We start from the raw sequence: 279708 nt of genomic DNA, 5'->3' as shown, positions 1-279708 counted from the left end.
AATCCCTCCAACTGCAGGTTGCCCCTCTTGCGGTACCTCTGATGTTGGGGGACTAAGCACATGGCCAGAGGAGCACTCCAGTGACCTTAAATGGCCAGAACCAGTTTGTAACTGCGCCTAGACAGGACCACAGCCGCCGTTCCGGTGTTTGGGTGCGTGCGCCCCCGCAAAACCCGGGGTTCCAATGAGTAAGGGGGAACCAGGGCCAGAATGGGACTTGACCATTGCTCTCTGCCCACGTGCCCATTACCCGCCACCACCTCTCGGATACCCAAATGACGCCCTAGAGCCCAAGGCCTACAGTGATGCCCTACTTGGCATTGCCGCCCGATCTTCGGGTTTATGAGGCCGCCCACTAATTGGTGAGGGGGAAGTTTTAGTTCTCCTTGCGGTGTCTTGCAGAGAATTTCCTCGAGGTTCCACGCGAGTCTTCAAAGCCAGAAATAAGGTGTCCAGACGCTGCGCCTCCAACTCGCACCGCGGCCGAGAGGGGCTGGGCGGACGCCTGGGAACTGCTTAAATGGCTGAACTCTGACGCTCACACCTTCGGCTCCCCGCTGCGGGGTGAGGATTTGGGGCCGACGACACACCGGCCGAAACACCTGGAACCATAGACGCATCCTCCCAGCCAAGCGCCCCCGCTGGCTCGCCAGAGCACTGCATTTTAAGGCGAGTCCCAGCCGCTGTGAACACAAATTTGGGGAGCTCCAGGTAAGCCCTGCGCGACCGCGTGGGGAGGTTGCCCAGGTCTGGAAGGCCCAGCGCAGCCAGCTCACCCCGCGCGTACTCGCCGGGAGGCAAACCTGGCGGCAGGCACACTTCAGAGCACCTCCCTCTCTTGGTCCTTATCTCTTCAGGAGGAAAAAGGTCTCCTTTACATAGCCAGACTGAACAATTAAGGACACTACACCCTGAAATATTTGCATTTTTCGGAAGGCTTTCTGAGGCGGAATTAGCCGAAGGGGAAGGAATTGCAAATGTAGGAATTCAGGCACCTGTGAGCTCAGCCCACTTGAGTGTGGACCCTAACTCTTCTCCAAGCTCAGAGTAGAAGAACACTTTGCTGCTGTATGCACGGAGCCACGTGGGTGCACTCTTCTAGAAACAGGAATTCAGAGCCAGATCTGGGAAAGTTTTTATTTTCAGCCTTCAGATCTTTTTGCTTTTATGCTGATTACATGGTTCTCTTAAGACTGAGACATAAAAGTCCAAGAAACAAGTTGGATTTTTGTATATTAATAGAAAAACAAGAAGGATGCACACCGACTGCTAACCACGGTTACCCCAAGTGTGGGATTGGAGTGTGGGAAGCGGGGAGATGAATTTTATACCCTTACTGACTTTGAATTTTGTATTTTTCCAGTGGTATTAACTCTCTTAATTTAGAAAGCTAATAAAACATTTTTAAAGAAATATAGGGATTAGAAATTCCTAAAAAAAATTTTTTTCACATGTATTCATTTTTGAGAGACAGAGTGTGATTGAGGGAGGGGCAGAGAGAGAGGGAGACAGAATCCGAAGCAGGCTTCAGGCTCTGAGCTGTCAGCACATAGCCCCACACAGGGTTTGAACTCACACGTGGGGAGATCAAGACCTGAGCTGAATTCGGACGCTTAACTGACTGAGCCACCCAGGTGCCCTTAGAGATTAGAAATTCTTTAAAAGTACATAAAGTATAAGTTAATAGACAAACAAAGCCTATGTCTTTCATTCTGCATCAAAATAATTAATCCTGAGTCCATGTTCCTTGGTTTAAATAAAGATATCTCTATGCTGCCTTTCTGATTAACTACTGTGATAGGACCAGACTGACATCTGAAGATTTTTCTGTGCCATCAGATTGATATATTGTTTCTAAGCACATAAGGGCATTCTCTCCATCCTGCTATTAATTAATGCAGTTGGGAGTATATCTATAACAGTTAACATTGTTCCTTGGGGAGAATTACTCAATGCTGAATTCCATACCCACTTGGCGGTAGTCTTTACACTTGGGTTGGGTCCTGGGTCCATCATCCATAGGTAAAGATGTATTATTTATTTATTTAACAAATATGTGTTGACCACCTACTAGGTGCATGGCACAGTGCACAGTGCCGGGCACTGGAGTGGTGAGTGTGGTAAAACACTTCCCTCTCGGAGCTCACAGTCTAGCTGGAGAGAGAGTTTAACAATGAAGTGCATTATTGGGGTGCCTGGGTGGCCTCGTCGGTTAAGCATCCGGCTCCTGATTTCAGCTCATGGCACTATTTCACAATTTCTGAGTTCGAGACCCACATCAGGCTCTGCACTGACAGCATGGATCCTGCTTGGGATTCTCTGCCTCCTTCTCTGTCCCTCTCCCCCACTCACGAGCTCTGTCTCCCTCGAAATAAATGAATTAACATTTTAAAAAACACAATCACATGCGCTATCAATTATATAATTGCAATTGTGATATGGGCCAAGGAAGCTCAAGGTGGTGTGACCATTTGGGGAGTCCAAGAGGAGGTGACATTTGAGTTGAGCTCTGAAGAGCGAGCAGGCAGAGAGGAGAATGGAACAGAGCTCCTGGCTGGTTTAGACTACAAAGGGAATGTGGTTGAGGGAGAAGTTGGAGAGGTAGGCAAGGGCTTGATTTTGTAGGGCCTAGACTACCATTTTCAGTAAGATCACTCTGACCACAATGTGAAGAAGGAATAGGGAAGAGGGAGAAAGGGGGTTGAGGGACAGGAGGCTGTTGCCAAAATATAAATGAAAGGGGCTGTTTAAGTGGTAAAGCAAATGGAGAGAAGTAGATACCAACAAAACTTGGTGATTGCTTAACTAGGGAGGACTCAAAGAATACTCCCAGTTCTCTGCTTCTTCAACCAGATGGCCAGTGATGCTATTTTCTCAGTTGGGGGGACTTCAGGGAAAAGGATTGAGAAAACCTTCCCAAAGTTCACATTTGATCAAGGTGGGTCTGAGGTGCCTGTGAGACATCCAAGTAGAGATGTTGAGCAGGTGGTTGGTTGTAGTATCTGATGTTCTGAGGAGAGGCTGGAGCCAAAGTAATAAGTGTAGAAGTGGTAATAAAGCCAGGAGAATGAGGTGGTCTCCTAAGAGAATAGAGAGTTTAACCAGAAGAATGCCTAGGACTGAGCCCTGAGGAACTCTTAGGTAAAAGCTGGACTGGGGTGGGGGAGGGGCCTTGGTGTCTTAGTTGGTTAAGCATCTAACTTTGGCTCAGGTCATAATCTTACTGTAAGTTTGAGCCCCACACTGGGCGCTGTGTTGGCAGCTCAGAGCCTGGAGCCTGCTTCAGATGCTGTGTCCCCCCGTCCCTCTCTGCCCCTCCCCCACTTGCACACATGCACACGCAAACATTAAAAAAAATTTTTTTTTCAGTTGGCCCAAGGCAAACTATCCTGCAGATGAAGTGGAAGAGCAGCCAGATAAGCAGGAAGAAAACTAGGAGCTTGAGGAGGTGGGGTCCCAGAGCCCAGGGAAAGAACATGTTATAAGAAGGCAGTAGTCAGCAGCCCTCAAAATGACTGAGAGACCAAGGGATATGAGGACTAAATAATATCCACTGGATTGACTGGCCTTGGTATCATTGGGACATTCATGGAGCAGTGACTGGCCTTGGTATCATTGGGACATTCATGGAGCAGTGACTGGCAAAGAGATAGACTGGAGTGGATTGAGGAGTGAGTGAGAGGTGAAGAAATGAAGACAGGCACTTACTTCATGCAAGCAGAAAGGGTCAAAGAGTCAGAGAGAAATAGATGTTGAGGATTGTTATGTCAGCAGTGGGTTTACGATAGAATAACTTGAGTGTGTTTAAGTGCAGATGGGGAGGATCCTATAGAGAAGAGGAAGATGAGGTATAGCAGTGAAAGGACAGTGGACAGTAAAGGTTCCTATGACCATGGGAGAGGATGGAACCAGTGTATGGATGGAAAAGGCTGACCTCATGCAGGAGGCTACCTCCACTATTGTAACAGGAGCCAGCAGGTTTGGTGTGGGACATTGAATCTTTCCACACCATGACTTTCTATTGCTCTGGAACATACAGGAGGCTGGGGGTGAGGCAAGGATAGCTGAGAGATTCTGAAGAGAGTGGAGAAGGTGTGACAGAGTCATTGCAGAAGGCGGGAAGGTTGAGATGACCAGAGAAATGGCCATATGGTACGACAACATGGCAACTCACTTGAGGTTGGTGGTGTGAACTTATAAGGTACCCTTGGGCCCTCCTATGTGATTTCCTCCGGCAGAGCTCAGCTGTCTACTCAGGTGCAGGCTCAGGTGAGGAAATCACTAGGGCAGGGGAGCAAATTCCTTTTGCCAAGGAATTGAGAAGTGGCAAAAGTGGGGTTGACATGATGAATGATAAGAGAGAAAGGACAGAAGTCAATGGGCTGGAGGGGTCAAAGGAGGCAACGTTTAGTCATGTTGGAAGAAAAGGAGGTTGGGTCTCGCAATCTGGATACCAACGTTAGTGGTTTGGGAGGTAGAGAGGTTTAAGGTCATGACAAAATCATGATAAAATAGGCGAAAGTAGAGGTGAGAGTCACTGGAGAATATGAGGCCAAGGGATTGAGAGGCAGGGTACTGGATAGGTCATCTGCGTGAACAGTGAAGCCAACCTGGAAGATGTGGGCAGGAACTGAAGTCAAGGTCCTAGTGTGAAGGTCATGGAGCTAGGAGCTAAAGCCTCAAGAAAGTGAGATAGAGGGAGTGACCAGGAGGTCGGAAGATAGGAAAACCAGAAAGGAAGAGGGAATATAGGTAGGCAGCAGTCTCCTCAGAGGAACAAGAGCGTTTGCAAGAGGTGGAGGAGACATGATCCGAAAGGACTGACACCACTCTGGTGGGACACTCAGGTGAAAGAGTGAGCAGCTCCATCTACTAGAACTTCAGGGGAAGCAAAGGGGATTTCATTCTGAGTAGAGCTTAAGAATGGATGTGCGGATGGAGAGATGGATGAACCGACCTTCAACTCAGTTTGCTTATTGAAGTCTGCAATCCCAGAGGACTGTATAAAAAGATTTGGAGTGTGGGAGTGAGTAGAGGTGGGAGGTCAGGTGCCAGGAAGAGCAGAGGATTTGGGCATGATGGCAGATAGAGGATCCATGAGAGAATGATAATGGAAACAGAAACGAGTGGTCTCTATAAAGCCTGACCCAGTAGGTCTGTAAACCAGGGCCACATCCCCCTCACTTGTTTCACCCCAAGATTCCCATCAGGAAGGCATGTGGAGGCCTCCATTCTCCTTCCCCTTCTTCTCCACTGGGAGCACCTATGGGACTCTGGCCATGAATCAGGAATCCCAGGCCTATCTCCCCTCTGCTACTTACCTTGTCTCTTCCTCAGGCAGGTTGTTGAACTCTTCTGTCTGTTTCATTGTCTGTAGATGCTAAAACACACACCCTCTCAGGACAATTATAAGGAGTAGAGAAGATAACTTAAGTAATAGCACTTTCTAGGGGCACCTGGCTGGCTCAGTTGGTAGAGCATGTGACTCTTGATCTTGGGGTCATGAGTTTGAGCCTCATGGGTGTAGAGATTAATTACAAAAAAAAAAAAAAAACTTTCTAAACTGTAAATCGCTGTAGGAATGTGAGTGATTTCCCTTGATCAAAACCCCCTCACATACATCCATCTCTCTCCCAGGAGCTCTCCCCAAAAGATTGTGAGTCCTACTCTAGAGGAAGCAGTAATCTTGCCCGGAGACAGGACAAACACACCCAAAACAATTAGAAAGGAATGCACAGCTGTGTCTGATTAAGTGCTAAATTGTAAGGTGCAGACAGTAAGAGCTCTGAGATCAGAAAAGGGAACAATTAGCCAGAATTGGGAAAGTCTGGGAGGCTTCCTGGAGAAGGTGGGGTGAAAGGCACCCAGACTGATCACTTAAGCCAAGAAGAATATTTGCAAATGCCCATTCCTTTGTGGCTGCAAAGACTGTCCAATCTGACAATCTGACATGGGTCTGCAAAACGTTTCTAGGTCACAGATTTCTCTCTTGGCACCCCTTGCTGCCCAACGTGTTGTCACCCTACAGCCATGCACCTTCTCAGTCCGTGTCCTGTGCTCCCCCTCAGGTGGTTGGGCAGCCTGCACTATCCAGTGAATCTTACATGCTTTGTCCTGGGCCTCACATGTTTCGATCTCCCTTGTTACCTATTTTCCTGGTGAAGAAACAGAGGTTGATCTTCAGCAAGTTTCTCGTACCGTCTTTGGTGCTAGCATACACCTCAAATTTTTGCCCCGCCGGACTGCAGGCTCTGAGCTAGCAATCCTGAATGCTCCTCTTGCTGCTCTTTGCCTCGCTGCACCCGGCCAGGCTAGGGTCCCTGCATGTCCACTGAATCAGAGCCCTGCACCCGCTCCCCACTTGCCTCCTTTGCTCCTACTGCCTCTGCTTCATTGTCCCGGAGCACCCTACAACCCACCACTCAGATACAGACCCCATGGTGCCGCCACCATAGAGCCCAAGACCTGCAAGCCCAGAGCTAGCTTCCACCCCTTTGGTTGTGCTGGAGCCAACCCCTGCAGCCCTTTGGACATGGCTCAGAGTGAAGGCCTTCTTCCTCAGTAACTAGGCCTGCATGGTGCCTCAAGCCCTGTACTTCCCCCCTCCCTTCACCACCGTTCCGGAAAAGATCCCATCATGCTTCAGGGGCAAGCACACACGGGTAGCATCAGCAGGGGAAATCCCTAAATCTTGTGCACGCTATTGACTTAGGTTTGCTCCAGGACAGCTGTGTTTTGCTAGTCTGTTAATCAGTCCCAGTTAGGGCCATAAAAACAAAAACTACTTCTGTCAATGGCTAAAATATTAATAATTGATGGAAAGTGTAGAATCTTGGCATTGGAATTCTTGGAACTCCAGTCTAAATCCCTTGGAAATTACAAGTGAGAAAAAGAAGGTCCGAAAACTAGCTTTTTGGAGGCCAAGCATCTGATACTAGAGATAATCTCTTGAATGTTGGTCAGTTAAGTCACAGGTTAAAAAATCACCTAGCTCCTGGGGTGCCTGGTGGCTCAGTCAGTTGAGCGTCTGACTTCAGCTCAGGTCATGATCTCGTGGTTCATGGGTTCGAGCCTCACATCGGGCTTGCTGCTGTCAGTGCAGAGCCTTCTTCGGATCTTCTGTTCCTCTCTCTCTCTGCCCCCTCCCACTCATGCTCTTTCTCTCAAAAATAAAATAAAACTAGGGGCACCTAAGTGGCTCAATTAGTTAAGCATCCGGATTAGGCTCAGGTCATGATCTCGCGGTTTGTGCGTTCAAGCCCTGCATCAGGCTCTGGGCTGACATCTCAGAGCCTGGAGCCTGCTTCGGATTCTGTGTCTCCCTCTCTCTCTCTCTCTCTCTGCCCTTCCCCTGTGTGCACTCTCTCTCTCTCTCTGTCTCAAAAATAAACAAACATTAAAAAAAATTTTTTTAATTAAAAAAAGCCTGGAGCCTGCTTCAGATTCTGTGTCTCCCTCTCTCTCTCTCCCTCCCCCACTCGCACTTTGTCTCTGTCTCTGTCTCTCTCAAAAATAAATAAAGATTAAAAAAATTGGTTTTAAATACATAAAACTTAAAAAAAAAAAAATCACCTGGCTCCTAAAGCAAACCCTTTATCCGAAGATTACTTTAATTTTGCAATAGCAGAAAAACATAAAACCCCATTATCAGATGCAGATACCAGAAACCAATGTCATAATTCCCAGGGGATTTGCTACATCTCCCACAGCATCCTGATGCTAGAAGAACTCAGAATTCCCAGGTGAGTAAAGTCCACCCTGTGTATGACATTGTGATGGTGTGTAAGGTCAGTAATTTGAAGGGGCACAAACAGCCTTCTCTATTGGGGTCATAATATTGTTTGGGAAATGGAACTCTCATTAAAGAGAAATGCAAAATCATCCTTGTAATTATTATCAAATTCAAGAGGAGAGGCCCATAATTGCAGCATCAAGCATGAGACAGTGCCATTAATATGATTATCAGGGCATAAGCCTATTAGAGAACTTAATGCCTCACTGCTGGCATCATCCTGCTGGCTACCCTAGGTCTGGAAACCATCTCAGTTGTAAACACAACTGTTACAAAACAGTGATTTCCAAGGGGCATAACAAAGATCTGCTGGCCTTTACTGAAGGTCAAAGCCGCCTAGCTAAGGAGAACAGAGAACATTTCTGAAAAATGAAGACTCATCCGTCAGCTTCACTTGGCTCTTACTGAGAAAGAAAGTATGCTAAGCTCTGAGTCCTCCCCAGCCCTGCAGCAATCCAGATATGGGTATGTGTGAGGTCTGTCACCTTCAGATGGACACAGTGGCCTAAGTCTTGGCTGCTGGTGGTGAAAAAATCATGGTATGGAAATCAACAAATCCAAGTTCAAATCCCACTCTGGGAACAAGCCCCGTGTGTCCTCATGAGTGTAGTAATACCTATCTTGAAGCGTTCCCAAGATGGGGAAATAAGGTCATTTATGATCAAGTGCTTAATAAAAGTTTGTTTCACCCTCGGCCTGAGGAGTGGGACCAAGTCCTCATCAGGGGGAAGAATAGGTGGTACCTTGTCAGAGAATCCTGAGATTACCAACATTTGTCCTGGGAGTCTACAAGAGGAATTGCTATTCTATCTTTATTCCAAAATGTTCAGATACCATTAATCAAAATCACCATTTAGAATGGGAAGATCAATTGTCTATACCTAGGAGAAACCACCTGCTTGGTCTCTAGGACCCTGTAACTTACGAAACTCACTTGGCAAGTTGTCTCATAGCAAAACCATCACCAGAAGGCGCAGAGTGTTTTCCTTAAGCATAACAAATCAGAGCCCAATGGACCCCATGGATGGTTCTGATTACTTTTGCTGTAAGCATCTTTGCCATAGACATCTTTGCCTCCAGCTTTTTGTAGAAGAACTAATTAGCAATAATACAATGTTGCCATTACAGATAAAAAAGTAGGGGTGCCTGGCTGGCTCAGTCGGTAGAGCACGCAACTCTTGATCTCAGGGTTGTAAGATAGAACCCCACAGTGGGTGTAGAGATTACTTAAAAATAAAATCTTAAAAAAAAAAGTAATTGGTTGACCGTCTGGTTTGTTTGACAGTTTGGTTTCATCAACTGGTTGATAGTTTGGTTCCATTTCTCCACTGAGGCAGTCCTTACATTTTTATATGATATAAATATTAGCTCTCATAATAGTCTATATGGTGGCATAGAGGTGTTTATTTTGTTTTGTTTTGTTTTCCCTTGTTTTGTTTTGTTTTGTTTGTGAGAGAGCACCAGCAGGGGAGGGAGGCAGAGGGAGAGAGAGAGAATCTTAAGCAGGCTCCAGGCTCTGACATGGGGCTTGGTCCCATGACCCTAAAATCATGACCTGAGCCAAAATCAAGAGTCGGACGCTCAATTGACTGAGCCACCCAGGCACTCCAGCAAAGAGTCTTGAACCTGCATTTCCCATAGAACTTTGGAACATCTATCAACAGACAAGTGAAAATATGCCCAGAACAAATAGCAGTGTAGAAGGCTTTCACAACACAATACAAAGCCCAGTTATAGATATGCATCCTAGTATTTGGAATCTGATACATCTCTTATGAAGGAAGAAATTGTAGAAAGAAAGAAAGAAAGAAAGAAAGAAAGAAAGAAAGAAAGAGAAAGAAAGAAAAGAGGAAAAGAAAGAAAGAAAAGGAAAGAAAAAGTGTAATGCCAAATGAAACAAATCAACAAGCAAAAAAAAAAAAGTATGATACTATGAACAAAAGACTTTGAAGACAACCACTTAGGTACAAAATCTACAAAATAAAACCAGTTATTTGTGCAATACTGCCATGAATCAACACATTTTGAATGTATTCAAATATTTTGTATTTTGCAATAAAGTCTTTTAAATTTTGTTATTCATTTTCCAAGTTTCATTATGTTCTTTTTAATGAATGTTCCTCTTTTATTTTTGCCATTTTATCTTTTACGTCAAACTGCCTTATAGCCAATAACATATAAGGATGAAATGCTTGCAGCAAAGATGTTTAAGGCAAAAAACCAGACACACCCATGGAGGGTCTTAAAAGGGAAGCAGGATACATATGGCAAGGTGGATGAATCTCAAAACATGTTGAGTAAAAGAATTCACACAGAAAACAATATCCATGAAGAACAGGCAAAAACTAACCTATGGTGATAGAAATCAGAACACCAGTTGCCTCAGGGATAAGGAGAGAATTAACTGAAAAGAGGTATAAGGGGAAAAAAGGAGAAGTATAAGGAAACTTTCTGAGATGAGAGGAATGGTCCATCTATTATTGGAATGATGGTTACATGGGAGCATACCATGTCAAAATTTACCACACTGTATACTTGGATTTGTGCATTTTACTGTTTATAAATTAGGCCTCAACTAGAGAAAGAAAGAAAGAAAGAAAGAAAGAAAGAAAGAAAGAAAGAAAGAAAGAAAGAAAGAGAAAGAAAGAAAGAAAGAAAGAAAGAAAGAAAGAAAGAAAGAAAGAAAGAAAAAGAAAAAGGGAAAGGAAGGGAAGGAAGGGAAGAAGAAAAACAGTCTTTAGGTGGAAGGGAGTACAGGCAAGTGGGTGAAAGAAGGGGGGGCCCCATCCACTACCATGCCAGGCAGTTTCTTCAGCACCAAACTCTGTGACAGCTATGACAGCTATGAACTGACATTTCAAAATAAACTACAGGTAGGAGAGGATGCATTTTTCTAAAAATAAGTATCCTATTCTGGGGCAAACATTAGGTTTAAGTCCTTGTTCCTCTGTAAGTTGAATCCTTTTCATCACATTTCCTTTGCTTCTCATGTAAAGCCATCCCAGGACATGGTTTTCCAGAGTCAGCATCCTTTAGGAGTCACCCTCCCTCTGTCCCCAGCTGCACATACACATTATTGGATTTCATGAACTCTATAAACTTTGTGCCCAGGAAGTTATAGAAAAGGAAGCTGAGTTTAATTGATCAGCCAAAATAAAATTAATGTTCATTAGAAGTCAGAAAAAAAAGGATTTGGATCACCAGGAAACTTTCTGGGAGAATTTTGACAATCAAAGATTTCAAAAAGGGGGCACCTGGCTGGCTCAGTCAGTGGAGCTAGAGACTATTAATCTAGGGGTTGTGAGTTCTGGCCCCATGTTGGGTGTGGAGCCTACTTAAAAAAAATTAAAAAAGTGCAAGCCCCCAAAGGATGGAAAAATGAAATAACAGTTGGAACAGGAACAAAAATCACAGATTATAGACCCAACTCCATCACTAAGTACTTGTGTAACAAATTCCTTCCGGGCTGTCAAAGGGGATTTATTGCAGATGACAAAAAGATCGTAAGCAAGGTGGGCTCTGCTTCAATTTGATTTCTCTGATATTCTCTTGGCTCCCTCTTCTTCCCACCTCTGTTCCTTTCTATAGCTATTTTAGGCATCCCATTCAGAGTCAACACCCAACAAAAAAGGACTCTTTATCCTTTGTCTCTTTTCCTGATCCAGAAAACATTTCCCATAGTTCCCTACCAGATTTCCCTTCCTATCTCATTGGCTGGGATGGAGTCATATGATCCTTCCTAAGTCAATCACCGGCAAAGTGGATGGGGACCACCCTGAGTAGCTTGGACCAGTTGTGGTTTACTCCTAAGTCACCACATAAAGAAGGTAGGGACCCCCAAATACAGTCAGTGCTCTACTAACCAAGATAAAAGGTGTATTGCAGGTAGGGTGCCCCCAGCCCTGAGACAGAGGTTTGCAAGTAGGAAGTTTCCTAGGAAACACCTGGAGGGAAGGGAAGTCAGCAGGAATAGACACAGAGAGTAGTTGAACTACAATGCAATCACATTAAAAGCCTAGCTGATCTTTCAGGGAGCTCTCCTGCTGGGCTGTCTCAGATTTGTCCCAAACTGGGGTGACAGAGCTGGGCCTTTTTACTCCTGCATCAACCAGAAATGAGATGTGAGCTGCCCTTGGGAAGGTGGACAATGACCATGGGCAAGGTGGTTCTTTTCAGTACAGGAGAAGTCTCAGAAAGGGACCCAGCTGACAGTTGCTGCTGTCAACCCTCTCAATAGATGGGGAAACAAATGCTTCAGTCTTGGAGGGGTGGATCTGGGTGGCACAACATGTCATCCCCTCTGGAGGGGGGGATGTTTGTTGCATTTGTAGTTTTATTGGTCCCCTAGAAACAAGGAGTCCACACTCCTGTCCAGAGAAAACATTATATATCAGTCTGTACCAGGACCATCTCTGGAACCCAATCATCTCACTACCCTTCCACTTCCTTAGGAAGAGGTGACAGGAGAGAGCCTTTAAATGTCAGCTGCCATCTTAGTCTTTAAGGGTGGGACAGCTGGGAGGTGGCTGTGTGGATTGATTTTGGGTGGGACCTAAGCCCTCAGATTTAAGGGGCATGATGCCCACAAGAATGAAAATCCACAGGATTAGTCTTGAACAAGCCGAGAGCCTGCTAAGCCCTGGCATCTGCTGAACTTCCCAAATTACACACATTAAGCTGTTCGGTTCCACATTTCCATAGTGTGCTTCCTGCCAAGCTTCCTAGCACAGTCTACACAATAAGAAAATCAAAACGAGCAGTTAGAGCAATTATGGATACGGATACGACAGGTCAAACAAATAAGCCTTTATCTAGGACTTAAACAGACATAGTCAACAAGGGTCTAATCCAAAACTGAGATTTGGACAAAGAAAGGCTTTGCAAAACAGAAAAAGGTGGTGGGGGAGGGGGGGGTAGAGATATTTGCATGCATTTTTTCTCCGTCTCACTGAAAATACTAAAATAACATGTTATTCAGCCTCTGCATGCTGCTCTGTCCCCTGAACCCCCACCCCCAGCTTCTTGAACATTATCAAACTCTATTACTAATCCGGCTATAGGGCCAACTCATAGGAAATGTTATGTTAGGGAATGAAAACAGTCGTCATTGAAAGGAGCTGGGAAATTTACTTTGTTCATTGTTATGCACCCAGTTAAATACCCAAGAATTAAAGCCATATACATGAGTGGTGTGTATTAATTCAGAAAGTACAGAGACTATGCATTACAGAAACTCTAAGCATTTCAGCTAAGTGAGAAATTCTAGGTAGAGTGAGGGGCTTGAATCTGATATGGCCATATTGTAGTGGGGGGCCAGATGTGATAGAACTTTATGATTTTATTATTATTACGTTAACAAGAAAAAGGAAGTTTCTAATCACCCCTCATTCTAGTAGTAGAGACCTCTTGCAGATACTCATTGTTCTGTGGAAGGAGAAATACAAAACAGTTTGTTTTTCTTTATACCTTTTCCCCCTCTCTGGAGTGAAAAACGCCACCCCTCATAATCTTATGGGCAAAGCTGAAATGCACACAGCTCTGGAAAATGAAGTGCTGCTAAAGCTAACCTGGCAGCAAAATCTGACTAGAACTTATGAGAGGGTAGTTCTAGTTTTTATTTATCCCAGGTTTTGCTACACATATGTTAATGTGTTTGATCACAGGTGCTGCTGCAGACACACTCATGTGAATGACAATACATATTTCGGGGAATTATCAGTATACAGATGGTAAATGAAGTCATGGGAATAGTTGAGATGGTCCAGGGAATGAAAAGACTGAGAAGAGAAGAGGGCCTAGGACAGAGCCCCTGGGGACCAAATTTAGTGAATGGACCTGAGGGAGGAGGAAAGCGATTGTGGAGATGCAACATCCCAGAGAAGGAACGTTTGGGCATGGCAGCATGGCTCGCAGTGCTGGCTGGGGAAATCAGTGGCAGACCAGAGGGCATTTAAGGGATCTTGCCTTCTAGAAGGCTGAGAACATGTCTTAAACCTATATTCTCTTTTTAACACACTGAGCTGTGCTTTGTTCATTGTCGGTACCCAATAAAGACTTGCTAGTTAATTGATTACGTCAGTAAAAGCCATAGATCAGAGAGGCGAACCTGCTTTTGTGAGGCCTCCTTTGGGATAAAAGATTGGGAGGACCACAGAAAGAGCACAGAAAAAGAGCACAAAAAACAACCAGAAAGTGAGATGATGAGTTTGCTCACTGACAGGAACAGTTGGAAAGGAGAACATCTCGTTCCTTTCTACATGGAAGAACAGTAGGGATGGGTAATGAGAAACAGTAAAATTGGCAGGTCTTTGAGGTGAAAAGAGTAAGAACTATGGTGGAGTGAGAAAGTAGACTGACCAAATAAATATTTATTCTTAAACGATGGGTCAGAGCAATTTATGGAAACTTGGAGATAATCAAATCAACTATTATTTCCCAAATGATAAAATAAACAGAGAATCTGAGCGACTCTCTTAAGGGAACAGCTAGTTACTGACAAAACCTGGACTCCAACTGAGGGCTCAGGGCCCAGTCCAATGCTATTCCGTATAAACATAGAATCTCAGTCCTGGGCCCCTCTCCCCATTTCCTGCCTGTCTTTCTACACTTTTATCAGTAAAATCTGGTTGAAATGAACATCTGGACAGCTGTGAACATCTGTATGAAATCATAGGCCTGGGGCTGAAGCAGTTTTTTTATGTTTATTTATTTTTGAGAGAGAGAGAAAGAGGATATGCACATGAGCAGGGGAGGGGCAGAGAGAGAGGGAGACAGAGGATCTTAAGTGGGCTCTACGCCAAGAGTGGAGAGCTCCACGCAGGGCTCAAACTCACAAACCATGAGATCATGACCTGAGCCAAAGTTGGATGCTTAACTAACTGAGCCACCCAGGTGCCCCTGAAGCACTTCCAATGGCAACAGTCACCACAATGGAATCATGGAATCAAGGATCAGAGGTAAGAGGTAAAGGGGTTACTAATTTTCCTCCTCTGGAAACCCCTGGAAAGGAAGAACCAAGCATGGCTTCAGAAACTCACCTTGGAAAATAATCTATTTAATGCATTAGGGTGGAGAAGAATGTATTATTCTCTTTTCCAAATGGTATTTATTATTTTTATAATTAAAAGAAACATTTGGGAGGGGCAGGGGAGAGGGGAAAATACTTGATGAACATTGAGGAGGGGACTTGGGTGAGCACTGGGTGTTGTATGTAAGTGATGAATCACAGGAATCTACACCTAAAACCAAGAACACACTGTATACACTGTATGTTAGCCAACTTGACAATAAATTATATTTTAAAAATTCATTTATTTTCTTAAACCTTTATTTTTTATTTTTTATTTTATTTTATTTTATTTTATTTTATTTTATTTTATTTTATTTTATTTTATTTTATTTTATTTTAAATGTTTATTTTTTTGAGAGTGTGTGCATGTAACTGGGGGAGGGGCAGAGAGAAAGGGAGAGGGAGAATCCCAAGCAGGCTCCATGCTCAGCAGAGCCCAATTCAGGGCCCAATCTCACAACTATGAGATCATGACCTGGGCAGAAATCAAGAGTCTGACACATAACCAACTAAGCCACCCAGGTACCCTATTTTATTTTACTTTTGAGAGAGAGTGGAGGGGAGGAGCAAAGGGAGAGGGAGAATCTTAAGCAGGCTCCATCCCCAGCAAGGAGCCCTATGTGATGCTCAATCCCACAACTGCAAGATCATGACCTGAGCCGAAAACAAGAGTCAGATGCTTAACCCACTAAGTCACCCAGGTGTCCCTATTTTATTTATCTATTTATAATGAGAGTGGGCAGGTGGGAAGGAAGAGTTAGGGTGGAACAGGCTTTTTGTCAGTGTGACCAGCAACCACTCAGAGTCAGGTTGTGCCTGGTGAAAACCAGGCAGGACTCAAGGAAAACAAATTCTACTTTCCCTTCCCTTCTACTTCTCTTTTGGTAGTTTACAAGTGAACTTCTGTGCAAGGCAGCAACTTGCATAGAAAAGATAATGAAACATTTTCTTGACTTGGGGAGATAGGAGATCAGTTAAAGGAAGGAAATGGAGAGGAAATGGACACAGGAGAATGGGTGAAGCCATGTGACTTAGGGAGAACCACTTCACTGAAATATTCCTGAGTTCCTGTTTAAGCAAGACTAAGGAGGATAAAACATGGTCCTTGCTCTTAAAATGTGTGACTGCTACTCTATCCCTCCAATATCCAGCATGGTGCCTGATGGGCAGAAAGGGCTCAATCAACCTTCCCTGAATGGAAGAATGAGATCCCCATTCTTGAAAAGATGCAGCACATCCTTTCAGGTGGAAAAGAAGTTCCCATACCCTTTTCCTTGACTTTTTTAGATCCATTAGTCCCAACAGGTCATTTCTGCTCTAAGCTGTCAGGAAAACCAGGCCTCATGATACCCAAGAGCCACCATTTCTCCTCTCTTGATATTCAACACTGCCCAGCTGGCTATCATATTAACTGGCTGTCCCCCAAGTCCCAGGCATTGGGAGAAGACCCAGACCTTCCCCGAGCATTGATGGCTAATCAGGCAGTCTGCTCCAAGACTTCCAGGTCCTCGTGTCTAAGGTCAAGCATGGCATTCTGGCCGTAGGAAACCCCAGAGACAGTTTCTCCTTATTTAGTGGCAGGTTCAGGCCTGGCTGATATGCTGTGGTATCAGGGACCAAAAGCTGTTCTTATTTTGCTTCTAAAGGTCACTTTTAGATGCCAGAAAAAGGAAGTTCTACCGCTTGGAACACAACATTCTAAAACAGTTGAAAAGGCCTTGGAAAGTTCTCAGATGAAGTTAATTAAAACCTTCCCCCATCCTAAGGGTCAAATCCTGCTGTTTCAAGTTGTTATCCAGCTGAGTCTCTGGATGAGCAAGTCTCCCAAGGACGGGTGAATTTAGTTTAGAAAGCTGTGTCATGTGGAAAGTGCCAACTGTCCCTGCAAGGGAAACAAGTTGTTTTCTGCCTTAAGGGTTCTAGGCCACAAGTATAGGAGAACTCAGAAACATTTCTGCCAGCAGCTTTTACTCTAGCTCATACTCTCAATTATCAAACAAAGGAATTCTATCCCTCAGAAACAATCAGGAAGGAAACCTTTGTGATACACAGCAGTGAGTGCTATGCTCACTGTCAGAAGGGCTAGCTTTGTTCTGGGAGAATTGATGCTGTCAGTCTCTCTGTACAATGTCAATAAGCTCATATCACTGAAATGGAATAAGAGGGTTACCATAGCAAAAGCAGTGCCTCACTTGCTCCCAGGCTACACTAAGAGATTTCTTAGAGCAAGGAACTGAGCCTAGCCCTGGCTTGGCCACACACAGCCGGGAGGCATTTCAGGAAAAGGGAGCCATTGTCCCCAACAGGATGCACACTTCACCAGTGTGTCTATTCATCAGCCCAGCACAGGTTAGCTTCTCTGCCTGTGGATCAACAAAGTCCTTCTCAACAAATGTCAGATGTCTTTGTGCTTTAAGATTCCCAAGAACAGATGTAGTTGAGGGAGCTAATTATAACTTAGGGATTATTTTGCCCAGTCTACTCAGTAACTGACTGAGTGGCTGACTTAAAAGAAACAATGGCATGTGCTACTGGAAAACTACTGTTAAGACCAAGATCCCTGACCTCTAGCAGTTTATCATCTGGCAGTAGGGGGGCCTGGAAATGTCAGTTATGGGCTCTGCCATACCCAATGTCTTCTACAGACATTGGTCTTCTGCCCCCCCCTCCAGAGTCTCCTACACAAAGAGCACCAAGCTGTTCTATGTCCAGGAATGGCCACTATTTGGCTGGGACCAGGGCCACCCCCACCCCCCAACAGGCTAGGCAGTGGCCAGCATAGAAGGATGAGCTGGGCCAAACCTATGGGAATAAGAGCTAGAAGCTAGGTGCACTTGGAGGAGGTAGAGGGGAGACACATGGGTAGGAGCTGGGTCCTAAAGGCTATGCCCTGTAGAGAAGCTCCTGTGACCTGGCTTTACCACTGTTCCTGTCTTTCCTCAGGCCTGACTATCCTCCTTTTTCTGGGTTCCTCTGTTATGTTCCCTTCCGATACCCATGCCTTACCATGTACCTACGCATATACAGCTGCATTACTGCTACTAGTTATGGTAACAAGAGAATCTTTTTTTCTTTCTTATTTGAAAATGTATTTATTTGTTTGTTTGTTTATTTATTTATTTATTTAAGAATTTATTTTTGAGTAATCTAAACCCAAGGTGGGACTAGAACTTACAACCTTGAGATCAAGAGTTGCATTCTCTACTGACCAAGCCTGCCAGGCACCCTATTTATTTATTTAAAGTATAGCTGAGGGATGCCTGGCTGGCTCAGTTGGTTAAGTGTCTAACTCTTGACTTTGGCTCAGGTCATGATCTCACCGTTTGTGAGATTGGGCTCTGCACTGACAGCGTGGAGCCTGCTTGAGATCCCTCTCTCCCTCTCTCTCTGCCCCTTCCCTACTTGCACTCTCTCTCAAAATCGATACATAAACCTTAAAAAAATAATAATCAAGTATAGTTGATACATAGAAAATCTAGTTGATAGCAAGATTTGATAGTTAATAACAAGAAAATCTTTATTCCTGACCAAGAGGGAAGACAAATAAGGGAAGTCAGATGATAGCCACAGTATAAGTTGGAAGGCTTGTGGTCTTAAATGTTCAGTCTGGTTGTAGTTTGGGCTTGCCTAGGCCTGACATGGCCACAGGGATTGTAAACTCCATGAGGGCTGCCTTGTTTACTGCTTTGTCTCCTAGTTGAGTGCCTGCACCAAGCTGGTGATCAATAAGTACTGGCCGAATGAATAGACCAGAAGCCAGAAAGATGAAGTTAAGTTTAGCACTGGCTATTTTCTGTGTGTCATGCTCTTTCTGCCTGCTGCTCCATGTCCCAGACGGCTGATGTATAGTTTCTACATTTAAGGGTCTCTTGGTCCTCTGACTTTCACTGGGGTTCAGCCAAATGGGGAACCCTTGCCAGATATCGGAGGGAAGGAGGCAAGTGATATGAGGATATTCTTACCCCCAATGACGCTACATTGTTGTGGAGTGGCCCTCTCCCTCCCATCCCTCTGCCTCCCAATTCTCCCACTCTTCAGGCCTAGACATGGTAGTGACTCCCAATCCAGTGTTATCAGCCCAAGATAATACCAATCCTTTGTGGTTTCCCCACCAACCTTTCTAAATAACCCCTTTATTAAAAGCTCCTCAAAGCGTCCAATTTGAATGGAGCATCTGTTTCCTGCTGAGACGCTGACTGATAGAGTTCCCAAAAATCAATTGTGTACATTTCGCTATCTAGTTTTCTCTCTGTACCAGTACATTCTGCTCAACTCTATCGTGCTTCACAGAGGCACAATGGGCAGGAGGAGGTTTGCTCAAGTTGGCCTCGAATGAGGTGAAGGTGGTGGGGTGGCCAAAGGGCAACAAGGGAGTATCTGGTCTCAGCACTAGTAAATACACTGCATAAATGCTGAGTGAGGGTGACCACTTGGTCACTACCTTCCCCAGGACAAATTCTGGGTCTGACCTTCTGTTAGGCAAGCAAGTTTTCCTTCTCAGGTAAAATTAGTTTCTCTGGCTAAAAAAGCTGTGTTTTGAATCATGTTTTATTGCAGAACTACAAAATAAAAATCAAAGGTTCTCTTGGTGAGAAGGCCATTCCTCCTCTCTGACCACACAGTTAATTTCCCCAAATTAATGCAGCAGAAGCCGAGGTCGGGGTTGGGAATCGACTTTTCTGTGTCATTTTTGCCTTTTAAATTTGATAAGCCCTTGAAAAGCAAAGGTTATTGAGTGTATCAAGCTGTGCTCCTCTTACAGCCTTTGGTGTTGGGTAAAGGAGAGTAGGTGGAAGCAGTAGGGCTATTTTTATTTTTATGACAATTTTTCCTCTCTGAACATACTAATGGGGAAAAAGTTCATCTTTAATTTTCTTAAAAAGGAGACTGAAAGGGTCTCACATGATCCAAAGCTTTTTCTCACCTCTAAGAAAAAAAGCCTCCCTCAGCCCTTTATCAGCATATTATCTTGTCTACTTAGGATATGCTTTTACAACAGGTTTCCTACCAGGGAGATTCAGTAGCAGTCTCAGATAGAAAGGCCTGACTTCCTACCTAAGACTCAAATGGAAAAACACAGGATCTGCATTTATGTGTTCTCTTTTGTTCCCCCTCCTTTACCCCTTTAAAAGAGGGATATTCTTTAGTCCCCTGTCTTTTGGCAACAGCCATTTGAAAGAAAGAATCACGTGGTAATTATTAATTTTGCATGGGATCAACTCTGGCCTCAGCTTTCATTTGAGATGCAGTTACATGAAAAACAGACTGAGTTAATTTCATCCCCTCTGGGGTTGCTTGGCAACAAGGCCTAGTTCCAGATCATCTCTTCTTCTTGGCCCACAGTGATCTCTTTAGGGTGTCTCTCATGCTAAGGCAATCATCACCCTGTTGCTGTCGCTCCTGACTGTGTCCCTGTGGTCCTGATGGCACAGGGGGTTTGTTATGGCTTTGCTCCAGTCACACGGTCTGGGGTCTGTAAAAGCCCTGAGCTTGTTAGCGCAGAGAATGAACTACACTGGGGAATTTGGGATTCAAACAATTGAGGTTAGACAGGAAAGAGAGGGAGCATGAACAACGTCTGAGGTGATGCTGGAGGGCAGTGGGCTGAGATACAATAAATACTAAAGTCCATTTAAAAAAAAAAAAAAGCATTACTATGCTCTGATTTGGAAATCTTTCTAAATGACACCGTTAAATGATAAATGCAAAGTCCAGAACAGTATGCATAGGATGCTAGATTGGGGGCAGGGAGGTGGAGAAATGGGGGGGTATGAAAATATTTTTATGTTTGCATAAAGAAAAATACAGATGGCCACCTGTAAGTGTTTGTGAGGCATGAGAGTAATGAGGTAGAAAGGGCAGAGGTGAGGGGTTCCCTCTACTCATTAGATGGGATGTTGCCCCTGATTCATGAATCACTTAATAAAGTCAATTAGATCTTCAAAAGAAAGAAAGAAAGAAAGAAAGAAAGAAAGAAAGAAAGAAAAAAGAAAGGGCAGAGAGGAGAAGACTTTTCACCTGTGTACCTCTTTATACTATTTTGCTTCATAAGCTAAAAGAATGTGTTGTTTGGTCAAAAAGATTTTTTTAAATAAACATTTAAAAAGTGTTAGGAACTGAAGGCAAAGTGTTAATGTTTGGGAGAGTTGAGGAAGTTCATTAAAGGGTATATGGGAATTTTTTAAACTGTTTTCATTATTAGTAACTCAACACATTTTCTAGCCTTCCCTTCCTGTTTAAACATCATTCTTGCTATCTTTTATAAAGGAAGTCAATAGGTGCATTTTGAACATTTTGAACAACTTGGTAGGAGATAAGGGTATCTCTGAGAATTTTGAGCTGCAGAGAAAAGCCCTCAGCTAGGAACATTAGCCTTAATCAGAGTGTGCTTCCATCTCTGTCCCAAATGACTTTAGCTGTGGTCCCTGAAGATCTGAGAAGAAATAAGTGACAACCTCCTCAAGGACTGGCCTCTCTGAGAATGGAACTCCCATGATAAAACCATAGTTCTTCAATTCATATAAGCCCTCAATTGTACCTTCATGGGGCTTTCCTGGATATCCTTCAGTATTTTCTCTCACCTTTGCAGCAAACAGGCATCTACTCATCTCTGGAACACTCTGTACCTTGCTCTACTAGACTAAGCTCCTTGAGGATAGGTGCAATGGCTGAGTCCTCACTATATACAGCTCCCCTGGCATAGTAGAAATATGTACTTTTTGCTTATTTTTTTTGAAGTAATTCCAGATTTACATGAAGTTGCAAAAAATATACAGAGAACCCATAAGTGCCTGTGTTTAAAAAGAAGGAAAAAAAATCTTACATCAATAATCTAACTTCCCGGAGCGCCTGGGTGGCTCAGTCGGTTAAGCGGCCGACTTCGGCTCAGTTCATGATCTCGCGGTCCGTGAGTTCCAGCCCCACATCGGGCTCTGTGCTGACAGCTCAGAGCCTGGAGCCTGTTTCAGATTCTGTGTCTCCCTCTCTCTGACCCTCCCCCGTTCATGCTCTGTCTCTCTCTGTCTCAAAATAAATAAACGTTAAAAAAAAATTTAAAAAAATAATCTAACTTCCCACCTAAAGTAACTAGAAAAAGAAGAACAAATTAAATCCAAAGCAAGAGGAAGGAAAGAAAAAAAGATTACAGAGATGGAGCATGCAACTCTTAATCTCAGGGCTGTGAGTTCAAGTCCTACATTGGGTATAGGGATTACTTAAAAATAAAATCTTTAAAAAATTTTAAAAAAAGATTACAGAAGAAATAAATGAACTAGAGAATAGAAAAACAATAGAGAAAATCAATAAAACCAACTTTGGAAAAAAAATCGATGAAATTGACAAACCTTTAGCTAGACTGATAAAGATAAAAGGAAAGAAGACTCAAATTACTAAAATCAACAATAAAAGAGAATGCTACTATCAACTTTACAAAAATAAAAAGGACTATAAGGAAAAACTAAGAACAATTGCTTACCAACAATAGATAACATATATGCCATAGATAAATTCCTAGAAAACCAAAATCTACTGAAATTGAGTCATTATGAAATAGAAAATCAAGGGGCACCTGGGTGGCTCAGTTGGTTAAGTGTCCAACCTCAGCTCAGGTCGTGATCTCATGGTTTGTGCATTCAAGCCCTTCATCAGGCTTGTTGCTGTCGGTGCAGAGCTCGCTTTGGATCCTCTGTCCCCCTCTCTCTCTGCCCCCCGCAATGCCTGTGTACTCTATTTCTCTCTCAAAAATAAACACTTTAAATAAAGAAATAGAAAATCAAAACCACAATGAGATATCACTTCACACCCACTTGGATGGCTATAATAAAAAACAGGCAATAACGTGTCAGTAAAGATATGGAGAAACTGGAATTCTCATTCACTGATGGTGGGAATGTAAAATGGTGCAGCACCGTGGAAAACTGTGTCAGTCTTTCAAAAAGTTAGAGAGTTATCATATGATCCAAAAATTCCATTCATAGGTATATACTCAAGAAAATGGAAAATGTACGTAAATGTCTACAGCAGTATTATTCATAATAGTCAAAAAGCAGAAACAACCTAGATGTCCATTAAGTAAGGAATGAATAACAAAATGTGGTATATCTATATGGTGGAATATTATTCAATCATAGAAAGGAATGAAAAACTCATACAAGCTAGAATGTTGATGAATCTTAAAAACATGCTAGGTGAAAGAGGCCAGACACAAAAGAACACATAATGTATTGATTCCATGTAAATGAAATATCAAGAATAGGCAAATCCACAGAGACAGAAAGTAGATTAGTAATTTCTAAAGGATAATGGAAGAGAAACGGGAAGTGACTACTCCTGAGGATAGGGTTTCTTTTGCGGTGATGAAAGCATTCTGGAATTAGTGGTGATGGTTGCATGTATGTTACCAATATACTAAATTGAACCGTGAATATACTAAAATCCATTGAATTGTACACTTCAAAAGGGTGAATTGTATGGTATATGAATTATATGTCATTAAAGAAGGAATGAATAAAAGAAAGCAGCAGTTAATGCCTTTAAAAATGTAATGAGAGGGATGCCTGGGTGGCTCAGTCGGTTAAGCGTCTGACTTCCGCTCAGGTCATGATCTCGTGGTTCGTGATTTCAAGCCCCACGTCGGGCTCTGTGCTGACAGCTCAGAGCCTGGAGCCTGTTTCAGATTCTGTGTCTCCCTCTCTCTCTCTCTGACCCTCCCCGTTCATGCTCTGTCTCTCTCTGTCTCAAAAATAAATAAATAAATAAATAAATAAATAAATAAATAAATAAAATTTAAAAAAAAATGTAATGAGAGATTCCATTTACTTTTTATTCAGATTCCCCCAGGGGTCACATCTTGCATGAATATATACCTATCACAACCAGGAAAGTGACATTAGTACAGTCCACAAAGTTTATTTAGAATTCACCAGTTGTACATGGCTCTGTGTGTGTGCATGTGTGTGTGCATGTAGTTCTGTGCAATTTTATCTCGTGTGTAGATTCATGTAAACACCAACACAATCAAGATAACAAAACTGTTGCATTATCACAAGTGTCTTTCCTGCTACCTGTTTTACTCATACTCTCCCCATCTCTAGCCCCTGCCAACAACTGATCTGTTCTCTATAATTTTGTTATTCCAAATTTAATATAAATTGCTACATATTATATAAATATAACTTTTTGCCCCCATGTTCATAGCAGCACTATCAATAATAGCCAAAGTATGGAAAGAGCCCAAATGTCCATCCATGGATGAATGGGTAAAGAAGATGTGGTATATATGCAATGAAGTATTACTCGGCAGTCAAAAAGAATGAAATCTTGCCATTTGCAACTATGTGGATGGAACTGGAGGGTATTATGCTAAGTGAAATTAGTCAAAGAAAGACAAAAATCATATGACTTCACTCACATGAGGACTTTAAGAGACAAAACAGATGAACATAAGGGAAGGGAAATAAAAATAATATAAAAACAGGGAGGGGGACAAAACAAAAGAGACTCAAAAATATGAAGAACAAACTGAGGGTTGCTGGAGGGGTTGTGGGGGGGGGATGGGCTAAATGGGTAAGGGGCATTAAGGAATCTACTGAAATCATTGCTTCACTATATACTAACTAATTTGGATGTAAATTTTAAAAAATAAAAAATAAAGTTAAAAAAATATATATATATATAACTTTTTGAGTTGGCTTTTTGCAGTCAACTTAATTCTCTTGGGATTTACCCAAATATTACCTGTATCAATAGTTCATTCCCTTTGTTTGTTTTTAAATTTTCTTTGGTAACATAAAATTTTATTTATTCTTTCCATTAATAACTAACATTTAAGAACATTTACAATATTAATAGAACTTAATCTAAGAGAAGTTCAATGTACTTTTTTTAACATCTTAATACTGGGTATTAATAAAAAATATTCAAAATAATTATGGTCAAAATTATTATGTCAAAAATCACAAATAAATGTTTGGTGTTAGTATGTCTACATATAATTCAGTTTTTAGTGTAAAATTTTTTGGCTGAAAAAAAAGAATATTTGGTTTGCTTCACTAATAGCAGTATGTCTTAATGCTGAGGCAGGCTCTTGGTATTTCTTCTGCTGTTGATTTTTAGTATAGTTATTTATGTCTGTTATGAATGGAATTGAGTGGAAAGGTACTCATCACATAAACTCCAAATAAAAGTACATAGCTGATTACTGTAGGAGATAAACAGGTAATGCAAGTGCCCAATATTTCTGAGGCCAAAAGGTTAAGCCTAAGGAGTCTAGTCAAGATTCAAGAATAAAAGGGGCACCTGGGTGGCTCAGTCGGTTAAGCGTCTGACTTTGGCTTAACATCATGATCTCACCGTTCATGTGTTCAAGCCCCAAGCCCCATGTAGGGTTCTGTGCTGACAGCTCTGCTTTGGACTCTATGTCTCCCTCTCTCCCTGTCCCTTCCCTGCTCGTGCTTTTTCTCTGTCTCTCAAAAATAAATGTAAAAAAAAAAAAAAAAAAGATTCAGGAATAAAGGCTCATACAAGATATAATACAAAGACAAACTGGAAGCTCAAGAGCAAAACCATAAACCACTCGTTCTGACAATGGTGATAGTGAATTTTCCACCATTTTCCTGGTGGGTTTAGACAATCAGACAATCTCAGCACCGAGTCCTCTGTTCAAGCACAGCAGAGGGTGGGAAAGAGGGAAAATTGAAAGGCCAAGGTGCGTGAGTACCGCCAGCCCAGGCACAGGTGCGCCAGGACCCTCTCTGGGAGTGAAAGAGGGAACACGTCTATTTCTTTTATTTTAAAATAATTTTTAAAAAAATTTAGAACAGTCTTACATTTACAGACTTAGTATTTAGAAAGTACAAAGAGTTCTCATATACGCTACATCCAGTTTTCTCTATCATTAGCATCTTTCATTAGTATGGTACATTTGTCATAATTAATGGGCCAATCGATCTATTCTTATTAACTCAAGTTCACGCTTGAAGGTTCCTCAGTTTTCCCCTAATGTCATTTTTCTATATCAGGATACTATCTGATGTTTTACAGTTATGTCTCCTTAGGGTCCTTTTGGCTGTGACTATTATTTTCAGACTTCTCTTGTTTTTGATGATACTTGAAAGTTTCGAGGACTCCTGGTCAGATGTTTTGTAGAAAGTCCTTCCATTGCGATTTATCTGATGCTCCCTCATGATTAGACTGGGGTAATGTGGGAAGGAAGACCACAGAGATGAAGCACCATTATCATCACATATCATATCAAGGGTACATACTATCAACATGACTTATCACTGCTGATGTTGCCCTTAATTTCCTGCCTGGGATAGCGTTTGTCAGGATTCTCTACTGTAAGCTTTCTCTCTCTGTCTCTGTCTCTCTTTTTTTTCTTCTTTCCATACTGTATTCTTTGGAAGAAAGTTGCCATAAACAGCCCACATTTAAGGAATGGGGAATTATGTTCCACACTCTTAAGGGCAGAATACTTACATCAATTATTTGCAATTCTGCATGAGAGATATATCTAATGTCCTGAATTTATTTATTTATTTAGTCACTTATGTATATCAGTATGGACTCATGAATATTTATTTTATACTTAGGGTTACAATACAAGACTATTTTATTCTTTTTTTTTTTTATTTTTTTTTAACATTTATTTATTTTTGAGACAGAGAGAGACAGAGCATGAACGGGGGAGGGGCAGAGAGAGAGGGAGGCACAGAATCCAAAGCAGGCTCCAGGCTCTGAGCCATTAGCCCAGAGCCCGATGCGGGGCTCAAACTCACAGACTGCGAGATCGTGACCTGAGTTGAAGTCGGACGCTTAACCGACTGAGCCACCCAGGCGCCCCAAGACTATTTTATTCTTTGTGTTGCTCACGTTGTTCCAGCTTTGGCCGTTAGGAACTCATTCAATCAGACCCTATATCTCCATATGACCATCACTGTGAAGTTGATTTTTTTTTGTTTTTAGCACTTTCTTTTCCTTTCTGGCACTACAAGATGCTCTAAGCTCAAATTCTGTCTTTCCTGTCCCATTCCTAGCATCAGCCTTTTCTCCAAGGAGCCCTGATTCCTTTTATTGGAGACTGGTGTTAGAAACCAAGATCTGGGCTCTAGGTGTGTTCATTGCTACTGGGCTGTCATTTCTTTTAAGCCCTCTCAGTTGACAAAGCAAATAAATAATAGGTGTGTATAATAACCTATATATATGCATACATATCTATAAATATTTCTATCTGTAATCATCTGTATCTATACTAAGCTAAACATGAGTTCACACTGGTATTTCCAACTCTAATCCATTACAACATAGATTATGTTAGCTTCTTCCCCTTCCCTTCCTTATCTGTAACCTCCCACAACAACCTGGCTCCTATCACCCATCATTCATTTAATTCTTCAATTCCAGTATACCTGTATAATGGTTTCAGAATTCCCATACCCTCATGGGAAATGGTACTTACATATATAATTCCTTTTGTTTTTAGTCTTATAAATGAGAGAGTGTAAGCACACTTTGAGAGAGTGTAAGCAAGGGAGGGGCAGAGAGAGAAAGGAGGAGACAGAGAATCCCAAACAGGCTCTGTGCTGACAGATGTGGGGTTCCATCTCACAAACTGTGAGATCATGACCTGAGGCAAAGTCGAGTTGGATGCTTAACCAACTGGGCCACCCAGGCGCCCCTGGGTTTTTTTCTTAAGCCATTCTAATAGGTATGTAGTGTATTACATTCTTGTTGTAATTTGCAATTCCCTAGTGACAAATGATGTTGAGCATCTTTTCATAGGCTTATCTACCATTTGTAGATCTTTTTGGTGAAATATCTGTTTAGATCTTTTGTTCATTTTTTAATTGGGTTGTTTTCTTATAGTATTTTAACAATTCTTTATATATTTTGTATATAAGTTCTGTATCAGATATGTGTCTTGCAAATATTTTCTCTAAGTCTTTGGCTTTTCTTTTCATTGTTTTATTTAAAGAGTTTTTTTTTAAGTTTATTTACTAATTTTGAGAGAGAGAGGGAGAGAGAGAATCCCAAGCAGGCTCCACACTGACAGTGTAGAGCCCAATGCAGGGCTCAAACTCATGAGTCAAAACTGAGAATCAGACTTCAACTGACTGAGCCACCCAGGTACCCCATCCAGTTTTCTCTTCTGTGAAGATCACTTCTCCATTTTGTAGTTAATAGGCAAACTGTGTAAGTTTGTGTGTGTGTATGTATGAGTTACCTTCATACTGTGTGAATATGCTCTTCTCCAACAGTCTTTTACTCATCGATTCATTGATTTGTGTGTGTGGCAAAACACACATAACAAAATTTACCATCCTAACCATTCAGTGTACAGGTCAGTGGTATTGAATACGTTCAAAATGTGGTGCAACCATCATCACTGTCCATCTCCAGGACTCTTTTTATCTTGTAAAACTGAAACTCTACACCCATTAAACAATAACTCCCGTGCCGCCCTCCCCTCAGCCCCTTGCCACCACTATTCTCTCTGTCTCTGTGAATCTGACTACTCTAAACACTTTAGATAAGGGGAATCATGCAGTATTTGTCTTTTTGTGACTGGCTTATTTCACTTAACATAATGTTAATATTCTAAGTTCACATTAGTAGCATAAAGTGAACCTCAAGATTGATCCATGTTGTAGCATATGTCAGACTTTCCTTCCTTTGTAAGGATAATGGTCTACTGTATGCATATACCAGTTTGTTTATCCATTCATCTGTGAATGTACACTGGGTTACTTCCACATTTTAGCTGTTGTGAATAATGCTGCTCTGATCATGGGTGTACAGATATCTCTTTGAGACCCTTCACTGGTTTTTAAAGACAAATATTTTATTTTATATTTTATTTTATATTTTAAATGTTTATTTATTTTGAGAGAGAGAGAGAGAGCATGCATGGGAGAGCAGGGTGGAGGCAAAGAGAGAGAAGGAGAAAGAGAATCCCAAGCAGGCTGTGCACTGTCAATGCAGGCTTTTTTAGGTCTATGATCCACTTTGAGTTACTTTTTGTATAAGGTGTAAGGTCCATGTCTAGGTTCTTTTTTTTTTTTTTTTTTTTTGCATATGGATATCCATCACCATTTGTTCATTCCATTTATTGAAAAGGCTATCCTTTCCCCATTGAATCATGTTTGCTCCTTTGCCAAAGATTAGTTGGTTATATTTGTGTGGGCCCATTTCTGGGCTGTCTAACCTATTTCATTGATCTGTGTCTATTCTTTCATCAATACCATGTTGTCTTATTTTTTTTAAGACCTGAAACCATAACGCTTTTTTTTTTTTAATTTAAATTCAAGTTAGTTAACATAAATATAGTATTGGTTTCAGGAATGGAATTTAGTGATTCATCATTTACATATAACACCCAGTGTTCATCACAACAAATGCCCTCCACCCATCTAGCCCATCCCACAAGCCCAGCAACCTTCAGACTGTTCTCTAAAGAGTCTCTTATAGTTTGCCTCCCTCTCTGTTTTTATCTTATTTTTCCTTCCCTTCCCCTATGTTCATCTGTTTTGCTTCTTAAATTCCATATATGAGTGAAATCATATGATATTTGTCTTTCTCTGACTGACTTATTTCACTTAGCATAATACACTCTAGTTCTATTCATGTTGTGGCAAATGGCAAGATTTCATTCTCTTTGATCACCGAGTAACATTCCATTGTTCCATTCCATCTTCTTTATCCAACATTCATCAGTCAGTGGACATTTAGGTTCTTAATACGATGTTGTCTTGATTACTGAAGGTTTACATTAAGTTTTGAAATTGGGTAGTATGAGTCTTCCAATTTTTTTTTTAAGTACTGTGTTGGCTATTCTAGGTCCTTTGCCTTTACATATAAACTTTAGAAATAGTTTGTCATTATCTACAAAATAATTTGCTGAGATTTCGATTTTATTGATTTAGATTTTTGATTTCTTTTTATCAGTGTTTTCTAATTTTTCCCATATAGGTCCCATACATATTTTGTTAGCCTTATACTTAAGTATTTCATTTATTCAGTGCTATTGTAAGTGGGAATTGTTTTTTGAAATTTCATATTCCAATAGTTCATTGCTGGTATATAGGAATGTAATTGACTTTTGTATATTAACCCTGTATCCTGTGACTTTACTATACTCGTTTATTAGTTCCAGGGGGTTTTTTGGTTGTTTTTTGGGGGGGATTTTCTTGTCATTTGTGAATAGTTTTATCTCTCCTTTCTTAATCTATCTACCTTTTATTTCCTTTTCTTGTCTTACCACACTAGCTTTAAATTTCAGTACAATGTTGAATAGGAGTGGTGACAGAGGACATCTTTGCCTTGTTCCTAGGGGAAATTATCCCGTTTCTCACTATTAAGCACGATGTTAGATGCAGGTTTCGTGTAGGTGTTCTTTGTCAGATCGAGGAGGTCTCTCTCTATTCCCAGTTTGCTGAGTTTTTATCATTTTTTTTATTTAAAAAAATTTTTTTAACATTTATTTTTTTGAGACAGAGAGAGACAGAGCATGAACGGGGGAGGGTCAGAGAGAGGGAGACACAGAATCTGAAACAGGCTCCAGGCTCTAAGCTGTCAGCACAGAGCCCGACGCGGGGCTCGAACTCACGGACCGCGAGATCATGACCTGAGTTGAAGTCGGCCGCTTAACCGACTGAGCCACCCAGGCACCCCCTGAGTTTTTATCATTAATGGCTATTGAAATTTTAATTTACCATAAATTCACATGCAGGTTTAAGAAAAAATACAGAGAGATCTATGTACTGCTTACCCAGTTTACTCCAGTGCTAACAACTTGCAAAACATTACAACTAGAATATTGACATTAATACAATCCACCAATCTTGCTCAGATTTCTTTTAAAAAAAAGTTTATTTATTTATTTTGAGAGAGAGAGAGAGAGAGTGCATGCACAAGATCGGGGGAAGGGCAAGGAGAGAGAGAGAGAGAGAGAGAGAGAGAGAGAGAGAAAATTCCAAGTAGGCTCCACGCTGTCAGCGCAGAGCCCAACACAGAGCTCAATCTCACAAACTTTGAGAACATGACCTGAACCAAAATTAAGAGTTGGATGCTTAACTGGCTGAGCCACTCAGGTACCCCCTTAGATTTCTTTAGTTTAGCTTTTACGTGTGTGTGTGTGTGTGTGTGTGTGTGTGTGTGTGTTTATGCAGTTTAATCTCATGAATAGGTATGTATATCCACTACCCACAGTCAAGATACAAAAGAGTTAAAGAACCACGGGGATCTCTTTTGTTTCCTACTACAATCACATCCATTTCCATCCAGCAACTCTTCCCTACATCCCTAGTCACTGGCAAATACTTAGATGTTCTCCATTTCTAAAACCAAGCTATTACTTTTTTATTTTTCTATTTTAGAGAGAGAGAGTGCACAAGCTGGGGAGAGGGGCAGAAGTTGAGAGAGAGAGAGAGAGAGAGAGAGAGAGAGAGAGAATCTTAAGCAGGTTCCATGCTCTGCATGGAGCCCAATGCATGGTTCGATCCCATGACCCTGGGATCATGACCTGAACCGAAATCAAAGTTGGACACTCAACTGACTGAGTCACCCAGGTGCCCCTAAAACTAGTTATTTTAAGAATGTTATTAAGTTGAGGGGGGCGGGGAAGAGGGGGAAATAGGTGATAGGCATGAGGAGGGCATTTGTTGGGGTGAGCACTGGGTGTGAAAGCAATGAATCACGGGAATCTACCCCCAAAACCAAGAGCACACTGTATACACTGTATGTTAGCTAACTTGATAATAAATTATATTTTAAAAAATGAAAAGAAAACTCACAATGTTACTGTAAAAAAATGTTATGGAAGTTGAATCATTCAGTATATATCTTTTAGGATGGGCTTTTTTGAGATTCAGTATAATTTCCTTGAGATCCATTCAAGTTGTTCCGTGTATCAATAGTCTGTTTCTTTTCTATTGCTCCATAGTTTTCTATGATGTAGAAGTACCTAAGTCTGTTTAACCATTCACCCGGTTGAAGGACGTGTGGGTTATTTTTGTGTCTTTTTGCTATTATGAATAAAACTGCTATGAACGTTCACATATAAGTGTTTGTGTGACCATGGGTTTTTCACTCTAGGATAAATATTCAATAAGTGCAAATGCTGGGTCAGAAGTACATATTTAGGTTTGTAAGAAACTGCCACACTGTTTTCCAGAATGGCTGTACGATTTTACATTCTCATCAGTGATGTAGAAGTGATTTAGTTTTCCTTCATCCTTGCCAGCATTTAGTGTTATCACTAATTTTGTCTCAGTCATTATGATAGATGTGTACATACTTATTTTTTAAGTTTATTTATTTAATTTGAGACACAGAGGTGGGGGACGGACGGGGGGCAGGGGTGGAGAGAGAGCATCCCAAGCAGGCTCCATACTGTCAGCACAAAGGCTCAGAGCAGCGAGATGTGGGGCTCGAACTCACAAACCCAGAGATTGTAACCTGAGTCAAAATCAAGAGTTGGACATGTAACCGACTGAGCCACCCAGGTGCCCCAATCTGTACATACTTTTCGTGGAAAGCCATAAATATCTTAAAACAATTGAGCTAGTACTAACTGGCTAATGTTTCCTGTATGCCTGGCTCCAAGTTAGGCTCTTTGAGTGTGGAGGAGACCCAGCTCCTGCATGCAAGGGACTGGAGAGGCAAGGCTAGGGCATGAGAGGATACCAGTTCTTCCCACGTGATTCTGACAAGCCCTGTGAGTTCACTGGTAATGATGTGTGTTGGATGATAAACCCTGAACCCCTAACAGGAACCTGTGTCAGGGAAATCTCTGTGGAGTTCAGAGGGAAAACAAAACAAAACAAAACCCAACGGCTCTGTGAAAGGGTAAGGGAAGGAAATTACTGGTTCCAGTCTGGATCCAGCAGAGGCTAAGACTTGGCTATTTGAAAATCCAGGTAAAAGAAATGACATTTACCCTTTGGGTCTCCAAAAAGGGGTTCAGATTCTGCCCATGTTTTGCAAAGAAGTAGGGCAAAGCTAACAAAGGCCCACCTGTGGCAAAATGAAACTGATTTTCAACCTGAGAGAGCATCCTATCTTTTTCTACTAGATTCTGTTAAAGAAGAGTCCTAGGTTATCATCCGAGTTCTCATTTTCCTCAGCTTCTATTGTATTAAGGCTAGAGCATGAAGTTCCATTTACTGAGAGTTGTGAATATGGATAAAATCATGTTCAGTTCAGTAACTGTACAGGTATTGAATCTCAGTTATCTAAGGAGTAGAAGATTTATCAAAACTATTTGGCTTTGAAAAAAATAATGCCTTAGACAAAGGTCCGTTTTGTCTGAAATGACACAGAAACCTGTGCTCAGGATCTCATAGAGGCATAATGCTGTCAGGGGACTTCTGTCCTTGGCATACCTTTCTCCGCCCCTGCCCTTCCTGACCTTCATCCCAGGGGACATCTATTGTCTATACTCTGCTCTGATTTTTTGAAAAAGTATTTATTTACACCCAACCCTATTCAAAAAAAAGCTTTGAAGAAATTTAAAAATTAAAATATTTTCCTATATAAAATCGAACAACAAAAAGGAAAACAGAACAAAAACTTGTTAGTTTAAAAAAGGAGCAGGGGCGCCTGGGTGGCTCAGTTGGTTGAGTGTCCGACTTCAGCTCAGGTCACGATCTCACGGTCCGTGAGTTCGAGCCCCGCGTCAGGCTCTGGGCTGATGGCCCAGAGCCTGGAGCCTGCTTCCGATTCTGTGTCTCCCTCTCTCTCTGCTCCTCCCCCGTTCATGCTCTGTCTCTCTCTGTCTCAAAAATAAATAAACGTTAAAAAATTTTTTCTAAAAAAATAAAAATAAAAAAAAAAAGGAGCAGAAAAACAGATATGGTCAAATGAGTGTTTATCGCCCACAACAATTAGATTTTGCTTTAAAGAATGCTCTCAGCTTCTAATGCTCAGATGCAACAGTACTCTTTCAAAAGTCATTTGACCTTCCCATATGATGTCTTCAAAGTTTTGGGTTCAATTTATATGCCCATATTTTCCATTTCACTATTTCATTCTTCAATTACTGAGCTTTTAGTGGCTTATCTACTTAAATAAACATCTTAAGGAGGATTTTCCAGTAGTCTATGGCTCTAGCTGATGGCTATTAACCCTTCTAGAAAACTTAAAAAATGGTCTGTATGTTGCTTCAATAGACAAGCATTATTCATCTCAAAAACTTTCTGATGATAACTTGCAAAGATGTGATGAAGCTAGTTTCTCAGAAAAATGAACTGATGAATATATACTGAGGTACTCCTGTTAATATATGCTACCTAAGGTTAGGGACCTTGCCCACTAATGTACATCATACAGTGCCTGGAACATAACAGAGATTCAAATATTTACTAAAGATTACTGGGGCACCTGGGTGGCTCAGTTGGTTGAGCGTCTGACTTCAGCTCAGATCATGATCTTGTGGTTCATGGGTTCGAGCCCCACATCAGGATCCATGCTGACAGCTCAGAGCCTGGAGCCTGCTTTGGATTCTGTGTCTCCCTCTCTCTGCCCCTTTCCCACTCACACTCCGTCTCTCTCAAAAATAAATAAACATTAAAAAATAGTAATAAAAAAAAAAAGATTACTGAGTGCCCTCTTTGCACAGGAGACCAAAACATTCTGGGAACATGCAGAAATAATGGATTCAGGAGTTCACGACCAGATGCCCAGCACGCCTTCACATACACACCCAAGTCCCATCATGGCACGTATATCTATGTAATGGCGAGTGAAAGCTTTCAACTTCCTGTGCAAGGTCTTTCAGAGGACCTAAGATTCCCTTAGTGGTTCCCATCTTCTCAGGAGGTAAGAGAAACCCTGAACAGGCCCATGTGAAACTGGAAGAGCCATTATCTACTGAAAAGCCTTGACTGGTTGCATGTAGAGATATGCTAGCATGTAGTTATCCCGCTCAACCACTCAGCCTCTGGGAGAGACCACAGTGCCACCATTTCATGAGGGAAACAGTAGCAAGAGGACACATTTGAAATGACCTTTTAGATCCTTTAAGTTTTATGGTTATAGTTTATCCCAGTGTCATGTCACGGCTGCCTCAAACTGGGACCATATCTCTCAAGCCACAGGCTTTACTGTCCCTCTGGGCCATGTTAATGCTGCCACCTGACTTCCCAGCTGTGGCCCTATCATCTTTTCCAAATACTTAAGTGCCCATTAGTTTATAGAGCTGCTCAGAGGCGGTAGCACTTTATGTCTGGCTCCTGCCCTTCTAGGCAACAGGCAAATGTTTAGGGTGGGAGAACCAATTGAAAGACTAATAAATAAACCATAAAAGATGCACAAATTCTATGCTCCAAAACACTAATCGAAGAGTAAAATCCCCAGACTATTTTGACCAGACGATAACATGTCTCTCTTTGATAAATACACTAACAGAGCACAGCAAGTTTCTTAGTCTTGATACTGTTTGCATTTTGGTCCAGACAAGTTTTTGTTGGGAGTGCTGCCCTGTGCATTGTAGGATGTCTAGCAGCATCCTAGGCCTGTAGTCGCTAGATGACAGTAGCGGCCCCAGTGTCTCCAAACGTTGCCAAGTGCCCCGAAGGAGAACCATTGGCACAGAGTAAGCAACACAATCCGAAACCAAGACCTTCCAAAAAAGCCAATGAATACAAAAGCCCAAAGCTGATGATGGAATTTGATCTTAAAAATAGGCAAAATTTCAGTAATTGGTTTATCTTGCAACTTTATGTAACTTCAAAATTTTTTCTAAATAAAATGGTTTTTTTTTTTTTTTTTAATAATGCAGAAGAGAAACGGCTTGGATTCAAGCTTAATTCTTCTTCTTTTTAAAAAGACTTATTGAGATAGAATTCACTTACCATACAATTGACCCATTTAAAGTGTAAAAGTCAATGTTCTTTAGTAAGTTCACAGGTTTGTGCAACCATCTCCACAGTTAATTTGAGACACTCTCACTCTCTCCCAAAAAAATCCTCTCCCCATTTGCAGTCACACAGATTGCTCCTAGGCAGCCTCTAATCTATTTTCCCTCTATAGATTTGCCTGTTCTGGCAAATATAAATATAAATATATATTTCATATAAATATAAATATATATTTCATATAAATATAAATATATATTTCATATAAATATAAATATATATATAAACTTCATATAAATATAAATATAATTATAATATATAAATATAAACCATATAAATATAATTATATAAATAAATTTCATATAAATATAATTTCATATAAATTTCATATAAATATAATTATAAATGGAGCGCCTGGGTGGCTCAGTCGGTTAAGCAGCCGACTTCAGCTCAGGTCATGATCTCACGGTCCGTGAGTTCAAGCCCCGCGTCAGGCTCTGTGCTGACAGCTCAGAGCCTGGAGCCTGTTTCAGATTCTGTGTCTCCCTCTCTCTGACCCTCCCCTGTTCATGCTCTGTCTCTCCCTGTCTCAAAAATAAATAAAAACGTTAAAAAAAATTTTTAAAAATAAATAAATAAATATAATTATAAATGTAATTAATTTAAGTGTAGTATGCGGTCTTTCATGACTGGCTTCTTTCACTTAGTATGTTTTCAAGGTTCATCCATGTTGTGGCATGTATCAGTCATGCCTTTCTAATGCTGAAAAACAGTTTTTGGTGAATGTATATTTTCATGTCTCTTGTGGATGTACCTAGGAATAGAATTACAGGGCCATGTGGTAACTCTAAGTTTATGATTTTCAAGAATTGCCAAGCTGTTTTCAAAAGCGACTACCTTTTTACATTCCCACCGGCAGTGTATAAAGGTTCCAATTTCTCTGCATCCTCCTCACCACTTGTTATTGTCTGGCTCTGCTCCTAGCTATCCTAGCTCACTGCAGCTTTGAGTTGCACTTCTCTAATGACTCATGGTGTTGAGCATCTTTTCATGTACTTACTAGCCATCTGTATCTCTTCTTTAGACAAATGTCCATTCAAATCTTTTCCAGTTTTTAAAAAATTAAGCTTTTTATTTTGAAGTAAGTGTAGATTCACATATGGCTGTAAGAAATAGAGAGATCCTAGATATCCTTTACTCAATTTTCCCCATGTAACATCTTGCAAAAATGTACTACAATATCACAATCAGGATATTGACATTGATACAGTCAAGATACAGAACATTTCCATTATCTCTATGATCCCTCATGTGCCCTTTTATAGCCACACCCACTTCCCTCCTACTCCTACCCTTCCTGACCTCTGGTAACCACTAATCTGTTCTTCACTTCTATAATTTTGTCATTTCAAGAATGTTATATAAATGAAAGAATACAGTATATAACCTTTGGGGATTGTTTTTTCCCCCCCACTCAGTATAATTCTCTGGAGATTCATCCAGATTGTCGCATGATGAATAGTTTGTTTCCTTTTATTGTTGAGGAATATTCCCTTGTATGGATGTACCACTTTGTTTAACCATTCACCTGTTGAAGGGCATTTGGGTTGTTTCCAGTTTTGAGCAATTACAAATAAAGCTGCTATAAACATATGTGTACAGGTTTTGGTTTGAACATATGTCTTCATTTCTCTGGGATAAATGCCCAGGATTGCAATTGCTGGGTTGTTTGGTAGTTGTATGTTTAGGTTTTTAAGAAATTACTAAACTGATTCCCAGAGTGTCTGCATCATTTTGCATTCTCTCCAGTAACATGAGTGATCCAGTTTCTATGAGTGAAGACCAAGTTGGGGAAAGGAGACCCAGTCCTCTCTTCTCTGCTTGCCTGCTATGAAGCTTTTGCAACAAGAGGCTATGGGAAAGGGGTGAGAAAACTGGCAGCTTAACCCTCCTGGGGTTAAACTGTGATCCCAGACTGAGAGATGCTGGGGAGGAGCCTCTGTCTTCTTGGCTGCACTCGTAAGGAGTATAATGCCTGAGGTAGAACTCCCAGAACCTGAAGCTGGGAGAAGGGGTAAAGGAGCTTGCCCAAGTCTCAAATGCCATAGCTTTTTCCCGTTCTTACTGAGACTTAGTAGATTTTCTTGAATGAATGTTTCTTCATTTGCAGTATGCCCTTAGGACAATTTCCAGAGACTTTAATTTTTACATTATTGTTTGCTGGGGAGAAGATCTGCTGAGCTCCTTTCTCTGCCATTCTGGAAGCCCCAACCCCCTCAAGCTTGATTCTTGATATGACCAAGAATCTAATAGAGGGAAAAATCCCCAGCCTGCCAAAAAACTCTCAATCCCTTGAACAGCGGACCATCCCAGATCCTCCAGTGGCAGATGACACTGGATGTGCTGTGGCTTCTCTGCAGTGTCAGCACCCTAGTAGGCTGGCTGAGGTGCAATGCCCAGACAACTGCTGGCTGGTCTGCTTTGACTAGGGAAATAGATCTTTTTTTTCCCCTAAGGGAGACTGGATGTGTTAGGTAATGTAGAATGGATTCATGAGAGAAGGCTGAAACCAGTACTTGAATTTTAAACCCCAAATACTGTCAATTCCAGAAGCATATTGCCTTGATGAACTCAGCTGAGTGGCTTATTAAGCTGGGCACTGACAGAGTGCCCAAAGGTCAGGCTAAAGAAGTAAGGCAAGGACAAGCTTTTCTGTTTGTTTAAATGGATAATACAGTAACATGGTTCACAGAATGGTATATAGTAGGAAGTCTCCCCGCCATTCCTGCCCCTCTACCACCCAGTTCTCTTCTCCCAACAGGCAGATATTTTATAAAAGCAACGATATAAATACATCTTATTTTCCTTAGAAGGGCTTGGGTTTGAATCCTAGTTTTGTTGCTCTCAAAACCAGCTGTGTTATTGGGGATAAGTCACCTCACTTCTTTGAGCCTCAGATTCTTCACCTGAAAAATGGAAATAATAGTACACACTTCACAAGGTTAGGGTGAGCATTAAGTAAGATTGTGTCTAATGGCGTGTTTTGTTTTTGCTTTTGCTTATAAGAAGGATACACACCTGTGTGGAGCCCAATGCAGGGCTTGGGGCTTGAATTCACAACGCTCAGATCAAGACTTGAGCTGAGATCAAAAGTCAGATGCCTAACCAAGTAAGCCACCCAGAAGCCCCTAATGGTGCTTTCTAAAAGTGCTATGCCAACCAGCTGTTCTAATGGGAGCAGCAACCATGTACCAATAGTGAGGTAGAGATTGGCTGTACTCAGTAGGTACTGTGGGACCAGGAATTGACAGTGCTGGGGAAGTACCTGAAGCTGACAGGGAAGAGAGAATATGGGCCACAGGGAAACTCCAATGTGGCTAAAGTAGGCATACGACAGGGTGTGACTGATCTGCACCCTGCACCAACAAATAACCTAATAAAACCGGACAAAACATTTGAACAGATACTTCACCAGAGAATATATATAAATGACAAATGAACATGTGAAAAGATGCTGAACATCCTCAGTCATTAGGGAAATGCAAATTAAAACCTATAATGAGATACCATGACACATGCACTGAAATGGCTATAATCGAAAAACTAACAACACCAAGTGTTGATGAAAATGTGGAGAATGGAAACTCTCATATGTTGCTAATGGGAATGGAAAGTGTTTCCACCACTTTGGAAAAGTTTGGCAGTCTCTTATAGAAGAATTAAGCATCCCACTCCTCAAGGTATTTACCCAAGAATAGTGAAAATGTGTGTTCACACAAAAAATCCATATGCAAATATTTATAGTGGCTTTATTCATAATTGCCTGAAACTGCAAACAATCAAATGTCTTTCCACTGATAAATAGATAAGCATTGTGGTAGATCCTTACAATGGGATACTACATAGCAATAAAATGGTACAAATTACTGATGACATGGAAAAACATGGATGGATCTCAGATGTATTATATTAGGCATCGTGGGCTCCATTGTGTCTCACCCTCAAAAAATATTAAGTCCTAACCACTAAACACCCCAAATCATGAACTTATTAAAAAACAGGGTCATTACAGGTATAATTAGTTAAGATGAGGTCATACTAGAATACGGTGAGCCCTTACTCCAATTGGCTGGTGTCCTTATAAGAGACACACAGGGAGAATGCATGCAAAGACAGAGCCAACACGTGGGGAGAATACCATGGGATGATAGAGGCAGAGACTGGAGTTATGCAGCTGCAAGATATGCAATGCCAAGGATTGCCGGTGATGCCAGAAGCTAACACAAAGGCATGTGCAGATTCTTCCCCAAAGCCATCCAGAGAGCATGGCCCTTCCGACACCTTGATTCTGGACTTCTAGTAACCAGAACTGTGAGATAATAAATTTCTGTTGTTCTAAGCCACCTAGTTTGTGGTACGTTGTTACAGCAAATGTACAAAACTATTGTACTAAGTTAAAGAAGCAGACTCACAGGCATTTATATGACATTCTAGAAAAGGCAAAAACTATAGGGATGGAGAATGGATCAGTGGTGCCAAGGGTTGGGGCTGGGATGAGGGGATGACTATAAATAGGTAAGGGAGAATTTTGAGGGCGATAGAAATATTCTAGATCTTGATTATGATGGTAATTACATGATTAAATGTGTTTGTCAAAATTCATAAAACTTTATAGTATATAAATTTTTAAAATTTGAATTTACCCTATGTAAATCATACTTCAGTAAACCTGGCCCCCCCCATCCATAAACCATAAATAGACAAAAAACATCATACAGTGACCATTTATTGACTTTCCATCCAGATTCAGTGGTTATTAATATTTGACCCTATTTATCTATATATGTATTTTATTTTTGCTGAATCATTTGAAAATAAGTTGCAGACATCATGGCACTTCATCCCTAAAAATTTTATCACACATCTCTTAAGAATAAGGACATTTTTGTATATATATCTAAAAAAAGTAACAATAATTCCAAAGTGTCATCTAATATACGCTCCATATTTTAACTTCTTCAATTGTACTCAAAATGTCTTTTGCAATTGCCTTTTTCTAACCAGGATCCAATCAAGGATTATATAATACATCTGGATATTATGTCTCTTCAATCTCTTAATCTAGAATAGTCTTCCCATCTTTTTCTTTTGATTGCTTTTTGTCTAGGCCAGTAGTCTTGCAGAATATTCTATAATTTCTGGATTTGTCTGACTGCTTCTTCACAGTGTTGCCAAATTTTCTTCTCTTTATTTCCTGCAAACTAGAAGTTATGTCTGGAGACTTGGCTAGATTCAGGTTAAACACTTTTGGCAAGAAGAGTTCACTGGTGACAGAGATCTATTTTTCCATCTTCTTGGCCTCCATGTAGACCTATCTTCCTGTCTTTCTCTCTCATGCCATAAAGGACTTGTGTACTTGTGCAACAAAATTTTATGGAGGGGGGCACCTGGGTGGCTCAGTCGGTTAAGCGGCAGACTTCAGCTCAGGTCATGATCTCGCGGTCTGTGAGTTCGAGCCCCGCGTTGGGCTCTGTGCTGACAGCTCAGAGCCTGGAGCCTGTTTCAGATTCTGTGTCTCCCTCTCTCTGACCCTCCCGTGTTCATGCTCTGTCTCTCTCTGTCTCAAAAATAAGTAAACGTTAAAAAAAATTGTTAAAAAAAAAAATTTTATGGAGGAACCAGTATCAACTAGATACTGGGGCCATAAACCTCAGTAAGACAGTTCCTGCCCTAAAGGAAATAAATGAATGAAACAGCACCCTTTCTCATCTAATAAATATTTACTTACTGCTACAAGAAGCCAGGTACCATGCTAGGTGCCAGGGGTACAACAGTAAGCAAATGCAAATATGGTTCCTTGCCTCCTAGGGATTTATAGTCCAGTAAGTGAGACAGACATCCATGAAAAAAAAAAAAAAAATCCAGAAATAACTTGTGATAGAGAATTCCAAGCAGGTTCCATGCTGTCAGTGCAGCATGGGGGCTTGAGCCCACCAACTGTGAGACCATGACCATGACCGAAGCCAAACTCAAAAGTCGGATGCTTAACTGACTGAGCCACCCAGGTGCCCCTGGGGACAGAGGAATTTTAAATCACATTGCCTTGAATTAAAAAACCCTAAGCAGAGAATTTCAGAATTACAGGCAGACCAAGCCAGTGGTCTGTGCTGTTATCCAAAAAGAACTGTGGATCCTGCAAGAAAAGACGGCTGGTTAAAGCCTTTGATTTTATTCTACTTTCCTGAATATTCAGGTTAGACCAAAGGGCTCAAATTTGTGCTGTTCCTAATAATTATGATATTAAAAAATTACTTTTTCCTTAAGCCACACGACTAACAGGTAGCAGAGTCACAACTCAATCCAAAATCGCTGGTGCCAAAACACTCATATTTGAATATCACATCACAATGCTCCCAGTAATAATGACAATGTACCTACCAAGGTGAAGGTAAGGGAAAGGGGCTTTTTGTAATGTAAGTCAAAAGAAGGGACAGATGCTCTTTTAGCATGACAAGGACACAGGAGTGATGCCAGCAGGAGGTTAATTGGCCCAGTATGAATGATCTGGTTGTTTTTCGATGCTTAAACAGGAGGCCGACTAAAGTGGCCAGAAATTCCCACCCCCCACCCCCCACCTCCTTACCCTCCATCAGGAACAAAAAAGACTGTGCTTTTAAGAAATGAAAAGCAGTTGGGATCTTTGGGAAAAGGACTATGAGAAAGGGGAATATAAGAGAGAAGGCAGGAAGGAGATGTTGGGAGGAGGTCTGCTAACCAGAGTTTGGCCCTATAATTGCCATGGCCAATAAGACCCCTTACTCATGGTTGTACAGAAGTCACTCAAATCTCTGTCATGCCGTGCACTCTGTTTTGATTAGACTATGATACATGAGCCTGAATAAAAAGGTTCACTCACCACGTTCCATGATTCTATGTATTCTCGACAGCCAACCGGAAGATAGTTTTGTTAGGAACTGTTCCACGATGGGCTTCCAATAACTTCTATTATTGTCAGGCACTGTGCTAAGTGCTTTAGATACATTCATTGATCTCTAATCCTCTCAACAGCCACCAGAAGAGGTCACTGGGACTTAACTACTCACCTAATAAAACTATCAAACCAGAAAATTTTTAGTCGGGCCTGTCTGACTTAGGCACAGCTAAACTAGCCTAGATCAGTGCTTCTCAAACTATCTGTGAAGGAGCACTTTTTATTTTTATTTATTTATTAATTTAAATATAATTTATTGTCAAATTGGTTTCCATACTACACCACCCAGTGCTCATCCCAACAAGAGAAACACTTTTTAAATTTCAATCTATCACAGCTTGAAAATTTTGGAAGATACATAATTTTGTAAAATGTAAAATGAAAAGATAGGCACAATACAAGCCCAAAGTTACTTACAATTAACAGACATACTCTGTGAAATTGCTGTAAATGTTTCTAAACACCTATTCTGAATGTCTGTCTTCAGAGTGAATCTTGTCATGGAATGGCATTAGAATAGAGTAGCAGTTCTGGTCATGAGGGCACATCAGAATCATTCCTGAACTTTTGCCAAATACATGTGCCTGCCTTCTACCCAGACTCTGATTCAGCAGATTTGACATGTTTAATAGACACTTCCCAGAGGATTGTGATGTCCATCCCTGGTTAAGAACTACTGCTATTCTAACATACTGCCACAGCTACTGTTTCCAGCTTGGTACAAATTCAAAGAATCAAGATCCTTTTTCAGAATTACTAAAACCAGTACTGGGCATTGTGGTGGGGAAAAGGAGGAAGGGTAAGAATGCTAGGGAAATTGAGAAATTCAAGAGTTGCCCTCCCTAACATCTACATTACCAGCTGGTACTATTTTAATATCCTTTCAACTTAAAACTTTTGATGTCTGGTTCAAGTATGAAAACGCTCTGAGCAGCAAATGAGAAGCAGTCAAAATTGCATTTTGCAGATAACCACTCCCATCTAAGGTAACACCTCTATGTTGTTTCCTCCTACCTGCACAGCAATGCCTTTGTAAGAACGGACTATCTCCTGCATCTTGCATTTGAGAGATTCTGAGAACTGTCGGGCCCAGAGAAAAATTGTGAGTTCTTAGTTTACCCTAGAGGATAGCAAGCTGGTGACACAGTCCGTTGTTTTTAGGGAGAAACAGCCTGTGAGAAAAGCACTCCATCTTTTCATTTCAGGGCCAACAGTGAAAAGTAGATGAGGGATGAGGCCTCGTAAGAAGACTCACAAGAGACGTTCAGTGAGAATAGGAAGTGGTAGTGTGTGTATGCCCCCAAGAAAAAAGTCTAGTGAGTTACGTGACCCCCAGAGAAGTGAGGATTGATAAGATGCTTGTGAAAAAAAATGACAAATACAATTTTTTGAGCCAAATAAGCTTTTTTTCATAATACTTACTTTTTATTAGTATTACTGATATGTGTGTGTTCAACTGACCCTATCACAATGTTAAACAAGTATACACAGAGTTTGATGTACACAATCAAAACTCTGGTGTACTTTTCCTCTCTAAGTTCCAGTCCTTGATGGGTATATTCATATATCAGGTGCTGGAAAAAATTTGGAAATATTCCTCTAATTTCATTATCTAGAATAGATTGAAAACTTGATGGATAATATGTTTCCAGACTACATCAAAGTTTCCTATAGATCAGTAAGAAAAAGACAAACAGCTCAAAAGAAAAACAAGCAAAGGATATGGACCATTTCACAGACGAAGAAATAAAAACAGCAAAGAAAATATGCTCAACCTCACTCATGACTGAGTAATGCAAGGCAAAATGAGATACTGCTTTTGACTCATTATACTGGCAAGAAGTGTGTTAATATTGAGATACTTTTATATGGATGCTTTCATACGCTCTTTGCAAAAGTGTAAATTGGTTGGGCTACTTTGGAGGGCTATTTACCAATATCTCTTTGCATATCCTGAGTTTGAGGGATTCTGGGAACTGTGCTAGACTCAGCTCACACTGGCTTGCAAGCATTGATTATACATATCTCTTCCCAATTCCAAGTTTACTAATGTCACATTAGTAGTTTGAAATCAGCCAGGGCAGGGAGAACTCCCACAATGGAAAAAGGGCAAATGCTACAAATCAGCCCTTATCCCCCTTTTTAGAAGACTGGTTGGTAAACAGTTATCACACTCCACAGCCTATTTGCCAGTGTCTAGAATCTATAAAGCACATAACCCATGATACAGTAATTCCTGTTTTCTAAGGTATCTTTGCACCTGTATAAAAAGGCATGTGCAAAGCTTTTCACTACAGTATTTGGGCTTCAAAGGATGGAAGGTTCTGGTGAGACCTGTTTACACAATTTTTTTTGAATGTCCCAGTGTCCAAATCAATGCCTCCCTGGAGTCTCAAGGGGCTGGTGGGGAAGATGCTGGCAGCTGACTCTAGTAAAGCTCTATCCTGATCAGATAAGGGAAATTCAGATGAGATTTCTTTCAGCATCTTCTGTAGCTAATGTGTTTCCACTTTGAAGTTCTCTTTATACCAGTTTGGTAGATTGATGATCTCTGCAGTACTAATTGGTCAGTCTCAAGACATGTTGTTGAGGGTAAAAGCAATTTGCAGGACAATCCACACGGTGTGATTGTACTTATGTCACAGAAATATATGAAACAATATTGTAAATATAGGCATATATGTAAGTAGGTAAAAATCATTAAAAAACTGGAAGGAGATACACTCAAAGTGACCACAGAGGTTACTACTGGGGAAGGGGAGGAAACAAGAATAGACAGTACAGGTCATAGAGGACTTTAGCTTTAATTTGTAAGGTTTAAATGCTTCTCAAGCACAATATATCCATCTATTATTCGTAAAAAGTTAAAACCAAAACAAAACAACTCCTTGAAGTCCATAAGCTGCCATCCAAAAATCCAAGATCAGCGTTCTCAGTTCCTGGAATGGGAGGCACTCTCTTCCTCCTGGAATTGTCCCTCCTTTAGTGGCCCAGGCCTCTTGGGCAGCCGTATACTTTCCCCGCCTGGGCACTCAGGTAATAGTATCAGGCCTGATTAAGACCCTCAGTGGGCTCTGAAAAGCACTGAGAAGATTATGCTCCACCTCCCTTCTCTACATTTATAATGAAAAATAAAAATACTATGAAAGTAAAGAAATCCTATAGTGTCCTGATTTTTCCTAGGACTATGGTGATGCTTCTGATATTTGAAAAATTTTAAATCTCTCAAAAATTCCTGGCTTAGCTGGGAGCATGTGCTTCATTCTGAGCAGCTGGGTGATTTAGCACCTGGCAACAAAAGGATGAGAAACGGAACAAATCACCAGCAATCTCCAGTTGTCCTCCAAGATAAGATAAAAAAAATGGAAAGAAAGGACAAAAGTTTAATCACTACTTGTCTCCTCAAACCAGCTCCTTACATGCACACAGTTAATTGGTCAAACTTCCAGGTGCAAAACTAGGTGTGGCATTTGATCTACAAAGGATGGGCCCTCTGTGATTACACTGCAACCACTTCTCTCCTGGGGTTCCCACAAGGCAACAGTGACTTGCTGGGTCTTGCCCCTCCAGCATTGGCTCCTGGGCTGCTTGCCCACTGGGTCTGTAAGTTGATCCTCCTGGGGTCAGGTCCCCAGTGAAGATCTCCAGCTCTTCAGGGATCTTCAGAATCAAATTCCCTTGGCGTTTTATTCAACTGGTCCTTGGTGTACAGGGAGAGGGAAGGGGACTATTTGTTAAGCTTTCACATTATCCTTCTCCATTTACTAAAAGTACACGCATAAGCATCAATGAAGAGAAGGATCAGCAATTGAGTGAGTCTGATAGCTTTCCCACTTAGATGCCCCTGGATCTGGCCTATCTGGTTAATTGGTTGTTATTATTTACTATTTACTTTATTTATTTACTTCCTGATACTGGGGGAAAAGATTTTTCCCTAAATTCTCTGTAGACCATATGTGAAGTGCTGGTACACTAACAGGCAAATGGTTGTTTCTGTAGTTTAATGGATCATACAGTAACTTATGAAGTGATTTGCTTTCTTTCAGCTCAGAGGGGATCCAAAGACAGGCACTTTCTTGATGTATGAGGTCCCCTCTGTGACCAAATGACTTGACACCTCTCCTCTATCCCCTGGCCTGGCCAGCCAAACCAAATCAGACTGGGGCACCAGGAGAGAACAAAATGTTACATGGCTCCTCTGCCTTCTTGTGTCATTCTTTGGCTGATACTGGTTAAAGCAAATATAAACCCTTTGGACAAATTTCAGTTTTGTAGTGAGTAACAACCTTTGCCCCCTTTAAGTCTTCCACAACTAAACTCTACTTTGAGGGAAAGAGCAGGTGAGGATTTTTTTAAAGAACCCCCACCCCTTCCTACAAACTGATTGAGGGACATGAACACGAACCTTGTGGTCTAATAGGACAAAGGTTCTTTTTTATGTTGCAGGGGAGCAAATTTTGCCACTCCCAAAGTAGATCTCTTTGGCATATAGATTATTTTAGGCTGATTTTTTTTTTTAAGGAAAAAGAAGGCTCAGGAAGAAACTTTGACTTTTTGCCTAACTGCCTAAAACAATTTAGACAGAGGACCTCCTCTGGAGAGTTATCACCATAGATAAGCACAGCATAATATGATCAACTATGGGTGGTGGACAGGGATGAACTTGGAGAAGTCTGTTTATTAAAATTCCTGTGTCCTGTTTCTGTATGTTTCTTTACCAAACATATTTGCTTTTTCATCTTCCTGTGAATTGTTTTCCTTCCCTTTGAAGTCCCAGACCCCCTCCTGCTTTCTCCTTAGCTCTAGGCACCATATAAACCTCAATTGCCTGACTGCCTGAGGGCCTCACATTCCTATGAAGCCCCTGTATATAAGTAATTAAATTTGATTTTCTCTTGTTAATCCGTCTCAAATCAATTTAATTCTTAGACCAGCCAAAAGAATCTTGAAGGGTAGAGAAAAAATTTTCCTTCCCAGCATCTGAAGTAGTTCATAGGATAAAATTTTAACTGACTTGATATCGCTTACCCTGGGACTGCTGTAGCTCAAATATCCTGGGACTGCTGACAAAAAGCTGGCAGATTATAAGAATTCTTACTATATCCTATATCTCTACCTGCAAGGTCTAATGAAAGTTGAGAGAGGTGAGAGGACTTTTCTTTATCTAAATTTGTATTAGCAGGAGAAAATGTCTGTGAAACTAGTTCACTGGATATAGAAACTTTGGTAAAAATATGTTATGAGTACTCTTTTTTAAGTTTATTTTTTTACTTTTTAAAAATGTTTAAGAGAGAGAGAGAGAGAGAGAGAGAGAGAGAGAGAGAGTGTGTGTGTGTGTGTGTGTGTGTGTGTGCACCTGTACATGTGCACGAGTGGGAGAGGGGCAGAGAGAGGGAGAGAATCCTAAACTCCCTAAGGTGGGGCTCGCCGGGCTCAATCTCATGAGCCATGAGACCATGACCTGAGTTGAAATCAAGAGTCAGAAGCTCAACTGACTGAGCTACCCAGGCACCCCTGTTACAAGTACTCTTGTTTTCTATTGATCCTTTTCCTCCCAGAGATGGTCATTGTTTACTTTTGCCTGTCTTCTGTGTCATTGGTAATAAGGTACGGAAAACCATTAGGTCTGGTTTTGGCTTTCCTCTCATCTTGTTCTGTCTTGAAAGCTTAGCTTTATAACCAATGAAAATATTCTCTTTGGTCTCTGCCAACTGAAGGATGCATATACCAGCATGAATCTGGCAGGCAGCCCAACAGGCTGTGGCTCCAACAGTCAGCATTCTCTTTGTCCAACTGTGCCAGTTCTCATAGGAATTTGTCAGAAGGGGTTCCAGTCCATAAGGGGCCTTTGTCATCTCAACCTTCCTTGTCACTAATTTAGCCTGAAAGAAATGTGGGTTGTACCCCATCTGTGGCTAGATCTTTCTTAGGCTAACTTTGGGAGTGAACCTTCTGGATTTTGTGAGGGTGCATGCCCTTTGGGGATGCCTTTTTCATCCATAGTTAAGCCTTAAAAAGTCTTATTGGTTTAAGTCATTACTGAGATTAAGATGAGATCCTACTTGTCAATGGCCAGATGATAGATCCTCTAAGGCTCTATCTGAAAGAAAAAAATTCTTTTTTAGAGAGCTCTCATTATCTTATTGGTATAACGGCTAGCCTTAGGGACTCCCTTAGTAAGAAGGAAGAACAGAAATTAGACTTAGAACAAAACTCAAAGTCCACTCAGACCCCTTCCTATTTGCCTTCAGTCATTTGCATATACTGTAAAAAAAATCAGGACATTAGAAATACAATTGTCCTTCACATAAGAAAAAAAAAATGAAAACAACTGTCCTTATCTTACAAATCCTTGCAAAACTAAAAATATGCAACGCTAGAGGCAATCCAAAGTCCACCGATTATCCCCCCCCCCCCCCCCGGCCTTTTTTTTAACCAATCCTAAAACTGCCTCTATTTATCTCAAAAAACTCACAAATTATTGGCCTTAGAAAACCAAAGTCCTTCTTGGAGGAACTTGCATTCTTTCTCTGTCCCTTGAAGATATAAATCTTACCATGTCTTTGAAATATAAACACCCCAGGAGGCATCTAAAACAACGCCCATGCTCGCCTAAGACTAAAGGAAAAAAAAGAAAAGAAAGAAAATGAGGCCTTTTACAAACACAAACTGCAAAAAGGGCCAAAATTCTAGACTACAGCCTCTTTAAGATTACTCCAGGGACAAATACAAATCTTAAAAGTCTTCTCCAGAAATAATAAGAAACCTTAAGCCATCTGAGCAAGTAAACTTAAATTATTCTGTTACTTACAACATAGTGAGTTTTATATTGTTTTAAAAACAGAAGCTATAAGATCTCTGTATTTGTCTATACATATATCTATGTCCGTGTGTTATAGATACGGTATTTTTCTACCTCCAGTGGTATTGCCAAAATTAATATGAAAAAAGAGTTCATTTAATTAGCTTAAAGAAAAGGGCTTATATAACTTTAGCATTTACAAAAATTCTCAAAAATAAGATAAAAATTTAATCCAAATGCATTTCAGGTTCACATGATATGGGAAAATATTTGGTATTAAAATTAATTTAAAGTTGTTGGTTTAATTAAAATAGACATGTCTTAAAGCTATCAAGATTGAATATAATGCAGACACACAACTTTTTATTCTACCTGGGTTTCTCAGCCAAATAAGTTCATGTTATCTCTAACTTCAAATGGTGGCTGATTTTGTCTAATATGTCCTGAAATTTTCATAATTGTTGAGAGCAAATGATTTAGATGGGTGTACATGAGATAAGAGTTTTTTTGCTAAACTTTTTAGCAAAAATTGTTTTATGGGGGGGCGCCTGGCTGACTCCATCAATAGTGCATACAACTCTTGATTTCAGGGTTGTGAGTTCAAGCCGCACAATGGGTGTAGAGCTTAATTAAAAAAAAAAAATTTAAATTATGTTTTATGGTATGTGTAGTTCAAAAATCTTTTCGTAACTTGAAACTTTAAAATTTTGCTAAGTTAAACAGTAAGTTAAATTCATTAAATATCTAAATCCTTTCTAAATAAGATAAAATATGAAACACTAATTACTGTCCTTCTGCCCATAAAAGCCTTCCATTTACACAGATCCTCAGAGCTTTTTTTTTCTAAGTTTATTTACGTTTATTTACTTTTGAGAGCGAGAGAGAGAGAGAGAGAGAGAGAGAGCGAGCATGTGAGCAGGGGAGGAGCAGAGAGACACAGAACCTGAAGCAGGCTCCAGGCTCTGAACCGTCAGCACAGAGCCCAACATGTGGCTTGAACCCAGGGACTGTGAGATCATGACCTGAAATGAATTCGGTCACTCAACCAACTGAGCCACCCAGGTGCCCCTCAGAGCTCTTTCTACATGGTAAAGAGATGCTACTCAATTCATGAATGTTGCCAATTAGATCTTCAAATTTACTAATTGAATTTTTTAACACTATTACAGAGGAACTAAAGATATTCATGTTTGTTGGTAAACATGTCTTGTGTTATGCTGAAACTGTATTATAAAGAAGCATATGTTTCTAGAAATTATAAAATGTATTAATAAATTTGTCAATCTGAAGAATGCTGGTATAATAGATAATTCATAATTGCTTATACTTCATTTTCAGTAGAAATTAAAGTTTCTAAGAGTTAAGAATTCTAATATATGTGATTGAAACTACTTGAATAAGGAAAGCAACTCTGTATACAAGGCAAGTCAGATATGTTTTGGGTAAGAAAAGTTATAAAGTACGGAGCTGTTTTTGTTAAGGGAAAGGCAGTAAATTTGTCCTCAAGTAAGTCTGGTTATGTGGTACCTGAGTAGCTCAGTTGGTTACACATTTGACTCTTGATTTCGACTTAGGTCATGATCTCACGGTTTGTGAGTTCAAGCCCCACATCAGAATCTGCACTGACAGTGAGAAGCCTGCTTGAGATTCTTTTTCTTTCCCTTCTCTCTCAAAATAAATAAATAAACTTAAAAAAAAAAAAAAACCCTAGTTATAAGAAAGGAAAAGGGATGAAATATGAATGTAGAAAAAAAGTTGTAGATAGCTTATGGAAAAAGAATCTTCAGAAACAAATTTTGTGTATGGTAGAGACTAACATTGGAATGAACTTAATTAAGTCAATGAGTTTTAATATCAAAAGTAAGCTGGTGCAAAATTAAAATTTGGTTTTTCTCTCTGTTCAAAGGCCAGTCTTCTTAACACTTTGGTCTGCTTTTGATAATAAGAAATTATGAGGAGTTTTTCTTTGTTCTTAATCTGCCTAGAAAACAAATATTCTAGGTTTTATCAAAATGTCATGTGCTTCATGTTGCCTTAATCAGCCCTTTGATTATTTAAGAAAATTGAGTCTTCTCAATATTAAAAGAGCTAAGTTTTTCCTTTTACTGATCATTTAACTTTCTATATTTGTCTACAAAGTCTTGGTCACCATGATTAAGTGGATAACTAATGTTTCACAGTGATCTCTGATCCTGTTTGACCAAATGTTTTAAAACCTTTGACATTTTTGACAAACTATCCAAAATTTAAACCCTAAATGAACCCTTTTTGACCTCAAAATAACTCTGGGATTTTTCAGAAGGTTGTTGAAAAATTGTAAGATTTTTCTCTCCCCTTGTAAAAGATATTAAACAAACTAGGCTTGTTTGATATGTTAAATTACATGAGAAACATTGTCAAATAAATGGTGATAAATCTTTTTTGGATTATTATCTTATGAGTAAATATTAATATAACTGTTCTAGAAAATTATATAAAATTCCTAAAAATTCAGATAAGTCCTAGTATAATTTCATCAGTCATAATTCTAGTTATTATCTTAAAATGCTGTATGTCACAGAAATAACCAAATTTCTGTGTCAATTGCATTGTAATGAACCCTAATCAGACTTTAACCTGGCTATTTTAAACTCTTTTGTCATTTACACTTGATCTTAGCCAAAAGGCCCAGAAGCAATCTTTTGTCATTTACAGACAGTTGTTCTTTTGCTCTAATGCTTTTACAAAAGTGTTTCTGCAAAAATGCTTCTATTGGATTTCTGGTAACTTTAAGATCATAAATCTGAACTCAACAAAAATTTCCAGAAATAATAGAGAAAATGGAACTTGTTCAAGGAGAACAAAAAATGAATTTCACGGAACTGAATAAACAGAGGAAAATGGATATAATTTTTATCAATTTTTGTTTGTAATACTGCTGGTTCTTTATTATTATAATTTTTTTAATGTTTGTTTATTTTTGAGAGAGAGACAGAGTGTGAGAGGGGGAAGAGCAGAGAGGGAGAAAAAGAATCCAAAGCAGACTCCACGATCTGAGCTGTCAGCAAAGCTGACGTGGGGCTCGAATTCGTGATCGATTCAAGATCATGACATGAGCCAAAGTCGGACACTTAACTGACTGAGCCACCCAGGCGCTGGTTCTTTCAGTTTTCCAGAAAAAGGAAACATTTCCTCTTAATCTAACCATGCCTTACACAACTTGGTAAATTATACCTTTGTAAGCAGAACTGAAACATTTATCTTTTTCTCCCTATTGGATTCCTTTGGAATTCAAAAACTCTTAATGAATATTCTTACCCTTATGGTAACATGTTTATTTGCATCAGTTCAGTAAGAATCTGTTCTCCTTGTAACAGGACACAACTGGCAACACTGGTTACATTACCAAGGCTTTGAATGGAATGTCATATTTCAGAGATATACACAGATTCATATATGACCACACAAATTTAAGAAACTAAGGTTGACTTTAGAAAACCAACAAAGCCCCTTGGAAATATCAGCCGATACCTTGCTTACAGTGTTCCCAGCAGCCCTACCAAGTGAGTAAAAAAGGTTAATTCCTGGCAGATGCAGGAACCTCAGGATATTTTAGGGACCTTGAGAAGAGATAAAGTAACCCAAAGCTATAGGTATTGAAAGCAAAGTTCTAATGACAAGTTATTTGGCAGCTAAAAGTTCAATCTGGGGACTTCTTGTGAAAGGTACCAGCAAAGCAGATTTAAAAGAACCTATATGATAAATTGCTATTCCTGTTGAATTTTTGCAAATAATCAGGCCAAGTTTATTGGAACAAGGCTTATTTTGCAAATAAATTAGTCTTAATTTGGCTATCTTTGGTAGAAATGAGGGTGACTGTTGAGAGAAAAAAATTGTTTCAATAGCATACCTTTGTGGATATTAGATTGTAATACTGTTCATTGTAAACTGGACTAAATCCCAAATTCTTTGCTTCCTCTAATGTCTGGCTACAACCCTCCAAAATAACGTTTCCAATATTTCTTGCCCGCCTGACATGGAATCATTGAAAATTAAAAGTGTGCTTTTCCCTGAAGCCCTATAAACTGAATATAAGTGACCTGATATAAACTTCCAGAAATCACTACAACAGCTCATGTATTTCATGTATGGATAACACTTGTGCCAATTGCTGTGTGGCCACTCAGAATGATCATCAGAGACCTTCAAACTGCAAACCAAGAAAATCTATCAGATTGCCACTGCCTGCCTTCATTCCACCTAAAGATTTCTCAAGTCAGACATCTAAACATTTCGTATTATTATTTATTTTTATTTTTAAGTAGGCTCTACCCCAACGTGGGGCTTGAATTCACAACCCTAAGATCAAGAGTCACATGCTCCACTGACTGAGCCAGCCAGGTGCCCCTAAAAATCTTTTAAATTGGCTGCTTTCATAACTCAGAAACTGGGTTTATAATTTGCTCCAACCATTGACCTTTTTTTTTTATTTCCTTAGAAATGCCTCTTATTTAATACCTGATTGCTTGAACCACAGGCCTGCTTTGGAAGTATACCTGCACCACAGCCTGCTGAAATGAGTTTAACTGAAGTGACCTATGCTCAGGAATGAAAAACCAACTCAGTAAGATAAAACAATCTACAACTCAACTTGCGGACTGTGAAACTTCTTGGAGAATTTTCAAAGGCAGTACTGTAGGGAAGGAAAATGTGTCTCTTTGGCATGTGGGTTTTAGGCTGATTATTTTTAAGAAACGTAAGGCTCAGGAAGAATCTTTGACCTTCCTCAGTCTGCCTAGAACAATTTAGATGGAGGACCTCCTCCAGGAAGGGAGCTATCACCATAGATAAGCACAGCATAATATGAACTAGGAGTGGTGGACAGGGAGGAACATAGCAGTCTGTTAAAATTCCTCTCTGGGGCCCACTGTTCCTGTATGCCCCAGCAAACATTTGTTTCCCAAACATTTACTCTTTTTCATCTTCCTGTGAATTGTCTTCCTTCTCTTTGAAGTCCCAGACCCCTATCCCATTCTCCGTAGTTCAGAATGGCATATAAGCCTCATTTGTCTACCTATGGACCTCATATTCTTATGGAACCCCCATACATACATAGTTAAATTTGATTTTCTCTTGTTCATATCTCATGTCAATTTAATTCTTAGACCAGCCAAAACAATCTTGAATAGTGGAGAAAAATTTTTCCTCTCCAACAACATTCTCCTCCATTTTCCTTCCCTTTCCAGAATTTAGGTCCTTGGGGTTCACTTCAGAGGGCAGGTAAGCACAGCTTGAAGAACAACAGACCTCACCTCCCTTCCCAATCAAGCCAGAATGGATCCACAACTCTGCTAGGGATGCTACAGAAACTGCTTCTGACTTCAACTCCCTAAGGAGGGAGTGAGCTTTGGGATTTGTTCACTTGCACAGTCCCATGTCTGTTAGCAGTCATATATTCTCTTACTTGGCTATGTTTAGCTTTGTTTGTCTTCCATGGGAACACAACGCATTCATCTCCCTTTTCTCAGCTCTCCATTTATAATGCTCATCACCAAGGACCTGAGGCCCAGATGATGAGCCAGATATGATCCAGGTTTGTAAACATCCACAAAAAAAAAAAAAAAAAAAAAAAAAAAAAAGAAAGACCCTTTCTACATAGAGGTGTGATCTCACTCATTCCTGGAAATGTGTTTCCTTTCCACTTCCAGATCCAAAGACATATTCTCTATCCTTCACAATTCTGTCTGGATGATCTACTCACTGATATATGTAGGGAGTTAAAGTTCCATACTATTATGATATTACTGTCAATTTCTCCCTTTTTGTCTGTTAATATTTGCTATATATATTTAGGTGCTCCTTATATTGGGTGCAGATATAGTTACAAGAGTTTTATCTTCTTGATGGATTGATCCCTTTATCATAATGTGATGCCCTTCTTAATCTCTTGTTATAGGCATTGTTATTTTAAAGTCCATTTGTGAAAAAAGTATTGCTACCCCAGCTTTCTTTTCATTTCCATTTGCAAGGAATATCACTTTCAGCCTTTGTGTGTCTTTAGATCTGAAGTGAGTCTTTTGTAGGTAGCAGATAGATGGGTCTTGTATTTTATCCATTCAGCCATTCTTTGTCTTTTAAGCATTTAGTCTGCTTCCATTTAATTATTGATAGGTATGCATTTATTGTCATTCTGTTAATTGTTTTCTAGTTGTTTTTATAGTTCTTCTCTGTTCTTTTCATCTTCTCTTGCTTGATTTCCTTGTGATTTAATGACTTTATCTTTAGTGTTAAGTTTGGATTCCTTTCTCTTTATTTTTTGTATATCTATTATAGGTTTTTGGTTACCATGAAATTCACACAAAAAAACCCCATATACATACATATAGAAACATATGTATATACACAGACATGTATATATACATATGTACACACATGTATATATACATGTATGTATGTACATATACACATATGTATATACATATACACATATATGTATATACATATACATACATACCAGTCTCTTTTAAGTTGGTGGTCACTTAAATTCAAACACATTCCAAACTCACTACATTTTATTCCCATTTTATGTTTTTGATATACTTTACATCTTTTGTGTGCCTTAACTAATTATTTACATATAGTTGGTTACACTACTTTTGTCTTTCAACCTTCAAACTAGTTTTATAAATGGTTGATCCACTACCATTGCTATATGTTTGCCTTTACCCGAGATTTTTTTTCTTTTATGTATTTTCTTATTTCTAGCCTTTTGTTTTTTGCTTAAAGAAGTTCTTTTAGTGTTTCTTGTAAAGCCAGTTTAGTGGTGATGAACTCTTTAAGCTTTTGTTTGTCTGGGACTCTCTATCTCCTCTTCAGTATGAATAATAAACTTGGCCAGGTAGAGTATTCCTGGTCCCAAGTTTTTTCCTTTCAGCACTTTGAATACATTGTGCTACCCCCTTCTGGCTACAAAGTTGCTGCTGAAAAATCAGCTTATCATCTTATGGGAACTCCCTCATATGTAACTAATCGCTTTTCTCTTACTGCTTTTAAGGGAAGATTCTTTGTATTTTATTTTTGTATTTTAATTATAATGTATTTTGGTATGGATCTCTTTGGGTTCATCTTGTTTGAGACCCAGTGCCTCTTGGACCTGAATGTCTGTTTCCTTCCCCAGGTTAGAAAAGTTTTCAGCTATTATTTCTTCAAGTAAGTTTTCTGCCTGTTTCTTTCTCTTTTCCCTCTGGGACCCCAATAATTCAAATGTTAGTATGCTTGATGTTGTTGCAGAAGTCCCTTAAACTTACCCTCATTTTTAAAAATTCTCATTTCTTGGGGTGCCTGGGTGGCTCAGTCAGTTGAGCGTCCGACTTCAGCTCGGGTCATGATCTCATAGTCCATGAGTTCAAGCCCCATGTCAGGCTCTGTGCTGACAGCTCAGAGCCTGGAGCCTGTTTCAGATTCTGTGTCTCCCTCTCTCTCTGACCCTCTCCCGTTCATGCTCTGTCTCTGTCTCAAAAATAAATAAACGTTTAAAAAAATTTAAAAATTCTCATTTCTTTTTGCTGGTCACTTTGGGAGATTTCCATTACCCTGTCTTCCAGATCACCGATCCATTTTCTCTATCATCTAACTGGCTCCTTATTCCCTGTAGTGTTTTTTCATTTCTGTTATTGTATCTTTCAGCTGTGATTCCTGTTGTCTAAAATGATGCTTTGATGGGGCGCCTGGGTGGTTCGGTCGGTTAAGCGTCCGACTTTGGCTCAGGTCATGATCTCACGGTCCGTGGGTTCGAGCCCCGCGTCGGGCTCTGTGCTGACAGCTCAGAGCCTGGAGCCTGTTTCAGATTCTGTGTCTCCCTCTCTCTGTGACCCTCCCCCGTTCATGCTCTCTCTCTGTCTCAAAAATAAATAAACGTTAAAAAAAAATTTTTAATTAAAAAAAATAAAAAAATAAAATGATGTTTTGAAAATGTAACTAATAAAATATTTTTGTGTGCATAGAGTGTATCTGAAAGGAAACACACCAAACTGTTAACAACACCTACTTCTAGGGGGAAGACTTTTTATTTTTATTTTATTTTTTTTAAGATTTTTATTTTTAAGTAATCTTTACACTCAATGTGGGGCTTACAACCCTGAGATCAAGAGTTGCCAGCCAGGTACCCTGGGAGAGAGGTTTTTAAAAAGCAGAAAGCTCCATACAATTCTGCACTAATTCAATTATTATGAATAACTTTTTAAATGAGCATGTATTGCTTTTTTTTAAATGTTTATTTATTTTTGAGAGAGAGACAGAGCACAAGCAGGGGAGGGACAGAGAGGAGACACAGAATCCGAAGCAGCTCCAGGCTCTGAGGTGTCAGCACAGAGCTTGAACTCAAGAAGCACAAGATCATGACCTGAGCCAAAGTCAGGCGCTCAACTGAGCCACCCAGGCGCCCCGAGCATGTATTACTTTTGTAATTAAAATGTTAAAAAAAAAATTTGAACTCTGTTATACCACACCATGGGTAGACTGTGTTGAAAAACCATAATGAGGAAGTAGCTACTACAGATCACTACACACATAGTGAGAATGAATTAATGGCCAAGAGTTATGTTATATTTAGCAAGTTTGGGTTATGGTTGTCCAGCGGGGAATAAAGATAATCTGCTGCCTACCTGGGTGCTGCAGACAGGCAGGAAGCCTCAAGTGGCAAAAGCCTCATCTTGCACATTGCACCTAAAAATGAGTGGCAGTGAGTGGGCAGTGAGGCCGAGGTCATCAGAAACATCATTAGGCTCTACAAAGAGCCTCAGCAGCCTCAGCGCAGAGACATGTCTGACATGCATGCTGGCTACAAATGACATAGGACCTCACATCCCCTAGGTCATATCTGCATACAAAAGACATCACTGTAGGAACTGTCATTATCTAAACACAATGAGCAAGGACACAGGTATTTTTTTCAAGCACATATTATTCTTTTGGAGGGTTTGGCATGTAGAATATGGAGATGGAAGATAGTACCCTGAGGTCTCTTCCTGACCATGGCCTTGTATAAGTCCTCTGCCATCTGTCCAGATGTTTCCCCCTTTATAAAGATGAAAAATTGCTTCTACCAAAAGCTTCCCAGTCATTTTGAGACCAGTGCTAAATCTTAACATTGATTCTAAAAATAGCCATAATTTATGAATCATAAAATCCCCAAATTTATTTTTATTTCTTTAATATAAAACCAGTATTAAGGATTTTAACTATTTCATTTTTCAGCCTAAATTTCTTTTAAACTAATAGTTTAATCTCTAATTGCATTTGTGTAATCCATTTCAAACCCCCCTACACCCCTCCCCCTTCCATTTCTCCTCTTTCTGCCTCCAATGAATAAACAGTACTTGAAACAGAAAACTACCCAAGGGGCACCTGGCTGGTTTGGTCTGTAGAGCATGCAACTCTCAATCTCAGGGTCATGGTTTCAAGCCCTACATTGAGCATGAAGACTACTTAAAAAAGAAAGGAAAGAAAGGAAAGGAAAGGAAAGGAAAGGAAAGGAAAGGAAAGGAAAGGAAAGAAAGAAAGAAAGAAAGAAAGAAAGAAAGAAAGAAAGAAAGAAGAAGAAAGAAAGAAAGAAAGAAAGAAAGAAAGAAAGAAAGAAAGAAAGAAAGAAAGAAAGAAAGAAAAACTAGCCAAGAGTAGGTAAAAGAGAAACAAAAACCCTAATCATAGTTCTTGGTGAGTAAATGATATAAATACTCATATTTTGCTCTGTGATCATGTACAGGTTCATTATTTTATTCTGATATTTGTACTGAACTTGCAAGATATCAGTTGGCACCATTTATCTGACAGGAAGCAGGTCCAGGCAAGTTCCTCTATAACAAAGGTTACTTCAGTGTTACATTCAGTCATGATGATATGACAATCATGGCCATCCCCACATAAGGGAGAACTGATTGCACTTAGATAAAAATGCTACTTCTCAAATTCTGAAGTAAAAAACTGTATACTTTGCAACTAGAGGTAAGTGCACACTAATTATGTTCTATTTGAGTTTTTCCTTCTGCTAGCTAAATCGCCATATAAAATATTGAAAACTTTGGCTGCAAAGTTGTGCAGCTAAAATTATAAGGTAGCAATTGTCCTATGAGACCCATCACTTCTAGTACCCTGTTCTTCTAGGAAAATATCCATTACTTTTGAGCTGACTCTAGAAGGCTTCCTTCTTTCTCCTTGCCCCTTCACCGGTCTAGATATTTATTGTGCACTTCTGAAAACATTATTTTCTAACATCTGTTTAACATTTAATTTCCTCAAATGTTTATTTATATTGTTTTCCAAATTTTCACTCAGGTCTGAAAAAAGAATTTCAGTAACTACTGGCTTGACACCACGTCAGCTATTTAAGATTTCAGATACTCAATGTCCATCCTTTGCTTTTCACCACCTTCTTACATTTGAGAGAGACAAAATTAAATGAAGTTTAAAATGCTATTGTTCTTTTTGGATCATGATTAAAGACAAAAACAAAAAAAAAACAAACCACCAAATAATCCAATCAAAATGGGCAGAGAACCGAAAAGACATTTTTCCAAAAAAGATATACAATTGGTCAGCAGACACATGAAAAGGTGCTAAGCATCATTAGTCATCAGGGAAATGCAAATCGAAACTACAATGAGATATCACATCACACATATCTGAAAGGCTAAAATCAAAAAGACAAGAAATAACAAATGTTGGCAAGAGTATGGAGAAGAGGGAAACCTTGTGCACTTTTGGTGAGAATGCCAACTGGTGTAGCCACTATGGAAAAGCCAGTATGGAGTTTCCTCAAAAAATTAAAAACAGAATTACCATATGATCCAGTAATTCACTACTAAATATTTACCCAAAGAAAATGAAATACTAATTCAAAAAGATATATGCACGCTTAAGTTTACTGCAGCATTATTTACAATAGCCAAGGTATGGAAGAAACCCGAGTGCCCATCCATAGATGAATGGATAAAGAAGATGTGGTGTACACACACATACACATACACAAACACACACACACACACACACACACACACACAGGAATATTACTCAACCATAAAAAAGAATGAAGTCTTGATGTTTGCAGCAATATGGATGGACCTAGACAGTATTGTGCTAAGTGAAGTAAGTCAGACAGACAAACAAAATACCAAATAATTTCACTCACATGCAGAATTTAATAAAACAAATGAACAAACAAGGAAAAAAGACAAAAAAAAAAATAGATTCTTGAATACAGAGAACAAACCAGTAGTTGCCAGAGGGGAAGAAGGTGGACAGGATGAGTGAAATAAATAATGGGAACTAAAGAAAAATAATACCAGGGGAAGAGAGGTTAAATAAAGGAAAAGGGAGGATATAATGGTGAAATTCAAACCTTCACTGATGAAGCCAACAGAAACCAGAGCTTCCAAGAAAATCCAGGCCTGAGATTAAAGCCAAATCTTTCGTTGCTATCAACATGGAACTACTGAAGTCTGAAGTTTCTTTCTTACTCCATTTTAAAAGCAACTTTTGGCTTGCCTGGACTGTTTCTAAACAGACTGAAGTTAGAGTGTTTATTGCTCAAGCAGGGACAACTTATATAAAGCCTAATTCAGGATAAGGACTATATTTATTTTGCCCCACATTTCTTGAACTCAAAGTGATTTTAACCTAGGATTACAGAAGTAGGAAATCTAGTGGCATCTGCTGGGACTTGTATGTCAGTTTCCTCCTTCCCTGGTCCTTTCTCCATTCTTGCACTACTCCCAGGGAGATGTCCTGGTTTAAGTTAAGTGTCCCTTTCAAAATTTTACAAAAACGAGTTAGTGCCCCCAAATTAAAAAAAAAACAAAAACATAATATCCAATTAGGCAACAAAGAGAGTGATTTACCTTCATACTTTCTTAAAGGTAATATAAACTGATATAACCTTTCTGTAGAACAATTAGGTAATGCTCATGAAAGTCTTAAAAAACATGTGTTCCACTTCCAGGAATTTATTCAAGGAAAGGCAACTCTTTTCCTAATACCAGCCTTCTTTTCTGTTATCTCTGTAGGTTAGGCTGATAGGTCATCTAACTGTCCAAGGCGTGTTATGTGTTCTCACAATAGACTATAATAGACATGTATTCCTTTGGTAATCAGGTATTTAAGTATCACCAGTAAATATAACACACACAAACACACCCTGCTTAAAACACTTGTATTCCAAAGTGTTTAGTTAAATATGGGGACCACCTTTACCAACCAATTTCTTTTACTACTACTACTACTATTATTATTATGAAAAACTCAATATACATTAACAAATTTTCTAATGACCTAGGATTTAGGGGTGTAATAAAAAGCTCATGTCCACTTTTGTGGCTATTAATTTCATAAGATGACCTAAACAGAGCTTCAAACCATAACAGCAATTTCCTCTCCCTGTGTGCCCAAGAACTGTGCTTGTAGGCTTTCACAGACTTCCATTGGATATGTGAGTCAATACTAATGCGGCAGCTACAGTTCTTCCTGCCAGTGACATCTGGAATCCCATTATATGATGGGATGCTCTTTTCTTCCATTTTATATCAGGAGACATTATATCTAAATTCTCCTAGATCACATGACAGTAGCCCTAGAAACAGAAAGCAAGTTTTAATAATTCTTTGGCCAAACCGCACACCTTCTCTGAATCTATTTACCATACTGTTTCAAGATGTTTTCTCAAGCATCTACAGGAGCTACATTTAAAACCTCTGGTCATTGTTTGCTAACTGCTGGGATGGTTTTAATCAGAGAGGAAGCCAATATTTTCAGCTCAGGTGTTGGAAGGGCTCCTAAAATGTCTGCAAACTGATTTAGGAGAGAGAAAATGTTTAACAGAAGCGAACTTACTCCTGCCCTAGAATAAACAATAAACTCATTAGAACTGACATATGCTGTAACCACTGACCAAGGGGAACTACATTTTTTTGAACACAGTACATCTCAAAGCCAACTGACTGAGCTTTCTAAATGTTATCAGTATCAGATTTGATAAAACCTGTTAAACAAGGGCCTCAATACACTGGTTGACAGGTTCCTTCTTTTAGAATATTCTTGGTGTTTGGTATAACTTCTCTACAAGGATCTAATTTTTATACTAGTTTTCTTTTTTATTATTTATTTATTCTTATTTTTTAAATTTTTATTTATTTTTAAAGTAATCTCTACACCCACAACCCTGAGATCAAGAGTCACATGCTCTCCTGACTGAGCCAGGCAGGCACCCCTACACTAGTTTTCTTGAAGAAATTTTTGTTTTTGAAATTTTCTTGAAGAGGTTTTATTTGATGACCCAAGTAAAATCTTCTGATATAAAAGACCTTACATCAGCTCAGCAGATATTCTTCCCTTCTTACAATCTTCACTTGAGGTAAGTGAAGGGAGTCCCTTTGTGACAAGGACCATTTAGTTCTAGGTTCCAGAAAAGCCCAAGTAGCTCAGATCAAAACAGACCTCCCAGATTTGGGGAGAACTAATCCAAATGCCGGTATCAGTTCCAGGAGCATCACAGGTTTTACTAGGGTCAGTAAACCTTTTCTAGGGTAGGCAGGCTCCTCTAAGTCTTAGCTCAAGACACATGGCTTATGGTCAGCCTTGTATTTGCATGAGGAAAATGTTCTCTTCCCCTTTTTCTTTTTTTTTTTTTTTTAACGTTTATTTACTTTTGAGACAGAGAGAGACAGAGCATGAACGGGGGAGGGGCAGAGAGAGGGAGACACAGAATCCGAAACAGGCTCCAGGCTCTGAGCGGTCAGCACAGAGCCCGATGCGGGGCTGGAACTCACGGACCGTGAGATCATGACCTGAGCTGAAGTCAGCCGCTTAACCGACTGAGCCACCCAGGCGCCCCTCTTCCCCTTTTTCTAACTCTTACCTGATTTATTATGTATAAATTCCTAAAATCCTACCCTAGGAACAAACTACCACAGCAAGGGTTTCTAAAGTTGACTCCACTTATTCTCTACTGATTTCAAGTCTAGGGATATGGTCCTGGAAGCCTCCTTTTTAAAATGCTTTTATGATGGGGCGCCTGGCTGGCTCAGTCAGTGGGGTATGTGACTCTTGATCTCAGGGTTGTGAGTTCAAGCCCCACGGTGGGTGTAGAGATTACTTAAAATTAAAATCCTAAAAATAAATAAATAAATGCTGTTATAAACACCTGTGCATGCTGAAGTATAAGAACCTCTGCACACAGTACAGCTGTAAGAGTGAATGAAAGAGGGAAGGAAAGAAACCCCAGCAAGCAGAGACAGGCAAGATTTGAATTTGAGGATTTAATACTAATGGGGGAATAAGATTTTAAAAAACAACGACAAAACAACAACAAAACACCCCAGCTCACTGGGGAGGGATCATGAACACCTTTGCTTCAACAACTCCATCTTCAGCTAGGCTGGCTGCATCAGTGTGCTGATACTTTCTTCTACCTCTGACAGCTTCTTTAGGACTTGATTGACCTTGACTTCATCAAATTCCAAACACAGAAATTCAGATTCCTGGAAAACACAAAAGGATGTTTTATAAAAGACCCTCAAGATAGCCAAGGCTCTGGATCTGGGCTGACCCAGTTCCAAAGGCCCAGGCCCCCTACCTAGCAAGCCTGACTCAGGTCTCAATACCTAAATGATATATTATCCAGCAAATCAAATCCACATATTTAGTTCCCTAAATAAAACTACTTCTATTAGGTGTTTCATAAATGGTAAAGAGATATACAAATGTTAGGTGTTCTCATTATGTGGCATGTGAGAAGCTCTTCAGTCATCACGTTCCATCCCATAACAATTTTTTTTAATGTTTATTTATTTTTGAGAGAGACAGAGTGCAGGGGGGCGGGAGGGGAAGAGAGAGAGGGAGACACAGATCTGTGGCAGGCTCCACGCTCTGAGCTGTCAGTACAAAGCCCAACACAGGGCTCAAACTCACTAATTGCACGATCATGACCTGAGCCGAAGTCATGTTTAACTGCCTGAGCCACCCTGAGCGCCCGGATCCCAAAACAATTTTTAAGGTAAGTACTTAAGTACTTATAAATGAGGACACTGAGGCACACAGTGGTTAAGCTGTATCACAGAATCAGAAAAGGGCAGAGTCGGACTGTGAACTCTTAGCTCTGGCTGACTCCAAAGTCCATACTGTCTCCATAGCACCCAGTAGTATAACAATAGAAGGAAGGTCTGGATTGGCTCTGTGTTAGCCTGATAATTGAGCTACTTTGGATTTAGTGGTTATACTAGCAATTATGACAAGTTGTGACCAAGTTGCTTGGGAAATATCAACCAGATCCTTTGAAGATAACCAGGTCTTGAAACAGCCATAAACACTTCTGAGGCCTTTCCACTTGCTGCAAGCCAACTCTCCAAGATTTCCATCAAACACATTCCCGGCACACACTGTTAGGACCAGTCAATCAACCTAGATTAGGCAGATATCAAAGAAAAAGGCCTCTGAAGTGTGGTGACAGAAATTTCATGTACAGTGAATACTTTGAACAAATTATCTCAAGCAACAGCGGCAAATTATATGTATCCAAGAGTGATTATCTTTAAGATCCTTATGAACAATAATCATGTTTTGTTTTGTTTTAATTTTGGAGAGAGAGAGAGAGAGAGAGAGAGAGAGAGAGAGAGAGAGAATCCCAAAATGGGGCTTGATCCCACGACCCTGGGATCATGATCTGAACCTAAATCAAGAGTCAGGTGCTCAACCAACTAGGCCACCCAGATGTCTCAGAACAATAATCATATATTTTAAAGCAGTATGAATTCTCAGAGATCATATAATTCAACTACCTTGTTTTTTAGATAATGAAATTGAGGCCCTCCGCATGGTAAATGACATGTCTATTGTCCCTCTGTTGATGGAAGAGCCACCAACCAGATCAATGCTCTTTTCTTTACATTTTCCTCTCTAAATACATGGTATTTCCCATCTCTATCCCCAAAGTGGAAGGTAAGAGGAAGAGCAACAAGCCTTTTCAGTAGGAGCAAGTTACTCTGTCAATAGCCAGAAGAACTTTCAGGAGCTGATTTTGGGAAAGTCCCTGTGCTGTTGCTAGGCTGCTGTGTTGTTTATTCCCCCAGGAGAAACAAGTACAGAGGGAAAGAAAGGGTCTCTCAGATGAAAAGTTTCCAAAGGGAGGAAAGGCTTTCCCTGACTACAGGGAACCTTTTCCTCAAACACGTATTTGGATAGTAGAGGGGAATAGTACATGAACTTAGAAACCGTCAGGTTTAAAATTAAAAAAGAAAGAAAAAAGACACTGCCAGGTTTTCATTTAGTGGAAAGCAAAAACCAATTTAGAGAAAAGAAAGATGCTCTTTGTGTTGAGGAGCTGCAGGAAGGGTCATCTCCTTTTGGAAAGAAGAGCAAATTTATGGCAAATTAGACTATCCAGTTAGCTAAATTAAGAACCGGTCTCAGATTTGAAAGCCTTTATTCTTCATTCAGTTTTACCGAGATCTTTAGCGTGCCTTTAAAACATTTTTGAACATTTGGCCTTTGAAATAATAGTCTAGAAAGTAATATTTACCAGTCTAACATATATATTCAGGAAATTGGCAGAAGATGATGCACCCATGTTTTAACCTCATTGAAAGTCATTTACTATAATAAATTCACCTGGTTTTCAATTTATATGGGAAGAAATTATCAAGGACTTTGATCACAGAGATAGGAATACTTGAACAGAGTTCATTAATAAAAGCCAGGATCTTTTTTGATGAGGGGTCATTAATTTGTTGTAGATTTCAGTACTCAAATTATCTATGACAGACATCTAAATATCAGTGAAGCTGTTTATTTTCAAGGATAATCAAATACTACAGAATCTAGCAGGCTAGATAAACAGAGTCCAAAGTTAAATTTTCCAACCACTCCCAATCTTCACCTCTCCCCGCTTGAAACAATACACATTAACATGTTAGAAAGACACATATAACCATTTATGACTCTTGAAGACACAGTTTATCTGAAACTATTATCAAGGCTTAGCTTCATCTAGTTATGCTATCAAAATATTTTATCAGGTATTCAAGGGCTTTTAAATTGGGGCTTAAGGGGCTTTGTTCAAATTTTGCATTTGGCTGGGGGTACCCTACAGAAAATATATCTAATGCACTTGAAGATATCTGTATATGCAGATATATCTGTAGATATCTGTAATGCAAATGATGCGTATCAAGCCAGAGACAGACAGTATAAGGACAATTTGAAACATCTGATTTTTTTTAATTTTAGAGAGAAAGTATGCACAAGCAAAGAAGGGGGAGGGGAGAGAGAGGGAGGGAGAGAGAATCTTAAGCAGGCTCCATGCTCAGCACGGAGCCCGACTTGGAGCTCAATCCCATGACCCTAGGATCACAACCCAGGCCTAAATCAAGAGTTGGTGGCTCAACTGACTGAGTTACCCAGGTGCCCCTGATTTCTTTTTCAAGGTCATCCACCCTGACCTGGGCCCAACTGGTTATAATAATGAGAGATGGTAAGACTAAACTCCTATATTTAAGTATCTGAGTCAAGAGTTAGAACCTGCTGTGTTTCAGTAGAGTGTAGATACAGCATGTGGTGGAATCAGAAAGCAGTTAGCAGATGAATAAGCAAGCACATCATTATTAAGAATATGTAGTCTAGGGGCACTTGGATGGCTCATTCAGCTAAGTGTCTGACTCTTGGTTTCAGCTCAGGTCATGATCTCACGGTTTGTGAGTCTGAGCTCCATATCAGGCTCTATGTTGACAACGTGGAGCCCACTTGGGATTCTCTCTCTCTCCCTCTCTCTCTGCCCATTCCCAGCTCTCTCTCTCTCTCAAAATAAAAAAGCATTAAAAAAAAAAAGAATTTGCATCAAGGGTCTTGATTTCAGAAACATGGGCTCATTGCTACAACCTGCTCTTATACTCTATATCTAAAACAATGGATAGTTTATGCTGTAGCTTAAAGAAAATACTTCAAAAAAGAAAACTTGTGATTTATCATCTTTTTTTTTAAACTTGTGACTTATAATCTTTTATTTATTTTCTCTTCCTTTCCTTTCCTTTTCTTTTTTTTTTAAGCAGGCTTCATGCCCAGTGCGAAGCCCAGTGTGGGGCTTGAACTTACGACCCTGAGATCAAGATCTGAACGGAGATCAAGAGTTGGCCACTATATTGACTGAGCCACACAGGAGCCCCTATAATTTTTTTTTAAACAAAAATCTTTAGCAATATATATTACATACAATGGTCCCTACTCAGGCCATTTTTATCATGAGGAAATCCTCATTTCAAATACAATAGCTAACAAGTTCTACAGCTACTGTGTAAAGAGCCTGCTAACGCAATTTTCAAAAAGGAAAAAAAAATGTCCTGCAAATCACAAAGTGAATCATCCTACTGGGGATGAAAAAAAGATGAAATTTAGACTGCAACTTAATGATGGAGCCTCTAAATGAAAATGACTCATGCCAAACTCAATAGGTGTCCATATGTGCTAAGAGCTATGTGGGACTAAGACAGGGTCTCCAAGAACTAAAATAATTCACTCTAATAAATGAATAGAGCAGTGCCTCAGGACATACCAGGTGCTTTCAGAGGCAAAGCAGTTCCTAAGAGGAAGTGCTTATCCATATTCCCACAATCTCCTAGAAGAGGACAGAGTATTACTAGTGTATCATAAAAGCATTAACCATCACCAGACAATAAACACTGGGTTTTCTGGGGTTGTCATTCAGGCATTTCAAAGGACTTTTGTGAGGACAGCCTGACAACTCCCACTAATTCTTATTATATTAAGAAAACATGAACTCTTCATTAGTTAACTAGCAACTCAAAGGAGAAAAGAGACATTAATTGGGTATGTAGAATGTTTCGGATCTATCACTGACCAAAGTTACTGCTAAACAAATCTAAGGCACCTAACTTCAACTTTCCAAGTGGCATACACATGTTTTATATAAAGTGGCAACATTTTAGACACCTGGATGGCTCAGTCAGTTATGCATCCAACTCCTGATTTCTGCTCAGGTCATGATCTGTTTGTGAGTTTGAGCTCACTGTGTGAGTTCGAACCCCGCATTTGGGCTCCACATTGGCCATGCAGAGCCTGCTTGAGATTCTCTGTCTTCCTCTCTATCTCTCCCCTGCTCGCTATCCCTCTCTCTCAAAATAAATAAATAATGGGGCACCTGGGTGGCTCAGTCGGTTGAGTGTCCGGCTTCAGCTCAGGTCATGATCTCGCGGTTTGTGAGTTCGAGCCCCGCGTCGGGCTCTTTGCTGACAGCTCAGAGCCTGACGCCTGTTTAGGATTCTGTGTCTCCCTCTCTCTCTGTTCCTCCCCAGCTCTGTCTCTCTCTGTCTCTTTCTCTCAAAAATAAATAAACATTAAAAAAAAAAATTAAAAATAAATAAATAAATAAACGTTAAAAAAAAGTGGCAACATTTTAAAATATAATAATATCAGATTTTAATCATTCAGAGACCTATTATCTGGGTCTCTGCTGCTTCACTTTTTCCTCCTTGTTTTGGTCCATCTTTTAAATATTTCCACAAGATGGGGGCACCTGGGTGGCTCAATTGGTTGGGCATCTGACTTTGGCTCAGGTCATGATCTCACAGTTTGTGGATTCGAGGCTTGTACAGGGCTGTGCACTGACAGCTCAGTGCCTGGAGACTGCTTTCAGGTACTCTCTGTCTGTCTGTCTCTCTCTCTTGGCCCCTCCCCAGCTTGTGCTCTCTCTCAAAAACAAACAAACAAACAAACAAACAAACAAACAAACAAATAAATAATTTCACAAGATGGAAATAGGAAGTGAAATTTAAACTGGCTAATCTAACTAAATCACAGCAGCTCTGCAAAAACTTTTATAGACAAGGAGATTAGAGCTATTGGGAGGAATTTTAATTGTACTTTCATATGACAACTTTTGAAAATCATACCCATATAGTGTAATTTAAGCCAGAAAGATCTTTTCCCCCAATTTATTTATTTTTAAATTGAAGTATGGTTGACATACAATATTACACTAGTTTCAGGTGTACAGCATAGTAATTCAACACTTACATACATTCCGAAATGCTCAATGCTCACCATCTGAAACCATACAATGTTATTGTAATATTATTAACTATATTCCCTATGCTGTACCTTATATCCTGTGACTTATTTTATAGCTGGAAGTCTATACCTCTTAATCCCCTTTACCTATTTTGCCCACCCCACCCCCACTTCCTCTCTGGCAAACACCCGTTTGTTCTCTGTATTTGTGAGTCTGTTTCTGCTTTGTTTTGTTTTTCACATTCCACATATAACTGAAATCATACAGTATTTGTCTTTCTCTGACTTAATTCACTTAGCATAATACCCTCTAGGTTAATCCATGTGTCACAAAATGGCAACATTTCATTCTTTTTTATGGCTAATATTCCACTGTATGTGTATGCATGTATTGTGTATATGTGTGTATGTGATATTGCATATCACACCTGATATATACGCAACTTCTTTATCCACTTGTCTATCTATGGATACTTAGGTTGCTTAATATGCTGCAATGAACACAAGGGTGCATAGATCTTTTTGAATTAGTGTTTTTGTTTTCTTTGGGCAAAGAAATACCCAGAAGTGGAATTACTGGGTCATATGATATTCCTATTTTTAATTTTTTTCGGGAAGCTCCATGCAGTTTTCCATAGTGGCTGCACCAATTTATATTCTCATCAACAGTGTATATGGATTCCTTTTTCTCCATATCCTTGACAGTACTTGTTATTTCTTGTCTATTTTATTTATTCATTTATTTATTTTTAAAAATAGGCTCCATGCCCAGCATGGGGCTTGAACTCACAACCCTGAGATTAAGAGTCACATGCTCTACTGCCTGTCCCAGCCAGGTGCTCCCTCTTGTCTTTTTTATTTTAGCCTTGCATACAGGTGTGAAGTGATACTTCACATTTTCTTGATGATTAGTGATACTGAGTATCTTTTCATGTGTCTGTTGGCCATCTGTATGTCTTCTTTGAAAAAATGTCTATTCATGTCAGAAAGATCTTCTTATTCCCAAATATCTCCTTTTCTTTAGGAAGGAGGACTACTGTCCTCAGCCTAGATAATGTCTTTACAGCATAAATACTCCCAGGAGAGGTAAAACAAAAAGTCATTAACACTTTTCTATCACTTACATCAGAAGATTCATTTCTTCCAGGAAGAAAGAACCCAAGTAGCCTGCCTTAAAACTCGGGATGCTTAGGCAATAAGAAGGACAGGGAGAATGGGAGTTTATAGGTAGGACAGAAAACAAAAGAACTAGGAAAATACCAAAGGCAAGTCCTTCTCCTTACCCCATAACCCATATCAGATACACATATCCATAGGTGCAGTATCTTAAACTACTCAGATCCCTGACCCATACTCTCCATACCTTTCTAATCAACAAGGTTGTTAGGCATCAGGAAACCCTAGGGAACTTTATAAAGGGGGCATTAGTAAAATAATCTCAATGTACCAAAGGTTGAATTTACACACATAGAAACACACACATCCTTCTGCCACTGTGCTACATTTTCATCTGTAGGCTCAGAGCCTGTGAACCAACAAGGCAACGAGACTTCAAGAACACTGTTCATTCAAAGTTGTTTGAATTTCTAAAAAGACCAAGTGTCAAGAACAGGACCTTGCAATTCTTTTGGTTTAAGATTTCTTAGCTGGAAAAAAATCTAGACCCATGATTTAGAAGAAAACTAGACATACCTGTCCTGCCAATGTGTGGTCAAAAGGAACATGTATTTTGGCCCAGGCAACCCTGACTTGTTTCTGAAAGGAAGAAAATAGTCTGACCTCGCAAGAAAGAGTGGTTCTTTCGTTGGCTAAATTATGCACTGCTAAACCAGGACTATCACTATTCTTTTTCCTCCAGAGATTTCAAAGCAGCCTGATCTATTCTGTTCCCCAGTACAGGTCAGTAGGGATAGTGAAAGGGAGAAGTACCATCAATCTCCATTTAACACTAGATAAAACAAGAAACCTGGAGACTAGCCCCAGTTATGTGAAGGCCAGAATTCCCAGCTCTTTGATTCAATCCACTCCTCGCTAATACATCTGACTCTGAGGTCAGACACTTTCCACCCCAATTTATATACATTTAAGAGTAGAATGGTAACTAATTAGAGATAATCTGACTTTGTACTGATTTACATAAGCACCAGGACTTAAGCATTTACACAGACTATTTTAGAAACACCCAATGAAAGAAAATAAAACGAAGCTGAGTTATAAAACACTAAAAGCTCAATACAATTAGATAACTGGTTGATTTCTATCTTTTTCAAAACATTGTGTTCCAGTTCATTTTATAACTTTTTATTTTCGGCAGGATTTAATGTTTAGCTGTTAAGATTTTCTGTATTTTGAAAAACTTTGGGTGAAAAATATGTGGGTAAAAAGCTATTTTTAGGTGCTCTGGTTTGATTTGCAAGAAATCATACTGGCTCTTGGCTAAGTAGAACTGGTTCCCATGTGACAATGGACAAAGAACCAGAGGAACAACTGCTAAACAGCTGAAAAGGCAAATCATACTGAAGGAGGAAAAAATTTCACTTAAATCTTAGAAAAACCAAACTGACAAAGCTCTTCAGCACATGAGAAAAAAAGTGTTGCTTCTTTTAGTCTGAAGTTCAAATTGGGGCTCCCTCATCATTCCTGATGAGGTACATTCCAGAACAAACTCATCTGCAAACAACTTTGATAAACAAGCTAAAATATATTTACATGACAGGAACAGAGAAGATTAAAACAAAACAAAACAAAACAAAACTCAACCAGAGTTGCTTGTTTAAGTAATACCATTAGGCAAGCAGAAACCAAGTATGCAATAGCACTTGCTCTCCAAGGGGTTCTTGATAATCTACAGATTAAGATGGGGGAAACATCTTAATACATACAATGAAAAGACCAGAGTGCAGCAATGAATGACAAACTTCTTGGTAGGGGAGGAAGACAGAAGCCATACTAATCAAAACAATGCTGGGACTGCAGATTTTCTCCAAGGAGAGAGATCACCAACTTGTTCTACCAACTGCACCGTCTATTCATGTCCTCGCTGTCCCAATGTGGTTTCTTTTAAGTCCTTCATGACAGCACAATTAAGCAGAAATAGGCATAGTTAAAAAGTAAGCACTTACCTTTGTCCTTCTCTTGAGAAAGCAAATAAAGCTATGTAAATGAGGCAAAAGATGAAATGACTAAGGATAGGAGGACTTTCAAATTCAGAAAAAGGTGATTCGGGGAGAAAAAGTTTTGGATACATTTGTTTTGGTCGAGGTTGTGGGGAAAGGGGATTAATTTTATTAGGGTTCCAACAAACTCCAAATACAATTACATTCTAAGGCATTGAGGGTTGGGATTTTAACACGTGAATTGGCAGGGTACACAATTCAGTTCATAACAAACACCAAAGCTTGGAGGGTCCTGTGTTTACCAAACATTCTGTATTTGTGGTTGATGATAATGATGATGATCTCACACATAATTCTAGGCTTGCTGTTCATACACTACAGAAAAAAAAAAAACTCTAATAGTCCAGAAACACACACACACACACATACACACACATGTGCACGTACACTATCAACTGATTACTTAGGTCTGTCAGCCCAGTTTGGCAGAAGCCTCATCGGGTCTTATCCTCACTGAACTCAATTTTGAAATGCCATTTAATCTATGGGGGCTGCCAGGATAAGAGCTGCCAGGAAGGGGACTGGAAAATGGTATAAAAGAAATGCTTCCTAATCCTCATTCCCAGATCCTATGAAGTACTCTGCCTACCATGCTGTGTCCCAAAGTCCAGGCCCGAAGACTGACTCAGAATCTGGCACCCCATTCTGTGAGAAAATATGGGGGTGAGAGAAGAAGAAGGGATTCATAATCACTGCATTAAGTTAGCCACTAGCCTCTCGAGCTCAAATAATTTACTGCGAACTTCTGAAGTGGCAGGAAGAGGGGAGATTGCATCTCCTAGGGTTGGATTCTAACATCACTTAGGTTGTTGGGGCCTTTGAACAATCATCCCTCACATTATCACAGTGCTTTACAGTTTAGAAAGCCCTTTTGTATGAATGACATCATCTGATCCTTAGAACAGCCCTATTAACTAGGAAGAAAGCAAGCCCGAGTTAAAACACTCTGAAGAACTGTAGAAGTGACAGATAGACCTTATCCATTTGATCCAGATCTTTTCAGCTATATCCAGCAAGAAGACTTCATCAGATAATGTAATGGATTTTATGGGCTTTGATACACTTCTGGTCCAATTTATGGAGGAAAGAAAGAAAAGCCTCATTTTCTTAAAATTGTCCAGAGTTCTAGAAACTAGAGATTAAAGTTCAGTCCTTTGCAAAAGACAGAACAGGTAGTCAGTCCCTAATTGGCAAAACAATAGAGCTTCTTACTTGGTCACCGTTCATTCAGTAGACTTTGAAAGGCATCTGAAAACATTAGCAAATTCAGGGGGGATTTACAATAATTAACTACTAAGAAATTACACTAATGATCATATTAATAGCAATGATAATTAACAATGGCTAACATTTATAGAACACATACAAAATGCCAGGCATTACATGCTAAGTGCTTTACGTGTATCATTTCATGTTGTTGAGGATAATTTTATCCCATGTTATAGAAGAGGAAAGTAAGGAAAGATGAGGAACTTGTTTATTAAAGCCACACAAGTAGTAAGTGGCAGAGCCAGTTTTAAACTCAGGTCTATCTAGCTTCAGAGTCTGAGCACTTAACCATTTTGCAATCCTGACTCATACAGATATAACATAAACACCATCATTAATAGTCACTAAGTACCTTCATGTGAAAGTTATTCTATGATGCAGTTAACTTTAACAAAGACTCAAGGGAAACGAGTGTTGACAGTATGATAACCCGAAGTCAATCTAAAGTGGCCTATAAAAACATCTGGATAGATAATGAATATATCCTAGCTGCCATGGAAAATTTCTAGCATTTTTTAAGTGTAATGGGATGGCACCATAGTTGAATTAATGTGTGCATGAGATCTGGGCAGAGAATCATATTATAAAGGGACTAAGTTTTTATTCTAAGGCAAGATGGCCTTTTATTCCCTCCTTCTTTCTGTAAGTGGGGGGCACAGGGTAGGCCACAAGGAGGATTCAGTTTTATATATAGCTACTTGTCTCTATCAACAGGAAAGGTAGAAGCAGTGTTTACCTTAGTCAATTGACTAATATTTGGAGCCTCTTGTTTATGACTTCTTCCAGGGGCCCCTGAGTGGCTCAGCTGGTTAAGCATACAACTCTTGATCTCACAGCTTGTGGGACTGAGCTCCACGTCAGGCTCTGTGCTGACAGTACAGAGACTGCTTGGGATTTTCTCTTTCCCTCTTTCTCTGCCCCTGTCCTGCTCACTCGCTCGCTCTCTCTCTCAAAATAAACACACACACACACAGAAACGACTTCTTCTTCCAAGTCACAGTTAATAGAGCCAAAATACCTGCTTAAACCTGAGGTTCTTTCCATCTATAATCAGAAGGAATTCCCAGTTCTGCCTTACCATCTAACCCAAGAACACCAAATTATTCATCCTAAAAAAAACCCACATCAATTTATGGAATGCAAAAACATAAATATGATCATTTTGTAATGTATACAATTATCATTATGTTGTACACCTAAAAATAAGATGATGTTATATGTCAATTATACCTCACATTTTTAACAAGTGAGTGAAAAAGTATTGAAAAAAAGATAAGTATATTAAATTATGAATTCAAACTTTTAACATCCTTCATATTTGGCCTACAGCTATTCTCTGGCCAAGCCAAGATGCAATGGACTGGGTGGGGCGAAGGAAAACAGAGTCCTGGATAATACCTGAAATAGCATAGTTCACTCATACATAATCAAGACTTGATGATAATCACCTAAAACAGAAAGAGCCTGGGTGGCTCAGTTAGTTAAGCATCCAACTCTTGATCTCAGCTCAGGTCATGATCTCGTGGTCCTTGGGTTCGGGCCCCATATTGGGCTCTGCACTAACAGTATGTGGAGCCTGCTTGGAATTCTGTCTCCTTCTCTCTCTGCCCCTACCCTATTTGTGCTCTCTTTCAAAACAAATAAATAAACTTAAAAAAAAAAAAAAAAAAAAAACAAACAGAAAGAGGACGTAGGCTGCATATACACCGTTATAAATAAAAATAAACAAACATAAATGATTAGTAAAAACTTCTTACTCTACTTTGCAGTCCATCCTTTCATTAAAAGGAACAGATTTGCCACTCTATCCAAGATTATGTCTAAACAAACCAGAAATATGAACTATCAAACAGGGGTCAAAAGTAATGGGACAAAAATATTAGTTAAATACAAGTAACTATTTTGAAGCAAAGTGGGGTATGTCCCCAATGGAAGTATAAGAAAAATATTTTGACAGTACGACATATATTAATGTGGTACTTAATTTTTGGCTGTGATGCCTTGCCTTAGTTGGGTTTCTTTGTTTCTGAGTCATTTTAGTCACATTTGTAAAATATAAGGCATTTTAGAAATTTCATTATATCATTTCAAGTATATAAAAAATTTGACAAAAACATGATTCTCCTATACTTTCCCCAAATTCACCATTTATTCAACTGTTTATATTTTGCCACATTTGCTTTGTCATTCTCTCTCTCTCTCTCACAACCACTTGAGAGTAAGTAGGAGATGTTAGGTCCTTTTATTCCTGAAAACTTTAGTGCATGTTTTCTAAAGACAAGGGCATTTTCTTATATAGCCATGGTTATATAATAATGATAAACATTATTATCTAGCCCAGTCTATATTCAAATTTTATCAAATGCCCAAATAGTATCCTTTATAAAGTTTTTTTCCTGCTCTCAAATCAAATCTATGGTCACACATTGACTGCATTTAGATGTCATGCATCTTTAGCCTCCTTTAATCTGGAATAGTTTCTCAGTCAGCCTTTCTTGTGTTTCTTGATCCTGACATTTTTGAAGAGTACAAGCTGGTTATTTTGTAGAATGTCAATCTGGGTTAGTCTGATGTTTCCTCATGATGAGATTCTATGTGTGAAGGAATGACTATCTATGTACTAAGTACCTACCCCCAACAATTAGTGGACATGGGCTTTGAAATCAAACAAACCTAAATTCAAATCTAAATCAAAACTACCACTTTTAGTGTGGCTGGCTCGGTTTAAGCTTTCTACTCTACAGTAGGAATTTTAACAGATTTAGCTGGTAAGACTGTTGTGAAAATTTAATGAGATAATGCATCTAAAGCAATTTAACACAGTTTTGGGGTGAATGTAAAACTATCTTACACCTCTTGATTTTACCACATTATCTCATATCCAGCAACACTGAAATGATACCGGTTGATTAAGCAGCATCTCTATTTACTTTCCCAAAGAGAAAAAGAAGTACTTTTACTCTGATAGTACAGGCTGCCTCTAGCAATCTAGTCTAGCCACAGTAGTTCAGTGCTAGCCTAAAAGCAGCAGCAGCAGCAGTAGCTCGCTGCCTGGATGCTCCTAACGGCTGTCTCCGGGTATCTTGCTAGTGGAAGAATACCAGAAGTACTACACACAGCATGTTCCTTCCCCCCACCCCTTTTTTTTTAAAGTTTATTTATCTATTTTGAGAGAGAGAGAGAGAGAGAGAATACACACGCATACCAGCAGGGGAGGGGGAGAGAGAGAGAGAGAGAGAGAGAGAGAGAGAGAGAATCCCAAGCAATCTCCATGCTGTCAGCACAGAGCCCAGTGTGGTGGGGCTCAAACTCACAAAACCATGAGATCATGACCTGAGCCAAAATCAATAATCAGATGCTTAACCGACTGAGCCACCGCCTCAGCTCCTGCTGAGCTCCTGCCACTGCACGGCACGGGCCAGCGAAGTGGGGTGGAAGAGTATGACAAAGGCACTGAACACAAAGACTCTAGGCTAGAGCTGCCAAGAACACCAACTTGTTTAGGGAACTGCTAACGAGTACTCTAAAAGCTTCATCAGGAGCTCAGGTGCAAATTCTTTCCTGCCTGTCAATTCTAAGAAAGAAGACAATACTCAAATCAAGTAATTTTCTTAAAGTCAAATTGAGAGATTATTTTAATATTCAACAATAACACTGAAAAAAAATCAGGAAGTCCACAGTTAAGATGCAATTCATACTTCATTTCCATAATTCCCTTTCTTTCTTGTATGGGCAAGGGAGCTGGTATCCATAGCACTTCCAACTCATTGTTTTAGTATGATAATCTCATCCTCCCAACTTTTTCTTAGAAAACACCAATAAAATCATTCTGTTTATCAAACCACTCCTCTATGCCAAAGGTTAAAACAAAACAAAACAAAACAAAACAAAACAAAACAAAACAAAAGAAGGATTACAACTGTACCAATTCTTCAAAGTATCAAAGTACAAACTCACTTTTGAGATTTGGAATCTAATTTAATACGGGTTTTTCTATGTTATTAACTCAAATGTTCCATCATTTTTCTGTTTTTCCCCCCTTTGTCAATTAGAACTTCAAATGAAAGCCAAATGATCCCTAAGGGTAAAGAAAATAAAATGAAACAAACAAGAAAATTCCTGTGTCCCAATTTCAAACTATGAGAAGGGGATTCCAGCAAAGCAAACAGAAAATCATGCTCTCATTACTGTGCTGAAATGAGGGTTTACATCTGTACTCTGAAAAAGAGAAAAGAAAATTCTAATGCAAAGCTTTTATCTTCATTTATGAAAAGAAAAATATAATGTGAACATTAAGACAGAACTTCTAATAATTCTGTCATTTACAGGACAGAGAACCTAAGTCTGAGTCAGCTTCCAAGAAATACTCAGATTAAAAGTAAAACTGCTTTCAAAATGGAATGCTAGAGTTTAAATCTAAACATATGTCAGTAAAGATGCTATATACCCTGAAAATCACTAGTAGCCTCTGGAAATCACATATACTTTTACAATTACCTTTAATTTGGGGAGAAAAACACTTCTCATCTCACTCCACTGTATCACTCATGAGATCTCAGTACTATGTTTAAAAGTTCACTGTATTTAAAACATTTTGGGGGCACCTGGGTAGCTCAGTCGGTTAAGTGTCCGACTTAGGCTCAGGCCATTATCTCATGGTTTGTGAGTTCAAGCTCCACGTCCGGCTCTGTGCTAACAGCTTGGAGCCTGGAGCCTCCTTCAGATTCTGTGTCTCCCCCTCTCTCTACCTCTCCCATGCTCATGCTCTGTCTCTTTCTGTCTCTTAATAATAAATAAACGTTAAAAAAAATAAAAATAAAAAAATAAAGCATTTTGAAAAAAAAACATGTTGAAGGTTAGAGTTAGAAAGTAATATGTAAATGCATGTAATTCTGCCATTTTATACTCAGTTTCCCCTCTCCCTGTATAGGAAGATCAGGAAGTGAACCTTCTCTATTATTACCCATAGAACACAAAGTATTATGAGGAAAAAATTACTGGTTTGAGAGTTAGACAATGTAGATTTAGATCTAGCTCAGTTATTAGCTGTGTGACCCTGGGAAAGTCATTTAAGTTTCTTGATGTCCTGGTTCCCAAGCCTAGAAAATGGGAAAATACCTATCTCATAAGACTATTATAAAGACTAAGTAAGATAGCACATTTGCAAGCATTCACCCATGTCTAGTGTGAAACAGACTCTCAATAAATATTAGTTTCTCTTTCTATCCTGTTACACACATCCTGTCCCCTGACACTTTATAATAAGTAGTTCTGCTGAACACTTGAACTACCAGCTCTGATTTCTTCAAAACAGGCACTTGGCTCTTAATAGTGACAGTCATGTGAAAGCCTCCTGGGGCCTGACATTGTCCTGGAGAAACAAAAAAGTTCTTACATCGGGGAACAGCACCAACTGCTTCAGGCTATGACAACCCAAACAGTAAATCAACTCCTGCATGTTTTTACAGTGTTACTTAACATCCTGACAGCTTTGTGCTCTTTCAACAGTCTTTCTCCCTGCAAGGATAAGACATGCTATTTGCCCTCTTTTCCCTTCTTAATAGAGGTCTTTATTCAACAAGACCACCCAATGGATTCAACACCTAGGAATCAGAAAGGGCCAAGTTCAACTATGAAGAAACTGGCAAAGTCTTAGGACTAAACAGTGAGCCCTTCTTAGCCTTTTAGAATCTGGACTTTTGTGTGCTTTCTGTTCTTGGAAATAGCAGACTTGCAGACGCACTGGTTCAAACATGTCTGTGTATTTCCCTCAGCTACATTATCACAGAACTCTCACCATGTAGAAGACTTCTTATTGAAGTCCAGAATCTCAGACTCTGACTACAGTCTAAAAAGTAATGCTTCCTAACTTCTCCCACTTCATGGTATGGTATAGACTGACCTCAACACGTGACACCTCTGAACTAAAGGGATTTGAAAGCACTGATGTCTACAAAGGGTTACCATACAAGCGGCATTGAGAGAAAAGGTATGTAAAGATTAAACCTATTTGCCACCTGACTCAGAGACTTTTACCACATAAATGTAATTGTTTCAACTCCAAGAAGCTCTAGATCAATGTTCATACTCCTTCCTTCACAGGGCTGACCACCCCTCTAGCACCTAAGGGAGAAAGTGGATGTCAGAAAGCAACCAACATTTGATCTGGGACAGCAGGTCCTTAATGGAAGATCATAAAATACTAAGTCAGCAAATTAGGTATCAAATACTTAACTGAACATATTACACCAGCCAGGTATCTATTTAGATGCTGAGGGTTCAGTGGCAAACAAGGTAAGGGTTTTTACTTGTAAGAAGCTCACATTCTAAACAGAAAAAAACAAAAAACACAAAAAAAACCCAAAAAACAAAAAAACAAACCAGTAAATTAGAACAATTTAAAAGTCATTTTCAGTAGATCATAAAGATCAGTATTTTTTATCTACAGTAAACATGTAGAACAAAACTTTTGGCTTAATGAAGAAACTTTAGTCACCTTGTGGGTAGTTTACACAAAGAGTTAAAGAAGACTGAATAAATTACAGATAGAGGCTGACCCAGTTCCAAAATTCAATTCTTACATTACTGTCTTCTTACTATGGGCTTAGCGTCATTGCCTCCGCCCTTTGGTAGCACATACAAAAGCAGGATGAGATCATTCATAGGACGATAATGAAGACCAAGACAGTATAAAATTACAAACACAAGGCAAGATATCTGAAGAGCAGGGATCTACTTTCAATTCTATCATATAATATTCACATGGCACTTGGGTAATTCACTTAAAGTCCTAGAGTCTGACTTTCTTCATCTATTCTATCCCACTTTGTAAGGTTTATAGAAGTTTAAATGAGACAATATAAAAAAAGAACTTGAGGGGTGCCTGGGTGGCTCAGTTGGTTAAGTGTCCGACTTTGGCTCAAGTCACGATCTCACGGTTGGTGAGTTTGAGTCCTGCGTCAGGTTCTGTGCTGACAGTTGGGAGACTGAAGCCTGCCTGAGATTGTCTCCCTTGTCTCCCTTTCTCTCTGCCCCTCTTCCACTCGCATGCTGTGTGTCTTTCTCTCAAAAATAAATAAACATTAAAAAAAAGAACTCGAAAATATTTAAAACGTTGGACAATCACCAACTATTACTGCCTAAACAAAATGTTTATAGGAAGACTCAGATGAGAAAAGAGATAGGAATTACTCTTTTGAGTAATTACTCATTTGAGAACAGAATGAATTCCTGCTCCTATATATTAGCTGTTTTGAAATCTTTGCTTCCATTCTATTATCCCAAAGAGCTCACCTTGTGGAGGAAATGGATCCTAAAAAGTGGTATCAGGGCTCAGACAGCCCTTCCTAGTGATTACTCCCTTCTATAAGCCAAGAAAAAAAAATTACTTTCTTAAAAGTATTTCATTTCTGGGGCGTCTGGGTGGTTCAGTCAGTTAAACAGCTAACTTCAGCTCAGGTCAAGATCTCAACATTCATGAGTTCAAGGCCCATATCAGGCTCTGTGCTGACAGTTCAGAGCCTGGAGCCTGCTTTGGATTCTGTGTCTCCCTCTCTCTCTCTGCCCCTCCCCTGCTGGCACTCTCTCTCTCTCTCAAAAATAAATAAACATTTTTTTAAAAAGTATTTCATTTCTTGGTACTCTACCCCATGATTAAGTGTCCTTACTTTATGGGTTATTCTCACTGATTATTATCAATTACAAGATAGGAAATTAGTATGAAGTTACCTCTCTTAGCTGTTAAAACACAGACTATCAGGGACCTTCATAATCTCTCTTTCTTCCTTGGAAGACTAGCCATTCATTTTCTTTGGGTATCTCTATAGCCACCAGCTTAAATTCAATTGCCCATGGGGTAGAAGGGCCAAAAAAAGAACCAAAGCAGGCCGGGGCAATATGGGACAGAGTGAGGAGCGGTGGGACTAAAGTAGCAAATCATTCAAAAGGATAATAATTTCTCAGCTCCAGCCTGGTGCTTGTAGAAAAGTGGGCCTACTGTTGGCAGATCTTTGTTATTTCAAAAGATTCCCAGAAACTACATTTTTTAGTGATATCCCTGAAATTTTACTTTATTTGCAAAATGTCCAGTCACCTGGAGCGTACTATAAATTCATAGCGCAGATTTCTTTTGCCAGTGAAGTGGTAGATCATTTATTTAAAAAGTACTTATTAATGTTGGTATAGAACTTACCATTATTCTGATTTGAGGAAGTAAACATTAAGCTAGGCCCTGCAAGCTAGAGATTGGAGAGGATGTTTCAGCATGGGAAAACATATGCGAAGACACTGAGGTAGAAATATGCCTGGCATGCTGGGAGGAGGAAGGAGAATATATAGGCTAGTTTGGTTGAAGAAGAATTCCTTTACAGAAAGAATAGGACACAGATGGGGGAAAAAACTGTAAAAAACACTGAATTCTAGAGCAAAGAGCTAAAATTTTTATGGATCATCTTCAAAAGAGAAAGTTTATAGATAATGAGGTGCCATTATGAGGAGCAGGATCATTGCATTTCCTATCCTGCCAAAAGTTAACATGTTGCTGTTCTTCCTACTTTTTTCAAAATAGAGGATAAGGCTGGGTGTTGACCCATGAAATTTGGAGTTCTGAAAAATTCCCAAAAGACCGCCAATTTAATCAACCACACTGTAAGTCAACTCTCTTGGCACTGTGGTGGTCAAGGCTCTCAAAGCAAAAATTAAATGGTCTCTAAAGGGCTATTTCTTTCTGATCAATAAAAACATTTAGAATTTAAAACTCAAAGAAAAGGTTACTGGACAGTTTGGCACATTGTCAGGTTAATCATCAGACAAAGCTTTCATCAGACTCATCAGCAGGCAAGAAGCTGGATGGACAGAGCTGGTCTCATACAAGTCTTCCACCAGGGCACAAGCCCCAGAACCCACCACTATGTACATTCAAAATGTAGAGACATGCCTCTAGTGGCTCTTATTTCAACCTCAGAGCCATATCTGTTTTCTACAAATGATTCTGGGGCTTCTAGTCCAGTTGATACTCTCATTGAAATTTCTGGAGACAAATGGCCAGAACAGAACTACTGACTTTCACCAAGAGCTGGGATGCCAAAATATCAAATGTATTAATGGATACTTCGTTCTTTCAGACAAAATATCCTATAAGGCACAGTTGAGACAGGCCATATACACACTGCTGAGGAACTTAAATTTTATTATGAAGGTAATGTGGGAAACATTAAAGATTTTTGGCCAGATAAACATCATGCTCAGAGCAGTTTGAAGGAACACTAACCTGTGCACACCTGGGTGGCTCAGTCGGTAGAGCATCTGACTCTTCAATTTGACTCGGGTCACGATCCCAGTGTCATGGGATTGAGCCCCACATTGGGCTCTGTGCTGAGCATGGAGCCTACTTAAGATTTTGTGTGTCTGCATTTGTAACTACGTGGATGGAACTAGAGGGTATTATGCTAAGCAAAATTAGTCAGAGAAAGACAAATATCATATGACTTCACTTATATGAAGGCTTTAAGACACAGAACAGATGAACATAAGGGAAGGGAAGCAAAAATCATATAAAAACAGGGAAGGGGACAAAACAGAAGAGACTCTTAAATATGGAGAACAAACAGAGGGTTACTGAAGGGGTTGTGGGAGGGGGGATGGGCTAAATGGGTGAGGGGCATTAAGGAATCTACTCCTGAAATCATTGTTGCACTATCTGCTAACTAACTTGGATGTAAATTTTTTAAAAATAATAATAAAAAAAAATTTTTTCTGTCTGTCTCTCTCTCTCCCTCTGCCCCTCTCCCCAACTCACTCTCAATAAACAAACAAACAAACAAACAAACAAAAAGAAAAAGGAACACTAACTTGGTGGTAACATTCAGGATGGCCTGAAGTGGGGAGAAAGACTACAAGTAGGGAGACTTAAGCAAGTGCACAGAGTTGGGAATGAGCATACTAAGTCTATAGAAGGGTAAGGAGGACAGTCTGGATTTCCCACGGCCTAGAAAACCATCAGGAACTTTTGTTACTCTATCAGGTATATGCCTTTCTCTTACATACACACAAACTCTCATATACATGCATATACACATTCCACACACAGTGTCTGCTTCTGCTCATCAGTTATCTTCTCCTTCCTAGAAAACTCATGCAGTATACACATGGCCAATAAATCCTACCCTAATGCAAGCTCTATGTGACCTCTCAGCTACGGTGTTCATCACCATTAAGCGGCTTCCCTACATCAGTAAATTGAAAACCCTTAGGAGAATCTATTTCACCCCAAAGCTATTATCTCTGCCTGAGCAGAGCCTGTCACACCAAACCATGCCACAAATACCTGTTTAGCCTATGAATGGGCTACCCTTGTTCAGCGCTTCCTCTGATTTAATAAGCCAGGGCCAGAGGGAAAGGTTGAGAAGCTGGCAATAGTTTACTACTCATGCAGCAAGAACTTTTGGGAAAATAGCTTATATTAGGTCAACTGGCAGGGTAGGCCAGGCAATGACAGACACTTTTTGCTATAGCAAAAAATAAGCTACACTAGTAGAGCACAAAGAACTTTTACAGCCAAGTAGATATGATGGCCATTTTAAGATTAGCAAACACGTTGTTCTCAATGAAACTGGAAAAAAAATACGAACTACTAAAAGAAAAAAAAAAAAAAAGATTAGTAAACATGTAAAATCAACTGGTACCCAATGGAAACAAACTGTTCATCTGACTAAATATGATGTATGTGTACATATGTGCCCTAGATTCATGCAAACTACCATATATAAAGACTTAATGTCACCAAAGTAGAAAAGGATAGTTCACTTTCTAAAGTTTTTCACCAATCTTTTATTTTTTTAAATTTTACTTATCTATTTTTTTAATGTTTATTTTTGAGAGAGACAGAGACAGAGACAGAGTGCGAGTGGTGGGGAAGGGCAGAGAGATGGAGACACAGAATTTGAAGCAGGCTCCAGGCTCGAAGCTGTCAGCACAAAGCCCACCGCAGGACTTGAACTCACGAACCATGAGAACATGACCTGAGCCAAAGTCAGATGCTTAATCAAATGAGCCACCCAGGCGTACCTTTCATCAGTCTTTTAAAAATTATCCCCAAATGCTGAAAAAATTAAAATTAAAAAAATTTGATGGAGCACCTGGGTGGCTTAGTCCATTAAGCATCCAACTCTTCATTTCAGCTCAGGTCATGATTTCATGGGTTTGTAAGTTTGAGACCCACATTAGGCTCTGTGCTAACAGTGAGGAGTCTGCTTGGAATTCTCTCTCTCTCCCTCTCTCTGCCCCTCCATAGCTCTCTCCCTCAAAATAAATAAATAAAACTTAAAAAAAACTTTAAATTTAATGTTCATATGATTTTTCTAAAAGCTCACATATTACTTAGCATGAATCACACATTTATCTCAAAAAATTATATTTAAGTTTAATAAATTCTATTTATTTTTTTTAATTTTTTTTTAAACGTGTATTTATTTTTGAGACAGAGAGAGACAGAGCATGAATGGGGGAGGGTCAGAGAGAGAGGAAGACACAGAATCCAAAGCAGGCTCCAGGCTCTGAGCTGTCAGCACAGAGCCCGACGCAGGGCTCAAACTCACAGACCGCGAGATCATGACCTGAGCCGAAGTCAGATGCTTAACCGACTGAGCCACCCGGGCGCCCCAAATTCTATTTAGATTTAATACTTATACTTCACCATGTAATCTAGAACCCAAAATATAAATCTTAACCAAATTTAGCACAGGCAAGGAAGATGACAGACAAGCAAGGATTTAAATATAAATTTAAACTCAGGAGCACCTTGGTGGCTCAGCTGGTTAAGTGTATGACTCTTGATTTCACCTCAGGTCATGATCTCACAGGTTTGTGGGATTGAGCCCCGTGTCGGGCTCTGTGCTGACAGCGCAGACCCTACTTAGGATTCTCTCTCTCTCTCTCTCTCTCTCTCTCTCTCTGCCCCTCCCCCACTCACATACATCCTCTCTCTCTCTCAAAATAAACAAATATACATTAAAAAAAATTAAAGCAAGCCGTTTAGCCCAGATTCTGACAAACATATAGATAAAGCATTAGCACTATAGCATTCTGTACAACTTTTTTTTTAATGACTATTACATGACTGTTTCCTAAACCTAGACTGTTTACAGTTGTATCTCTATGTATCTAGAATTGTGCCAGAACACAGTAGGCACCTCTAAATGATGAATGAGTGGCTGGTGGGAAGGATATAAGAATGGAAAAAACTAAGGGATGTTTTGAATTATCACTTTGTATTAATGTCCCACAACAATTTCATAGAAAAGAAGACAGGTAGAACACATAGAATGGTTTACTATATATAACAGAAGATTCCATTTCTATCTACACTGCTGATTTCAGGAAACATATACAAAGACAGCTTTTTCTTAAGCTTTTACCACCTGCAAAACAAAATTATCCTTTCTAGTAATTTTTTAGGGGTAGTATAAAGATGAATCAATTCTTGAAATTGCTCAATTGATCTGCTCAATGAATTACAGACTTCAGTTAAAAGTTGAGCGGTGCCTGGGTAGCTCAGTTGGTTGAGTACCACCAGACTTCAGCTCAGGTCGCGTTCTCGTGGTTCACGAGTTCGAGCCCCACATCAGGCTCTGGCTCTGTGCTGACAGCTGGGAGCCTGGAGCGTGCTTCTGATTCTGTGTCTCCTTCCCTCTCTGCCCCTCCCCTGCTCACACTCTGTCTCTCTATCCCTCAAAAATAAATAAAACATTAAAAAAAAATTTTTAAGTTGAAAGCAAAAACTACAATATGCAAACTTAGTAAGGTGTGACTATGTTATATATACAGTTTCCACCCATAATAAGCTCATGGTAGAAGATATATATATATATATATATACACAATGAACTACAGTTCAGAATAAAATGTTAAAGATGTAACAGGAAAGGTTAAGTCCAGGTATTAAAAATGTATATTGAAAGGGGATATCAAGTCTCACTGGAAGAATTAAAGAGATTCACAAAGGAAATGGCATCTGTACTAGGATTTTTACAGGAAGAAATAGAGGAAGAGATATTTCTGAGTAGAGGGAACAGTAAAAGTACAAAAATAGTGCAGAATGTTTATATAAAGTTCAAAAGTCCAGTATGATGGAAGGAGAATCAGGATGGGATACAGTCAAGATAAGATTTCATATTAAGGCATTAGGACTCCAAGTAATAGAAGCCATCCAAGAATAGTTAAATGGTCAGATGTATAATTCAGGAAGCAGTATGAAAAAACAGAAAAGGAAAAGACTAGAGACCAAGAGAAGAGGACCTGATCTAGGGCAGTGGCCATGGGAACGAATGATAGATGGGTATGCAAAATATTATGTACATACAGGAATAGGTAACCAAATGGATTGGAGGTGAGGAAGAGAAAAGTAATGAAGATCACTGATACTTCCAGCCTATTATAAAAGTATGATGGTTGATATCACTGACTCAAACAGGAAATGAGAGAAAGAAATATATCTGAAATCATAATAACACATTCATATGTAAAAACATCTGTGTTCAAAAGTTAACAATATTAATAACCTGTACCCCAAATTGGTTTTGGATGCTAGGCATACTTTCTAGTCCTAGAGAACATTTAAGAACAAAGCATTATTAATACTGAAGACATTAGGGTGATACATAATAAATGATAGTGTGTTCTCTGTTCTCTGTAAAGTCTTAAGTATTTTGGTAAGAGGGAACATCATCATTAACTATTTAGTAAGCACCTACTAGAAATGTTTAGTTGAGCATGAAATGCACTAACCAGAAGACTGAAATTTTCATTTCATGTTTTTATATTTTGACTAGAAATATTCCAAACACATTACAATAATCCTGATAATTCAGAAAAGAGCAACTGTGGACTTTGAGTGGTCTAGAAAGATGAAGACACTCTCATCTCTCCTTTTGCTTTTAAAAACTCTATGTGAAACACCTCTCTAACCTTTAAACACCACAACCTACAACTGTAAGTTAGGGTAATAGTATTTGCCTGCCCACTTCAGAGAGTCATTTGAGAATTATGAGACAATGTTCTTGTAGCTCTCTGAACTGCAGAGATGAAAGGCCTTAATTATCACTGATTAGTGGAATTATTCTGATGTCATTTTTCCTACCTCAGGTTTACCTTAAGTCTGTGCTTGGAAGAATCTACAAAATTAAAAAAACAAAAACAAAAAAAACCTCTTTAGATATGTCTTGACTTGTTTAATCTAGATGTAGACCAGTTAAAACTATTATAGAGCGTATGCACAGAATTTAAAAGAATGCTAATCATACTGGATATGTATAGAACTAATGGTTGCTATTTAAAGAACAGATAAACATTTAGAAAAAGATTGAGGGTGGCATATTTTACCAAAGCACAAAAAAGATCAAATGAGCCTTTTTGAGATGTCATATAACTGAACATTTTAATAATGTATTAGGAAGTTACTGCATAAGCCATCTACTCTCTTAACTTATTATGACAATAGAAATTGTATTTAAGGCTGATCCTATAAAGAAAAACAAAACAAATCCAAAAACCATTCAAAGCTTTAAAATGTGCTTTATTTAGGAGAGAAAAGGAGATACTTAAGTTTTTAAAAGCCAGAATTTCAGTAGCCAATCAGACTGAATACTTTGAGTGCAGTGTGTCCAGTCATGAATGATCAATAGATGGGAAAGGCTTCGTGAAAACTAAAAACTTCTTTGTCTCCAGTACCCAGGGATATTTTCTATTATTCCCTTTGTTCTGGCCAAACTTTCTCAGATGCTGGATCCCTTAAGAGTTTATCAATCCATTAAAACTCTGCAACGTAAAAATAATTTCTCCTTCTTCCCCTTGAGCAAAACTTCTGCTAAAAGTTCACCTATAAATTGAAAACAAATGTTTCCTATGGAACAAATCCCTAGACTTAATTTTCATTTTACAGGAAACAGAGGAACAAAAAGAGTAAGTTAAATATCACATGAGGAATAGCAAGATATCCAGCAAGTGAGACCTACAAGAACACTGGCTTAGACTCTTGGGGAAAAAAATAAAAGACAGAAAAATAAAGAAAAAGAAAAGGGGTTAGTAATGCTCTAGCTCAAAAACTGACAAACTTCAGTCCATGAGCCAAATGTGGCTTGTCCCAGTTTTTTTTTCTTTTCTTTTTCATTAAAGTTTTACTGGAAAACAGGTTCATTCCTTTTCCTGTTGCCTATGGCTGCATTTGCACTATAATGAGTAGTTGTGATACAGAATATATGGCCTACAAAGTCTAAAATATTTATTATCCAGGTCTTTACAGAAAACAAAAATTTCAACCCCTGGTCTAGATGAACAGAAATGGAAAGGACACAAAATACAATATGAAACAATTTATTTAATCCTGGTGGAAATAGTGGTAAGATATATACACATTCAGAACTGGGAAAAAAAACGCTTTGTTCCGCTCTTCAGCATCACAGAGAAATAAAAAATTCAGCATCACAAATTAGAAACTTACACAAACTTTTGGAATTTGGTCTTTTTTTTTTGAAGGGATTATATATCCAACTTTTAACCTTTGACACAGTGATAGATTATACAAAATTAAATGGGTACAAGGTTAATTTTGAGGCCCAATAAGTATATATATATTGAAATGACACTTTTCAAGCAACCAGAAAATCAAAATTATACCCTTGATTTACACTATATACAAATTTCTAAGGGGTTACAAATTTAATGTTAATGTCAAAAAATAAACAAAAATAGGATAATTCTTAGAGGAGATCTAACAAAAATCAGGAAACCTAAAGGCATAAAGAAAAAAGCTTGACATATCTGAATATATAGAAATTTAAAATAATTCTAACAAAAAAATCACATTAACAAAATTAAAAAAGAGCAATAAATTGTAATACATAATTGATTTAAAATTCCTGATACAAAAGCTTCTCTAGGGGCGCCTGGGTGGCTCAGTCGGTTAAGCGGCTGACTTCAGCTCAGGTCATGATCTCACAGTCCGTGAGTTCGAGCCCTGCGTCGGGCTCTGTGCTGACAGCTCAGAGCCTGGAGCCTGCTTCAGATTCTGTGTCTCCCTCTCTCTGACCCTCCCCTGTTCATGCTCTGTCTCTCCCTGTCTCAAAAATAAATAAATGTTAAAAAAAAAAAAATTAAAAAAAAAAAAAAAGCTTCTCTAAGTTGATAAAGAAATCATACGCAATCCAACAGAAAGCAGGCACAGGGGTACCTGGCTGGCTCATTTGGAAGAGCATAAGACTTGATCTCGAAGTCATGAGTTTGAGACCCACGCTGGGTGTAAGGATTACTTATAAATAAAAAAATTAAAAAATAAAAAATAAAAAAAAAAGAGAGAGGTGCCTGAGTGGGTCAGTCAGTTGGGCATCTGACTCTTGATTTTAGCTCAGGTCACGATCCCAGGGTCATGGGACTGAGCCCTGTGTTGCGATCTACACTGAGCATGGAGCCTGCTTAAGATTTTCTGTCTCTCTCTCTCTCTCTCTCTCTCTCTCTCTCTCTCTCCACCACCCCCATCCCTCTACGCTGCTCATGTGCTCTCTCTCTAAAAAAAGAAAAGAAAAAGAAAAACTAGGCACAGAATGTGCACGGACAGTTAAGAGGAAATCCAAATGCATAAAAGACACACGACAACAGAGCCAACCTCACCAGTGAACAAGGAAATGCAGAACAGAGCAACAACAGGGTATCCTTTATTAAACTCCAGGATAAGAAAAATTAAAGAATGATAACATTTAGGGTTGGTAAAGATGTAGGAATGGAGCAAACTTATGCATTGCTGGGAGAGGTGTGAATTATTACAACCTTTTGGAAAGTGATTCAGCAGTAACCGTTAAGAGTTAAAATACAGAACTTCCAGGGAAGATGGTGCAGTATAAGGGTCCTGGATGGACATAACAAGATAACACCCACATCAGTGTAAATAACCCAGAAAACAACTTGCAGACAGCAGAACAGACTCTCTACAGCTAAATGTAGACAAGAGACCACACTGAGGAGGACAGGAAAGCAGAGATGCTACAGGGAGTCAAACAAATCCAGGACTGTCCAGGGGCGGGAGGGACGCAAGGGGCAAGGGGAGAGAAGAACACCCAGAGCTACGCATCCCAGGCACAAGGGACTGCCACTGAGAAAATGAATCCCATAACATTTGCCTCTGAAAACCAGAGGGGCGTGGCTTTACAAGTTCCTATAATCGGTGGTGCTTAGCATCTGGAACTTCAAAAATCAGCAGACTCTGCTCTGGGAGAGCCTGAAGTAAATAGGAAACTGTGTCGTCACACTTGAAGAGACAGCACAACAAACAGCACCACTGAGATACAGCACAGAAGTGGCAGTTTGAAAAATGCAAGAGGTATACAGGAAGGAGTTTTATTTACTAATCTCAGAGTGTGTGCTGGAGGGGCAGGGATATTTGGAAAACCTATCCAAGAACAAAGGAGCTGGTGGGCATCGTTTCCCTCCCTCACTCCTCAGCCTAAATACACAGAAACCTGTGGGAACCAGAGTGGAGCTTGCTAATAGTGTACCTTGCCCCATGAGCTTCTGCAGATCTGACCCTCCAACCCAGCTGGCCTTAGCAGTTTTCTCAAGTGGCTACAAGTCCCCTCCCACACCAGACCTGCAAGGACCTTGCTGGCACTGTGCCACCACCCCCTTCCTTGCGTTTTCCTATGGACCTTTGCCCTCCAACATGCCTGATGTAGAAGTCCATCCAAGGTGGTGCCATAAGGCTGGAAGTATGCAGGCAGTGACTCCTGCCCTGGGGAGAGGGGAAGATAATCACAAAACCCAGGCCAATTGCAGCCCTAGTCAGCAGTGAGCTGGGGGCAGACACGTGGTCTAACTTCAGGTCCTGCCCACCAATGAAAGCTTTTAAGGGGACAATAGAGAGAAAGTGCCCTGCAGTTCGGTGCTACCACAGTTCTGGCAAATGCCTAGTGTGACTCAACTCAAGTCAGCCCCAGACTGGCCTACCAACAGTATAGTGACCAAACCTTGCCCGCAAGAGGCAAAAAAAAGCCACTGCAGATGACTGGACTGAAGGCAAATGCAGCTCAGCCACAACAGTAGGACACACACAACACACATGAGACACCCCTGAAGAAAAAGGTTTTGGTGAACAGGGGACATTGCAATGCAGGTTACTATAGGACCTGTTCTACTTTCAAGAGCAGAAGAGATAGGTGACTTTGCTAACACACAGAAACAGACGCAGAGAGGTACACAAGTCGAGGAGACAGAGGAATGTGTCCAAAATGAAAGAAAAGGACAAAATCACAACAAGAGAGCTAAACCAAACAGAGGTAAATAATATGCCTGATGGAGAATTTAAAGTAATGGTCATAAAGATGTTCACTGGACTGGAGAAAAGAATGGAGGCCCTCCGGGAGACCATGAGGTCTCACAGGGACAGAAAACATAAAAAAAGGACCAATCAGAGATGAACAACTCCATAAATGAAATTAAAAATACACTAAATAGAATGATTAGTAAACTAGAGGAAGCAGAAGAATAGATCAGTAACCTGGAGGACAAAGTAATGGAAAGTACTCAAGCTGAACAGGAGAGAGAAAAAAATAGTAATAAAAATTACACCAAGTAATTAAAATGGCAAAAAGTAGGGATAGAACATTTTAAAAGCAGCCAGAGGAAAATGAAACAGTTATATAAAAGGGAAACCCCTTAAGTTATCCGCTGATTTTTCAATGGAAACTGGAGGCCAGTAGGGGGTGGCATGACATATTCAAAGAGCTGAAAGGAAAAAACTTGTAACCAAGAACATTCTATCCAGCAAGGCTATCATTCATAAAAGAAGAGATAGAGCTTCCCAGAAAAAAGGTAATGGAATTCACTGGCACTAAACCAGCCCTAAAAAGAAGAAATGTTAAAGAGGATCCTTTGAGTGAAAGGAAAGACCATAGGCAGGAATAACAAAAGTAGGAAGCACAAAAGCCGTAAAATTAAGTATATCTAGAAAAATGAATCAATGGATTCAGACTCGGTTCAAAAATAAGTGAGCATCAATTTAATATAGACTGCTATATGCATATTTTTTATGTTTATTTATTTTTGAAAGAGAGAGACAGAGAGAGTGCCAGCAGGGAAGGGGTAGAGAGAGAGGGAGACACAGAATCTGAAGCAGGCTCCAGGCTCCGAGCTGTCAGCACAGAGCCCCACGCAAGGCTCAAACTCACAAACTGTGAGATCATGACCTGAGCCAGAGCGAAGTCAGATACTTAACCAACTGACCCACCAGGCGCCCCATTTAGTGACTGTTTAAAGACAGTTGGGACTATGGATCCATTCCTCTACTGGAAATCAACTGCATACTACTTCCACTAATTGTGCTGTCAGGCCTGTGTATCTGACTTCTCCCCGGACCACATGTACATCTCAGGCACTAATTAAAATAACCAAGTGCACAATTTATCCAATTAATCAAGGCACACTTCTTTACAGCCAACTGTACCAGGCACTAGGGATAGAACACTGAGCAAGTCAGACATAGTACTAGCTCTGGCATTCTTTTAGGACACTCTTTGGAAGCATATTGTTTATATGACAGGTGTAGTATGAGAGCACATCGCACAGAATGACAGCCATTTCTACAAGAGGAAATCTGAGGTGTACAACTATTTACATTCCCAGAACTAGAATTCTTTGGGATGCTTACTCTAGACCTTTTGTAAAGATTATATTCCGCCAGTTATTACTTTTCCAAGTTTCATATTCCATCACTCCCTACTTATTTAAATGCTGCATAAAAGCAGCTACAGATGTCTGACAAAGGCATAAATAGACAGAATTTGCTTTGGAAAGATCTCTTTTTAAATGATGTCTCTAGGAATGTAGTATAAAGGAAAATAGTGTTTCTGAACACATACCATAGCCACACACTGTGCTAGCCACTAGGAACACAGAAGTAACAAAACTAGTTCCTTGTTATTACACAATTTGCAATCTCCTAGAGGACACTAACACATGAACACATCCTCTCTGTAGAGGGAAATAAAACACAATAGGGATATGTGTGGGAGGCTATATAAGTTACCTAGGATATGCATAACAATATCAACTCTGATAGGCCACTGAACTCTAGTTCGCCATTAATAAAAACATCAGAAAATCCTTACTTGAGAGAGAAAAATACCTTTAATTGAGAATTTTACCCTGGATCAGTCACTTCTTGAAATAGGAAAGAGGACTGGTCAATCCTGAGTATTCTTTCTTTTTATTAAAAAAAATTTTTTTTAATGTTTATTTATTTTTTGGAGAGTGAGCGCACAAGTGGGGGAGGGGCAGAGAAAGAGGGAGACACAGAACCTAAAACAGTTCAGAGACACAGAGTCCAGTCTCCGAACCATCAGCACAGAGCCTGACGTGGGGCTCAAACTCATGAACCCCAAGATCATGACCTGAGCCCGAGGTAGATGCTTAACTGACTGAGACACCCAGGTGCCCCATGAAGTCTTTTTTTTTTTTTAAACATAAGTACTCTGATATCACTTACATGTGGAATCTAAAAAATCCAAACTTGTGAAAACAAAGAGTAAAATGGTGGTTACCAGGGGATGAGGGGTGGGGAGGACAGATGTTTAAAAGTACAAACTTGCAACAAGTAGCAAATAAATAGAGATCTAATGCACAGTATAGTGGATACAGACAATAACACTGTATTATAATCAAACTTGCTAAGAGACTAGATCTTAATTATTCTAACTACTAACAAGAAATGATAAATATGTGATGTGATAGAGGTGCTGTAGAGGAGTTTTGCACAGAGAGTCATGACACTGAGGCTTTTCCTTCCAGGAAGCAACTTTATTCTTGCCGGCAGGGCTCAGTTGGGTTCGTACCCAAAGAACTGAACCCCAAACGTGACATGGCATAGTTTTTTATATATTTTCGACTTTTTTGTCTCTCATATATGGTAACACATAAACATGAAGTTTGATTAAGTGGTCTCATGTTACAAGGTCGTGAGGGATGTTGTCATGTACAATGTACAGCCAGGTTGCCTTGAGGTTTTTTGCTTGTTTGTTTGTCTGTTTTTCCCTTAAGGAGGGGATCCTACCACAGTGCTAATTATTGCTACAATGGTAATCATATAACAATATATAAATCAATATATAAATATATAAACAATATGTAAATCAAGTCAACATGTTGTACACATTAAATTTACATGTTATATATCAAATATTTCAATTTTAGAAACTATTTCTTTAATAATATATATTTAAAATTTTTTAAATGTTTATTTATTTTTGAGAGAGAAAGAGAGAGAGAAAGAGCAGGGGAAGGGCAGAGAGAGAGAGGGGGAGACACAGAATCCAAAACAAGTTCCAGACTCCAAGCTATCAGCACAGAGCCGATGCAGAGTTCGAATTCAGGAACAGCGAGATCATGACCTGAGCTGAAGCCAGACACTTAACTGACTGAGCCACCCAGGTGCCCCATTTTTCTTTTATAATATTAACTCTAACAAGTATACTTAACAAAATAAAATTAATTGTGTAATTTTATTACAAAATTGGAACAATGAATAATATTTTCCCCTATCATTTAAAAAAAATTTTTTTAAGTTTATTCATTATTGAGAGAGAGAGAGAGACAGAGACAGAGACAGAGAATGAGCAGGGGAGGGGCAGAGAGAGGAGGAGACACAGAATCCGAAGCAGGCTCCAGGCTCCGAGCTGTCAGCACAGAGCCCGACACAGGGCTCGAACTCACAAACTGTGAGATCATGACCTGAGCTGAAGTTGGACGCCCAACAAACTGAGCCACCCAGGTGCCCCATATTTTCCCCTATCTTAAATGAAATTAAATATATACTGCTAGCTAGTGTTTCAACAACATGAAAATGAACTTGCCTCATAAGAATTATTCTTAATAATACATGCAAAATTATTCTTATTCTCCAAAGGTAAAAAGGATCTTTACTCTTCTTACTCAGTAAACACATGCTCAATTTCCTGGCTTTGGATTTCTTGTCTTCCTTACTCCTTCTCTGGATAAAGGTGAATAAATCCATCACTATGACAACTCTGCAGATTACTTTCAGATGTGTAATTCTGCCCCAACGTATTGCCTGAGCATAAGTCCTGTATTACCAACTTTATGCTAGACATTGTCATAAAGGCATCTTGCTAGTGCTTTAAACCTAATAAATATGTCCCCCAAAATGAACTCCGATGCCACTTAATCCTAGGTTGAAATCCTAGTTCCACCACTTTGCTAGCTATGAAACAATGAGTAAATTACTTACAAACCCTGAGCCTGTTTTCTTCTCTGTAAAATGCAGAAAAGAGTAGTTCCTTTGATAAGAGATTATGATGTCTAAATAAGGTAATGTATGTAAAGACAAGAGGACAGTGCCTGACACACAGAAATCATTCAAAATACATTAGCCATTTTGTCTCTCAAATTTGTTCTTTACTCTGTTTTCAATTTCTTCAAAGGGTATCACTATCTTTCCAGTCACAAACCTCAAATTCCCATGGTACTCTTTGACATTTTTTTTTTCCTTATGGCTAACATCCAGTTAGTTGCCAAATATTTCAATTCTGCCCAAACAAATCCAATTGAAATCAACACTCATTTATGGAAAACGCACTACGTTTATAGGCATTGTGCTAATGTATATGGGGATATAAAGAAGAGTAAGGCTTAGAACTTGCCTTTAAGAATGGGCTGGGGGGGCGCCTGGGTGGCGCAGTCGGTTAAGCGTCCGACTTCAGCCTAGTCACGATCTCGCGGTCCGTGAGTTCGAGCCCCGCGTCAGGCTCTGGGCTGATGGCTCGGAGCCTGGAGCCTGTTTCAGATTCTGTGTCTCCCTCTCTCTCTGCCCCTCCCCCGTTCGTGCTCTGTCTCTCTCTGTCCCAAAAATAAATTAAAAACGTTGAAAAAAAAAAAAATTAAAAAAAAAAAAAAAAAAAGAATGGGCTGGGATGGGGTGCTTGGTGGCTCAGTTAGTTGAGTGTCCAACTCTTGATTTTGGCTCAGTTCATGATCCCAGAGTCCTGGGATAGAGCCCCGTGTCAGGCTCTGCACTGAGAGTAGAGACTATTTAGAATCTCTCTCCTTCTGTCTGTATCTCTCTCCCTCTCTCTCTCCTCCCACTCCCGTTCACACACACTTTCTTAAAAAAATAAATAAATAAAAAAGAAGAAGAAAGAGAAAAAAGGAATGAAACAAGAAAAGAAAAGAAAAGAAAAGAAAAGAAAAGAAAAGAAAAGAAAAGAAAAGAAAAAAGAAAAAGAGGCATGGGGCCATGTTAGCAGAACTATAGCCAATAAACATTGTGATATGGGTTCTAGTTCTTCCATGTATTATGAAGCCTGAGGAAATTTATTTCAGAAATCCACTTACCTAGTTTCATTTTGTTCAACTATAAAGTGGTAGTTATAATTCTTACCTCACAGAATTATATCCAGGATTAACTGAGGTGACATAAAATAAAGGGCTCCAACCAAAGGCTGATACGTTATATATGGGCTTATTTTTCTTCTTAATTCATATTCTTTAAAGATCAAGTTGTGGGATAAGTTTAGGGTGATGCAGGTGGGTAAGAACTGTGATAAGCTATAGAGAATCTAAATGATCTTTTAAAGGGGGTGGCCACCATTTCACTTCAGCCAAGTACTGCTAAATAGAAACACAGGCCCAGTAATGTTTTTGAGTTTAAGACAAGTCAGAAAGGTCACATTAATGCGAACTCTTCAGTTTCTTAAACTGTTGGCATGTAATTCAAATTCTTTTTAAAAAGTGTGCACCAAATAAAACATCTGCTAAGACCTGCAGGACCAATTCACAGTCTATGCCTTAATGGCTCAAAGGAAAGGCAGAAGTTGCAAATATAGTTCTCCTGATAGAAGCTTTAAAACTTTGGTGAGAGTAGAAGGTAATGCTTTTGGTTTTATCACTTGGTTCTTAGTTTTACCTGTGCTGAGAAACTGATAACAGACAAAATAGAGAAGACAAATTAGATACTGCTTTTCAGAGACAATGCCAGACAGAGAAAACAAAATTCCTGAATACCATTTAGCCTTCTGGATCCAGAGTGTTGCATAACACAAAACTTGACTGGTCTTTGTACCTGGTTTCTCGGACAGAACATCTATACCCTTGAGTATTCCCCAGTAATAAGAACATCTCGTTATTCATGAGTGGGCCATGATAGTTTGCACTAATGAGGTGACTCATTGTGGGCCCCTACAGAGCTTATGATGTTAAAGAGATGACTCAGGGTGGGGACTGGCAAAGCAGGAAAGGCCAACTACATGACCACAGGGTTGGGGTTGGCTTTGCGCCACTTAGCATTAGCCCAACCTCTGGGCAAGGCAGGAGAGCTAGAGACTGAGTTCAACTGTGTGGCCAATGATATAATCAATCATGGCTAGGTAATGCAACCCCAATAAAAACTCTGGACACAGGAACTCTGAGGAGCTTGTGCTAGGAGGGTGATATGTCTTGATTCCAAGGGCAGAAAGCATGAAAGCACTGTGTGTGGAACCCTCACAGACTTCAACTTATGTGTCTTTTCATTTGGCAGGTCCTAATTTGTATCCTATATAATTAAATTGTAATCATTAGTACACTGCTTTCCTGAATTCTATGAATTGTTCCAGCTTCCAGCTATTTATTGAATCTGAGGGGTCTAGTGGGAAAATCCCCATATTTGAATCCAGTTAGTCAGAAGTGTAGGTGTTCTGGGACCCCAAAACTTGCAATCAGAGTCTGAAGTGATGGCAGTCGTTGGTGACTGTGCCTTTAACTTAGGAGATTTATGCTAACTCCAGGTGGCTATTAGCATCAGAATTGAATATTGTAGGGGTACCTGGTTGGCTCAGTTGGTTAAGCATCCAACTTTGGCTCAGGTCATGATCTCATGCTTCATGGGTTCAAGTCCACAGAGGGCTCTGTGCTGATGGCTTGGAGCCTGGAGCCTGCTTCGGATTCTGTGTCTCCTTCTCTCTCTGCCCCTCCCCCACTTGCACTCTGTCTCTCTGTCTCTCTCTGTCTCTCTCTCTCTCTCTCTCTCTGTCAAAAATAAATAAACATTAAAAAAAAAAAAAAAAAAGAACTGATGGGGCACCTGGGTGGCTCAGTCAGTTGGGCATCCAACTTTGGCTCAAGTCATGATCTCATAGCTCATGAATTCAAGCCCCGTGCTGGGCTCTCTGTTGACAGCTCAGAGCCTGAGTCTGCTTCAGATTCTCTGTCCCTCTCTTGCTCTGCCCCTCCCCCACTCGCGTGTGCTCTCTCTAAGAATAAATAAAACATTAAAAAAATTTTTAAGAATTGAATATTGTGGTATTGCAGAGCATATCCTTTAAGATTTTACACTATATACAGATATATAGATATAGATTTATAGACATATAGATGTATCTAAATTGTTAGGGCCAGAGAAAACTCTAATCTCAGGAATAATCAGGAACCAACCATTCTCTTACATTCTAAATTCAACAGCTTGTATTTCAGCCACAAGTAATAATGTTAACAAAGCAGATGTCAAATGTTACAATGAGAAGACAAAGTCAAATTGGAAATTATCATTTTTTAAAAGCAAAATGGAAAACTAATATTTATTCCCCTTGGAAACTTGTCACAGAAAGAAACACAATCAGAAGGGTTTGTCCTTCATGCCCCAGCAATATGCATGATTACTTCTTCTCACTCAACTTCAGTCTTTGCCCTTCCCATTATACCAGCCCCCTTCACCTTCATGTGGTAGGCCTCCCATCTGAGTTTCTACTCCTACCACCACCTGAGCTCTCATTATTTTCTCAAGTCATACTGCCTGGCCTTAATCAATGAGGGCTCTCCTCTCATATTTACTATCAGTTTGTTAAATTATTTTAGTTGTCTTACTGAAAACCTCCAAATCAACCACATCTGCTTCTGTCCTTGTTCTGCAGATTCCTAAAACACAGAGTTAATATCATGTTAAAATTTGATGTCAACATCAGAAAAATTAAAACGAAAGTCAGAATATAAAAATACCTGCTTTTTGTTATAGCAAAGCCAAGTTTTCCTAAATCCCAAATATTACTACAGCTCTAGACAAAAACTATTTAATAAAGTTGGACTGACTGATTTTGACAGTGGTAAAAGTCTTTAGTATTCTTAGAAAATTAAACTTTTATTCATATTTCTTAATGAAATTTGGTCATGTATTCTGGAAATATATACAACATACATGTAGGACTTAATATAAGGAGTAATAAAAGTTGTGTCCTATCACCTAGCTGAAGAATACAATATGATTATCTCTGAAGCTCCTACATCCCCCTTCCCCTTTTCCCCCTTCCCAAATGCATTATCTAATCTTTCCCTTAGAAGTAGCCACTATTCTTGCTGTAACTTGTGGGAGTCACTTTTATTTATTTGTTTGCTTATTTATATGTTTATTTTAATGTTTATTTATTTATCTTGAGAGAGAGAGAGAGAGAGAGAAAGAGAGAGAGAGAGAACATGTGAGCAGGGGGAGGGGCTGAGAGAGAAGAAAGTCAGAATCCCAAGCAGGCTATGCACTGTCAGGGTGGGGTGATCCCACGAACCATGAGACCATGACCTGAGCCAAAATCAAGAGTCCTATGCTTACCCACTGAGCCACCTAGGCACCTTTCTGGGAGTCACTTTTAATATCCAATTTTCCCTTACTTTCATTTCATGAAAAGACTATTATTTCTTCATTGAATCACCTTTGCATCTTTGTTGAAATCAATTGACCATGTACATGTGAGTCTATTTCTGGACTCTGCATTCTTGCATTGACCTATGTGTTTATACTTTTCCAATTAACTGGGACCAAACACCAAATGACTTTAGTTTGACGGTTATATTGTGATCAGTATGTTTCTTCATTAACTGGGCTTTGAGACAATAATCAGCATCCTATAAATAGAACATGAGACTAAGAATCAATGGAAATTAATTCTAGAACAAGTCCATCATCAGTGAACTGAAATCACATATCTCTATGTGTCTTAGGAATAATGATACCTACCACATTGTTGAAAGTCAACCGAGAAACCAACCGAGAAAACAGAAAAAATGCTTTGAATGGGCAACCCAAAATATGTTTTTTCTAATTTTTCATTTAGGAGCCTAATTTTAAGTACTTGTAAATATGTTTCTACCCTTTTCTCCACATCTGAATATTGAAACCTGAGCTTTAGCAATAACAAACTTTAGCAATAACAAATAGCCTACAAAATCTGTATAAATTTGGTTTTGATTTACATCCCTGATCAGTCATTATAAGAGTGTAGTCAAAATTTCCCCTCACTACTCTCTGGGAAACTAGGCATTTTCATAATTTTCATGCAGATTTTGCCCTCTTCTCACTCAATCTATAGTGGAAGTATTGAAATTCTAAACAAAGACTATCCTAAGAGAGCACATTAGTAAAGAAAGGGAAAAAAGGCAAGGTGGGGAGTTTCTTTTCTACTGGTAATTTCAGGAAATCACTGTAATATTAGAAATGACAAGTAATTCAAGAATTCAATTGTCCTCTCTCCAACTTTATCTTTCAAAAAAAAAAATCAAACTAAGTCTGAGTGGTATCAGCTTAGCTGCCAATAACCAGTCAAAATGACCAGGAAATACCACTATTAATTCTGCTGTACTTTTACAGTGGTAAATGGAAAGACCCAACCATGCCATCAACCCCAATGGGTTTGTCAAATATACTCCTTTTCCCTGGTGACTAGCTGTTTCTCATTCTTGTTTCTCTTTTTCTCTTATTTTCTTTCCCAGTTTTAAAATTCTAACTTAATAATCAAACTACATAACAGAATTCAAATCATCACAAAGTTTTCCAGTTAAATGGTTCCTCCTCTTCTAAATTACACAGAAACATCTAAGTTAATTTTTACCTTCAGTTATAATCTATCAAAAGTTTTACTCAGAGGGCTTTTATTAAAAACAAATGAACAATTATAATAAACATTATATTTTCAGGGTGCCTGGGTTGCTCAGTCAGTTGAGCATCTTGACACTTGATTTCAGCTCAGGTCATGATCCTAGGGTTGATGAGCCCTGTGTCAGGCTCTGCACTGAGCACGGAGCCTGCTTGGGATTCTCTTTCTCCCTCTGCCCCTCCCCTGCTCATTCTGTCTCTCTAAAATAAATAAATAAATAAATAAATAAATAAATAAATAAATAAAAGTAAGTAAGTTAGTATATACAAAAATGTAACAGTGATTGTAATTTTCTAGGTCATGGTAGCCTGGAATTATAATTAGTTTGGATCCATACATTTTGAATCTCTGCATCCTATTGATAGTATTTCAAGCCTCATCACCAACTGACCATGTAAAAATATGTAATTCAAAGGAACACGGTCAGTCTTATTATTATATCAGTATTCATCACTGTAAAAATATAATAAGGCTGACTGTGTTCCTTTAAATAACATATTTGCATCCATGCACTGAAGAATAATTTTAACAATACTATATGGGTTAAAGTAACTTGACAGTTGAGTTTCTGAGAACAGAGTAGACAATCTCCCTTAAAAGACATAAAATATAATAAATATAATAAACATCCTTTTAAATAAATAGTTAAGCTCACAAAAAAGCAAAAGGGCAAAAAACAGAGGGAGCTTAAAATCAGTAGTTTTTAATACAATGCAGAAGATCCATAAAAGGCAAGGAGGGAACTGAGACTCCTGGATAAAGCTGCAAGTTTCAGAGCTCTTCTTCCTCAGCAAAAGGGTTAACAAGCCAAAGATCTGCTTTATCTAAGAGAAGCAAACAAAGAGATCACATGAGATCTCACTCCCAAATTATAAAACACAGGAAGAAAAAAGCCACTGTGACAAATTTTATTTGTCAATTTGACTGGGCTAACGGATATCCCGATAGCCGGGAGAACATTATTTCTGGGTGTGTCTGTGAGGGTGTTTCCAGAAGAAATTAGCATTTGAATGAGTAGACTGAGTAAAGAAGATATGCCTTCAACAATATGGTTAGACACTGTCCAATCCATCAAGAGTTCAATAGCACAAAAAGGAGAAACCAGGGTGAATTCTCTCTCTCTCTCTCCTCTTGAGTTCGGGCATCAATCTTCTGCTCTCAGACATGGGAGCTCCTGGTTTTTAAGCCTTCAGCCTCAGCCTGGGAATTGTACCGTTAGTGCCCCTGATTCTCAGATCTTTGGACTCGGACTGAATTACACCATGAGCTTTCCTGTCTCCAACTTGTAGATGGCAGATCATGGGACTTCTAGGTCTCCTTAACTATGTGAACCAATTCCTGTAATAAATCTCCTCTTATCTACATATCTGTAATTATCTTATTGGTTCTGTTTTCTCTAAAGAACACTGACTAATACAGTCACCATGAGTGAGAGAATGCAGAAACAAATTGTAGAGTTTAGGCCTTCAAGAACTTCACAAAATGGAATCATAAGATACAGAATGAAGAACACTACATCATTTTAAATGACCAGGCAGATCTTAAAAAGAGCCAAAGAGAATTTCTAGAAATTAAATATAATCACTAAATTTAAGTGGAAGCTCTAATTTCAAAGAAAAATGCTAAAAATGTTCACACTGATGTCCAAATTTACGTAAAAGAGATTCTTAAGTTAATATGTATATTAAAAATTCTAGCAAACATATAGGCCAATTTCTCTACCCAAATATATTTAGAGTAATTAATGTAGCAATATTGTTTTAAGGAATATAGTTTTGTGCTCTAGAACTTGATATTTGATTTTACTGTAAGAAATCCTGTCTTGTTCATTCATCTTATCATTTAAGATTTATTGAGTACCTCCTATGTGCTGGGCAGATATAAATAAAATCAAGTAAGTTTTAACATCTCTCAGTATGAAAATAAGAGGTAATATTTCGTTTGTGATCATAAAACAATTTGATTTTTATGTTAAGATTCAAATAGACTAAGTAAGAAAGAAATATGCCAAGACTGAGGAGACTTTCTTTATTAAGTTTAGTAAAGAAAGCACGATTGGCAATCAGAATACTTTTGCAGCTAATATACTGTGTCTCAATTTCTCATCTAAATACTGACTTTGTTCATTCTACTAACTTCAAAAAGAGATGGTAGGGTAACACAAAAACAGATATAAATGGGCTGTAAATGTGCTATGCTATATGGATAGAAGTAACTTGTCAAATAATGTTTTTTTTTTAATGTTTATTTGTTTATTCTGAGAGAGAGGGGAGGAGGGAGGGAGAGAGAGAGACCAAAGCAGGCTTCACATTGTCGGCGCAGAGTCTGATGCAGGGCTTGAACCCACCAACCTTAAGATCACGACCTGAGCTGAAATCAAGAGTCAGATACTTGACTGAGCCACCCAGGCATCCCTGTCAAATGACATTTTAAAGGAAAAGAATAAAACATTTATTCATGTGATTTGTCTTATATTGGTTAATCCATCTATTATGTTTTAAGAGAAAATCTTCAAGGACACGACTGAGAGACAATTCTCTATAGGTCTCTCACATTTCTGGATGTTTTGTGAGCTAAAGCCCTGACTTTGTTTGTTCCAGGCTGTCTTTTCAAAAATGTTAGTATAGCAAACAGCTTTGGAAAATAATCTCCCTTTGGAATAGCAGGTTTGTTTACTGTCTAGTATAGTACAGATAATGTCTCTGCCCAGGAATCAGGGTCCCTCTCCTATAATGTAATCAACTGCACGTGCAGGTGTCACCTGGCCCTCTTGGCATCACTCTGGTAGAACTGGGGCTTGGGCACCTGGTGCAAATGCTGATGCTCTGGCTACTATTCCTACAGCCGTGAGTAAATAAAAGTCCTTTGTCTTTGACCCAGGGACCTGCTGGCATCCATGAAACCGTGGCAGACTAACTTGTTAGCTGGCAAGTAAAGGTAAAATCTCAGACTCTACCTGGTTCTTGAGACAAAAAACACAGTAATTCATCTTTATTCTTTAGTCAACACAACACTCAAATACACTGGGACACACTGTTTTGTGTTCACTAACTCCATAACAACCCAAATTTGTCAGAGTAAACAATTTATTCAAATGTTTGTATTCTTCTGTTCCAAGATGGTCTTCAGTAACCTTCCAACTCAACAGTATAGATCTATCAAAGTTCTTCAGCAGAGCCAACCCCACACTCATTATTTCATCAGGAATATTTACGTTTTAAATTCCTTATCCTTGGCTTTCCTTTACATTAAAAAAAATCTTTTTAACGTTTATATTTGAGAGAGAGAGAGAGACAGACAGTGTGTGAGAAGAGGAGGGGCAGAGAGAGATGGAGACAGAATCTGAAGCAGGCTCCAGGCTCTGAGCTATCAGCACAAAACCTGATGTGGAGCTTGAACCTATGAACGGTGAGATCATGATCTGAGCTGAAGTTGGACGTTCAACTGACTGAGCCACCCAGGCGCCCCTCCTTTATGTTTTTGCAGAATGTGTTTTTATAATGTTGAATGCAACTAATGTTAGTATTTGAAACAGTCTTCCAAGTCCAGAGAACGTGAGTTGTAATAACAGAAAAAAAAAAATAGCACAATGAAAAGCAAGGACCATATAAATGTGAACCTCTTGGGTTCTAAAACCTTATCAGCTAGAGATTTTTTTCTCATAAACACATGCCACCAGACACAAGAAAATGTAGAGCTGTATACAAGTACATGCTTGCTATTAAAAAAACAAGTCAAAGTGCTGATCTCAATTAGTTAGTTGATTATGCAGGGATGGTTCAAGTGTGATGTGTTTAACAGTTTCACCTTTACTCAATAACAGCTGGTTAAACAGGTGTGCCTCTGTTGCCTGTTGCTCTGTATTGTCAACTGAGTACAGTTGGTGTGCGATGTATGATTTTACTGCTAGGTAATGATGACACGAATAGTACAAGTAGCAGATGTGTTATTAGTAGCACCAGGATAATGTATGAAGACTTTAACAAGTCTCACAAATTCACAGGCTCCATAGTATGAGAAAAATCTAAAATAAACACAATCTTTTTCTGTTGACCTCTGAGGAGATTCAAATAATTTAAGTCCTAAAGCTGAGTTAATTACAGAGATAAACTTCACTGATACTGAAAGTGTCCAAATGTGTGTTTGGAAAGGTTAGACAGTATGTACCGAGCATACTGTTCTACTTTCTTCCTTTTTCAAGTAGTCTTGATTTTCCATTAAGTACTACTTTTTATTTTTCATCGAACTGTGTTACTTTCCTACTCTCACAACTCAAATTCTGAGGACTCAAAAGGGTGTTTCAAATGCTAACACTAGTTACATAAAACATTTTAAAAACACAGCTGGTAATACTAGTATGAAGGTCAAGACAAAGCCATATGAAAATACTGATAAAACTGAAAATACAAAAGCACAGGGACATTTGTTTGTCAAGTTTTCTAAGAAAATGAAAAGTTAAATTAATCTTGGGAAAACAAAACAAAACAAAACCTGGTCACTGTAAGAGCTAGGCTACAGTTTAGGTCTCTTGCCATCCAACTCACACTCAGGTTTTTCCTCAGATCATACTGCATTATTTCTAATTTCTAACAGTGAGTATAGAATATCAGTAAGATTATGTGCCTGGCGTCTAGAATGGCCAAGGAGAAGAAGCCTAAGTCGAGGACTCTTTCCCCATGTTCTTCCCCCCAAAATAGCTTTAGGTAGCCCACCCCTTCTTTCTTCAGACAAAAATGTTCTACTTCCAGTAATGGTGAAGTAGCTTATATTTAACCTACCATCCCACAGAGAATTCTAACAACTGGCCAAAACAAAACAAGAACTTTCCGAAGGCAATAAAAAACAACAGCAGACAGAAACTGCTGGAGAGTCAATATCTAGGAATGGTACTGGCTGAGATAATTTGCTGTGTCCCCATCCTTTTTTTCAATTTTAAACAGCTTTTCACTGACAGTAGACTCTAGTAAGTGCTGGATTGGCAGCTAAAATTCAGAAATCTTCAGTCTTTCTGGCTTCAGGAACTGAGAGGACAGAGTTTGAGGTTACCATAACACCAAGAAATGGAGGGAAAATCCTTTTAAAAAACAAAAGCCAGTCACAGAGAAGAACACCTACATTGTGCATATAAACTCTACTCAACTGACGTGTAAACTTTGCGTGCATGGGATAGACTCTAGGCAGCTCAGATAAAGCTAAAAGTTCTGAACAGAAGCTTCAGCTACTACCCATTGCAGGGGAGAGTTTCATGTTGGATTTAGCCCAGCTAATTGCCTAAGAACACACACACACACACACACAAAATCAACATTCCTCAGAGAATCATAATAGATTCCATAGTACTTATAATGCATTATTCATAATGTCCATTATACAATAAAATTATTAGACATATGAACAAACAAGATGTTTCTTCAGAAACAGAAATGTAACATACTCAAAAGAAAGGACAATGGAGGGATACCTGGGTGGCTCAGTTGGTTAAACATCTGGCTCTGGGTTTCTGCTCAGGTCATGATCTCATGGGTCATGAGTTTGAGCCCTGCATCCAGTTCTGTGCTGACAGCATGGAGCCTGTTTGAGATTCTCTCCCCTCTCCTGCCCTTCCCTGCTAGTCCGTTGGCATACATATACACATACTCTCTCTTTCTCTCTCTCTCTCAAAATAAATAAATAAACTTAACAAAAAAAAAAGGGCAATGGAGAGACCACACTTGGAATGATCCAGCTGTTGGAATTAGTAGATACAGCTATGATGACACCAGTATTCAAAAATGTAAAGAAAGGGGCGCCTGGATGGCGCAGTCGGTTAAGCGTCCGACTTCAGCCAGGTCACGATCTCGCGGTCCGTGAGTTCGAGCCCCGCGTCAGGCCCTGGGCTGATGGCTCGGAGCCTGGAGCCTGTTTCCGATTCTGTGTCTCCCTCTCTCTCTGCCCCTCCCCCGTTCATGCTCTGTCTCTCTCTGTCCCAAAAATAAATTAAAAACGTTGGAAAAAAAAAATTTAAAAATGTAAAGAAAAAGATGTTTGAAACTGACACACAGATAAAAAATCTCAGCAGAGAAATAAAAACTATAAAACAGCCAAACTGAAATCCAAAAACTAAAAAATATAGTATCTGAAGTAAAAAGTGCAATAAATGGGGAAAATAGCAGATTGGAGATAAAAGAAGGGTCAGTTAACTTGAAGACAGATTGATAGAAATTATCCAGTTTGAAGAACAGAGGGGAAAAAATTGAAAAAAAAGGGGGGAGTAAAAAAGAAACTGAGGACCAGCTAGGACAATATTAAACCATTTAACATACTTGTAAATGGACTTCCATAAGAAAAATGAGGCAGAAAAATTACTTGAAAAAATAATAGTCAAAAGTTTCCCAAATTTTTTGAAGGTATAAATGTACAAGTTCAAGAAAAACAATAAACCCAAGGATAAAATACAAAGAAATACACACACACACACACACACACACACACACACACACACACACAGCATATTCAAACTGCTGACAGCTAAACATAAAGAGAAGGTAGCCAATGAAAAATGGCACATTATATAATACACATAACAACTGATGTTGCATTGGAAAAACAATGGAAATCTAAAACAGTGGAACAACAGATATAAAGTCCTGCATATCTATCAAGAATAAATATAAATAAAGATATTTTCATATAAATAAAAACTAAGCAAACTCACTGCTCATATACCTGCACAGCAAGAAATGCTACAGGAAATTCATCAAACTGATGAGAAAGTAAACCAGACAGGAGAAAGAGATCTTCAAAAAGAAATGAAGAGTAAAAATATGATTAAATATAAAGCTATGTTTTATTCTCTCTTAACTTCTTAAGAATATATATGGCTACTTAAAGCAAAAGTTATAACACTGAAATATGGGCTATCACATATGAAGATAAAAAGTTATAATAATTACTGCATAAAAGATGAGACATAAACAGAATTCTATACTTGTAAGTCATTTTTTACACAAAATGGTACAGTTTAATTTTAAATATACTGTGAAAAATTAAGGATCTAAATGCAATCTCTAGTGTAACCATTTAAAGAGATGTAGCTAAAATGTCAATAGGGAAATTAAAATAGAATAGTCCAAAAAAAATTGTCAAGTCAGAAGAAATCACAGAAGATAAAAAGGAATTTTTAAAAAGTAGATGGAGAAAACTGGGGAAAAAAGAAAAACAAGTCGACTAAATCCAACTGTATCAATACTTACACTAAACATAAATGGATGAAGAACTTCAAAAGCAAGACTAACCTATATGCTGTTTAAACAGATACATCTTCAAAGATGAAGACAGGTCAAAAGCAATGCTTAGATATATGATGTAAAAGGAAAGCATAAGAATGCTGGAGTGGCTATATTATTATCAGGTAAAATAGACACTAAGAAAGAGTATTACCAAAGATAAAGAGTGATAGTTCATAATGAAATCATAAATGTGTATATGTCTGATAGAGTTTTAGCCTACAAAAAGAAAATTTGAGAGAATTAAAGGGAAAAAAAGATTTTTTTAAAACTCTCAACCTATGATGATTGTGGACTTAACACCTTTCTCATGGTAATTGAAATAATGACTAGACAAAAAACAAAACAAAAAATCAGCATGGACATAGATTATGTGAACAGGACTATTAACCAGATTAATGTAATTAACATTTGTAAAAGACTCCAGACAATCTAGACAACATATCTCTTCAAATGTGCATGATCTATTCAACAATATAGATCAAATACTAGAAGGTAAGTGTCATTAAATATCAAAATATTTGTTGAAAACTTATATAGAATATATTCTCTGAACATACTGAGTTACATCATTAAGTATTAATAACATGCCTAAAAGAACCTCAAGTATTTGGAAATTAAAGACAATATTTTCAAATAAACCATGAATCAAGAAGAAATCACAAGGTTAATTAGATAGTATTTTGAACTGAATAATGAAAATGCAACATTTGAAAATTTGTGTTAAATTTTAAAAAAGCCCAAAAAGAAATTAATAGCTTTAAATAAAATTCTTCATAAACATAAATGCAAAAAACCTTAAGAGAACATTAGCAAATCAAATCCAGTAATATTAAAAAGATAATACATCTTGAGCTAGAAATACAAGGTAGTTTAATATTACAAGATCACACACATATACATATACAGATAACTGTAAATTATATTATAGTGTTCAGCTATTATATATCTCATAGCCAAAAACTGCAAACACCCTGGATGGCCAGCTATAGTATGGATGAATAAGCTATGGTGCATTCCCACAATGTAATACTACTCAGCCATGAAAAGGGATGAACTACTGACACATGCGACAATATAATGAATCTCAAAAACATACTGAGAGAAGCCTATCACAAAAAAATACTGTGATTACATTTAAATGGAGTCCCATACTAATCTGTGATTTTTTTTATGTTTATTTATTTTTTAGAGATAGAGAGAGAGTGTGTGTGTGAATACGTGCGCGTAAGGAGAGTGAGCAAGGGAGGGAGACACAGAATCTGAAGCAGGCTCCGGGCTCTGAGCTGTCAGCACAGAGCCTGATGCGGGGCTCAACTCATGAGCCATGAGACCGTGACCTGAGCCAAAGTCAAACGCTTAACCGACTGAGCTACCCAGGTGCCCCTACAAAAATTATTTTTAAAACACTTAGAGGGGCGTCTGGGTGGCTCAGTCGGTTAAGTGTCCGACTTCGGCTCAGGTCATGATCTCACGGTCCGTGAGTTCGAGCCCAGCGTCGGGCTCTGTGCTGACAGCTCAGAGCCTGGAGCCTGTTTCAGATTCTGTGTCTCCCTCTCTCTCTGCCCCTCCCCTGTTCATGCTCTGTTTCTCTCAGTCTCAAAAATAAATAAACGTTAAAAAAAAAAATTTTTTTAAACAACAACAAAAAAAAAAAACACTTAGAGATACCCAAAAGTGCTTGGGTAGGAAAAGTGCATGAGTAGGAAATGTGCCTTTCAGCTTGCCTTAGAATTATTTCTAAAAGATCTGCAATTTAATAAAGAACACTAAAACTCTTGGTTTTCCAACCCTCATTTTATTTATTTATTTTTTAAGATTTTATTTTTATTATTTTTTTAATGTTTATGTTTGAGAGAGAGACAGCCCACTAGCTGGAGAAGGCCAGAGAGAGAGGGAGACACAGAATCCAAAAGAGGCTCCAGGCTCTGAGCTATCAGCACAGAGCCTGACGCTGGGCTTGAACTCAAGAACTGGGAGATCATGACCTGAGCCAAAGACAGATGTTCAACCGACTGAGCCACCCATGTGCTCCTAAAGATTTTATTTTTAAGTTATCTCTAAACCCAGCATGGGGCTCGAACTCAAAAACAAGATCAAGAGCTCCATGCTCCACCAACTGAACCAGCCAGGCAGCCCTCCAGGCTTCATTTTAAAGAGACTTTTTTTTTTTTAAGTCTATTTATTTATTTTGAGAAAGAAAGAGTGTGGGCGTGGGAGGGGCAGGGAGAGAGGGTGAGAGAGAGAATCCCAAGCAGACATGGAGCTGACAGCACAGAGCCCAGTGCAGGGTTCAAACTCCCAAACTGTAAGATCATGACCTGAGCCCAAACCAAGAGCCCAACGTTTAACTGACTAAGCCACCCAGGCTCCCCCAGGTGTCATTTAAAAAAAAAAAAATTTTTTTTTTTAATATTTATTCACTCTTGAGAGAGACAAAGAGGCAGAGTGCAAGCTGGGGAGGGGCAGAGAGAGAGGGAGACACAGAATCCGAAGCAGGCTCCAGGCTCCGAGCTGTCAGCACGGAGCCCTACGCGGGGCTCAAAACCATGAACTATGAGATCATGACCAGAGCCGCTCAACCAACTGAGCCACCCAGGCGCCCCCTCCAGGCATCATTTTAAATGAACAGAAATTAAAATTAAACATTCAACAATATATAACCACTCTATGTACATAAAAAATATGACAACCATAATACCTCATTCACATAAAGCTCTTTTCTCTGGGGTCAAGGGTAAATAAACATCAATGTGATATCCAGAGACATGCCCACTGCTCCTTGAAATATGATCAAATGTGATCTTCCTGGACTGCATTATAGCCAAGTCAACCATTTCAGTCATCCCTGAAATTTAATTGCTGAAGCAAGTCTTTTCCATAGGAACTTACTAAGCTAAGTCAGACAACTGAAAAGAAGTAACTGGCCTTCTCTATTCTTTTTGCTCAGAATCCCAACCTTAAGAGTCTGCTCATTAGCCTCAAAAATACATCTGGATCATCAGGAGTCAAAAATGTTGCCTCTCATCCACTGGAAAAGCAAGGTGGAAGCATCAGCCCATTTTTTTTCATTGTACAAAGCCCTATTAATAAAAATTAGACACTTAAAAAGAGGGCAAGGTAAGTACTTTCCAAAATATAGGGGCAAATTATTTCCCATTAGCTGCTCTTGGTCTTCATTTCTTTTCCAGGGATCCTAATGTCTCACAATTCTGTGTTGTTTCAATGGATAGTATACTGCCTTACAAGCCCTGCATTATTAGGAAAACTTTTCTATTAAAACCATTTTTTTCCCTGCTCCCACACTCATCTTCTTCTCATTATTTTGTGACTCACATTTTAATATTCTGATGCATTCAGGAGCACATACCTTTCTAAAGAGGGGAGATAGAATTACAAAAGGTATTGAGAATGAGACTTATTTTTTAATTTTTTAAGAGAGAAAGAACACAAGCAGGGGAGAGGGGCAGGGAGGGTGGGGGGGGGTAGAGAGAGAGAGAGAAATCCCAACCAGGCCCCACGCTTAGTGTGGGGCCTGACACAGGACTCAATCTGACGACCCTGGATCATGTCCCTAGCCAAAATCAGGAGTCAGCACTCAACCAACTGAGCCACCTAGGGGCCCCAAGATGATACTCTCAAATCAGTCTTGGTTTCATGTCCAGGAGTCTGAAGCTAGAAGGATCTTACATTAACGTGACTTCTGGTCAGCTGTGCTTTTGGACACTGCAGTGATTAGTGAGAAGATAAAGAGTATGGTAATATGGAAATTAGAAAAGAGAAGAGCTATGTGAATATACTGACAAAGCTCATGTCAGTTCTATTTCTTCTGCCTAATTTTATAGTCAAGTGTAACCAAAGTTCTTATCAATAATATCACAGTCATTATACTAAAATTGGGATAAACTGTGTTGAAATTTTTTCTACTCACTGACAGTAAATTAAACAGATATTATGGTTAGTGTGACAACTTGCTATCTATTCCTTGATATCCATCATCCCTTCTTCCATGGTAATAAATTGGACATGTAGCTACCCAAATAAAAAAAACATGTCTTTTGGGGTGCCTGGTTGGCTCTGTTGACTGAGTGTCCGACTCTTGATCTGGGCTCAGGTTGTGATCTCACAGATTTGTGAGATCACCTGCATCGGGCTCTGTACTGACAGGGCAGAGCCTGCTTCGGATTCTGTCCCCCTTTCTCTCTGCCCCTCCCAGGCTCACATGTGCTCACACACACTCTCTCTCTCAAAATAAATAAATAAACTTAAACAAAAAAGCATGTCTTTCCCTTCCTTGCAGCTAAATATGACCATGTGTCTAAGTTCCAACCAACAGAATATAAATGGAAGAACAACTGTGGCAGCTTCAAAGAATCTTCCTTAAAGGATAAAAAATACATACCTTTTGTTCCTTTCTTCTTTGACTCTTTCCTGCATCCTATCGCCTGAGATGTGAATATATGTCTTCTTGGGCCATGAGGACAAGGATCACACCCAAGGGGCAATGGAATGATCCAAGGGAAAAGTCTGGGACTCTGAGGTCTAAGTAGAACAAAGCCTATCTTGGAACTTTCACATAAAAGAGAAATAAAATCTTCTTAAAGTCTTTGTTAATTAGGATCTCTGTGACTGACAGCTGAATATAATACCACCTAATACACTAAGTAAAGAAAAATAGGATGGTAAAGAGATTCCTTTTGATTGAGTTGTAGAGTCACCTCACTAAAGCAGAATGAGAGGATGACATATTCTCTAAGAAAGGAGGTGAGGAAATTTTAATTATTATTCCTCCAATATAATGAGGCAGATCTGAAGAGTTGTTTGTATAGCATAAATAAGAGTCTTTTAAAGAGGAAACTCAGCTAAGTGAATGAGCTAAGTCTTTGGCATATTCACAGAATGCTGATAGTTGCTATGAAGCTTAATCACGTTGAACACTTGACAGAGTACATGAGCTTAGCGAACCATTAACAGACTTTACTGAACATATGGCTTTAAAAACCTTTGGACTATTTACAGGGTAGCTTTCAATCAATTCCTGGAGGCCCAAATGGAACCAATTATGATATAACCATAGGAGACTTAAAAATCAATTCCTGAAAGAGTCACATCTAAGAAAATCTGTAAAAGAATCACTCTCAGCATAACAGGGCTAAATAACCAGTAGGATACACTATATAATCACTGTCAGAAATTTGTTAATTTAAAGAAAAGTATCAAGAGGCTTGAAAGATTTAAATGTCATAGAAGACAAAGACTGAAGATAAGCGGAAGAAAGTATGTTATAAATCACTGATGGAGCACCTGAGTAGCTCAGTTGGTTAAGCATCTAACTCTTGATTTTGGCTCAGGTCGTGATCTCATGGTTCATTAGCTTGAGCCCCACCACACTGGGCTCCGTGCTGACATCACTGAGCCTGCCTGGGATTCTCTCTCTCCCTCCCTCCCTCCCTCTCTCTCTCTCTCTCTCAAAATAAATAATCTTAAAAAAAAAAAAAGAATTTAGGTTTAAAATCAATTGATCAATCACTGACTTAAAATGACAAAGTACAATATGAAAAAATGGCAAACTTTTCAATACAGCAATAAAATATCTTACAATTGTAAAATGACTTTATAATTAAAAAAAAGCTGATGCTTTCTACAAACTATAAATGGGGATTAGAGAAGTCTATATGATTCACTGAAACTTTAGAGGCCTCAAACAGCTTAGAAGTTAAATGGACTTTTAAAATAATAAAAAAAACTGGGGTGCCTGGGGGTGCTCAGTTGGTTGAGGGTCCAACTTCAGTTCAGGTTATGGTCTCACGGTTTGTGGGTTCAAGCCCCATATTGGATTCTGTATCTCCCTCTCTCTCTCTCTGTCCCTCCTCCAACTCATGCTCTCTCTCTCTGTCTCAAAAATAAACATTAAAAAAATTTTTTTTTAAATCGAAGACTCCAGAGTATAAACTAATTGTCAATCTAGAAGCCTATCAGATATACTGAGCCTTAAGGTGAGTAGGAAATAAGATAAACAAGCTGCATCAAAAGCATAGAGCAAAGGGTATTTTCTCTAATAATTTGTAAATTTCTTTGTAAACTTCTCATTAGAGTGCATTTCTGAACCAATAACATAAGTAAATGGAAAATAAGAATTACAATCCCAAATATTCAACTCACAGATTTTTAGTAATTGCACATATCAAGGTACACTTGTACCTTAACTTCACATTTGTGACCAATCTTCCCACTATAAGGAAGTTTAGTTCCTTAGGGAAATAAAATATATCCAATTTCAAATAGCAATGGTATGTTCCTTGACTAGGTAAAGTTCCAGAGTACCAGTTATACATCTCCAAGGAAAAAGAAAATCAAATTTAAAGAGACAGACTTTTCTCAGCTTTGTTTTTTCCAATAATAAGAACATATGTTTTTAACCATCAAATGACATAAGTCATCTTACAAAATGAAGACTTTACAGCAAGGCATGTGATCCTTTATCCCTCTTCCTAAGTGATAAATTCTTTCCTAAACTGAATTATTCAAAGCTAAACAATATAGTGCAGTAGGAGAGAGGGTTAGTGAGAAAAAATGTTTTCCTGCCTTTTTTTCAATAAAAGCAGACATAAATATGTATAATGCATACATTAGGTTTAAGAATACACTTTTTAAAACTCTTAGGATAAAGTAAGTGAAAGAAAACAAAATACTAGCAACTTCACTGGGGTGGTGGAAATCAGTACTAGAGATTTCTCTTTTTTCTGTATTTCAAATTTTCTCCAACATTAGTTTTATCATTTTTATAACTGAACAGTGAAACTATGAATAACTTGAAAGCAGTAAAAAGCCTTTTAAAAATTAATCTTCCCCTCTGTTGGGAGAATAGTGACACTTCAAGCATACTTATTTTGTGCTATGATCTAATGCTTCATCTAGCCTTGGCTAGATGGCTTCATCCAGCCACCCAAAAGCTTGATAGAAATACAGAATCTCAGGCCTCACCTCAGATGTACCGAGCCTACATTTTAATATGATTTCTAGGTGTTCATATGCACATGAAGCACTGTTACAGAGTATTCATTTAAGAATAAACACCTATGTTGATTCCCTTCTAAGTCCTTCCTATACGTTAGTCTACAATGAAGAAGTTTTTGGATTTACCTGTTAGACATATTCATGCAATTCAGGAAATATTGACAATAAGAGATCACAACAATAGGAATATATTAATCATACTGCTACATTTTGAATATTTTTTTTAATGTTTATTTTTGAGAGAGAGTGTGTGCGAACAGGGGAAGGGTAGAGAGGGGGGACGAGTGCGTGCGAGCAGGGGAAGAGTAGAGAGGGGGGACAGAAGATCCAAAGCAGATCTGTGCTGCCAGCAGAAAGCCTGATACAGGGCTCAAAATCACAAATAGTGAGATCATGACCTGAGTCAAAGTTGGACGCTTAATCTAATGAGCCACCCATGCGCCCTGGGTAATGTTTTTAATGGAAACCATAGTTCCAAACTTCAAATCCAAGCCATTATCCCCTATTACATTAACCACATACAATGAGATAAACCAAAAGCAGAGTATGGGTATATCAGAGGGTCTTTTAATAAAGGCTGAAACCCTTTAATGAGGAAACACTAGAGGGTGTTTAGGGTAGCACGATATTGCAGTACTAAAATGCCTGAGGAACCCCTGCCTCTTTCTTATTAAGGCATTTCAGCAACTTTGATTGTTCATTTAATTTTTTTTTAATGTTTATTTATTTTGAGAGAGATCGAGAGTGAGCAGGGGAGGGGCAGAGAGAAAGAGAGAGAGAGAGGAAGACAGAGAATCCCAAGCAAGCTCAGTACTGTCAGCAGGGAGCCTGACACGAGGCTTGAACTCACAAACTGTGAGATCATGACATGAGCAGAAATCAAGAGTTGGACGCTTAACCGACTGAGTCACCAAGGCACCCCTGTTAATTTACTTTGAAATGTCCATTCGGGGCAGGGTTTCTTCATCTCAGCACTATTGACACTTTGGGCTGGATAATCCCTTATTGTGGAGGGAATTCCTGTGTATCATGGGAAGTTTAACATCATCCCTGGTCTCTTCCTACTAGATGTCAGTAGCATCTCCCCAGCTGGGACAACCAAAAATGATTCCCTGACATTGCCAAATACGCTCTGGGGGCAACCCCTCTGCTGCAAGCCCCGAGGAGAACCACGGATCTCGGAAAAGAACAACTATCAGAAAGGGGTCCTATCATTACAGGTCAATGATCTTATTAGGCATTTTCCCAAAAAGACACACTGAAGAGTATAACCAAGTTTATAAATTATAGACATATTTGTGGAATTTGTTTTGAAAGCTCCATGTGAATAAGGGTCAAGTCTGTTTCTCCTGGCTATTGTATTTGTAGCAGTTTCTGGGCTATGATAGTGTTCGACAATATTTGTTAAATGAGCTAAAACATGTGGATACTATACCCTTCCTGTTGATAATGAAAGCTATTAACTTTCATTAATTGGGTAATTAATTAACTATTCAATTTTCAGGTTAAACTACCATGATTGCTACTATATGTGTTATCATTTCTTAACTATATTTCTCACTTTAACTAGAAAAAAATTATACTAGGTAAGTAATTATCTAAAACTCAATTATTAAGACCTATGATGTAACCTCTCTTTTCCAAACCAATTATGACTCTTGGAAAAAGGGGGATAGCAAAGGGAAGCAGGAACAATGCCATGGAAAATTAGCATCAGAAAGAAGGCAAACCCCATCAGGAATCTGTGCTGAAGATCTAAGAACTCAGGGAACTACTATGTAAAGAAGAAAGAAGAAATTTTAGGTGCTGTCATCTTTTTGGGTAGATGCTCTCTTTGTTTGCCTTATTGTTCAGCTACCATATCAAGGCCTCACTCTCTTCAGTGTTCTCCAAATAATCTAGACAAGTAGTTTTAAAACTCTTTCTTGGAGACACAGACTTACTTTCAAAATCTGATTAAATAAATGGCTATTACACATCAACTGAAGGAAAAAGAAAAGAAAAAAAATCTGATGAATCCTCTTCCTAGGAAAATGCACTTACACACAAACTTGGCCACATAATTTCAGGGAGTTTGTGAACCTCCTAAAATCTACTGATGAGGGACACCTTTGTGGCTCAGTCGCTTAAGCACCTGACTTTTCATCTCAGCTCAATCTTAATCTCAGGGTTGTGAGTTTAGGCCCAGCACTGGATGTGAAGCCTACTTAAAAAAATTAAAAATTAAAAATTAAAAAAATAATAATAATTAAAAATAAAATAAGATCTACTGATAGACAACGGTTTCTCTCATTCCTGCATGCCCACTAATATTTATTGTCCATATTATAAAATGTAGTAATTCTATGTGTAAGTGAGTAAAGGAAATCTCATTAAAAAAAAATTTTTTTAATGTTTACTTTATTTGAGGGGTGGGGGGGAAGGGCAGAGAGAGAGACACATAGAATCCCAAGCAGGCACCAGGCTCCAAGCTGTCACCACAGAGCCTGACATGGGGCTCAAACTCACAAACCATGAGACCATGACCTGAGCCGAAGTTGGACACTTAATTGACTGAGCCACCCAGACACCCCAAGGAAATCTCATTTAAAATGGAGTCAGGAGGTCAAAAGAAGGAGCTCTCAAGCCTTACCACTTACCCTCGATTGCAGACCCCAACAAGAAGAGACATTACCTTTCATTACCAACAGGAAGAAGCCTATAATTTCCCACCACAGCAGGAGGAAGATTTTCTCTTTGCCAAGCAACAGCCTAGCCAATGAGAGACTGTCACAACTCAGCCAATGAAAAGCAACCACAGTTCAAACTTCCAGTTTACTCCAGTAGACTTTCTGTTTGTAACAGCTCCTCCCAACTCCCTCCTGTCCTCTATAAGAGAGAATTCTTCTTTGTTCTCAGAACTTGCCTATGGTTTACCAAATAAAATTTTTATTCCCAAATAAATAAATAGTAGCTGTTTTATTTATTTTTTTAAATGTTTATTTATATTTGAGAGAGGGAGACTGTGTGTGAGCAGGGGAGGGGCAGAGAGAGAGACAGAGACAGAGTCAGAATCTGAAGCAGGCTCCAGGCTCTGAGCTGTCAGCACAGAGCCTGGTGCTGGGCTCGATCCCATGAGCTGTGAGATCATGATCTAAGCAGAAGTCAGACACTCAACTGACTGAGCCACCCAGGTGCCCCGTGGCTGTTTTATTTTTAAGGTCAACATCAAGTAACTGTTGAAATTTAGTTTCTTATCCAAATTGACTTAAATCGTGTGGCTTCTAGTCTGTCAACTGTCAACTGGTACGGTGATTCTGAGAATCTAACAAAATAGAGTATGTGACAAAAATGCTTATAAACTGTAAAGTACTAGCAATATATAGCCTTAGGTTAGGTTCTTCATTTTTGTCTTTCCAAACAGATTATGAAGAACTTGGGAGTAGGCACTATGTATTTTTAACTTCCCTGAATACTTTCTAGTGTCCAGTAAAATGGAATGAACGTTTCTTAATGTCTATCTCAAGCAAGGAACTCTGTTTTACTTCCACAGTTGAGGGTGGTGGTAGGAGCAACACGTTTAATCTGCATCCAAAGATAACACAGAGACACCAAACACTATTTGCTTCACAAAAATTTTACTTGCCTAGTCCTATCTTTGTAAGTCATGTATTAGTTCACCTAATTACCTACTCTAGTATTGGAGCTACTACAGTGAGCTAAACGTTTGAAAAACATGAAAGCTTTGTAAATCATGAATTGAAGAGACAGAAGAAAAGTAATCATCAAAATTTCTTTCCTCAAACCTGCAATCTGGTTAAATTCTTTGAATTAGGTTGTTAAGCTTCTATGCAAAGAAAAGGAATGGTGTTTGGGGGATCAAGCCAACAGAACAGATGTAAGGACTCACAAGCTCTTTCTCTTTGCTTAACTTCTTCAATAACTGTTTCATGATGAGTTTTACAATAATTTTTATTTTCAGGCATAAAGTGATGGCATACAATGAATACCACAATGGATAACAAACCCTGGTTCCATTAGGAGACAAGGGGCTCTGGAAAATCCTACCCTCTTTGACAGTCCAGCTCAAGTCACCAGTTCATGCTCTTTTTTCTTGATAGCTTCATTTCCCTTTACTGAGTTGTGTAGTATTTTTGTCTGTGGTCCTTTGAGTCATGTGATCATAAACTTTACTGGTCAGAACTGCATACCCAGTGCCTATCTAATCTCCTCATCCAGCCAAATTCTGTGTGGTGCATCTGTATAGCACAGATTAGCTACATATTTAGCACTTGCTAAAGGATAGCTGAATAGAATGAAATTATATGACTTATCTAGGACTCAATTTCTTCTTCTATAAAAACAATACCTAAGAATCCCAGTTCTCCAATATCTGACAAATCAAATCAACATGAATGTAGGGACAGAGGGCTCTAATAGTTTATACAGAAGAAAATAGGTCATTCTTCTCATGGTTAGGAGCCTGTTCCTTGGAGGTCCTACATACAAATGAGCAGAAGCCCATTCTTACCAGACTGTTTCTTTGGTAGATAATAGGAGAAGGAAAGGAACTCTGGTCCCTAAAGTCCTATTCTGTCACGTCTTTTCACTTTTCTTTGACACTAGCTGCTATATCATAATGCTTGGTTTACCCTTAAAAAAAAAAAAAAAAAAGAATGTAGAAAAAGAAACAGAATAATTCCAGTCCTTTAAAATCTATTTCGTGGTGTGCCTGGGTGGTTCAGTCAGTTAAGCGTCCAACTCTTGATTTCACCTCAGGTCACCATCTCACAGTTCATGAGTTCGGGCCCCATATTGGGCTCTGTGCTCACAGTACAGAGCCAGCTTGTCCCTCTCTCTCTGCCCATCCCCTGCTTGCTCTCTCTCCTTCTCTCAAAAATAAATTAATAAACATTTTAAAAAAATAAAATCTATTTCACAAAGATGTCAAGAATACACTTAAAATCAGCAAGCACTTTGGAATTCACACTATGCAAACAAAATATACGAAAAAGCTACTTTTCCATTTCTAAATTCTGTGCCTAATTTCCAATTTAAATTGGTACTTTTCATTTATTTTTTATTTTTTACTTTTTTAAAGAGTTTATTTTAACCACCCAACATGGGGCTCGAACTCAACAACCCCCAGATCAAGAGTCATATGCTCCACCAACTGAGCCAGACAGGTACCCCAAATAGGTACTTTTTAAAAATGAGGCCACCAAAGAAATCAGTACAAAGGATCAAAACAAAAAATTGAGATCAACATAAAGCAAAATCAAGAGATTAACCAGGGTGTGGATTAGAAGGTTACCAGAAATAAGATAAAGACTTCTCCCTTCAAAATGGCATCTTCTACCTATTATTACAAAGACTAATTGGAGAATGAAGCTCTGTTACACAAGCCACAAATTCAAGTAAATCTACAAATTAAAATCTAGTCTTGATTAATTGTGATTAATCATAATGAAGAATAAATATTACAAATTTGCTACCAAAATTGACAAGAGTTTTAGAATTCAATTATTGGTATATTTAATACAAACAAAAGAGCAGCCAAAAGACAGAAGGGACACCTGGAAGTTAGCAACAGGAAGGCCATAAAAATAGCAAAAAAACCAAAACCTTACTACTTGAGGATCATGGTTTTTCTGCAGAAAAGGTTTTGATGCTCCCTCCCTCTAGAAAAACAAAAATATTCTTGAAATGACATAACAAATATTCCTAAATGTCACAGTGAGTGATACAGGGCGATTGTGAACAATAACACTTATTATTTCAGATATGGTTTAAAGTCAGGGGTGCCTGGATGGCTCAGTCAGTTGAGCGTCCGACATGTCATGATGAGGTGATGATCTCACAGTTCATGAGTTCGAGCCCCACCTGCAGATTGTGAGTTCCAGCTGCCTATGCTGACAGCTCAGAAGCTGGAGCCTGCTTCGGATTCTGTGTTCCCCCTCTCTCTGCCCCTCTCCTGCTTGCACTCTGTCTCTCAAAAATGAATAAACATAACAAAAATTTTTTTAAGATATGGTTTAAAGTTATTTAAATAAGCATTTTTTTTTCTTTCCCATCTTTCAGGCTCTACCCACCCACAAATGTACACACACTCTGTTAGTTACTATGCAGAAAACCTATAAATCTGTAATCCCTTTTATAAATCAAACCAATGAATGCTCAGACAAAAATCATAAGTTGAAATGAGTACCCAAGAAAAAAATTGATGTAGAGCCTAACCAGAAAGAAGTAGAAAAATAAAATACACATACCCAAAAAGCCCATCACAATAAATTTAGGGGAAAAAATGAACCTGTTGTTATTAAAAGTAAGTTACCATCCTTACATTGGAAAATTATATAGGACTTTCCTTAAAACATCTAACTTACTCCATATTCATCCTTAAGGTGCTTCTCTCAATCTCCCCTTAGGCAAAGTACAGTTGACCAACCTCAAACAAGATGGGTTTGATCTACAAATGTCCACTTATATGCAGAATGTTTTCAATAAATATGCATATGGTACTATAAATGTATTTCCTCTACCTTATGAATCTCTTAATAACACTTTCTTTTCTCTGGGTTATTTTATTATAAGAATACAGTATATAATACATATAACAAAGTATGTGTTAACTATTTATGTTATCGGTAAGGCTTCCAGTCAATAGTAGGCTATTAGTAGTTACGTTTTTAGGGAGTCAGAAGTTATACATGGATAATCAACTGTACGTGGCAGAGGTTGGAGCTCCTAACCTCAGCGTTGTTCAAAGGTCAACTATAGTTCAAAGATTCTGGTGGGTAGTTCTTCATGTAGGGAACTAAAATTCTGGGGAGAATGAGTTAGACAAGTCCTTACCCAGAATTATTTGCCTCTCATAACATTTGGCCATTCTTTTGTTCACTAATACAAGTTTATATTTGGCATCACTATGTCTGATGATGCCATAAGTACCTGTGATTTTACAAGGAATAGAAAAGCATAATTCCTACTTTTGTGGCCCTTAAAGTCTGGTGAGAGACAAACTAAACAAGCGACTACAAATGAGACAGGCATTATAAAAGGGAAAGGGAGGAGCTGTGGAAATTAGTGCAAAAGTAACTAATCCAGACAGGGAAGTCAAGGAAAAATCTCCATAATCAAGGGACATCTGAGATATGAAGGATGAAAAAGACTTAATTAGGGCTTAAATCAGGCATCACTGAAGGAGGAGGGCATGTGAAGCACCATCAGCCATGCAGGTTGGGCAGCAGCACCTGCCCGGCCAGTCACTCAGCTCTTTAAAGTGCAACAGAGCCTATGAGGTCAAGATGAATGAAGGTGGTCATGACATTTTCCAGAAACACACCTCATACAGGTTGGCTGTGATAAAACCAATAAGAACACAACTACATGTAACGAGCCAACACATAGCTACAGATTATCAATGTTCAAGTCCATAACTATGGCAGTCAAAAATTTTTCATTACCTCAAGGTGCACCTGGGTGGCTCAGTCAGTTGAGCATCCAACTCTTGGTTTCGGCTCAGGTCATGATCTCATGGATCGTGGGTTTGAGCCCCGTGTCAGGCTCTGTGCTGACAGCTTGGAGCCTGCCTGGGATTCTCTGTCTCCATCTCTCTCGGCCCCTTCTCCACTCATTCTCATTCTCTCTCTCTCTCTCTCTCTCTCTCTCTCTCTCTCTCTCAAAAATAAATAAATAAACATTTAAAAAAATGTTTTTTCATTGCCTCAAAGGCATGCAATTGTAAGGAAAAATGAAGAACTGGTCAAGAAGACATGAAATGAAGCAGATGACAAAAATTAATATTTTATTTAATATTGATCACCTCAGAATAAGTTATGTAGAAAAATACATCTCTGAATACTTTCATTGCTGGACAATAAAGTCTGTTATTTTTAAAATTAAAAAAAAAAAAAAAAAGAATTCATTAGGTTAAGTTTCCCAGGGTAAGCACCTACACTTCTTCCTTGTTGTTCACATGAAAAAGAACAGTATTCCTTCACTTTCTCTCTTACACCAATTTGCCATCTTTCAGTTTCATTGTGTTTCAAACTCTAGGACATTCTGAATAGCTTGAGCTAGATGCAGAACAATACAGAAAAGTTTATTCTGCTACTTCTCTAATCATTTGGCAGGTAGTCTTAGTTGGACCTAACTTCCAGAAATAAAGTTCAAGTTAACTTAAATTTAGAGGTAAGGGCAGAGGAAAAGGGACATACTTTCAGCATATGAGATACCACATAATAACAAAAACAACAAAATCTAAAAACCTTTCCTATTATTATGGAATTGAAAACTGACTTCAAAGAGATTTGGTTCTAAAATATATATAAAAATATAAAGAACTGAAGAGGGGACAGCTAACAAAGAAATATGAAATAAGGCAGTGAACTCAAGTCTGAGAATTTAATGAGACACCCTTAGATTACTGAGCCATTATTAAGTAGAGGCATCTTCAGTGAACAGTAGTTGCTATTCTTATTTAATATCCAAATGGCCAAGATATAAACTATTCCCTTTGCCTAAAGCTATAACCAGTGTCACTGGCTTAGCTAGTATTCCCGAAGGCTCTTGACTCATAGGCAAACCTCGAGATGATGGATGACAGGGCTTTACCCCTTTGATTAAAAATGTGTGTGTTTAGTACGTGAAAGACTGAACACTCAGTGTTCCTTATTCCAAAGTTAGAGGATACCTGACAATCTTCTCAAGTGTCTAAATCTTCAAAGTAAAATAGGTTTGGAGTATTGTTTGGTCTTAAAAATAAAATGAGGTAGGGAAGGCTGGGTAGCTCAGTCAGTTAAGTGTCAGTCTCTTGATTTTTAGCTCAGGTCATGATCTCATGGTTCGTGAGATCGAGCCCATGTCAGGGCTCTGTGCTGGCAGCATGGAGCCTGCTTGGGATTCATTCTCATTCCATCTCTCTCTCTCTCTCTCTCTCTCTCTCTCTCTCTCTCTCTCTCTCTCTCTCCCCCTCCCCATCTCCCATGCATGTTCTCTCTCTCTACCAAAATAATAAACATTTAATAACAATAAATAAACTGACGTATTTTAATTTCTCGTAAATACCTTCAGACTATAAAAGCATTGACTGGCCTAGTATCTCACCTTCATCAAAGGGTTGTTTTTACCAGTGGCACCATTACCCCAGTGCTCACATATTAAATACACAAAAACAGCTCAGTATTACTCAACTCCTTGTATTAATAAACAGGCACACATCAATTTTACAAATATAATTTATCAAGCAAAGAAAACTAGAAGCGTTTTTCATTATAAACAAATCAGAGACCCAAAATGTTTGATCCAGAGAATAGAAACGGATCCATTTAAAATAAACTAAAGCCATAAGTAAAAGAAGTTTCAGGTGAAGCAAATCATATGTTAGATGATGGCACCTACTGACTAAATGTAATACTGCATCACTACGTGAGTCATGGATGTCTGCAGCAAAAGCAAAGTTTTCGGTGGTGCGTGTAGAGGCTGCTTCTAGGTAACAGGCTTGAGCAATGGAATGTAAAAAGGGCCCACAGTGACCCCCAGGTTGAATACAGACAGGCCCATCATCAGATGACCCACCTCAAATATCCATAGGCCCTCACTAACCAATGGGCTATTTACAATCAGGCACAGTTACCAAAAAAAAATTAAATTCTATACATTGCCATACCGCCTCTGCTTCCCTCTTTAAAAACAGCCCCCACTGCCTTGTTGCGGAGAGTCTCTCCTTTGCTGTCCTGCCTACCCACAGCTCCCTCGAGGTTGTATTCAATACACTTCTAACTCCTTTGTTCTGCCTCAGGTGAATTCTTTTACCAGCAGTACCAAGGAACCCCCAACCCAATCAGGATGCCCAACATCTGAGGGGCCCCCATCCGCCCAGGAAAGACAACCACAGTGTGGAACAAAAAGATCCCCATAATTTCTTAGGGGTAGTAACTATAGCAGTGTAGAAAGGAAGATGGTGATCAATGGCCAAGGAAAAATCTCGTACTAAAGAACACAACACAAACAAGAAACAGGCTCACAGGGGAGTACTAAAATTCTCAGCAAGGTAAATCAATGCTGGGCATATAAAATTCCAAGGATTCCAATCTTAACTTTCTTCTTGAAATATTTTAATTCAGTCTTTTAGATTTTACTTTTTAGGTATATTATGTCTAATTTCACTGTGAAAAATAAAAGCAAAGTAGGAGTCACCTGACAAAAATTGTTTTAAAGAGAAACTATACTCTGAAAAGTAAGAGATGTATTTCATAAATGATTCTTCAGTGAGAGAGAGCATGATTAGGGAAAGAAAATGAGTTGTACATCTAGGGACCATTGTGTTCAACCCTCTAACTCTCTTGAGCTGAACGACCTCGAGTACAGTTTTAACATCCCTGAACATCATTCCTCAGTTATGTACCTTAAAATATTATTTAAAAAAATTTTTATATATTTATTTTTGAGAAACAGAGTGAGACAAAGTGTGAGTGGCGGAGGGGCAGAGAGAGGAGACACAGAATCCGAAGCAGGCTCCAGGCTCTGAGCCAGCGGTCAACACAGAGCCTGGTGCGGGGCTCAAACCCATGAACCTTGAGATCACGACCTGAGCCGAAGTCAACCGACTGAGCCACCCAGGCGCCCCTTAAAATATCATTTTAAGAAGTGGCACATAGGAGGTACTCAACAAATGGCTATTGTTGAAATTATTATAGAATTGCTAAATTTCTCCCAGGAGGACTTTTGGTCAATAAAACTATATGTCACTGTGCCAATAAAACTACAAACAACTGACCAGTTAAAAGTTCCTTAATTCCTATGGAATTCCTGGTTCTAAGTTTTTTTGTTTTTGTTTTGTTTTGTTTGTTTGTTTGTTTTGGCTCAATAGAAAGGGTTTTAGATACAGAAAAAAAATTTTTTTCAGATACTTAATTTTGTTGACTTCCAGAAGATAGGAAATACTACTTTTCTGGCACATCTCACGTTTAACATGGGCAGATAGATATATTCCTCTGTCAGATAGGACTGCTTTCCTCTATGTCCATAACTACACCAGAAACTGGGTAGGTGTGCTCAAAATTGTAACTTGGGCTGTCCAACTCTGGTGATGCAACGCAAGGAGCAGCTTACTTCCTTGATATTTAATAAGCATATACTGTGTAAGGGCTAACAAGTCAGCCAGCACCACCCTAGAGTATTATTCTTACTTCCTCTCTGAATCAAGCTGGCTAATCAACCCCTTAAAGAGAGGCCATTCTAATACTCTACTACATGAAAGAGAAGAACAAAGGCTTGTTCTCTTTAAGGCTAGGACACAATTACTGGGCCTTTTCTGAATAGGATCTATCTTTATGCTTGTCCCAGTGATTTCACAAGCTGTGGGATTTAAATAAATATCCAGGCTAGGGATGGTTTCCTAAAGAAGCTCAAATTCTCTGCTTGAAGGAAAGAAGAAAGAAAAGGAATGGCATCCAACCCAACTAAGCAGAGTTACTTAACAACAGATTCAGAAATGTGCTAATACAATTTCAGGTAAATTTTCTGGCCTTTCAAGGACTGGAAATGAATGCAAGCATCCTGGACTTGATTTGATTTCTCTTGAAATGTAGGGAAAGGTGAAAGTTTTCCCCAAGCTAAACTTTATTTATCTACTTATGTTCATAGAAACTGATAGAAAATCAATATAAAAATTTCAAAATATACACATACACAGCTGTGTGTTGTATGAGTATGTTTTAAAATAGTCATTATCTTCCATTAGAAAGCAAGTGGTAAGGAAGGCTGCAAACAAATCTTATTTTTTAAGTTTTTTAAAAAAATTTATTTATTTCGAGAGAGAAAAAACCACAAGCAGCAGAGGGGCAGAGAGAGAGGGAAAGACAGAATCCCAGGCAGACTCCAAGCCATTAGCACTGAGCCTGATGAGGGGCTTAAACTCACAAACTGTAAGATCACGACCTGAGCTAGGATCAAAGTGAGACACTAAAATGACTGGGCCACCCAGGTGCCCCAACAAATTTATTTATTTATTTTTAAAAATAATAACAATGCCCTAGATTACAGAAAATTGGAAAAAGAAAACCCATAGTCATTATTATAAATTCTATAACAAAATTCAAAACCATTTCAGATTTCTCAGTTCTTGGGAATTGCTGCTATTATTGACAGCATTTTTATTACATTTTTTGTATTCAATTTATTTTATTTTATTTTTTAAATTTATATCGAAGTTAGCATATAGTGCAACAATGATTTCAGGAGTAGATTCCCTAATGCCCCTTACCTATTTAGCCCATCCCCCCCCCCCAACACACAACCCCTCCAGTAACTCTCTGTTTGTTCTCCATATTTAAGATTTTGTATTCAATTTTTAAAACCATTATCTAAAAACAACCCTATGAGGTACAAAGAATTTTATTTTCTATATGAAAAACTGAGAAAAATATGTTAAATGATTTGCCTACACTACAAACTAGTTAATGGGATAGTCAGAAATGGATCCTAGGTTTCCTAATTCCCAGGTCTTTCTACAAATCTAGTGGTTTCAAATTTTAGCCCCAGAATCCTCTCTCAAACTAAATATTTTGTGAAACACCACTAATTCATAGATACAACTGTAGTTGTTCCAAATGAAGTGGATATTTGGGCCAGAGCCCTGTATACCCAAGCTCTACCTTCCTCATCCACGATGGACTTGGAGGCACTTCCAGGGATCATCATAACCCCAAAGAACACATGGTAATAATACCACCATCAAAGTCACCTCTCTTATTCCCTATGGGAAATCTATAAAGTTACATTCTAATCCAAACATGAATAAGACTAATCACTAATAAAATAACACCTGTCATGCTATCATATCTAAGATCTTTAAAGTCACAAAATATATATTGATGGAAGTAAACGTTATATCCCAATTGCAACACCCAAAGACCATGGGCACACAAGGTTTACCAATTGTTGAACTATTCCCATATGATACATAGATATGAAGGGAGAAATATTTTATTTCTTTAGCAATACTATCACCTCATTTACAATCGTGACATGAAAACTAGCTATTTGTTTCCGAAGTTAAATATAGATACCTTTCTTCAAATAAAATTTAATTATATTGAAGGCACCTTATAAGCTATTCTATTATAAATGGGGCAAAGTAGGGGAGAAGGGGAGGACATGCCAAGAAAAGTCAGCCAATAAGCCTTTTCGAAGCAGCGGAAGACTCTAGGAACAGTAAAACGGCAGAAGAGGTGACAAAAGTAAAGGATTAGTTCAAGGTTTTTGAGCAAAATGGTGAAGAGCATACACAGTTGATGGACTGACATCAAAAGCAGAAGCAACAACACTTACAGTGTAGGGGAGCAAAAGTTACTGCCTTAAAATGTGTCTCTTTGGCATGTGGATTATTTTAAGCTGATTATTTTTAAGAAATAGAAGGCCTGGGAAGAAGCAAGCTTTAACCTTCCCCCTAACTGCCTAAACCTATTTAGCTAGAGGACCTCCTTCAGGAAGGGAGCTATCTCCATGGACAACTACAGCATAATATGAACGAGGTGTGGAAGACGGAAGAATTTAGCAGTCTGTTAGTTAAAATTCCTCTCTGTGTCCACTGTTTTTGTATGGCCCAGCAAACATTTGTTTACCAAACAGTTAATCTTTTTCATCTTTCTGTGAATTATCTCCTTCCCTCTGAATTCCCTGACCTCTACACTTTTCTCCTTAGTTATAGATCCCATATAAGCCTCATTTGCTTGACTGCCTGTGGGATTCATTTTCTTATGACACACCATTATGTAAGTTTAAATTAAATTTGATTTTTCTCTTGTTAATCTATGTGATGTCAATTTAATTCTTAGACCACCCAAAAGAACCTTGGAGAGTAAAGGAAAACCTTTCTTCCTCAACAATAGGCATAAATAAATGTACTTGAGGGCAAAGTAGAGCATAAACTTCTTGTCTACACCCACCTGAGTAAACAATCATATTACTACTACAAGCTTCTGCGAAAGGACTATTGCCAGAAGCACAAACAAGGTTCATAAAACAAAGAAGTATTATTTTTTTAAATCCCAGCACAAGTTATCCAGGGTTGAAGCAATAACCAACCAGCAGGTCAAGTTTATTAATCCCAAGTGCCATATAGAAAGCAAACCTCAAACTTAATTTGCCTCTGAAAATAACCTTGAATTCAGAAGAGAACCAGGGTGGAGATGACTGACAATGTATATACAAAACCACCAAACAATGAGAACAACATATACAAAAAACATCAGGAAACAGCTGATGATGTTGAAGTTTAAATCATACAAGGTCAGAGAAAAACCCCTAAAGCCCTTGCATCCACTTCAGAAAAGCCATTATCAGCTCCATTCTTTCTTGCTACCAAATACATTATGTCCAATAAACTAGCTGTTTACCCAAAAATATTCACTAACGGTAAAACATTTAATATTCCTAAAGTTCTAACATCCCACACTTCAAAGATTATATGGTCTTCCAAAATGAACAGCAAACTGGAATGTAACTGTTTTCTTCTTGCCTATGCTACCAATTACCCATGTGAGCTGAAGCAAATAATTTTTTTCTGTCTCTCAACCTTTTAATTTGTTAATAAGGGATTTTAACAACTATACCATTTACCTCAAAATATTACTGTAATCATCTGATAATATACATCAAAGCATGATTTAAAGTACTAAATATCATGTAACTAGTACATTTATGAAAGACATCCATTTTACCAACCAGTCATTGCAAATAGAAGGTTTAATTTATCTTCGTTAATACTAAACTTGAAAAGATTCCATATTTATGTACTGTTACATAAGAAGAAGAAGAAAAATCCTTGTACCTTTCTCCTGAGAAACTGTCTTACCCTGATAGCCACAGGTTATACACAAGCTCTGGCTCTCTCTCAACATTACAGATAGAGAACTGAAAATCTTCACCAATCAGAGGTCATTGTCAATAAGAACTTATTTCAATTGCCTGAGCAATTTTCCAGTTGAGCTTTGAATTCTAACATAACAAATTATGTATTAAAATACATAATTTTGTTATGAAAACTTTCAGAGAAAGCATTAAATGAGAGGTGTCACCTTTTGGAAAGAATATGTATCAGTATACAAAATTATACAATTCATTTAAGCATGTAGCAGTAAATTCCTTCTCCACTCTGTCTAAGGCCGTGTGCCACAGGGGTTTGTTCTGTAGTCGCTTGGACCTGCAAGCAGTTTAACACATTTTTTTAAGTAGTCTCCACACCCAACATGGGGCTTGAACTCACCACCCCAAGATCAGGAGTCGCATGTTCCATCAACTGAGCCAGCCAGGGGCTCCTATCACAAATTTTATCTAAACCAAATACTGAAATCTTGTTCTAAGCTTCCTGCCTACTAAAAGAACTGAAAGAATTAAACAAGTGAAATAATGTCTCACAAAGAACAGTTTGGGGCTGTTTTGAGAACAAAAAGAATGATGATAAAGCATGTGAATTGGGCTTCATGTGCTAACTGCCTAGAGTATGACTTGATTTTCTTACTTCATATAACTAAATTGGAGCTCTAACACTCTAGCATTCAAAATCATGGGATGAGACTTTTTTTATTTTTTAACAATTTCTCCTTAGAAATCAAAGGACAAAGACACTTCTGCTGTTCTGTACACTGAGAAAACTTTGCACAGTGATCCATGAAATATATCTGTGGTGATTGGCCATTGTACTGCAACTGCTATGTATTTTATACTGTAACAACTTCCTGGTCAAGGTAGATATGGCCCAATTATAAAATGATGAGCCCTGGGGCACCTGAGTGGCTCAGTCAGTTGAGTGTCCGACTTCGGCTCAGGTCACGATCTCACAGTTCATGAGTTCAAGCCCCGCTTCGGGCTCTGTGCTGACAGCTCAGAGCCTGGAGCCTGCTTCGGATTCTGTGTCTCCCTCTCTCTCTGCTCCTCCCCTGCTCACGTTATGTCTCTCTCTCAAAAATAAATAAAGATTAAAAAATAATAATAAAATAAAATGATGAACTCTGACCATCTGAAAACATGTAGGACATATTGAAGGAGAGTTTATCATTACTAGTAAGAGTTTAAACTAAAAGGTTGTGAAAGAGAGAAGGGTGGGAAAAGACAAGAGAATTATAAATATAGTTGCTATGATGCAGGAAACAAAAGCAGCCAGTCCAAAGGGAGAGAAAAATGGACTGAGTGTGTACAGAGAAAGTGATTATGAAGAAAGGAGTAGAAAAAAGAGAGACAGAGAGAAGAAAAAAATAGAATAGAGGGTCAAAAAGCGATTTGAGTCCTGGAGCAATCCTGGAGCTAACTAGGCTCAGTTCCAATCCACATGCACCTTTATAATAAATCATCCATACTTTGACATGGTTTGAGTATGACTGTTAATAGAAACCAAAAGGACCAAACTTAATTCATAGTCTCTTACCTGATATTTCCAACCCAACAGGCTGAATTTCTAAATTCATAACCTCTTTTGGTACATTTTCTAACTTCAGTTTTCCTCAAAACTTAAAAGGTAGCGGTCATACCCTTTTACGGGTGTCCCTCCTGTAATGTGATATCTACTATATTCGCTAGCTGACCACCTAAGATTCAAATTTAACACCTAAATGTAGTAACTTGAGCTGGGCAATTTAAACAATCAAATATTTGAATCCTTACTATGCAAGGCACTTCTTTTTAAGAAGTAACTTTTAAAGAAGAGATTTTTGGGGCCACCTGGGTGGTTCAGTCAGTTGGTTAACCATCTGACTCTTGATCTCAGCTCAGGTCTTGATCTCAGGATCATAAATTCAAGCCCCACACTGGTCTCCATGCTGGGCATGGAGCCTACAAGAAGAAGGAAAAAGAAAGAGAGGAGAGAGAGAGAGACAGAGAGAGAGAGAGAGAAGGAAAGAAAGAAAGAAAGAAAGAAAGAAAGAAAGAAAGAAAGAAAGAAAGAAAGAAATGTTGTTCTTCCCTCTCCTAATTTGCATTTGCACACCAAAAAATATACCACACTTGCCTTTGTTCATTAACAAAGTGAGTAGAAAGAAGCATAACTAATGCATATCCACGCAGCAGAAATCCCTTAAGAACTATGGTTTCCTCATCATTTCTGGTAAATTAGTCCAGATAATCTTGTTTCCAAAGAAACAAGGAAGTAAATCAGGTCCTGCTATATTCAGGTCTTTTTTAAATTAGTAAAACAAACAAACAAACAAACAAAACCTAAATGTCCCAGGAATCTAAAAAACAAAAGATTTAAAACAATATACTTTCATTTCTACCTGTTTTATTTTTAAAAATTTTTTAAATGTTTATTTACTTATTTTTGAGACAGAAAGAAGAGGGGGGAGGGGCAGAGAGAGAGAGAGAGAGAGAGAGAGACAAAGAGAGAGAGAGAGAATCCCAAGCAGGCTCTGCACTGTCAGCTCTCAGCACAGAGCCTGATGCAGGGCTCAAACTCACAAGTTGTGAGATTATGACCTGAGCTGAAACTAAGAGTCAGACGCTTAACCAACTAAGCCACCCAGGTGCCCATGGTTTTTTGTTTTTTTGGTTTTTTCAGTAGGCTTCACACCCAGTGTGGAGCCCAATGCGGGGCTTGAGCTCACAACCCTAAGATCAAGACCTGAGCTGAGATCAAGAGTCTGACACCTTAACTGACTGAGCCACCCAGGCACCCCTATTTTTGCTCTGTTTTAAAGAGGCTAATCCAATATAAAAAGAGCAGCAAGGGGAAGTCTATATGAGCCTATTAGGTTCCACTATAGTAAACAATTTTCAATTTCAAAGAACACACTTTGGGCTTTGAAAAGCAGATATAGCACTTTTACTAATATGAATCAATGGTTTCTAGAATAGTCAAATTTGAAGTAATTCCTCCTTAAACCAATTTCACAAAATCTGCATATTCTGGGCAGTTTTTAATTATCTTCCAATCAATCAAAGGTATATTCAGAATGCTTCCTATCTGTTCAGTGTAAGATATGTATCACACAATTCCTGTACTCAATTTTTTAATTTAACTAGAGAAATAAGAAACCATATGGTGGAAGAACTTGCAAATTATAAAGGGACATGTAACTAAGCGTTAGATGGTATTATACAAACTCAAGTACCTGTACAGGCACTGAAGACTATAAAGAAAAGATGAACCATGTAGCAGAAAAGATCATTACACAGAGCAATAGTCAACAGTTGTTGTCAATGTGATAGCAGATGTTAAGAGCAAATTTAAAGGAAGCCAAAACAACGCAGTTTCTATGTCAGGTAGATGATCTGAGTAAGGATCACTGGAATCCCACCATCCACCTTTTCTTCATAATTCATTAGAGATCAAATTCTAACTCTTCCTCAGAATACAAAACCATTTTTATTTTAAAAATCACAAAATAAAGGTTTTCAAACACAAAATTCAATGCAAATGTGGCATTATTAAAATAAGTAACAAAACAAAATTTAGTTTAACATAAATGGCAATAGGCCTCCAGAGTAAAGATAAACCCAATGAAAGATGATACCCTGGCTCTCCAGTTTAATGTGAAATTACAAACGAGATATGACTTAATCAATTTTAATTACCAAAGACTTTCACTTGGTGAAGTACATTTAGGGACACGTAGTGGTTTTTTGTTTGTATCTTACCAATGAGTATCATGCTTCGTAACATTTTAGTCAAGCCAATTACTGAAATAAAAAAATATCTATGATCTTTAATAATAGTGTTCACTACTTAAAGAATTAAATATGAAACAGTATCTACTGAATGCATTTGAGTTTCCAAAACTCAACTGATTAAAAAGGAAAAAGTACCCATTAACACAGCAGCATTTATTTAGGAGTTAAGCATATTTTGTCTTCAGAGAACTGGTTCACTAGGATCCGGGCTGATTGTGTGTAACTACTGTGAGGATTAACCAAAGGAAGTAAAGAAGTCTAAAAGCGAAGGCAACCCAACCAGAGCTGGGGTTGGCAGGTGTGGGGCCAGATGGAGCAGAGTTCCTAAGAATAAAGAGAAAGAAAATGGAGGCAGATAGTGAAATGAATAGTTTTTTTGTTTTGCTTTTTGTTTTTTTACTAGAGCAAGCAAGTTCTCATGCTATAAAAAATGAAAAGGAATAGTCAGTTAAGAGGTCAAGAAACCAAGGTCAATCACTAAGAAAGCTAAAAGAGTAGTGAGGCAGTGACCAGCATGGAGAGGAGATGAAAAACTGAGAAAACGTTTCATAACACCTCAAAGATATACTTAGCCTATGTATACTCCCTTTTATTAATTATTTGGAATTCTAATTAATGATTAGAACTAGAATTATTCTAATCTAATGATGATTATATTAGGATTAGAATTATTTGGAATTCTAATTAATGTTACTAGGTATTGTCAATTTTTGAATAATCTATCCCTTGTAAAAATAATACTAAAACAAAGAATCATCTGCATATATAAGCTGTAAACCTACACTGAAACCCTGGGGGGCTGTAAAAGAAAAAATTTTAAGAAGATACAGTCTTATACATATTGTATTTATTTTTATCAACTTGTAAAATATGTTAGTTCTTCTAAAGCTCAAAATAAATGGTAAAGTAATATATTTTGGATATTACCATATAATATGCTCAAATAAATATCAAATGTTAAAATTAAGGCTTCTAAAACATCAGGGAATATTTTAATTTCAGTATATGGTCTATTAAAAGACTATGTATATGACAAAGAATGATAAAAAATGGTGCTCAGAAAAGACAGGAAACACCATCACTACATATGAAGAATCCTTGCCAAGACAGTTAACCTAAATCTGAACAAGTCTCTTAGATGAGTGGTTCTCTATGGGGGCAATTTTTGCTATTGGGGGACATCTGGCAATGCCAGTAGACATTTTTGGCTGTCACAATTGGGGAAGTGGGGAAGGTGCTATTGGTATATAGTGGCTAGAGACACTAAACATCATCTTACAATGCATCTTGTATTGTTCCCCATGACAAAAAATTATCCAGCAAAAAAAAAAAAAAAAAAAAAAAAAAAATAGCAAATGAAGACTGAGAAACCCTTCTCTAGATCTAACAGGAAATAGAGGGGTCAGAGAAACATGCTAAATTAAGAACTTCATGGGAATGCAATCAGCAAAATCTGGAACTTGGGAAACTTTACAGGACAAATGACCCAATTTCTTTAACTAATAAATTACAAGGGAGAAAAACAAGACAGGGGGGTCTACAGAGTAAAAGAGACTTAAAAATCCTATCAACCAAAGCTGATATGTAGACACTTTTTAAAAAAGGTTATACAACTGGCAAAATTTTTAACAATGACCAGACAGCTAATAAGATACTGTTAATTTTTTTCAGATGTCATTATGTATTGTGGTTATATATATAAAGAGACATAAGATTTTTACAGAATAAATGATTTCTGGAATTTGCTCCAAAATAACCCAACTGAACATTTTGATAAAAACCAAATACCTTCATCAGTCAAAATAATGGTGCTAATAAAACTACTGGATTCCTGAATTACAAAAAATATACATTTACAGTTTAGATAAAGCATTAAAAGCTATTTTTAAAAGTAATGTTTTGCTAAATTATTATCATACATTCAACTAAAGTGTGTCAAAACTGGAGATAAAGACTCTATAATAACGTTCAGAGAAAGAGATCATCTCTCTACTCTCAGAAAATGATCTCCCTTCCCTTCCCACTGGAAAAATAAGACCTTAACTGCACACCTCTGCAGAAACTTAAAGATAAAGTGATCATGCTGGAAACCTCTGCAAAGATTCTTCCAGAAAACCACAATCAATGAAGTCATCTGAGCAGCAGGATTCTCCCTGGTGACTATTAGTTCCTAATATGTTCTTCCTGAATACTATGGCATGGTCAGTCACTAGGTCTCTAAGGTAAACTATTCTAAAGTGAAGAGGATTTTCCAATCTGCTGTTTCCTTTTTTTTTTTTTTTAATTTTTTTTAACGTTTTATTTATTTTTGAGACAGGGAGAGACAGAGCATGAACAGGGGAGGGTCAGAGAGAGGGAGACACAGAATCTGAAACAGGCTCCAGGCTCTGTGCTGTCAGCACAGAGCCCGACGCGGGGCTCGAACCCACAGACCGCGAGATCATGACCTGAGCCGAAGTCGGCCGCTTAACCGACTGAGCCACCCAGGCGCCCCTCTGCTGTTTCCTTTAATGCCCAAAACAGGCTAACAAAAACTACAAAATTTAGGGAATTAACTTAGTTGCTATTACTACCCATTTTTAGATTAATGCACAGGACTTGAAGACACTGATGTTCTTTTCTGTCACAAAATCATGCATAAGATTTAAATGTCTCCAAATGAGGCAGAGCAATGCCCATATTCCACATGGTTCTAAAGAAGTGTTTCCATGTTGACAGTAACCTTTACCTGACATGACGTATGTGACAAAAATCATGAGTCAAAACAACCCTATATAAAGTATGTTACTTAAAATAAAACAGTCATCTTTTTTTTTTTAATTTTTTTTAAGTAAGCTCTACTCCCAACATGGGGCTTGACCTCAAGACATCAAGAGTTTCACGTTCTACTGACTGAACCACCCAGGCACCCCAAACAATAATAGTTCTTAGTGGAATATGCTCTTCTAAAAATTAGTAATAACACAGTCAACTCATTAAATCAAATTACTGTATAGATGGATCATAATGGTTTAGTGACTTGGCTAGTAAGTACCAGAGGTAGAATTTAAGTCCAGGAATGTCAGGATCCAGAATCTACTACCTTTCCCCTATACTTTTCATGACAACATCATCTCCCTAGAGAACACAGTTGCCTTGGTATCAAAGAGTGAGGTATACCTCCAAAAAAAGACGGTCCTGGGTAGCTAAAAGTGATAAAGATCACTGATCACAAAGCAACAGGTAGTTAAATGGGTTGCTGAGTTACGACTTAAGGTCTGACTGGACTCAAACAGGCCTGTGTCTGAATTCTGGCTCTCTCTTCTACTAGTTGTATGATCCTGGGCAAATTACTTCACCTCTTTGTGCCTGACTTTCCCCATGTGCAAAGTAGGAAAAAGAACAGTACATCCTCACTGGGCTTTTGCTAATCTGTCAAATAGCAAATGATCTTCTAAAAATTATTATTGGCTTAGCACCACCTCCACTTTCTTCTCTGGGGTTGAATTTTTAAAAAAGGCACCAGGATTACACAGGAAACAGGAAAATTCTAGGTTGTTCACAGAGAGAACAGAACTAACAGACTTTATAATAGCATTAATGACTGCTTCTTGTTAAATGCCCATGTGTGCCAGTTATTTGGGTTTTTAAACCTTGATTAAAAAAACAAACAAGTGGGACTACATCACACTAAAAAGCTTCTACACAGCAAAAGAAACAAACAGCAAAATGAAATGGCAACCTACAGAATGGGAGAAAATATTTGTAAACCATCTATCTGGTAAGAAGTTAGTATACAAGATACGTAAGGAACTCCTATAAGTCATTAGCAAAAAAACAAAAACAAAAACAAAAAACCCCAAACAATCCATTTTAAAAATAGGCAAAAGATCTGAATAGACAATTTTCCAAAAGAAGATATAAGATGGCAACAGGTACAGGGCACTTGGGTGGCTCAGTCGGTTGAGCAACTGACTCCGGCTCAGGTCATGATCTCACGGTTTGTGAGTTCGAGCCCCATGTCGGGCTCTGTGCTGACAGCTCAGAGCCTGGAGCCTGCTCCTGATTCTGTGTCTCCCCCTCTCTCTCTGCCCTTCCCCCACTCATGCTCTGTCTGCCTCAGAAATAAATAAACATTAAAAAAAAAGATGGCAACAGATACATGAAAACATGCTCAACATTACTAATCACCAGGGAAAGGCAAATCAAACCACAATGAGGTAACACCTCACATCTGTTACAATGGCTATTATTTAAAAACAACCAAACAAAAATAAACAAGAGACAAATGTTGGAGAGGCTATACAGAAAAGGGAACCCTAGTGTACTGTTGGTGGGAATATAAATTGGTACAGCCACTACTGGAAAACGGGAGGGAGGTTCCTCAAAAAATTAAAATCAGACTACCATATGATCCAGTAATCTCACAGAAGTGAGTATACATCTGAATAAAACAAAACCACTATCTTGAGGAGATATCTAATTACCTCCATGTTCACTGCAACATTATGCACAATAGCCAAGACATGAAAACAAATAATCTAAGTGCCAATGATGGACGAATGGATAAAGAAATATGATATATATATACAAACACACAGTTGAGTATTATTCAGCCACAAAAAGAAGGAAATCCTGCCTTTTGTGACAATATGGATGCACCTTGAGGGCATTGTGTGTGTGTGTGTGTGTGTGTGTGTGTGTGTGTGTGTGTGTAAAATAAGTAAAATAAGTGAAGTGTGTGCTAAGTATAATAAGTCAGAAAGAGAAAGACAATACTGTTGTTCTCACTTACATGAGGAATCTAAAAAAGCCAAATTCATAGAAATAGAGAACAGAATGTTGGTTGCCAAGGACTGGGAGGTGGGGGAAACAGGGAGATGTTGGTCAAAGGGTATAAACTTCTAGCCACAAGATAAGTAAATTCTAAAAAAAAAAAAAAAGGTAAATAAATTCTAGGGATCTAAAGTACAGCATGGTGAATACGGTACAAAGGACAATATTATATACTCAAAAGTTGCCAAGACAGTACATCTTGAATGCTATCACCACACACACACACACACACACACACACACACACACACACAGAGTAGTTATGTGAGGGGATAGAGGTATTAATCTTATTGTGATAATCATTTCACAATATATACAGGTATCAATAATCATGTTGTACACCTTAAACTTACATATGTTCTAAGGCAGTATCTCAATAAAACTGGGGGGGGGGGACTTAGTTGAGAGGAAAAGAAATTACAAGTCAGAATGGTATTATTTAAGTTTGGGTAGAAAATAATATTATAGTAAATATCTTAAATTTTCAAAATACTATGCTGATATAGGGTCGACAGGCCTGAAAAAGTAAGATACTCTGATATAATCATAGAACAACCTCAAAGTTCTTCCCAAAAGATTCAATACAAAATTCCTATTTAACCTCCCTGTAACGTAAACATCAACAGCAAAAGGTATATGTATAATTTACTTATGTGTAAGGTACAATCACATACACTATATGGAAATTCACTAGATTTGGAATTTTAAAAATTTTTAGGTCTTTCCTTTGGTTGAAAAAGATCCTAGGTCTAGTTTTTCTTTGTGCAGACTGCAAGTAAAATAAAATACTGTCTCCAAGACATTTAAATCCAAGCACAGTGCGAAGACTTCTTCTATAACCTCATCACCTAAATACTGCTAATTACAGTATAAAACACATAGGGAGAATATTTTATGACCAGAAAATATTAACACAAATATTTACGAACAAGTTTGAAAACCTCAATGAAATCATAATGTTAACTTTACAATTTGTCCAAAAACCAAGAAAAAATCTGAAATGTTATATCAAAGTTTAATCCCCAGGTCACTGAACTTCTCAATTAACCTTTTTCTTTACTATTAACCTAATACAGTAATGCATTTTCTCGGACACAAGCCAAAAATAAATTATTCAAGCCCTCCACCCTTTTCTACAACATTTTAAGTAAACAAAATAAAAACACTTTATTGGAATGATTAAAAATCAAAGAAATACATATTACTATTTCAGTTTAGTATGACTTTTTAAGAATAGAAAACAAAGCATTTCACCAGAAAAATATGGAAAATACTTAAAAGGATACAGAGTAAAAAATATAGATATCCCCTCACCCAAAAACAATCTCCTAAAACATTTTTGGTGTATTATTTTGGTATTTTTTTCCCATGCAAGTACATATATATTTATAAAATTTGGATTATGATGGCTGTATAACACTGTACTAAAATGTCAATAGTAAATTTTGTGTCTTTTACCAGAATAAAATAATTTTTTTCATTTGGATTATGTTATGTATACAGTTATGTATCTTGCTTTTTTCCCCTCACACTGAACATTATTTCATGAACATTTTCCAATAAAAAATTGTAAATAATTGCTCATTAAATAATTTGTAAAAACATTACTTTTTTAAAATATGTTTATTTTTGAGAGAGAGAGAGAGAGAGAGAGCGAGCATGCACGCAAGCAGGAGAGGGGCAAAGAGAAAGGGGGACAGAGGATCCAAAGCAGGCTCTGCACTGACAACATCAAGCCAGATGTGGGACTCACACTCACAAACCATGAGACCGTGACCTGAGCCGAAGTTGGACGCTCAACTGACCGAGCCACCCAGGTGCCCCAAAACATTACTTTTTTAAATGCCTGTATAGTATTAATTCATAGAGTGGTATAACTATTTATATGGTTATTCCCTAATCCTCCTTCACCAGCCCTCTATTCATTCTTCTATTAATGGACATTCAGTTGTTTTTAATTTACTACCACATAAATTTCAAATAAATATTTGCACAAAAAAATATTTGTTCAATCTCAGATTGTTTCCTTAAGCTAAATTCCTATGAGTACCCCTTTATCTCAACACACACACAACTCAATTTTTGTGTTCCATGTTTTTTAAGTAATAAAAGTTTACACTGTTAAAGCCACTGGGTGGTTTGGTTTTTTTCCTAACCTTGTCTCATTTTCCTCTCTCAACTCTTCAGAGGTATCTACTTTTTTTTTTTGATTACCATTCCATGAAAATTTTTTTAAGTTTATTCATTTGTGACAGAGAGAGAGAGAGAGAGCACACATGTGTGCACACACAAGCAGGGGAGGGACAGAGCGGGAGAGAGAAAATCCCAAGGAGAATCTGTGCTGTCAGTGCAGAGCCTCCTGCAGGGCTCCATCCCGTGGGGCCCGATCCTGCAAACCATTACATCCTGACCAGAGCTGAACTCGAGAGTCAGATGCTCAACCAACCTAGCCACCCAGGCACCCCACCATGTATATTTTTTAAGTGACTTAGTTATTTTTTAAAACTTTATATAAATGTTGTCTGTGAAGTACATCTACTTCCCTTAATTGCACAGGAACCCAACTCTTAGCTACCAACACTTAGTATGGAGACAGAAAGACCCATGTCTTTAGCCTTACTCATCTCTTAACTCTGATTCCACTTCAGGTTCACAAACAAGTTTCTTTTTTTTAACATGACAAAGTCTTTTGAGTTTCTATTTTTTTTATATGTCACTTCTACTGGAGCACAGGGGGTACAAAGTATGAATTTATAAGAATTATGTTATTTAGAAGTACCCCTGCTCAATTGTTAAAAGCAAATAAAAACCTCAGATGAGAAAGAAAGCACATTCCAAAGACAACAAACAGCTAAATATACTGCTAAAAATACCCTCATGATTTGTTCATCAAGTACACTGGTCCCCATTTCACGTGAAGGGAGAGGAAGCACTGGTAAATAATATTAGATGACTGATCCTAGAATATCTGACTTATACTTTCTAGAACTCTCCTCCTTCACAATCAAAATTCAAAAAGTAAAATTCAAAAAATTCAAAAAGACAGCAAAAAGAAATGTCAAGAACTGTGGTTTAGCAACTTTCCTAGGGACCTACAGAAGAATTAAAAACTACATTATAGAGGGGTGCCTGGGTGGCTTAGTCAGTTAAGCATCCAACTCTCCATCTAAGCTCAGGTCTTGATCTCAGGGTCATGAGTTAAACAAAACAAAACAAAACAAACCCAAAAAAACTACATTATGGTAAAAAAATTAATAAACAACCTACACCCTGAATTAGACACTCCCTATCCTCCACATATAAGAGTAAACTTACACATTCACAGGTTGGGGTTCTTTTATCTAAAATATGTCAAAAGGAAAAACTCACTCAACCCCTACCTCATTCCATATACTAAATAAAGTCAATCAAAGACCTAAATATAAGAGCTACATGGGAGTATATCTTAGTGACACAGATGTGGCAATAGATTCTTAGATATAACATCAAAAGCATGAATAACAAAAGAAAAACTAGATAAACTGGAAAGAAGTAAAGTTGTTTTTCTGTGTTTTCATCTTTCATCTTAAGAGAAAGGCTAATTTTATAAACCTTATGATATAAAAGGCATTAACCTCCTTGACTCAAAGAGTTTATATGAAGAGGAAACTGAAAAACTTTCCACCAAATCCAGCATGTAAAATAACTGAAGCCATGCCATGGCCAATACTTCTCCAATCCTATACTCTTCATTTCTCTTATCTATCATTGACCCCCTCCAACTTCACCTCCTTCACAGGTTTTATTTACTTGCCCATTAAAGGTCCACATTTCTCGAAGTTCTGCTCTTGGCCTTCCTTCTGCTCCTCAATAATCTGTTGAATTCAATAACCACTAAACAAATGCTCCTAATTCCCAGACCTCTCCTTTTGCCAAGCCTACATCACTGAAAACCAGACCCCAAATTTCCAAGTTCCTAATAAACATCTCAAGAACAGTTCAGCAAAAAAATAGAACTTGTTGGTTTTGAAGATTCTCAGTCTCTCCAGATGCAAACAATATTAAAATAAAAATGGCTTCCAAACAAAGTTCAAATCCAAGGCATTGCCAAGAAAACATGGTCTAGAAGATGAGGTTGAGAATGTAGCTATAAAATTCTTTGTCATAACTTCAGAAAGCTCTGAAGTAGTGCTTCTGAGTACCACTCAGTTCAACAAGCAATCCTTTAAAGATTTTAAAAGTACAACTCACAGATTCTTTTAATTAAACACTAGAGCTTCCAACGAGCTAAAGGCCATTGTCCCTTAGCAGAATCCCAAGACACAAAATAGCTTATCCCACCGAGATTTTTAAGTGTGGCTTTTTATCTAATGGAGTGAGCCCTAGGAGATCCATAAAGTTTTTAAGAGAATTATATGGGCAGAAACACTGCCCATTTGGACTGAAAGGAACACAAACAGTATAAAATAAAGAGTCCTTTCAGGCAGGGAACTACACAAATGCAATACAGGCTACCTTTCATAGAAAAAGATAACTCGAACTGTAGAACCAAAAGCCCAGGAGACAAAACTAAGAGCCATGGAGAAATTCCCAGATTCTGAATTCTAATCAAAGAACTACCAACTTGTGTTTAGTTGAATTTTAGAAGCAGTACGAAGTAATGGCACCTTTGTGACAACATTTTCCCTCCTTTTGAACAAAAGGGCCTACAGAGGTTATCTTTGTCTGTCTGGTCTGACCACTATATTCTCGGTGTGTCAGGAGCAGATAATTTGCCTCTGGTTTCACAGATCTTCAGAGAGAGAGGTAATATACTCAAGGAGCTGAAATTAGGGAACTACACCTAATGAGGCAAAAACATCTATGCTCCATCCAAACCTAGACTTGATGTACATAATGATATCCTGCACTATAAGCTGATACTATAAAGGAAGAGTCTTTTGCAGGATATTGAGAGGGGGCAAGTATATTTTAAATGTGAGAGGAACATCAACAATTTTGGCCAGGAATGTACTGTAATGATTTAAAATATGTTCACAAATTCTTTGACACCTCCTTCAAAAGGTGGAGCCTAATTTCCTTTCCCTTAAATGTGGGCTAGACTTGGAGACTTGGTTCTAACAATAAAAAAAAAGAAAGTAACTTCCAAAGAACAGAGTAAGGAAAGGGGAAAATGGTTAACTTTACAACAGAGAAACTTGGTAAACACTACCTTCACGCGTGACGAAGGCTAACATCAAGAGTCAGGTCATGTGGACTGCACGTAACGTCTAACATGGTGTGATGAGAAAGGCACTTCACCTCTGCTATAATCTTTCCCAAAACCTGTAACTCCAGTCGAACCATGAGAAATACAACAGACAAGCCCAGAATGGGAGACATTCTACAGGATGACTTAACCAGTACTCTTCAAGACTGTATGGTCATGAAAACTAAGGAAAGATGAGGGACTGTCACAGACCAGAGGAAGCTAGGGAGATGCGACAACTATATGCAATTTAGGCAATTTAGTCAGCAACTTAGTGGTACAACTGATTGGATCCTCGAACGGAAAGAGAACATTAATGGAAAAACTGGTAAAATAAAAATGAAATCTGTAGTTTATTTAATACCAATGTACCAAAGTTAGTTTCTTATTTTTACAAACACACCATGGTAATATAAAATGTTAACAGGGAAAACTGAATGAGGAGAATAAGGGAACTCTTTCTACTATCTTTGCAACTTCTGTGTAAATCTAAAACTATTTTAAAAATAAAGTTAATCTATAACTTTCCCTCCTCCCTCCAAGATCATACCTATTTCAGAGGGTTGGTAAGAGGACTGGATGAGTCAATGCATAGAATAGTGCCTGGAGTATGAAGAGGATATAATAAATAATAACTGTTACTATTCTTATATTAAACACTATATTTGCTAAATGGATGAAAATTAAAACATGATAATGCACCAACAAGAGCTAACTTATTAATTCCATACTTGTTATACTGCTCTATTCCCCATTATTTCCCAGCAAAAATAAACTGTGGCATATACATACTTTAAAAAAAATGTTTAATTTTGAAAGAGAGAGAAAGTGGGAAGGAGCTGAGAAAGAGGGGAACAGAAGATCTGAAGCGAGCTCCATGCTGACAGCAGACAGCCTGATGCAGGGCTCAAAGTCACAAACCTTGAGATCATGACCTGGGCCGAAGTCAGGTACTTAACCAACTGAGCCACCCAGGTGCCCCTACTTTTTTTTAAAAACAGAAGTAATGGCGTACCAGTCAGTGACTAAGCCATACAAGGCACTGTGGCTTCCTGCTTGCTTTTTCTTTCTTGGATCACTCACTATGGAAGAAACCAGTTTCTATGTCACTCTATGGCCAACAACCAGAAAGTAACTGAAGCCTCATAAGTGAACCCGGGTATAGATCCTACAGTCCCAGTCAACCCTTGGGATGGCTATAGCTCTGGCCAATATCCAATGCAACTCAATAGGAACCGTGAGCTAGAATCACTTAGCTAATCTCCTCACAAATCCCTATCCCAAGTCCTACATGAGATAATATATGTTTGTTAGTTTTAAGACCCTAATTTTAGGGGTCTAAAATTATCTACTACTATGTAGCAGTAGATAAGTAATATATGGATTCTCACCCTTATTAATTCATTCAAAAATTTATCTAACACCCGTTTTAATATTTTGAGGCTTTAAGGGATACAAATATTAATAATAAATTGTAGGCTTCTTGAAGGTATAAACTAATAAGACAATGTAATGGACACATAATTGGTTTTGTTTATACAGTATGCCTAATTCCTTTGCAAAACTACTTACTTATTCTGTGTAGTATCAGCTGTCAATCTACACCTTATCCTTGTCAAAGAACTGGACAAATATTACAAGCTTAAATTACCCTAATTCCTATAAAGAGTGACTTCTCCATGGGTAGCTATGTGACCTAAGCAGGAAAAATAAGCATCAGTCTTTAATCAACCCATATATATTGGGAAGAGAGAAGCATCTCTTTCCCCACTGGTATTGCTAAGCTGAAAAGATGAGTATGGGCCTGATAAGTAAGCTTGTTTACAGAATAAGATGAACAAAGCCAAGACATATCTAAAGCCAGGAACCATTTTTGGGCTTCCTAAGTACATAGCCCACATAACTCATTTTTTTTTTTTTTGCTTAATTAATTTAGACAACAATATACATGCTTTGTTTTTTCTTTAAAAAATTTTTTTAATGTTTATCTTTGAAGGAGAGAGAGAGCACAAGCGGGAGAGGGACAGAGAGAGAGAGGGAGACACAGAATCCAAAGCAGGCTCCAGGCTTTGAGCTGTCAGCACAGAACCTGACACAGGGCTAGAACTCACAAACTGTGAGAGCATGACCTGAACCGGTCAGATGCTTAACGGATGGAGCCACCCAGGTGCCCCGTGTTTTTTCTTTTAAATCTTTGTTGTATCAAATACTAAAGTTCAAAATATCCTGAGAATTCAGATTATCAGAGCCAATTGACATAACTGGGGAGGAATTCATGACAGAGGTATTTAGTAGTATGGACTGTGAAGAAGAGAAAAAATTTTACCACATAAAAATGGGGAGTGGATAAAGAACATTCCAAAGAGCAACAACATACACATATATGGAAAACAGAGTTCTGCTTGGTTGGACTATACAATATATATAGGTGATTGGGCATAGAAGACTTAAATTATTTTCTTAGAAGACAAGGCTGTTTTCTTTAGACTAAGAGAGTGTATGAAGGGGAAGTATCACAGGATGACCAATCAAATTCATTTTGGATCAATACTATTTGATGTGACCAGTCATTTAGCTATGTACTCACTAGCTTTATCATCATAATTTGGTTCATGCTTCTCTACATATCCACAAGACTATTAAATGACTTATTAAAATTCAGCTATACTTCCTTTGTTATTGACTTCCTCTAATCTACTTATGTTAATAACCCTGGCAATAAAAAGAAAGATGAACTTATTTGGCAGTTAATCGGAGCTGGTTCCTAGTGACTACCACTCATCATTTATTGCTACCTGCATCTTGAGCGATACTGCTAAGCTCTCTTTAATTAATTACACACAGAGCTATCAAGAAAGTTCAGAAAAATGAGAAACCTGAAACTTAGCTTCCAAGTTCAAGAGTCCCACTTTCTCTATTCCCAATTGAGAAATCTTTTTTAAAAATCCACACAAAAGTGCTAAGAATGGTCTTATACCATACAGAAAAATTAACTCAAAATGGGTCAAAAACTTAAACGTTAAGAGCTAAACACATAGGGGAAAAGTTTCATGACACTGGATTTGGCAATGATTTCTTAGATAGGACACCAAAAGCATGGGAAACAAAAGAATAAATAAACTGGAGTACATTAAAATTAAAAATTTTTGTGCATCAGGGGCATCTGGATAACTCAGTCAGTTGAGTGTCCAATTCTTGATTTTGGCTCAGGTCATGATCTCATGGGTTGGTGGGATCGAGCCCTGCATCGGGCTCTGTGCTGTCGATGCAGAGCCCACTTAGGATTCTCTCTCTCCCTCTCTCTCTGTCCTTCCCCCACTCATGCTCTCCCTCTCCCTCTCTCTCAAAAATAAATAAACATTTTAAAAATTTTGTTCATCAAAGGATATTATCTAAAAAGTGAAAAGGAAACCAACTGAATGTGAGAGAATATCTGCAAATCATATATCTGTAAGGGACTGATACTCAGAATATATATAAGGAACTCCTATAACTCAATAATAACACCAAAAGCAACAACAACAAAAGGTTAAAAAATGGGCAAAGGACTTGAATAGATACTTCTCCAAAGAAAATTTACAAATGGCAGATAAGCATAGGAAAAGATGTTTAACATCACTAATCATTAGGGAATCAAAACCACAATACCACTTCACACCCATCTGGATGGCAATTTATTAAAAGAGGGAAGGAAGGAAGGAAGGAAGGAAGGAAGGAAGGAAGGAAGGAAGGAAGGATGGATTGACAAGGATCTGCAAAATCTGGAATACACATGCATTGCTGGAAAGAATGTAAAATTCTGCAGCCACTGTAGAAAAACAGTTTGGTAGTTCCTCAAGACGTCAACATAGAATTACCATATGACCCAGCAATCCCACTACTAGGTATACACCCAAAAGAATTAAGAGCAGGGATTCAAATAGATATTTGTACATCCATGTCCATATCAACATTATTTACAATAACCAAAAGGTGGAAAGAATTCAAATGTCCATCACTACAAATAAATAAAATCTGGTATATACATACAATGGAATAGCCTTAAAAAGGAATGAAATTCTGATACATGTTACAACAGAGATGAATCTTAAAATATTCTACTAAGCAAAATAAGCCAAAGGGCAAATATTCTATGATTCCACTTATATGATGTACATAGAACAGAGAAATTTATACACACAGAGAGTTAAAAGAGGTTACTAAAGGCCAGAGAGAGGTAGGAATGGGGAGTTACTGTTTAATGGATGTAGAATTCCTGTTTGAGGATGATGAAAAAGTTCTGGAAAGAGAAGAATGGGGATGGTTACACAACATTGTGAAAGTGCTTAGTACCACTGAACTCTACACTTAAAAACGGTTAAGTGATCAATTTTATGTTATGTATATTTTATACAGTAAAAAAAACAAGAGCTAAGAATGAGTTTGGGCCAGAGGCCTTCTGCATTCATCTTGGCAGTAGAGCAGGGGCATACATGGAATGAAGCCCGCAGCCAAGCAGCCAGTATACAAATACTAGAAAAACACAAGCAGTTTCCACATTGCTGAGCATGATACACTGTCACCCTGATCTTAGCACAAAGAACTTACATCTAAAATTATTTCCAAGTCCTATTAAGGCTTGGTGTCCTGGCTTCCTTTCAAGCACCCCATCTGTCCCCAAGAATAGAACCACAGAGTCTGAACAGCAACAATCTGAAAGAAGTCCAACACCAGGGGCCAGCTGTTGGCAGGCGACTAGTCAGAAGCTGAAAACTTGAGCAGTGGCAAAGCCCCATTCTCACAGGGTCAATGAGTTTACAAAGACAAACACTCAAACCTCTCTCTCCCTCTTTAAATCGTTTTAATGAAATATAATATACATACAGGAAAGGACACATCTTAAGAAACAATAGTTTCTTTCAAAGTCTGGTAGGAAAAGTTTAAGTTCAGGAAACCCAAATGCATCTCTTTATAAATTTGGAGTTTAAAAATAAAATTACTTCAGCACAAGCAGCATTTTCTCAGCAGCCAAACGTTAAATAATTTCTTTTATTTTTTCCCAAGTGGAATGGCTAATTATAGCTATTAGAAAACTCAAGTTGTGTATTGGATGGTCACCTTAGCAATAAAACTATTAAACTAGGATCATCAATTTAAACTAACATACTTATGCAAAAAACCCAAAGAGTTATCTCTAATCCTCACTTTCTTTCCTTTTCTATATGCCTTCCAACTCATCTCAAAGCAATTCATCTGCATTCAAAACATTTCTTCTGTCTGCTCACTTCTTTCCACCTTGACTGCTAAAATTATCTCCATCTTCCCTGCTAATATCATCTGACCTGGACCACTACAATAGCTCCAAGTGTTCTCCTGGCTTCATTTTTTTTCCCCTTTGGCACAATACTAATTTTTATTAGTTATCCCTGGGCTTGATAAATTTTGAAACATGTTACAATAAAATTTAAAAAGGAAAAGAAGTGTCAAAATTGTGGAACAGAATTTGTCAGAAGACTATATAACTCCATTTGGAAATGCAGTATGAATTTTGGCTCTGTTCATTCTGGATACTTAGCCTTGCTAACAGAAAGAAGGATGGAGTTTTTTGTTTTGTATTTTATTTTTACTTTGAGATCTCATTTTACCTAAATACTATCACACAGAGATTTGGAAGCAAAAAAAAAAAAATTGCTTTTAACGTGCAAAAAAACCAATTCCAATCTTAGTGAGATATATATATATATATATATATATATATATATATATATATATTTTTTTTTTTTTTTTTTTTTTTTTTTTTTTTTTTTTGCAGGGGGATCTTGGTATCATGGCTTCACTCTGGAATGTACTACAATCCATCCTTCACACATGAATCAAAGTGATCCTATAAGAACATAAATCATGTTGCATCATTCCTTTGTTTGAAACCTTTCAATGGTATCCTAATTAGGGTAAAAGTCGAAATTTCTTACCAAAGCCAACTGCTTGCACCTTAGCTGTTCCCTCTCTATTTTGTGCTCCTAGATCAGCCTGCCTCCTTAGAAAACCCTTTCCTCATTCAAGCTAAAACAGTAGCCCCTTACTTTGAAGTGGGATCTGGGCACCACTTTTTTTTTTTTTTTTTTTTTTTTTTTTTTTGAGAGAGCATGAGAGGGGGAGAGGCAGAAAGAAAGGGAGACACAGAATTCCAAGCAGGCTCTGCACTATAAGCACAGAGCACGATGCTAGGCTCAAACTCACGAACCTGTGAGATCATGACCTGAGCCGAAGTCAGACACTCAACCGACTGAGCTACCCAGGTGTCGACACCCATGGACATCCCTAATTTTTTAAAGCTCCCTGGGTGAGTCTGATATTCAGTGACATTGAGACCACCACACTAAATGAGTCTTGCTTTTGCTTGCAATAATTTTTCTGCCAATTTATTTCTTGCTACTTCTTTCTGCCTATGGGTTGAGAAACTGAAAAACCAACATGTAGGAAGTGATAAACAAACAAATAAACAAACAAACAAACAAAAACCCAGAAACGACCAGTATCAGAAACCTGTATTAAATCCTACCAAAGGTCACACCTATCTGTTAAATGCAAGGGCTATATTCATAAACTCTGAAGAATTCATTCTGCCTATACCAACTTTTCTTAGTTCATGACTCTCAGCTCTGAATAAGAGATTTGAAGTTGTCCAAGAAATCAAATGCAAATGTTACCTCCTCAGAACTGCCTTCCTTAACTTTCTGGGTAAAGAGGGCCATTCCCTCTTCTGAGCTTAGGTAAGGTTCTTGAGTCTCTGATATAGTTTCTTACACTAAGTGCTACTATTTTTCTTTTTCTATCAGCTCCATAAGAGATTTCTCTGTGTTGTTCACTGATATATCCCCAACACCTACACAGTGTCTGACACAGGGTAGATGCTTAGTAAATAGTGGATTATGTGACACATTTATTCATTCAACAAATATTTACTGAACATCACGTGCCAGGCAGCATCCTAGAACATTAGGACACATCAGTGAAGAACACAGCAAAAATCCTTGCCCCCTTATATACTAATGAGGAGTACAGGCAACATTAGTAAGTAAAATAAAAATATATACTATGTTAGTTACTAATAAGTGGTAGGAAGAAAAAATAAAGAAGAAAAAAATAATCTATGATAACAAAAGGTATATCAGTGGTTGCCCAGGAATTAGACGGAGAGAGGGAAAGACCATAAAGGGGTACAATGAAACTTTTGGGGACCGATAGACACATCGTGTCTCTTTTTTTCCCCCACTTATACACAGGGTTTTTTTTTAATATACTGTACAGTACTATAAATATATTTTCCTTACGATTTTTTTTTTACTATATTTGTTTATTTTAATTTGCATCCAAGTTAGTTAGCATATAGTGCAACAATGGTTTCAGGGGTAGATTCCTTAATGTCCCTTACCCATTTAGCCCATTCTCCCTCCCACAACTTCTCCAGTAACCCTCTCTTTGTTCTCCATATTTAAGAGTCTCTTGTGTTTTGTATCTCTCCCTGTTTTTATATTATTTTTGCTTGCCTTCCCTTGTGTTCATCTGTTGTTGCCTGAGTTGTTACTGTTAGCCATTATGACAGGTGTGAGATGGTATCTCATTGTGGTTTTGATTTGTATTTCCCTGATGATGAGTGATGTGGAGCATTTTTTCATGTGTCTGTTGGCCATCTGGATGTCTTCTTTGGAGAAGTGTCTGTTCATGTCTTTTGCCCATTTCTTCACTGGATTATTTGTTTTTTGGCTGTTGAGTTTGATAAGTTCTTTATAGATTTGAGATACTAACCCTTTATTTGATATGTCGTTTGAAAATATCTTCTCCTATTCTGTCGGTTGCCTTTTAGTTTTGCTGATTGTTTCCTTCTCTGTGCAGAAGCTTTTTATTTTGATGAGGTCCCAATAGATCATGTTTGCCTTTGTTTCCCTTGCCTCTGGAGACGTGTTGAGTAAGAAGTTGCTGCGGTCGAGGTCAAAGAGGTTTTCACCTGCTTTTTCCTCGAGGACTTTGATGGCTTCCTATCTTACATTTAGGTCTTTCAGCCATTTTGAGTTTATTTTTGTGTATGGTGTAAGAAAGTGGTCCAGATTCATTTTTCTTCATGTCACTGTCCAGTTTTCCCAGCACCACTTGCTGAAGAGACTGTCTTTATTCCACTGGATATTCTTTCTTGCTTCATCAAAGATTAGTTGCCCATATGTTTGTGGACCCATTTCTGGGTTCTCTGTTCCATTGATCTGAGTGTCTGGTTTTGTGCCAGTACCATACTGTCTTGATTATTACATCTTTGTAATACAGATCGAAGTCCGGGATTGTGATGCGTCCTGCTTTGGTTTTCTTTTTCAAGATTGCTTTGGCTATTTGGGGTCTTTTCTGGTTCCATACAAATTGTAGGACTGTTTATTCTAGCTCTGTAAAGAATGCTGGTGTTATTTTGATAGGTATTGCATTGAACATGTAGATTGTTTTGGGCAGTATTGACATTTTAACAATATTTATTCTTCCTATCCAGGAGCATGGAATATTTTTCCATTTTTTTTGTGTCTTCTTCAATTTATTTCATAAGCTTTCTATTGTTTTCAGTGTATAAATTTTTCACCTCTTTAGATTTATTCCTAGGTATTTTATGGTTTTTGGTGCAATTGTAAATGGGATCAATTCCTTGATTTCTCTTTCTGTTGCTTCATTGTTGATGTATAGGAATGCAACCAATTTCTGTGCATTGATTTTATATCCTGCCACTTTGCTGAATTCATGGATCAGTTCTAGCAGTTTTTTGGTGGAATATTTTGGGTTTTCCATATAGAGTATCATGTCATCTGCGAAGAGTGAAAGTTTGACCTCCTCCTGGCTGATTTGGATGCCTTTTATTTCTTTGTGTTGTCTGACTGCTGAGGCTAAGACTTCCAATACTATGTTGAGTAACAGTGGCAAGAGTGGACATCCCTGTCTCATTCCTGACCTTAGGGGGAAAGCTCTCAGTTTTTCCCCATTGAGAATGATATTAACGTTGGGTCTTTCATATATGGCTTTTATGATCTCGAGGTATGATCCTTCTATCCCTACTTTCTTGAGGGTTTATCAAGAAAGTATGTTGTATTTTGTCAAATGCTTTCTCTGCATCTATTGAGAGGATCATGTGGTTCTTGTCCTTTCTTTTATTGATGTGATGAATCACATTGATTGTTTGGCGAATATTGAACCAGCCCTGCATCCAAGGTATAAATCCCATTTGGTCTTGGTGAATATTTTTTTAATGTATTTTTGGATCCAGTGGGCTAATATCTTGTAGAGGATTTTTTGCATCCATGTTCATCAGGGAAATTGGTCTACAGTTCTCCTGTTTAGCGGGGTCTTTGGTTTTGGAACCAAGGTAATGCTGGCTTCATAGAAAGAGTTTGGAAGTTTTCCTTCCATTTCTATTTTTCGGAACAGGTTCAAGAGAATAGGTGTTAACTCTTCCTTAAATGTTTGGTAGAATTCCCCTGGAAAGCCATCTGGCACTGGACTCTTGTTTTTTGGGAGACTGATTACTAATTCGATTTCTTTACTGGTTATGGGTCTGTTCAAATTTTCTATTTCTTCCTGTTTCAGTTTTGGTAGTTTATGTGTTTCTAGGAATTTGTCCATTTTTCCAGATTTCCCATTTTATTGGTGTATAATTGCTCATAATATTCTCTTACTATTGCTTTTATTTCTGCTGTATTGGTTGTGATCTCTCCTCTTTCATTCTTCATTTTATTTATTTGGGTCCTTTCCTTTTTCTTTTTGATCAAGCTGGCTAGTGGTTTATCAATTTTGTTAATCGTTTCAAAGAACCAGCTTCTGTTTTCACTGATCTGTTCTACCGTTTTTTTGGTTTCGATGGTATTGATTTCTGCTCTAATCTTTATTATTTCCTATCTTCTGCTGGTTTTGGGTTTTATTTGCTGTTCTTTTTCCAGCTCTTTAAGGTGTAAGGTTAGGTTGTGTATCTGAGACCTTCCTTCCTTCTCTAGGAAGGCCTGGATTGCTATACACTTCCCTCTTATGACCACCTGTGCTGTGTCCCAGAGGGGACCCATTCTGTCTCTTGACTACAGTGGTAATTTGGTAAGTGTATACACCAGCCAAAATTAATCAAATCAGATACTTCAAATGGATACAGTTTATTGTATGGCTATTACAGCTCAATGAAGTTTTTAAAAATAAAGCAGGAAGTGGAGAACTAAACTTTTTTTTAAGAGAAACATTTTTTTAAAATGTTTACTTTGAGAGAGAGTGTGTGTGCACGAGAACTGAGAAGGGACAGAGAGGGGGTGAGAGAGAATCTTAAGCAGGCTCCACACTGACAGCACAGAGCCCAACACAGGGCATGATCTCATGAATCATGAGGTCATGACCTGAAGCAAAATGGAGAGTCAGATGTGTAACTGACTGAGCCACCCAGGCGCCCCTGGAGGACTGAACTTTTAGAGAAGTGGTCAGTGAAAGCCATATTGAGAAGATGAATTTAAAATTAAAAAAAAAAAAAAAGATGTCAGGAAAGTGGAAAGGTCAATATTGCAGATATTTCAGATATTTGAGGGAAGATCAACCCAGAGAAAGGGAACAACAAATGTACAGGCCCTAAAGAAGGAGCATGCCTGTTATATTCCAGGAATCAGCAAGGAGACCATAGGGTCTAGTTACAGAAAAGGAATAAGGGAGACAACTATTAATCTGATTGAGATAGGAAGCCACTAGAGTGAGGTGAGAGCCATGAATACATGATTTGTCTTACACTTTAAGAGAGATACTCTGTTGACATACTACAGTGTGTTGAGAATAAGTTAAAGAGGAGATGCAAACAGACCAGTTGGGAGGATGTTGTTATAATCTAGAAGTGTTGGTGATCTGAACAGAGGAGTGGGGGGTAATGAGAAGTAGTAACATTTTAGCTATATTTTAAAATTAAATCCTGCAGGATTTGATGACAGACTAGATGTGGATGTGAGAAAAAGAGAGGATATAAACTGGAAGATTGGAGGTGCTACTAACTGAGATGCAGAAAATGAAGGAGGAATAGGTTTGGGAGGCATATAAGGAACTTAGTTTTCGGCATATTCAATTAAAAAAAATTATTTTTAATGTTTATTTATTTTTTGAGAGACAGAGAGAGACACAGCATGAGCAGGGGAAGGGCAGAGAGAGAGGGAGTCACAGATTCTGACACGGGCTCTAAGCTCTGAGCTGTCAGCACTGAGCCCGACGTGGGACTCGATCTCACGAACCGCGAGATCATGACCTGAACCCAAGTTGGATGCTTAACCGACTGAGCCACACAGGTGCCCCTCAATTTTTTGATACCCTTTTCACATTTAGGTAGAATTCTCAAGTATGTCACAAATATATACCTGGAATTTAGGCAGGGAATCCAGCTTGAACATATAATTTAGAAATTGTCAGCAGCAGATGATATTTAAACCCACGAAAATGGTTAAGATCACCTAGGAAGTGTGTTGTAGATAGAAAAGAGGACCATGGACTTGATGCCAGGGACACTCCAACTTTTAGATGTTGGGGAAATGAGACAGAACCAGCAAAAGATACCTAAAAAGGGGGAAGAAAAGAGCAGACTAGGAAGCGAGGAGGAAAATCAGGCAAATGTAGTATCCTGGAAGAACAAGTGTTTTAAAGAAAAGAGAATTCAAGTATGTCAAATGTTGCTCCTGGGTCAAGTAACTGAAATCTCAAAAGGCTGTTACTTAAGATCAAAATAAATGCAAAGCATTATATAAGTTTTTAAACAAAGACTTAACTAAGAAAAACCAAGTACTAGATTAAGAGTGGAGCAAACTAATATTTAACACATCAAAAATATGAAATACCACTTCTTATTACACAATAAGAAGTGCAATATATAAAACATACTCAAAATGTCTACTTTTCAACTGGTAAATTATCCACTACTAAATAATTCTGATTTTAATCTTTCATAACTAGATAACAACTTTAAACTTAAATTTTTCCCCATTAATTATTACATATTCACTGTTATGTAACTATCCATTCTAATTAGTAATGTTAAAAGTATTTTTTAGCATCTTTTTCTTTTTTTGGTAAACATTTCCTTCTGTACAAGGTATTTTTTGTAAATAGCTAATTCAGAGTTAGAATTTAAAAAAAAAATTTTTAATGTTTATTTATTTATTTTTTGAGAGAGACAGAGACAGAATGCAAGTGGGTTAGGGGCAGAGAGAGGGGGAGAAACAGAATCCGAAGCAGGCTCCAGGCTCTCAGCTGTCAGCACAGAGCCCAACGTGAGGCTCGAATTCACGAGCTATGAGATCATGACCTGAACCAAAGTTGGACGCTCAACTGACTGAGCCACCCAGGCGCCCCAGTCAGAATTTAAATACTAAGTTTTGGACCTCCACGTTTGTTTTTCAACAAACATGAGCAGTGTGTTTCACAACAGCTTTCAAGGGAGACAAAATTTCTTACTCTTTTTCTTTTCTGTGTGGTTATAGACTTTAGACATTGTCTTCTGTAAATTATATATTGGAACTATAAATTTAGGACATCAACTTTAGAACACAAACTTTTTTTTATGTTTATTTTTGAGAGAGAGAGAGAGAGAGAGAGAGAGAGAAAGAGAGAGAACATGAGCAGGGGAGGGGCAGAGAGAGACACAGAATCCAAAGCAGGCTCTGAGCTATTAGCACAGAACCTGACACAGGGCTTGAACCCACAAGTGGTGAGATCATGACCTGAGCTGAAGTTGAACACTTAACTGACTAGCCACCCAGGGATCCCTAGAACACAAACTATTAAGAAACACATCTTAGAGCTACAAAAAAGAGTTGGTCCATTCAGAACTAAAGTTTAAATAAACTCCATGTTCTAAACTGGATATAAAATATAAAACAAATAATTTATTTTGAAAAATGCATTCTAAACTGATTCAGTTCCCCCAAACTGTTAAATTTCTTTCATCAGTCCCTACGGTTTGTTTATTAAGTTAGCTTCACTAATTTCTCTGGAAGCTTTCCTTTATTACATTGCTGAAAGTGAAAATCAAGCTTATAAGAATGATCAGAAATAGGCCAACCATTACAGCTTATATACCCAAATGAGATATCTAAGCTCCCCTTGGTAGCTATTTAGAGTAAAGCAACACGATCTTCAAATGGTGACTGAGCACTGATAAAATACAGTGGCAATTTATTCATTCTGTATATCCTATCTTTATATTTCTTAATTTCTTCCATACATTTACATACACACACATAAAATGTACGTATGTACATATGCGTCTATGCAAGAGAGAAAAGAGAGTGTCAGAGAGGGAATGTGTGTGAGTTTTAAACTTGGCTTCTTCTCCTCTGACACAAAGCAGGGAGTTCTGGTGGCATTGCTCAAGCTTGTGAAGCTATAGTGGTGCATAAAGAGCTCAGCAGAAATTGGTTATTACTGGCCCAAGCTTGAGGAGGACCATGGCAGCTGGGTTAGGCAGACAAAGCAGAGTTGTAGCAGCTGGTGGCAGTCGAACAGAAGGCGCACACGGTTCCCTGCACAGGTGCATCCCTTCATGGAGCTATGCTGGGATAAAAGTGTGCAGAAGCCAGGGAATCACCTAGACACTTGCACTGAAAACTGTCTCTCTACTGTGTGGACTGCTTCATTGACACTACTCTTGCTATCACCAGTCGGTTTGCCCAGACTGTACACAAAGGAGAGCAGTAGGCCATCCCCTGGAAGAATGACAGAAGAAGCAAAGGTCTTATTATTAAGTAGATCGAAAGGCCAGTGGCGGAAGGTCATCCGCCAGATGTCAGCCATTGTCAGGTCAACTTGAGGCTGTTACCAAACCCATTGGTATTAAAAAGTAACACATCAAATGTTCGAAAAGTGAAGTTTATTTATTTGTAATTCAGAAATTCCATGTTGTATCACAACAATTATTCAAAAAATGTGAATCCTCAAAAAAAACCCTGAATAATAATCATAGGTTTTAGCAGTTTCTCACTCCTTATTAGCCAGAATTACACAAGATCATCAGTGCATTTAGTTTTAGAAGGAATTGTGGAAATTAAATATAAGTCAATACTTTCCTTTGAGATTGGATGTTTACCTATCCTTCAGCCAAATGCTGGCTTTTTAATCCAGAGTCTAAACTATTTTCATTCTGTAAATTAGAGTGAGTATATCATTGTATATTCCTCATATCCTACTTGCATATAAATGACGGGACTGAACATATAATGAGTTGGTCAGAAAAACAATCAGATCAGTCTAAAGGCAGTCTATCTTCTTCCCTAGGTCTGCTGAAAACCCACAAAACTAGAGGATGTTTGGTACACTAAAACCTAGTCGAGAAAAGGCAATAACATTAGCCATTAAAAAAAAAGGGGGCAATAAAGAAACAGAACATTGTATTTCAGGTCTCTACAGATAGGACACTTCAAAATGTATATGAAAGAACAATTTTTATTAAACATTTATTACTAAATGGTTGAGAACTGAGGTTGTGGCTAAGTGTTTCCTCACAAAATGTCTTATTGGTCTTGAAAACAAGAAGTCACAAAAGAGGCCTGCCTGGCTGACACAGTGGGAAGAGCATGAGACACTCGATCTCAGGGTTGTGAGTTTGAGCCCCACAATGGGTGTAGAGATTACTAAGAAAAATAAATAAATTTAAAAAACAGAAGTCACCAAAGAAAAACTGGTACATCTTCATAAAATACCAAGATTCAGTCATTAAAAAAAATAACCAATAAATGAAACTCCACTAAATATATAAATTATCCCCCTAAAACTTACTATTTTAAAAAAAAAAAAAACATTCTATGGTAATCTCTATGTAAGTTCCAGGAAAGAAAACAACATGGAGTTAACTAAGTACATGAAACAACAAAACTTTCTTAAAGACACATGCCAGATTCCAACAGTCCTCAAGCCTTGGGGACCCTAAGTGATTTATGACTAAATATGATAGGCTCTCAATCACACAAGTAAAGCATTTGATGTACTTTTCTTTGTACATGAAATGTTCACCTCAAAATCTTCTGTGTACTGCTACCACTGAATTAATGTTTTATTCTTGCAAAATTTTTTATTTCTACTGAAGAAAAATATCCACTATAAGTAATTAGGTCACTAATGCATACTCATTTTCTCTAGCTCTACAGATTTCCATAAATGTATATGCTTTAGTGAGTGACTTCTCTATTATTTTGGCTTCCTCATATCCCAAAAGTATTTTATATTGTATTAATAAAAAAAAGTCAATGCACGTACATACTTGGCTGCGGATCGTCAAATGTACTCCTTGGACCAAAGAGAGAAGTAATGTAGACAAACTGAGCAGGAGAAAGCAATTTAAATAGAGAAAGGAAGACAAAAAACCCACCACTCCCGCAACTAGTTCCTGAACAAAAAGTCCCCAGGCACTCCATAAATTATGGTAAGTAGAAGTATGTTGACATATATTGAATTCTTACTGTAAAAATTTGATACCAAGTTCTATTTACACTTTAAACCAGATTATTTGCCTACCTTTAATATGGTGGTTCTCAACTCCACATAAATACAGGAATCATAAGCTTTTTTTTTTTTTCAATATATGAAATTTATTGTCAAATTGGTTTCCATATAACACCCAGTGCTCATCCCAAAAGGTGCCCTCCTCAATACCCATCACCCACCCTCCCCTCCCTCCCACCCCCCATCAACCCTCAGTTTGTTCTCAGTTTTTAAGAGTCTCTTATGCTTTGGCTCTCTCCCACTCTAACCTCTTTTTTTTTTTTTCCTTCCCCTCCCCCATGGGTTTCTGCTAAGTTTCTCAGGATCCACATAAGAGTGAAACCATATGGTATCTGTCTTTCTCTGTATGGCTTACTTCACTTAGCATCACACTCTCCAGTTCCATCCACGTTGCTACAAAGGGCCATATTTCATTCTTTCTCATTGCCATGTAGTACTCCATTGTGTATATAAACCACAATTTCTTTATCCATTCATCAGCTGATGGACATTTAGGCTCTTTCCATAATTTGGCTATTGTTGAGAGTGCTGCTATAAACATTGGGGTACAAGTGTCCCTACGCATCAGTACTCCTGTATCCCTTGGGTAAATTCCTAGCAGTGCTATTGCTGGGTCATAGGGTAGGTCTATTTTTAATTTTTTGAGGAACCTCCACACTGTTTTCCAGAGTGGCTGCACCAGTTTGCATTCCCACCAACAGTGCAAGAGGGTTCCCGTTTCTCCACATCCTCTCCAGCATCTATAGTCTCCTGATTTCTTCATTTTGGCCACTCTGACTGGCGTGAGGTGATATCTGAGTGTGGTTTTGATTTGTATTTCCCTGATAAGGAGCGACGTTGAGCATCTTTTCATGTGCCTGTTGGCCATCTGGATGTCTTCTTTAGAGAAGTGTCTATTCATGTTTCCTGCCCATTTCTTCACTGGGTTATTTGTTTTTCGGGTGTGGAGTTTGGTGAGCTCTTTATAGATTTTGGATACTAGCCCTTTGTCCGATATGTCATTTGCAAATATCTTTTCCCATTCCGTTGGTTGCCTTTTAGTTTTGTTGGTTGTTTCCTTTGCTGTGCAGAAGCTTTTTATCTTCATAAGGTCCCAGTAATTCATTTTTGCTTTTAATTCCCTTGCCTTTGGGGATGTGCCGAGTAAGAGATTGCTACGGCTGAGGTCAGAGAGGTCTTTTCCTGCTTTCTCCTCTAGGGTTTTGATGGTTTCCTGTCTCACATTCAGGTCCTTTACCCATTTTGAGTTTATTTTTGTGAATGGTGTGAGAAAGTGGTCTAGTTTCAACCTTCTGCATGTTGCTGTCCAGTTCTCCCAGCACCATTTGTTAAAGAGACTGTCTTTTTTCCATTGGATGTTCTTTCCTGCTTTGTCAAAGATTAGTTGGCCATACGTTTGTGGGTCTAGTTCTGGGGTTTCTATTCTATTCCATTGGTCTATGTGTCTGTTTTTGTGCCAAGGAATCATAAGCTTTAAAGAATACTGATGCCCAGGTTCCATCCCCCTAGATTCTTATTTAATTGGTCTGAGCAATGTCCTAAGCATGAAAAATTTTAAAGCCCCACAGGCAATTCTTATGTGCAACCATTATTGAGAACTGATTTTAAATGACATAAACTGAAGACAGTAATTTCGTTGTTTTGGGGTATATAAATACACATACATGCATGTACACATACACACAGGGTTCGAAAAAGTTGGTCACTCTTCTTGGAAGCAACCTCTTAGTATCCTAGGCTCATCACTTCTCTCACAAGCTCATTCAATGTCTACATATGAAAATAACTTTGACTTTGTTACCTATAGATGTTCTAAAAACTGGAAATATGATATAGTGGATTACTTCACAAATAATATTCACTTAGAAGCTGACAGAAGAACTAACCAAGGATCCAGGTCTCACAAAAACATTTCCTGTAAGATCGAGGCTGTATATTTTATTGCCGGAATAGGTTAAATTATTGTTTACTTCTTTTACAACTTTTCTTGTTAAGAATATATTTGCATTCAAAGCATTTTGTGGGTTAAAGAGCAACTTTAATCATTTTCATGGTAAACTTTTTTTTTTTTTAAAGACAGAGAGAGTGCGAGCAGTAGAGGGAGGGAGAGAGAGAATCTTAAGCAGGAGCCACATCCAGCACAGAGCCCAACATGGGGCTAAATGCCACGACCCTGAGATCATGACCTGAGCTGAAATCAAGAGTCAGATGCTTAACTGACTGAGCCACCCAGGAGCCCCAATGGTGACCATTTTTTAAATCAAAAACTTTGATGTATAAGTAATGTCCAATATAGTGCACATTTAAAGTATATAATTTCCTAAGTTTTGAAATATGCATACACCCATGAAACTGTTGCCACAATTAACATAATAAATATTTTTATCACTTTTAAAAGTTTTCCCACACTCCTTTGTAATCTAATCTATCCCTCCCTCTACTCTTAACCTAGGCATATATTTTTTGTCATGATTACTTTGCATTTTCTAGGATTTTATATGCGTGAAATCATACATTATGATAAAAAGTTTATATCTGGCTTATTTCACACAGCAAATGACTTTGAGATTCAGCCATTTTATTGTGTTTATCAGAAGTTCTTTCCTTTTTATTGCTGAGCAATATTCCTATCAATACTGTTGACTACCATATTGTACTACCAACTTGGTTTTTTGGCACAGAATATTGTGAGAAGCTAACAAAAGCTCCTAAATGTTGGTGTGGATGGTTTTTCGAAAAAATCAATGTAGTGATCTTCATTTTACTACGTAAGCTCTGTCTAAAACAAGTAATGTATTTATCTCAGATACCTTCTCTAGAAATTGGGGATATACTACCTCACCTGTGTAATTCACCTTAGTAAGGGCTTATGGACTCTCTGACTTCTAAGACCTGTTGATTATATTGTGGTAACTAAACTTTCTAGAAACAGCAATGCCCACTTATTTACATATTGTCTGTGGCTGCTTTTGAGCTACAACAACAAAGTTGAGTACTTATGACAGAAACTATATGGTTGTCAAGCGTAAAATATCTCACCACTTAAAAAAAAGAGTTTACCAACCTGTTCTAATTTATCACAAAATAACCCCGAAGCTAGCCAACAAATTATTTGTAGTGATTTACTGATTGACAAAATCATTCTACACACACACACACACACACACACACACACACAGAGTAGAATGTCACTTTGGGTAACAAGATCAAAGAAAATATTTTACATATGTTAAAGTAGATTTAAAAATCCCTATAGCTGTACCCAATAAATTCAGATGATATGTAAATTACTAAAATCAAAAGGCACATAATAAACCTGAGTTCAAACAGTAAGACAATATCAAATTAAAGAAGTACTATAATAGCTTTCTAGGAATGTCTTAAAATAGATATGTATGTTTTCAATTCCTGCCCAAATGATAAATATTTAAAGACAAAATGAAATAATCACTATTGCCAAATAAAAAATGAAGAGCCTGGAAAAATGGTTGGTAAACTTAGATATCCAAGTGTACTTATCACACCTTTCTAATCTGTCAGATTTTTGGTCTAGAACAATAGAAGGAAGGCATATTAACACAATGGTTAAAAAAATGGACTTTAGGGTCAGACAAACCAAAGTCAATAAAAGCAACAGCACTATTTTACAATAACTAAAGAAATGATTCTCCAGATGTATTTTGTAAAAGAATTATTTTTTAAGAGGAATTACATTTTAAATTAAAATCAGTATCATTATAGAACTACAAACACTGAAAAATCCTAAGGGAATATGTGAGGGGAACTGACAGCTAAAAAAATGCTCATCCCTAGAAGAAAAATAAATTTCTACTACAGAATGTAATAGAAGCACTTATTTGATTATTCATCTGAAAATAAATCTGGTTGGCTAATTCAGTGATCTGGGTTTTCTCTTCCTAATTATGGGTTGCTGCTTTTTTTTTCTTCCCCCAAAGACATATACCAGGTCATTAAAAGTCTGATCTGGCATCATCTAAAGCACAAACTGAATGACTTCAGGAAAAACAATGTAGATGCTAAAATTACTTGCTATAATGACTATGGAAACTGCAAGAAAAAGAGGAACTGTTTTGTAAATAATCAAGATCACATTAAAAATTATTTGTGGGCTCAAGGACAGAGATAGCACACTTAGGGTCTTTAGGAACAACACATTGCTGTAATTAAGATGCACTGCCTCCTATATCTGACTGCCCATAAAGATGACTGAGTGAGACAGTTTTGTTCTGTGTCGTTTAATCTCAATTCCTGGTCTTTATTTAGCATCTCTATCATTGCTTTGGAGATTCTGACCAAATGCCAAGAATTCTGAGCAAATGCCAAGAATTCTAAGATCTAACCAAAATGGAATGGTGGCCACTCTCTGTGCAATCACCTCATTGACTCATTTTGTTATTCTGAGATAGCTGCCAGGACCATGAGGCTGATTTCCAGATTCTATCCACAACGAGGAGTATCCAAATTTTCAGATGATTCCATATCTGAAAAGGGATTCTAGGAAACAGAGTCTTTTCCTATTATTTTTATCATCTAATATGTAATAGGAAATGTAGTTTATAAAAGGAAATTGATTGAAGTTGGGCTCACCTGTCCACTTTTTCCTATTTCCAGCTCCATTATGGCAACAGGGGTGTGTATTTGAGCTGAATGCCTTGACTGCGATTTGCCATCAACTCTCCAACTCAGACCTCGAAGCCCACTGTCCCAACGGCTCTGGTTCATGAGGCTCTCTCGAATTTTTGTCTTATGGCTCTTCCAGAATTTGGAAATGACAGCAGCTTGGTCACATGTGATCCCACCTTGCTTTTTGGTTTGAGCAGTCAAGAATGCCTCCAACTGGTTGAAATCCATGTCTGCAGATGCAATTGACTATAAAGACAGAAAAAATTATATAATTTGAATTTGGTAAAAACTAGAAAAAGATAGCTTAACTACAGATCATATTTTGAATGACTCTAATCACTAAATCAGCTTTCAAAAAGTGTCATTAAATGACAGTAATGAGAATAAGCTCTTTAAAAGAACAAAAATATTCTTTTTACGAATATTGAGTATCAGAAAAGCTACTTGTTGGGGTGCCTAGATGGCTCAGTCGGGTAAGCATCTGACTCTTGATTTCAACCCAGGTCATGATCTCAGTATCATGAGATTGAAGCCCACATCAGGCTCTGCACTGGGCATGGAGCCTCCTTGAATTCTCTCTTTCCCTCTACCCTGCTCGTGTTCTCTCTCTCTCTCTCTCAAAATAAATATTTAAAAAAAGAAAAGAAAACTACTTGTTAAAAATTCCATGTCACTCAAATTCTATATCAATAACTAGAATCTAATTCTTAAATACCGAGTTCCATGATGGGAAAATAATAAAATTAAGTAATTAAATAATAAAACAAGAAAATGAATTAACTCATCCTCTGTTGAAATCTTATATAATTTCACAATGCCTTATAGCCAGGCTTGGTTTGATATACTACGACTATACAATGCCTTGTCCATAGAAGAACTAAGTACATTTTGTTAAATGAATGCATTATGTTAGCTGTGTAGTCCATCTTCAGTCAAATAGCTCATTTACAATACTACTAGCCTAAAATTATATACTACTCTACATTTCTCCATAAATTTTCAAAATTTAATTATCATTGCTGTTTTGTGAATAGTAAGCTGCTAAATAAACTGAAATGGAAAATCATCAAGGGTCTGTGGCAATGGAGCCCTGGAGAGGACAGTGACTTAACGATTTGGTCTCAAGATTTTCCTTGCCTCTTCTTTGGTATATCCTTATCCTCTCCTGGCCACTGGGGTTGGCATGAGCTCTAAACCAGACAAATCATAGTAGCCTCCTTTCTTTGGAAACAACAGCTTTTTGAAATCAATTTCTCAATTTAGAACAGGAGTAGAAATGGTCTTTCCTCTTGGAATCCTGGAAGCAGAAGGCTATGAGGCTGGGTTGCAGACTGCTATCTTTGATCTGTTGGCAAAGGCCTGATTGCAATAAAAAAGAACAAAGCCAAGCAGAGATGAGAGTGGTTCTAATGGAATGATATCCCTGCTATATAATCACCAAAGCCCTGGTTCCTGTAAACCTTTCTTTAATTTTGTATGTTATCTCAGCATCCTTTCTGCCTACAGGTACCAAAAAATTCAATTTAATATTCAAGACAGTTTGAGCTATATTCCTATCACTGGAAACCAACAGTCCTGACTAAACTTGGGCAGTAGCAGTGAGAACAGAGGAGTGTAAAGGAAGACAGTGTACAGGTAGAATATAGGTAGAGGAAGTAGAATTGGGGCTGAAAGACAAACATACTGCCTTTCATTCTTCCATTAACATAAAAAAGAATTGTATGATAAATATAACAACTTTCTGATAAAGATATTTCACCGTATAATTTAATAAACATATATTGAATACCTGCCTATTTATCCGGTATGAGGACCCAAATTCTCTAAGGCACTCAATAGAAATATCAATTTGTATAATGTACTATAATGAAGTCAAATTATTTCAGCTGGCACTTTGCTTCACAATATCACACCACAGCATCAGTGATTTATATCATTCTTTTCCTCAAATTATATCAAGATATCCATTCTGATATAACCTTACCTGTGATAGCATTTATTTTGGTTGGGTCCCAGTCGATTATATCTTGAACTGGGGTTAATTCATCCAAATTTAGAATAATCAGAAATTAAATAAGGAACTGGTTTTGGTTCAAGTTCAAAGTCATCAGTTCTCATTTATACCAAAAATATCTGAATAGCTACCATGGAACAGACACTGTTTAAAGCATGACCCCTCCATCAACCAGTAGCCTTAGCTGGCAGCCTGGTACTACTCACTTATCCCTTATTCTTCTCTCTCCTCCACAACTTGAATTAGTGGTTCTCAACACTAGCTGCAAATTAGAATCATGAGGTACATTTTTAAAATATCAATTCCCAGACTCTATCCCAGAACTTCTGATTTCTAAAAATCCTAAATTGGGGCCCAGGCATTGGCATTGTTTAAAAGCATGCCAAATAATTCTAATGAGCAACAAAGGTTAAGAACTAAGCCTACATTTTGTTCATTAACTTCTACTGATTTTTATATCTGAAATAATTCTCCAATAATGTGTCTCCTCTGCCCTGTCCCTACTACCCAGCATAGAATACTCGAGAGGCCACCATCTTGTACCTAAACTAGGCTTGTACTTTGTACCTCCTCAAGTCTATCTTCTATTACCCACCAAAGTAATCTATCTAAAATGTCAATAGGATACTGTCACTTCCCTGCTTTAAGGTTTCCAAGAGCTGCTACAGTGGTTATCAGTCAATTATAAAACATTCCTATGTAAGTTACAAGTTACAAGTAATGTTATTAGTAGTAATAAAAGCACTGAAGTTTGTAAAGATTTATTTTTATAAGTATAAACTGGAGGGTTTTCAAGGTTAACCTTATATTAACAATTCTTGCCTTATTTTTTTCAAATTCTTATTTATTTATTTTGAGAGAGAGACAGAGAGAGAGAGAGTGTGTGTGGGAGGGACAGAGAGAGAGAGAGGGAGAGAGACAATCCCAAGCAGGCTCTGCACTGTCAGCACAAAGCCCAATGTGGGGCTTGATCTCAAGAACCATGAGACCATGGCCTGAGCCAAAATCAAGAGTCAGATGTTCAACTGACTGAGCCACCTAGGTGCCCCAATTCCTGCTTCATTTTAATTGTTTCCTTGAATGTAAGGAAAAAAACAGAAAATTACGAACATAAGAACTCTACACGGGAATAAATCATGCATATTACTATTTGTTAAGTGTGTCACGATGGAATATTGAAAACTGATCATCTAGGGTAGTGGTCCTCAGCAAGGTAGTATTGCCCTCTGAAGTCACTTGAAAAATGTTGGAGCCATGTTTGGTTTCATAGTGACTGGAGTGCTGCTGGCATCTAGCAAACAGGATCTAGGGATGATCGGCATCCTACAATGCTCAAGAAAATGAATTGACAAACTTTCTATAAAGGTGTTACATATTCCTCCTTTTTGTTTTTGTTTTTTTTTTTTTTGTTTTTTGGTCCAACTCTCTAAAAATAATATAAAAACCATTCTGGGACACGTGGGTGGCTTAGTCTGTTAACCTTCCAACTCTTGATTTCAGCTCAGGTCATAATCTCACAGTTTCGGGAGTTCAAGTCCCGCATCAGGCTCTGCATTGACAGTGCAGAACCTGCTTGGGATTCTTCCACTCTCTCTGCCCCTCCCCTGCTCCCACTGTTCCTGTCTCCCTCAAAATAAATAAATAAACTTAAAAAGAAGAAACCCTGATAATTTAAAATATACATATAAATAAATAAAAATATAAAGACTATTCCTAGCTCATAAGCTATACAAAAATAGGCAGTGTGGCCTCTGGGATGTAGTTTACCAACCCCTTCTCAAGAACATCCCATAAAACAAACGGACTCATGTCCCATATGACTTGGCAATGTTCCACTTAACATCATGTGGAAAAACTTGTTTATAATTACCTGAATCTAGAAATTAATCTTTTTTTCATAAAAAAAATTTTTTTTGCAGTTTTAATAAACACCAAATTTATGGGAATGAAACTAATATTATTTGTACTTTAATTTGGTCAGAACTTTACAAACAGGTTGCTGAACGTTTTGGAATATTACCAATGGCAACAGCAACTAAAATATCTGAATTACCAATACATCTATAAAAGTCCATGTTTATTGCTGCACATTCACAGGGATTCTACATAGAAGTACAAGTATCTGTATGATTCATTACATGTTCTAATGCAGTAATGCTTGAACATTTACATTTTAAAATACATATTTCAAATTACTTTATTTCATGTTTCTTAGAACTTGACTTTATAGTACATTTATGTCATCGTGTTAATTTGTTAGAAATGATGCATGTTAATTTTATTATATATGAATTATAACTATAAATAAATTCTATTTAAAAATAATAACGGGGCATTAGAAAATATTTACTACAGGAAGGAAACACTGGACCTCATAGATTTGAGAACCAATGAGGATAAAGTCCAAGCTCAACACCACAAGATCTGGTCTGGCTTATCTTTTGGTGCCTCATAAACTTCCTGCTTCCCACACTTGCCATTCACATAGTACTAACTTGTTTGTAATTCTCCAACCAGAAATCCTAATATGCTACTTCTTTTTATGTGTCTTTGTTCATTATTCTAACTGCTTGAAATGTCCTTCCATCACATTAATTTCCATCAGGTTAAATGTCCTTCACCAGATTAATTCCTATTTACCATTTGAGACTCATTTCAAGCATGGCTTCTCCAATATTCCTCCTCCCCTAGTAAGGTAAGGGCTCTTTTCTATTCCTTTTATATATACATACACATATACATGGTTTATTTACTTATTTATTTTGAGTGAGGCAGAGAGAGAGAATTCCAAGCAGGCTCCGCACCTTCAGTGCACAGCCTGATGCAGAGTTCAATCCCATGAACAGCAAGATCATGACCTGAGCTGAAACCAAGAGTAGGACACAATTGACTAAGCCATCCAAGCAGCCCCCCCTTTCTATTCCAAAAATGCCTAATATTTCTGTCACCACACTTACCTCGATGTAATGAAATTATCTGTTTACAAGCCTATTTCACCCAACAGATTGTAATCTGTGAGGGCAGGGTCTACATATTTCTGCAATTACGGCATCTAACATAAGCCCTTGAATTCATGGTATAAAAAGCACTCACAACCGTATCAAAAACTATTTAAGCCAAAAATAATAAATGCTACAGATCAACCTAAAGTCTAGAATTATTTCAAGTCACCAATTTCTTACTTTACAAAATCATCTCATGTACATCACAAACCATAAACTCCTAGATAAAGAAACAATCCCAAAGTGTTGATTTGTTTGCCTAATCTAGCCTTGCTGAGCAAGGAGCGCAGAGCCAAAGGTAATTTAGGCTACAAAATCAGAGGAAGGAGAGAAATTGAATAAAAAATAAAAATGCAAACCATCGTGTTAATATTATTGGCAAAATTAATGCTGCTAGACTATTATCATTGACTCCACATTATGTTACTGATAGTGGGCAGCTTAGAGAAATTGCTGGTCTCCTAGTCAACATAAAGCAGCATTATGCTAAAGATATATGTGATTGGAATATGATGAACCAAAAATAATTTTTAAATGTTAAAAATTAATAATTATAAATGTGAAACTGGAATTTCAAATCAACACAAAAAGTTAGGTAGGAGAAAAAGAGAAAAAAGCATGCCAAGTTATTCAAGCCTACTTCAGAGAAAAGAAACAGATTGGGACATAAGCAATTCCTATCAAACTCCTCATAAGAATTTTTATATATACAGACAAAATTATCCTAAAATTTATACAGAAAGCCAAAGGAAATAGGATAAAACAATTTTGAGAAAAAAAAAAAAAAAAAGCAATGAAGTGGGAGCAATCGGTCTTCACCATTTCAAGACTTAAGATATAGCTACAATAATCAAGATCGCAGTTTTTGCAGAGGAAAGGATGCATAAACTAATGGAAAAGAATAAATAACACAGAAATAGACCCACACAAATATGAACAACTGATTTTTGACAAAGGTGCAAAATCTTTTCAGTAGAGAAAAGAAAATCTTTTCAACAAAAGGTAGTTGAGTAAGTAGATACACTTTAGGAAAAAAACATAACATTTCCTAACTTTTCCAACATAAATTTCCTAACTTATGTAAAAATTAACTTAAAATAGATCATGGGCCTAGATATAACATAAAACTGTAAATATTTTCTTTATATTTTTTTGAAGTTTATTTATTTATTTTGAGAGACAGAGTGTGTGCAAGCGGGCAAGGAGCAGAAAGAGAGGAAGAGAGAGAATCCTACGTCCCAAGTAGGCTCTGTACTGCTAGCATGGAGCCCAGGGCAGGACTTGATCCCTCGAACTGTGAGAACATGACCTGAGCCAAAGTCAAGAGTCAAATGCTCAAGTGACTGAGCCACCCAGGTGGCAGTTACCCAAAACTGTAAATCTTTTTTGAAAAATCTTTGTAATGAAGAACTAGACAAAGAGGTCCTAGATTTGACACCAAAGCATGATCCATAAAAGAAAAAACTGTTAAAGTCAACCACATCAAAATGAACTTTTGTCCTATGCAAAAAAAAAAAAAAAAATGCCGTGAAGAGGATGAAAAGACAACCTACAAACTGAGAGAAAAAATTTCAAAACAAACATTTGACAAAGGACTAATATCTAGAATATATAAAGAACCTTAAATTTTCAACATTAAAAAACAAATAATCAAAAGGCTCTTTGCTTTTGCATCAGAAAAACAAAACAAAACAAAAAACAAATAATCCCATTAGAAACTGGACAAAAGATGAGAGACATTTCACCAGAGTGAATATATAAATGGCAAATAAGTGCATGAAAAATGTCCGACATCATTAGCTATCACAAAAATGTTAATTAAAACCACAATCAGGGCCACTTGGCTGCCTCAGTTGGTACAGCCAACTGACTCTTGATCTCAGGGTCATGAGTTCGAGCCCCAGGTTGGGTGTAGAGACTACATAGAAAAACTAATAATAAAAATAAATAAAACCACAATGAGATAGCATTATACACTTAGTAGAATTGCTACAATTTAAAAACAGTGACAAGACCAAATACTTCCAAGGATACAGAGAAACTGGATCAATCATACATTGCTGGTGGAAATGTAAAATGGTACATACACAGTGCAAAAGTCTGGCAATTTACTTAAAAAAAAATGTAACTACCATATGACCTAGCAATAGCATTACTGGGAATTTATCCCATAGAAAAGAGGACATGGGTCCACACAAAAAAGTTATATAATACACAAATGTTTCCAGCAGCTTTATTTGTAATATCCCAAAATTAGAAATAAACCAGATGCCCTTCAACAGGTAAACAGATAAACTATGGTACATCCATACCATGGAATACTACTCTTCAATAAAAAGGAAATGGACCACTGATAACTACAACCTGCACAAATTGCCAGAGAATTATCCTGAATGAAGAAAGGTTAGGGGCTCCTGGGTGGCTCAGTCAATTAAGCAACCAACTTTGGTTCAGGTCATGATCTCACGGTTCATGGGTCAAGCCCCTCATGAGACTCCATGCTGACAGCTCAGAGCCTGGAGCCTGCTTCGGATTCTGTGTCTCCCTCTCTCTCTACCCCTGCCCCACTTGCACTCTTCTCTCCCTCTCTGTCAAAAATAAATAAAACATTTAAGAAAATTTTAGAAGAAGGAAAGGTTATACATTGTTTTATTCCATTTATGTAATACTTTTTGAAAGTTCAAAATTACAGAAATGGAAAACAGATTAGTGGTTGTAAGGGGTTAAAAAAGGAGTGAGGGCTCTTTGAGGAAGACATGGTCACAGCTGCAACAGAGCTCAGGTCCACCGGCTCCTAAAAAGACACTAGTGGAACAAGAGGTGGTGATTCACCAAATTAGAATTATCCTAACCAGTCACAGTGTAAAACCTCTGGAGAAGGTGTATGCTGACTTGATCAGGGGCTCAAAGGAAAAAAATCTCAAAGTGAAAGAACCAGTTTAGATGCGTACTGAAACTCTAAGAATCAGTACAAGAAAAACCTCTCAGGCTGAAGATTCTAAAACTTGAGTCATTTTTCAGATGAGGATCCTTAAGTGACTCACACTGACTTGCATAGTCCTTCTGAGAATGTTAAACAAATTACTTCCATCAGTATTTAGCCAGGAGTCAAGGTAGAAGTCATCACTGCAAATACTTATATCAACTATTTTAATAAACTGATTATCAACTGTTTGAAAAAAAGGAAGGAGTGAGGATGAGTGGGAGGAAAATGGATGTGGCTATAAAACTTCAACATAAGAGATCCTACTGGTAATGGAAAGTTCTGTATCCTGACAGTAGCAACGTCAATATAGTGGTTGTGCTATTGTACTACAATTCTGCAAGAAGCTACCATAGGGTGTTAAGTGGTCAAGTATACAAGGATCATTTCTTTCTACTATTTCTTACAGCTGCATATGAATCTACAAATAATCTCTAAGTAAAAAGTTTAATTAAAGAATAAAACCTGTAAAGACTTCTCTATCTTCCAGGTTTCAATTCTAATTATTTAATTTGGTTTATAGGGTGAATCATGAAGAGGTACTTCCTCTACCTCTCTAGCTTTGTGTCTCTTCATCTTCCCCTACCTCTTACAATCTTTCACTCCATCGATCTCCCTCCATCCATACTGTACTCATTTTAGCTTTTTTTTTTTAATGTTTATTTATTTTTGAGAGAGACAGAGACAGAATGTGAGTGTGTTAAGGGCAGAGAGAGAGGGAGACACAGAAGCAGAAGCAGGCTCCAGGCTCTGAGCTGTCAGCACAGAGCCCGACGCAGGGCTCAAACTCAAAAGCTGTGAGATCATGACCTGAGCCGAAGTCGGATGATCAACCGACTGAGCCACGCAGGCACCCCTCATTTTAGCTTTTAAAACTGCCGTTCTTTCCCTATCCTCTGGACCTTTGCCTATGTTGTTCCTTTTGCCTAGAACATCTTAGTTGTTGTTCCTTTAACTCCTTTTGTTGACACTACCTGTTTTTCAAGCTTTAATATAGATGTTACTGTATACAGGAAATCTTCCCTAAACCACCAAATCTAGAACAGGGCTCTCTTTGTAGGCTACATAGTAAAGTGGTGTTTATCACAATGTAGGGTTAACTGCCAGGCTCTTACATGTAAGTGCTTGTAGAGGGCAAAGACCTTGCCCTGCTTGTTTATATTTAATCTCTGGCGCCTAGCACAGTGACTGTCACATAGCAGGTGATCAGTAAAATATGTTGAATGAGTGAATAGTTGGATGGGTGTGCAAATGGCAATCTAAAAAACCTGGCCTTAACTACTCATCTAATCTTGGGAAAATCTTTTAGTATTATTGCACCTGGATTTCCTTATTTATAATATACAAATATAGAATGTGGCAATTTTAAAACCTGGCGACAAAATTCTTTGACCCTTTTCCCACTTGAAGTTAAGCATCTATATCCCATCCCCTGGAATAAATATGGGCTGTGTGACCGCTTATCCAAAAGATCATGGCAATTCCAACTACAGCTGACCCCTACATAAAACAGGGGTTAGGAGCAATGACACCCCCAGCAAAATGCCGGGGCGCCTGGGTGGTTCAGTCGGTTAAGTGTTCGACTTCAGCTCAGGTCAGGATCTCACAGTTCATGGGTTCGAGCCCCGCGTTGGGCTCTGTGCTGACAGCTCAGAGCCTGGAGCCTGCTTCAGATTCTGTGTCTCCCTCTCTATCTGCCTCTCCCCTCCTAGCGTTCTGTCTCTCTCACTCTCTCTCTCTCTCAAAAATAAACATAAAAAAATTTTTAAAATAATAAGAAAATGAGTATCTAACTTTTGATTCCCTAAAAACTTATACTATATTTACTTACATATATATTTATACTATACTATAGTATATATAAAAACTTATACTAATAGACTTCAGTTGGCCAGAAACCTTATTTTATCAATAACATAATCAATTAACACATATTTTGTATGTCATATTTTTACATACCATATTCTTACAGTAAAGTAAGATAGGGAAAAGAAAATGTTATTAAGGAAATCGTAAGGAAGAGCAAATACATTTATTTTACAAAATCTGCATGTAAGTGGACCCACACAGTTTAATAAACACTTTTTGTTCAAAGATCAACTTTATATGACATTCTGGAAAAGGCAAAACTGTAAAGACAGTAAAAACAAAATCATGGTTGCCAGGGGTTGGTGGAAGAGGAAGGGATAAAACAGAACACAGATGATTTTTAAAACAGTGAAACTATTCTATATGATAATGTACTGATAGATACACATCATTATACATTTGCCAAAATCCAGTGATGGTACAACACCAAGAGTGAACCCTAATGTAAACTATGGACTTTGGGTAACATTGGTTCATCCATTGTAACAAAATACCACTCTGGTGCAGGGTATTGATTGTTGGAGAGGCCGTGCATATGTGGGCATGGGGAGCATATGGAAACTCTATACTTTCTGTTCAATTTTGGTGTGAGGCTGAAACTCAAAATTAAAGACCTAAAAAAAAAAAAAAAAGAAAAAAAGCAAATTCAAAAAAGATCATGGCCAAGTGATGCTGTGCCAATTTTCTGGCTCAGGTTTTAAGAAACTTCAACTTCCATTTTGTTCCTCATAAGAGGCTTGCTCTTAGAACCCAGGCACTATGCTGTAAGGAGCTTATAGAGACTACCTTATAAGGACTCTGGCCTCTAGCTCTCAGCCTATCATTAAGCTCCCAGCCAAACAGCCAGCACCAAATAGCCAGTGAATGAGGTATTTTGGAAGTGGATCATCTAGCCTCCAGTTGAGTGGACACCATATGAAGACAGTCTTCCCCTCTGAGCTCTGCCTAAAGTTCAGATTCATTAGCTAAATAAATGCTATTGTTTAAAAAAAATAAATAAATAAGAAAAAAAACTGAACTCAAGATGATGCCTTTTTTAGTAAACTGCTCATTAAGTATCAAGTAATTAAAATTAGGAGGCTAATATTTGAAAATGGGAAACTTTGATATTAATCAATCCCAAAGCATGTTAGTCCTAAAGCAATCCTCTGTAATTTGATATTTATATATAATCATTAATCTCTTCTTTCTGCTTGAAAGCAACAGTATTTATAGTTGGCACTAAAAATAAACCAGAGAGAATTCCTATTATTCTTTGGTAGACAAAACACAGCTTTTCCATTAAGCTTCCTGTTTTTTAGAGTAGTATTTCAAAACAAAGGGTCAGTGCTTAAAATAAACATAGATAAATAGTATTTAGTGAGATATATACTTTCATACAATGTAAACTTCACGTATCAGAACAAAGTGATTCCATATTATCACCTAATTTGATGCTTCAATGACACACACTTCTGCCTCAAATTTTTCAATACAAATGGAAATACCTCTGTGAAACTACTTTTACAAAGTATCCTTTAGAAACTATTAGGTTCCAGATACATTTGTTCTAATTTTTAACTAAGAAACTTTAATTTTTAGAGCAGTTTTAGATTCACAGCAAAACTAACCAAAAAGTACAGAGTTCCCACATACCCACATTCCTCAACCCATGCATACACATCCTCCCCTACCATCAACATCCACATCAGTGTGGTACTTTGCTACAATGGACAAATCAATATTGACACATCATTATCAACCAAAGTCTACAGTTTACATTAGGGTTCATTCTTGTACATTCTGTAAGTTTTGGCAAATGTATAACAACAGGTATCCACCTTTATATATCACACAGAAGAGTTACACTGCCCTAAAAATGCCCTAAAAATTCTTCATGTCTCCCTCCTCTCCCACCAAAATATTCTATAAATGTCAATTAGATCTAGTTAACTGATTGACCTCTTTGGTTCAACTATGTCCTCATAGACCTTTTGCCTATTGCATCTGTCCTTTACAAATAGCAGGGTGTTGAAGTTTCCCAAGTACAATAGTAGATTTGTCTATTTCTCCTTGCAGTTCTACCACTTTTTGCCTCATATGTTTTGACATTCTGCTGCTAGGTGCATACATGTTAAGGATTGTTACATCTTCTGGAAGAACTGACCCCTTTTTTATTATGTAATGTCCATCTTTATCCATGGCAATTTTCCTTGCTCTGAACTCTGCTTTGTCTGAAATTAATAAAACCACTCCAGTTTTCATTGATTAGTGTGATCACAGTATATCTTTCTCCATCCTTTTACTTTTAATCAGTATGTGTCATATTAAAAATGGGTTTCTCATAGACAACATAGAGTTAGGTCTTATTTTTTTTTGATCCACTTTAGCAGTCTCAGTCTTTTAGTTGGTGTAAAACATATATGGCATAAAAACTGATACAACTGCAAAGAGAAAGATGAATCCACTATCAGAGTTGGAGAATTAAACACCACTCTATTGGTAATTTAAAGACCCAGTACGCAGAACATAGTTAAAATAAACAACACTATCAACTGGATCTAATTGACACCTACAGAGTACTTCATCCAACAGCACAATATCATTCTTGTCAACCTCACATGGAACACTGACTGAGACAGACCATATTCTCAGCTATACAACATACCTTAACACATAAAAAGAATAGAAACCATACATGTCTGCTCTCAGACAACAATGGAATTAAACTGGAAATCAGTAACAAAAAGGTATCTGAAAAACCCCCAAATAGTCAGGAATTAAATAACATACTTTTAAATAACACATATATCGAGGAAGTATCAAAAGAAATTTTAAAATATTTTAAACAAAATTAAAATGAAAATATCTAAATCTGTAGGATGCAGTGAAGGCAACTGTTACAAGAGAAATTTATAGCACTGAATGCATAATAGAAGAAAAGAAGAAAAATCTAAATCAATAATCTAAACTTTCACTTTAGGAAACTAGAAAAGGAGCAAATTAAACTCAAAGTAAGTAGAAGAAAAGAAATAAAAATTAGAGCAAAAATCAATGAAATTGAAAACAGGAAATCAACTGATAAAACGAATTAAGCCAGGGGAGCCTGCCTGGGTGGCTCAGTCAGTTAAGCGTCTGACTTTGGCTCAGGTCATGATCTCACAGTTTGCGAGTTCAAGCCCCACATCAGGCTCTGTGCTAACAGCTCAGAGCCCAGAGCCTGCTTCAGATTCTGTGTCTCCCGCTCTCTGCCCCTCACCTACTCACACTCTGTCTCTCTCTCTTACAAAAATAAACATTAAAAGTTTTTTGAAAAAATGAATTAAGCCAAAAGCTGGTTCTTCAAAAAGATCAATAAAATTGATAAACCTCTAGCCAGGTTAACAAAGAAAAAAAAGAGAAGAAATAAATTACTAACATCAGAAAAGAAAGAGGGGACATCACTACTGATCCCATGGACATTAAAAGGGCAATAAAGGAACATTAAGAATAACTATATGCCCATAAGTTTGATAACCTGGAAGAAACTGAACAGTTCCTGTAAACTCACAATCTACAAAAACTCAGGAGAAATCAATTATCTGAATAGGCCTATGTCTATTAAAGAAATAGAATCAACAATTAATATCTTGCCAAACCAGAAAATACCAGGTCCAGATTGGTTTACTGGTGAGTTTCACCAAATGTTTAAGGAAGAAATTACACCCATCCTCAACAGTCTCTTTCAGAAAACAGAAGCAGAAGGAATACTTTCTAACTCATTCCATGAGACCATATTATTCTAATACCAAAACCAGACAAAGACATTATCAAAAAAAACCCTCAAAACAAAAAAACAAAAAAACAACTCACAAATATAAATGCAAAAATCCACAACAGCATATTAGCAAATTGAATCTAATAATGTCTAAAAAGATTTATACACCACAACCAACCGGGATTTATTCCAGATATGCAAGGATGGTTCAATATTCAAAATTCAATGTATACAATCCATCATATCGGGGTGCCTGGGTGACTCAGTTGCTTAAGCATTTAACTCCTGATTTCAGCTCAGGTTATGAATTTGAGCCCCACGTTGGGCTTTACGCTGACAGTGTAGAGCCTGTTTTGGATTCTCTCTCTCCCTCTCTCCCCCCACCCCGACCAGCTCTTGCTCACACATTCTCTCTCCCTGTCTCTCTCTCTCTCTCTCTCTCTCTCAAAATAAATAAATAAACTTTAAATATTTAAAGTTTGATGATATACACCATCATATCAACAGGCTACAAAAGGAAAATTATATGGTAATATCAATAGATGCAGACAAAGCAACACCAAATGCTGACAAGGATGTGGAGCAATAGGAACTATTCCTACAGGTAGAAATGCAAAATGGAATAGCCACTGGACACTGGCAGTTTCTTACAAAGCTAAACAATACTCTTACCATACAATCCAGCACCATGTTCCTTCGAATTTAACCAAATGAGTTAAAAGCTTATGTCCACACAAGAACTTGCACATAGATATTTATAGAAGTTTTATTCACAACTGCCAAAGCCTGGAAGCAACAAAGATGTCCTCCAGTAGGAGAATGGCTAAACTGTAGTACATCGAGACAGTGGAATATTATTCAGTACTACTTAAAAAAAAAAAAAAAAAAAAAGAGCTATCAATGAAAAAAACATAAAAGAACCTTAAATGCACATTACCAAATAAAAGAAGCCAATCTGAAAAAGCTACATACTTTGTGATTCCAATTATATGACATTCTGGAAAAGGCAAAACCATGGACACAGTAAAAAAACAAAAACCAAAACAAAACGGTGGCTGCCAAGGGTTCAGAGAGAGAGAAGAATGAATAGGTGGAGGACAAAGGATTTTTCAGGCAGTAGTACTACTCTGAATATCATACAGAATTTGATACTATAAAGGTAGATACATGCCATTATACATTTGTAAAGATGGAATGTACGACACAGAGAGTGAACTTTAATGCAAACCATGGACTTTAGTTAGCAATAATGTAATAAAAGCAGCTCATCTATTGTAACAAATGTACTATACTAATGCCAGATGCTAATAATAGGGGATATTGCACTGGGAAGGACTGTGAGGGGATGTAAGGTTAATTCTTTGTACTTTCCACTCAATTTTTCTGTAACCCTAAAACTACTCTAAAAAAACAGTCTATTTTTAAAAACTGAATGACAGATACAACATGCACTAATTTCATATATTATGCTAAATAAAAGAGTCAAACACAAAGAGTATGTACTATATGATTCCATTTAGGAAGTTCAATAAATGAATTAGAATTATATCTATCAACATGGATGAAGCATAAACACAGATGCTGAACAATAACAACAACAAAAAAGACAACTGCACACAAACACATAAAGTATGATGCTATTTGTATGAAGTTTTGTTAGATGACAAATACTATAAATTTTAAAAATATTATGTAGTAAAACTATAAAGGTATGCACAAGATTGTTAAACACCTAATGCAGGATAATGATTACTTCAGAGGACAGAGAAAATGAAATCTGAGAGACACATAGAAGGCTCTAATAGGATCTGTAATTTAGGTTAAAAACATTTTGATAGAAAAAGTTGTGAAGACACTACAGCATTTCAATATGCCAGACACTTAATTTCCCAGTTTATTAACATCTTATATTTCTATGGTACACTTACAACAATTAATAACCAATATCGATACATTATTTATTATTAACTACAATGTAAATACTTTCTTAGTTGTTTTTTTTAAGTTTACCTTTTTTTTTTTAATCTCTACACCCAATATGGGGCTCAAATTCACAACCCAAGATCAACAGCTGCATGCTTTACCAACTGAGCCAGCCAGGTGCCCTCATACTTATGTTTGCTCTAATGTCCTTTAAAAAAAAAAAAATTTAACATTTACTTATTTTTGAGAGAGAGACAGAGCATGAGCAGGGGAGGGGCAGAAAGAGAGAGGGAGACACAGAATCTGAAGCAGGCTCCAGGCTCTGAGCTGTCAGCACAGACCATGGTGCGGGGCTCAAACCCATGAACCACAAGATCATGACCTGAGCTGAAGTCAGATGCTTAACCAACTGACCCACCCAGGCGCCACTGATCTAATGTCCTTTTAATGTTTCAGGATCCTATCCAAGTTACATTACAATTAGTCATCATTTCTCCTTAAGTTCAAGTAGCTATGGTAGTTTCTCAAACTTTCCTTCTTTTTGATAACTTGACAGTTTTGATGAGTACTTTGGAGAGTGCCCCTTAGTTGGAATCCGCCTGATGATTTTTCTTATGGTTAGACTGGTGTGATGGGTTTTGGGGAGGAAGACCACAGAGGCAAGTTGCCATTCTCATCACACCACATCAAGGGTACATGCTATCAACATGGCTTATCACTGTTAATGACACCTAGCTGAAGTAATGTTCGTCAGGTTTCTCCACTGTAAAATAATTTTCCCAACTCTCAACACTCTACTCTTTGGAAGAAAGTTACTATGAGGAACACTTAAGGAACAGGAAGTTACGCTGCACCTTCTTAAGGACAAAGCACCCACATAAATGATATGGAATTCTTCTGTATGAGCCTGTAATGTTCTAAAATACACAAAAAAGGGAAGAGGCCTCTTGCCTCCCTTCCTCCCCTTCCAACAACACATACACAAGGGGAAAGAAAAATACCAAAGTAGTTATCACTGTTAAAATCAGAGTTTTAAATTTTTTCTTTCATTTTTTAGCACTTTCCAAATTTTCTTTAATGAGCATTTTCTACTTAATGAGATTTCTTTTACTTTAACCATGCCTTTAGGCATTATAATTTAAGAATCTCTCCAGTTTTACTCCGTATCAAAAAGGGAAAGCAAAATTGCTAGTCTAACATAATAAATCTGGATTAATATGAAAAATCTTGGTTCTTATGACCAAGAAGAATAAATATCAGGGACATGAGTTCAATGACCCAAAGCACTATTTCTTAAAAGTTCATAAAACATAAGCAATAAATGTAACATCATAACTTATAGCTATTTTTAATGAACTAGATAAAATACTGTCAAAGATGAGTAATAAACTTCTAGGATAAGTAGCTTATTAAGCAATATACAAAATGACCTTGATTCAGGTAATTCTGTTTTCCCAAAAATGAATGAAAATTTAATTATAGGAAATTTTTTTTGTCATAGTTAGTATTGCTACTAACTCATACACACACACACACACACACACACACACACACACACACACACTTTTAAAAAAAGCAGAAAATCCTCATCTACAAATAACATATTTACTTTTTTTTTTAATTTTTTTTAACGTTTATTTATTTTTGAAACAGAGAGAGACAGAGCATGAACGGGGGAGGGGCCGAGAGAGAGGGAGACACAGAATCGGAAGCAGGCTCCAGGCTCTGAGCCATCAGCCCAGAGCCCGACATGGGGCTCGAACTCGCAGACCGTGAGATCGCGACCTGAGCTGAAGTCGGACGCTTAACCGACTGAGCCACCCAGGCGCGCCTACAAATAACATATTTAATATTATTTTCACTCTGTAAATAATTAAGTCTTCTACCAGTTATATTATATGTGCAATTTTTAATATTGTAAGGAAAAAAGAATTGCTGGAATATGCCCAAGGAGTTGTTTGAATAAAGGATAGTTATTTCTTTAGTGGCTATATTATGTCCAAAAAGAAAAATGATTATAAATTAAATAAGATAATATATGAAATATAAATAGCTGCTTCTCCAACCACTTAATAGGAACAGTAATTACGAATTTCAAAAAGCTATGCACGCCCCTAATTTCCATTAAGTAAGTAAATTGGAACACATCATGCAGATTTAAATTCATCATCACTTCTGAAGAAAACAGACCGACAAGCATATAGAAGGCTACAAGAACTAACAATAGTTCAACCTCCATAGAAACTACTCATGGTAACCAAAAACAAACCTTTACTTCTCAACAGTTCGTTCTGTCAAGCTCCCAAGAATTTGCTGTTAAAATGTGTAGTTAAGCCTATAAAGTACAGAATGCTGCCAGTTGTTAGCACAAAGAAATTAAGACCTTGAGAAATTAAAGCAATTTGCCTCTAGAGATTAATATTAGCTTAAAGAGTCTTAAAGTGAATGTTTTTTCTCCTGATTTACTCCATCAGAATTTTTTGTTGGAAATACATGTTTACACAATTAAAGACCAAATATCAGTAAAAAGAACTTAGCTGCATTTCTATAATCTCCTGAAATAAAAATATAATGAGCTAAAGCAAGTTTAAAGCTGTCCAAAAAATGGTTTAAATTAGCATTTTCTAAAACTCCTGAAAAATGTCTTGTTTTAAAAAAACTTGTTTATGCTGTTATTTGAACTAGAACCTGGTCCAAAACTTAAGTAAAAAATAGTCCAAAAGAAAAGCAACTCAGTTTTGTCCTTTACCTTCAGTAAATCAGTGAAACCTGATTTATTGCTCTTAACAGTTAGTTAGAAAATGGTTTTGTGGTTTCAAGCATATTTCTCCAGGCTTCAGTTTCCATAAAATTAAACAAAAGGGATGGTGTTAAATGATCTCTGTGTACCCCCCAAATATTAACATTCCATGCTGCTATATCTATAGGTTAAGCTACATATAATTACCAGTATTCAATGGTTTTTAACTTAAAAAACAGTAATTTGGAATGGTTCAACTTTCTAAATCTTCTAAGTTCTATTCCCTCCCAGATGCTAACTCGGACATCACTCAACTTTTGTATTTTTCAAGTAGAGCAAAATGTTTAAAAGCCAATAATAAGAGCTGGCTCCCAACTGCCATTCAGGATTGAATGTACTTTTTAGAAAATTTTTAAGGCCTATTTTAACCCTGAAGAATAAGATGATGATCTAATATGGAAATTCTCCTAAGTTACTATTTTACAATTTAGTTTTGAATATTTACAGAATTAGTGCTACCCCATTCAGTTTTATGATGTCACGTGGTTATCACAGTATAATTTCTACCACTGAGTTTTCACCACCTATCAGGTCTACTCCTAAGCTCTCAAATAGGAAAAATAATATGAACCTGCCCGAGAAAAGTGTTCAATGGGATGTGTTACTAAAAGCATCCTTGGCTTTCTCAATTTGCCAGAAAATCTAGAGCAATGCTGCCCAAACTGTGATTAGCAAATCAGTGCCAGCCCACAAACTCATTACCAGTCCTCTATGATGTGATTACAGAAACTGAAAGTAGCCATTTAAAACTTGTGTGGTAATGTAATAGTAACTTTATGAATTTTATGTCAATTAATCTAATAATAAAATTGGAACTTATATTTTTATGTATTTTTGCTGAGAAATTGAAACAATCGTTTTTTAATTTATTTTGAGAGACAAAGAGACCACATGGGAGGGGCTGAGGGGAGGAGAGAGAGAGAGAGAGAGAGAGAGAGAGAGAGAGAGAGAATCCTAGGCAGGCTCCACACTGTCATAGTGTAGAGCCCAATGTGGGGCCTGAACTCATGAACTATGAGATCATGACCTGAACTAAAATCAAGTGTTGGTTGCTCAACCGACTGAGCTACCCAGCTGCCCCCAAAATTTTCAAAAACAATACACACACACACACACACACACACACAACTAGTCTCAAAAGACATTATTCAAGAAACACTAAAATTGGTCTGAGGAGGAAGGGGAGGGTCAGTCCAAGATGGTGGTAAAAGAAGGTCCTGAACTTACCTCCTCCAACAGACACCCAAATCTGTATCTGAATATGGAGCAATTCCCTGTGAAATATAACTGAAAACTAGCTGAACTGCTCCACCACAACAAGGATAAAAGGCCCACACTGAGAATGGTAAGAGATGCAAAGACACAGTCTTGCCAAAAACTCCATCCCTGGCATGGCAACCAACAATAGGGAGGGATCTCACAATCTGGAGTTTCTTCCCAAGAAGCAAGAGGTTTCTGCTTCAAGTCAGGAACCCCAACCCTTAGGACCTACACTGAAGAGAAGAGCCCCCAAAATCTGTGGCTTAGAAAACCAACAGGGCTTATATCTTAGGGACCCAAAGGGTTAGAGGGAACAGAGACGGTCCTTTTAAAAAAATTTTTTTAATGTTTATTTATTTTTGAGGAGAGAGACACACAGAGAATGAGCAGGGGACGGGCAGAGAGAGGAGACACAGAATCCGAAGAAGGCTCCAGGCTCTGACAGCTCAGAGCTGGACACAGGGCTCGAACCTGTGAATCCTGAGATCATGACCCGAGCTGAAGTCAGACACTTAACCGAATGAGCCACCCAGGGGTGCCCCTACATGTGAACATGCACTCTCCTGATGTACCACTGAGGCTGGTGAGCATGCAGTCAAGGTATCTTCTTTCTACCTTGCTAAAATCAGTGAGCTTGCCCTACTCCCTACAGTCTCCACCTACTCCACTAAAGCTGACAGGCACATGCAATCCATACAGGGACACCCCTTGATCACCTGGTTTGATGGCCAGGGTGCTTGTGTTCCTGGGCTCCACAGGGCTGAAACAATCAGGAAGATAGTTCTTGGTAGGTTACCACCCTCCAGCGCACTGCATAAACAGCAGGCTAAAACACACTCCCAGTCTTCTTGAGAAAAAAGCCCATTTACAAGTCCAGAGCTTCAGTCTGAAGTACAAGCTACAGGTCTACCACGCATCCTAGAGGCTACTGAGGTGCTCTCAGAGAATGTAAGAATGGAGACACCATCCTTGCATACTCCCTTAGCCTCACTACAGCTTGAAAATACCTCCCAGAAAGGAAATTATACATATATCTGGAAGCCTGATCTGCAACTGTCTCCCAAGGGACACCTCCAGATTTTCTAGTCTAAAGACCAGCACGGTTTACAATTGTGACCCCACAGGACTGTACCTATTTTCAGGCTGCTGCCTGAGGGTCTGATTTCCAATCAGCCACATTAAGCAACACGCTACTAAACAACTATTGGATTAAAAAAGAAACCAAACGGGGAAAAAAAATTGTAAAGACAAATGGAAATACAACATACCAAAATCTATGGGATGCAGCAAGAGCAGTTCTAAGACGGAAGTTAATAGTAATATAGGCCTACATCAAGAAGCAAGAAAAATCTCAATCTATATTTTGCACCTAAAGGAACTAGAAAAAGAAAAATAAATGAAGTCCAAAGCTAGTAGAAGGAAAAAAATAAAGATCAGAGCTGAAATAAAAGCTAAAAAAGCAAAAGGAAAGATTGGTGACATTAAGAGCTGGTTCTTTGAAAAGATAAGCAAAATTGACAAACTTTTAGCTAAACTCACCAAGGGAAAAAAAAGAGAGAAGGCTCAAATAAAATTGGATTTGAAAGTAGAGAAGTTACAACACATACCACAAAAATATAAAGGATCATAAGAGACTACTACTATGAACAATTATATGACAACAAACTGGACAACCTAAAAAAACAAAAAGAAAAGTAAATTACTAAAATCATACAATCTTCCAAGACTTAATAAGGAAGAAATAGAAAATCTAAAAAGACTGATTACTAGTAAGGACATTAAGCGAGTAATCAAAAAAATCCCAAACAAAAGTTTAGGACCAGGCGGCTTCACAAGTGAAGTCTACCATTCAAAGATTAATATGTATCCTTTTCAAACTCTTCCAAACAACTGAAGAGGAGGGAACACTTCAATACTCATTTTACAAAGCCAGCGTTATCCTAATACCAAAACCAGATAAGGAGATCACAATAAGAAAATTATAGGCCGATATCTCTGATGAAAACAGATGCAAAAATCGTCAAAAAAATATTAGCAAATAAAATTCAACAGTACATTACCAAAATCATACACCATGATCATGTGGGATTTACTCCTGTGGTGCAAGAATGGTACAATATTCACAAATCAATCAACATGATACAACACATTAACAGAATGAAAAATAAAAATCATATTATCAATAGGTACTTAAAAAGCATTTGACAAAATTCAATATGCATTTAGAATAAACTCTCAACAAAGTGGGTAATGAAAGAAGGTACCTCAAAACAATATGATAAGCCCACAACTAACATCATACTCAACAGTAAAAAGCTAAAAGTTTTTTCTCTAATATCAGAAACAAGAAAAGGGGAGCCTGGGTGGCTCAGTTGGTTGAGCGTCCAGCTTCCACTCAGGTCATGATCTTGCAGTTTGTGAGTTCGAGCCCCGCACTGGGCTGTGCTGACAGCTTAGAGCCTGTAGTTTGCTTCAGATTCTGTGTCTCCTTCTCTCTCTGCCCCTCTGTTGCTTGCACTCTATCTCTCAAAAATAAACATTTTAAAAAAATTTTTAAAGAAATTAAAAAAAAAAAAAAGAAACAAGAAAAGGATGCCCTCTCCCACTTTTATTCAACACAGTATTGAAGTCCTTGCCAGAGCAATTCGGCAAAAAAAAAAAAAAAAAAAAGAAGAAGCAAATGACATCTAAATTGAACTGGAAGAAGTAAAATGGTCACTATTTGTGGAAAACATAATTCTATATTAAAAATCATAAAGACATGTTAGAGCTAATCAATAAAATATCAGGCTACAAAATCAACATACAAAAAGTTAGTTGTGCACACACTAACAACAAAATATCAGAAAGAAAAATGAAGAAAATAATCCTATTTACAATTGCATCAAAAATAACTAGGAAGGGACACCTGGGTGGCTCAGTCGGTTGAGCATCCAACTTCGGATCAGGTCATAATCTCATGATTCAGGAGTTTAGCCCAGCATTGGGCTTGCTGCTGTCAGCACAGGGCCCCTTTGGATCCTCCGCCCTCCTCTCTCTCTGCCCTGTCCTCCCTCCCTCTCTTTCTTTCTCAAAAATAAATAAGCATTAAAAAGTAATAATAATAACTAGGAATAAATTTATCAGAGGTGAAAGACCTGTACAATGAAAACTATAAGTCACTGATGAAAGAAATTGAAGAAGATACAAAGAAACAGGAAGATATTGTGTTCATGGATTGGAAGAATTGTTAAAATGCTCATATTACCCAAAAAAATATACAAATTCAATGCAATCCCCATTAAAATACCAATGGCATTTTTCACAGAAGTAGAACAAATAAGGGGCACATGGCTAACTCAGCTGGTGAGTCCTACTTGATTTCAGCTCAGGTCATGATTGTAACATGGATGGAACTTGAAGGAATTATACTAAGTGAAATATGTCAAATACTGAAAAACAAATACCATGATTTCACTTATATGTGAAATATTAAAAAAAAAGTGAACAAAATAAAAAATCATAGAAATATAGAACAGAATATTGGTTGCAAAGTAGGTGAAACAGATGAAGGAGGTCAAGAGGTACAAAATTTCAGTTATAAAATAAGTAAGTCATGGGATATAATGTACACCATGGTGACTATCGTCAACAATATTGCAGAGCATTCATGAAAACTGTCAACACAGTAAATCCTAAAAGTTATACTATACATGGTGACAGATGGTAATCAGATTTACTGTGGTGATCAATATGTAATGTGTACAAATGTTGAATCATTAGGCTGTACACTTAAAACCAATATAATGTTATAAATCAATTATAACTTAATAAAAAAATTTTTTAAAGAAGTACTGCTACCGAGGGTAAACATATTGGAAGGTTTTGTTTTGTTTTGAAATTTTTTTTTAAGTTTTATTTACTTATTTTGAGAGACACAGAGACAGTGCACGTGGGGAAGGGGCAGAGAGAGAGGGAGAGAGGGAATCCCAACCAGGCTTTGCACTGCCAGCACAAAGCCCACTGCGGGACTTCAACCCATGAAACCGTGAGATCATGACCTGAGCCAAAACCAAGAGTTGGACATTCAACTGACTGAGCCACCCAGGCACCCCAACATACTGGAAGGTTTTACTGTCTTTGTAATTTAGGTCAGCATTTAAAGCAAAACTACTTTTGTCAGACTTCATCAGCTAAGAGCTAATATGACTCATTTCCACTTATAATAAAAATCCAAGTTATATTTGGACAAAGGAAAAGAAGGATACCATGAAGTAAATAAGGTGCTGACTATGCAAAAGTCAGAAAGGTTAAAGTCAAAACTAAAAAAAAGAAAAGAGAAATAGGCTGTTACTTTTCATTGGGGAGAAAGGAAAATATTTCAAGTTGAAAGCAAATTTATAAACCACTGTTGACTATGCCTGGTTCCTCTTACAGGGGGCAAAAAAAGCTATACTCATTTAGAATTTCTCAACTTACACAATTCAGTAGTTGAAAATTACCAATAAAAGGAAACGGCAGCAAAAAATGAGCTATGAAGTAGAGAGACAAATTCATTTCTCACAAATCTGTGTAATTTGTCCTATTTGTTGCCATCTGTATAATAAAGTCTCTGTTTACCTGATGTCTCTAAGACTTGGGAAATTACTGCAGCCTTTGTACACAAAGTCCAACTTTGTTTAATTTGAAACAGCTAAAAATAGCAGTTAAATCAAATCATATTTCAAAGACAAATTCATATTTCCCATTAAGAGGTTTAACACACAACTGACCAGTGCACTTCGGTTGGGCGTCGCTGCTGTATTCTGCCAGCTAATTTAACAAATTTACACATTAAACAACAAGAAACTAATTTGGTTTCATAAGACAAAAATTTGGCCAATGACAGGATCACCTAGAGCACCCCGGGATATATTCTAAGCTGAATTACTTGTGCAACTATTAACAGACAATCTACAAGGAACTTTACAGTTTACTGGCTGCTCTAATGTTCCATAAAGGGCAGACAGTTGAACAATTAACCAAGCCCAAATCTAGTGATAGAGAGCAAGATGGGAATGAGAAAAAATAAAAGTGCATATTATAGTAAGTGTGGAATCTGGTTAAATATATTCACACAGCATGTAATAGAATACCAATAACAACTGAAGATTAAACATCCACAATTTCAAAACAACCTTAAGCAATTGGGAAGGTCTTTGATACAAAGCAGTTGGTCTCTGCTCAGACAGAAATTTTAATCATGTGTTTTAGGAGGTATGCTTAGCTAGTAAGCAAACCTAGCCAACTTACTGATATTTTCAGGGCAGTATTACAGAACCTACTTGTTTTCTTAATGAAACCAAGTCTTGATACTTCATTATCAGCAAATTATTTACCTTTTTGTATGTCTGAAAATACTTAGTAAAGTCTTCTTAAGGTAAAAAGTTAACAAAATACTGAAAGTCCTCCACTTGGCTTTTTAAGATCTTTCTTGGTCATGTACTTCATATACTTTATTCAGAGTTAATAACTGATCACCAACTATTTACTAAAGGTCCACATAGTTTGACACCATGTTAAAATACCTGTTCACACTATGCAAGTCTAGTGGGAAGCCTACAGATCACATCTGTGATTTTCAGTGTTGAAATACTTTTAGCTCTGGTTTTTGAAATAGTCTCGCTTGGTAGCTAAACCTAGCAGACAAATCAAACTGCTAATCCAAATAGTCTTCTCCATTTAAATAAGATACTTGTAACTGTTACCTTGAAATTACAGAAATTAGGGCACTAGGGTGGCTCAGTCAGTTAAGCTTCCAACTCTTGATTTCAGCTTAGGTCATTATCTCATAGTCGTGGGGTTGTGGGATCGTGCCTGAAGTTGGCTCCACACTGAGTGTGGAGTCTGCTTAAGATTCTTTCCCTCTGCTCCTGCCCTGCTTGTACCCACACACACCCTCTCTCTCTCAAAAAAAAATTAAAGAAAAAAGAAATTAAAATATTTCAGAACATGTTTTTAAGTTGTTTTTTTTTTAAATTTATTTTGAGAGAGAGAGAGCGAGCGCGCTTGCATGAGCAAGCAGGGGAGAGGCAGAGAGAGAGGGAAAGAGAGAATCCCAAGCAGGCTCCATGCTCAGCACAGAGCCCAATGCAGGGCTCAATCTCACAACCATGAGATTATGACCTGAAGCAAAATCAAGAGTTGAACACTTAACCAACTGAGCCACCCAGTCGCCCCCCCCCCATCAACCTTTTAATACATCACTCTTAAATATGAACAAAGAGGCACAAAATATGAAGAAAGCATCTGACATGAAAGACACACCAAAATAAACAGAAAATAAAAAAAGAAATTCAAAAACACAGAAAATTTAGGGGGTACCTGGGTGGCTTAGTTAAGCATCCGACTTCACCTCAGGTCATGATCTCACAGTTCATGAGTTTGAGCCCTGCGTCGGGCTCTGTGCTGACAGCTTAGAGACTGGAGCCTGCTTCAGATTCTGTCTCCCTCTGCCCCTCCCCTGCTCATGCTCGCTCTCTCTCTCTCTCTCTCTCTCTCAAAAATAAACATTAAAAAAAAATTTAATAGAAAATTCAGGAAATTTTATTAAATCCAAGAAATGGCCTATTATTAACATTATCAGAAATACCTAGAAGGAATTGCCCATACAACAAATATTAACTCCTTTTTTCTTTAAAAAACATTAAAGAACAACTAAGAACTCCTGAAAAATAAACAGCAGAAATAGAAAATTCAAAAAAGAACAGCTGAGAAAATTTTCAGAAAGTTGGTAAAAAAAGCAAAGATATAAAAAAAAAAAATAATGAGAGAAAAAAAAGACTAAGAAAATAAAAGGAATCAGGCAAGAAGGCCTAACCCTGAGTTCTAAAATTGGAAAAGAAAAAAAATGGTGTGAAGGAAATTATCCAATAAATTGTACACAAAGATTTCTTACAACTAAAAGACATGAGTTTTTAGATTCAAAGTGTGCAGATTATGGGTAATATTTCTCAGCTATGAAGAAATTGACCAATTCAATAATAATGCTTTTATGAACAACTTTGTGTAACCTAGAAAAAGCTGATTAAATCTTCTGTCTCAGTTTCCTCATTTGTAAAATAGGGAAATACGAAGCTCACAGTGCTGTAAGAATTAGATAATATAACATTTATGGAAGAATACATAACATTTATAAAATGACATTCATAGAATAACATTTATATATATAAAATAACATTTATAGAAGAATTAGATAAAATAACATTATACACACACATATATACACAATGGAATACTACTTAGCAATGAAAAAGAATGCCATTTGCAACAACGTGAATGGAACTGGAAGGTAATATGCTAAGAGAAACAAGTCAGTCAGAGAAAAACAGATATCCTAACATTTCACTCATATGTGGAATTTGAGAAACTTAACAGATGAACATAGGGGAAAGGAAGGAAAAATGAGATAAAAACATAGAGGGAGGCAAACCATAACAGACTCTTTAAATACAGAGAACTGAGGGTTGATGGGATGGGGAGGTGGGTTAAATGGGTGACAGGCATTAAGGAGGGCACTTTTCAGGAAAAGCACTGGGTGTCATATGTAAGAGATGAATCACTGGGTTCTACTCATAAAGCCAAGACTACACTGTATGTTAACTAACTTGAGAACTAAAAAAAAATAAAAAATAAAAATAAATAAATAAATAAATAAAACTTAAAATTCCATGTAAAACTAAATGAACAAAAGCAAAAATAATTTTAAACAATACTGACCCCAAACAATAAAGCTAGTACAGTAAGTTATTTATAAAGTGAAAAAACCTCATGGAAAGTAACATGACAAAACATAATATATTCATGAGCTTTCATCTAATAACTTACTCCTAAGAAATAAACCAAATACAGAATTCAACAGAAGCAAAAACTATGTATAAAAACACTAATTGAAATGTTATACGTAAAAAATTCTAGAAATAATCCAAATGTGTACTACAGAAGTATAAGTACAATACAAGGTTAAATGGTCAATAAAAATAATTACTAACCTTATACAGAAACATGAAACAGGTATTTCTGAACCAAAAAATTATTTAATATGATCTAACATATTCTGACAGCAGGATAACAAAAATAAGGTCTGTCCCCAGAAAATCTAAGATGGAACTCTGCATTTTCATGTAAAAATCAGATTATGATTTATATGACTACTACTACATAAAAATTAACATGTAAACAAAGCCTAGAAAGAATTATTAAAATGAAAATTGCTTTGGTAGAATGATGAAACTGTGGATAATCTTTTACCAAAATTGTCATAAATGGTTTTAAATAGCTATATTTCCCCAACTGCAGTATAATATGAACCAGTCTTTATGATTTTAATAAAAGCAATTTAATTGAATTGCTGCTTGCTTCTAATCAGTTTCTGCTCAAACTCTTAAAAGTTTTAATATGCCTTAGTTTATCTTTTAACAGTTCAGGTGTCAGAAGAGGAATCTAAGAAAGACCTTTCCTGTGAGCAAAAAGCAATGAATACATCTTAAGTATTCACTGAGCCCATGCATTCACTGCTTTCTCCCTGAATGAGACCCTCTGGGATATTTGAGTTCCATAGCTTTTGCGTTACGACCTCTCAGACTATATTAGAGCATTACTTTGTCCTGACTGGGTCCAAAGTCACACTGGGTCAAAAAAAAAAAAAAAGAGACTGGACCCAGTATGAGGCCTAGGGCAAATAAAATTTTAAGGGGAAAAAGAGAGAAAGAGAGAGAGAGAGAGAGAGAGAGAGAGAGAACTAGTTTCCTCTGAATCCAAAAAGTCTGAGGTCTCTTTCACCTACGACTTTAGTTAACTATATGTACAAAAATTACAGGCCTAGACCTATATTTTTCTGAACAAGTGGGCTAGCTTTACCAAAGATAATCTTGAATTACAGTGGCCAGAGTGGAAACTTTTACCTAGATAAATTTATTCATTTCTGAGGTACCCTAGAGAAAAAAGGGTTTCAGCCAGGGTAGAAAAATTATTTTTCTTCCTCTGTATTTTCTGATGACCAAGATGGTACCTAGCAAGGCACCCCACTCACTCTGGAGCCTGCAAATAAGATCCTGGGGAAACTGGCAGAAGCCAGAAAAGGGTGAGAATTCTTACCAAAGTCAGCACTCTTGATTTCTGTCCTTAGTGACCAGTGAAGAGAAGAAGGTAAAATTTCACATTGTCCCTTCCTTTCCAAATTCATACTCTTGTGAATTTGTTTTGGGGGTGCTCAGTATTTATCAATTCTTTCCTACTCTGGAACAGCCCTTGCTTCCTTGTTTGTCTGTCCTATGAATTTGGCTTAACTTTTCACCTGTATGGGTATGTAGATAATCAACTCTTGTGTGTGCAGGCAGCTAAAGCTGGGGAACCCCAAGAATTTGACTGGACAGAAGCAACCCAGTTGCAGCGAGTATCCTATCAATTGCTGCCAGCTCTCACAGGGACTATCCACGTCCTTCTTCATTTTGGTTATCTTTGGGAGTGGTTCTGGACTTTGGGAGGACTACATCTTTCACACCCTCTTTGCCGACACCGCTGTCCACAGTTAGATCATGAAAGGCTTATCAGTTTTGTTTTAAGTCACAGGATAGGTATGCCTGTGGTATAAAAGAAAAAGGGAAAAACAGTTTTTTAAAGAGTTCAGTACTATCAAGAATATGCTGTTTTCCTGTATAAAACCTGATATTAAGATATTTGAAAAGATTTTGAATGAAATGTAGGGACAAAAGTGGTCAAATGGAAATTGATATTCAGATGCTGATAGAAATGATTGTTTTAAGGCCTTCTCCCCTAAGATAAAATGTACAGCGGAATGCTTTGGATTCCCTATTTTGGACATCTCCCAAATTTAAAGAAGCAAATTGAAGATAATGTAGTTGGGCACGTGGGTAAGCCCTTTAATATCACTCAAGTTGCAACCCAATTCTTTGAGGAATTAAAAATAACTGTCCTGGTCTTACAAATCATATCTGTACAAAAACAGAAATCCAACTCTAGAAGCAATTCAAAGCCCATCTATCCTTTTTATCAATCCCAAACCTCCCATTTTCAACTCAAATGCTCGCAGATATTGCAAAAGATCTGTCCAGTTGTAAGCAAAACTCCCTTTTGGAGAAAATTTACAACCCCTCCCTGTGCCTTTGAGATGTAAATATTCTACCTGGTCTTCTGTAGGAACCAAAAGCCATCTCTGAAATGCAAACATGAGGAAGACCATTCTTATCAGGACAAAAACAAAGCTATTTGGAAACTAGATGAATGAAAAATTGTTAAAAGTCTTCTCTACAAGTAAGAATAAAAACCTTAAACCATCTGAGCAGGTAATCTTACTTCATCTGCCAGAAACACAATTTGGATCCCAATGTTCTTTTAGAACTATTCAGTTTTGTATTATTGTACCTGTCCCCTGGCTAAAATTTTAAAACAAAAGTTGTAAGATATATGCATATGTCTGGATGTTTATATATGTCTATATATGTATGTTATATAGATGTGTTTTTTCTACCTCCAAATAGTACTGCCAATAATTTATAAAAGAGTTCTATTTAATTGGCATAAAGGTAAGTAAGTGCTTATCTTAAGTGCTTAAGTTAAGCATTCTCTCAGAAAAACACAAACTAACCTAAATGTTTTTCAAGTTCATGTGATCTAGGATAATCTTCGGTAAATAAAAGTCCATTAATGTTTCTTGGCTTAATTAAAACAGGCATATCTTCAGGCTTATCAACATTAAATATAATGCAGACATACAATTTTTATTCTACCTGGGTTTACTAAAAATTAAGTCCATGCTATCTGTTACAGAATATATAAGCAAGAAACACAAATAGATGGTTAGCTGTTTAATGTCTGATAAAACTTTCAAGATTAAGTTAAACATAACTTATGAGGAAATACATTAAATATAAAACAAAAAGTCATGACATTTTCAACAATAATTATGTTTTACCAGATGTCTACTTAATAAGTTTCTAAAATCTTTTTGGTAACTTGAAACCTTAAAGTTATACCAAATCAAGCTAAGTGATATTTATTGACCATCTAGATCATTTTCAAATATGATAAAATATTTAAACATTAATTACTGAACATAGGGTTATTTACTTTTGGCTCATAATGTTGGAATCAAAAATATTTGGGTCTATGTCATACGCTACACTGAAAAACTGACTACGAGGAAGATTTACTTCCAGAAACTATGAAATAAGTTTATAAATAAAATATAAATTTGGAAATAAATGTATAAATTTGTGAATCCACAGAATTCTTGCATAACATAGTCCACAATTGCTTGCTTCTTAGTTTTCAGCAGAAATTAAGGTTTCTAAGAGTTAAGATTCTAATTAATAGATGTAATTAAAACTACTGGAAATAGTAAGAGTGAGAAGAAACAACTGTGTATGAAAAGTTGGTTAAGAAAGTAGAATAAGTGTTTTGGGACAAAAAGAGTTACAAAGGATGGGTTTTGTTAAGGGAAGAGAGTAATTTTGTTCTAAGGTAGAATGACTGGATGTTACAAAATGAGAAAGAGGAAAAATACAGGCCAAAACCCAAATGGACAAAAGTTGTAGAAAGTTGGTGAAGGAACCTCGGTAAAGAAATTTACATGTGGTGGGTGCCCAGGTGGTTCAGTCACTGAAGTGACTGACTTCAGCTCAGGCCATGATCTCACAGTTTGTGGGTTCAAGCCCTGCATCGGGCTATGTGCTGACAAAGCAGAGCCTGCTTGGATCCTCTGTCCCCTCCCACCCCCCACCCCATCCCTCCCTCCCCTAATCGGGCTCTCTCTCTCCCAAAAATAAATATACATTTAAAAAAAAAAAGAAAGAAAGAAATGTATGTGTGGTCAAAGCTAAAATCGGGAAGAATTTCTCTGAGTTTTTAAAAAAAATTTTTTTTTACATTTATTAATTTTTGAGAGACAGAGAGAGACAGAGCATGAGAGGGGGAGGGGCAGAGAGGGAGACACAGAATCCGAAGCAGGCTCCAGGCTCTGAGCTGTCAGCACAGATTCCGACACGGGGCTCGAACTCATGAGCTGTGAGATCATGACCTGAGCCCAAGTCAGACGCTCAACCGAGTGAGCCACCCAGGTGCCTCAAAAGAGCTAAGTTTTGTAACCTTCTATCTTTGCCTATAAAATCTATGGTCACTTTGGTTAAACAGATAATAAATGAATATTATGAAATACTACTTATTTCATAACAATTTATGATCATATTAAATCAAATGTTCAAACCTTTTAACACTGTTGACAACTTCCCAAATCAAATTCTTGTTTTTTTAATGTTTATTTATTTTTGACAGAGAGTGAGGGAGGGAGGGAGGGGCAGAGAGAGACGAAGACACAGAATCCGAAGTAGGCTCCAAATTCAAACGCGGGGCTCAAACTTAACAACAGTGAGATCATGACCTGAGTCGAAGTTGGAAACTTAACCAACTGAGCCACTCAAGAGCCCCCCCCCCCCCCAGTCTTACTAGGTGAGTAAGAAAGGTCGCTTCCTGGCATCCCCAGTAACATCAGGATATTTTGGGGACCTCAAGAAGAGAATTCACTCAAATCTACAGGTATTCTAGACAACACCAGATGGTGAGTCTTTGGCTTGTCTTCCTAGCCTCATGATGCTTTTTGAAAGTCCAATTCAAAATTCCTTATGAAAAGTTACCAAGCTAATTAAAAATAATCTGTATGGTCAATTCTCATTCTTACTGCACTCACGGAAATAATCAGTACAAGTAAGGAGACTAGACTTATTCTGCATACAGATGACTCTTACTTTTTGTTATTACCTCTGATAGAAATGGGGGTAAATATAGAAAGAAAAATAAGTTTCAATGGTAAATTATACCACACCCTTGTGGGTATAAGTTCTGGTCCTTTTCATTATCTTTGAGGTTTTACTATCTACCTGTAAGCTGGACTGGACCCTGAATTTTTCTGGTTTCCTGTAATACCTGGCTACAACTCTCCAAACTTATGTTTCCAATTTTCTCCCACCTTCTGACTTAAAATCACCAAGAACAAGACTACCCTTGAACCTCACTGGAAGGGACCATACTCGGTCACTACCCAAACAGCACTCTAACTTCAAGACCTTGAACACTGGGTCTACATCTCCCAATTACAAAGGGCTCCTCCAAACTATTAGAATTATACATCAGCTGGAGATCTCAAATTAAAACTGACTAGAGAGGTTCCTCCCCAGAAGCAAACAATGCCTTGAGGAAGACAGCTCTCCCAACACCACAGATCAAGATCTTCGTTACCAACATGAAACTGTATTTCATTTCCTGTTCTACTACTTATTTTTCTACCCTGCCTATGCACAAGAAAACAATGCTCCTTAACTCTGACACCTATCGTTGACTCTACCCCTAAGGCCACAGATACACTATAAAAATCCGTAGGCTTTCTGGTTGAGGTGGTTTTAGATAATGGAGTTGTTTTAGATTACCTTTTGGCCGAACAAAGAGGAGACTGTACCATAGCAAATACCTCTTGTTATACCAGGACCTACACCTTTGGTATCATATAAATATAAGAAATCAGTAAACAATTCACTTGTCACATTGTATGACTTATTTCATATCGACTAGTCTAGTTCATAGGGGTCATGACTAAAGAGTAGTATACTTCAGTCTCTTGGTATTATTCTCCTGACAGTCATCATTATATATTTACCCTGGTGAACTGTGTTCTCTCAAAGGTTTTAAATACATGTTCACAGCCAGGAACAGTACATCAGATGGTCTCACTGCACTTGGAGAAACAGACACAGGATGGACAACAAGATAAGAGCAAAAACAATTCTTTGAAAGAAAGCTGAGTAAGAGGATCCTAAGTTCACCTTGTCCCACAGATACAACTAGATTATACCCCCCATCAGTATAAATAACCCAGAAAATGATCAAAACACTGGCAGAACACTCTCCACAGCTAAATGTAGAGAAGAGGCCACACTGAAGAGGGTAGGAAGGGCAGAGACACAGGCAGGAACAAAAGGGACCCATGGGACTATCTGCAGGAAGGAAGGACGCATGCCCCTATGGTAGGCACATAGGGGAAAGGAGCAGAACCAAACACCAGGCAGCACAGGCATGGGAGACCCACACTGGAAGATGAATACCCATAACATGTGGCTGTGAAAACCAAAGGGGCTTAACTTTGCAAGTTCTTAGAATCAGTGGAACTTACCACATGAAGCTTTAAAAACCAGCAGGCTAGGCTCTAGGAGAGCCAGGAGTATCCATCACTAAAGACACAGCACAACAAACAGCCCTGCTGAGACACAGCTCAGAAGTGGCAATGTGGAAAACACCTGGGCTACACAAGAAGGAGATTTGTTTACTAATCTCAGAGTGTATGCTGGAGGGGCAGGGATCCTTGGGAGAATTCCCCAAGAATAAAAAGGCTGACAGGTGTCATCTTCCTCCCCCGTGCTTGAGCCTAGATACACAAACACCTGCAGGAAACAGCATAGCACCCGCAATCTCCACCTAGCTTATTAAGAATGTGCACCACCCCCACATGCTTCTGTGTGTCTGTGCCCACTAACCCAGCCTCCACAGGAGTCTTCCCAGGCAGCTGCAGGCCCCCTCCCACAGAAGACCTGCAGGGGCCTGCAGGGACCTCTCTGGAACCAAGCCTCCTGCCCCACATTCTCCTGCAGACATGCCCCCTCCAATACGCCCTTGGCTGGAGCCCATTCAAATTGGTGCCACAAGCCAGGCAGTGTGTAAGCAGACCAGACCAGGGCCAGCACCAGTCCAAAGTGACTCCTGCCCTGAGGAGAAGGGACAATAACCACACACACCAGTCCAACTACAACCCTGGCAGCAGGCTGGGGCAGACATCTGGTCTGACTGCAGGCCCCACCCACCAATGAAAATTTCTCAGAGAATAAGACAGGGAAACTACCCTGCAGTTCAGGGCTACTAAGTCAATGGCAAAAGCCTCGTCTGACTCAATCCAAGCCCAAGGCAACCCCAGAATGGCCCAATAATAACACAGGGATCAAACCCTGCCCACAACAGGCAAAAAGAGCCATTGTAGATGACGGGACTGAAGGCAAATGCGGCTCAGCCACAACAGAAAGCATGCAACACACATAGGAGAACTCCTGAAGTGCCAGGTTCTGGTAAACAGTGGACACTGCACTACAGGGCACTACAAAAATCTGTTCTTCATAAGGCCAAAATTTCAAGAGCAAGAGACATAGCTGACTTTTCTAACACAAAGAAACAGACACAGAAAGGCAGACAAATTTAGGAGATAGAGCAATATGTCCAAAATGAAAGGAAAAGACAAAATCACAGTAAAAGAGCTAAATGAAAAAGAGATGAATAAAAGGCCTGATAGGGAATTTAAAGTAATGGTCATAGGGGCACCTGGGTGACTCAGCTGATTAAGCATCTGACTTCAGCTCAGGTTCAAGGTTTGTGAGTTTGAACCCCTCATCAGGCTCTCTGCTCTCAGCGTGCAGCCAACTTCAGATCCTCTGTCCCTACCTCTCTCTGTGTACCTCCCCTGTTTGCGTGTTCTCTGTCTCCCTCAAAAATAAAAAAATAATAAACATTTTTTTAAAAAGATAATGGTCGTAAAGATACTCACTGGACTGGAGAAAACAGCGGAGGACCTCAGTGAGACCTCAACAAAGGGATAGAAAACATAAAAAAAAAAACAATCAGAGATGAACAACTCAAATAAAATTAAAAGTACACCAGATGGAATGAATAGCAGATTACAGGAAACAGAAGAATGGATTGATGACCTAAAGAATAGAGTAATGGAAAGCACTCAGTTGAATAGGAGAGAGAAACAAATACTAACAAAACATGAAAATAGACTAAGGGAACTCAGCAACACCATCAAGCATGATAATATTCACATTATAGGGATCCCAAAGGAGAAAAGAGAAAAAAGTAGGCAGAAAATTTATTTGAAGAAATAATAGCTGGAAACTTCCCTAATCTAGAGAGAAAGAAACAGAAATCTAGATCCAAGAGGGACAGAGGACCCCCAATAATATTAATCCAAAGGGGTCCACACCAAGACACATAGTATTAAAATGGCAAAAAGTAGTTATAAAGAGAGAATTTTAAAAGCAGCAAGAGAAAGGAAAACAGTTACATAGAAGGGAAAACTATAAAGTTATCAGCTGATTTTTCAACAGAAACTTTGGAGACGAGTAGGGAGTGGCATGACATATTCAAAGTAATGAAAGAAAAAAACCTGAAGCAGAGAACACTCTATCCAGCAAGGGTACAATTCAGGATAGAAGGAAAGATAGAGTTTCCCGGACAAACAAAAGTTGAAGGAATTCATCACCACTGAACCATCTCTACAAGAAAAGTTAAGGGGGTGGGGGAGAGGGCACCTGGCTGGATCAGTTGGTGAAGCATGCAACTCTTGGTCTCAGGGTTCTGAATTTGAGCCCCATGTTGTGTGTACAGATTACATAAAAATAAAATATTTTTTAAGAAAAATAAATATTAAACAGACTGAGTGGAAAGACCACAAGCAGGAATAAAACAAGTAGCAAGCACAAAAGCAGTAAAATTAACCATATCAATAAAAATCAGTCCAGGGATTCACAAAATAAAAGGATGTAAAAGGATGTTAAGTATGACACCATAAACCTGAAATGTGGGGAGAGAGGAATAAAAAATGGGTTCAAACTTAAGCAACCACCATCTTAATATGGACTTCTATGTGTATAAGATGTTATATATAAACGACATGGTAACCACAAATCAAAATCCAGTAATACATATGCCTAAAATAAAGAGAAAATAATCCAAGTATATCACTAACAAAAGACAGAAAACCATGAAAGAAGAGAACAAGAAAGGAACACAGAACAATTATAAAAACAATCATAAACAAATAACAAAATGGCAATAAGAACATACCTATCAATAATTACTCTGAATGTAAACAGACTAAACACTCCAATCAAGAGACGTGGGGTAATGGAATGGATAAAAACGCAAGACCCATCTACATGCTGCCTATAAGACACTCATTTTAGATCTAAAGACACATGCAGACTAAAAGTGAAGGGACAGAAAAGCATTTATTATGCAAATGGAAGTGAAAATAAGGTCAGGGTAGTAATACTTGTAGAGGACAAAATGGACTTTATTACTATTTTTTTTTAATGTTTATTTTTGAGAGAAAGAGAGAGACAGAGTGCAAGTGGGGGAGGCACAGAGAGATAGAGAAGGAAACACAGAATCTGAAGCAGCCTCCCAGCTCTGAGCTGTCAGCACAGAGCCTAATGTGGGGCTTGAACTCATAAACAGCAAGATCATGACCTAAGCCAAAGTTGACCGCTTAACCCAGACGCCCCAAGGACAAAATAGACTTTAAAACAAAGACTGTAGGGGTGCCTGGTCTGTTAAGGATTTGATTGTTGGTTTCAGCTCAGGTCATGATCTCACAGTTTGTGGGTCTGAGCCCCGCACTGGGCTCCATGCTGACAGTGCAGAGCATGCTTGGGATTCTCTCTCTCTCTATCTCTCTCTCTGCCCCTCCCCTGCATGCTCTCTCTCAAAATGAATAAATAAACTTAAAACAAAACAAAGACTGCAACACAAAAAAGAAGGACATTAAATAAGCATAAAAGGGACATTCCAACAAGATGTTAAAAAAATTGTAAATATTCATACACCCAATGTGAAAGCACCCAAATAATTAATAAGAGACAAAAAGAGAGTAATCAATAGTAATAGAACTTTAACATCCCACTTATATCAATGGATAGACCATCCAAACAGAAAATTAACATGGAAACACTCTTTTTTTCTTTTTTTTTTTTAATTTTTATTTTTTTCTAATTTACATCCAAGTTACTTAGCATATAGTGCAACAATGATTTCAGGAGTAGATTCCTTAATGCACCTTACCCATTTCGCCCATCCCCTCTCCCACAACCTTTCCAGTAACCCTCTATTTGTTCTCCATATTTATGAGTCTCTACTGTTTTGTCCACCTCCCTGTTTTTTATTATTTTTGCTTCCCTTCCCTTATGTTCATCTGTTTTGTATCTTAAAGTCCTCATATAAGTGAAGTCATATGATAATTGTCTTTCTCTGACTAATTTTGCTTAGCATAATACCTCCTAGTTCCATCCATGTAGTTGCAAATGGCAAGATTTTATTCTTTTTGATTGCTGTGTAATACTCCATTGTATATATATACACCACATCTTCTTTGTCCATTCATCCACCGATGGACATTTGGGCTCTTTCCATACTTTGGCTATTGTTGATAGTGCTGCTATAAACATGCGGGTGCATGTGTCCCTTCGAAACAGCATACCTGTATCCCTTGGATAAATACCTTAGTAGTGCAATTGCTGGGTCGTAGGGTAGTTCTATTTTTAATTTTTTGAGGAACCTCCGTACTGTTTTCCAGAGTGGCTGCACCAGTTTGCATTCCCACCGGCAGTGCAAAAGAGATCCTCTCTTTCGGCATCCTCACCAACATCTGTTGTTGCCTGAGTTGTTAATGTTAGCGATTCTGACAGATGTGGGGTGGTATATCATTGTGGTTTTGATTTGTATTTCCCTGATGATGAGTGATGTGGAGCATTTTCTCATGTGTCGGTGGGCCATCTGGATGTCTTCTTTGGAGAAGTGTCTATTCATGTCTTTTGCCTATTCCTTCACTGGATTATTTGTTTTTTGGGTGTTGAGTTTGATAAGTTCTTTAGAGATTTTGGATAGTAACCCTTTATCTGATAGGTCGTTTGCAAATATCTTCTCCCATTCTGTCGGTTGCCTTTTAGTTTTGCTGATTGTTTCCTTCACTGTGCAGAAGCTTTTTATTTAATGAGGTCCCAATAGATCATGTTTGCCTTTGTTTCCCTTGCCTCTGGAGACGTGTTGAGTAAGAAGTTGCTGAGGCAAAGGTTAAAGAGGTTTTGTGTGCTTTCTTGTCAAGGATTTTGATGGCTTCCTGTCTTACATTTAGGTCTTTCAGCCATTTTGAGCTTATTTTTGTGTATGGTGTTAAGAAAGTGGTCCAGGTTCATTTTTCTGCATGTCGTTGTCCAGTCTTCCCAGCACCACCTGCTGAAAAGACTGTCTTTATTCCATTGAATATTCCTTCCTGCTTTGTCAAAGATTAGTTGGCCATATGTTTGTGGGCCCATTTCTGGGTTCTCTATTCTGTTCCATTGATCTGAGTGTCTGTTCCTGTGCCAGTACCATACTGTCTTGATGATTACAGCTTTGTAATACAGCTTGAAGTCCAAAATAATCACCTTCAATGACACACTGGACCAAATGTATCTAACAGATATATTCAGAACATCCCATCCTAAAACAGCAGAATACACATTCTTTTCAAGTGAACATGGAACATTCTTTAGAAAGGAGCACATATTAGGCCACAAAACAAATCTCAACAAAGTCAAAAAGATCAAAGTGTACCATGCATCTTTTCTGACCACACTATAAAACTAGAAATCAACCACAAGAAAAAAAATCTGGAAAAAGCATAAATCATGTATTTTTGAGGTTAAATAGTATGCTACTAAACAATGAATGGGTCAAGCAAGAAATCAAAAAGGAAATCAAAAAATACATGGGGAAATATGAAAATAAAAAAAACAATGGTCCAAAATCTTTGGAATGCAGCAAAAGGGATTCTAAAGAGGGAAAGCTTATATCAATAAAAAAAGTTTATAATGTCAAGATGAAAAATCTCAAATAAACAACCTAACCTTGCACCTAACAAAGCATGAAAAAGAAGAACAAAAACCCCCAACCAGTAGAAGAAAGGAAATAATAAGGATTAAAGTAGAAATAAACAAAATAGAAACTTAAAAAAAAAAAAAAAAAAAAAGGAACATATCAATGAAACCAGGAAGTGCTTCTTTCAAAAGATCAACAAAATTGGGGCACCTGGGTGGCTCAGTTGGTTAAGTGTTCAACTTTTGGCTCAGGTCATGATCTCAGGGTTTGTGAGTTCAAGCCTCATGTTGGGCTCTGTGCTGACAGCTCAGCTTCTGATTCTGTGTCTCCCTCTCTCTCTGCCCCTCCCCTGCTCATGCTCTTTCTGTCTCTCAAAAGTAAACATTAAAAAATTAACAAAATTGATAAACCTTTAACCAGACTCATGAGAAAAAAGAGACAGAGGGAGAACTCAAACAAAATCAGAAATGAAAGAGGAGAAGTAACAACTGATACCACAGAAACATAAAGGATTATAAGAAAAGATCATAAATAATTACATGCCAACAAACTGGACAGCTTGGGTGGAATAAATTACTAAAAACATATAACCTCCCAAAATTGAATCAGGAAGACATAGGGAAAAAATGGGGTTTTTTGTTCTGTTTTTTAGAAGTAGAAAATTTGAACAGGCCAATTACCAGGAAGGAAATTGAATCAGTAATCAAAAAGCTCTCTACATACAAAAGTCCAGGACTAGACTGCTTCACAGGTGAATCCCATCAAACATTTAAAGAAGAATTAATACCTACTCTTCTCAAGCTATTCCAAAAAAAAAAAAAAAAAAAAATAGAAAAGAATGAAAACTTTCAGTTATAAAATTAGTAAGGGCTGAGTATCAAATGTATAACAAGGTGACTATAGCTGATATAACACTGTATAATTGAAATCTGTTAAGAGAATAGAACTTAAATGTTCTCACAAAAGGGAAAAAGAAAGGGGATGGGGGGCAGGAGGTAAATATGAGAGATAATAGATGTGTTAATTAACTAACTCAATGGAGAGAAATCCTTTCACAATGTACACATATCAAATCATTACATTGGGGGTGCCTGGGTGCCTCAGGCGCTCAGTCAGTTGAGCAGTTGAGCAACAGACTCTTGATTTCAGCTGAGGTCATGATCTTAGGGTTGTGGAACTGATCCCCATTGGGCTCCATGCTGAGCATGGGACTTGCTTGGGATTCTCTCTCTCTCTCCCTCTGCCCCTCTGATTGGCTCTCTTTCTTAAAAAAAAAAAAATCATTACATTATCTACTTTACATATCTTACAATTTTATTTGTCAATTACATTTCAATAAAGCTGGAAAAAGGAAAGAAAATACTTTGACAGTTTCTTTTTTTTTTTAATTTTTTTTTTAATGTTTATTTATTTTTGAGACAGAGAGAGAGCATGAACAGGGGAGGGTCAGAGAGAGAGGGAGACACAGAATCTGAAATAGGCTCCAGGCTCCGAGCTGTCAGCACAGAGCCCGATGCGGGGCTCGAACTCACGGACTGCGAGATCATGACCTGAGCTGAAGTCGGTCGCCCAACCGACTGAGCCACCCAGGCGCCCCAACTTTGACAGTTTCTTAAAAAGTTAAATATGGGGCGCCTGGGTGGCTCGGTCGGTTAAGCGACCGACTTCGGCTCAGGTCATGATCTCACCCTCCGTGAGTTCGAGCCCCGCATCGGGCTCTGTGCTGCCTGTTTCAGATTCTGTGTCTCCCTCTCTCTCTGCCCCTCCCCTGTTCATGCTCCGTCTCTCTGTCTCAAAAATAAATAAACATTAAAAAAAAAATTAAAAAAAAAAAAAAAGTTAAATATGTATCTACCAGATGACCCAAGTCACTTCACTCTTAGGTATTTTTTTTTTTTAATGTTTATTTATTTTGAGAGAGAGACAGAGACAGAGAGAGACAGAGAACCCCAGGCAGGCTCCACACTGTCATTGCAGAGCCCAACAAGGGGCTCAGTCAGTTAAGCATCTGACTCTTGATTTCAACTCAGGTCATGACCTCAGTTTGTGGGTTTGAGCCCCACGTTGGGCTCTACACTAACAATGCGGAACCTGCTTGAGATTCTCTCTGTCCCTCTCTCTCTACCCCTCACCTCACTCTCTCTCAAAATAAATAAATAAACTTAAAAAAAAAAAAAAAAGCCCAACAGAAGCTTAAACTTCCCAACTTTTTAAAGTTTAGTATATAAACCTTTTATCTGTGGCTACTGAGTGAATTACAACTGAGCACTACCACATCAATGGCAAATAAAACTTGTCTTTTCTGTTAATCTATCAACGGATTATCTATAATATCTATAACTGCCTATTGTCAGTTAATTGGCAGACCTCCAAGCAACGGACCAAACTAGAACGTTGGAAGAGGTAAAGTTTCCCTCCCATCAGTTCTGGCAACGAGGATGAAATTACTGGAACTCCTTGCTCACTCTGGAGACTGCAGCTGCGATCTCAAGCACTCTGACCAAGCTCAGTAAGGTAAACTTTTTTACTATTCAGACTCCCGTATCCCTACTAAGGGTCCAACGAGCAAGGATGGCAAAAGCCTTTCCTGGTCTTTTCTAAAAGGAATTTTTCAGAACTTAGATTTACAAGAGGAAATACCTGCAGAAACTAGTTCTTTGGTAATGTTAACTCTTTGTTTGAGTAATCTTGTTACAGATCCATTACCTCCACAGCCACTGTGGCCCATCTGTTTTGTTTTGTGTCCTGAGAGCATGACTTGGATCCAGTGAGAATGCTTTGTCACTGATTTTCCACCTTCTGCAGGGTGCAGATTGTTGGGTATGTGTCTACAAGCAGCCAACCATCAGATGAGGGCCCAAGACACTTTCCTACCACCTGTGTTGCTCTCACAGGAGTTTGTCTAAATAAAGGGTCTCGGGCCCAAAGGACCTGTATCTTCTGTCTTCTTACGGAGAAGTCCTATCTGAGTATCACTTGTCCAGTGTCACAGATTAGAGGATCAGTGATCAGATGTGTCTCATTTTTGTGGGAGAATGAAGACAGGTTTTCACAAATAGTATTCTTACTGCCTTTGGCACCGGGGTCTTTGCTTTCTCTGTTTGGCTATCTTTGAGAATGAGTAGATCATGGAGGCTACACCTTTTTTGAGGATGTCTCTTGTATCCATGGGTAAACCATAAAAAGGCTTACGGTTTCAGTCACATTTTATATGAGTACACTCTCCGAAGCTGGGTTACAGTCCAAGGCTTCTTCATTTGGAAGTTACCTCTTGGGTTCCAAGTTCTTCCCGGCTTTGGTTTCAAGGCCTCTCTGTTCTTCTCTCAGGTTGCAAGTTCTTTTTGGATTTTTGCTTTAAGGCTTCTCTGTTCTCCCTTCTTGATCCTGCTCCTTCGTCAGAACTTGGTTAAATGAAATCCTCCTTCTCAAACTTCTGCTGACTACATTCTCTGTCACTACAGCACTAATTCTGTCTGCTTCCTTTCTTGTTGGCATGACTTTACTAAGAATAACTTATAACTTAATTAAATGGCTTCTTTGAGAAAACTTAAGCTGGCTCCTCCAAGACCTTTCTCTCCCCACTCCAGCCCCTCAAATCCACAGAGTCACTGGAACTGTAGTCCCTGATCCCTCCCTCTAGGGACTCAGGAACCCCCCCCCAAAAGCAACAGCCTAGGTGAAAAGGTTAACTGGAACAAAATTTAGTCCAAAGCTTCCATAAGATTACACATTAGGAAAAAAGAAAGCCTTAAAAATCTCCTCCACAAATATTGATAATAAACTTTAGCCTTTATATTGAGCACGTAACAACTTATTCCATCGACTAGAAATACAATTTAGTTAAAAATATAAAGCAGGACAAAGATGAGAACCAACTATTATATGTAAACCAGTGACTGTATTGTATTTATGCCTGACACATGGCTAAAAACTTTAGAAAGAAAGTCATAAACATCTCTATTTGTGTATGTCTACATATTTTTTCCTACCTCTAGATGGTATTACTAAATTAATAAAAGACTATTCTAATTGGCTTAGAGAAAAGTGCCTATACAAACTATTCTAAAATATATACTGCCTAAAATATAGGCACTAACCCAAAGGTACTTCAGGTTTATGTGATTTGGATAAAGCTTTGGTAAATAACATTAGTTTAATATTGTTGGTTTAGTAAAATAGGAATGTCCTTAGAGTTATTAGCAATAAGTATAATGCATTAATACATAAATTTTATTCTACTTGGATTTAGTAATCAAATAAGCTAGATTATAAAACTAATAAGGGCATCTGGGTGGCTCAGTCAGTTAAGTGTCCGACTCTTTGATTTTGGCTCAGGTCGTGATGTCACAGTTTGTGAGATCAAGCCCTGTGTCAGGCTCTGTGCTGAAAATGCAGAGCTTCCTTAGGATTCTCATTCTCGCCCTCTCTCTCTGCCCTTCCTCCACTCATACTCTCTCTCTCTCAAACTAAATAAATAAACTTTAAAAAGAATATATTTTTAAAAGCTTTATGAAGCTAATAGTTTTAATTTTAATCAAACTGAGTCATTGTTCTGACAAACTTTATTACCAAAATCTTTTTGGTAACTTGAAACTTAAAACTATCCTCAGTTACATTAAATGCCAGATATTTACTGAATATCTAGATTTCTTTTTTTGTTTATTTTATTTTTGAAAGAGCATGAGCAGGAGAGGGACAAAGAGAGAGGGGGACAGAGGATCTGAAGCAGGCGCTAACAGCAGCAAGCCCAATGTGGGGCTCGAATTCACAAACTGTGAGATGATGACCTAAGCCAAAGTCGGACACTCAAATGACTGAGCCACCCAGGTGCTCCCACATCACTTCTAAATAAGATAAGACACTGAAACATTAATTACTAAATATAAGTTTAAAGTTTTGTTGGATTCTTTGTTTTTTAAGTAAATTCTATGTACACCCAATGTGGGGCTCAAACTCAGGACCCCAAGAGTAAGAGTCACATCCTCTACCAACTGAGTAGCCAGGTGCCCCTAAGTTTAAGTTTCTATATTTTTGGATTCTAATTTTTTACAGAGAGACTGAAGATATTTAGGTCTGTAAATAAACATGCGGTTTTTTGCCACATTTTGAGACGTTGTACTGTGAAAAATATATGTGTAGAATTCATAAGATTGTATATTTATAAAATGGGTTAATCTGCTACAAAATGCCAATATAGGGCAGGCAATTCAGTTGTCTACTACATCTGTAAAATAAAGGTTGCTAATAGTTTAAATATATAATCTATTTTATATGTAAATGGAATTTCTAGTAATTCTAGAACAATTCTAGAATACCAGAAACAGTAAGGGTTAAGGAAAATATCTCTGTATGAAAAGTATTCAAGGAGGGGCACCTGAGTGACTCAGTCAGTTAGGTGTCTGACTCTTAATTTTGACTCAGGTCATAATCTCCTGATTCATGAGACTGAGACCTACGTCTCAATCTTGGGATTCTCTGTCTCCTTCTCTCTCTGTCCCTCCCCTGCTCGTGCTTGTGCACTCTCTCTCAAAATAAATAAATACATATTTAAAGAAAAAAAGAAAAAAGTTTCTTAGATTATTGGTCTGCTCTTAAGAGAATATGAAAGGTTCTTCTTGAGCTTGTAAGTAATTCACCCAATTAAGCAGATTCTGTATCTTACTGGGATAATTTCTGGTGCTTGATCATGTTTCCAATCATTTAAAAGAATGGAATCTTCTTTTAAAAACTGATCTGTGATCCTATTAAATCAACTGTTCAAACCTTTTGACATTTTGACAACTTTGATATTTTGCCTTCCCCAAATCAAACCCTATATAAAATCTTGATCTTGAATGGATTTTGAGATTTCCAGGAGAGCATCTGGAAAATCTCAAAGGGTTTTTTTCTTTCACCTTTTAAGAAGAGAAATGTTTAAAATAATTTGGTTTACTTGATATGTTAAACTGCATGGGAAACACTGTCACATAAAAAGTGATGTTTAACTTTCCCTGGGTTATATCTGTATGGGTAAGTGTTATTATATATGTACTTCAGAAATTATATGAAGTTCCTAGAAACTTTGTCAATGCCCTTAATGTCCGTGATATAATGGTATTAGTCATAATTCCAATTATTATCTTCAAAACATGTTGGTATGTTTCACAGAAACAACCAGATTTCTTGTGAACTGCATTACTTTTATAACGAGCTCTCATAAAATCTTTAATCGTGACTACTTTAGGTCCTTTGTCACTCATAAGTAGTTGTCTTATTCTGATGCTTTCTTGAAAGTTCTTCAGTCACCTACAAACCAAAATCCTTCACCTTCAACAATGGGACTGTTTTACAGATCCATGGAAAAAACTAGGACAAGTAATCTGAGTACAGACTTTTGATGCCATTGCTAAATTAAATAATTATGAGATTACACCATTGAACTGAGCAAGGATTTCCAGAACTCCAGTAGAGAAGATGATGGGTTCATAAAACTGATAACTCAAGATTAAGCAAAATGAGAATTAATTACATGGAACTGAATCAACTGATGAAAAGTGATTATAATTGTTATGGCTTTTTTTGTTTGGAACATTGCTGGTTATTTAACATTCTATGCTCTGGATTTAAGGAATCCCTTTCTCTTTTCTCTTAAGCTACCAGTGTCTCACAACAATTTAGTAGATTGCACCTTTGTAAACAAGAATGAAACACTTTCCTTTTTCTCCCTACCTGATCTTTCCAGATCTTGGAAACTCTTATTGAATGTTCTTATTTTCATGGCAATATAGTTATTTTCATAAGTTCAATAAGTTTGTTCTTCTTGTATCAGGACACAACTGGAAACACTGGTTATATTACCGAGACTTGGAATGGAACGCCATGTTTAGGAATGATGTGCATAGGTGGCTCAAATGGTTAAGCCTCGAACTCTCGTTTTCAGCTCAGGTCATAATCTCATGATCTCCTGAGTTCAAGCCCTGCGTCGGGCTCTGCACTAATGATGTGGAGTCTGCTTGGGAGTCTCCCTCCTCCTCTCTCTGCCTCTTTCTCTCCAAGTAAGTTAATAAACTTAATTTAAAAAAAAAATGATGTGGTCAGATATGACCAGTTTTAAGGAACTACAGCAGACTTTATAGAGCCAATGCTTATAAAAAAAACCAGCCTAGTACCTTACTTATAAGGTTCCAGACTTACAGGTGACTAAGGAAATGTCCCTGCTGGCAAGCTTAGGAACTTTCAGATATTTTGGGGACCTCAAGAAAAGAAGAATTCATCTAAATCTCTAGATTGCTACAGATAAAGTCTGAGGGGGGAGTTCTTGGCTTGACTTCCTAGCCTTGAGAGAGTTTTAAATCTAATCTAATCTGAGATTCCTTATAAAAGTCCCAGCAAAGCAAAGTTAAAAAGGCCTGTGTGGCCAGTTATTATTCTTGCTGCACTTACATATATAATTAGTCCAGATTTAATGAAACTGGAGTTATTTTATAAAAAGGATTATCTTAGTTTGTTATAATTGATCAAAACAAGGTGACTGTGGAGGAAAATTTTACTATAGAAAACTTTTCAGTAGAAAACTATAACCCAGGGCGCCTGGGGGGCTCAGGCAGTTAAGCACCCAACTCCTGATTTGGACTTAGGTCATCATCTCATGGTTCATGAGGTGGAGCCCTGCATTGGGCTCTGCACACAACAAGGAGCTTGCTTGGGATTCTCTATTTCCCTTTCTCTGCCCCTCTCCTGCTTGCACTCCCTCTCAAAGAGAAAGAAAGAAAGAAAGAAAAGAAAGAAAGAAAGAAAGAAAGAAAGAAAGAAGAAAAATATAACCACAAGATATCAGATACTAGTTCTGTTCATTGTCTTTGAGCTATTTTTCATCTCCTTGTAAAAGAGATACTGCCATCTTGCACATTTTGTCAGTAATTAATGTTTACAATTTTTCTGTCACTCTCTTGACCTGACATCACTGAAGCTAAAACCTGACTGCCCAGATCCTTATTTAGGCTCTAAGTTGTCTTGTCCCAAAGGCCTGCAAACTTTTGACGCTGGATGACTTGGTATTAACTTCAAATAACTTGTTACAACAGTTTGGGCCACTCAGGAAGTTCACCAAACACCTGTACCTTCCATGCTTTGCTCTGGGAAATAACCAGACACTGATATCTTACTCCACCACCTAAAAATCCTTTGAGCCCAACAAGTAGAAATCTCAATTGGCTGCCCTCTGGACTCAGAAAATGGATTACAGTCTATTTCAACCATTAATCTTTGTTTTTCTTTTTGTTTCCTCATTCTAATCTATGTTGTTGTTGTTTTTTTCTCTTTGCCCATCTCTTGCCTCTCCATTTCTAACTCAAATCTTTTCTCCATAGCAATCAACCTAGCTTCTTTTTTTTTTAGATGAAACTTCTAGGGAAGTTTCAGATGGAAGAAATGTGGAGACCCACTCAGACCCTCAGAATTGCTGTAAAGATTATATTAAAGTGAAAACATTTGAGCTAAAGAAACTGCAAAAGGAAATCTTATCTAAATCATCCTTATCTGACTTAAAGCAGAGCCTCCTGCAAACACAGCTACCATTAATCCAGCTCTTACCACCCCACGCCCCAAGTTTACTGCAATTACAGCTGCCATGGATATAAATGTCCATTCCATTAGTATCAAAAAGTCCAATGGAACCTTCCACACCTTTCCAGTAAAGCCCTAAAGACCACCACCACCACCTTTAAGTTTGGTATCTAAGATTTTTCTCTGGCTATTGAGCACTCCCTCAGGAATGTCACGCAAGCCCAAACAAACTTAAGTCTTCTGTCCTGTTAATCTGTGGTCAATTAATATACAGGCCCCAACGACCGCACCCAAGTTTAAGTTTTACTCTCAACATCAAGCAATGAAACAGGAAAGATATTCTTCTCAATAGAGTCCAGTCAATACAAATAACATCAACACTCTGAAAACTATGAACACTCTGGAGAGTAGTATTTGACTCTGGTGGGTCCTTCACTAATTCATACTAAGGCAAACCAGTAAATGATGCAATACCCTAGTTGTTTGTCTATCTTGTTTACTTCTCAATTTCATATCCCTGACTTATATCATTCTCCTTTAATTGAAATTTTCAACCCATAATTGTTAAGACTTTTAAAAGGGAAAAATAAGTCTCATTCATGAGCTTATTACTTCATTTGATTGCCTGAGCACAAGCCTGAGACTAAACTCATTTAATGTGTGTGGGACGGGCATGCCCTAGTTCTCTTTATAAGGCAGCACTCCGATGGTCCCTCCAGGGCAGCTTTCCCAACTGTCCCATCTAAGGGATAAGCCTACTAATAAGTAAAATGTATTTTTCACTCTACTTCTACATCACAGTCACGTATACACACGTACACACACCACACACATACATATACAATACCCCTCAAATTCATTTTGCCTTTATTATCTTTTTTAAGATTTTACCTTTAAGCAATCTCTACACTCAACATGGGGCTCAAACCTCCAACCCCGAGATCCAGAGTCATATGCTCCACCAACCAAGCCAGGCTAGCCAGGCAGACACCTTCATTTTTCTTTTCTTTTCTTTTTTTTTTTTTTTTTTCAGAGAGAGTAGAGACAGTGCTAACACGTGCACAAGAAGGGGAGAGAAGCAGAGGGGGCAGGGGAGAGGGAGAGAGAGAGAGAGAAAGAGAAACTTAAGCAGGCTCCACACTCAGCACAGAGCCCAACATGGGGCTCAATCCCATGACCCTGGGATCCTGACCTGAGCAGAAATCAAGAGCTGGACACTCAACCAACTGAGCCACCCAGGCAACCCTTCATTTTGCTTTTAAATACATAGTTGCTTATGCTTAAACTGGACATAGGTATTTTAGCTTTATACCAAAAAAGAAAAACAAAAGTTGTTTTTCTTTGCTCCTCAGACTTAGTGCCAGCCTCAACAATGTCTACGGTAAGGCAAGAATTGAAAGGAGAGAACAGAGTCCATAGAGCCAATCAGTTAATTCACCTTTCTCATTTGAACTCCATGCATGGAATATAGCTGCCTGTTTTACTACTGAGAGGTCTATAAAACATGAGTGGTATTTGAATCTCTTAGCAATTCAGACAACTGAAATAACAAGAAAATGCCAGGAATGAGTATACCATTTTATAGAAATCCACTTGTGGCTTTCATGTACATTATATCCAAAGAACTTTGCAAATTTAGACATTACTGTCAGATAAGAATCAAGATGTCAGCAGAGAAGGAAAAAAAAAATTATAGCCAATTTGACAAAGGAGACAAGCTCTCCTACATTGTCAGGGTTTGCAGAGAAGGTGGTTTTCATTCCCATCAACATCAAATTCCCGAAGTTAAATAATAAGAGAAAGACACAGGTTTAGTCTCTGCAATGGTACCTCGAGTTTCTATGTACATAATGGATAAAATAAGGAATTTTTAAATCATAATAAATGGGGAAAGAGAGTGCTTTCTGTTAAAGGAATATATTGTCTTATTTATAATCTACTAAACTTTAATTTGAAAATAACCACACAAACGTGATTGTTCACACTGAAATCTAGGGACTTATTCTAGGAAAATGGAGAAGCTGATTCTGGGGATCTGGAGACATGTATTTTGCCTCTGGAACAATACTAGTAGACCCCAAGATCTTGACATGGAACAGAAACAATGGAAGACAAAAAGAGAGTTATCTGAACCAAGAAAGGTCATAAAGCTATGAGTATGTCACTATCTACTACAAATTAAAATGTTTAGTTATTCATTTATCAAATGCTTGAGTATTTCTGTTGTTCAAACCACAGAGCTTGGTAAAGACCATGGTGTGTTTCAAGGGTCTTAGAGACACACAATCATGATAGAAATCTTGCAATGCCCAGTTACATTCTCAAATACCAAGTTCCTTTGGCACATACCTTCTCAAGATTTTAATTCCCCAAGCTGCCTTTCCTAAACAAAGCTAACAACACTTTTCACCAAGTCTTCTGGAACTTTATCCAATACTCAATCGAGTCTCTTAGATCCTCAGCATACCTAACACTTGGTTCTTCTCCAAAGAACCCAAAAGGACCACACTGCCTCAACTCCCTCAGCTGCAATGCAAGCAACCATCCCATTACTATCTTAATGCTCCAGGTAACACCATGTTGGAAAGAGGAGTCTTGAATGATGGACACAAAGATTTGTAGTCAATGGACAGCTGAGCTCAAACAAAAGCTGACCAAAAAAAGAAAAGAAAAGAAAAAAAGCCTTCTGGCCTATCTAGCAGTCTCCTAGAAGTCTACTTAAAGCATTCTCTGAGAAACTGACCAGTTCTGGATGCCAGTAATGTGGGAAACACAGACAAAAGAAAAAATTAAATTTCCTTACTATCTACAACCCATTAACAACTCCTTGAACAGGCAGAGTCACCTTCCTTTGGGAGCTCAACTGCCTCAATGTTGACAACTTTGCTAAGGGCAAAAGGCAATCTTAGCTTAACATTATCCCATCCTCCATCAAGCACCCCCCATCCCTCCCCCCCCCCCCCCCCCGCTTCCTGTAAGTCCAGTTTAACATATAAAAATTCCTTTGGAAACTTCCTTTACCTCTATCCCCAAGATACGTGTTAGCAATCGTCCTCCAAGCAAATGGCCAACTGATATATATCTGAAGGGTCTCATGACTGAGGATTTACCAGAGTGTAGTAAATGAACTTTTCCTAACAATAGCTAGCCCCCTCAAGGTACTGGAAACCATGCTTCCAAAATTCCTTAGAGACTTACACTATCCCTAATCCCCTCCCAACTTGAAAGTATATAATCAGTCACCTGTCACAACCCCAGTGCAGCTCTCTGTGCCCATGGGTCCTGTCCCCATGCTTTAATAAAATGACCCTTTTGCACCAAAGATGTCTTAGGAATTCTTTCTTGAAAGACTGCTCCAAACCCCAACATTTCCACATCACCAGGGCAAAAGAGAAACATATGTACGGTATCAAGGCTGACTCCTGAGGACTATTCAAGTTCTGCCCTGCAAAAATGACTGTCCTGGAAGTCAGCCAGCTTCTGTCTATTGGGTAATTCCCACTTTCCTCGAACTTCAGTAGCAGTCACTTGGAACTTTAATAACGTGTGGTTTTGATTATATAGATAAGGTAGTACTCCCGAAAAAGCCAATAATATATGACAAATTCCTTCTCCAAAACTGAAAATTTTAGTTAGCTCTTTTGGATATTGAAAAAAGATATTAAATTGCCCCTACCTGCATCTTACTTAGCTTCTAATAGGACTATTACCATTGTGCCTAAAACTGTACATTGTAGATGGACATGGCTCTCAAAGACAAATAACTAAACTGTAACCATATAATGAGGAAAGTCTTACTTGTACATTATTTATGCAAATGCTTGTGTTTAATTTTAAAAACACTCTACCACCGGGCTCTTCTTTTAGCTGTCGAGGACGCTTGTAATACATTCTGTATCCAGGGGATCTAAATTCAGATCCCTGAAATAAATGACTTTCCTAAAGGAGTAAACAGAATTAACACTTTACCACACAGTAGAATTTGAATAAATAACAGATGCAATTATTAAATATAAACCATAGGCCAAGTACTATTTAGGAAGTGTATATATATAGATAGATAGATATAGATATAGATATAGATATTATTACATATATTAGTAATTGCAACCAAATCAGAAATTATTTTTCTTATTCTGAATGTGAAGAAACTGAGGCTAATATTAAATAATGAATTGTCTTTATCCAAATAATGAACTATAGTATTGAGGTTTTTAACTAAGGTCTTGCTGCTTCCTAGATCCTATTATTTCTTTCTTTCTTTTTTTTTTTTTTTTTTTTTTTTTTTTTAATTTTTAAATGTTTTATTTAGTTTTGACTGAGAGAGAGATAGAGCATGAGCAGGGGAGGGACAAAGAGAGAGGGAGACACAGAATCCGAAGCAGGCCCCAGGCTCTGAGCTGTCAGCACAGAGCCCGACGTGGGGCTCGAACTCATGGACCGCAAGACCATGACCCGAGCCAAAGTCAGACACTCAACAGACTGAGCCACCCAGGTGCCCCGATCCTATTATTTCTATAGTAACAAACTGCCTCCTAAGATTCACAAATTCATAAAAGGAGTTAGGTGACCTCCAAAGCTCTTATTCAGTCACCAATGGAATATATTCTTCTTCTAAGTACGAAGATGGGAGTTCCAGACATTTCTTTTTACTTACTGTTTCCCAAATACCACATGATCTTTTACATCTCAGTGCCATGACTCATGCTACTTCCTCTGGCTGTAATACCCCTTACAACCCCCATCTTTTCTCCAACTCCTTTAGAACACAGCTCAGGAAACTAGTGGTTTCCTCCTTTATCTACACAGTACCATCTCCATATCTCTTATAAGTGATTAAAACCACAGATTAAGAGTCAAAATAACCTGTGTTCAGCATTAATTCCACTTCCCCAAGTAAGATGTTGGGCAAGTTATTTATCTACTCTAAACCTCAATTTTGTCATTTCTTATATGGAGATAACATCCCCCTTATTGGACTGCAGACAGAATTGAGGAACACAGAACAAATCCTATGCATCCTATGTATCCTTTACAGCACACTCTTCCAGGTTATCAGATTCTAGTCCAGTTCAACGCTTGTGAGCTATCTAGCAACTCTTTGTAAGTGATAGATTACTGACAGATATATAAATTATGTCCTGGCAAATAGTAATTTGACATCTCCCCTCCTTCCTAGGGGAGCAGGAAAACATCAGGTTTCGTCTGGTCTCAAATGGCAATTCATCTCCATTCATTTACTCTCTATATAAATGAGTGTTTTTATTTCTTCCTTTGAATATGTTATATCTGCCTAGTGCCTCATATGAGTAAAATAAATTCTTTAACATGTATTCATTTTGTATCTAGGAGTCCAATTTGACTTTTTTTGGAAAATTACATTTTAACAGTACTATCATCATTGTTATCATGATGACTTCCTATCTTGATCTTTCCTAAACTCCATATTCCTTATATTTAATTAAGCCCACTAGAATCTTCACTTGAATATCCCAAAATAAATGGTTTTCTTTGTTTAGAAAACTTGTTCCACCTTACAATAGCCAACCTCCAAGATTACCCCCTTGATCCTGTCTTCTCCTGACTTTTTGAAGACTCTAGGTTGGCTGTTTTGCAAGGATTATTCCTCTTTAGAGTCAGTTTATATATTTTTTGAATAGAAATATATAGGAAGCACAAATGTCAATTTGTCTCTTGAGGATGTTGAGTTCGATCATCTGATTAAGGTAATGTCCATTATTAACTCTCAATGACTCTGTTGCTAGGCTTTCTCATTCACCAAAGCTGTCTAGTTATCTAGTTCTCCATGTCTAAAGTATGTATTCTAAGTCTTTTCCAGTCTCGCTAGACTCCAAACCCTCCTTCCTACTCCTCAGTCTCTGCAAGGAATCCAGGTGCTACTTCATCACTAAAATCCCAAAATGGCTCCCTCAGCCTCATCTTCTAAATTTTCTTGTAGACATAGCAACCAAATGCAATGCATAGTCTGGGGTCAGATACTCTTTGAATAAACCAGCAATAAAAGACATGTCTAGGGGTGGGCACCTGGGTGGCTCAGTCAGTTAAGCACCCAACTTTGCCTCAGGCCATGATCTCCCGGTTGGTGACTTTGAGCCCCACATCCAGCTCGGTGCTGCCAACCCAGTGATGCCAACCCTCTTCGGATCCTTTAGCTCCCTCTCTCTCCGCCCCTCCCCTTCTCATTCTCATTCTCTCTCAAAAATAAAGAAACATTAAAAAAAAAAAAAAAAGATATGTCTGGGGGCAACTAGGGGAACTCTGAATATTAAGGAATTATTGTTAACGTGTCAGTTATACACTCATATTCATGTGGAAAACAAAAGCAAATGAAAAATTAAACTTCCTTACCACCTACAGCCCATTGACAGATGGGTGACAGGCAGAGTGACATTCCTTTGGGAGCTCAGATGCCTTGATGATGACACTTTGCTAAGGGCAAAAGGCTATTTTAGCTTAACATTTTCCTGACCCCCGAGGATCCTGTAAGTCTACTTTAACATATAAAAATTCCTTTAGAAACTTTCTTTATCTCTACCCCCCCCCCCACCAAGATATATGTTGGCAATCATACTCCAAGCTTATGGCCCAATGATATACATCTGAATGGGCTCATGACTGAGTTTTTACTAAATAGTAATAAATGGCCTTTTCCTAACAACCAGACCCTCAGGATTCTGGAAATCTTGTTTCCAAAATATCTTGAAGGCTTGTGCTGTCCCTAACTTGAAAGTATATGATCAATCACCTGTCACAAGCTCAGTGCAGCTCTTTCTGCCCATGGGTCCTGTCACCATGCTTTAATAAAACCAAATTTTGCACCTCAGATGTTTCAAGAATTCTTTCTTGGCTGTCAGCTCCAAACTCCAACATTTCCACGTCAATATTATGGTTATATGGTTTAGAGACACACACTAAAGTTAAAGTTAAATATCATGACATATACTTTAAAATACTTCAGTAAAAACAAAGAAAATAAAATATAGCAAAATGTTAACAATTGCTAAATTAGGTGAAGGATATACTATTCCCTATTCTTATGTTTGAAATGTTAAAAAAAGAAACAAGGCACAAAATGGAGTCACTTGTGCTAAGCCTCATATCAGAAAAACAAGACTTAATATGTAACCTAACTGCAGTTTCAGCCTCTCCCAGAAATGTAATCTGTAATCTGTAACCAGTCAATCTGTTATTACCTGGATAGCACAAGTGAGATAATCTACCCAACAGATCCTTTCCGTGCCCCATAGGAAGGTAACCTTGTCTGAAACAATCTTCTCTTTCTAGAAACTTCCTTTTACTGCCCCCTTCTGCCTATAAAAACCTTCCATTTTGTTTTTGGGTTTTTTTAATGTTTTGTTTTGTTTGAGAGAGTGCAGCACACATAAGCAAGGTAGGAGCAGAGAGAGAGGAAGAGGGAGAGGGAGAGAGAGAATCCCAAGCAGGCTCCATGCTCAGCCCCAGAGCCTGATATGGGACTTGACCCCACCACTACAAGATCATGACCTGGGGACACTGAACCAACTGAGCCACCCGGGTGCCCCCAAAACCTTCCATTTTGTACAGCTCCTCAGAGCTCCTTTCTATTTGCTAGATGAAATGCTGCCCGATTCATGAATCGTTGAATAATCTTATTCTGAAATCTTTAAATTTATTCATTTTTTTAAAAATTGTTTTAATGTTTATTTTTGAAAGAGAGACAGAGCATGAGTGGGGGAGGGGCAGAGAGAGAGGGAGACACAGAATCTGAAGCAGGCTCCAGGCTCTGAGCTGTCAGCACATAGCCCAATGTAGGGCTCAAATCCACAACCTGCAAGATCATGACCTGAGCCAAAGTTGGACACTTAACTGACTGAGCCACCCAGGTGCCCCCTAGATCTTTAAATTTATTCAGTTAAATTTTATTTAACAGATTTTAGAACTCAAAATTTTTGTTTCCATCTTTAAAAAACTGAAGCACAGATTAAGTGACTTGCTTAAGACCACAAGCTGTAAATGGCACAGCTAGATTCTAATCCAAATCTGGGCTAGCTCCAAATCTGGGTTCTTAGCTTTTACACTACACTGCCTCTGGTTCCACAGGTCAGTTCGTGAGGCACTAGTACTTGGGGTAGGGAGAAAAAGAAGATAGGAGGCATAGCAAAGTTAATTTATGTAAAGCACTTGAAAGAGTGCCCTGCATACAGTAACAACTATGTAAGTGTTAACTATTACAGACCACTTGTTCCACAGAAAACTGTGGTTGCTATGTGGGAGAAAAAAAAGGAGGAATGGTTCCACTGATCAAATAAGTCTGAGAAATCCTGAGTCAAAGAAAGTTAAACATGCTTTTTTTTGAGAGAGAGATAGCAAGAGTGAGTGCAAGCAGGGGAGGGGCAAAGGGAGAGGGAGAGAATCTTAAGCAGGCTCCACGCCCACCACAGAACCCACCGCCCAGCACAGAGCCCAGGGCAGGGTTCGCTCTCACAACCATGATACCATGACCTGAGCTGAAATCAAGAGTCAGACATGTAACTGACTGAGCCACCCAGGAGCCCCTAAACATGCTTCTTTAGGCAGAATGTCTTGGTGTCTTTAATATGTTAATGCCCATCTCTGAGAAAGGAATACAATATGTAGCATATTCCAATGATAATTGATCATTGAATGTTTTTTCCCAAAAGATAACTTAAAAAAATCAGGTCCTCCATAATAAAGCAATAAAATTTCAATGGTTAAAAGGAATTAAATAATAGACAAATCTGTAATGTTTTACTGAACAAACACAATGTTCTTTTTCAAATGTTTGTTATTAGTCTGCCTACCTAACAAATAGTCTTTTTCAAGTTTGCTAACATAAGACTACTGGCTCTGTCCCTTTTCCAAGGCTTAGTATCCTTGTCCTCTACATGAGATTCAAGTCTCCTCTTTCCTACCTGAGGGCAGGAAATCAATTCACTCTCCATGCCCCCATACACACATTTAAAAAAAGTCTCCTATTAAAAAAATATAATTTGTTATACTAAGGAAATGAGCTGGTAATCTTCAACCTGTAACTGGTATGCACTCCCCTGCGTCCTTCATGCAATGCAGTCCTTAAAATAAAATCTTTAGGGCACCTAGATGGCTTAGTTGGTTGAGCAGCTGACTTCAGCTCAGGTCATGATCTCACAGTTTGTTGACTTTGAGTCCCACATCGGGCTCTCTGCTGTCAGTGCAAAGCCTGCTTGGAATCCTCTGTCTTGCTCTCTCTGCCTCTCCCACACTTGCGCTCTTTTTCTCTCTCTCAAAAATAAATAAACATTAAAAAAAATGTTTTTAAATAGCAAAATCTTTATTTTTAAATTGTTAACCCGTGGTCTCTTTCTCTTGCAACAAGACTTGGCACACTGCTGACATAATTTGTTTTCAAGTCTTATTCTTGCTTTGTTTGAAGAAAAACACAATCCAGAAGAACATCTGACAAATTTCAAAGGAACCTAAAAATACATGTAAGAGTGGAACGTAAGAATTTTAAGGTGAGAAGTCATTAACAACCTGAATTACAAACCCAAGGGTATGGTATTTTAGGCATCATTAATATTTTAAATGTACAAAGTCGTTAAAATCCATGGTAGCCCATATTCCATTTTTTTCTCAAGTTGCCACATTTCTGGAATATAATCAAACATACAGTAAAAAGTGACCAAGTTTTTAAAAAGATTTTGCAAATGTGTATCTACCACAAACAAATGTCACAAAGACTTCACAAATGGCCTGAATTATAACTAAAATCAACTCAAATATCAAATATTTAAAGCACATGCTAAAAGGTAAACTATTCAAGCTTCTCTTTCCTTTACCGACTCTAATGAAAACAAAAGGTAGGCCAGCAAATCACTTTTTTAAGTTCCCTTTTAGGTCTTATCTATATGCACATAAGATATGTAATCAAAGTACAGGTATACTCTAGAGCAATATAAACATTTAGACACAACCGAAGACTATTTGGCACTTGCAATTAGATTCTATTCTGGGTAAATACACTTGTCTATGTCATGAAAAAAAATTTTTTAATGTTTTTAAAATTTATTTTTGAGAGAGAGAGACAGAGCATGAGTTGGGGATGGGGGGAGCGGGCAGAGAGAGAGGGAGACACAGAATCTGAAGGAGACTCCAGGCTCTGAGCTGTCAGCACAGAGCCGACAGGGGCTCAAACTCACAAACCATGAAGATCATGACCTGAGCTGAAGTCAGATGTTTAACTGACTGAGCCTCCCAGGTGCTCCGTCATGCAAGACATTAATAACACTTTTACACAATTAAGCAGTCTCCACAACTTTCAGAAATAAACCACCAATCCAAAAGTTAAAGCAATGCACCTATTAGGATGGACAAAATCCAGAACATTGACACACCAAATGCTGGTGAAACAACATGAGCTCTCATTCATTGATGGTAGGAAATCAAAGTGGTACAGCCTCATTGGAAGACAATTTGGTGGTTTCTTAAAAACTAAACACACTCTTTCCATATGCAATTTCCAACAATTGCACTCCTTAGTATTTTCCCAAATAACTTGAAAACTTATAGCCACACAAAAATCTGCACACAATATTTATAGCAGCTTTATTCATAACTGCCAAAACTTGGAAGCAATCAAGAAATCCTTCAGTAGGTAAATAAACAAACAGACTAGTATATCCAGACAATGGAATATTATTCAGTACCAAAAAGAAATGAGTGCTTTTCCTCTTAAAAACAAAAACCTAAATTATCAAGCCATGAAAAGCCATGGAAGAACTTTAAATGCATATTACTAAGTGAAAGGAGCCAATCAGAAAAGGCTAGATATTCTATGATCTCAATTATAGACATTCCATAGAAGGCAAAATCATAGAGACAATAAAAAGATCAGTGACTGCCAAGGGAGAAAGAGGAAGGAGAGATGAACAGATAAAACAGAGGATTTTTAGTGTAATGAATCCATTCTGTATACTATAATGCTAGATACACATCATTATACATTTGCCAAAACCAATAATGGGGATGGCAGGGAGCACCTGGCTGGCTCAGTTGGAAGAGCATGCGACTCTTGATCTTGGGGTCAGGAGTTCAAGCTCCATGCTGGGCATAGAGCTTACTTAAACACACACACACACACACACACACACACACACACACACACAAACTCATAATGGAATGTATAACACCAAGAGTGAACTCTAATGTAAACTATGGTCTCTGGTGATTATGATATGTCAACATACGTTCATCTATTGGAATAAATATACCACTCAGAAGTGGGATATTGAGAATAGGGAAGCTGTGCATGTGTAGGAGCAGGGAGTATATGAGAACTCTGCACTTTCTGCTTGATTTTGCAGTAAACTTAAAACTCTTCTAAATATTAAATATATTTACATTTTTTAAAGTAACAGTAATGTGTTTTAATGATGCCAGTTACCACAAAAAAATTAAATGCATGTTTTAACATCAGGAGACATACATGGTCAAGAGAAAAATTTCCGTTGTTTTATTTTTTAAAGAGAGCAGGGGAAGGGCGCCCAGCTGGCTCACTCAGGTTAAAAAATGTCAAACTCGTCAGCTAAAAGATTCTGATGGCTATTAACTTCCCAGGGAGAAATTTATATACAAATTAAACAGTAAGTATAAAGATTAATTTCCTCCTCAAGCCTACAGTATCAAAACAACTTATTATTATGGAGGCAAAACGTCTGCAGTGTGTTATGAACTAAATGTGTGTATCCTCCCAAAATTCTTATGTTGAAGCCCTAACCTCCAATGTGATGGTATCAGAAGATGGGGCCTCTATGTGGTAATTAGGGTTAGATGAGGACACACGGTGGGACCCTCATTATGGAATTAGTGCCTTTATAAGTAAGAGACACCAGAGAGTTTGCCCTCCCTCCCTGTCTGTGTGCACAAAGAAGAGGTTATATATGCACAGTCAGATGGCAGTTGCCTGCAAGCCAAAAGAAACCTACCTTACTGGCACCTTGATCTCAGACTTCCCAGCCTCCAGAACCATGAGAAACAAATCTCTTTTGTTTAAGCCTCCCAGTCTATGGAATTATGACAGCCCGAGAAGATTAAGGCATAGAGAAAACTAAATGCAAATTTCCTTACTGGCTTGCCCCAATTACAGCCTAATCCAAGCCACTGACTCTTCAGGCCCAGGACTTCCAGATCTATACCCACTAATTTTTTAATTTGTTATACAATGGACACAAATTCACAATAGGGCAGGAAATAAAAGTAAAAGGTACTAGGGTAATCAAAAATTCACTATCTTGTACTGTGCAAACATCAACTTCACAATTCAGGATCAATTTCCCATCTTGTGGATTGTATCAGTTGCTTTGTTTCTTTTTGCTGTAGCCAAGTGACCATGTTGTTATTTACTGAAAATCTGGGCTGAGTAAGTAGGAATCTGGGCTTACTAATTAAGATGTGGTGAAATGTAAACTAATTTTGATACTTCTAAGCAACTTTAATGATGCAAATGAAACTTTACTGATGCAAACGTGGCAGGTCAAGTGTTTTCAACATTTTTAAATCTGGAATGGTGATGTGAGTCAATGTAATAGGGCAATAGGGCAGATATGTGCTAAGAATTAAGTTTTAGGAAGAGAAACAGTGGTGGCCAGAAAAAGCCAAGATGAAATGTGTTTGCATTTTTCTCCTGCATTACTTGGCCACTTTCCCTCAGAGAGATTCTGTATCCTTTGCTAAGTAAGTCAGGAATTTAATCTTATAATGAGTAAGGGTGGGTGGGTCATATGGTCTACTCACCAATAAGTAAAGCTACCACAAACACTAGAGAACTATACATCATTTGATGGCTACACTGAAGTAGTTCATGCTTTAGACTACTTAAGAAGCTTTCTTTCTAAATATAAATCTGATTTTATGTCACTTATCCAATCACAATCTTTCACTGGCTCCTTGCTGATGAAGTTTTATAGTGATGATGGAGTGCTCCAGAGCTGACGGCAAAGAAGGAATTCTTGAAGATGTCAAAAAGGTGCAAAAAGGTGATTTTATTAAAGCACAGAGACAGGACTCGTAGGCAGGAAGAGTTGCACTGGAGTTGTGACAGGTAACTCATTATACACCCTCAGGTTGACAGGGGTCAGGGATAGAATAAGTCTCTAAGGAATTTTGGAAGCAAGGTTTCCAAGACCTTGAGGGGCGAGCTGTTGCTAAGGAAGTGCCATTTATTACTGTTTGGTAAAACCTCAGTCATGAGACCCTTCAGATGTATATCAAGGGGCCATAAGCTTAGAATATGATTGTCAGCATATATCTTGGGGCAGTTGAGATAAAGGAAGTGGACTTACAGGATCCTTGAGGTTGGGATGATGTTAAGCCAAGATTCCCTTTTGCCCCTAGCAAAGTGTCATCCTTGAGGCAGCTGAGCTCCTAGAGGGAGGTCATTCTGCTGGTTTCAAGGACTTGCCAATGGGCTATAAGCAGTAAAGGAATTTAATTTTTCATTTACTTTAGTTTCCCACATCACCATGGCAAGCACTTTAACCCCTTTTCTTCATTCTTGTGTGGCCAGGAGTGTCTGAAGAATATCACACATACTACACCTGAGGGGCGGGGACGCTTGGGGGCTGGGGGGAGGGGGGTGTTGTTAACCTTTACTGTGCCCTCAGCTTGCCCCAAGCTCCTTCATCACTTGCTACCCACAGAATAAAGTCCAAATGTATTAGCAGAGCATTCTTGACAATCAGGTCCCCTTTATCATGTTTTACCTCACATGTCTGAGAGTAACCTTGCCAGTCCTTGAACTCAACACACATTTCCATATTTACATGTCTTAATGTGGTTCTCTACCAAGAACCCCTTATTCTGCTTGTGGCAATGTTAACTTCTAGACCAAACTTAAATGCTGTTACATTCTAATAGCTGAAACTAATTATAACTCACTGATTATGCTTTATATTTTGCCTTTAATTCTTATCATTTACATAACTGTTCACCTACCCCAGTAAACTACAGGCTCCTTGTGAAATACATACCATCTCACTCATTTTATATTCCCAATACTGAGCGCAATACTTTGCACATAGTTTAATGAATATAGGAATGAATGAAAGACTGCATACTTGTTTCATCACCTGATTAAAATGAGTTAATTCTGCATCATCTATCATTCACCTAGACAGAAGAAAATTAATGCGTAGGCCTAACCTAATGGAGTACTAAAAGAGTTTACAATTTAATAACAAATTTTGACGTATACTCTATAAAAAGTGATGTTTTCAGTTTTCGAGTCCACTAATCAAGTCAGCTTTCAAATCTTAATATTCTGAATGCGCGAAAGAGCAGCCTAGTATCTGCTTCAGCAAAATCTCTTGGGGCCATATATCCTGAAAGCAATTTGCTGCCTTCCATATTACCAAAGTCTAATTACAGAACACCACATTAAGATTATATTAAATTACATTGTTATTCAACAAAAAGATCTACAGTTTTAGTCACTCCAGAACAAATTTACATACTAGCCCAGTAACCATGCAAAGCAAAGTCAATGGTGATTCTATGAATTTGATTCTTAATTGTTTTCCTCCAAACAGATGTCTATCCCTATCTTAACCTTCTCCTACATAGGTACTATGCAATCTTTGGCTAGATGTGTATAAAGGGTCTTTTAAAGAAATTATAATTAATAGCACTTCTGGAATTACTCCACATTTGTTTATTTTAATTAAATTCAATTTCCCTAAAATTCTAAAAAGAAAAAAACCTAAGCCACACGGACTTTTATAAGATAATAGCCACAAAGCTATATAAATAAGATAGAAACAGAACCTTAAAAACCAGACTAAAAATTTAATGGGGTGCCCAGCTAGCTCAATCAGTAGAGCATGCAATTCTTGATCTTCAGGTTGTAAGTTCAAACCCCACACTGGGTTGTAGAGATTACTTAAAAATAAAATCTTAAGGGGCGCCTGGGTGGCGCAGTCGGTTAAGCGTCCGACTTCAGCCAGGTCACGATCTCGCAGTCCGTGAGTTCGAGCCCCGCGTCAGGCTCTGGGCTGATGGCTCGGAGCCTGGAGCCTGTTTCCGATTCTGTGTCTCCCTCTCTCTCTGCCCCTCCCCCGTTCATGCTATGTCTCTCTCTGTCCCAAAAATAAATTAAAAAACGTTGAAAAAAAAAAATTTTTTTTTAAATAAAATCTTAAAAAAAAAAAAAAAAAAAAAACCCCAGACTAAGAGTTTAAGGTTCTGGTTTCAGGGCAAATTCTCAGAATGCTTCCTGCATTGGGCCAGATTCCTCCAAAAAATAACCCCACATCAATTTTAAATGCCCCAAATCACCAAGTTTTGTAATGTCATAATACAAATTATAAACCAAGATCTGGTCATTTTCTGTATTAAAAGAGCTATAAACCTAATTACTATCTTCTATATTTCTTCTTATATAATCTGTTATTATAGTAAGAAGATAACAAATATAATATTCAAGTCCAAAATGCTCTACAGAACCCGTAACAAGAAAAAAATTAAAAGTTAAATAAAGGTTCAAAAACCTAAATTTCAGGACATCTGGGTGGCTCAGTCAGTTAAACGTCAGACTCCTGATCCAGGCTCAGGTCATGATCTCACCATCGTGAGATCAAGCCCTGCATCAGGCTCTGCACTGATGGCGTGGAGCCTACTTCGGATTCTGTCTCTCCTTCTCTCTGCCCCTCCCCCACTTGTGCTCTGTCTCTCAAAATAAATAAATAAACTTAAAAAAAATTTCCAGTTTGTAACTATGTAATTGAGAAAACATAGTAAATTAATAAACAAAATAAAAGAAACGGTAGTACCGCCAACTTTGGACTACTTCTTAGAAATCAAGATGAAAAAACTTTATGCAAAACAAGTACATTAAGAAAGGTAAAGCAAATTAATCAATCACCCTTCCTGCCCAAAATAATATTTGTTGGTTAGACTAATTCTCAGAAACAATGACCAACAGGATGTATTTATACGACACTTCAATACTTCTGTAAATAACTAAACTCAAGAATTTAACACATTTTAAATGATTACAAATGTTTACCTTCCACAAATATAACTGAAGAAAGAAAATATATTTTTGAGTTAACTCAGGATTTTTTTCTAGTAAAACTCTTATAGGCTCAGGATTCCCTCTATAACTCACTGGAAAATCAAAATGATGTGGATCTGTTGTTAAATGGCTGTTTATGCCAGAAGAGAAGCACTGATGTTCTAGATACTTCTAAATTACTCTCTTTAGTAGTAGAAGCTAACTGTTACTAACTAGCTTTCATTCTGTCAAGTTACTTTTACCCAGTAATTTACTGATCATCTGTATTCTTCTAGTTTGGGGTAGGACTCCAATCTCAGCAAAGGAAAAAAATCCATGATGAAGCACAATGAATGTTTCCTCCTACTGAATACTCCAAGCAACACATTAGCCCTTCTTTAACTTCATGGAGAAAGAATTTAGCTTTTTCTCAAAGAACATTTTGTGGCCAGCTCAAAGACATAAGTGTGGGAAAGTCTCCAGAAGCAATCAAACTAAAAAAATACCCCTCTTCACTTCCTCCGCAGTACTATTGACAGACCATAAACCTTTCTCTTGGGAGAGAGCACATGATTAGTGTAGTATCCAACTCAAGTGCATAAATTAATATTTATGTGAAAAAAATTACTGGGGCGCCTGGATGACTCAGTCAGTTAAGTATCCAACTCTTGATTTCAGCTCAGGTCATGATCCCAGTGTTGTGGGATCAAGCCCCATGTGGAGCCTGCTTAAGATTTTCTCTCTCTCTCCCTCTGCCCCTCTTCCCTTCTTGTGCTCGCTCTAAAATTAAAAAAAAAAAAAAATCACTGTTTAAGGAACCAAATTGTTTAGAGGTCATCTCTTAAAACCAGAGTCCCACTACCAGCTTAAATTCATAGACCTGCAATAAGAGAGGCAGTCCTAGCCTGTAGAAATTTAAATAACTTAATTAAGAAAAATAAGAATGAGAGAAAACACAAAAATGCCACACTAGCTGTACTAGTGAAGAAAGGCCATTAAAGTACTATTGGACAAGCGATAAAATGTATGACAAGAGAGAGGAGAGTATAAAACTTAAGAAGAATAATGACTTAATTATTTGCAGCCTCAAAGGAAAACATGTCTCAGGTACACAGGAGTTCGGAAGAAATACAACTCAGGGCATGGTTCCTACGTGCAATCTATTTATAAGGACAAACCGGAGCCCAAAGAAACTATATAAAAACTTCTCAAGGGACACCTCGGTGGTTCAGTTGGTTAACTGTGCAACTCTTGATTTCAGCTCAGGTCATGATCTCACTGTCATGAGATTGAGCCCTGCATCGGGCTCTGTGCTCAGCATGGAGCCTGCTTAAGATTCTCTCTCTCCCTCTCTCTCTCTGCCCCTCTCCAACTCATGCTCATGTGTGTTCTCTCTTTCAAAATCAATAAATAAAACATTTTTAAATTAAAAATTAATTAATTAATAACACATTTTTAAGAAATTATCAAATCAACCTGTGAATAGATCAAACATGGTTCTCATACAACGGAATACTACTCAGCCTTTAAAAAGAAGGAAATTTTGGGATGCATGACTGGCTCAATTGATACAACATGTGACACCTGATCTAAAGGGTTTTAAGTTTTGAGCCCTGAGTGTAGAGATTACCTAGAAATAAAATCTAAAAGAAAAAATTTTAAATAAGATAAAATCTTAAAAAAAAAAAAAAAAAAAAGGACATTTGGGGCACCTGGCTGCCTTAGTCGGTTGGGCACGCAAACCTGATCTCGGGGTTTTAAGTTCAAGTCCCACAGCAGGTGTACAGATTACTTAAATATAAAATCTTTTTTAAAAAAAGAAGGAAATTTCATAATATGCAACATCATGAATGAACCTCGAGGACAATATGCTAAGTGAAATAAGCCAGTCATAGAAAGATTAACACTGCATGATTCCCCTTATATAAGGCATCTAAAATAGTCAAATTCATGTAATCAAAGTATCAGAGTGGTGGTATCAGACTTGGGGGGCGGGAAAAATGGTGAATTACTAATCAACAGCCATAAAAGTTTCAATTAAGCACAATGAATAAGCTCTAGACATCTGCTGTACAACACTGCACCTACAGTCAGCAATACTAAAATTTTTATTAAGGTTTCTTATGACAATAAAATAAAATAAAAAATAAAAATAGTTCTCTACTCATGGAAGATACCTAATAAGAAAATAATGACTAAATTTTAAGGATTAAAAAGTAGTCTCCTCTATTCATAATAAAGCAAAAACCAAAAACTTTTGAAATCCCCATCAACAGTACAATGGATAACCATCTGTGGTGTTAGAAGTTAGTAAAGTGGGGGGCACCTGGGTGGCTCATCGGTTGACTGTCTGACTTCAGCTCAGGTCATAATCTCGCGGTCTGGTCCGTGAGTTCGAGCCCCACATCAGGCTGACAATTCAGAGCCTGGAGCCTGCTTCAGATTCTGTGTCTCCCTCTCTCTCTGCCCCTCCCCCTCTTGCATTCTGTCTCTCTCTCAAAAATAAATGAACATAAAAAAAATTTTTTTAAAAAGAAGTTAGTAAAGTGGGGAGGAGCTAGTGACTAGTAAAGAGCATAAGGGGGTTCCAGGATGCTGGTAGCATTTGGTTTCTTGATGTGGGGGCTCATTACATGCATATGTTCAGTTTGTGAAAATTCGTTAAGGTGCACACATGTGGTCTGTGTATATTTCAGTATATATGCCATATCCAATAACAAGTTTTTAAAAATAAAATTAAAGTGTTCTCTCTATAGAGAACTAGCGAAATACCCAGAAATGATACAAAGACTTTAGGGACAGATAATTAAAAATAATCTAAAGGAAAGTAAATTAGATGTATGATATATGAGTGGGAAAGGAACCCTCAGTGTAGAATTCTCAATTAAAAAAATGTCATTTTATATTTGTATGTCAAGTAATCTATTTTATACGGAGCAAATCTTGATGATTAAAAATAAAATACTAGGAGATTTGTTCCGAACATCAAATTTAAATAAAATATATTAACATTTATCACCTTGATTGTAAGTAAAGTTTTCCTTTTTTTTTTTTTTTAACATTTTTATTTATTTTTGAAGACAGTGCAAGCAGGGGAGGGGCAGAGAAAGAGGGAGACACAGAATCTGAAGCCGGCTCCAGGCTCTGAGCCGTCAGCACAGAGCGTGATGCAGGGCTCAAACCCACAAACCATGAGATCATGACTTGAGCCAAAGTCAGACGCTTAACCGACTGAGCCACCCAAGGACCCTATAAGTAAAGTTTTCTTACAAGCAAACCAAACATACTAATGACACAAAACTGATTATCCCCAGCAAATGTTTGTTATTGATTTTTTTAAGTTTTATTTGTTTACTTGGATGGAGAGAGCGATGGAGGGGCAGAGAGAGAGGGAGAAACAGAGAATCCCGAGCAGGCCCCATATTGTCAGCCCAGACCCTGATACGGGGCTCAAACTCACAAACCCATGAGATCACGACCAGAGGTGAAAACCAAGAGCAACTCGGCCACCCAGGCACCCCTGTCTGTCACTGATTTTAAGGGATCAAAAAGATTATCAGAAGTAAAGGTAGAGAAGTATGTAAAAACGAATTAATACATTTTCTGCCCTCATTCCTTTATACACACATTCTTGTTTACTATCAGGATACCCCTTCCCTCCTTGAATGACAAGTCTAAGAGATAGGAAAATTCTCTGTTTGATTCATTGATGTTCCCAGTGCCAGGCACAGGACCTGGCATTGTAGGTGCTCAATAAATGTTCACTTGAATAAATGAATGCATTTTAAATAAATGATTTGATTACTTCTCAAGTAACATACCCTCAGGATAAACAAAATGGAAATTTAAGGATTTCATAAATGGTACCACGATCAGATGTCATGACATAGAATAATATACAGAATACTATCTTTCAAAGACATTTCCATACTCGCATACAAAAACATTAAAAGTTAATCATACATATGGGGCACCTGGGTGGCTCAGGTGGTTAAGCGCCCAACTTTGGCTCAGGTCATGGTCTTACAGTCTGTGAGTTCAAGCCCCACATAGGGCTGTGTTGACAGCTCAGAGCCTAGGGCCTGCTTCAGATTCTATGTCTCCCTCTCTCTTTGCCCCTCCTCCACTCACACTCTGTGTGTCTCTCTCTCCCTCTCTCAAAAATATTCTAAAAAATTAAAAAACAAAAAGTTAATCATACATAAAGCACACATAACACAACCCATACCAAAATTTCTTTAATTTAGTATAATATGGCACTTTTCAAGGAATCAGTTGAAACAAATAATGAAGTCAAAATTTGTAAAAATTATGTTCTTAAAAAAAAAATTACAGGAGCGCCTGTGTGGTTCAATTGGTTAAGCGTCTGACTTCAGCTCAGGTCATGATCTCGCGGTTTGTGAGTTCAAGCCCCACATCGGGCTCTGTGCTGACAGCTCAGAGCCTGGAACCTGCTTTGGATTCTGTGTCTTCCTCTCTCTCTGCCCCTCCTCCACTTGTGCTCGTGCTCACTCTCTCTCAAAAATAAATTAAAAAATGTAAAAAAAAAATTTTTTTAATTACATTCTACCTTAAGACAAAGCCAAAAAATGAAGATGTTTTATTAGGACCAAAAAAAATGATTTTTCATATTTCTATAATTTTTATTTTATTTATTTTTTAATATATGAAATTTACTGTCAAATTGGTTTCCAACATATTTCTATAATTTAAAATAAGGATCCACTTCACCTTTATACCTTTCTTATGGCATTTACCATGTAATACAGGATTCTTTAAGAAAGGGACTGTGATACTCACTTTTGTGTACAGAGCCAGGTATATAGCACATTAAGGGCTCAGTAAATACTTGATAGCTAAATCAAACAGAGAAATTGTCTTTAAAATCTCTCTACCCAGGAACTCCTTCAACCCATAAAGTCTGCAGACCCAGAAAGCTTTCAGAGGAAGAGATTCAAAAATAGATCTTCAATTAATCTTTTTTTTTCTAAGTTTTGGGTTTTTTAAGTAATCTATATATCCAAAATGGGGTTCAAACTCACAATCTGAGATCAAGAGCTGCATGTTCCTCCAATTGAATCGGCCAAATTTATAGAACACCTCATAGAAGTCATTTGATTTCTCTTTATTTTTTTTTAAGCAGGCTCCATGCCCAAAGTGGGGCTTGAATTCACAACCCCAAGATCAAGAGTCTCATGATCTACTGGACTAAGCCAATCAGGCACCCTTCATACCAGTCATCTGAGCCCATTAAAATAAACTCCAGCTGGTAATCTGCAATTGCTGCTTTTATCATATGATGTCCAGTGACATAAAAAAAGTAACATCTTACTAAACAGTTGCTTGCCAATCCTTCACAGAAGCAGAACTGCATCTCACAAGTTACCATCTAAATTCTCAAAACTATTCAATGAAATTAGCAACATTTAGTGATACAAAAACTAGGGAACTATAGCAAAATGAATGTATTTATAGAGCTTTAAATTTTCCAGAAAATGGTATTTCTAAATTCAAGCTATCAAACCAAGTATTTTACATTCCTTTTGGATAAGAAATTCTTATTGTTGAGTAGCCAACTTTGTTTTCTTAACTAGAACATTCAAGAGAAAGAACATTTGAAACATTGTTGCTTCCAGCAGTGTTAGCAAGCCAATATTCTACTGCCACCTAGCACAGAAAAGCAGAACAACTACTGCTTATAGTTAACACAATGATGAAGACAAAAGACAAATCAATCTGAAAACATGTCAGAATAAGTCAATATTTCAGTCTCTTCTATTCAGGTCTCTTAATCTACACATTTCAAGACCAGATATTTTGCATTCTTTTTTAAAATCAAGTTAATTTATTATTTAGTATTTGCTCTCTGAACCGTATATGGGTGAAGTTCATTCTTAACACTGAAGTGTCAGTGAAGACAACTGCTTTATACATTTTTCAATTGTAAACTCAGACCAATAATGTATTAAAAAGTATCTTACACAGTAAAAATTTCTACGTTATATAACAAATGCAAAAACTCTATTGCAAACACAAAGCTCAAAATTTAAAAGGATTCTGAAAAAAAAATTTAATAAAAATAAAAAGTATTCTGGCTTTTTCAGGGCGTCTGGGTGGCACAGTCAGTTAAGTGTCTTGACTCTTGATTTCAGCTCATGTCTTGATCTCACAGTTCATGAGATCGAGCCCTGTGTCAGGGCTCTGTGCTGACAGTTCAGAGCCTACTTGGGATTCTCTCTCCCTCTCTCTCTGCCCCTCCCTCACTCACACTTGCTACCTCTCTCTCTCTCTCTCTCTCTCTCAAAATAAATAAATAAATAAATAAGCTTAAAAAATTTTTTTTAAAGTATTCTGGTTTTTTTTCACAAGAATGAGGTATTAGATACATTTCACAAGATAAATCTCAAAACAGAAGCTGAGGGGTGTCTGGGCAACTTAGTCAGTTAAACATCTGACTTTGACTCAGGTCGTAATCTCATGATCTCATGGTTTGTGAGTTTGCCCCCCACATTAGGCTCTGTGCTGACTTGGAGCCTGCCTAGGACTCACTCTCACTCTCTCTCTCTCTCTCTCTCTCTCTCTCTCTCCACCTCCTCTACATATTCTCTCTAAAAAAAAAAAAAAAAGAAAAAAGAAAAAAAAAAGAAAAAGAAAAAAACACACAGAAGCTGAAGATACCATTCTTTGATGATAAAAAAAAATTATCAGGGCGCCTGGGTGGCTTAGTCAGTTGAGTGCCAACTTCAGCTCAGGTCATGATCTCACAGTTTGTCAGTTCAAGTCCCACATCAGGCTCACTGCTGTCAGCACAGAGCCCACTTTGGATCCTCTGTCCCCCTCTCTCTCTGCTCCTCTTCTGCTCATGTGTTCTCTCTCAAAACTAAACAAAACATTTTTTTAAAAAGTATCACTACTGGGCAGTCAACTCATTCATTTTACACACCTAATACCAAATACACTTTTAAGCTTCTGCTTTTATAAAAAAAAAAAAAGAAAGAAAGAAAGAAAAGAAAAGAAAAGAAAAAGCTTCTGCTTTTACTATAAATACTTACCACAAAATTTTCCAGGTTATTTGGAAACTAGGATTAAAATGTGCTTTAAAAATAATATAAACAGGGCGCCTGGGTGGCTCAGTTGGCTAAGCATCCGACTTTAGCTCAGGTCATGATCTCACAGTTTATGAGTTTGAGCCCCGTGTCAGGCTCTGTGCTGACAGCTCAGAGCCTGGAGTCTGCTTCAGATTCTGTATCTCCCTCTCGCTCTGCCCCTCCTGAGCTCGTGCTCTGTCTCTCAAAAATAAACACTATTTTAAAAAATTAAAATGATATAAACAAATATTAAAAACCAAAAATATACACCAGAGTTTGCAAAATATTAAACTACTGGAATATTAAAAAGATTAAGTAGGGTATCCCTCAGCCAGAATTTAACATTTTCTACTTACATCATACCCCAAAACATCTCAGCAATACAATGTTCATTAAAAGCCTCTGAAAAAAAGCTTTTACCCATGCTGAGTACAAGTGTACCAAATTCCTAATACTGAAAAATAGCATATAAAAATCACTCATGGTAATTTTTTTTCTTTTTTGAGAGAGAGCATGCGAGCAGGGGAGAGGGGCAGAGGCAGGAAGAGAGAGAGAAAATCTTAAGCAGGCCCCACGTTCAGCAAGGAGCCCAACCCGGGGCTTAATCCCACAACCCTAGCATCATGACCTGAGACGAAATCAAGAGTCGACACTCAACAAACTGAGCCACCCAGGCACCCCATAAATAAATTTTTTTTAAATCAAATGAAGAAAATTATGTATTGTATACACCCCCTTGTGTTTTAAAAAAAGAGGAAAGACTGCTGATGATGGGGTTCAGGGCATGCTACCCCAAAATACAGCTGGCATAAGGATTCTTGGAAAATGAAGTAGTTGGAGAAAAGGCAGAGCAGGAAGGTCTCTGACCTTCTCCCCCACTCCTTTCTCACGAAATAGGTCATAAAATCCACATGTGAGAGGTGCCCTCTCTATACCCAGAAGAAAGCAGCATCCTTATCTCCAAAGACAAAGAGATGTCAAAAAGAACCCTACAAACAGGCCTTGCTAAAGTTTACTCCAGTTTACTACAATTACCTCATACTCCCCTACTCCTCCTGTGACCTCTTCACCAAACCCAGCATAAAATACTCAGGTCTAACTGTTTCTTTGGGTCTTCATTTCCTTATGAAAGCTCCTGTGTCATGCAAAACTTATATGAAATAAATTTGTATCCTTTTCTCCTGTTAACCTGTCTTTTGTCAGTTTAATTTTCAGATGTGGCCAGGTCCCTAAGAGGATCAAGAAAAAAACCTTTTTCTCCCACATGTTGACTAAACATAGTAGTATACTGTCTACATCAAAATAAAATTCCTGGAAATTAAAAACATGATCAAGTGAAAAATTCAATTAAAATGCTAGAAGATAAAGTTTAGGAAATCGATCAAAAAGTAGAACAAAGAAAGAAATGGAAAATAGAGAAAATAAAAGAAAAATTAAGGATTCAGTCTAGAAGCTCTAACATTCAAAATCAGAGTGCTAAAAAGAGACTAGAGAAAAAAAGAGGGAAAAAAATCATCAAAGTAGGAATACAGCATTTCCCAGAACTAAAGGTCAAGTCTCCAAATTCAAAGGGTCCACAGTGGCCAAAATAATGAAAGAAAAGAAAACCACAAACCAAGGACACTCAAGGAAATAAAGGATAAAAAGAAAATCCCAAAAGCTCACAGAGAAAAAGTTCGCAACTTCAAAACTGTGAGTCAATTTCACAACCTAGAAATACATTTTCAACCAAACTAGCAATTAAGTATGAGACTAAAGACACTTTTTTAAGACTTAAAAAGAAAAAAGTGACCTCTCATATACCTTTTCTTAAGGAGGAACTACTTGAGAACATGCTTCAAGATCTGAGAAGAGACACAGAAAGCAAGCTGAGCCCAGCAAGAAGACAGAGCTACTTTATGGGTGCATCCTGGACTGTTCAGGTGATGTTCTGACAGCTAATAATTAGGCCCTAAAGACCAAGTCAGGAAACTTAAAATAGGGTCCCAAAGCAGTCCAATCCTCATTTAGGAAAGATATTATCATGATCGTAGTCAACTATATTCATGAGAAACCCCAACCTTGGGACCAGAGGTAAATTACTTTTGTGCTGTTTCTCTCCTTTCCTTTTAGTTCATTGTACTTAATAAGTAGACCTTTCCCTGCTTTTCTTTCTATGTTCATGTTGTAGAGTGGGCTAGGAACCATTCTAAACTGCCTATAATCTGCATCAGTTGGCACACTCTGGCTGCCTTTTCAAAAGGTAACCCCTGGCTTAATGTCTATATTCCTCAAGAACTATGTATTCCACAAGGGCAGGGACTATAGCTGTGATGTTTACTGCTGTATGCTGTATCCCAAGCACAGGGCATGACATGTATTAAGATGCTTAATAATATCTGTGGTATACGTAAATGCACAAAAACATTAACACTGGTTATGTCAACAGATAGTATGTTTTTACACATCTCACATTTCTAAACTTTCTTTAATGAGACTAAATATTTATAATAAAATTAATAAGGGAAAACATACAGGTAGCTCAACAAAAAACAAACAAATTAAACCGAGCACTTCAGATGATACACATGAATTACATGATATACAAAACCTGTATTACCACAGGTCCTTTCTTTCCAGTCAATCTAATTGACTGGATTAAAATAGAATTTAAAATAGAAATATATAAAATAGAAATATTTTTATAGCTTTTTACTATTATACATTTTTTTTAAGTTTATTTATTTATTTATTTTTAGTAATCTCTATACCCAACATGGGGCTTGAACTCACAACCTCGAGACCAGAGTCGCATGTTCTTCCAACTGAGCCAGCCAGGTACCCCTTAAATGTTTCATTTTTTTAAGTAACCTCTACACCCAACATAGGGCTCAAACTTAAACCCCGGGATCAAAAGTCTCATGCTCTTCCAACTGAGCCAGCCAGCTGCTCTTCAAGTCTTAATATTATATTATCTATAAGTTATTTTCCAATGTAAGTTTAAACCAGTTTTCACGTTGATAGTTTTTACTTGATTTGCCCGCTCATAACATTATGTTTTATATTATCTTATATTACATTAATAAACACATAAATTTCACATACTCTGAATATTAAAAAAAAAATCCAAATTCAAATTCTATGTCTTATGAAGAACACACACTTATGGGGCACCTGGGTGGCTCAGTTGGTTAAGCGTCCAACTTCAGCTCAGGTCATGATCTCACGGTCCGTGAGTTTGAGCCCCGCATCGGGCTCGGTGCTGACAGCTCAGAGCCTGGAGCCTGTTTCAGATTCTGTGTCTCCCTCTCTCTGACCCTCCCCTGTTCATGCTCTGTCTCTCTCTGTCTCAAAAATAAATAAACGTTAAAAAAAAAATTAAAAAAAAAAAAAAAAAAAGAACACACACTTAGTACCACGGAAACATTAAGGCTCATTTCTTATTTACCACAGATCTCATGAACCTAAAGAACAAGAAGTAAAGTTCCCCAAGAGGACAGAACACAAAATAATCCCTATTTCCAGCTTCCAGATTTTTTATCAAGTAACCAACTTCTAAACATAATTTATATAGTATATTGTTTCAGGGCGCCTGAGTGGCTCAGTCACTTAAGCGGCCGACTTCAGCTCAGGTCATGATCTCTTGGTTCATGAGTTCGAGCCCCGCATTGGGCTCTGTGCTGAGAGCTCAAAGCCTAGACCCTGCTTCGGATTCTGTGTCTCCCTCTCTCTCTCTCTGCCCCTCCCCTGCTCACACTCTCTCCCTCTCCCAAAAATAAGTAAACATTAAAAAAAAATTTTTATATAGTATATTGTTTCCAAATATTAAACAAGAGTTTAAGGGTAACCTGGGTGGCTCAGTTGGTTAAGCATCCGAGTCCTGCTCTCAGCTCAGATCTTGATCTCAGGGTTGTGAGTTCAAGCCCCACATTGGGCCCACACTGGGCACAGAGCCTACTTGAAATTTTTTTTTAAATAAAAAAATAAATTAAAAAAACAGGAGTTTAAGAATAGATGTTTGAGACAGAAAACAGCACATTTTTTCTGTAAAGGTTCAGATAGTATATATTTTAGGTTTTTTAAGGCCGTATCTCTATCACAACCACTCAACTGTTATTGTAATAATGCAAATTGCTAAAGACAAAATGTAAATAAATAAGCATGTGACAAAAATGGCAGTGGGGTCACCTGGCTGGCTCAATATAACATGAGACTCTTGATCTCAGGTTGTGGGTTCAAATCCAGCATTGAGAATAAAGACTACTTAAAAATAAAATCTTGAGCTTGGGTGGCTCAGTCAGTTAAGCATCCGGCTCTGGATTTTAGCACAGGTCATGATCTCACAGTTCGTGGGATCAAGCCCCACATTGGGCTCCAGTCTGGCAGTGCAGAGCTTGCTTGGGATTCTCTCTCCCTCTCTCTCCGCCCCCTCCCATGCTCTCTCTCTCAAAATAAATTAATAAACTTAAAAAAATAAAAATAATAAAGTAACTTTAAAAAATAAAAATGGCTGCAGGCCAGATTCATCCAATGGGCCATAGTTTGCTGACCCCTGGCTTAGAATATTATAACTTCCAGCTCTCCCCATATAGATAAATGTGTAGGTTTCTCTCATGCCTATCTTTTTAATGGCAATCTCCATATTTAAGCACTAGCCACTCATTCACTTAGTCTACAGATTTTTACTACCACATGCTAGAAACAGTATTAGAAGTTAGGAATAAAAAGATAAAAATAATGAAGTCCTGCCCTCTTAATGCTTACATTCCAACAGGGAAGTCAACAAATAAGCTAATAAGTACATAATATAATTTCAGGTAGTACTGAGTATGAAGAAAAGTAAAGCAGCGTAAAAAGAGTAGGGGAGGAAAGGTGAGACTCTTTGGATAAATCAGGGAAGACCTCACAGAACAGCACTTTTAAGTAGAGAATGAATGAAGCAAATGAACACTCCATATGAATATCTGGCAGAAGATTATTACAGGCATATGGAGGAACAACTGCAAAGGCCCTGAAGAGTCAGAAAGCACCTGGCATGTTTAAAGAAAGACAAGAAGACTAGTGTGGCTGGAAATGAGAAAATGTGATCAGAGAAACAGATACCGAGAGATCATAAAGACTTATGGACAACAGTAAAAGGACTGGATTTTAAGTTTGATGTGAAGCCATGAATTTGGAATGGCTGAAAGCCAGAAACTAAGGAGATACAATGCATGCTTTAAAAGCATCACTGGTTTACTTGTCAATTACATCTCAATAAACCTTGGCAAGGGGAAAAGGATCACTGGTAGCTATTAATCCATAAGCTATTGCTTGCATTTCAAGACTTCTAAAATAGGATCTAAACCTGTGTGCCCGGCTGGTTCAATGTGCAGAGCACGTAACTCTTGATCTCAGGACGGAGTTCAAGCCCCAGGATGGGCATAGAGTCTACTTAAAAAAAAAAGAAAAAAAGACCTAAACATATTTTTAAATTCAAATCATAGAAGAAAAGAGAAATAGATAAGTTAACTTTTGACTGTAACTTGACTTTTGTTGTATAGGAGTATGTCAACAATAGATAAAAGCCAACAGAATTCTCATTAAAAATTTTTGTTTGGATGAAGCTAGAGAGTATAATGCCAAGCAAAATAAGTCAGTCAGAGAAAGACAAATACCACATGATTTCACTCATACGTGGAATTTAAGAAACAAAACAAATGAGCAAAGAAAAAGAGAGAGACAAACCAAGAAACAGACTCTTAACTATAAAAAACAAACTGATGGTTACCAGAAGGGAGGCAGGTGGGGAATGGGTGAAATAGGTGATGGGGATTAAGGAATGTACTTGTCATGATGAGCACTGGGTAATATATGGAATTGATGAATCACTATACTGCACGCCTGAAACTAATATGTAACACTGCATGTGAACTACACTGGAATTAAGATAAAAATTTAATAAAATTTGTTTTTTGTTTAGTATGAAATTTCAGTGAGGGAACACAAAATTATCACCAACAGAGGGCAGTAGTGAACACAGAACATAAGTATACAAAAAGTGATCTAGTTTCAGTTAAGATCTTCCTCTAGAATTCCAGTAAACTAGAACAAGGAGCATCCCTGCAAGGTTAACAGCAGAAGCAAGAAATAGAGAATATGCAAATACATATCTAGAAGAAACTGAATTATAAATATAAACCAAAAAATAGGTTAAAATGGCAGAGTATTTATACACAATGTCATCTCCCTAATTAAACACACCACTCTCAATTCACTGGTTTCACTGCTCCTCAGAAGCTACCATAAATAAAGCTAGAGCAAATGAATGGCCAGCTTCATAGATGTATAAGCAGAAGGAAGGTTTGCCCTTTTGTGAGCAATAGGTAATGCTCAAGAGGATCGATGTCCCAGCCAAGTAGGGTAGGAAAGCTCCATCCAAGTGGAAAACAGAGACCACTACAAATGCCAGCAATCACTGCATTACATCTGGGCACAGTGTGAAGGTTCAAGGGAAAGAGTGCAGCTCAGGTTATCTGAAACAGCCTATGAATGAATGCAGGCAGCTGGCAATAAGGAGTCTAACATGTATACCCGCTGCCTATACCGTGCAGGGAGTTATGCATCCTTTCCTTTCTTTCCTCCAACCTCTGTTGTCCATCTTCATTTTCACTTTCTTCACAGAACTGGATTCTCTATAGATGACTGAAAGCTATGGCACCAAATGAGATGAGGTACTACTCACTTTTATCCTCAGTTAGTTTCTCTTTGCTTAGACTCCTGCATTTTTTTAGTATTTTCCTCTCTGCTCTTCTAGCCTGCATGTTGAATTCAAGATAGCTGAAACTCTGTGGAGTTTCAATCAAAGACAAAAGAATAAAATGTTTTGACTTCTACTGTCATCTATATGTAAAAATGTATATACCTTGACCACTCCAAACTCATTAGGATGGCTAGCATCACAAAACAAAAACAAAAACAACAAACTATCAAGTGTTGGCAAGGATATAAAGAAATCAGAAAGTCAGAACTCTTATGTACTGTTGGTGGGAATGTAAAGTGGTACAGCCACTGTGAAAAAAGAAAAATTACATATAGAATTACCATATTATCCAGCAATTCCACCTCTGGCTATATATCCCAAAGAATTGAAAGCAGGGTCTCAAAGAAATATCTGCACTCCTGTGTTCACAGCAGCATAATTCACAATAGTTAAAATATGGAAGCACCCCAAGTGTCCAAGGACATGAATGGAAAAAGCAAGTGTGATATACACGTACAATGGAATATTATTCAGCCTTTAAAAGGAAATCCTGCCATATGCAACATGAACCTTGATGACATTATGCTGAGCAACATTAATTCAGCCACAAAAAAGACAAATACTGTATGATTCTACTTACACGAGATACTCAGAGTAGTCAAAATCATAGAAATAGAGAGTAGAATGCTGGTTGCCAGAGACTTATATGGATGGTGGCGATGGATGCACAACATTATAAATGTATTTAATACCACTGAACTGTACACTTTAAAATGGTTAAGATGATAAATTTTATAAGTATTTTGCCACAGTAAAAAAAAAAAAAAGTATGCCTTGCTTAAGAGCAGGAATTAAGGTTAACAGGAATAAAGAAATAAAAGGTTGGGGCACCTGGGTGGCTCAGTCGGTTAAGCGTCCGACTTCTGCTCAGGTCACGATCTTGCGGTATGTGAGTTCGAGCCCCGCGTCGGGCTCTGTGCTGACTGCTCGGAGCCTGGAGCCTGTTTCGGATTCTGTGTCTCCCTCTCTCTCTGACCCTCCCTCGTTCATGCTCTGTCTCTCTCTGTCTCAAAAATAAATAAACGTTAAAAAAAATTAAAAAAAAAAAAAAAAAAAAAGAAATAAAAGGTTGCTTCATTTTTTTTCTTGGCTCCTCCACCAATACTCCATATTGGGTACCACTATGCTATGGTCAAATTGGACTATTTACCATTTCCTGACCCTGCTCTACATTCTCCTAGAATGCCTGGAATGCCCTATACACTGCCCCTCACTTCAGTCTCTATTCTACACTTTATTCAAGAGCAGCAAAAATGGCATCTCCAAGAAACCTGTAATACCCCTTTCTGTCCACAGTTTACTCAGTCCCCTATTTCCAAATACTGCAGCATCCTTGCATCATGACTGTTTGTGTACATTCTCTTTTATTGCAGAAGGTCATGCTCAAAGCCTTTTGTTTAAAAATCTTGTTTGCAGGACTCCTGGGTGGTTCAGTTGGTTAACTGAAGGCGTCCCAGTCTTGATTTCAGCTCAGGTCATAATCTTATGGTTCTTGGGACCAAGCCCCGCATCTGGCTCTGTGCTGACAACACAGAGCCTGTTTGGGATTCTCTCTCCCTCTCTCTCTGCCCCTCCCCAATTTGTGCACTTTCCCTCTCTCAAAATAAATAATCATTTAATAAAATAAATAAATAAATAATAAAAATAAAAATCTTGTTTGCGTATGTTTTCCTAAGAATTAGAGAAATGTTTATACCTCAGTGTTGCTTAAAAAGGTAAATGAATATTGGAACTAGATGCCATCTAGAACTAGATGTCATATAGTTTCAGTTCTAAGTCAAACAATCAAATGCTTTTCCCCTGGTTATCTCAATCAGTTATACCGAGGCTGTGTTGCAAAGCAAAGGCAAATCTTGTTCTACTCCCACCACTAAGTGAGCCGTGCTAGCTCTTCAGCGCAGAATTACTCAGAAAACTGAAGTATTCCATCGTCAGGCAGAGGACTGAAAGGAGAGAGAGCAATACCTGGATATTATTCAGCAATATATTTAAATGAAAACAAGGAAGACAGTTTCTAGGCAGTGTCTTCTCTGGGTATCCTGCAATTTGTATCTCATAATCAAACAAAAGAATCAAAATATTGTCCACCCAAAGACCAGCAGCCCCCAATGTTTGGAGCTCCTAAGACACTGGCTACACACATGCTGTTCTTACTTCCTGGACCGCAGTCAGTCATCCTCATCCCCCCCACAGGCCTAGCAAACACCTCAAAAACCCAGGTAAGAAGTCAAATTCTCTAGGAAACCTTTTCTGCCCACTCAGAGAATAAGATTTGATAACAAATAAAAGGCATTCATTAGTGTTTATGTTATCAACTAAAATTACTCAGAATAGGGGTTCCTGGCTGGCTTAGTCAGTAGAGCATGCAACTCTTGATCTAAGGCTGTGAGTTCAAGCCCCACATTGGGTGTAGAGATGACTTAAAAATAAAATCTTTAGGGGCACCTGGGTGGCTCAGTCAATTAAGCATCAGACTTCTGCTCAGATCATGATCTCACAATTCTTGGGTTCAAGCCCCACATCAAGCTCTCTCTGTGCTGGCAGCTCAGAGCCTGGAGCCTGCTTTGGATTCTGTGTCCCTCTCTCTCTGCACCTCCCCTGCTGGCGCTCTGTCTCTGTCTCTCAACAATAAATAAATGTTTAAAAAATAATAAAATAAAATATTTTTTAAAATAAAATACAGGAAACCTAGGTGGCTCAGTCTGTTGGGCATCTGACTTCAGCTCAGGTCATGATCTCACCACTCCCAAGATGGAGCCTCGAGTCAGGCTCTGTGCTGACAGCTCAGAGCCTGGAGCCTGCTGAGGATTCTGTGTCCCCCTCTCTCTCTGACCCTCCCCCATTCACACAAATAAATAAATGTTTAAAAAATAAAGTAGGGGCACCTGGGTGGCTCAGTTGGTTGAGCGTCAGACTTTGGCTCACGTCATGATCTCTTGGTTGGAGAGTTCAAACCCCGCATTAGGCTCTGTACTAACAGCTCAGAGCCTGGAGCCTGCTTTGGATTCTGTGTCTCCCACGTTCTCTGCCCCTCCCCCACTCGCATTCTCTCCCCCCCTCAAAAATAAAAATAAACATTTAAAAAATTTTAATAAATAAAATAAAATAAACAAAATTACTCAGAATGTCTAGGATCACACCTGAGATATCACTCCTAATATTTCCATGCGACAATGTGTGTACTTTTTGTGAAATAATTGCTTTGTTGTTTTTTTTTCTGGATTCAAATCCTATACGCAAAAGCAGTTAAAAAAAGAAAAACACAACTGCCTTTTTAAAGTCTAAGCAGTTTTGAAACAAACTGATGCAAAAACAGCTGAAATTTCAACATTGCCTTTAATCAAAGTGCGATTTTAGACCAACTAGACTTAGGTCCCTGAGCCTGTTTCCTATTCTTTAAAATGAGTGTCCACCTAGGACAGTTTCTAACACATAGGAAGCCCACAAAAATCTAAAATCATTTTTATTGCCTATCTCTCGAGTATATTTTGGCACTGGATTCATTCCTATGACTAGTTCTCAGTCTAAACCAGTGCTGTTCAATATAGTGGCTATATGTAACCACTGGTCGCTTGAAATCTGGGTAGTACGAATTGATATGTGCTTTCAGTGTAAAATATACATAATATTTCAAAGACTTGGTGAAAAAATAAAATACCATATTAACATTTTGTGTATCGATTACACAAAAAGATCATACTATGGATATACTGAGTCAAATGAAATAAAATTGATTTCATCTGTTTCTTTTTACTTTTTTAATGTTGCTTTTAGAAATTTTTAAATTATATATTTAGCTTTCATTACATTTCTATCGGACAGGTTGACTTACACTTTGACTTCAAGCTGGTCAATGTGCTCTCTTAACCATACAGTGCACTAGTTCACAGGGGTTCGCTCCAGCCAATCCACCCCCATCCCAGCATACAGTGGCTCACTTAAACACTCCCCACTTCCACAACCCGGGAAAGCTGATTTAGCAGTTCTTTAATTTTTAATTTTAATCTGGAGCGCACAGATCAGCCGAGGCAACTCGAAATTGTTGCCCACACAACTACAGAGGAAAAGTTGAGGGAAAAACCCAGCGTCCTCTTCGGTGCGTGTTGGTCAACACTGCTGCGAGGCTGGGAGCTTGAGCAGAAAAGGGTCACCCCTAAGAAAGTGAGAACGGGCGACAGGGCAAGCGCCTCGGATCTGAAGGAACATAACGTACAGCCCACGGAGTGGAGGTGTCAGAAGGAAAGCCTTTTCAACTTCTGGGGAACCAATCTGAGGATGGAAGGGAAGGAGCTGGGTTCCGTGGCCGCGGCAGGGAGGATCGATACCTTAAGAATCCCTCTCATCTTAGTCAGAAAGGGGCGGAACTCCTCCAGTGACACGTCTGGATAGAGCTGGCTCCGCAGCAGCTCTTCTGTGATGCCTTGATGCCCGTGGAAAGCTTCCTGGGCCAGGCCGCTCAGCAGCCCGCTCAGAGGCTTGGAACCCTCAAGCTCGCCCGCCATGGTCAGCTGCGGGCCCGCCCCCCAGCAGCTGAGCGCAGCCTCGCTACGGCACCCGGGATGGGCCTAAATAGCCTAGGCAAAGGAGCGCGGGACGAATGAGGGCGAAATTCCGCCAGCGGTCGGTATTGGTAGCCAACAGATTTGCTCTGCAAAACCCATCGCCTAGGACTGCCACCGTGGAGCTATCCATAAAGTTCCAGAAGAATCACTTTACTTCCGCTGATTCCCTTCATTACTTCAGGGCCTACTGAAAGGAAAGATCACTGGGTGAAGACCACCTGACATGGGGAACTATTCTATGAATGAAGGTGGTAGTTTAACTTTGGAAAGGCTGCATCTCACCCCAGGCCTTGCCAATCCACTAACTGAATAGGATCTATCACTCAGATGTAATCTCTGCCTGATCATTACCTGTCCACCTTTTGTCCAAGAAAATTTAACTAACGCCTAATAACATAATGTGTTTTCTAGGATTGTTATTTGCCTTTATATATATGCGTGTGTCTTGTGTTTCCAGCTAGATCAGCGGCTCAGCTCCGAAGCTCCTTTTTATAACATTCTGTTAACACCTTCTTTACAATCCTGAAATGAAATGCATAGGTTATAGAATTTTGTACCCATATAGTTTCAAAAAACCAATATATTATTCACCCATGAGAAGGAATGAGGTACTGATACATGCTACAACATCCATGAATCATAAAAACATGTTAAGTGGGGGGCACCTGGGTGGCTCAGTCAGTTGAGCACCCTGAACTCGATTTCAGCTCAGGTCATGATCCCAGGTTCATTGGATTGAGCCCCGGATATGACACCAGGCCAAGCATGGAACCTGCTTAAGATTCTCTCCCTCTCCCTCGCTCTTGCTCTCCACCTCTGCCCCTCTCCCCCGCTTGTTCTCTCTTGCTCTTTGAAAGAAAGAAAGAAAGAAAGAAAGAAAGAAAGAAAGAAAGAAAGAAAGAAAGAAAGAAAGAAAGAATTGCCTAAGGCAAGGCAACAGCAAAAGAAAAGACTCTAAAGCCCTGGCTCAAATGGAAAATATGAAAACCTAAGATAGCCTTCCCAGAAAACAGGTTTCCTTTTCATTATGACCAAATAGGTTTACATTCTAAGTTCCATTAAGCAACTGGTCACTTCTCCTCTTACACTACTCCTTTTATGGCTCACAGACTTTTGATCTCAGGCAAGAAATAGGTGTTTTTTTTTCTTAAGATTTTCCATCTCTAAAAGTGTTAAAATAAGAAATGTGGACTGAAATAAAGGGCAAACACAAGGGCCCCAAAGTTTTGCAATAAACTCTTCCTGTTCTCTGTCTCTACTCCACCTTTTCAAATTCACTTTAATTACCATTCACTCTCCAATCAGCCAGCCACTCAACAGCTATTAGTGGAGAGTTTTGTGCCAGTCATTCTGCTAGGCTTTAGGGGATACAAAAATGAATGTATCCTAAAATCTTACATTCTGGTAAGGGAAGATGATATATAAATGAAGGGGAGCAGAATATGCCACCCTAAAATATGCCATTTTGGCATAAGGATTATTTTGAGCTAAAGGCAGTGAGAAGAAACAGATATAAGAAAAGCTTCTGGCCCTATTTGCCTAAAAGAAGGATGTAAATTTTCAAAGGTGTCCCACCTCTGTCTACCAGGAAAGACAAAAGTTAATTGCAGGAGACAACTGTAGGCTTTACTAACGAAGAAGGCATGGAATTAAAACTGGCTAACAAATCTTACTCTTCTTTCCTGTGCTTTTCCTGGACATCTGCCCATAACAGGCCTTCCTTACAACTTTCTTTCTTTTGTCTTTAGTTGAAGATGGTATATAAATTGGAGTTCTAAGCCATCACTTTGAGTTACTCATTTTTCCCTGGGTATCTCACATGTATACATTAGGGATACATGTTAATAAACTTGTTTTGTTTTTCTCATTAATCTGTCTTTTGTTTTAGGGGTCCCAGATAAGAACTTACAATAATAAAGGGAAAATTATTTTTTTACCCCTCTACTTAAACAAATGATTAAAATACAATGAACTAAGGGTTGCTACTACTCAGTACCTAGAAATAACTATCAGATTTGGTAGTAGAAAAAAGAAGATTGATTAACTCAGCTTGTGTAGATCAAGGAATGGCTTAATGGTAAATAGTGTTAAAGAAGCTAATCAAGAGGACATGATACTAGTTGACCCACGAGCTGGACCTGGAATATGAGAGTCTCCTCACCCACTCCCCTGTCCTTGGAATGTACATTCTGCCAGTTCCCACAGGGGGAGCTATTCCAAGGACATAGTCTATAGAGAGTAAGGTGTTGTTCAGACCATCTGGATGGTATATGTGACTGAGCCCAATTAAGGCCTCTATATAAACTTTAAATTATTCATGCAGAGATCTGCTTATCTTGCAGTCATCCAAGACAAGCCTCATAAGTAAGTTCCCTTGCTTATTAAAACTGCCACCTACCAGTTTTGAGTGGTCTGCCTTTTTATTCAGTCTCTCCTGCCCTCCATGTATGGGACCTGGTTTGAGATTTCACCCAGGAAGCTCCAAAGGCTGCAAACCAACAAAAAGCCAGACATGTTGCAGGGGAAACAGCATGTTCCTATGTAAGGAGACATGAAACAGAGTGGTGTTTTGAGGTACACTATGAACCCCATAGTGCAACAATAGGGTTCAAGATATTCTACCCCAAAATATGGAACTTTGGCATATTGAATATTTGAAGAAACGTGAGAAACAAAACTTGGAAATAACAGGTACAGGAAGGACTCCCTGATCTCCCCCCTTCTCTTGTGAAGCAGGTCAGAAGACTCTCATGTGAGAGTTGCCCTCTCTATACCCAGAGCATTATTATCTCCAAAGATGGAGGGGTGCCAAGGGGACTCTGAACAAACAGGTTTGCTGAGTTTTCCCAGTTTACAACCCTTAGCTCATACCTTTTTGTCGTATCACATTTTTTCCCACAACTTTCCATTCTTCATCAAATCTAGCATAAAAATACTCAGGTTTAACCACTTCTTCAGGTCTTCATTTCCTTATCAAGTTTCCATGCCACATGAAACATATTAAATAAACGTGTATGCTTTTCTCTTGTTAATCTATCTTTTGTTACAGAGCCCCAGCCAAGGAGCTAGAAGGGCAGAAGGAAAAAGATATTTTTCCTCTTCTAGAGTAACAAGAGTAGAATGAGGAACCTATGGTAATAAATCTGGAAAGATAAACAGCCTGTGTCACAGAGATGGAAAGTTTACACATAATGCTGACTTTTATACTCGGTCATTGAGGATAACTGAACAGTTGTAAGCAAAGGAGTAATAGGAAGATCAGATTTGCCAGGTTGTTTTTTTTTTAATGTTTATTTATTTATTTTTGAGAGAGAAAGAGAGAGACAGAATCCCAAGCAGGCTCCATGCTGTCAGCACAGAGCCCAACACAGACTCGAACTCACAAACCATGAGATCATGACCTGAGCTGAGGTCAAGAGTCAGACACTCAACCCACTAAGTCACCCAAGCATCCCCAGATTTGCATTTTTAAAAGATTCCTCTATGTGACAGTGTGGCAAATAAACTGAAGGAGCAAGGAATGCCAAGGCTACAGTATCATAGTAAGCAAATAGATGTTGATATGGGTCTGATCTAAGGCAGTGACACTTAGGATAGAGAATATAAGAAAGATTCTTGATTCAAAGAAGGTAAAATTTGTAGGCTTTGCATGAGGGAAGAGAGGAAAAAATGAAAGGAATGATTCCCAATTTCTGATTTAGGTGACTGAGTTGTAGATGATGGTCTGGAGCATACAGGGGCTCAATTTATTCATGTGCTAATCCTCCACATAGCTTGTGTGTCCTTATATCCTTCAATGAGCTTTATGAATCAAGTGGCACCTGGGTGGTTCAGTCAGTTGAGTGTCTGATTCTTGATTTTACTCAGGTCATGATCCCAGGGTCATGGGATCCATACTGTGAATGGAACCTGCTTAAGATTCCCTCTCTCTCTCTCACTGCCCCTATCCCCTACTGGCCTTCTCTCTCTCTCTCTCCCTCTCTCTCTCTCTCTCTCTCTCAAATAAATAAATAAATAAATAAATAAATAAACAAATAAATAAATAAGTTAGTTTGGAGGCACCTGGGTGTCTCAGTTGATTGAGCATACAACTCTTGGTTTTGGCTCAGGTCATGATCCCAGGGTGGTGGGATCAGGCTCCACACTGAGCATTGAGCCTTCTTGAGATTCTCTCTCTTTCCTTCTGCCCCTCTCCCCTGCTCATGCTCTCTCTCTCTCAAATAAAAAATAAAAGAAAAAAATTTAAATGAGTTGTGTGAATCAAAATAACTATCATAGCAAGCATTTGGAATGAGATTGCCACAGAATAAAACTCTCATTCTGCATTTTGAAATATTTTAATTCAGGAGTGTCTGGGTGGCTCAGTCAGTTAAGTATCTGACTCTTGATTTGGGCTCAGGTCATGATCTCACAGTTTGTAAGTCTGGGCCCCACATCAGGCTTTGCACTGACAGCATGGAGCTTGCTTGGGATTCTCATTCTCCCTCTCTCTCTCTCTTTTTATTTTTTTAATGTTTATTTATTATTTTTGAAGGAGAGAGAGAGCAAGGGAGGGGAGGGGCAGAGAAAGAGGAAGACACAGAATCCAAAGCAGGCTCCAGGCTCCGTGCTCTGAGCTCCCAGCACAGAGCCCAACCTCACAAATGGTTCCCATCATGTCCCCATCACCGTTTCAACAAATACCAACACATTGCCTATCTTGTTCCAACTCTATTCTCATTTACTTCCCCCTTACTATTTTGAAAAATCCCAGATATAACTCTTTATTGGTAAATATTTCAGTATGCTTCTCTAAAAGAGACACTTAAAAAAACCACAATTATTCCACATAAGAATATAACTTTCTTAGTAGTTGTTAACTATAAATCCATATTCAAACTTCTGTCTCACAAACTTCATATTTTTTAATTGTCTGAGTATTTAAGTATTGACTAGCCAGCAAGCAACAATTAGTTCTCTTCTCCTTTGCACTAGTTTGTTACTGAGACCATGGTTAAGCCCTATTTTACTAAGCCATCTTGCTTGTATCATATTTTTAGTTTTTTAAGTTTATTTACTTATTTAAGCATTCATTGCACCCAACACGCAGCTCAAACTCAGAACCCCCAGATCAAGTGCCACACACTCCCCTGACTGAGCCATCCTTGTGCCCCCTTCTTTATTTATCTGAAGTCTCTTTTAATCTATACATTCCCCTTCCATCTTCATGGTTATTTTCTTTTCTTGCAATTTATTTGCAGGTCATTTTTCCTGAAGAGTTTCCCACATTCTATATTTTATTGATTGTATCCTCATGGTATCATTTTTAAAAACTATATTCTGGGGCACCTGGTTGGCTCAGTTGGTTGAGCTACCAACTCTTGATTTCATCTCAGATCATGATCTCATGGTTCATGAGATCAAGCCCTGCATCAGGCTCTGTGCTGACAGTGAGGAGCCTCTTGGGATTCTCTCTCTCCCTCTCTCTCTCTGCCTCCCTTGTGCTCTTTCTCTCTCTCTCAAATAAATAAACTTAAAAAAATAAATAAAAATAAAAACTATATTCTATCCTTGTATGTTCTATTAACCTGTAAATTAGAAATTAGATCTAGGGAGGTGTCTGGGTGGCTCAGTCAGTTAAATGTCTGACTCTGGATTTTGGCTCAGGGCATGATGTCACAGTTCCTGAGTTCGAGTCCTGCATCGGGCTTACTGCTGTCGGAGCAGAGCGGGCTTCAAACCCTCTGTCCCCCTAGCTCTCTGCCCCTCTCCCACCTGTTGTCTCCCTCTCTCTCTCTCTCTCAAAAATAAATAAAACATGAAAAAAAATTATAAAAAAATTTTTAAAGAAAGAAATTAGATCTAGGAACTTGATTAGATTCAGGTTCAATTTTTTTTCCAATGGGAAGTACCGTTTTGTGTTGTGCCCGACATCTTGATGCCCAAAACAACAATCATTTATTTTTCCCACAAATTTGCAGTATTTATAGCTCTTGATAATGCCACAATAGTTAAACATTAGTTCATTCCTATTTTTAAACAGAAAATCTGGTTTACTTACAACAGGTCATGAAGCTTCTAAGTTTGCCAGGCACCCCCTTTTGGTTTTTCCTCTTCCCATTTTCAGACAGGGATTTTTTTCACTGGGAAGCTTACAAAGTGATAAAAATGTGAACTAGAAATCCTTCAGGAAAAATTAGGAAAATCAAAGTATATTTAAGGAAAACAGGCCTGTGCTTCATGTAATGTTGTAAGGTAAACAAAAAAAGTTTGATGCGAGCAATATGGCTGAGGAAAATAGGGCTTAATTGTGGTCTCAATAACATAAACTAATGCAAGGTAGAAGAAAAATAGATAATACATAATAACTATTGTTTTCACACTGAAGTTTTTACCATTGTCTTTTGTGCGGAAAGAGGGAATATATACACATCCTTCCCTCCTTTTCCAAACCCTGCCAGTGCCTCATTCAGTCTTGTTACTAGGGGCTTAGTGAGTGGTTCAGTATCCATCCTAGAGAAGACAATCCTCATCTGGATGATTGGCTAAGTGTTACTATTTTATAAAATCTACTTTACAAATCATTAAAGAATCTCCATAAGGCTATTACTATTGTCAACATTCTCACACTTTGTGTCTGCTTGGATCTGATAGGATTTTTTTCAATATTTTCATCCTTCGCTACTAACAATGCTTTGCATAGGATACAAAAGTTTGCATATTTTAATACTTACTGTAATCCAATTCTAATTAGGAATTAATGTACATCAACACTTTTAAGCAATCAAATCTTCAGCATTGATCTATTGTATAAGTCTGGGGTAGGGGGGAGCTAAGTAATTCCAATTTGTTACAGAAAAAGAAAAAAAAATATTTATAACTTGAAAGCTTTAGGATAATCAAAGCAATTGTCTTACTCATGGAGACTGTCCCAAAAAGCTAGTAATGGCATCTTCCAAATTCTGCTCTGTCCATTACAGCTAATAGGTCTACTCCTTACACTAATAAAATTGGTAGAGTTTAACCCTTTAGAGATCATGTAATTCAATCCTATTATACAGCTGAGGAAAATGAGATCCAGAAAACAAATGACTTGCCTAAGATCACATAACCAATTAGTAGCAGAGTAGAAGAACTCAAGGCCAGGATTTTAGATCCCCAAATTTATGCTATTTCCATCACCACACAACAGTTGTCTCAACAAGTAATCATAGGACATTTATGGCTACATGGAAAAAGTCTGGATTTTTTTTTTTTTTTTTTTTTTTAGTTTATTTTGAGAGAGACAGCACGAATGGGGGAGGGGCAGAGAGAGAGAGAGAATCCCAAGCAGGCTCCACAGTCAGCACAGAGCCAGATGCCATGCCCGGCTTGAACACACTACCAGTGAGATCATGACCAGAGCTGAAATCAAGAGTGGGGGGCTTAACCTACTGAGCTACCTGGGTGTCCAAGAGTCTGGTCCTTTTAAAAGAGAAGTCAGCATCAAAAGCATACAGCTCAGAGAGCACCCAGGAAGACTTATCTTCTAGTGCTAATTTCCTGAATGCGTGTGATCACAGAATTAAATACTACTCTGGAACCTATCCCAAGCAACCGCCACTTTTATGGAAGCTTAATAATCACTCGTGAATAAACATTGAATGAACTTCACCTACATGAACTTCCATAATAAAACACAATGGTCATAGAAGCCCAACCGTTTTAGTTTTTGACGGGGGAAGTCAGTAGCTCTGTATGGGAACACGGTTTCAATCTATTTACAGGTACCCCTTGGGCTTCGGTTCTTTGTTTTGGTTCCCTTATCTACTAAAAAAAAAAAATAATAATGGCCCTCACTTCATAAAATTATCGTATTGTGAAGGTTAATGAGATAAAACGTGTAAAGCGTTTAGCAATGCACCTAGCACATAACTAAATGATCGTAATTAAAATTCTTAGGCTCCCTGTGTGTGGCTCATGTCACGTGTAAGAAACTAGTACACAACGAGAAGGTTATACTAGACAAGGACTGCTGGTTTGGCAGGCAATCATAGCTTCAAAACGTGTAAGATTCCCGGATTTAATGACGGTACACTTAATCTCTACCACTCAATATCAATCAATAGGAGACAACACTTCAAGCATATGAAAACAGATACCCATTCCAAATCTCTCTCTTCCGACTCTATCTCAAAATGAACAAAACCGAATATTCATTTATTTCAAAATGAATAAAATACAAGACTAAGCGACCCAGCAAAAAAGGGCTCAGTCCCGCCCTTTCAGGAGTAACCAGGGAGACCACAACGCCTCGCAGACGCTTCTAGTTTGAGTTAACGGAAGGGACCTTGCAGGCGAGCACAGAGCCACCGGCGACGTGGGTGGCCAACACCCGCCTTTAAAATCACGGGATGATCGGTCGGCCTCGCAAGCGTCCTCCCCCACCATGCCTCCACCCCCAGGGCCCGGGGCCAAGACTCCTTGTAAACCCCCAGCTCCCTGCCGCAGCTGCCTCAACAGGCGCGCGGCGGGCAGCCTGCTACGTCACGTCGGCGCCGCACCACTTGGCAGGCCCCCTTCTCCACCTCCTCCCCCCGGCGCCCTCGCCGCTTTCTGGAAGGTTCGTGAAGGCCGTGGGTGCCTTCCGTTATTCTGCGGCAGTCCGGAATCCGGCTCCATCCGTCCTCCACAAGCCCACGCAGACCCAGCCGACCTTGCCATGCCGGAGAACGTGGCTCCCCGGAGCGGGGCCCCCGCCGGGGCTGCCGGCGGCCGCAACAAAAGCGCCTATCAGGACCGTGACAAGCCGGCCCAGATCCGCTTCAGCAACATCTCTGCGGCCAAAGGTATCGCTCCCAGGGTCTGACCTGCGGCCGTGCGGGGTCGAGTTCTGTCTGCACTGTCATTCTGATCTTGGGTTGCCAAGGCACATTTTCTGTTCCTTGAGATGATCTCGTCTTTCCAGTGATAGATGGAAAGATCCCTCTTTGGAGGGATCTGTGCTGTTTTTTGCCGGTAATTCCCAGTGCCTAGTATGGAGACCTTTGGACTGGCCCCATTCTGGGTCTCAGACGCCCGTAAGTTTTCATCCTCGGTCGCTCATCACACTCCAGTAGAAAGCAGCCGAGGCCCGCACGTGCGGCTGCAGTCCTTTGGGATCTGACACAAGAGCCCTATCGCTTATCTGCTTATTGGTTCCATTGGTAGAATGTTGTTTGCATAATCCATTTTAGTTTTCTTGCCCTTGAAAAGTACCATTTAAGTAAGCTCTTGGCGCAACTAATGAAACGAATTGAGAACTTAGTGCTTATATTGGGGCGGGGACCTTTGTATTGCGCTGTGGGAAAGACTTAACCGTCCTGTTCGGGAATATGGAAAGATCTAGGCTGTGCTTTTATGTTCTCCCTGTATGTGCAACGAAACACAAGTCTAGAAATATGGACAGTTTGTTGGCGTTTTCGTTTTATAGAATATTTTGGTGTATGGTAGAAATGAAGACCTGAGTTACAATTCTCTCGGTGGCTTTCGACCTCTAGCCAGGGTTTTCTCCCCCGTAAAATTGAGGCTTTTCTTTTTAGAGTTGTGAGAATTAAGAATAGTCGAGTTGAGATAGAAGAATCTGGAAGGAAAAATGAGAACAAAGGCTTAGAGATGTTACCTAGTGTGTATTGAATATTGAAACACAGTGAGCATTCCATCACGGCATAAAGTGCATGAAGAAGCGAGAGGTGAGATTGGAAGGGTAAAATGGGGCCAATCTTGAAGGGTCGGTGAGCAGAGGCCACATGAATTATCTGTGAACCTGACCTTGAAGAGAACTCAGAACAGAGACTACTAGTCTTTCCAAGTCAGACAAAACTCAACAAACTTGATCGAGGAAAGTTGCTTTAGTTAGGTGCATTTTCGGTTTAATTCAGGGAGCCAGTTTTTTATTTAGATGTTATCCAAAAAATGCCCCCCCCCCCACCCAGATTGGTTGATAATGTGAAAAAAAAGTCTAGTATTATTCAGCATGAGTCATTTAACAGACTGTACTGTGTGCCACACAGTATGTTAAACATCTGACAGTTTTGGAAATGTAAGCAGTCTAAAAAATCTTTTATTTTTTTTTGGATAATGTGTGTGTTATCTAACTTTTTGCAGGTGAATGTCAGAGCCTTTTTTTTTTTTTTTTTTTTTTTTTTTGCCTTTTTTAAAATAGCCCCAGCGTGGGGCTTGAACCCGCTACTCTGAGATGAAAGTCACATATTCTCCATACGGAGCCAGCCAGGTGTCCTGAATGTGAGGGCATTCTTAAAGTGAATTGGTCTGCTTGTAGAATCATGGCCATGTGGGTACACTACAGTAGCCTGAAAACGTAATATTGACTGGATAATTAGGAACAGCAGCCTAAAATTACAAAATAAAATTTTAAATTATAGCAAATATTTTCTCTAAAGATCTTTATCATTCACACAATAAAGGAGGAAGTATTATGCTGGTTGTGGCGTATACAATGATTAGGTCACAATCTCAGCCTTGTGTATATGGGGTGAGGTGGTAGGTGAGGAAGGGGAAGGCCTAATTATTTGTCTTAGGCTTGTCAAAGAAAAGGGGATTTGACTTGACTGTTCATCACATCTAATTTTTCTTAGAAAATAGTAAATGGACTATTAAAACAAACATCCTTAGGGACAAATAATTAACTTTGGAACAGTAGACTGTATATCCAGATATATTTTAAGTATCCACTTTTGTTTTTTTAAACGTTTATTTATTTTTGAGACAGACAGCATGAACGGGGGAGGGTCAGAGGGAGGGAGACACAGAATCCGAAACAGGCTCCAGGCTCTGAGCTGTCAGCACAGAGCCCGACGCGGGGCTCGAACTCATGGACCATGAGATCATGACCTGAGCCAAAGTCGTCCGCTTAACCGACTGAGCCACCCAGGCGCCCCAGATATATTTCATAATGTATTGATGATGACTGAAAGCTGGGGTTTTAGTTTTGGGTTTTTGTTTGGGTTAAGATTTGGGCTCTTTGTTTTGGTTTATTTGGTGACAGGGTTGGAAGGTGTCCAAAGGGTATTTTACCGTGGGCCATATATATATACTGGCCTCACGTTAGCGGACAAAACTCTTTGCCCTCAGAAATTACTGTTTAGGTAGGAGAGACAGAATAGACAAATAAATGGAATTATATAGCATATTAGGAAGCCTTAAGGAATGGAGAAAATACAGTCTTCATTCAGACTACATTGTATTTATTTTGATATTTAGGGAAAGATTAGGTAAATTCTTAAAATGTATTCTGCCATAGGTAGGGCACAAAGTTATTTACAGTGACTTGTACCAACAAAAGATGAAATGTCATACAATTAAAGGAATTACTGTTTCCAGTAGATTATTATTAGACAATGAATTTTCTTTAGTGGACACAGTATAAACAGTTGTATACCATATCCTAATAAGGACAAAATGATCATTTGAAAGGAGAAATACTTCATGGGTTTTTTTTGTTTCATTTTGTTTTAAGAGCCTTGATTTTTTCCTTCTGTTTACAGCTGTTGCTGATGCTATTAGAACAAGCCTTGGACCAAAAGGAATGGATAAAATGGTAAAAACTTGAACTGTTTGTTACAGATTGAGTGCTATTGTCCACACTGCAAAATCTCAGTAGAGGGTTAGGATGTGCTGCTTAAAAAATAAAAAGTATTAGAAAGGTACTTTGAAAGTTTAGAAGAATAACAGATTGCTTTGGAGTGAGTAGGACTTAACTATAATTCATATTTTATTTGACGCTTTTAACATTGAAAGTATGTCCGCCAGAGTAGTTCTCTGTTGTTTTGTTACATGGAAAGTACAGTAAGGCTATAGCTATGAGCGCTTGAGTTCAGTGTTTTCTTATTGGTAAATAACTGTGACCCTCTATGGGTCTGTAGAATTTCACTTGTTCTTCCAGCAAGAGAATACTGCTAAGTTGAGAATACCAAGAAATAAGTTACTATTTCAACTGTGAGAAGTGTGTACATTATGTTCTTGATGCTATCTTTTTTGGAGATCCATAGTGTCATTTGTTACTATGGATATGAACCCAGGAATAATAGTAATTATATCCAGTGTCTAGATTCCTTCACTTCGAACAAACAAAAAAAAGCTAGAGTAAAGCCAAGTATTGCACTTGTAAAGTTAAGCTGTTGCTGTATATTCTTAAGTCAGTATACTAACATAAGGGAAGAGAATTTAAAATTAAGCACAGTTGTAAGCTATGCAAACATAAATTAACTTCTCTACTAAGAAGTTTTAAAGTTAGAGCTTTTAGGGTGTCATAGTGCTGGGTAAAGAAAACAAAATTTTTGAAGTACAGTGTTTTCAAAAAACAAAACTTTCCAGATTCAAGATGGAAAAGGCGATGTGACCATTACAAATGATGGTGCCACCATTCTGAAACAAATGCAGGTGTTACATCCAGCAGCCAGAATGGTAAGTATAATTTTAGATGAGTGGGTTTTTTAAGTGTATTGCTTGATATTTATAAAGAGTTAAATTTGTCTCTTTGATCACATTGTATTTAAGCATTGTGAATTTATTTTCTTTAGGTTAAGCAGGCATGTTTTTAGGATGCATTGTGTGCCTAGCATTGTGCTCTTCAGTGCAAGGTTGTAATAAAACATGAATCTCCTTGTCCACAGGAATGTTCCAGGTAGTTGAGGAAAAAGGAGATAAAAACATGAAATGCCGTGAATTATTAGCTCAGTGGGTGTTAGTTGGAAGGGAGCAATGTAATCTTAATTGTGTGCAAAATAAATCACATGTCTAAACTTTACACTGGTGTTTATTAAAAATAATTACCAATTCAGCTAAGTGTGATGATTCCAGTGTCAAGTGAGAAGACACCATATCTTTGAAAAGAAATTCCATCAAAAAGTTACGTTTAATTATGTAAAGTTGACTTTTGAAGTGAATCAGATTCTACTTACACAGAGTCATTTCAGATAAGCTTCCAGAGGACTCCAAACTGACACTTGTGTCATCTAGAATGCTGCATTTTTTTTAGCTTCCAAGTCTACAACATTATTTATGCTTTCCGACAGGAACTTTTTTAATAGCTGGGGAGAAAAAATTTACAACCCATAGTCTGAACCAGAAATCATAATACAGCTTCTTATAGAGAGTATACCTAAGCAGAATTTTTTGTGTCACAGATATATCAATCATTTTAAAATGAAACCCAAGAAGTCAAAAATTTTGTTGAATCTTAGAGTGTTGATAATAGTAGTCAAGTTGTTTGTGACACTGATCAGAAAGCCATTCGTTTTATATTTCAGTTAGATGTTACTGGGTCCTCACATTTCTCATTGAGCAACTTAGCATGTTCTGTTTCCTTAGCTGGTGGAGCTATCTAAGGCGCAAGATATAGAAGCAGGAGATGGCACCACATCAGTGGTCATCATTGCTGGCTCTCTCTTAGATTCCTGTACCAAGCTTCTTCAGAAAGGTAGGTAGGACTTGGGACATGTTTTATTCCTAAATAAAGGGCAAAAAATACTAAGTAATAGGAGATATGATAGTTGATTTGGAATAACGAATCTTATTATTAGGAATTTTTAGGTTAAATTTTGCTTGGTTTATCATATGAATAAGAAATTTTTTTTCTTTTTTCTTTCTTACTTTTTTTTAAACCAAGCTTTATTTTGAATGAAACTTGATAGAATTTTGCTTTTCTAAAATAAGTTGTGGTGGTGTTACTAATCTTAGGCTCTAAATGAGAATAGTGATTTGGGAGAGATTGTATAGGTTCTTCTACTGGTAAATAGTGCTTAATCATAGTAGTAACTCTCCAGTCACTTATTCTACTTCTTAGAATTGTGATGTTTTGGAAAGTATATAATTTGGCTTCAGTCTTAAAGTATCATGAGTGCAGCATTGATCTGTTCCAAATTAAATGGAAATAAATTATTAGCCATAATAGCAGCTAAAGTTGTTCAGACTATTTTATTTATAACTGAAGCCTCAGTTTATTTTTTTATTTTTCATTTTTTTTGTTTCTTTATTTTTGAGAGACAGAGCACAAGCAGGGGAGGAGCAGAGAGAGAGGGAGACAGAATCTGCAACAAGCTCCAGGCTCTGAGCTGTCAGCACAGAGCCTGACATGAGGCTCAAACTCATAAACCGTGAGGCCATTGACCTGAGTCAAAGTCAGATGCTTAACTGACTGAGCCACTCAGGCACCCCATGAAGCCTCAGTTTAGATAATTTAAAAAATATGTCTGCTTTGGGGTGCCTCGGTGGCTCTGTCAGTTAAGCATCCAACTCTTAATTTCAACTCCGGTCATGATCTCATGGTTTGTGAGATCAAGCCCCACATCAGGCTCTGCTGACAGCATGGAGCCTGCTTGGGATTCTCTCTTGCTCTCTCTGCCCCTCCCCTGCTTACACATGCTCTTGTGCTCTCTTTATCCCTCTTCACTCTCTCTCAAAATAAACTTTCAAGAAAAATTTAAAATTATGACTGCTTTGAAATTATAATGCCTGGAAAGTTTGTATTTTTTTTTTGAAAGTTTCTGTTTTTAATATGTGTCATATATGTAGTTCATGTGTTATAATAACGAAATTTTAACAAACAGGGATTCATCCGACCATCATTTCTGAGTCATTCCAGAAGGCTTTGGAAAAGGGTATTGAAATCTTGACTGACATGTCTAGACCTGTGGAACTGAGTGACAGAGAAACTTTATTAAATAGTGCTACCACTTCATTGAACTCAAAGGTGAGTCCAGTACTAAGGGATCATAGAAAAATCACATTTTAAAGTTTAAGAATTGCAACTCTTACATTGTGATTTTTGATGTTAAACAGCTCATAAATGTTAGGTCTGGAGTGTCTAGATAACTGAAGTAATTTGTACAACTAAATTAAAGTCAAATTTCCTCCTTCAAAGCTTTCAAATAAATTGTATCCCCATTTTACATATGGGGAAATAGATGTAGTGAAGTTAAGTGACTAACCCAAGACCTGTCAGTAAGAGGTAGGATGAGGGGCACCTGAATGGCTCAGTCAGGTAAGTGTCCAACTTCAGCTTTGGTCATGATTGTTGAGTTTGAGCCCCCAAATCAGGCTCTCTGCTGTCAGCACAGAGCCTGTTTTGGATCCTCTGTCCCCCTCTGTTTCTGCCCCTCCCCCACTCATGCTCGCTCTCCTAAATAAGTAAAAAATAGGGGGTAAGTTGAGATTGGAACCAAGGACAGGTTTGCCCATCCATAGTCCCTCTTACCTAATAATCAATGCTGCTTTTTTTAATTTTCAAATTTAAAGCATTGATTTTTTTTTTAATTTTTTTAATGTTTGTTTATTTTTGACAGAGAGACAGAGCATGAGCGGGGGAGGGGCAGAGAGAGGGAGACACAGAATCCAAAGTAGGCTTCAGGCTCTGAGCTGTCAGCACAGAGCCCTACGCGGGGCTCGAACTTACAGGCCGCGAGATCATGATCTGAGCTGAAGTCAGACGCTCAACCAACTGAGCCACCCAGGCGCCCCAAGCATTGATTTTTTTTCTAAGAATTTCTTGTGCATTTAATGTTAATTGTTTTCTGTCACATTCTCTTCATCCCTCCTGTATTTTCCCCTTTTTTTCATCAGCTTTATATCAATACATTCATTTTATTTCAGTGTTACATGGGGAGCTAGTGTTAGTCACGTACATGATACTGTTAAATGTCCACAGTTGTAACACAGAATAGTGTGGTTACAGGCATTGGTCATAGAGTCTAGAATACTTGGGTTTAGTGCTGGGTTCATCACTAAACTAAGCTGTGTGACTCTTCAAATTTCTTCATCTGAAGATTGAATGAGTATGTAAATGATAAGGGCTAAGATCATTTTAGATAAGAATTGTCTGCATAAAGTTAACTTGGTTTTTGGATTTCCTATAGAATTATTAGTAATTCAGACAGTCCGTTTACTAAATTAATAAAACAGGAAAGCAAGCAGACACATTTTGTGCCCTTGGTGACTGACAACATGACTGACAAGACAGTTTATATGGAATGTTGTCTTCGTGTTCCCACTCTTCCTTTGCAACCCAAGAAAAATGGTTAAGATTACTTCTTGAATATCTTTGTCATTAAAGAACTAGGATTTTTTTCTGTTGTGAAGTTGATTTTATTATTATTTTTTTAATTCTAGGTTGTCTCTCAGTATTCAAGTCTGCTTTCTCCAATGAGTGTAAATGCAGTGATGAAAGTGATTGACCCAGCCACTGCTACTAGTGTGGATCTGAGAGACATTAAAATAGTTAAGAAACTTGGGTAAGCATGTCTAATTTTAACTTCAGTAAAAATAAGGGGTACCTCAGTGGCTCACTCGGTTAAGCATCTGTCTCTTGATTTCGGCTCAGATTATGATCTTATGGTTCATGAGTTCAAGCCTATGTTGAGGACGTCATCACAGAGCCTGGTTGGGATTCTCCTGTCTCCCTCTCTCTCTGCTCCTCCCTCAGTTGCTTTCAAAAATAAATAAGCTTTTTAAAGAAAAATTAATTTTAATAACTTGTATTAATATGGGAATCTCAAGAGTTTGTTTATATCCTTTTACGATGGCAAGGCAGTAGTGTGATCAGAGTTCAGGAATGGGGCACTAATAAATGATACCTGTTTTATTCGACTGATGATTTTTAATCTATTAGTGATCTATTTTTTTAATAGTTATTTCTCCCAGATTTTATTTGGCTCACTGTATTTTTTTTAATGTTTGTTTATTTTGAGAGAGGGAGTGGGGGAGAGGCAGAGAGAAAATCCCAGGCAAACTCCATGTTCAGCATGGAGCCTGACATGGGTCCTCGATCTCATGACTGTGAAATCATGACCTGATACCACATCAAGAGTCCGTCGCTCAACCAACTGAGCCACCCAGGTGTGCCCTGATTGGCAATCTGTTAAACTTAACAGATTTCTGCCTGTTAACTGTCGTCTTCTTGTTTTCTTTTCTCTTAGTGGGACAATTGATGACTGTGAGCTGGTAGAAGGGCTGGTACTTACTCAAAAGGTGGCAAATTCTGGCATAACCAGAGTTGAAAAGGCTAAGATTGGGCTTATTCAATTTTGCTTATCTGCTCCCAAAACTGATGTAAGTAAGAACTAAATGCAATTGGTTCCTTGTTCATGTGTTTTGACTTTTTAATAGCTCAGACTTTTGTTTGTTAATACAAAAACAGAAAATACACTAGTAATAAAAACCATAGGTTTCAAAAGAATTTGTGAGATTGAGGGTGCCTGGGTGGCTCAATCGATTAAGCATCCAACTTCAGCTCAGGTCAAGATCTTGTGGTTCTTGAGTTTGAGCCCCAAATCAGGCTTTGCTATCAGCACAGAGCCCATTTTGGATCCTCTGTTTCTCCCCCACTCTCCTTCTCTCATAAAAATAAAATACTTAAAAAAAAAAAAAAAAGTGAAATTGAGACAAAAGTAGGAATTGTTGATGACAGACATGACAAATCTGTAGCTTCAATTGACTGTCATTGAACTAAGCATTGACTTCATAGATAAGGCAAATAGCAATAGAGGCTATGTATGAAATAGGTTATGGAAAAGTTACAGTGTAAGTAGAATTTCTAAATTCTTTCTAGGTTTCTGAGAAACCTCCACCCACCCTATAGCAACAGACAGATCTTTTGTCCTATATTAGCACAAATGAAACTAAACCAGGTTACTGTTTATACTCTAAAGAAATGTTTTTAAAGGTGTTTTCATATCTTTTAGTCATAAGTGCTATTTCCAAAAGTGGGTGGTTGAGCTTGTCACTTCTCTCAGGTTTGTTTTCTTTACAGTGTATTGCATTACACATTTTTAGTCCTGTGTTTCCCAAAAGTTTAACCCATAGAAAAATTAATTTTGTTTTATACACCACTGATTAACAAGATTTGTCCCTGGTACCTCCTTTCAGCATGCCAGTTTTGTTTGTGTTTGTTTGTTTTAACAAGCCATAGAGTAAAAAGGATGCAACTGAAATTATTTCAGGAATGCATATACCTGTATGAAGAAAATTGACACATTCAGGAAATAGGATAATCATTTCACAGTTACCAAAAATGTACTTGCAAAAAATACAAGACAGCAAGGTGTATAGATAAAAGTTAAAGACCTGAGTTAATGTTGGTTTTCATCTTCCTAGATCTTTTCTGGGTGTGACAGTATGATATCTTACTTGGTATGATTTTGGTTGAATATACATGATACATGATATTTGCATTAAAAGTTTGTCTTTCTCACTAAAAAAAATTAAAGGCAAAAAAAAAAAACTCTTATAAGGCAATTTATTATTATGTTATTCTTTTTCTCAACAGATGGATAATCAAATAGTAGTTTCTGACTATGTCCAGATGGACCGAGTGCTGCGGGAGGAGAGAGCCTATATTCTAAATTTAGTGAAGCAAATTAAAAAAACAGGATGTAATGTTCTTCTCATACAGAAGTCTATTCTGAGGTGTGGAGCTATTTCTTCTGTTCACTTTTTTATTTTTTTAATATTTATTTTTGAGAGAAAGTGTGTGAGAAGGAGAGGTGCAGAGAGAGACAGAGGATCCGAAGCAGGCTCCATGCTGATGGCAGCACAAGGTGGGGGCTCAGACTCACAAACCATGAGATCATGACCTGAGCTGAAGTCCAGGACTCAAAACGACTGAGCAACCCAGGCAACCCTCTTTTGTTCACTTTTTTTTTTCCTTAATCTTTTGTTCACTTTTTAATGACATTTATTTTTGATCCCTTATAGCAATTGTTTAAGAAACATTCAAAGTGAGTAAACCACTGGAAATCTAGGATGAAACTGCATTGGTGGGACAGCACTGTATTCTGATAATCCTCTAAAGTAGGTTCTCTTCCCATTGTGATGATTTAAATATGTGGGATATACAGTTGACCCTTGAACAACTTAGGTTTGAATTGTGTGGGTCCACTTATATATGGGTTTTTTTTTTTTTTATTACAGTGCTGTCAGGTGTATTTTCCTCATGGCTTTTTAAAGTTTTATTTAAGTAATCTCGGGGTGCCTGGGTGGCTCAGTCGGTTAGGCATCCGACTTCAGCTCAGGTCATGATCTCACAGTTCGTGGGTTTGAGCCCCGTGTCTGGCTCTGACAGCTCAGAGCCTGGAGCCAGCTTTGGATTCTGTGTCTCATTCTCTGCCCCTTCCTCACTTGTGCTCTGTCTCTCTTTCTCTCTCAAAAATAAACAAACATTAAAAAAAAATTTTTTTTTTAAATTAAAGTTTCATTTAAGTAATCTCTACACCCAATGTGGGGCTCAAACTCATGACCCTGAGATCAAGAGTTGCATGTTCTTCTGACTGAGCCAGCCAGGCACCTCTCCTCGTCGTTTTCTTAACGTTTTCTTTCCTCTATTTTTATCATAAGAATACAGCATAGGGGTGCCTGGATGGCTTAGTCAATTTGGCATCGGACTCTTGATTTCAGCCTGGGTTGTGAGCTTAACAGTTCTTGGGTTTGAGCTCCACATCAGGCTCTGTGCTAACAGGGCAGAGCCTGCTTAGGATTCTCTCTCTTCTCTTTATCCCTCTCCTTGCTTGCACGCGCTCTCTCTCTCTCTCTCAGATATTTAAGAAGAATACAACATATGCTACGTGTAACATGCAAAATATCGATTAAGTGTTTATGTTATCCATAAGGCTCTGATCTTTGGGTTATTAGTAGTTAAGTTTTGGGGAAGTCAGGGCATCTGGGTGGCTCATTCAGTTGAGTGTCCGTCTCTTGATTTTGGCTCAGGTCATGATTCCAGGGTTGTGAGATCAAGCCCTGCATCAGTCTCCGTGCTGAGTGTGGAGCCTGCTTGAGATTCTCCCTCCCTCCCTCCCTCTCTTTACCTGCCCCCCTCCCCTTCTCCTGTGTGCTCTCTCTAAAAAGGGCAGGAGGAGTCAAAAGTTGTATGCAAATTTCGGGGGGTGTCTGGGCAGCTTAGTCGATTAAGTGTCCAACTCTTGCTATCAACTCAGGTCATGATCTCATGGTTCATTAGTTTGAGCCCTGCATCATGCTCCGTGCTGACAGTGCAGAGTCTGCTTGGTATTCTCCCTGCCCCGACACAGCCCCCCCGCCAATAAATAAATAAGCTTTAAAAAATCTTTTAAAAAAATGACAAAAAGCAGTTGAATGGCAAAGTGGTTTTTATTTTAACCTAGCATTGATATAATCCCTGATTTGTATTTCAGAGATGCTCTTAGTGATCTTGCATTACATTTCCTGAACAAAATGAAGATTATGGTGGTTAAGGATATTGAAAGAGAAGACATTGAATTCATTTGTAAGGTAAAATATTCCTAGCATCTGTGTGAAAATACTGTCTTAATCAAATGTCTTAATTTGTGGATTTGATTTCTTTTCCCAGACAATTGGAACCAAGCCAGTTGCTCATATTGACCAGTTCACTGCCGACATGCTGGGATCAGCTGAGTTAGCTGAGGAGGTCAATTTAAATGGTTCTGGCAAACTGCTCAAGGTAACAGTATTATAATAAAGCTTTTTATCTATCTGGATTTTTTGTTTTCACCCTTATTTCAAATACCTAATTTGGAGTTTGTTTACTAAAGATTACAGGCTGTGCAAGCCCTGGAAAAACAGTTACAATTGTTGTTCGTGGCTCTAACAAATTGGTGATTGAAGAAGCTGAGCGTTCCATTCATGATGCTCTATGTGTTATTCGCTGTTTAGTGAAGAAGAGGTAATAGAAGTTACTGAGTAATATTTTGAGCATTAAATTTCTTTACTTTGACTTTTTAAGGTATAAATAGTAAGTTATTAAGAATAGCTTTCTGATGGATAAAATAAGCTAAAAATGTATTTGTGAATTTCAGAGCTCTTATTGCAGGAGGTGGTGCTCCAGAGATAGAATTGGCCCTACGGTTAACTGAATATTCACGAACATTGAGTGGCATGGAATCCTACTGCGTTCGTGCTTTTGCAGATGCTATGGAAGTCATTCCATCTACACTAGCTGAAAATGCTGGCTTGAATCCCATTTCTACAGTAACAGAACTAAGAAACCGCCATGCCCAAGGAGAAAAAACTACTGGCATTAATGTCCGAAAGGTAATAATTTAGTCTCTTAATTATTGCAGAAAATGTTGATTAAAATGTTAAAAGCTTCATAATCATCTATTGAATGAAAAGCATTCTAATGAAAAGTAATCTTGGATTTTGGGGCACCTGGTTGGCTTAGAAGAGAACGTGACTCTTGATCTCTGAATCGTAAGTTTGAGCCCCACATTGGGTGTAGAGATTAACTTTTTTAAAAAATAATCTTGGATTTAAGTATGAGATCTGCATGTTAATTAATTTAGGCCATTGAGTAAGAATGAAGATGATGCCTTAACTGAAAAGTATTAAGTATTTGGTACTTATGGATTGTGTGACTGTTAGTGAATTAATTGGCCTGTGTTGCACTTTCCTCAGTTGTAAAAACAAAGACAGTTAATAGTTTCTTCAAAAGCCTGTTGTGAGGATTGAACATATTACCAACTAGAAAGCTTTTACTAAGTTGCCTAGCATAAACACTGTAAATGTTAACCATTGCTGCCGTTGTGGCCAGCAGCCAAGTATGGTTATATAGGGTAAATACAACAGTAATAATTGCCCTTTTTGTATTAATGTCTCCTTTTATTGAAGAGACAAATTAATATATAATGGAAAAACAACTGTGAAGATCCAAAGTAATATTTTCGGAATGATACAAAATTCCAAAGGAAGGGCACTGCCTGGTTAGGGGAAACTTCATGAAGACACATCTTTGGTAGGGAATGAGATTTTAGGTGGAAAAGCAAATGGTTTACAGGTGAAAGGGACCAGGAAGTGACTCATTTTGTCTTGTGGGTTATATGTTGGTGATACACTGGAATTTAACTTTAGGAAGCTTAGATAAGAGCTAGAATATGCCTTTGAGTATTGGGGCAGATATGTAGGAGGGGGGTTGTTTTCCAATAGTTGGGAGCTACTAATTTTTTTTTTTTTTTTTTTTTAATCAAGAAGCTAAGATGATGTAAAAGTATTTTAAGGGGGAAAGACTGGAGGCACGGTGGCCTGCTATGGCCATCGTAAATTAATGCAGTAATCCTGAGAGAAAGGGGACCGAGATAGTGGCAATAACAATTTAAAAGTAGGGTTTAAGAGAGATGTAAAGGAAGAGCAGACCAGATTTGGCCAGATTAGGATTAGGATTCAGGGATGGTTTAAGCATTAAAGATCTTACAGTTTTTAATTAGTATGATTAATTTTTGCCCAGATAATAGGAGTTATTTTGGGATTAGGATTGGGGGGATCTAGCATTAATTTAGTTTTTCCAAATTTTAGTTAAGTACAACCTACAATACAGAGAAGAGTTTAGTAGGGAATATTTTACTTTTGACTAGGGCAAGGGAAAATGAGGTTTAAAAGGCCTTATTAAGTCAAACTTGTAACAGTGTAGTTGGTGATGTAAGTAATAATTATACTAAAAGCAATCTGTGCTATTTGGCAGGGTGGTATTTCCAACATTCTGGAGGAATTGGTTGTCCAGCCTCTGTTGGTTTCAGTCAGTGCACTGACTCTAGCAACTGAAACTGTCCGGAGCATTCTGAAAATTGATGATGTGGTAAGTATAAATAGATTGTGGATTTCCCTATAAGGTCAAAAAGGCATATTTTTAAAAGAGTTTTGGGAGGGGAGCAGGGTGGTAAATGATACTTTGTTGGTCCTCAGGTGGTAACAGTTCATACTTTTACAGTCTTTTCTCACTTGTAAAAATAGGAGTGATTTGGTAGTTGCCCTAAACCAGTGTTAAAATTTTATCATTACAAGTTGTGGAACTCAGGTTTTTTTCTTGTCAGGTAAACACTCGGTAATCAAGTAACACTGGCCAACTGGCACCATCACAGCCACTAACAGTGTGTCTGGAGTGGAAGATCTCCTTGCTGTTTGGAAGATTGTTTTCCTCTACAAATTCCCAGGCTTGGTCTTCCAGTTGGCACTTGCTTGAAATTGTATTGACATAATTAAAGTATTAAATGTTTGGTTTCAAAAGGCAGATTAATTTATCGTCCCTTCTACCCCCAACAGTCTGTTACTTCTGATATTCTTGACAGACCTGTAGAAGAAGAGAAAATGAATTCACATTCACTTATGGATTCGTTTAGGTCTCAATCCTGGGTACTTTAAGTTTGTTTGTTTTAAACAAGTTTTGAGAATTTTAAATGGCCCAGTATGCTCATCACCCTGATAAATCCCCATTTACACAAAAATATCAAAGCCCTGTATATGCTGTTCTAAAAGATAACGGTGTAAGAAGATACAAAGTGAAAAATGAAAAGTCCCTTTACCCTATCATCCTAATCCCTTCCTCCAAGAATATAACCATTATTGCGAAAATTGGGATTCCTTTTACAAATAAAACTATATGCATATATGTATCAAATCTTATTTATACATAGGGGTTCATAATGTCATTTCTTCAGTGGTTTACAATATCTTTATTGCCTCTGTCCTGATCCAAGCATCATCTCTTGCCATGAGCCATGTAAAATCTCCGAATTAAATTAGTCTCTGTCCTTGCTTTGGCTTTCTTCCAGTTAGTTTGTTCACTCTAGTGATTTTTTAAAAATTGTCAGGCGCTCCCATTCATAAGTTTTTGTCACTTTGTCTACCTTTGGATAAAGGCCAGACCTTTGATGTGGACCATAAATGGCGCCTACACAATCTGGTACCACTTGGCCCACCATCTCCTGTGTTGTATTTCATAAGGATTATTATGAAAACAGCTGGGGCCCTCCATATTTGTGGAGAAATAATTGCAGCCAACCAGTTTGAAGTGTGTTTTACATCTGGTAACTCATTTAGTAACTAATTTGATAAATGGTAAGTCTTAAGTCAAAAAATTTCTCTAATCCAGGGGTGCCTGAGTGGCTCAGTCAGTTAAGTGTTCCACTTCAGCTCAGGTCATGATCTCGCAGTTCGTGGGTTTGAGCCCTGCGTCGGGCTCTGTGCTGACAGTTCCAAACCTGGAGCCCACCTCGGATTCTCTCTCCCCTTTCTTTCTGCCCCTTACCCCCTCACTCTGTCTTCTGTCCCTCTCTCAAAAATAAACATTTAAAAAATTTTAAAAACATTTTTTCTGTAATCCAAAAGGCTTATATTTGAACTTTTTTTTTTTTTTCAATTTTTTTAACATTTATTTATTTTTGAGAGACAGAGCATGAGCAGGGGAGGGGCAGAGAGAGGGAGACACAGAATCCAAAGCAGGCTCCAGGCTCTGAGCCATCAGCAGAGTCCAACGCAGGGCTCACACTCATAAATCAGGAGATCATGACCTAGGCCAAAGTCAGATACTTAACCGACTGAGCTATCCAGGCGCCCCAACTTTTATTTATTTATTTATTTATTTATTTATTTGTTTATTTATACACACCATTATATATTGATACATAAATAAATTTGTAAGTATTGAGAGTCCCCCCCCCTACCCTTTCTAGTCCTTCCTTTCGTTTCTTTTTTTCTTTCCTTTCTTGCTGGCTAGGACCTAGAGTACAAATGCAGAAAGGAAATGATCACAGTGGGTGTGAGAGCCAGCCTCTGAGGTAGCACCCAATAATTCCTGCCTTCTAGTATTCACAATCTTGTGTAACCCCCACCATCTCCCACATTGTACCAGGGTTTAATGATAGCATATGATCAATAAGCATGGAACAGAAGTGACCGGTCACTTCCAGGATTAGATGATAAAATACCGTGGCTTCTGCCTTGGACACTCTGGGTTTTGCTCTCCTAAATTACTTGATCTGAGAGGAACAGGTTGCTATGTTATGGAGAAGCTTTATGGACACAGGCTTTCAGCCAATAGCTAGCAAGGAACTAGGGCCTGTCAACCATTACATGAGTGAGCTTGGAAGCAGATTCTCCAGTCTCAATAGAGCCTTGAGATAATTGTATCCCTGATCAACAACTTGACCCCCTTGCAAGAAACCCTGAGCACGAACCATTCAGCCAAATTTCTCAAATTTCTGACTCTTAGAAACTAGGTGATGTAAAAATGTTTATTGTTTTAGGGTAGTACATTACACAGCATGACATAAATAACTAATACAGTGGGCATCTTTGTTTTACCCATCTTTTCACTATCAAATATAATTGCTATTTTATTTTTGTTTTATTTTTTGTTTGTTAGATGTCCTTTAAGGAAATTTCCTTTTATTCCTAATTTCTTTAGAGTTTTATTTTAAACATATATAGATGTTGGGGCACCTGGGTGGCTCAGCTGGTTAAGCATCTAACTCTTGGTTTCAGCTCAGGTCATGATCAGTGGTGGCTTAACGGACTAAGCCACCCAGGAGCCCTCTCCCCCATATATTAACATCACTGACTTCAACTTACTTATTACAACAAATGTTACAAAGTTCAAACACATTTTTGCTATTTCAGTATTGAGTTGCATACAGACCAAATAAACTTTACATAATGACAGACATTTCCATCTATGACTGGATACACTTGAACCTTCCACATTGATCTCAGGGCCTACACAGGTGATTTTAAAGTTATCAAGGTTATCCTCAGCTTCACTTTAAGTCTCCTTAGTCTCTGGCTCTGCTCCTCGTTCTTCCTGTGCTGATGTGGCTGTGGGAACAGCAATGGCTGCAGGAATTAAAATAGCTGTAGCAGCTTGCAGCCATAGCCTCTTCCTTCTGTTTTTTTTTCTACTTGTTTTACTCCTTTTATCCTTTTGTGGTTCTTGTTCTTTTTTTCTTTCTTTCTCTTTCTTTTTTTTCTTTCTATACCCTTCTTTGGAATTCCTTGCCAGTGTTGGGTCTGATGGTAGGCTTTTAGTCTTTTTGATCCGTAACAAAGGTGACGTGCTTAGACAGGGTGACTAAGACTGGACAGGGAATGGAGGTGCTTGGGGTTTTTAGCTCCTGGCTCAGGAGACTGAGCCAAATGGGGATAAGAACTTGAAGTCTGCAGAGCTGGAGACCACCAGGAGATGGAATGCTGTTCCCAGGTAGATTGGCTCAGGGAAGACCTTTTCCTATGCTTTGATACCAATGCAAAGTGTCGTGGTGACTTCTTTGAGAGGTGAAGAATGGGAGCCCCTGTGCTTTGGGTGGACATAGTGATGCCCTTTTTTAAGATGGGGAGAAGAAGGGTATCTCCTGTGCTTTAGAGGAGACCATTCTTGGGAATGTTGAATACTGATGTGGGGTACGAGAAGGGGGTGCTTCCCTTTGTAGTGTTATGGAAGACCAGCACCTGTGAGGAGGAGAGAGAAGGAAAATGGAGTCCTTTACTGGGTGAGAGGAGGGACTTCCTCTACTTCAAGGAAACCATCTTCCTTCCCCTTTTGCTTGTGTGGTGAGAAAGGCCTTCCTCGAAGTCACCTACCTCACCATTTCTCAAATGGGACCTCTTCAGTAAGTAACTCATCATTATTTTCTGAAGAGGAGGAACAGAGTCAGATGAAGACTGCTGGTTTTGTCATCTGGTTTGGTGTCTCTACTGCACAGAATCTGCAGCAGCCGTTTCGCCACCGTTACGGTGTTTAGATTCAGAAAATTCTACTTTTATCCACTTCGGGGCTGACGAGAGGGCCTCTTTGCTTATTACCTTTATATTTTGTCACTTTACCTGAAGTTCTCCTTGGAGATACAGAAACACGAGTTTTTCTGATATAGCCTGGCTGCTGGGGTGTTGGGGAATGATGAATTTTTGGCGGTGGGGTTGCTGGAGGTGTTGGCCGGTGTCTTCACTTGGAGGGCTTGCTGAAGGATATAACCTACAAGTGTTTGAGGGACCTGGATGCTCTCTTGGGAGGCTTCTTTCTGATTGGACAAGACAAAGTGGACAATGAGCTACTCCTAGACAAGGATGCTGATGAATCCTTTTTTGTGTCTCACTGGAGAGCTTTCCCTCTCCAAGAACGCCTTGGTGGAGTTCTTCAGGGAAATAGATTGCCACCTCCTCAGGCATGGCGGTCTTCTAGATGAATATAATCGTGATGGGATCTGTGCACCCTCTAGGTGGAGTATGAGGAGAGTGAGATCTTGGTCAAGTCGTCTTTTTTTCCTTTTCCTTTCCTCCCCCATCCCTCTGAAAAGTTTCATAGGCTCTGGTACAGGTTTCGGCAGGGGAACTTTAGGATGTCTCCAGTAGAAGTGGTGACTTGTACTGAAGGTTCTTTTTATTGTTCCTAAAGGTTCTGAGAGTGCTGGAGTTTTCTATTTTCCTGGAGCAAGGAAGGACTCTTGGTCCTTGGCTCTTGGTTCTGATGGGGAGATTGAACATGACTACACGTTATCTCATGACTGGGCAGGATTGTCTTCTAGGGAAAGGAGACATGGATTAGAGTCTTTTTGGGTTTCAAGAAGCATTCTCTCCCTTTTCTCTCTGCTGCTTTTTCTTTTTTTTTAATTTTTTATGTTTATTTTTGAGAGAGAGAGAGTGTGTGTGTGTGTGTGTGTGTGTGTGCATGCGCGCGCACACGCGCATGAGTTAGGGAAGGGCAGAGAGAGAGGGAAACACAGAATCCAAAGCAGGCTTCAGGCTCTGAGCTGTCAGCACAGAGCCCAATGTGGGGCTGGAACTCATGAACTGTGAGATTGTGACCTGAGCCAAAGTAGAGTGCCTAACCGACTGAGCCACCCAGGCATCCCTCAGCTGCTTTTTCTTCCTTATCTCTCTTATCTTTGTTTTCATCTTGCTTTTTCATAGATGCCTGTTTTTCATTCTGTCTCTGTTTTATTTCTTCTTTAGGTCTGGGAAAGCAGATGGTCTTGTAGGATGATGGGCCACAGTTCTCCCATAAACTTAACTCTCTAGCACTTTATTTTCCATTCAAAAGCTCCATCAGGTTGATTTTCATAATTCTGGGTTCTGGATTCTCCAAATATACCCAAGGAAGTTGGGCCAGAGCCACAATGGGATGCTCACTCTGCTATAACCTAATAAAGTGACGGTACTATGTACTTCAGGTGCAAGGAATATCTTCCATTTTGGTTCAGTCCTTCACTTCCAATCGATTGGCTCAACTCAAATTACAACATTCTCATCAAACCCAAGGATTTCTTTTACTCATTTTCTTCTCCAAGCCTTTGTAACTTCCAAATTTATTTTGCTCATATCTGCCAATTTTTCTAGGCATATTGCACATTTCAGCTACTTTAGTAGCTTCTGTTTGTTGCTGAAGCAAAGATCTTACTTTGCACTTGTTCTGCAGAATTGCAGGGTCATGTTGTTCTGACACCACTCCCCTATTCCAAAGTGCACCAGGCTAGATCTTTATGAAGTTATTTTATATACTTAATATATAATTTATATTTAGTGTATATTTTAATTGGTTTAAAGCCACTTAATATATTAATATAATTATATATTAACTTACAGTAACATTCTTATGGTAACAATTTTAATTTTTTTTTTTTTTAAACAATTTGTTTAAAGTTTATTTTGAGAAACAGCATCAGCAGGGGAGGGGCAGAGAGAGAGAGATTGAGAATTTCAAGCAGGCTGCATACTGTCAGTGCAGAGCCCAATGTTGGGGCTCAAACCCAAAAACCATGAGATCATGATCTGAGCCAAAATCAAGATTTGGATGTTTAACCGACTGAGGCACCCAGGTGCCCCTAATTTTTTTAAGATTGTATTTTTAAGTAATCTCTACACCCATCTATCTCTATACCCAATGTGGAGTTCAAACTTACAACCCAGAGATCAAGAGTTGCATGCTCTACTGACTAAGCCAGCCAGGTGCCCCTATGAATTGGTCTTTTAAACTTAAAGTGATGGAGAAAATGCTAATAATGCAGAAAAACTTAAAAGTCTGTGGTGACTGCAGCTATTACATTGTGATTAGCACAAAAAAAATTAAGGAAAATTCTTCCAGTATTAAAAAAGTATTTAATCTACTTCAGCAAAGAAGTTCTCACAACTTTGACAAACAAGTGAAATTGTGACATACATCTTGAACGGTTCACTTTCATCTCATTAAACGTAAGGATCAACCAACATTCATGTTGGAACTACACTGTTGATCAATTGCAACTGTAGGTAGGCTACAGACAGAAGAGTTAAATATATGGCACAAAAACAGACACGCAGATCAATGGAACAGAATAGAGAACCCAGGAATAGACAAAACGTATGGCCAACTAATCTTTGACAAAGCAGGAAAGAATATCCAATGCAATAGACAGTCTCTTCAGCAAGTGGTGCTGGGAAAACCGGACAGCGACATGCAGAAAAATGAACCTGGGCCACTTTCTTACACTATACACAAAAATAAACTCAAAACGGATGAAAGACCTGAACATAAGACAGGAAGCCATCAAAATCCTTGACAAGAAAGCACGTGAAACCTCTGACCTTTGTCTCAGCAACTTCTTACTCAACACGTCTCCAGAGGCAAGGGAAACAAAAGCAAAAATGATCTATTGGGACCTCATTAAATAAAAAATCTTCTGCACAGCTAAGGAAACAATCAGCAAAACTAAAAGGCAACCGACGGAATGGGAGCAGATATTTGCAAATGACCTATCAGATAAAGGGTTACTATCCAAAATCTCTAAAGAACTTATCAAACACCCAAAAACCAAATAATCCAGGGAAGAAATGGGCAAAAGACATGGATAGACACATCTCCAAAGAAGACCTCCAGATGGCCAACAGACACATGAAAAAATGCTCAACATCACTCATCAGGAAAATACAAATCAAGACCACAATGAGATACCACTTCACACCTGTCAGAATCGCTAACATTAACAACTTAGGCAAGAACAGATGTTGGCAAGGATGCGGGGAGACAGAGGATATCTTTTGCACTGCTGGTGGGAATGCAAACTGGTGCAGCCACTCTGGAAAACAGTACAGACTTTCCTCAATTAAAAATAGAACTACCCTATAACCCAGCAATTGCACTACTAGGTATTTATCCAAGGGATACAGGTGTGCTGTTTCGAAGGGGCACATGCACCCCAATGTTCATAGCAGCACTATAGACAATAGCCAAAGTATGGAAAGAGCCCAAATGTCCATCAATGGATGAATGGATAAAGAAGATGTGGTGTATACACACACACACACACACACACACACACACACACACACACAATGGAGTATTACACAGCAATCAAAAAGAATGAAATCTTGCCATTTGCAACTACATGGATGGAACTAGAGGGTATTATGCTAAGTGAAATTAGAGAAAGATAAATATCACATGAATTCACTCATATGAGGACTTTAGGATACAAGACAGATGAACACAAGGGAAGGGAAGCAAAAAGAATATAAAAACAGGGAAGGGAACAAAACATAAGAGACTCTTGAATATGGAGAACAAACAGGATTACTGGAGGGGTTGTGGGAGGGGGCATGGGCTAAATGGGTAAGGGGCATTATGGAATCTACTCCTGAAATCATTGTTGCACTATATGATAACTAACTTGAATGTAAATTTAAAAATACTAATAATAAATAAAAAGAATTCAATATGAAAAAAATGAAAGTAATATTAAAGAGTATAGTGTATTTTATTTAGAAGTTATGGGCTACAACCCTTTATACAGGCATACCTTGGAGATATTGGACCACTGCAAAAAGCAAATATTAAAATAAAGCAAGTCATGAATTTTTTGGTTTCCTACCTAGTACATATAAAAGTTTTATTTAAATAAATAAAATAAAAGTTCTATTTACACCATACTGTAGTCTATTAAGTATGCAATAGCATTGTCTTTTAAAAAGTATATACCTTAATTAAAAAATACTTTATTGCTAAAAAATGCTAACCATCATCTGAGGTTTCATGGAGTTATAATCACTGATCACAGATCACCATAACAAATATAATAGTTTTAAAAGTTTGACATATTGTTAGAACACAGACTTGCTCAATGCAGGACTGTAATTTATAAAAGTTGTAACACACACACACACACACACACACACACTCTCTCTCTCTCTCTCTCTCTCTCTCTCTCTCTCTCTCTCTCAATATCACTTACTCACCTTCCCCCGGACAGGTAGTCATTAACCATTTATCAGCATTCCACTCCTGACAGCTGGCAGCCAGCCATGGCACTTCACGATTCTCCAAAGTGTTCGATCCCAAAACATGCTCTTTCCAGGGAGCTCTAGCCAATGATTGAGATGGCAGGACTAGTGGGGTCTGGTCATTTCTGAACTCTTCCATGAACAATCTTTATGCTGGAACTCTCTTTTTAGCTGGCTAAGACTTTCTCAGCATTACACTGCAGTTTTAAACTCCTCCTACATAATTATTCTCCTTTCCTGCTCTTTCCTAAAGTATCAGATTGTATCTTGGCCTGAAGACTTTTCCTACTCCTTTTATCTTTCATAGGAATTTTCCCAGTAAATCTCTTGCATTTCTAACTCCTTTTTGGTGTCTGCTTCTTGTAAGAACCAAACTAGGAGAGAAAAAAAAAAAAAAAAAAAGAAACAACCCAAGTAACCATCAACAGGTAAATGGATAAACTTTAAAAAGTGAAAAAGAGGGGTTCCTGGATGATTAAGATGGTTGGGTGTCTGACTGTTGAATGATTTCAGCTCAGGTCATGATCTCATGGTTTGGGGGATCAAGCCCCAAGTCAGGCTCTGCGCTGACAGCGAGGAGCCTGCTTGGGATTCTCTCTCTCCCTCTCTCTGTCCCTCTGTCCCTCTCCTGCTCATGCTCTCTCTCTCAAACATTTAGGAAAAAAAGAAAAGCATACAAATTTATTTAAAAAAAAAAACAAAAAACAACCCCTAAAAAGTGAAAAAAGACAATGCTAATAGGGCAGATTAAATTTAAGAATATTCCTTATCTGTAACTATTACATTATGGACAGCACAAAACAATTTAAAAATGAAAATACTTCCAGTATTGGAAAACTATTGTCTCTTTCAGTAAAAAATACTATTCAGCATTTTAAAAGGAACAGACCGCTCATATACACAACATGAATGAATTTAAAAAGAAATTAGTATGCTGAGGAAAAACTCTGAAAGCCCAAAAGAGTACATACTTTATGATTCCATTTATATGAAGTTCTAGAACAGTCAAGGGGATGGAATGGACAATAGGCTGGGAAGGGGCACAAGAGAGCTTTCTGGGATGATGGAAATGTTCTATATCTTAATAGGGGTATGGTTTCATGAGTGTATGCATTTGTCAAAATTCATCCAACTATGCATTAAGATCTATTCTTTTCACTAGGTATGTTACCTCTCAATACAAAAGTATGAAAGTTCTTCCTGTGATGATGTCAGATTTGTTATTCTGTTCTTGTAGATCTGTCTGTCCATTTCTGCTCTATATACTTTGCAGCTATATCATTAGATATCTTCAAATTTAGAGTATTGTTGGTGAGTGGA

The 279708-nt window shown here is 38.2% G+C and overlaps 2 protein-coding genes and 2 pseudogenes across 4 annotated transcripts; 2 read left to right on the top strand and 2 right to left on the bottom strand.

Moving 5' to 3' along the window:
• Positions 1–24854: 24854 nt before the first annotated feature.
• Positions 24855–25470, bottom strand: LOC102954419 (annotated as a pseudogene).
• Positions 25471–63776: 38306 nt separating this feature from the next.
• COMMD1 (copper metabolism domain containing 1) lies at positions 63777–247608 on the bottom strand. 3 transcript variants are annotated; one of them, XM_007075365.3, is made up of 3 exons: positions 247135–247608; positions 165022–165303; positions 63777–64013 (listed from the first exon to the last, which is right to left on the bottom strand). In XM_007075365.3, the coding sequence occupies exons 1-3, from the start codon at positions 247309–247311 to the stop codon at positions 63906–63908; spliced, it is 567 nt and encodes a 188-aa protein (XP_007075427.1). In that variant the 5' UTR covers positions 247312–247608; the 3' UTR covers positions 63777–63905. The 3 variants fall into 3 exon arrangements, with proteins under 3 accessions (XP_007075427.1, XP_042837421.1, XP_042837420.1); XM_042981487.1 differs by lacking the exon at positions 247135–247608 and adding an exon at positions 189396–189517; XM_042981486.1 differs by lacking the exon at positions 247135–247608 and adding an exon at positions 180672–180696.
• LOC122236916 lies at positions 156408–158708 on the top strand (annotated as a pseudogene).
• An 8295-nt stretch (positions 247609–255903) lies between the features above and the next one.
• On the top strand, positions 255904–270372 carry CCT4 (chaperonin containing TCP1 subunit 4). The gene is made up of 14 exons (XM_007075366.3): positions 255904–256178; positions 258876–258928; positions 259705–259794; positions 260701–260809; positions 261939–262081; positions 263497–263618; positions 264303–264435; positions 265652–265791; positions 267531–267627; positions 267707–267817; positions 267909–268039; positions 268173–268407; positions 269831–269944; positions 270180–270372. Exons 1-14 carry the CDS (start codon positions 256052–256054, stop codon positions 270192–270194), a joined length of 1620 nt encoding a protein of 539 aa, XP_007075428.1. The 5' UTR covers positions 255904–256051; the 3' UTR covers positions 270195–270372.
• The last annotated feature ends 9336 nt before the right edge of the window (positions 270373–279708 follow it).

This window comes from Panthera tigris, chromosome A3, assembly GCF_018350195.1.
Source record: "Panthera tigris isolate Pti1 chromosome A3, P.tigris_Pti1_mat1.1, whole genome shotgun sequence".
Taxonomy (NCBI): Eukaryota; Metazoa; Chordata; class Mammalia; order Carnivora; family Felidae; genus Panthera; species Panthera tigris.
Note: the sequence above shows the minus strand (reverse complement) of the source record. Positions and strands in the feature narration are given on the sequence as shown.

Coding starts and splice junctions, on each gene's coding strand:
- COMMD1 (XM_007075365.3), bottom strand. CDS start 247,311: ATGGCGGGCGAGCTTGAGGGTTCCAAGCCTCTGAGCGGGCTGCTGAGC. Junction 165,304..247,134: donor AGATGAGAGGGATTCTTAAG/GTATCGATCCTC, acceptor CTGTCTTTATAG/TCAATTGCATCTGCAGACAT. Junction 64,014..165,021: donor AAATAGGAAAAAGTGGACAG/GTGAGCCCAACT, acceptor TGTGTTTTCCAG/GAATCTGAATTTCTGTGTTT.
- CCT4 (XM_007075366.3), top strand. CDS start 256,052: ATGCCGGAGAACGTGGCTCCCCGGAGCGGGGCCCCCGCCGGGGCTGCC. Junction 262,082..263,496: donor CCACTTCATTGAACTCAAAG/GTGAGTCCAGTA, acceptor TTTTAATTCTAG/GTTGTCTCTCAGTATTCAAG. Junction 263,619..264,302: donor AAAATAGTTAAGAAACTTGG/GTAAGCATGTCT, acceptor CTTTTCTCTTAG/TGGGACAATTGATGACTGTG.